This window comes from Protomyctophum bolini (assembly GCF_963924005.1).
Source record: "Protomyctophum bolini genome assembly, chromosome: 5".
NCBI classification, from domain to species: Eukaryota; Metazoa; Chordata; class Actinopteri; order Myctophiformes; family Myctophidae; genus Protomyctophum; species Protomyctophum bolini.
In genome coordinates, this window is record NC_137866.1 from 4,748,044 (window position 1) to 5,036,401 (window position 288,358).

General features: G+C 37.7%; 4 protein-coding genes across 6 annotated transcripts; 3 read left to right on the forward strand and 1 right to left on the reverse strand.

The window, feature by feature from the left end:
* Positions 1–5,941: 5,941 nt before the first annotated feature.
* dlgap4a (discs, large homolog-associated protein 4a) lies at positions 5,942–67,607 on the forward strand (the record flags this gene model as incomplete). The annotated part of the gene is made up of 16 exons (XM_080764035.1): positions 5,942–6,241; positions 10,411–10,710; positions 11,279–11,621; positions 12,844–13,016; positions 13,569–13,757; positions 14,413–14,696; positions 20,541–20,694; positions 32,474–32,714; positions 53,398–53,878; positions 54,420–54,549; positions 55,738–55,832; positions 59,228–59,439; positions 60,115–60,375; positions 64,583–64,674; positions 65,628–65,780; positions 67,227–67,607. 16 exons carry the CDS (start codon positions 5,942–5,944, stop codon positions 67,461–67,463), a joined length of 3,645 nt encoding a protein of 1,214 aa, XP_080620161.1. The 3' UTR covers positions 67,464–67,607.
* On the reverse strand, positions 27,387–28,109 carry LOC308315921 (dnaJ homolog subfamily B member 9-like; the record flags this gene model as incomplete). Its single annotated transcript, XM_080764194.1, has 2 exons — positions 27,387–27,716; positions 27,798–28,109. The coding sequence occupies 2 exons, from the start codon at positions 28,107–28,109 to the stop codon at positions 27,387–27,389; spliced, it is 642 nt and encodes a 213-aa protein (XP_080620320.1).
* Positions 67,608–75,632: 8,025 nt separating the features above from the next.
* On the forward strand, positions 75,633–104,124 carry LOC308315838 (6-phosphofructo-2-kinase/fructose-2,6-bisphosphatase 2-like). Of its 3 annotated transcripts, none has more exons than XM_080764036.1 (16): positions 75,633–75,748; positions 77,718–77,879; positions 85,875–86,000; positions 87,414–87,510; positions 89,834–89,900; positions 90,458–90,532; positions 91,023–91,079; positions 91,861–91,985; positions 93,931–94,138; positions 95,165–95,311; positions 96,520–96,624; positions 96,909–97,038; positions 98,926–98,988; positions 99,621–99,685; positions 102,377–102,574; positions 103,408–104,124. In XM_080764036.1, the coding sequence occupies exons 2-16, from the start codon at positions 77,744–77,746 to the stop codon at positions 103,459–103,461; spliced, it is 1,653 nt and encodes a 550-aa protein (XP_080620162.1). In that variant the 5' UTR covers positions 75,633–75,748; positions 77,718–77,743; the 3' UTR covers positions 103,462–104,124. The 3 variants fall into 3 exon arrangements, with proteins under 3 accessions (XP_080620162.1, XP_080620164.1, XP_080620163.1); XM_080764038.1 differs by having other exon boundaries at positions 75,641–75,759; positions 77,726–77,879; XM_080764037.1 differs by having other exon boundaries at positions 75,735–75,752; positions 77,680–77,879.
* Positions 104,125–110,664: 6,540 nt separating this feature from the next.
* On the forward strand, positions 110,665–221,548 carry LOC308315267 (complement receptor type 1-like). Its single transcript, XM_080763153.1, has 12 exons — positions 110,665–110,794; positions 110,882–111,103; positions 115,389–115,607; positions 116,306–116,503; positions 117,960–118,130; positions 207,666–207,896; positions 209,435–209,632; positions 210,413–210,509; positions 217,774–217,850; positions 218,509–218,685; positions 220,466–220,648; positions 221,225–221,548. Exons 1-12 carry the CDS (start codon positions 110,740–110,742, stop codon positions 221,248–221,250), a joined length of 1,854 nt encoding a protein of 617 aa, XP_080619279.1. The 5' UTR covers positions 110,665–110,739; the 3' UTR covers positions 221,251–221,548.
* Positions 221,549–288,358: the final 66,810 nt, after the last annotated feature.

The following is a 288,358-nucleotide window of genomic DNA, read 5'->3' on the forward strand; positions in this document are numbered from 1 at the left end:
ACGTCTTCAACACAGTGTCTTTATGCTGGAGGAAGCTGAGCCCAGGAAGAGGAGGAGGACGCCACCTAGAGGTTCCATCCAGGCGCTCTGGCCACACAGCTGTGTTGGTTGAAGATATAGTCTACATCTGGGGAGGGTCTTGGGGAGGGAGGCCTTACTGCAATGTGCTTTATGCATTTGATGCTGACGCCTACAGATGGTTCAAACCCAGGGTTTCTGGCACTGTTCCAGAGGAGAGGGAGTACCACTCAGCCTGTGTGTTGGAGAAGGTCATGTTTATATATGGAGGAGCCACCATGCTGACTGGATGGACTAATGACATGTACAAGTTGGACACCAGCACAATGGTCTGGACTTTAATTAACACCAGAGGAACTCAACCTACTGCTACAAGCTTTCCCTCTGCCTTCATCATCGGGACAAAGATGTTTGTATTTGGGGACTATGTGGACCAGTACCCCCTCAGAGTGTTTGACACAGAGACCAACCTCTGGCTGAGCACACCATCTCCACAGCCTCATTCAGAAGGATGGTTATATCATTCAGCATTTACCTACAATGGAGAGCTGTTCATATATGCTGGCTGGGACAATATTGTGTGGAAATTCAGTCCAGAGACCTTCTCCTGGAAGAAGGTTGAGCCCAAGGGAAAGGTCCGGGTCCGATGTATGGGATATTATGCTGCTTCATGCATGGTGGGAGATCGTATCTTCCTCTTTGGAGACACCAACCCTGATGACCTGTATGTCTTAGACTTCAATCCTAGCCTCAAGACATTATGTAAGCTAGCAGTTATTCAGTACGGTCTGGAGCAGTCGGAGCTCACACACGACATCAGGTGGGAACTGGCAGCCATGACAACCAACAATAACAACCCGACGACGCCGACATGATAAAAGCGTGCCTACGATAAAAAAATAATAAAAATCACACCCGTGTGAAGTGAGGGGCGCTAATATATTAAAGTCTAACTCAGTCATGTTGATTAGGTGATGTAAAACAAACGGTGCCAACACAAACATTAAACGCCATTAACAATAAAGAGACTATGAGAGCCTCCGTCTCTCGAGGTGTTGATCCCGTGGTTGGACCTAGCTGACGCGCTGATGTTAGACTTGTACTGTTCGCTCCAATGATAAACACAGGCAGCTCTTCGTGCTTTTAGATATTTATTGCTTGCTTCACCTGTTCACCATAGTCAGTACAGCATCTGCGTTTTCATAAAACAACCCATAATTAGAGACAGAAAAATAAACATTTCAGACAAAACAAACATTTCGCTCCAGTGTTTAAACAACACAATGACGTACCTGCGGTCAAAAACCATTGCCCTTCCGGGTCAATCCTCCCTACCAGTTCCAGAGAACCAGACGCTTATAAAGCCAACAGCGCCACCCCATGGTCACAAATTCACTTGATAATTGTACTCATTTGGGCCTTACACACCGGCCCCTAATTGTTATGGTGGGCATAACAATTCAAAACAAACAAAAACAAAACAAGGGCCAAAGCATGTCATAAAATCGAATGCATTGTTTCATGAACCAAGCGCCACTTCGTCACTGGCTTGTATATGGTGATGCCTTTATTTTCAATGGATACACCAGACCAGACCCGTTTGTCTGGAAAGACCTCCAGCACCCTGCCTAGTTATCCAGCATCCAAGTATGGCCTCCTCAATGCTGCTGTGCGTTCCTGTACACACCGGTCCTTACCGGCCCCTGTATGTCCACATGTTTCCTGTGAAGTCAGTTGATCATCCGATGGCTCCTTTAACAGTGCTGGAGGTGATTGTCTTTTGATGTGAAGCACAGTGGGGTGAGTTTGTCCACACACTTTGCAGGTCAAGCGTTTTCCACAAAAACGGCTTATATGCCCAACACATAGGCATGCAAAGCAAACTCCCTTTTCTCGCAGCACCTCTATTTTCTCCATGTGCGTCTTTTCCTTAAACTGTTGGCACTCTTCCAGTGAGTGGCCACGAGTAGAGCAGAGGCATACTATTTCCTTGACATTCGCATAGTTTGATGTTACTGATGTCAGCTCCTCACCTCCGTCAGGCCAATCTGTAGACGTTATTGTAGCGGCAACAATATTTCCCTTCCCTCTGTTTGATGAATAAGATGTAAACATGGGAGCCTTTGTGCCAACCACACCAGATATGGGATCCTGAATGTTACCAAACAGGGGGTCAGAAAGAATACTGACGCACCGCTCCATAAACGCAACAAGGTCCCAAAAGTGGGCTCTTTCATGGGTGTTCCCCATGATGTCATGAGCCACTGTCCTCCATTGCTCCCTCATCTTGAATGGCAGCTTTGCTATCATGGCTCGCATATGGACGGGCATGTCCATTTCCTGCATGTGCTGAAGCTCCTCCATAACATTACAGCAGCCACGCAGGAATAAAGAGTAGGCCTGGAGCGCATTAGCATCCTCAGATTTAATTGTTGGCCACTCCAAGGCCTTTTGCATATAGGCATTTGCTATTTTGTACTGGTTTCCAAAATGTTCAATTAGAAGAGCCTTTGCCACAGTGTAGCCATGCTCAGGAGCCATGTGTTGGCAGCTACGCACCAACTCCTGTGGTTGTCCTCTTGTGAACTGCTCCAAGTAGTATAAAGCATCTGCCTCTGTCACCTTTTCTTCCACTCCTTGCTCGAAAGCTCTAATGAATGCCCTGTATTGGAGAGGGTCACCTTGAAATGTTGGAATCTCTCTTGGTGGTAGAGATCTTGACTGTTGCTGTTGTACCAAGGCAGCGGTTATTTCATTTTGTTTCTCCATAATAGTTAGTAGGGTTGCAGGTTGATTGGTTTGAACATGATTGATTTGATTTGCCGATTGACCTTTCACATGCTGTGGTGTTACCATTTTGCTTAACTGTTGTTCCTTGTGGTTGTGATGAGGTATATGGTTAGCAGCAGCAGTGTTCCATTGGCCACATTCCTTTGGCCTTACGCCCGATTGTTTAATTGGTGGCATTGACAATTGTGTTGGTTTATTTGGTGGCATTGATGTTCCAGGTTGAAATTGTTTTGCTTGTGGATTCAATACATTGACCTTTTCCCTTTTCCTTATTTCTCTCTCCAAATAGGAATTCATTGCATTTGAATCATTTGAGGGTGCCTGAGAGGAACCTTTACTTCCTGAGTTCAAAACAGTCAACTTTGCATGGTTTGCAGCTAATTCTGCGTCCACAGCCAGCTGCTCTCTTTTCCTTCTCAGCTTTTGTTGATGCTCTTTTATTTGCCCCATAGTGCTCAACAACTCGTTTTCCTCCTCCTCCAAGGCATGTTGCTCCTTAAGTGCAGCAGCGCGGGTAACGAGTGCAGCTCTATCAGCTGCTGCAATTAGCTTTGCAGAGGCTGTACTTGAACACGAACATCCACTTTTAGCACTCCGTTTTGATTGTCTACTGCCAATATTGGACACACTATCATTAGGACCAATACCATCATCAATCAAATGACAAACACCTTCATTTGTTATACCATAAATTTCATTTGTACCATTTTCATCGTGCATAATATTACCATCATCGTCATCACCATCATTGTCAACCTCATTGTTTGAAACCCACATAGCTGCTTCTGAAATGCACTCATTGTTGGATAACATTTTTGCTTTAAACCATATTTCATGCTTATCCTTTTCCTCAGGTGGCATAAACCCCAACAGATTGATATGCATGAACTTTGCCTCATTACACACTTGCATCAGTTCTGTGACAGCATTTTGTACATTTGTGACTTCGTTTTTGACCATGAAATCTTGAATATCATCTCTTAATTTGGCTGCTATATTCAGCTTAGCCTTTCTGTCCCTTTGATATTGATCACATTTTAATGCAAGTGCTTTTGCAGTTGGTTTCACCACCCCTTTTCCAATCTCACTTGTCGTGACGTCACCACTAACGGCGGCGCGCGCAGCCGTATCCACGGCAACGCACGACGCCACCCTGCCCTTCCTCATAATAAATAGTCAGTGTGAGAGTGAGTCAATTCAGTCGAGAGAAAAGTTCGCAGCTCGCACAACAAGGTCAGTGCAAAAGTCAACAAGCAACGATAAAAGTCAATGTCAATTATTTTCAGCAACCATGGATTTACGCTTTACTCCTAATAATGTGCGCGCACAACTAAATGGCCATAATACAGTGTAGCGCTACACATACCTCCTGTCCGCGGTGGGCCACACTATTAAAGCTGCAAACGTCGGATCAGCACCGCAGCCCCATTACCGCCGTGGACGGCTGCTGCGATCGTGTTCCTCCATAGCGATGGCGTAGCAGCAAACTGTAGAATCCTTCAAACTCCGACAGAAACAACAGCAGCTCCCCTCGATCGTCCTCTCGCGTCGCATCTGCCCGTCACGAACGCAGCCAAGCTCCCGCAGTTTACAAACGATACGAAGGTCCAACTGGTGCATAGGTTTTTGACTGTATGAGAGCCTCCGTCTCTCGAGGTGTTGATCCCGTGGTTGGACCTAGCTGACGCGCTGATGTTAGACTTGTACTGTTCGCTCCAATGATAAACACAGGCAGCTCTTCGTGCTTTTAGATATTTATTGCTTGCTTCACCTGTTCACCATAGTCAGTACAGCATCTGCGTTTTCATAAAACAACCCATAATTAGAGACAGAAAAATAAACATTTCAGACAAAACAAACATTTCGCTCCAGTGTTTAAACAACACAATGACGTACCTGCGGTCAAAAACCATTGCCCTTCCGGGTCAATCCTCCCTACCAGTTCCAGAGAACCAGACGCTTATAAAGCCAACAGCGCCACCCCATGGTCACAAATTCACTTGATAATTGTACTCATTTGGGCCTTACAGAGACAATATGACGTAAACGACACATTATGGCGTAAATGTTCCCTTCATTGTCAATGCGTTTACTAAACAAGCTTTGAACTAAAGACAAACATTAAACCTGTGTATAGGAAGGGCCCCTCAAAAATCTGACAAATTCATAAAACGGCAAAAACAAATTACACTTGTGTGAAGTGAGCGGTGCCTTTGACTTATTTGTCTGGGGCACCCGTCACAACTGCCCCTCCCTACCTACCCCACCCTACCCTCCAAGAAACCACCCACACCCTCAGATCTGAAAATATATTCCTAGGTTCCAAATACCAACCATGTACACCATGGGGGACCGACCAGGCCTTCCTTCTGCTGGGCAGCAGCGCGCCTGTGGAACAGCCGCTTTGTGTGTTTGTGTGTCTGTGGGCGGCTGTTCGATGATCCGTGGGTCGGCGGTTCGAATCCCGGCTCCTCCTGTCTACATGTCGAAGTGTCCTTGGGCAAGACACTGAACCCCACATTGCCTACAATGAGTCGATCGGTGTGAGCTCGCCACCATTGGTGTGTGAACTGTGAATGTGGGAAGTGAGGACGCTGGCGTCGACTGTTCGCCGCTTCACCTCCCAATGTATGAATGAATGAACCGTTGTAAAGCGCTTTGAGCACTTGGAAAAGCGCTATAAAAATGCAATTCATTATTATTATTATTATTATCACAGTGATGATTTGATTGGTTGAGCACGGAATGTCACATCAAATTCATTCCGCTCTTAAAATCACACATCACACATGATAAGTGTGATCTTTCTTTCTCGGTTATGGAAGGTAAAAAGGAAGGATGGCTCGTATGTGTAGCAACAGTGTGTGGGCTGCAGGGGGCGGGCAAACACTGTCTTATTAAAGTGAGTGTGTATAGTTGTATACTGTCCCCTGGAGCTGGGGTTTATGCTAACAGCTAGCGGTATAGAGACTGAGTTAAAGTGGTTACACAGACGCTTTCCCCGGTTTGAATGGCTTAATAATAAGGATGTATTTTGGTGTCTTTATTTCAGGATGAGTTCTGCGTGGTCCTGCTGCTAAGGGCAGCACCCTGACGGTGCTGCACCCTCTCCCCCCCTCACCACCAGCCCACCATGAAGGGCCTAGGCCCCAACCGCAGCCGCCACCTGTCGGACTCCTGCTGTGAGCCCACGGGAGGAGGTGGCGTTGGAGGACCCCAGAAGAACCTGTGCTCCCTGAGCTCCTCGGACCCCCACAGCTCCTTCCTGCTGAGGCCCACCATGAACCACTACGCCACGCTGGACCCCCACCTCCACCACTACGCCCCCAGCAGCCCCACGCCGCTGCCCCCCGACTGCCTGCTGCCCTTCAGCCAGGTGTCCAACAGCTCCACCTTCCCCCGGCTCCACTTCTCCTCCATGCAGGCAGACCAGGTTGGTGCATTGTTTAGTTCACTTCTCCTCCTCCCAGACAGACCAGGTCGGTGCATTGTTTAGTTCACTGTCTTCTCCTCCCAGGGAGACCAGGTCGGTGTCATTGTTTAGTTCACTTCTCCTCCCAGACAGACCAGGTCGGTGCATTGTTTAGTTCACTTCTCCTCCTCCCAGACAGACCAGGTTGGTGCATTGTTTAGTTCACTTCTCCTCCCAGACAGACCAGGTCGGTGTCATTGTTTAGTTCACTTCTCCTCCTCCCAGACAGACCAGGTCGGTGTCATTGTTTAGTTCACTGTCTTCTCCTCCCAGGGAGACCAGGTCGGTGTCATTGTTTAGTTCACTTCTCCTCCCAGACAGACCAGGTCAGTGCATTGTTTAGTTCACTTCTCCTCCTCCCAGACAGACCAGGTCGGTGCATTGTTTAGTTCACTTCTCCTCCTCCCAGACAGACCAGGTCGGTGCATTGTTTAGTTCACTTCTCCTCCCAGGGAGACCAGGTCGGTGTCATTGTTTAGTTCACTTCTCCTCCCAGACAGACCAGGTCAGTGCATTGTTTAGTTCACTTCTCCTCCTCCCAGACAGACCAGGTCGGTGCATTGTTTAGTTCACTTCTCCTCCTCCCAGACAGACCAGGTCGGTGCATTGTTTAGTTCACTTCTCCTCCTCCCAGACAGACCAGGTCGGTGCATTGTTTAGTTCACTTCTCCTCCTCCCAGACAGACCAGGTCGGTGCATTGTTTAGTTCACTTCTCCTCCTCCCAGACAGACCAGGTCGGTGCATTGTTTAGTTCACTTCTCCTCCTCCCAGACAGACCAGGTCGGTGTCATTGTTTAGTTCACTTCTCCTCCTCCCAGACAGACCAGGTCGGTGTCATTGTTTAGTTCACTTCTCCTCCTCCCAGACAGACCAGGTCAGTGTCATTGTTTAGTTCACTTCTCCTCCTCCCAGACAGACCAGGTCAGTGCATTGTTTAGTTCACTTCTCCTCCTCCCAGACAGACCAGGTCGGTGTCATTGTTTAGTTCACTTCTCCTCCTCCCAGACAGACCAGGTCAGTGCATTGTTTAGTTCACTTCTCCTCCTCCCAGACAGACCAGGTCAGTGCATTGTTTAGTTCACTTCTCCTCCTCCCAGACAGACCAGGTCAGTGCATTGTTTAGTTCACTTCTCCTCCTCCCAGACAGACCAGGTCGGTGCATTGTTTAGTTCCCTTCTCCTCCCAGACAGACCAGGTCGGTGTCATTGTTTAGTTCCCTTCTCCTCCCAGACAGACCAGGTCAGTGTATTGTTTAGTTCACTTCTCCTCCCAGACAGACCAGGTCAGTGTATTGTTTAGTTCACTGTCTTCTCCTCCCAGACAGACCAGGTTGGTGTCATTGTTTAGTTCACTTCTCCTCCTCCCAGACAGACCAGGTTGGTGTCATTGTTTAGTTCACTTCTCCTCCCAGACAGACCAGGTCGGTGTCATTGTTTAGTTCACTGTCTTCTCCTCCCAGGCAGACCAGGTTGGTGTCATTGTTTAGTTCACTTCTCCTCCTCCCAGACAGACCAGGTTGGTGTCATTGTTTAGTTCACTTCTCCTCCCAGACAGACCAGGTCGGTGTCATTGTTTAGTTCACTTCTCCTCCCAGACAGACCAGGTCGGTGCATTGTTTAGTTCACTTCTCCTCCTCCCAGACAGACCAGGTCGGTGCATTGTTTAGTTCACTTCTCCTCCTCCCAGACAGACCAGGTCGGTGTCATTGTTTAGTTCACTTCTCCTCCTCCCAGACAGACCAGGTCGGTGCATTGTTTAGTTCACTTCTCCTCCTCCCAGACAGACCAGGTCGGTGCATTGTTTAGTTCACTTCTCCTCCCAGACAGACCAGGTCGGTGTCATTGTTTAGTTCACTTCTCCTCCCAGACAGACCAGGTCAGTGCATTGTTTAGTTCACTTCTCCTCCTCCCAGACAGACCAGGTCGGTGCATTGTTTAGTTCACTTCTCCTCCCAGACAGACCAGGTCGGTGCATTGTTTAGTTCACTTCTCCTCCTCCCAGACAGACCAGGTCGGTGCATTGTTTAGTTCACTTCTCCTCCCAGACAGACCAGGTCGGTGCATTGTTTAGTTCACTTCTCCTCCTCCCAGACAGACCAGGTCGGTGTCATTGTTTAGTTCACTTCTCCTCCCAGACAGACCAGGTCAGTGCATTGTTTAGTTCACTTCTCCTCCCAGACAGACCAGGTCGGTGCATTGTTTAGTTCACTTCTCCTCCCAGACAGACCAGGTCGGTGTCATTGTTTAGTTCACTTCTCCTCCTCCCAGACAGACCAGGTCGGTGCATTGTTTAGTTCACTTCTCCTCCTCCCAGACAGACCAGGTCGGTGCATTGTTTAGTTCACTTCTCCTCCTCCCAGACAGACCAGGTCGGTGCATTGTTTAGTTCACTTCTCCTCCCAGACAGACCAGGTCGGTGCATTGTTTAGTTCACTTCTCCTCCTCCCAGACAGACCAGGTCGGTGTCATTGTTTAGTTCACTTCTCCTCCCAGACAGACCAGGTCGGTGCATTGTTTAGTTCACTTCTCCTCCCAGACAGACCAGGTCGGTGTCATTGTTTAGTTCACTTCTCCTCCTCCCAGACAGACCAGGTCGGTGTCATTGTTTAGTTCACTTCTCCTCCCAGACAGACCAGGTCGGTGTCATTGTTTAGTTCACTTCTCCTCCCAGGCAGACCAGGTCGGTGCATTGTTTAGTTCACTTCTCCTCCCAGACAGACCAGGTCGGTGCATTGTTTAGTTCACTTCTCCTCCTCCCAGACAGACCAGGTCGGTGCATTGTTTAGTTCACTTCTCCTCCTCCCAGACAGACCAGGTCGGTGTCATTGTTTAGTTCACTTCTCCTCCCAGACAGACCAGGTCCGTGCATTGTTTAGTTCACTTCTCCTCCTCCCAGACAGACCAGGTCGGTGTCATTGTTTAGTTCACTGTCTTCTCCTCCCAGACAGACCAGGTCGGTGCATTGTTTTATCGCCATTGACAGCAGCTGTGTTCATTTTCACAGCTTGATTTTCATTTAGTTTTTTGACATAGTCTTTTGAATAAAATTCCATTTAGTTTTAGTGACATTTTAGTCATCTGAAATGATTAACTTTTAGTCTAGTTGTGTAGTTGACTAAATTAGATTTTAGTCAACTAAATCTACATTTATTTTGGTGGGCCCTGATGACGTTGTAATGCCTTATTTAAGGCCCCTGAAATTGTGGGTTATTTACAAACCCACAATTCAACATTTTGGTTTTAAGATGTTGATATTAATTTTGTATTAATCCTATAGGACCCAAATCACACCTTGGAAACTTAAGCATGAGTGTCTATTTCAGTGTTTTTTGACTGTGGGGGTCATATTTTGACAGCAGGAATTGCCTGTCATAATTTGACCCCACTAGGGGGCAAGCCCAACTCCGTTGCGATGGTTTTTGAAAACCATATGCCCATACCTATAACACCACACCAAAAACCTATACAACTTGTCACCAAGTTCACAATTTTCATGAATTCCCTCATGGTTTCAAATCTGATTCAAATCTGATTTCAGGAGAAGGTTTTACTGCATTTCAGTCTGAATGCAGTAACCTGATCTAACCGCAAAAACAAAGGATTCCATGAGACTTTATGTGTTTGTGTTTAGACGTATATTTAAACAAATCAGATTCCGTGCTGGATGTGGCACGGAATCTGATTCAGGCTGGATTTGACCGCAGTCTAAATGGGGCCGAATGTCAAGGTCACGGTCAAGGTAAACTTTATTGTCCACAAGGGAAATTTGTCTTGGGCCTTTCACCCCAGCTACAGCCACACATAGAACATCAATGACAACAAAAATACATTACAGAGGAAGACGCATAACATTATACAAATTGCACACATAATGTGGATAATCTAGCCTCACGCAGTTACCGCTGTTTCAGAGCCTCGTTCAGCATCTTAGTTGATGCCGGTGTACAAATGTTTTTTTTTTAAATCTGATGTACTTCCACTTTGGTTCTTTGCATCTTCTCCCAGAGGGCAGAAGTACAAAATCGCCATTTAAAACATGGGTAACATCACTGACGATCAACCCCAACTGTCTATCAACCCCTCCATCCATCCATCCATCCATCCATCTGTCCGTCCGTCCATCCGTCCAGGTGGACTGCCCACAGAGCTGTCTGTCCGGCGGGCTTGGTTCTGGAGGACAGATCAGCCGGACGGGCACCCTGCCCACCTCCATGTCCATGCAGGGCCTGGGCCTGGGCCTGGGCCTGGGCCTGCAGGGCCTGAGCGGAACCCCCATCATCACCAGCGGCTCGGCCACCATCTCCTCGGCCCAGGCGGCCAAGATGAACCGGCTGCCCTCCAACCTCCTGGACCACCTGGAGAGACACCTGCCCCTGCAGCACGACGGCTTCAGCACCCTGCAGTTCCACCGGGGGCGCATGTCCAAGCAGGTCGCTGGAGAGAGTTTATGACATTTATCATTGTTTTTTTTTTGTTTTGTTTTGTTACTTCGGGCTGTATTTTGCGTGTCTTACTCTTAAGTACCCGGTCTTATTACTTAACTTAAGACCTGGAGGCGTGGTCAATGCTCTTTGGCCCCTCAGAATAGCCAAATGGCATTGATCACGCCTCCAGGTCTTAAGTTAAGTAATAAGACCTGGTACTTAAGACACGCAAAATACAGCCCTTCATGTTTATCAATTTTTAACAGGTTTGATAGTTTAATTTTGTGAAAAGCCTTAGTTTTAGTTTTTATTAGGTTTTTGTTATGTTTTCTGTTAAAGAAAAACTCGGCCCTTACATTAAAACAACAATTAGTATTTGTTTTACCAATCAACAACTCCACTCAGCATGGTGGTGTTTACCTGAAGAAACACAATCCCCTTTCGCTGTATTTCTGTGTTTCTATAAAAAAAATGCTCTGGTGATCACATAAAGTCTGAGTAGACTAGTTTTTTTTTTTTTTTTAAGTGAAATGTCCCTTTAAAACTATCATTAACCCCTTCATTGTCCGAGCAGCGCAGCGAGAGTCCCGGGCGCATCCGCCACCTCATGCACTCGGTGCAGAAGCTCTTCGCCAAATCGCAGTCCCTGGAGACGGGCAACGCCAACGGGCGGACGGCCGGGGGGGTGATGGGCGGCGGCGGCGGCATCACCACGGGGGGTGGTGGCGAGGACGGGGGCGGCGGCGGCGGCAGGCCCACCGGCAGGAGTAAGAGTAAAGACCGCGCCACGAAGACGGAGGGGCCCAAGCAGCAGCAGAGGGCCCAGTGCAGGGCCAACGCTCTGGCCCTCTGGAACTCTGACGACGCCCTCATGATGGACACGTGTGACGCCACCAAAGCTGGAACCATCGCCGTAGGTGAGTTGTTATAGGCTGTTGTACAACGCAACGCAGCACAGCACAGCACAGCACAGCACAGCACAGCACAGCACAACGCAACGCAACGCAAGTTACACAACACAACACAGGCAAGGTCACGTGGGACGCATCCGTCAGGGTGACAGCAGACTAGCAGGCTGTCGCTTTGGCATGGGGGGCTATATCTTGCTCCACCCCTTAACCCTTATCCCTAAACTTATTTGCCATTTTTTACTATTTAAAAAAACCTTTTAAAATTGTTCAAATAGCTGATCTACAAGCTCACAACGTGTAGTTGTATAGATCGGCTAGTTGAACTATTTTAAAATGATTTTCAAAATAGTAAAAAAATGGGTTTAAGGATAAGGGATAAGGGTGGCGCAAGATGGAGCCTGGGGGGGTCAGATCTCAACATATGGAATGAATTCTGTACTGGTGTCTTGAGTGTACAGGGTTTGATGAGGCCAGATCAACATAATTATGGAATGTCAGAACAGGTCAGCTCCATATATGGAGATCTAAGGGTGGAAGCGGGGGCAGTGTCTTGAGTGTACAGGGTTTGATGAGGGCCCAGGTAGGGCCAGGCCTTACTTTTCGGGCCTCTTGAGAACTAGGCTATACTAAATAACGCTAGTTTGAATGGACAGGTATCAGTCAAAAGGGAGACGTCAAAGAGGAAGGACGGTTGTAACTTTAAACATAGATTGAGGGCCAGCCTCTCGAAGCAACTCTCTCCACTTGATTAGAAAATAATGTAGCTTTATTGTGCATACTCAGACACAGACACAGACAGACATGCATGTTCACTTAGGCACACTCAGGCTTGCACACACTTCACGTGTAAATAATTGTAATAATTGTTGTATTTTGTTCTTGTTATTTTTCATACCTTGATTAATTTGATTATTTACTATTTGTATATTATATTTGGTGAGAACCACCTATAAGCTCTCCATGGGTTTATTTTCTCACCTGCACATATTTCTCTTTTATTGATGTTTCCTTTTTTGTACTGTTTTTATTGTGCGAATAAACTAAACTAAACTAAGGGTCAGCTCCATTATGGAGATCTAAGGGTTCATAGAAAACTGCGACCTACGGTCGCAATAACATAACAAAGCATGCCATGTACAAAGCCTTGTGTAAAAAAGGCACATTGAATTGCCTTGTTGTTTGAAAAGTTGCTCCACAAATCAACCGTTAATTGTCTCATGACTGTAAGGTTACCGGAACCCTCTGAGCATGATGACCCTGGGCAGGGCGGTGTCGGATAGCCAGGCTCCGCCCAGACTCCTCCCACAAGGCTACCACACCATCTCCGCCTCTCACAGTCACACGCTGAAGACCTCCAAGAGCAGCGGAGACCTCAAGTTCCTGGCCTGCCAGGCTATGCAGGTACGTGTGGGGGGCGGGGGGAAGGGTTTAGTCACCCTCACCTCATGGCGAGGTGTAATTCATGGAGATTTTTGTCAGATTCCTGATCCAATAATTGCAATATTTAAGTGAATGTTTTAAATATAGTTTTGCTCTTGTTAAGATTGGCCTCCTATTGACATTAATTAAATAAATATCGGAATGTTGGATCGGAATGTGACAAAAAGCCAAATTAATATCTGGGTGAGTATCTGGGTGAGCAACAGAAACAGATCATACATTTAATAATTGTATGCTTATACTAAAATAACTGCAACAGCTGATCTACAAGCTTTTAAATCTGCTATACTTCCGTGGCTTTTCAAAAGATAATATAAAGAGGATTGGGAACGATTGTGAGTAATAATATAGTATCACAAATATTTGCGATCAGGTGACTATTTAATCATTGTGATGGACAGGTGGTTATTTAATCATTGTGATGGACAGGTGGTTATTTAATCATTGTGATGGACAGGTGATGATGTAATCATTGTGATGGACAGGTGATGATGTAATCATTGTGATGGACAGGTGGGCTCCAAGGAGGACGAATGCAGGAGCCGCTCGGGGAAGAAGGACCCCCTGGTGAAGAGGGGCTCCTGGTCCAGTATGACCCTCAGCCAGGCCAGGCAGGTTCTGCAGAAGGGCTCGGCCACGGTCAACAGAACTCTGCTCAAGTCCAAGTCCTGTCACCAGGACCTGGCGTGCAATTACCTCCAGGTGAGACATTTCATTGTATGTATATTTTACCCTATATATACCCAATATATCTCTGTATTGTCATAGTACTCTTTGTTACTCAGTAACAGGAGTCTCCATGTCTCTCAAGCTCTTTATTAAAACAGAAAATCACACTTGTGTGAAGATACGAGCGGAGTGGGAGTGGAGGGGTTTTTAATTGGGCGCAGCATGCGTCAGAGTGACTTCAGAACCGCCCTGTGCTCCAAACCACTCCGCTCGTGGCCGCACACCACACATTGGAGCAGGCAGGGGGCGCTGCAAACACAGTCCCCCTGGGCACATTTTAAGCGGACAGCCGTGGACAGAAGAAGCTGTGTTTTACATCAAGCTCCACCTCCGCGGCTGACTGCCGCGACGGAGAGATTCCCGGAAACGCTCTCCCCTCTGCGACAGTCAGCCGCGGAGGTGGAGCTTCTTTTCCATCCACCAGCTGTCTAAAAACTCGGAAATGACGTAAAACACAGCTTCTTCTGTCCGCTAAAGTGTGTCCAGAGGATGCGACATACCGTAAACCGCTGCCGCGGCAACAAGTGTTTTTGCGACTTGGCGAAAGACGTATGTATGAATCGTGCCTCGTGATACACCACATTTAACGGGCTCACGTTATACGTGTTCTCTCTCCGTTTTTTCCCAGGTTCCCCTGGGGGAGTGGGCGGGGACCCTGGGCCGGGGCGGGGGCCGGGTGGGGGGCGGCGGCGGGGGCGGCGGCGGCGGCGGCGTTGGCACGGAGATCCCGTGTCGGAGGATGCGTAGCGGCAGCTACGTCAAAGCCATGGGCGACGTGGAGGACAGCGAGGACGACTCGGAGGGCAGCCCCAAACCCTCGCCCAAGAGCGCCGCGCGGCGCCAGAGCTACCTGAAGGCCACGCAGCGCTCCCTGAGCGAGCAGCACCCTCCTCCGCCCCCACCGCCACGCAAGTGAGTCCCGCTCCGCCAGCACTTTATAAGGACCACTTCACCACTTTTCAACCTATCTTCACTAATAATCATGATAAAAAAAAGGCACGATTTTTTTTTACTCAGTCTGTGTCTCATAGGAGGGCTGTGGGCAGTTTAGAAACAGTCTTCCAGTGACATCATCATTAGGCAGATTCTTTTTTACAAAAATGTTTAGATTTTCATCATCGTGAGAACGATGGCATCCATTTTCGCATTGCAACTTTTCAGGACTAGAAAGCCTGCAGTTTCTATTAGCTTGTATTCCCCATCGATGATGTCACTGGAAGACGGTTTCTGAACTGCCCACAGCCCTCCTATGAGACACAGACCAAGTAGAAAACAATTGCGCCATTTCTTTCATGATTATTAGTGAGGACCTAAGATAGGTTGAAAAGTGGTGAAGCGGTCCTTTAAAGGCTATTTCACTTTAAAACACACTTATAGTGCCATCTACACTGGCTTTTGTGTGTGCACCCCTATGGGGTCTGTATCAGTGCTGTTTTTGTCGACTAAAACCTTTTTCTCACTGACAAAAACTAAATGGAAACTAAATGAACACTAAGCTATGATGACTAAAACTGAGAATAAATATATTGACAATTTCGTCAACAGATAAAAATGCTAGGAATGGTCTAGTGGAGAAGAGATCCAGTATGAGTCATTTTACATTTGGTTGCATGCGGAAAATAGCCGATCTACAAGCTTGTAGATCGGCTATTTTCAGCAAGTGTAAAAACAGTCATTACGATGGCATCAAGACCCGCCAAAATACATTTTAGTCGACAAAATCAACTGTAGATTTAGTCAACTAAAATCTTATGACATTTAGTCGACTAAAAAAACACTAAAACATTCCGGGTGACTAAAACTAAATGTAAACTCTTCAAGAGACTATGACTAAAACTAAAATAGAAATTTGCTGCCAAAAACAACACTGGTCTGTATATCTATATGGGGTCAGCAGATGTACTGTATGTGTGTGCACCCCAGACCAAGGAACCACAAGGAACGTGTGTTTAACATGGTTAAATTATAGGAAGGGGCCAAGGCGGGTGTGTCTGACAAAATGAATATCAAATATCTGAATGTTTAACCGAGCAACTTAAAAACTGGGGTGCTCACACAAGTTAAAATGACGTTAAAATTATGTTTTACTTTTAAAGTGAAATATAGTGCTTTAAATACACTCTAGAGTGTCTTTAATGTTTTTCAGCCCAAGGACCCCTAGCTCAGGGGTTCTTAACCCGTGGGTTGAGAACCCCTGCCCTAGCCCTATCCCCTGCCCTATCTTGATCTATAGTCGATCTAGACGTGCTATTTTTGGCTGATGTTCTCCTCAGAACAGGGATGGTATATATAGGCCAGGGTTCAATGCTATAGAGGTTAATGTAAAATCCTATCACCAAAAGATTTGGCCGCCCCCCTGTAGTAACTCTGGGGACCAGAGTTGACTCTTGAACTTGGAGTGATTATTTTGTGTATATATATATATATATATATATATATATATATATATATATATATATATATATAGAAGCCACAGCAGGGACATAACTTAAAAATCAGACCAGTCTGAAGTGAGTGGTGCAACAGCACCCCCTGTTGGTACTCTAAACATAGGGACATTGCTGTTCCTTGGAGCGGTTGCCCCACTCAAACAAACCAAACCACTCCAACATTGATTTAGTGGTGAGTCATATAAAGGCATGCCACCAGGGGGCAGCATCTGGTTATATATATCATACCGTGTATATTATAAGTTACAGTTACAGTGCTCTTCAGGTCTAGGAAGATCTCAGCACACCAAGCTCTACCTGCACACCAAGCCTGATGAGAGAATATTAACACATTTAACCAACCATAGTATATTCGTTGCTGTCAGGAGGAAAAGTCCTTAATAGCACTGGTGGAAGAATCCATGAATGAATACCTGGCACTCACAGTGAACGGGTTAAGCCAACATATGGTGATATTTTTGCCATGTGTTTTGCCCCTGCGTTCCCTTCCCACGGCCATGCAGGCCCCGTCGGTACGACAGGCCCCCTCGCTGCTACGGCGGGCCGGCCCGTGTCTCTGCTCTGCGGGGGGATCTCCTGTGGTCCCCGCTGCAGGGCACGTGCTCCGTGCAGCACCTGAGGTCAGTGAGTCAGTGTGACATCATCATCCCTCCCCGAGACAGAGAGAACGTGTGTGGGCCTCCTCCCATTCACCACCACACACCAACCCCCCCCCCCCCCCCCCCCTCCCCTCCCTCTTTGCCCCGATCACCGCAACTCAATAGGATCTAGACTTATTCGCTACGTTTGGTGAATTGTTTTTGTTCTCACTTCTGCTACTCAGTCTGATAAAGATCCTATATATTTCCTATACTCAGTCTGATAAAGCTCCTATCTATCTCCTATACTCAGTCTGATAAAGCTCCTATCTATCTCCAAGGGATGGACACAAAGGCCATTGGTCTGTGGGGGGACTTTAAATGAAAACTCAAGTATATTCTTGACTAGTGGAGGACGTCTGGAAATACGCGTCAAATTGGACCTTGGCTCAGACTGAGAAGCAGAGTGAGTAAAAAATAGACATGCCGAACGCAGCGGAGCAGTCTTGATTCCAGGCTAGCAACTCACCCGAACGGAGCGGAGCAGTCTTGATTCCAGGCTAGCAACTCGCCACCTGTTTTTCTCTAATCCCCACAGGGGTTCCCAAACCTTTTCAGCTCAAGGCCCAAAATGCTCTATATACTATATTTCAAATGTAGCGAAAATAGCCAATCTGCCAGATCTACAAGCTGACACAGTGCGCCCCAATGTGGCCTATGTAACCCTATGTTTGGGAAACACTGACCTAAGCTACCCACGTACCCAATAGAAACACTGACCTATAACCTACCCACGTACCCAGTTGTTTGGGAAACACTGACCTAACCTCCCCACGTACCCAGGCCTATGTAACCCTATGTTTGGGAAACACTAACCTAACCTCCCCACGTACCCAGGCCTATGTAACCCTATGTTTGGGAAACACTGACCTAACCTCCCCACGTACCCAGTGTTTTGTGTTCACACCCTGTTGCCAGCTCTATCCGTCACGCCTTGTTCTTCATAACGCTCTGACCTGCCATGGTAACCCCTCCCTTTTCTATCAATTACAGACCCCACGAAGCCTTGAATTCATGAGCCAATAATTAACAGCAGAGTCTCCGGAGACCACGGCCAAATTAGCCATCGGGCTGGGGGGGGGGGGGGCTTCAGGGAAACTGGACTGCACGGTATTGGGTTTGATGCGCTGAAAAGGGCTCCTGGGGACCTTCATTGGCCGTTTGTTTAAAAAATATGATAGAAACAAACCCGGGCCCTAGTGAATTATTGGCTCAGGAATGCAAAGAAAACAAAAAAAAAACATCTATGAATTCCACAAGGCTTCGTTGGGTGTGTAGTTAATAGAAAATAAGTAGACCTATACTTTTTTCAGTGAACTACTCCTTTAAACCTTTGATCTCTTCCTCCCGAGGGCCATTCACACCAAGCACGATGACAATAACCATAACTATATAAATGAGTTGATTAGGACATTATTTTATGTGAAGTGGTATAGCGTTCACAACAATAACAACAACAACAACAACAACAGCGATAGTCGTAAACAATATCGCTTGGATCACATTCAGAGCCATTATCATGAACGCCATTCAACATAAGGACCTCTGGAATGCAATCCTTTTCTTCATTAACGGAGATGAGGAGACTATTATGAATAGCTGACGCTAACTGATAGGCTAGCTGTTTTTTTTTACCTCAGGTATGCTACAACTAGCTCTGGTCTATAGTGTTAGAAGCAATGGCAACGGCTGAAAATAAGAACATTAATGGTGTGTAAAAAAAGAAAATCTAAAATATGTCACAGACAAGACCAAGTCTTTGCCATGGACATATATTTGTCGGTGTATATGGACATATTGATGATCCCTGCCACGGAGTGTGTTTGGTGCCACTGTTCACGACATGTTATCCTTCATGAGTGTGGACAGTGAACACTGACACAATTAGTAGTTATATTATGTATCATGCTTGGTGTGAGTGGCCCTTTAAGCTTAATGTATTCTGCATCGCAAGACGGCGATCACTTGCCGACGAAGAGCAGATTCTGTCGGCAAGCGACACCGTCATAATTTGAGTTGATCTGATACCACTAGTATTGGAAATGCCTTTGATACTATAGAGCCTAAAATATATATATATATATATATATATATATATATATATATATATATATATATATATATATATAAAAATATATGTACTGATGTGATAATCATAGTTTCATTTTATTTGGAATGTTTTGTTATGAAGAGGTTGAGCTACTGTTTTAAAATGTTATTATACTATTTAAATGTCTTGTTTCACAAATTGTAGGCTGCACTAACAATTTATCAAATTGTTACTTTTAATTTCTATTATTCATTGTTCTTTTTCAGTCATGACATATCACACTTGGATCGGTACCGGGTCTCATGTTCAGTTATCAGAATCGGTATCAGTAATGGAACTATTATACCTGAACATCTCCTTGTAGACCTGCTATTATCACTAATATAGATTTTTTTGTAAATCTGTAAATCTAAATTCCAATACAGCAGTGCATTGATATTAAAAAAGAAAAAATGTACTTTGTATAATTTGTATTTTGAATATTTAAGTATCCGACAAAATTTGACAGAGCAACCTTTATTTGTAGTTGAGTAATAATATTGTGACGTATCTATACTCAAGAACTACTGGGGTTGAGTACTTTGTCCACCACTGGTTATCACAAACGGCAGTAGGCTACTCAAGTACTGTACTTAAGTATAAGGTTGAAGTACTTTTTCTTTACTTGATTATTTCTAATTTCTGACTTTTAACTCAATAAGTACAATTTGAAAAAGAAAAACCCCAGACATTTAGTGTATTATATGTCTGCCTTGTGATATTAATAACTTTACTTAACCCATTCTGGGCGGGAACCCCTTTTGGTGTTTTAACTAAGCGTTATGTTATACTTTAGCTATTGAAAAATAGCAGACCTATACAAGCTCATAGCGTGCTACGAGCTTGTATAGGTCTGCTATTTTTGAGAAATCGTAAAAATGCGGCACAAATCTTTAAGTACAACATTTGAGTACTTCTTAAAACGCTTCTTTCCGTTGTTTTGAGAGTGTTGCTTGTCCTCCTGCGTCCTCACTAAGCTACGAACCAAAGGAGATCGAGCTTTCGAACTTGTTGCACCTAAAAGAATCTCAATGACTATTCTCTAGGAGTAGGAGACCCACAGACCATATTATGGGTCAAGACATTTTACTTACTTTGCTTAAAGGGACACTTCACCCTTTTTGCAAAATAATATATGTTAATGACGTTTAGAAGATTTAGATCACTTTCCTGGGGGTATTTATGTGGGTAATATGTGGTTTTAGATATTTTAGATTGTAGCAGTGAGCCTGTTGTCTCTGATGTCATGGACACTGGTCTCACTACCTTCCTGGACTACAATTCCCATAATGCTTTGGTGCACTGCTCCTCCTTGTGGATAGGGGGGAGAGCTGTCTTACTGAGACAACATGTAGTCCAGGAAGGAAGTGAGCCCAGTGTCCATGACATCAGAGACAACAGGCTCACTGCTACAATCTAAAATCTCTAATATCTTTATTATTTTGATTGAGATGTTCTTGTTTTCTTCCTTTTATTTTATTGTACAGCACCTTGTAACGACTGTTTTTTAAAGGCTCTCTATAAGTAAAATGACCTTACCTTACCTTACCTTACCTTACCTTACCTTACCTTACCTCAGCTCCCTGCCGTCCCTGAAGGAGCTGAACACAAACCGCAGCCTGGACAACCTGGACTGCCTGGTGAGCCCGCTGGACCCCCACCCCCCTCCCCGCCACTGGGACAGCGACTTCAGCCAGGGCTTCGGGACCCTGGGCAGAGGGGTGGGCTCTCAGGTGAGACCAACCAACCGTGTCTATTTACTTCAGCCAGGGCTTCGGGACCCTGGGCAGAGGGGTGGGCTCTCAGGTGAGACCACTGTGTCTATTTACTTCAGCCAGGGCTTCGGGACCCTGGGCAGAGGGGTGGGCTCTCAGGTGAGACATGGCTGCCAGTTCCCATTCACCTGATAGTCCAGGCAATCTAGCCCTTTTTAGACCCAAAGATGAGACAAATTAAAATAGATTTTTTTTTCAACAGATTTCTATGAGGTGTCTAGAACTCTAGAATAACATACTAAAAGTCCTAAGAAATCCTAGATGCGGAAATATGTTTAATTCTCATCAATTCAAGATGTGTGCTAATACCTCGAGAAAACTAAACACCCTAATGGGCTTTTTTTTTTCTTTTGTCCTATCACAATGAAACTTTCCACAATGAATCTTAACATGAAAACGGGAAGCAAACGAATTCCCTTAAAACACAGTTTTCCGACGCGGGAAGCAAACGAATTCCCTTAAAACACAGTTTTCCGACGCGGGAAGCAAACGAATTCCCTTAAAACACAGTTTTCCGACGCGGGAAGCAAACGAATTCCCTTAAAACACAGTTTTCCGACGCGGGAAGCAAACGAATTCCCTTAAAACACAGTTTTCCGACGCGGGAAGCAAACGAATTCCCTTAAAACACAGTTTTCCGACGCGGGAAGCAAACGAATTCCCTTAAAACACAGTTTTCCGACGCGGGAAGCAAACGAATTCCCTTAACACACAGTTTTCCGACGCGGGAAGCAAACGAATTCCCTTAAAACACAGTTTTCCGACGCGGGAAGCAAACGAATTCCCTTAAAACACAGTTTTCCGACGCGGGAAGCAAACGAATTCCCTTAAAACATAGTTTTCCGACGCGGGAAGCAAACGAATTCCCTTAAAACACAGTTTTCCGACGCGGGAAGCAAACGAATTCCCTTAAAACACAGTTTTCCGACGCGGGAAGCAAACGAATTCCCTTAAAACACAGTTTTCCGACGCGGGAAGCAAACGAATTCCCTTAAAACACAGTTTTCCGACGCGGGAAGCAAACGAATTCCCTTAAAACACAGTTTTCCGACGCGGGAAGCAAACGAATTCCCTTAAAACACAGTTTTCCGACGCGGGAAGCAAACGAATTCCCTTAAAACACAGTTTTCCGACGCGGGAAGCAAACGAATTCCCTTAAAACACAGTTTTCCGACGCGGGAAGCAAACGAATTCCCTTAAAACACAGTTTTCCGACGCGGGAAGCAAACGAATTCCCTTAAAACACAGTTTTCCGACGCGGGAAGCAAACGAATTCCCTTAAAACACAGTTTTCCGACGCGGGAAGCAAACGAATTCCCTTAAAACACAGTTTTCCGACGCGGGAAGCAAACGAATTCCCTTAAAACACAGTTTTCCGACGCGGGAAGCAAACGAATTCCCTTAAAACACAGTTTTCCGACGCGGGAAGCAAACGAATTCCCTTAAAACACAGTTTTCCGACGCGGGAAGCAAACGAATTCCCTTAAAACACAGTTTTCCGACGCGGGAAGCAAACGAATTCCCTTAAAACACAGTTTTCCGACGCGGGAAGCAAACGAATTCCCTTAAAACACAGTTTTCCGACGCGGGAAGCAAACGAATTCCCTTAAAACACAGTTTTAAAACACATTTTCCCTTAAAACACAGTTTTCAGACGCGGGAAGCAAACGAATTCCCTTAAACACAGTTTTCAGACGCGGGAAGCAAACGAATTCCCTTAAACACAGTTTTCAGACGCGGGAAGCAAACGAATTCCCTTAAAACACAGTTTTTTTTAAAACACATTTTCCCTTAAAACACAGTTTTCAGACGCGGGAAGCAAACGAATTCCCTTAAACACAGTTTTCAGACGCGGGAAGCAAACGAATTCCCTTAAACACAGTTTTCAGACGCGGGAAGCAAACGAATTCCCTTAAAACACAGTTTTCAGACGCGGGAAGCAAACGAATTCCCTTAAAACACAGTTTTCAGACGCGGGAAGCAAACGAATTCCCTTAAAACACAGTTTTCAGACGCGGGAAGCAAACGAATTCTCTTAAAACACAGTTTTCCGACGCGGGAAGCAAACGAATTCCCTTAAAACACAGTTTTCCGACGCGGGAAGCAAACGAATTCCCTTAAAACACAGTTTTCCGACGCGGGAAGCAAACGAATTCCCTTAAAACACAGTTTTCCGACGCGGGAAGCAAACGAATTCCCTTAAAACACAGTTTTCCGACGCGGGAAGCAAACGAATTCCCTTAAAACACAGTTTTCCGACGCGGGAAGCAAACGAATTCCCTTAAAACACAGTTTTCCGACGCGGGAAGCAAACGAATTCCCTTAAAACACAGTTTTCCGACGCGGGAAGCAAACGAATTCCCTTAAAACACAGTTTTCCGACGCGGGAAGCAAACGAATTCCCTTAAAACACAGTTTTCCGACGCGGGAAGCAAACGAATTCCCTTAAAACACAGTTTTCCGACGCGGGAAGCAAACGAATTCCCTTAAAACACAGTTTTAAAACACATTTTCCCTTAAAACACAGTTTTCAGACGCGGGAAGCAAACGAATTCCCTTAAACACAGTTTTCAGACGCGGGAAGCAAACGAATTCCCTTAAACACAGTTTTCAGACGCGGGAAGCAAACGAATTCCCTTAAAACACAGTTTTCAGACGCGGGAAGCAAACGAATTCCCTTAAAACACAGTTTTCAGACGCGGGAAGCAAACGAATTCCCTTAAAACACAGTTTTCAGACGCGGGAAGCAAACGAATTCCCTTAAAACACAGTTTTCCGACGCGGGAAGCAAACGAATTCCCTTAAAACACAGTTTTCCGACGCGGGAAGCAAACGAATTCCCTTAAAACACAGTTTTCCGACGCGGGAAGCAAACGAATTCCCTTAAAACACAGTTTTCCAAACACAGTTTTCCGACGCGGGAAGCAAACGAATTCCCTTAAAACACAGTTTTCCGACGCGGGAAGCAAACAAATTCCCTTAAAACACAGTTTTCCGACGCGGGAAGCAAACGAATTCCCTTTTCCGACACGGGAAGCAAACGAATTCCCTTAAAACACAGTTTTCCGACGCGGGAAGCAAACTAATTCCCTTAAAACACAGTTTTCAGACGCGGGAAGCAAACGAATTCCCTTAAAACACAGTTTTCAGACGCGGGAAGCAAACGAATTCCCTTAAAACACAGTTTTCCAACGCGGGAAGCAAACGAATTCCCTTAAAACACAGTTTTCAGACGCGGGAAGCAAACGAATTCCCTTAAAACACAGTTTTCAGACGCGGGAAGCAAACGAATTCCCTTAAAACACAGTTTTCAGACGCGGGAAGCAAACGAATTCCCTTAAAACACAGTTTTCCGACGCGGGAAGCAAACGAATTCCCTTAAAACACAGTTCTCGGGCACGGGAAGCAAACGAATTCCCTTAAAACACAGTTCTCAGGCACGGGAAGCAAACGAATTCCCTTAAAACACAGTTCTCAGGCACGGGAAGCAAACGAATTTCCTTAAAACACAGTTCTCAGGCACGGGAAGCAAACGAATTTCCTTAAAACACAGTTCTCAGGCACGGGAAGCAAACGAATTTCCTTAAAACACAGTTCTCAGGCACGGGAAGCAAACGAATTTCCTTAAAACACAGTTCTCAGGCACGGGAAGCAAACGAATTTCCTTAAAACACAGTTCTCAGGCACGGGAAGCAAACGAATTTCCTTAAAACACAGTTCTCAGGCACGGGAAGCAAACGAATTTCCTTAAAACACAGTGTTGTGCATCAGAGCAGCGGCAAAATTGTCTTAGGAAAGGAACAAAAACAAAACAATTGAAAGAATAAATTACATTTTCCTCCTGGGTTAATAATAGCTGAATAGGATGGGGGCAGGTCTATCTACGCACCTGTATTTTAACATAACTTATTGTAGTGGTACTTGGAGAGCCAGATATTTTCTGTGGTGGTGGTACTTCAGTATAAAAAGGTTGAAAACCCCTGTGCTCCAGACCATACTAACTAACTAAATGCTAGCTTGCGTGAGGTCTTCATCATACAGTAGTTTGTAGGGAGAGGACACAATCCTCCAAAGGGGACGATACGATCTCCTGCACCGTGCAACAGCATGCCTGAGATGGGCCTTGAATTCCCCTGGAACATAATATCAATCTTCTTCCGGAAGAAGGTCCCTGACTCTGGATTGGATTTACACAGTACATAATAATAAGTGTTAATAATGTTGTAATGGCAGAAAAAGTTAGACCTGGTCCCGACTCCAGACTGGGCCAAAGCAGTAAGACTAAAAATCACACTTGTGTGAAGTGAGAGGCACCTTTTATCGTCATTGATCATGACACGCCACTGGGGGGATGCTTAACCCATTCTGAACGGGAACCCATTTTGGTGTTAGCATTATGTTATGCTTTAGCTATTGAAAAATAGCAGATCTACAAGCTCATAGCGCGCCACCGAGTGGCGCGCTATGAGCTTGTAGGTTTGCTATTTTTGAAAAAAATCGAAGAACGACTGACATTTTTAGAATCTGATCTCAGGTCAGAATGGGTTAATCAGATCAGTGTGTGTCCAGTGGAAACCTCGTATGAATCTGATCTCAGGTCCGACTGGGTTAAAACAAACCTGCTTAAAGAGTGGCGACTGCTTAAAGAGAATTCCATGCTAGAAAAGGCTCTTACCTTTTTCTTTTTTTTTCAACTTAATTTTTATTAATTTTTCATGAACAGAAATAGACAAGGACATACAGAAAGCAAAAAGACAAACAATTGAACATTACAATATGTGTTGCCAACTCAGTAAATAAAAAGTAAAAACAGTAGATAAATGCTATAATTGTAGGAGATCACGCACAGACAGGATAATAATAAAATGCAAACATTATGTGAGTGTACGCGTACATACACACACACACACTCTCACACTCACACTCACACTCACACTCACACACACACACTCACACTCACACTCACACTCACACTCACACTCACACTCACACTCACACGCACACGCATACACCCCCACACACTCTCACAGTCATACACACACCCACATACAATAATATTGGAAAGTAAAGTACCGTATATAAAGAAAATAAATAACATCAGTTACCATCCCATCTATGGGGTCACCCTCTAGAAACATAAGCATCTATGTATCATAAACGAAGGCTCTTACCTTTATTTGTAGTTGTTACGTCCCCACCAAAGAGGTCCAGGTGTTATTTTGTGCAAAAGCGCATTATTGGCTATTCCCCTTCCATAAGCCCTCAATGAATTGAAGTGAACTGCATTGAATTGTATAGGCATTGGGGTGTACATAGTATCCCAAGCGTACTACTTATTTAGATGGAAAATAAGCAAATTAGCACAAAGACCCAACCCCCATTGAGGGCTTATATTAGGGGAAATAGCCAATAATGCACTTTTGCACAAAATAACACCTGGACCTCTTTGGTGGGGACGTACCAACTATATACAAATAAAGGTAAGAAAGCCTTCTAGCATGGAATTATCCTTTAAAGCAAATAAAGCAAAAAATAAAGCAAATAAAGCAAAAAATAAATCATGGCATTTTTCTTTAAATATACGTTAGTTCCATTAATCCCAGCCAGAACACAAGCGATTGATTGATCATTAATAAAGCTTAAGCACATCATGAATCCATGTGAACAAAATTAAACTGACATTTTAACCCATTCTGACCTGAGATCAGATTCATACGAGGTTTCCACTGGACACACAGCTGGTCTGATTAACCCATTCTGACCTGAGATCAGATTCTAAAAATGTCAGTCGTTCTTCGATTTTTCCAAAAATAGCAGACCTACAAGCTCGTAGCGCGCCACTCGGTGGCGCGCTATGAGCTTGTAGATCTGCTATTTTTCAATAGCTAAAGCATAACATGATGCTGACACCAAAATGGGTTCCCGGTCAGAATGGGTTAACACATCATGAATCCATGTGAACAAAATTAAACTGACATTTTAAATAGTGGCTTCTATCCATGGACCAAAGTTCTATTCGTACACTAACCTGTGAGGATTCTTTTTTGGAAGAAGCCATCATGATAAAAAAAAGAAACACACACATATTAGCCTAAATCAATCGATGGTCTGAGGATCATCCAAATTGACCCCTATGGGTTGTGAGTGTACTATAATGGAACCAAATGTTAAGGGTCCCAAAACATATCAAATGGGGGTGTACTAATGCAACCAAATGGTAAGGGTCCTAAAATAAATCAAATGGGGGTCCGTTGCCTAATGCATATATTGAAATGCTAAATGAAATAGTTGAGAATCACTGCTGTACAATACTCTGATAGTAGTGTAGTTGGGATCCCAGAGATAAAAAAAATAATAATGTTATCGGGTTGGCGGGTCCTTAAAATTCCAAAGGTTGACAACCTGCACTGGCCTTAAATCAAACAGTACGTGTTCCCAGTGACTGCACCTGCAGTAGCTTTCTTTCATTTTCTCCATCTCTATAATAGAGTTCAGAGTTCACACCCCGCGGAGGGAACAGGACCGCCAGCTGGCACTGTGATTGGTCTATAGGAAAAACACACCCTTGTTTCTGAGCTAAACATAGCAAAAGAAATGTAGCAATAAAGCCATTTCAGGACGACTTTAACCATGGTTCTTTCCCTGTAGTCTCAGGAGCATACGGTGTAAGTAGACACCATGTTCCCTCTGCGCTGGCTCACCGTCCGGCACTGCTGCTGTTGCTGCTGCTCCCCTGAGCCATGGGACTGTCCCCTCCCAGCACCAGGAGGGGCACTACGCCCACCGCCGTCCAACGAGAACAACTCCTCGAAAAGTCCACCGAACATGGCGCCGCCCTGTTTGGACGACCGCTGGCTTTTGTGTTTGTTGTTCTTGGCGTTCCCTTGAACGTGATTCTTCTGCCGTTGCTGCTGCTGCTGCTGCTGCTGGTGGTGACTGAATACGTCAAAGTCCTTGAACCAGTCGTCGAAGTTGAACGACTGGTAGTGATGCTGGAAGTCGTAGTCGCTGCCTCCTCCTCCTCCTCCTCCTCCTCCTCCCCCTCCCCCCCATCCTCCAGCGGCGGCGCCCGGCGGCGGGGGCGAGTCGTGACCAAACTGGTCGTAGTCGCGCCGCTTCTTGCCGTCCATCAGGGTCTCGTAAGCTTCCGCTATCTCTCTGAACTTGGCCTCGGCGCCGGGGCTTCTGTTCTTGTCCGGGTGGTACTTCCGGGCCAGCCTGTGGAAGGCCTTCTTGATCTGCCGGTCGGACTCGTCCCGGTGCACGCCCAGTACGTCGTAGTAGTCTCTCTTCTTCGTCGCCAGGAGGAGCTGCTCCGAGATGAGCAGACCGTAGAAGAGTACCAGCAGAAACCAGGACCGGATCCGGGCCATGATGCTGCTTCCAACGCACACAGCCTGCTGTTAGGAGTGTGAATATCGTCCTGTTAACGAGCGTCTGTCCTTCCTTCGCTCTTTCCCAAATATGAACTAATACGGTGACATCATTAATAATGAATATGACCTCATCAATATGACGTGACTCTACCCAAATATGAAGTTCCACATAGCTTGAGTACTCTTGGTTTTGCGTTCACACTGTCGGCTACAAAACGACAGACTACAAGTGGTGGGAAAAGTACTCAAACGTTTTACTTAAGTAAAAGTATCAATATACTGCAAAATAGAAATACTGATCTGTTAAAATGAGTATATAGTCAAAGTTCAAAAGTATTGGCAAGTACCAACAGTAAAAGTATGCAGAATGTCTCATTTCAAAGTTTTCAAATGTATAAAAATCTTTTGAAAATAGCAGATCTACAAGTTCACAATGCGTTGCACCGCAAGCTTGTACATCTGCAATTTTCAAAATGGCCGAAATCAAATGTATAATATAGGGTTGAAGTGGTTACTGTACCCTATGTTTTTTGTAATAATAATACAAATCTAGAAAGTAACTAGTAACTAAAGTTTTCAAATAAATGTAGTGGAGTAAAAGTATGATATTTGCATCTGAGATGTAGCAGAGTAGGAGTAAAAGTACTGGGGCAATTGGAAATACTGCCTGTAGCTTTTGCTGACCGGTAAATACATGCTTCATAAATGGGAGCTATATACTGTATGGTCTGTCTGTTGCACAAACACTTGGCACAGAGCGGCTCATTAAGATAATGAAATAGTTTGAGCAACGCCAGCACCTATAAGGAGAGACAGAGTGGATGTGATGAATGGGATAATCATTGGAGAGTCCAATCTACTAGAGTTGAGTGAGAGAAGCATTTAACCCATTCTGACCTGAGATCAGATTCATACGAGGTTTCCACTGGACACACACTGGTCTGATGAACCCATTCTGACCTGAGATCAGATTCTAAAAATGTCAGTCGTTCTTCGAATTTTTCAAAAATAGCAGACCTACAAGCTCGTAGCGCGCCACTCGGTGGCGCGATATGAGCTTGTAGATCTGCTATTTTTCAATAGCTAAAGCATAACATGATGCCGACACCAAAATGGGTGCCCGGTCAGAATGGGTTAACACGATGCGCTATATGCATTTTGGTTAAATGCGAATAATCCAACCGAGACAGGGGCGCAGGAAAGAGGCTCGTGAGACTAATCGTTTTATATTCCTGATGAAGTTTAGTGTACGTCGACAGATCAGTATGTTTGGAAATGGACGGAGTATCTTCCCTCATTAGTAGCCGCTATTTGGGCAGGCGGACGCCGGACGGACGCGGATACATTTACTATAAAACCATTACATGCAACTCTCCAAACCAATTCGGAACCCGTTAATGAAGAACTGGCCATGTTTGTTCGGTTGCTGACCTCAGTAGCCGCTGATATCTGTGTGGTAGTGAGGAGGGGGTATTGAAATACTCTAGAGTGGACCTATATCTGCTCGTCGTGTTTCAAAGCCATGCATAAGGATCCTTGAAATGGAAGCGGTTGAAGCTGCCCTGGGGCTCACGTGGCTACGGCCGGCTTTGCCTTCCTACACAAACAAAAGGCGCTGTGTGTACACGGCACATTGTGTGTGATTTTACGGTACATTGCATGCCGACGTTGCAGATTTACAGGCATGACGTGTAACACAATAGCATCAGCGTCTACGGTCCGTCTAGTCTTACACTGATGCTGTTTGGTTTAGTTTTAATACTGTAGCTTATTGTCTGTAGATTGTATACTAGATAGTCTCTCTGCATTTATTTAACAAAATACGGACGCAAAAATGGGCCGATTTATGTTTTTGAAAGAGAGTTTTTAGAAGAGAGTTTTTGTGTGTTGAGTGTTTGAAAAGTGGATATTGAGGTAGCCAGTCTTATTTCCAGTGGATGTTTATTCCACAAGTGTAATAATAATTCCACACTTACAGCAAAAGCCCTACTATATCCTTCTGTTATAAACCTTGTTCTGGGGCCCTTGAATAACAGCCCGTCTGCGGATCTGAGATTAGATTACAGGGAGGCGTATAATACGCTAGGGTTCAGAAGGTCAGACATGTAAGGAGGTGCCAATCGGTGATTTACAAACAAACAATACCATCTGTAAAATCAATTATCATGAGCTCAACGGGTAGCCATGCAGTGAAGTAGGAACAGGGGAAATTGATGTGCTTGTCTATTTTTCGAGTTCTTTGGAGGCGTTTAATCCATTTTCCAGGGAGTCTGTCTGGTAAATATTGTCTGTTTAATGACAGCGCGGCCGGCCAGGTTGGTCAGGCTGTGGAAATAGCAGCACGTTTTGTTTGTGATCATAAACCCATTGAAGTGAAACAGGGAGCAGTATGAGGCAGAATGTTGTGTCACATTCACACACCCTGCCTTGCCAATCCGGCTGTGCCTTTTTTCACAGCATCTCTGACAGAACACAATAGTGAAATTATAGTTCTAAGAACCAAGACAACCTGAGTGCTCTCTTTCAGTGTTCATATAACCCATTCTGACCTGAGATCAGATTCATACGAGGTTTCCACTGGACACACACTGGTCTGATTAACCTCATTCTGACCTGAGATCAGATTCTAAAAATGTCAGTCGTTCTTCGAATTTTTCAAAAATAGCAGACCTACAAGCTCGTATCGCGCCACTCGGTGGCGCGATATGAGCTTGTAGATCTGCTATTTTTCAATAGGTAAAGCATAACATGATGCCAACACCAAAATGGGTGCCCGGTCAGAATGGGATAAGGTGACAAATCCAGTCCAAGGGCTGAAGAGGTGTCGATAACACACAGGGCAGGACTGGGACATAAATTCGGCCCGGTCATTTTCGCGCGAATTTGGCCCAGACCGGCCCACCACAACCAGCGCGCAGATAGCAGAAACTCTACCGCCCCGCTCCGTCGAGGCACACACAAACAAACACGCCCTAGTAATACCACCACTTTTACAGAACAACATTTATGATACAAACCAACAGACAACTACACACACACCCCTTTGTTGCTCTCACAAGAATGCTGGCAAAACGATTCAAGATAGAAGAGGGTTTATTTGTCACTCACTTTGCCTGCCTGTCAAAGAAATAAATAAATCATATCATAACTTGAGCGGCCCCTTACGGTCGCGGCCCACTGGTAATATGACCGGTACGTCCTGTGGCCAGTCCACCCCTGATAATGCATTATTATGGATTCCACCAACATAGGATAGAACCCGCCTTACCTGGTTGGCTCCCTAGGCCTAGCAGGCATAGCTTTACTGATGATAGGGTTAGGGACAGGTTTAGGCATAGTTTCACTGAGGTTAGGGTTAAGTTTAAGCATAGTTGCAAAAACGAGAACTGTGTAACGCCTGGAATTCGAAACCGGGTCTCCCATAATTATGGAAATTAAGCCAACATCTAGCTGCACTAGTCTCAAGGGTGGCCGGGGGATATATTAGGCTTTTTGTCATATCAGGCAGAGGCTCTGAGCCACTACTGAATAAAATAAAATAAAATATTTGTAAAGGTTTTGTACATGCCCTGCGACTACAAGCTACTGTAACAATGCATTGCGAGAAAGATTTTCATTATACTTGAAAGTGTATAAGTAAAGTTAGTGGTGGTTAATTATTCATAAAGTAGGCTTTTTCCTTCCTAGAAATGTGGTGGAATCAAAAGTTTGTCTTTGAAATGTACAGTAGTGGAAGGCAGTCATACTTTCAGGACTGCACATGAGGCAGATTCTAAAAACGCCTTTTTTAGAAGTTTTCTGGAAAGTTATGTTATGTTGCTATGTAGTGTACATAGCAACAAGAACCCCAAAAGAGGTTCCCATCGTAAATGGGCTAAGTTACTTAAATACAGTGCTCAAGTAAATGCACTTTGTTAACCCATTTTGGGTGGGAACCCCTTTTGGTGTTTTAAACATAGAGCACCGAAGTCCTGACATCACTTTCAGTAGAGGGCGTCAGTCCCCAGGTTCATGTATTTTTTTAGTTGCGTTGGGGGGGCCATGGGGGGATTTTAGATCTCTTCATATAAGAACTGTGTTTGAAAAATAAACCGATCACCCCGGCCTTTTCACTCATATGAAGCATCGACTGAAGGTGGAAATGTACAAATATACCCAAAGAGTAACAAAATAAGCGTTAGAAACGAGTCAGATGATGCAGCATTATGTCAAACCTCCGTGCCCATCATGTGATTGATTGACAGGTATCAAACCTCCGTGCCCGTCATGTGATTGATTGACAGGTATCAAACCTCCGTGCCCGTCATGTGATTGATTGACAGGTATCAAACCTCCGTGCCCGTCATGTGATTGATTGACAGGTATGCGGGCAGAGCTGTGGGCGCTCGCTGGCCTCCATGCCGGTGATGTACTGCGAGGGGACGGGCTCCGCCTCCCAGGCGGTGGAGGCGCTGGACCTTCCCGCTCCCACGTGTTTCCGCTCACGCAGCCACAGCTACCTGCGCGCCATCCAGGCCGGATGCTCCCAGGACGACGACACTGCCTCGCTCAGCTCCAGCTCCCCACCGCCCACCATCGCAGGAGGACACGTGTACTGCTCCAGTGAGTAAAAAAACAAAGCATTTCACCACCACTGTCGCTCTTATGGAAAATCACACCTGTGTGAACCAAGTGGTGCAACTCCCCTCTCTCTCTCTCTCTCTCTCTCTCTCTCTCTCTCATTAGAGACACAGCACTACCCCTCTCTCTGTTTCTGGCGCCCCCTACTGGTATAAATGAGTAACATACTCGTGCTCATAGACACAGGTACACAGGTACACGGACAAAGCTGGATGTAGAAGTGGTTGCACCACTTAAAAAGTAGTCTTGCGTGGCCAGACTGTTGCCTCGCGACATTTTCAAATGCTTCCGGTCATACCGTCAGGCGATAAAGCCGTTTCGGTTTCGTCAGGGGGCATAAGTTAGTCCGACTTCGTCACACAAAACCAGTCAAAATAGCAGATCTACAAGACTCGCATCGTGTTGCGATGCGACTCGTTGCGAGCTTGTAGATCTGCTATTTTCACAAAAATCTATTATTATTTTCATATTAATAATAGAAAATGAGTAGTTTTGGACATACAGTACAAGGATTTACACTACAGTCATGCGAAGGTGTAGACCACATTACAGTTCAGAATCATCTTCATTGTCACATCAAAGCTTTACAGCTGTAAAACAGTGGGTGAAATTAGTTTTTGTGCAACACGCTTCCATCGTTTATATATACAGCTCCATCTCAATTAATTAGAATATTGTGCAAAAGTTAATTTTCTTCTTCGTTTTATTCTTGATGATTATGGCGTACAGCTCATGAAAATCAAAAAATCCTATCTCAAAATATTAGAATATTTTACGAGACCACTACTTATTTATTTTTATTTTTTAACGAGAAATGTCGACCATCTGAAAAGTATATTAATGTATGCAGTTAATACTTGGTCTGGGCTACTTTTGAACAAAATTATTTCATCAATGGGGCGTGGCATGGAGGTGATCAGCCTGTGGCACTGTTGAGGTGTCATGGAAGTCCAGGTTTGCTTTCAGAATAGCCGTAAATGTACTTGTATTGTTCTCATGTCTTATGTCTGACACCTTCCTCTTGACAATACAAGTACCTAGATTCTCTGTGGGGTTCAGGTCAGGCCTGTTGGCTGGTCAGTTAAGCACAGTAACCCAGTACAGTTTGGCTCTGTGGGCAGGTGCCAATTAGTGCTGCTGGAAAAGGAAGATCAGCATCAACATAAAGCTTGTCAATGTACGGAGGTTAAAATATCATAATAATAAATGGTTGTGTTGAGACTCTGGACAGTGATGATTTAGGCCATGTAACTGCTGGTATTGATTGACATCCTATGACAATGGTTTCAACACAGCCATCTTTTAGTATACATTGTGCTTCAGTATGTTGACAAGCTTATAGAACATTGATATGATGTTTTTTTTTGTTGTTCTTGTCTTGTTCCTGTTAACTGTTTCATCCTCTTTCTTTGATTTTGTTTTTGAGTGGTGCAACCACTCCTACAAGCAGCAATGTCCGTGTACCTGTGTACCTGTGTGTGTGTGTGCACGTGAGCACGAGTATGTTACGTATTTATACCAGTAGGGGGCACCAGAAACAGAGAGAGGGGTATTGCTGTGGCTGCTAATGAGAGAGAGAGAGAGAGAGAGAGAGAGAGAGAGAGAGAGAGAGAGAGAGAGAGAGAGAGACAGAGAGAGGGGGGTGTGGGGGGGGGGGGGGGGGGGGGGGGGAATTGCAACACTCAGTTCACACAGGTGTGATTTTTCTTCTTTTGTTGTGTTTGTTTGTTTTTTCCTTTCTGTTGTTTGCTTTGTTGTATTGTTTCACCTATGAAAGCCCTTTATGTTAGAAGGGCTGCAGGCACAATAAGCTTAAGCTTCAGCCGACACCTTTTTGGTCAATGTTTCTTTTGCAAAAAACAAACAAAGCAGGCACTGTATTAATCTGTTTTTAATGACCAAAATAAATAAACTGAACTGCTGGATTAGGGAAAAACTTTTACACAATATTCTAATTCATTGAGATGGAGCTGTATATATATATTTTTTTTTCTTATCTTTTTATTTATTTATAAAGGGTAAGAAAAATAAAGGGGGAGGTGGGGATAGGGGAACAGTAATCAAACAAAGGTATGTACATAATACTACAGAATATATTTGGTACAGTAGTATGTATGAAGTTAGACATAAGGTGGATAAGCATAGCAGCTGGTACACTGTACAAAGTGCACATGATATAGACATTAAGGCTGTGTGTCAGTTTTATCCTTTGTTTACAGTGTTTTATGTGTGTGCATATGTCAGTATAGTGTGTAAATTGTATGTTCATTGAGCTATGTTTACTTACTGTTAGTGTTACTTGGGCAGTACGGCTGTATAGGCTACTTGAACACTCCTTAAAATGCTTTTAATATTGTTCTGTTTTCATATGCAGCCCTTTGCGACATTATTATTGTGATAGTGATATAACAGCCTTTGACTTGACTATAAATCATTGGTTCTCAACATGGACTCCGGGGATCACCAGCGGTCCAAAAGGTTCTGTACCTCTGAGAGAGTGTACATGTGTACACTCTCAGAGTTACAGAACCATTTGGATCACCGTTGATCCCTGTGTTGGTTCCATTGATCCAAGCTGGCACACAAGTCATCGTTAAAATAAACATGCTCTGAAAATATGCCACCCATCTGACCAAACTCTTTCAATCACTTTCAAGATTTTGAAGTGGGTCCTGAGCCTGCATAATGATTATAGGGGGTGCATACTTAGTTTAGACTAGTCATTGGTTAGACATGAGTTAAGGTTATAGGTTTAGGTGTGCTGCCCCGTGGGAGGTTAGGTTTAGGGTGAGGGTTTGAGATAGATTGTAGTTGTAGAACTAATGACTGGTCTAACCAATGACTAGTCTAAACCAAAATCTGTGTAATCTAAGTACTGCACCCTTATAGATTATAGATCTTTAACTTTTAACAAAAATACTTTGTCTTTACAAAAACACATCACTTTACACGCCCTTTATAAATGGAAAAGGCAGAGAACATGTTCATTATGTATAGAGAATAGCGGCTATGTAGTTCATATTGCAGGTCTATTCAGCTGTATACACCCTCAGGGCCTGCAGGCCATTCTTGTTATCAGTAAAACCACATCAGTGTCTCTGAAAAGATGATTCAACCGCAGCAAGTGAAAGGGCAGGAAAGGTTAGAGTGGCTGAGTCTGAACAGCAGTCGTTTAAATGAATGAATGAATGAATGAATGAATGAGCTGGAGTCTGGAGACCAGACCATTGCCCCAGGCAGAGGGGCTTTAGCTTCCATTATTGGCAAGTGTTGTTGATATAATATGAACCTTTATTGAGAAAGGATATCCCCTTGAGATGTATCATCTCGTTTTCAAAACTCTACATAATGTTGATGTTGTTGATGATCATTGAAACAACTGTATAACACCGGCATTTGCCACTATTTAAATCAATCTCTGAACCCATCGGCAAAAAAGGAAAGAAATTATAAAATAATTTGAATTTGATTCAACTTCGGAGGTCTGAATCTGTCTTCACAGATTACATGGAACTAATAGTATGTCAATGTGTATGTTCTGACTCATTCAAGGCCTTTAACTGTGATCCTTATGCTCATCCTCAGTGTGCTTCAGGAGGAGGAGTTTCACCTCAGGGCTTCCTTTCATCTATGATCTATGACTGACTGTGTGAGCATGACCTCTGAGTTCTCACCGTTTCAAAAGCCCAATGTTACAATCTCACAGCGTAGTTGGAACAAAGTAAACTTTGTTTAATTGAAAAAAGAAAATGCACAGTATGGCTTTCCATCTCTGCATCTTTTCACAAAGGGATCCACAAAACTAGCTGACTAACCTCACGTCACCAGGCTTTCCACCTTGGAGTAAAGCCTGGACTGTGACTAAATCGCTGTGTGATCCGGTCATGCGATCAGCGGGATTTTTTTTTTTTTTTTTTTATATATTTTTTATCCCACGATTTTGTAACCCATTTTTCACCCCTGTGTCAATCATCTACTGTGATCCTGGGCTCTACACACCCTCCGCCAACCTGGGGAGAGCAACGGACTTGAACTCATGCTTCCTTCATGCTTGAGTGTCCAAGTTGCTCCTTTACACCTGACAGGGGGGGGGGGAGTTTCCCTGGTTGGACGTAGCGTGTGGAAGGAACACGTTATTCCAACCAGTTCCTTTCCCCTCCATCAGGCGCCCCGGCTGGCCAGGGGGAGGCAGTTTAGAGACCAGGATTACTGCATGTTTTTGTGAGGGTACCTACCCTAGGGGACACGGGGAGAACATGCAAACTCCACACAGAAAGGCCCTTTCGCCAACCCCCGCCTTTGGGTATGAGCACTGATGACGTGGAGGAGGAAACACGCCGCCAGCACCCACAGTGCCCCGAGCGGGAATCGAACCCAGGACCTTCTCAGCGGGATTTTTTGATAGGACGGAGACCTCCGTTTTTGGGGAGGCATTCTATGGTCCGACGGAGCATTGGTTGGAAGGAGCATTAATTGGTCCGAGGTGCGTTGGGGGTCGGGAGAGGGTTGGGGTTAGGTTTAGGTGTGCTGCCCCGGGGGAGGTTAGGGTGAGGGTTTGAGGTGTCATGCACACGCACACACATTTGAAATGTTTATTTATGTCCACATAATGAGAAGTACAGGAATACCTTGTACAAAGGACATAAACACTGCCAGTGCAGTTTGACAGTTGGGAGAGCAGCCAGTTACAAAGTGCATGGACGGCAAAGCATTGTTACATACAGTAGCCTACAGCTGACATGTCGGACACAGGGCAGCAGACATAAATCATGGATAAAGGAAACAACGCCTCCTCCACACACGCACACACGCGCACACGCACGCACACACACACACACACACACACACACACACACACACACACACACGCATGCACGCACACACACACACACACACACACACACACACACACACACACACACACACACACACACACACACACACATGCAAATGAAGCAATGAAGCAATGAATCAACGTCAACAGAGGAATGAAGACTTCAAGACTGGGATCAATTCACTTGGCAGCGGATACGGAAAAGACGAAGCCATGTAATTCGTGTGTGCGTGAAAACCACCGGATACAGTGGAGGGGCTGGTCTCTGGCTCGGCCGGATGTGGGCGCTGAATAGTGAATAGATTAGGAACCCCAAAGCAATTAAACGCCTCGGTTGGTGGTGACGCAGAAGGAGTTACTAAAGCTCTGACCAATCGCGTTCGTCTTCATCCAAGATTGACGTTTCGGCCCGTCCAATGGCGTGCGAGTGGGGCGTGGCCCCGGATCGTCATGGTGAAGGGCGTGTTTTCCCGAGCCTTTTCTCTTCAGTTAACAGACCGCTCAGTCTATGTCTATGTGGAAGAAAGAACAACGGATAAAACCGGGATTAATCTCTGACACAGTAAGGTGGCTTTTATAACCCGTTTAATGTCTCTTTAACGATGTTTAGAATTGAATTTTGTCGGCAAGCGACGGCCGTGTCGATAAAATCGCTAGTGGGGTAAACGTGGATGGAGAGCTCGAGCGGTGTGTGTGTGTATGTGTGTGTGTGTGTGTGAGAGGAGGAATCGCCCCTTAAAATACGCGAGGCGAGTGTTGGCCAAAAAGAGCAGATCTACAGGCTGTCAACGCGTCGCCGGGGTAACGCGTTGACAGCTTGTAGATCAGTTATTTTTTGGCTAAGCGACAACCAGCTAAAGCTAAACGCCTGGTAGCCGACTGGTGTGGTGGGTGTTATGTGTGGGTTAATTAACCAACCACAAAAGATCAGATACACTTAACGGTTCATTATATGGAACGAGGACTGTTAGTGTATAACGTCTCTATAATAGCCTATGTTTTTTCTAATCATTATTTAAAGCTATATTACAAAGTTGTCTGTACATGACAGATTTATGGCTTCATTGACGGTTCAGTAACGTTACTATTGTAGCTGTATTAAAACACAGATGGGGCGCTGAACTCCTGTTAATGCTAGTTAATGCTAGCCTTTATAGTCCACCTCCGCTAGCGCACGGCTAGTTAACCTTATTGCTAACGTTAGCTATAAACGTGTTGATTGTTACAACATACATAAGACTGGTTGGTTAGCCTGGACTGGAGTTGCTAGCTACGCCCCAAAAATATAAGTCTCTTCTTACACACAGTCTACAGAGCAGATTTATTTTGCAATAAGGAACCAATATTTTTAGGGTACACACACTTCACTTGACCCTGAAGCTTGAGTTATTGGTGTCGTTGTGTGTAATTCATACATATTGAATATCATTCTGTGGCATTAAAAAAAGGCTTAAGTTTTTTAAATCTGACTTAGCTGCATAATACCCTGCTTACATACAGTAGCCTACATATAAGCTTGCAGAGTAAGTAAAAAAATTATCATATCCACTTAGGACATCACAAGTTGGATGTTGGATTCATTATTTCTAATACAGGAAAGGAATTAATTATGCCAGCCTAATGCATTTTACTGTGGAGGAAAGCCCCTTCCTTCATCATATTGTGTTTTTAACACTTGGATCGCACTTTGTATGTGTGCGAGAGAGAGTGACCATCTATGGAACTTTGCACTATTCAAATGTGTAATCACACATTACGGTATCTAGTGTTAGATCTACAGCACCTAGCAACACCACAGAGTCACCGCAACCTGGCTGGGGGTAAACTGAACTGACATCACTGAGACCAACCTTTTTCATTTCACAGACCCCAGTTTGATCATTGATATGCAATATTTGTTATGCCTCTCTGACTACCTTTTATAGTAGCGTAGAGTAGAGTAGAGTTTATTTATTTTGGCCATTAAAACAAGTTTTGCAAAAGAAACAGACCAAAAAGGTGTAGGCTGAAGCCTAAGCTTATAGTGCCTACCCTTCTAACAGATAAATGGCTTTCAGAGGTAGAATAATACAACAAAGCAAACGGAAGGGGAAAAAAACAAGTAAACAAAACAAAAACAAACAAACATAACATAAAACAAAAACAAAGACAGACAGGACAATACAGTTAACAGGAACAAGACAAAAACGAACAAAAACAACAACACAAAACGAGAAAACAAAACATCATATCAATGTTCTCTATGTATCTATAGGAGTAATGTATGTATTTATAGGAGTAACGCTAAGGTGATTGATTCATCGTTATGAAACTAGGGCAAACCAAATGGTATATGAGATGCCAATTAAGAGTTGCCAAAAGGTTGTGGCAATAATTATTTTACATATACGGGTATTTCTCTTTTGGAATGAGATGCCTCTGTGTGTCAGGCAGTCTCAATCCTAAACTGTCCTATAGACAAGTGTGAACATATTGTTATGGAATCAGCTACTGGCTAGAGAGTCAGTGATGCACTTTAGAAGTTTAGATTTGTGTTTTTTATGGTATTATTTTATTTACCAAATGGACCCTTAGTGTCCATGTGGTTCCATTTGTAGAGTTACAGACCTGTATAAGGGTCCATTTGAACCCTTGAGAAATAGTGATTTAGTCTACTAGTCTACACCTCAATTAAAAGCTAAATCAGGTTTCTATAAATCTGTTGGATTCTGTTGACAACCAGATGGAAAAAGCCTTTCACGTTTACAGAATTATTTAGCCTTTATTATTCTACACAAATGAACAGCTGTACACTTAAGTTGTGGTACATACATACACCATGTGACTGTTGCCAGCACACGGGTGATGAAAATGTAGATAACGTTGGAACATTTCACACGCTGTCAGCTCTAATGTTTTGCTGTAGCGTGTCAGAACCCAGCTACCCCTGCCACCATGCAGGCAAAGATATCAGCTGACTTCTCCAACATGTCCTACTTTCTGTTCTGTTCTGTTCTGTTCTGTTCTTGTACGCTAAATTGGAAGCCGTAGTCCTTTCGTTACACCCATTGTCCACAAAAGCTCAATTATTTGGCTTTAATTTGACGGATACCATTTCCAGTGCGGATACTAATTTCAGAACACATTGCACCCTCTGTATTCTCTCTCTCTCTCTCTCTCTCTCTGACGCAGTGATGTTGGCTAGCATGTGTTAAGACCTGAGGATACCATCCATAATGTATTAGTTCACTGCCCACTTGATACTTAAGGCCCAGTGCTTTGCTTTGTGATTCTTCAAGTTCAAAGAAAGCTTTTAGACAACGAGTCTGTGTGTGCACATCTCTGCTGTTGATGCTTGCACTTGTATTGCATTATGTGAGAGATTATTAGCACAGTCAAAAGATTAATCATTAATATAAAATGCTGTTTCGGTCCAACAGACCGACATCAGGTATCTGTCTATCTGATGCTGATTTTCTTTCCTACGCACCTGTCCATTTAACTAAGTTAGGTGTACAATAGGAAATTATTTCTAACATGTAGGCATGATAACAGAAATTGTTTCACTACCATAAGACCCCGAGATAAATAGCTTCAACCATATGCCCTACGTGGTTGAAGCTGTTTATCTCGGGTCTTATGATAGTGAAACAATTTCTGTTAGCCTACATGTTGAGGTGTACATTTGTGTTCGTGTGACATTTTATACATTTTAGTTTTTGCCTTTTTTTAACACATTGTTCCTCCCCAATTTAGTCATTTATGCCAATTAACTCCTCCCCACACACTTTGGTGTGTTGTCAAAGCTTTTGTATATAATCCTACTGGCAGTGGGGGCCCCCACCGGGAGTATGTAGACTCTACATACTCCCGCTGGGGGCCCCCACCGGTAGTATGAGGGCCCCCACCGGGAGTATGTAGACTCTACATACTCCCGCTGGGGGCCCCCACCGGTAGTATGAGGGCCCCCACCGGGAGTTTGTAGAGCCTTCGTCCTCCTCCTCCCAGGCTCCCTGCTGACGTGTGCCGCCCAGCCTATATAGGAGTACGTTGTAGTGACAATTATCACCGTCCTCACCCGGCTTCCCTCCCTTTAACACAGGCCAGTTGTGTTCGTATAAAGACACTTACGAAAACGTCGTATTCACCGTCAGGGTGCATTGGATTTAACCACTGCGCCACCCCGAGACGAGCGCCCGTATTGTTTTCATGTGCAACTGGTGCTATTGAAACTATAAATTATGTCTTTGCTTGATGGGTGTCATCAGATTAAAGTTCAATTGCACGTCGTGGCCGCCGTAACGGCTATGCTGATTGTAATCCTCTAGCAGCCATGCAGATTCCACATGGTGTGTGTGTGTGTGTGTGTGTGTGTGTGTGTGTGTGTGTGTGTGTGTGTGTGTGTGTGTGTGTGTGTGTGTGTGTGTGTGTGTGTGTGTGTGTGTGTGTGTGTGTGTGTGTGTGTGTGTGTGTGTGTGTGTGTGTGTGTGTGTGTGTGTGTGTGTGTGTGTGTGTGTGTGCGTGTGCGTGTTGAGCACCGTGCGCAGACAGACTGTGAGTCATCCAACATGGTATTACACTCTTGCTTGTCACTTCCATTGATGAGATCACTTCTGAGTCAGAATGTCTCTGACTCAGTGGGTGATGAAACTGTTTCATAAGGAGGTTAGCAGCAGCTAGGATTCCTAAGGATGGCTGAGAGCGTATTCTAGCTGCTGTATTATGTACTGTATAGGGAGGAGTAGTGAAGCCTTAACCCTGATTTGTATTTAAATCTCTTTTCCACTGGCAGGCACAGCGAGTCATTTACTGTTTCATGTTGGTTGTCCTGTGGGAATAATGGGAACCCTACTAGGCCTGTCATGTCACAATTATTTATTACATAATCGCGTAATCACAATTATTTCAGATAATCGCAATTACTTTTGAAGAATTGTCGTTTACCCGTTTACATTTATCTGGTGAAAAATGTTTATACATTTTGAAAGATGTTCGAAAATAGGGTTGGGACCCATCACAACATATTGTGAGCTTGTAGACCGGCAATGTTTTTTGAACGCATTAAATTGATAAATAATATGGTCTGTTCCGTTTTGCCCATAGTACGTTATGGGTAGTTAAGTTCAGTCATTTCTGTGTACATTGAAGTTATTATTATTATCTGCCCAGTGCAATTTGTTTACAAAGCCTAAAAGTCAAAGTTCAATGCCAAAAGCACAATTAACTCATTGATCACAATTATTAGTTTGACAATGTATCGTCAAATACAATGTCATGATTGTGAGTAACTTGTGGCACAGCCCTAAATGCAGATATAGTTTGTACGGTCAGACTTTCAGCTCCACCTTGTCAGGTTGAAATGACCAGTAATGTTCTTCAGTGGGAATGCAAAGTTCTACAGTGGGAATGCAAAGTGTCCGTTTATCAATAGTGTTGTGACAGTGCTTACGTAATAACTAATAAACGTTACGTCTATGAACAAACTATTGTTCTATTAACAAAATCAATGATTCATAAAAAACAATGATGGTGCAAAACTTTTGCCAGAAGATACTGTGTGTCTGTCTGTCTGTCAGGGTTGTCAGTGAAAAGTCGATAGAATCTATATTTGATCATTAAAAATGAATCATGTTAGAATGTGAAAAGTACCGGTAAGCTTTTAATAATAATAAAAAAGTATAGTTCTGCACTGGTGAGACAGTTCTCTGGCCCCCTGTAACCTTGCCAGACCACACAGCCACCTCTGTAGATTTTTGACAATGTGAGAGTTACAGTACCAGCTACAGCTATAGCCCTTGTTTTATAAGAATTAATTGCCAGTCACATTCAAATGACCAAATGGAGGACTAAGTTAAATAGTTAATATACGACATGGCTGTGTGTGTGTGTGTGTGTGTGTGTGTGTGTGTGTGTGGTCTTTGGTATTTTTAACTTGTCCTTTGTTGTTGGTTGTGGTGGTTTTTCTGGTTTCGTGAGGTGTTTTTGAAGTGGGTTGCTTTTCCTTCCTGACAGCATGTGCTGAGACAGTCCTGTCAGCCACTATCATCCTCCTCCCCCACAAACTGACTGTATGTATGTTGCCTTAACCCTGATTTGTGTTTAACCCATTTATTTATTTTTATAACGTATTTGAAAAAGCTCATGTTTCTATATCAGTGCTTCTCAATATTTCATGTCAAGTACCCCAAAAATTATGTAATATGCTGCCGACCCCCCATCTGAAAATATGTTGTTCCAGGGACGCCCCAGAAGCAAAGATTTGTTACAAACTGAAACATTGAGCTTGTAGATCTGCTATTTTTCTATAGCTAAAGTATAACATAGCTTAGTTAAAACACCAACAGGGTGATTGTATGTATGTTGATGTCCTTCCCCGTCTCTAAGCCCGTCCATCCCAGAGTTCTGACTGTATGACTGTATGTATGTTGATGTCCTTCCCCGTCTCTAAGCCCGTCCATCCCAGAGTTCTGACTGTATGACTGTATGTATGTTGATGTCCTTCCCCGTCTCTAAACCCGTCCATCCCAGAGTTCTGCCCTGGCTGTCTCTCTTTGCTCCCTCTTGGCCCAAGTGTGTCTTGCCTAAATTATTTGTCACTCGAGTCGTCACCAGCTGTGAGTCCTGGAGGACTGAGCAACCAGCCAGGTTCTCATACTGCCACAGTATGTTGCCAGGTTCTCTCTCGGTCATACTGCCACAGTATGTTGAAGTAAAGCAGGTATTAACCCATTCTGACCTGAGATCAGATTCATACGAGGTTTCCACTGGACACACACTGGTCTGATTAACCCATTCTGACCTGAGATCAGATTCTAAAAATGTCACAGTTCTTCGATTTTTCAAAAATAGCAGACCTACAAGCTCGTAGCGCGCCACTCGGTGGCGCGCTATGAGCTTGTAGATCTGCTATTTTTCAATAGGTAAAGCATAACATGATGCTGACACCAACATGGGTTCCCGTTCAGAATGGGTTAACTAGGACAGAGCTGTGTCTTCCATCACCCCACTGGAATATTGCAGAGTGTGTGGGAGTGTGTGTGTGTGTGTGTGTGTGTGTGTGTGTGTTTGCAAGTGGAGTATACTGTATGTGGACTGGAGGACTCACTGGCGTATACATGTTACGTATAGTGAGCGTTTAGTTAATGCTATCTATTTTGTTATATGGTTTATGTATTGTTCATTGTAGTACGCTTTTACATTTTTACACTCTGCTTCAGTAACGGGCCTAACGGCAAGAATCCCCCCCCCCCCCCCCCCCCCCCAGGGGATTAATAAACCATAATCCGACAGCTGCACTCTACAGTATATCGGCACAACAGTGATTATGTCCATGTTTTGGCTCTCTGCCGGAATCACAGCGCAGGAATATAATTTGGGATTATTTGGTATCAGATTTGTTGAAGGTATTCTACTATACATCAGTGCACTTATTTATAGAGCGTTCTGTACAGATTTATAAAAGGTATCTGATAGTAACTAATCTCATCTATGATGAACATTCGTGCAAGTAACATTGTGCAAAACAGGCAAATATGTTTTGCTTCTGTCCACATCTGATGTACAGGATAATTAACAGCAGAGCAATGCCTCTCATGGGAAATATCTTAAATGTAAGCCATGAGCTCTAATCCAAGTATCCTGTTCTGTTGTGTTCATTCAATCAGTAGCTCATTGGCTTGGAAATACAGTCAATGGATCTGTCTGGATAATCTGATACAGGTTCTCTCTCTCAAGCCTAATTAACCTGATAATCTGATACAGGTTCACTGTCGAGCCTAATTAACCTGATCATCTGATACAGGTTCACTCTCTCAGGCCTAATTAACCCCTTCAACCTTACTGTACAGTACAGTATCTACTTCATTGAGCGGTGTCCCACAGGTCTCTGTCCTTGGTTCCCTCCGATTCTTTACCTCTACACCAAATGTTGTTGCTGAAATAAGCGATCTACTTCCTCACGGTGCAATATGAGCTTGTAGACGAGCTTGTTTTACCCAATGCTCACCTATATTATGATGCCCAGGCTGCCCAGCACCAGAATGGGGACGGCTCATGTGGTTAACTTAATAAACTAAAACTAAATTGATGGCAAAGATTTACACGGACGAGCCCAAGCGGTAATCAACGCCAGGTATGAAACGGTGCGTGGAATTATTTTAGGGCAAAGCTTCCAACAAATTGAAGACAAGAGTTTAAATAAAAATAAAATATATAAAAGATCAAAACAAATGGAAAATCATCATCATATACTAACTGTACTAGTAATGAATCAAAAGCTGTCAAATCCCAGAGCCCTGTGTCCGGCGTAAAACAGTTAGGGAGCTGACGCAGCTGTCCTAATGGCTGTCATGACCATGAGTGCATACATGAACACGGTGTGTGTTTTGACCAGCTGCGCGCTGCACCATTACCAGTTATCTGATCGCCCTCTCACACAGCCCTGCTGATGGCCTCTGAGTGCATACTAAATGCCGCCACTACATGTGAAGCAATTTACTTAACATTATGATGAGCCTGGTGTTGTCGGTCTGTAATTGACGTTGAGAGCTGTGGGAGCAAAATAAACCCATTGGTGCTCTGCACATGGAAATGACCAAGGGGACCATCCTGGAAAACGGGGGGTGCATACTTAGTTTAGACTAGTCATTGGTTAGACATGGGTTAAGGTTAGGTGTAGGTGTGCTGCCCCGTGGGAGGTTAGGTTTAGGGTGAGGGTTTAGACTAGTCATTGGTTAGACATGGGTTAAGGTTAGGTTTAGGTGTGCTGCCCCGTGGGAGGTTAGGTTTAGGCCAGGCTGAGGGTTTGAGATAGGTTGTAGTTGTAGGATTAATGACTGGTCTAACCAATGACTAGTCTAAACCAAAAACTGTCTAAACTAAGTAGTGCACCCCTGTAAAACACATTAATGTAGACAAGAATGTCTACATTAATGTGTTTTACTTGCTTGAATGTCATCTATTTATTTTCTTGGGGTTACTTTTTATCCCAATTTAGATAGTTTATGTTTTGACATGTTTTGTGTGTTGTCACTGCTGTGTCCGACTCACCTACCAGTGAGGAGCCCCCACCGGGAGGATGTAGAGCCTCCGTCCTACTCCTCCCTGCCCCAGAGTACGCTCAGTTTTCTCATTTTTAATTCACTAATAAATTCATTATTAATTTATAATGTGTTAAATTGGAAAAAGGGCTTCGTTAAGATGGTCAATGCCTGTGTGAAAAGTGGGAGCGATTGGTGCAGGCAGTGAGGAGATACGGCGGTGTTTCTGACAGACACACATTCAGACATTGACTGAATTATAGTATGATGATATATATGTATAGATCCTTGACAAAGCGTCAAGGACACACCTCAGTGGATTATTCAAACCTTGCCAGCTGAGCGCCCCGGAGGCCAAATATTTTCTATTCACAGTTAAGTTGTATTTCACTCTGCTGTGTATAGCCAGCGTGTAGCCATTGAGCAGTGCCCAGAGGGACCTGCCGCTGGCAGGAGAACTGTTTGAGCAGGCATGTCTTTGACTTCTGGTGTGTGTGAGGAGAGGAAACTCGCATGAACATGAGAGAACCTGCAAAGCCCCACAAATAGAAAGTGCCCGGGTGGCGGGTTCAATGCCAGGACGGTGTCAGGGCGGCCTGCCAATAGAAAGTGCCCGGGTGGCGGGTTCAATGCCAGGACGGGGTCAGGGCTGCGTGCCAAGCTCTGTGACCCAGTGCCAACCAACAGGACCTACAGCAAGGCAGGCAGGTGGCAGGCAGGCAGGCAGCCTGACCCCATGCATGTCTAGACAATATTTGACTTTTTCGGTATCTGCAATTATGTGTATTATTGATTGAAACCTTTATTTATTCTCGAAAGCAAGCAATTGAGGTTCTGCCTCATTTTTTTTAATATTTTTTATCCCACGATTTTGTAACCCATTTTTCACCCCTGTGTCAATCATCTAATGTGATCCTGGGCTCTACACACCCTCCGCCAACCTGGGGTGGGGAGAGCAACGGACTTGAACTCATGCTTCCTTCATGCCTGAGTGTCCAAGTTGCTCCTTTACACCTGACAGGGGGGGAGTTTCCCTGGTTGGACGTATAGCGCGTGGAAGGAACACGTTATTCCAACCAGTTCCTTTCCCCTCCATCAGGCTCCCCGGCTGGCCAGGTTGAGGCAGTTTAGAGACCAGGATTACTGCATCTTTTTTGTGAGGGTGAGAACATGCAAACTCATTTTCAATGTAATGCGAGATTACATATACACTTAGTATATAAAACATTTATATCTTCAAACATTTCCACACATGACACAGATGTGCAAACTCAAAGCCTTGCAATTATGCAACGCGTTATGGATCGGCTTGAATATATATGGCTTTAAGTAAATAAAATAAAGTCAGTGATTTGTGACAAAGCCACTCTCTATTCCTGGTTTTATTGTCTGTGCTGTCAAAAGGAAGTACAGTGGGTGAGCGGTTGGATCTGTCCCAGCCATCCAGAGTACACTGTCTGGACAGCTTATATCCAGCTCTTAACCCATTCTGAACGGGGAACCCATTTTGGTCTTAGCATCATGTTATGCTTTAGCTATTGAAAAATAGCAGATCTACAAGCTCATAGCGCGCCACCGAGTGGCGCGCTACGAGCTTGTAGGTCTGCTATTTTTGAAAAAATCGAAGAACGACTGACATTTTTAGAATCTGATCTCAGGTCAGAATGGGTTAATCAGACCTAGTGTGTGTCCAGTGGAAACCTCGCATGAATCTGATCTCGAGTCAGAATGGGTTAAACACCCTGTAGTGTAGGTAGATGACATGAAGCCATGAAAGCCTAAAATTAAATGGAGCAATGGGGATTTTGCGCTTTTCTTAAGGCTGGGGGAGAAATGGTGTTAAGGCGTGATTCCATTTCGGTATGCTATGCTCTTCACAGTTGAATTTAGCAGAGGGATTTTTTTTTTATGTTGTATGGATTTTTCCCACTTCTTCACGTGTTCATGTTTATAAGTTACGTGTAGGGCTAATCTTCAATATAGACGAGCAAAAACGAATTTCTGATTTATTGTAGGTTTTGTAAGCAAAGCATAGCCTTCAATGTCTACGGTTTAGAGAGAGAGAGAGAGAGAATTGTTGTCTTGCAGACACAAACGAATGTCTATTCACACTCTGCAGCCCATAGCGACACATTAATTAACTCGGGGGGGATGTCATGCGTCGACGATGCTGGCATGCCAGGAATGTGTCTCTCATTGCCAGAGTATAAATATGTCCTTGTTTTGTCCCCCTGTCCCCCCCCGGCTCTCTCTCTCTCTCTGCTGAGACTTAACAGCTATTAGTGCAAACTGACAAGTGTCACCATGTCTGCTGGAAGGTCAGGATCAACGCACAGCCAGCCATGTTTGTGTATATTTGGTCGTATGTAACGTAACCTTACTGGTGCTGCTGTGAGTGAGTCACTGGTTTTAATGATGCAGGGCCCGCTCCCTCGGGATTACAGGGTGTTAGCTAGTCGTTTACAGACTGGAACTGCTGCTACTGTTGGAGCAGAGTATAGAGACGCATATTACTTTTCCTTGACTCGCTCAAACCGCCAGCCTCGGATTACCCTTAACCATTTTTTTTAAAGCCGGGCCCTGTCCCTAGTTTGAGTGTGTCATGATTGTAGGTGGAAAACTTTCCAGGGTTTTTCCCCCAAATTGACTAAAACAGTCAATGTGCAGTTTCTAGTACACACACACACACACACACACACACACACACACACTGACCCTGGAGATTGGTTGTTTTTGTGTGACACGTCGTGTAGTGTGACAAAAGAGGGCTTATTAGTGGCTACGCTAAATGTTTACACTTTGTTTGTTAACATGTTGTTTACATTTCTGGCATCAAGTATTTTATGATGCATTTTATTTTTACTTGCCTGTAAGGAGCCCTCAGTGGGAGGAGTGTACTCCTCCCCTTCCACATTCCCTGCTGACGGGAGCCAGTAGGGTAAGATTATTAGACAACTAAATTGGGAGAGAAAGGTTTATCGACTAAGAGTATAGACTACTCTAAATGTACAATAAAAACAGAAATGGAAGAAACGTATTGCATATGCCCAGTCACTGAGTCACTCTCCCTTTTTCCCAGCCCTGTCAGACATGTTGATCCCACTCACCCACCCAGCCAGCTAGCGAGCCACTCGCCCAGCCAGCCAGCCAGCTAGCTAGCGAGCCACTCGCCCAGCCAGCCAGCCAGCTAGCTAGCGAGCCACTCGCCCAGCCAGCCAGCCAGCTAGCTAGCGAGCCACTCACCCACCCACCCAGCCAGCTAGCGAGCCACTCACCCAGCCAGCTAGCGAGCCACTCACCCAGCCAGCTAGCGAGCCACTCACCCAGCCAGCTAGCGAGCCACTCACCCACCCACCCAGCCAGCTAGCGAGCCACTCACCCACCCACCCACCCAGCCAGCTAGCTATAGCGAGCCACTCACCCACCCACCCACCCAGCCAGCCAGCTATAGCGAGCCAGTCAGACTCAGTTAGTCAGCTGTTTAAATAGAATCCACACAAAGTTTCCCCCAGCGTCGTCCCCATTGCCTCCCTCAGCCCTTAACAGAAATCCTGTGGCTTTTCCCACATTTTCCCCCTTCATGTTATTGCACCAAAGTTGCCCCATTCCGGCCTCCTAAACCCTGCAATCAGCCACTGATGAGAGAACCACACACACACACACACACACACACACACACACACACACACAGACGCACACACACACACACACACACACACACACAGACGCATACACAGAGTTCTTCTCCTGTGTGCTGCTGGCCCTGGGTCAGAGCCTGCTGCCGTGCCCTGGGTCGGAGCCTGCTGCCGGGCCCTGGGTCAGAGCCTGCTGCCGTGCCCTGGGTCGGAGCCTGCTGCCGGGCCCTGGGTCAGAGCCTGCTGCCGGGCCCTGGGTCAGAGCCTGCTGCCGTGCCCTGGGTCAGAGCCTGCTGCCGTGCCCTGGGTCGGAGCCTGCTAGTACCCTGTCTGATCACTTCGCAGTCCCCTCTCATTGGGCCTCCTTGTCGGGCAGATATTTCTCCAGGTTGGGCAGTCTCGGGTGTCTGAGTCAAACATGGTATCTGTGTAAAAACCAGGTCAGTCACGCTGGTATCTGTGACTGTAGAACCAGGTCAGTCACGCTGGTATCTGTGACTGTAGAACCAGGTCAGTCACGCTGGTATCTGTGACTGTAGAACCAGGTCAGTCACGCTGGTATCTGTGACTGTAGAACCAGGTCAGTCACGCTGGTATCTGTGACTGTAGAACCAGGTCAGTCACGCTGGTATCTGTGACTGTAGAACCAGGTCAGTCACGCTGGTATGTCTGTGACTGTAGAACCAGGTCAGTCACGCTGGTATCTGTGACTGTAGAACCAGGTCAGTCACGCTGGTATCTGTGACTGTAGAACCAGGTCAGTCACGCTGGTATGTCTGTGACTGTAGAACCAGGTCAGTCACGCTGGTATGTCTGTGACTGTAGAACCAGGTCAGTCACATTGGTAACTATCCGTGTAGAACCTGGTCGGTCAGCGCTGTAAGGGCGAGGCTCTGTGACGGTGGTGTATTTAACAGAGGACCAATTGTTCACCGTTCACCGTTATCACTTCCATCACAAGGACACGATGAAAGTAAAGCTCCCAGGCCTGTAGTTTATCTGCTACATGTGTCATTAAGCCACTTAAAACATGCATTCCGTTGTTGACAGAGGTCTCCACCTTTCCCCCGTCAACACCAAAGCCCATCTAGATGCTTGTGGATTGTAAGCTTCGCTAGACATTTGCCTTTTTTCTACAAATGTTTGCCTATTACGACATGCCCAGAATCTAGGTTTTTTTTTAATATTTTGAAATGTGTTTATAGACAGTGCTTAGGAATGAGGTTTTAGTTATGAATCATTTTTATTCTAGTGTAGTATGAAGGAATGAATGAATTTATTTTAAAATGTGTATTTCTGTGTCATGCCACCATTTTATTTTTAGCCCATCCCATGTGGTATGACACATATCCAGAATAACAAGAAAACAACTACAAGCCTTGAGTCTTGGAGGGGAGTCAAACGCACACAAAAATCACACCTGTGTGAACTGAGTGGTGCAACTCCCCTCTCTCTCTCTCTCGCTCTCTCTCTCTTTCTCTCTCTCTCTCTCTCTCTCTCTCTCTCTCTTTCTCTCTCTCTGTAATTAGCAGGCAACAGTGCAACACTATCTCTCTTTCCCTTTCTAGCACAACAGCACCACTTTTGCCCCTACTGGTACTCATAGGTCACATAGGTTAGGACGGACATTGCTGTTCAAAAACGCAGTCCTTACAGAGAGTCCCTGCGTGAGTTGCGTCGCTATTGTAGGCTTACGTCGGTCTATAATGTGCAATCAACTAATCATCCACTAGATGGCAGCTACGACAGATTAGATTGTACAAAAAGTACTTAGTTACACAAGTGCCACACAGAGAGGTGTTCATGCCTTAAAACGTATACATCAACAACATAAATCCCCCCCGTTCACCCCCGTCCGTCCGTCTGTCCCCCGTCCCCCCCCCCCTACGCGCGCCCACAGTTGACACAGTTGACGTAGATATTCACTGAGTCGCGACCCATAAAAAGTGGGTCAACAATCCCAACAATGTGTCCCCAACCATTGTTTGGGAAAGGGTGGTGTGGACTGGAGCAGTGCTATGGGAGTGCTATAGGAGTGGCAGGGTAGAAGGGAAGCTCCATGGGGACAGACAGACAGACTGACGTCAATGCACACAGCAGGTAGTTTGTGTTGTGTGTCCGTTTGTCAAAGCGCCTGACAGCCTGAGATAGCAGGGGAGAAAAAAAGTGTTTTTCCAACCACTCTGCCGTGTGATGTTTATGAAGTTATATTATTATTACTGTAGGGCTCTGTGTGATGTTTATGAAGTTATATTATTATTACTGTAGGCTCAGTGTGATGTTTATGAAGTTATATTATATCACTGTGGGCTCAGTGTGCAGCACAATGCTCTGCTGTTTTAGTTTGTCTGTCTGTGTGTTCTCATCCTCTTATGCAACTTCTAGATCAGGCGGATCTGCTGAGCTTATTGATCTGCTATTTCCGCTTTTCTTGAAAAATGTGTGTGTGTATGTATGTATGTATGTATGTATGTATTGTGATTTTCCTTTCTTTCTGCTATCAAATCAACCTTTTATTTATATAGCACATTTTAACACTACCAGAGTTGCTTCACAACAAAAGATAAAAAATAAAGCAGAATGCAGAAAAACATGGCGTATAAAAACCAGTGTGAGACATGGATAGTACTGTAACAGGAGTGGCTAAATAGGTCAATATAGGTGTGTGTTTTAAGAAGGGATTTTAAAATGTCAATGGTTTAAGCAGCTCTAATATGGGGCTAAAGGCTCATACATAGTCTGGATTTTGGGTGGTGAGGTGACCACCGAACTACAACACGACGTCACGAGACGCGGTGAAGAGCAAACCACCGCCACCGCTCCAGCCCCTTCCCTCTGTTTGTACTCACCACCGCTCAACGTTATTTCAGCTCCGGTGGTCACCTCACCACCGAAAATCCAGACTATGAATAGGCCTTAAGGGGCTGCCACCGCAATAGCACGGTCACCTCTTGTTCTGAGGGTTGGGGTTGTTGGCACGGTCAGCAGTGACTGGACCGCAGACCTCAGAGCTCTGGCGTGGGTTGTGGCGCTGAATGAGTTCGGCTGTGACACACCCACCCAAAAAAGGGTGAAAGTGCTTAATTCTCTCTCTGGCCTCACACAAACCTATCAAACGTATCGACAGAGCACAGAACATTAATTTGATACGCTCTCTCTCTCTCTCTCTCTCTCTCTAGTCGGCAGCAGGAGCAAGGCCCCGCCCCCCATCCCGCCCCGTTGCTCCGCCTCCTCCTCCTCCTCCAAGCCTCTGATCTCGGTGACGCTCCAGAGCAGCACCGAGTCGGCCCAGGACTCCACCTACCCGGGGCGTCGCCAACACAGCCACAACAGCCAATCGGCTGACAGCAACACCTCCTCCTCCTCTGACAGCCTCTGTAGCATCCGCACCGGCAGTCTGGCTAAGGGCCCCGCCCACCACCAGGCCCCGCCCCCTCTCCTGGTGCCAGCCCCTCCCCTCGCCTCCTCTGTCCCCCCCACCCCCACCGCTGCTGCCGCCACGCCCATCCCCGCCCCCCGCGAAGCTCCGCCCACCATCACCACCACTGTCCCCGCCTCCCCCCGCGAAGCTCCTCCTCCCACCATCACTGTCCCCTCCCCCTGTGAAACTCCTCCTCCCACCATCACCTGTTCCTCCTCCATTACCACCTCCACCACAAGGTATGTTAGAGTTTTGTATTTTTTATTAGCTATTCTTTTTTTTCTTGACTTTTGGTTTTCAGTTTAGTTTTTCAGTTTTATTTTGTAAAAATAATAAATAGCAAATATACAGTAGCAGATTCTATCTTGCTATTTTTCTTATTCATCATAGGACTTTTCCTATGATGTACCTTCGTCAGGCAGCCTCTGTAGACATTTTGAAAGCACAGCTCAAGACCCTCTTGCTTTTAATTGATCTTTTATTTTGTGTTGTTCATGTCCTCACTGTATTGCATTACTGCTCTTGCTTTTTAATGTTTATGCCTTGCTTTTCTTTTCTTTTTTCTCCATTGCTCTATAAAGCACTTTGAGCTGCATTTCATGTCATGAAAGGTGCTATACAAATAAAGTTATTATGATGTTTAGATATTTAATTTTAGTGTTCTAAATACAGTTTCACTTAGTTATGTGTTTTTTTCCCCTGCTATTTCACTTCACTAAAATGTGTTTCCAATTCTAGTTTGTTGTTAGTTTTAGTTAACTATAATAACTCTCCTTCCAGTGTCACCACCACCACCAGCTCCTCCACCTCCACCCAGCCCCAGAATGACACCCTGAGCCTGGCCCCCGTCCTAGAGAAGACCCCCTACGCTGAGCCCCAGAAGAGGAAACTGTCCTCCATTGGAATACAGGTGAGACCATAGATTCTTAACCCATTTTGGACTTAGGTCGATTTAAAAAAATGCTTCTAAATCCTAACATTTTTCTGAAAAACCCATGTTTCTATGTCAGTGGTGCTCAAACCTTTTTCATGTCAAGGACCCCCAGAATGATCTCTATTGGGCCACGGACCCCCATCTCAAAATATGTAGTTCCAGAGACCCCCCAGAAGCTAATATTTTAGTTAAAAATGTTCGCTCTGAAATATATATTCAAAGATTTGGGCCACATTTTCAGACCTACTACTAGCTCGTAGCTAGCTATGAGCTTGTAGTTCTGCTATTTTTCAATAGCTAAATTATAACATAATGCTAACACCAAAAGGGGTTCCCGCCCAAAATGGGTTAAGAAATATGGACGAAAGGACCGCTAACATCACCCATTGGTTTCTACAGACCCGACACTTTTTCTGTGAATTAAAATCCACCATATTGGCATTTCTGATCAATACTTTATGGGACTATAATTTACAAAAAAATCGTTTATAAATTAGTTTTTGTAAATTAATATTATTAATGTTGTAATGTTAATTGAAAGACCTCAAACTAGCGACTGAAAGCATAAAGTATTTATGACAATGATTATTAGGTTAATAAAATCAAGTGTAAAAGTCTGGTCATTCGTCAAATCCCCATTGTAATCAATGGAGCAGTATAATTGTTCTGCAACCAGCATTGGGGGGGAAATAGCGCCACCCTCTAGGCCATTAATGTGAACTGCAGTCCTTATTGTCATATCCATCATGACAATAGTGAGACTCGTCGTCGGACTTCATTCGTTGCTACGGTCCAGTTTGGGGCAGCGGTGGCCGAACGGTTTGCGGAGCGGTCTTGATATCAGAAGGTCGCTAGTTCGTATCCCCGGACCGGCATGTTAAAATTACCACCGTTGAAGTGCCCTTTGGACAAGGCATTGAACCCATACCATGAAATGTTCTATGAGCAGGGCCTGGCTGTAAACAAGTTCTTGAGCTTAGTCCAGTTACCCTGGGTAAACATAGTACCTTTCTTTCTTTCTTTCTGGCTGACACAGTTCATTGGTTTCTGTTGTGCTGAAATAATAGATTCCGTGCGACGCGGCAAGCAAGTATATTATGGGGTTCAACTGCATTAGATTGACTTGACTTGACTTGCTGTCGTCTGTGATTGATTGATTGACAGGTGGACTGCCTTCTGCCTTCCAGACAGGAGCTCCCCCCCCTCACCGCCCCTCTGACGTGCCATTCTATTGGAGTGCAGGTGGAAAACGGCAGGCCGTAAGTCACAGTTCGTTCGTTCATATGTCGGGGGAAACTTTTTCATGTCAAGGAACACCAAAGTTATGTGTATTTGGCCAGGACTCCCCATCTCAAAATATTTTGTTCCAGGGTACCCCCAAAAGCAAAGCAGTTAACCCATTCTGACCTGAGATCAGATTCATACGAGGTTTCCACTGGACACGCACTGGTCTGATGAACCCATTCTGACCTGAGATCAGATTCTAAAAATGTCAGTCGTTCTTCGATTTTTCAAAAATAGCAGACCTACAAGCTCGTAGCGCGCCACTCGGTGGCGCGCTATGAGCTTGTAGATCTGCTATTTTTCAATAGCTAAAGCATAACATGTTGCTAACACCAAAATGGGCTCCCGTTCAGAATGGGTTAAAAGGTTATTTTAAAAACATATATATACGGTATATATCGATATTTTAAAATTGATCCATCCGCTGGATCTTGCGGTGGTCAGACTCACACACAGTATAGATCTGGCCAACTTATTACATTTTTTTTTTTGACATTATCACATCAGCAATTATGCTGATGTGTAGTATAACGGATCTACAAGCTCACAAGGCATCCCAATGTGATTCGTTGTGAGCTCATAGATTGGCTATCTTTCAGAAGTTTTGATTGGGCTTGCTGTTCGGTTCATGTGTGTATCTTATCTTAAACAAACAAACAAATACAATCTAACATTTTCAAGTTGAGGAGAAGATATTCCACTTTTCTTTTTTCTTTTTTTACAAAATATCGGTAATTGGTGGGTCTAGGACTCGGAACCGGAATGTTCCCAGTTTGAGCCCGGGCTCCCCCAGAGGTAGTGTCGAAGTGTCCTTGAGCAAGACACTCAACCCCTGTCATTGCAAAGCCCCATTGGATATGTACAATTTACTATTTCTGAAATTGGCCCTGAAAATCTGCCATGGGTCAGTCTAATGTTGTGACCACTATCTGCCTCTGGCTCTGAGGCGTAGCGGCAGTGGTAGAGACAACATGGTGGAGACAGACTACATGCTAGAAACAGACCAGCGTGGTACAGGCTCCAACATGGTGGAGACAGACAGACTGCATGGTACAGGCACCAACATGGTGGAGACAGACTGCATGCTAGAAACAGACCAGCATGGTACAGGCTCCAACATGGTGGAGACAGACAGACTGCATGGTACAGGCTCCAACATGGTGGAGACAGACAGACTGCATGGTACAGGCACCAACATGGTGGAGACAGACAGACTGCATGGTACAGGCTCCAACATGGTGGAGACAGACAGACTGCATGGTACAGGCTCCAACATGGTGGAGACAGACAGACTGCATGGTACAGGCACCAACATGGTGGAGACAGACAGACAGACTGAATGGTACAGGCTCCAACATGGTGGAGACAGACAGACTGCATGGTACAGGCACCAACATGGTGGAGACAGACAGACAGACTGAATGGTACAGGCTCCAACATGGTGGAGACAGACAGACTGCATGGTACAATTTGGTACATGGTACAGACACCAGACAAGGTCATGGAGGCCCAGGGCTCTCCCACATTGACATGATGTTGTTTTGACCGGAGCGAAGCCAACGTTGTGACAGTCTGCCCCGTGGACTGGACTTTAATGTAATCACATTAGAGCCTGCTTCACAATTATTACATCATTATTAGCCTGGAGCTAATGGCAATCATTTTGCATAATCGTTCAAAATCCCTTTCATTCCTCTGTAGAAAAACAGCTGGATGAAATGAAGAAATAATGTCATATCCATGCTATTTTTAGGCTACCTATTTGGGGAATTTAGTCAAATCACATATTTTTCATACGTTTTGTCATTTTCCCAAAATTCATTGCTTCTCTTCTCTTCTCTTCTCTTCTCTTCTCTTCTCTTCTCTTCTCTTCTCTTCTCTTCTCTTCTCTTCTCTTCTCTTCTCTTCTCTTCTCTTCCGTCACAGTCCAGTCTTTTATGTGTCCTTTTCAGTAGACGTCTGTCCTCTCAGCTCCTTTCATGCTCTATTTCCTGTTGGTCCAACTCACTAATGGCTTGAAACCATTGTGGTGTAAAAATGATGAACTCAGCATTTCATCTCATTTCCCCTGTAGATGGTTTCAGCATGATGTTCTCTTGCTAGCACAGTGACATCTCAGTGACATGCTGTTTCAAAAAACCCATTAGCCAGTGGTTCCCTACCTTTTCAGGCTGTGACACCCCAACATATTTATATTTGGGGCTCCCCCCCCCACCACCACCCTGAGAAGCACTTGGAATTGTAGGAGTTTGAGGCATTACATTTAGTTTGACTCGGTTCCACATGGTAAATATGGTGAAAATAGCAGAGCTACAAGATCACAACGCCTCACGATGTGAGCTTGAAGATCAGCTAATGTCAAAAATGTTGCCTCTTTCTTATATTATTTGGCAAGTTTTTGACCAGTTTTTGTAGTATAGTCTGTTAAAATTACTTTTGATACATTGATAGTGGTCTTTTGATCTATTACAAATGTCTTCAACGTCCTTTTAGGTTTATTTATTTAGCACGTAGTACAAAAAAGTAGACAATAATATATCAAAGAACAAAAATACAATGCAAGGAAGGGAAGAAGCTTATTTGGAATCCTTTCCTGTAGGAAGAGGTCATTGGTTTAAACAGATTAAAAGTTGGCAAAGGGGGGCAGCTGTGCAATAAAGAAATAAAAACACAGACTGCACAAAATACGGAAATAAACAATACAACAACAAACACACAAAAGAAAATATAACGCATCAAAGTAAAACATGTAATCTACAGAGAGGAAGACATAAGATATTTCTTTAGATGTTTTTTAATATTGGCAAGGATAATGAGGATTTAAGTGAAGCATCTATAGGGAATTCCATAGACGAGGGCCTCTAAATTTGATGAAAGATTGATGTTTGGAAGTGCGAAAATATAGGGTAATTCAAAATCATCTCTTTGCCTTGTGGGGTAGGAGTGAATGTCAGAAGTACTGTAACACAGAAGAAATTGTGAAAAAAGACGGAATGTCTTGTATGCATTTTTATAAATTAAACATAAATAAGCAGGTCTGAAAATTTGTCAATGGGTAATAGTGAATATTTAATAAAGAGCGGGGCAGATGGCTCATACCGATTTTGAATGTGAAATCATTCTCAGAAACCTTTTTTGAATGATCAGTAATTTAGTCCTTAGTTAAAATGCAACTGTGTGTGTCTGTGTGTGTGTGACTGTGTGTGACTGTGTGTGGCTGTGTGTGTGTGACTGTGTGTGACTGTGTGTGACTGTGTGTGTGTGTGTGTGTGTGTGTGTGTGTGTGTGTGTGTGACTGTGTGTGTGTGTGTGTGTGTGTGTGTGTGTGTGTGTGTGTGTGTGTGTGTGTGACTGTGTGTGGGGGGTCCAGTCTGAGCCGGGTCAGCAGCATGGCCTCCAGACAGAGCACGGAGACGGACCCCGACCCCCAGGACGACGATGACCTCCAGGACGACGCCTCGTCGCCCACGTCCCAAACCAACTGCAGCGACAACGCCCATCAGACCCCCAACGGAGAGAACGACCGCAGCCCCCCCTCCTCCGCGGAGACCCCCAGAGGGACCGGCTCCTCCTCGCAGCAAGGTTAGTCCAGCTTTGGCATCTTTGTTGGGGTTTTAGTTTGTATTTCATTTGGACCTTTTTTGGTTCATCAATCTCAGTGGGTTTGCTAGGTTAGTTTGCGTAGTTTTAGTTTAGTTTAAAGATTTTCGCATTAGTGAGGACCAATTATATGGAGACGAGGTTAAAAATGGTTGAAGTGGTCCTTTACATGTAATTTGTTTTTGTTAGTTTAACTTGATTAAACTATATATATATATATATATATTTTTTTTATCCCACGATTTTTGTAACCCATTTTTCACCCCTGTGTCAATTATCTAATGTGATCCTGGGCTCTACACACCCTCCACCAACCTAGTCCCCATATATGGGGGACAAGGGGAGAGCAACGGACTTGAACTCATGCTTCCTTCATGCCTGAGTGTCCAAGTTGCTCCTTTACACCTGACAGGGGGGAGTTTCCCTGGTTGGACGTCGTAGCGCGTGGAAGGAACACGTTATTCCAACCAGTTCCTTTCCCCTCCATCAGGCGCCCCGGCTGGCCAGGGGGAGGCAGTTTAGAGACCAGGATTACTGCATGTTTTTTGTGAGGGTACCTACCCTAGGGGACACGGGGAGAACATGCAAACTCCACACAGAAAGGCCCTTGACTTGACTAAACTAATCTAACCATGTCTCCTCCTCCTCATCCTCCAGAGCCTCTTGACCCGGCCCTGGACCCGTCCTCGCTGCCCCCTCCGGACCCCAGCCTGGGCACGGGGAACTGCGTGGGCTCCTGTCCGCCTGACAACAACAACGGCGGTGGTGCCGACCCGTCGCCATCGTCGACGGCCACGCCCACCTGCTTCCGGGACGGGAACTGCTTCTTGAAGCTTCTGCAGGCAGAGACGGCCCGCATGGAGGGCTGGTGTCAACAGATGGAGGCAGAGACCAAAGACCTGGTGCTGTCTGAGGAGGGTAAGGGTTCCACTAGAGCCCTCAGTCTGGGTAGTATTTTATAGTGTTTTATAGGGGCGACTGTGGCTCAAGAGGTAGAGCAGGTCGTCCAATGATTCATGGGTCGGCGGTTCGAATCCCGGCTCCTCCTCCTGTCTACATGTCGAAGTGTCCTTGGGGCAAGACACTGAACCCCACATTGCTCCCGATGTGCTGGTTGGTACCTTGCATGGCTTCCGCGGCAATCTGTGTATGAATGTGTGTGTGAATGGGTGAATGTGATGACAATCTATGTAAAGCGCCTTGGATAAAGGTGCTATATATACTTACCATTTTAGCCCTCAGTCTGAGGAGGGGAAGAGACATGTTGCCACTGTTGTCTCCCACCATTTTCAAATGCTTCCAGTCATACAGTCTGGGACACGGAAGCTCTTTTCATGATTATGGGAGAAAGCAAATAGGCAAATAGGTCAAAAATACAACTTTTCTCTCTGTCCCCTTAATCATGGACGACAATGTCCCAGAGCCACAGTGACGGGAGAGATGTCACAGGAGGGGCTCTGGGTCAGACGGTCTCCTGTCAAAGTAGAGATGTCACAGGAGGGGCTCTGGGTCAGACGGTCTCCTGTCAAAGTAGAGATGTCACAGGAGGGGCTCTGGGTCAGACGGTCTCCTGTCAAAGTAGAGATGTCACAGGAGGGGCTCTGGGTCAGACGGTCTCCTGTCAAAGTAGAGATGTCACAGGAGGGGCTCTGGGTCAGACAGTCTCCTGTCAAAGTAGAGATGTCACAGGAGGGGCTCTGGGTCAGACGGTCTCCTGTCAAAGTAGAGATGTCACAGGAGGGGCTCTGGGTCAGACAGTCTCCTGTCAAAGTAGAGATGTCACAGGAGGGGCTCTGGGTCAGACAGTCTCCTGTCAAAGTAGAGATGTCACAGGAGGGGCTCTGGGTCAGACGGTCTCCTGTCAAAGTAGAGATGTCACAGGGAGGGGCTCTGGGTCAGACGGTCTCCTGTCAAAGTAGAGAGGTTACAGGAGGGGCTCTGGGTCAGACGGTCTCCTGTCAAAGTAGAGAGGTTACAGGAGGGGCTCTGGGTCAGACAGTCTCCTGTCAAAGTAGAGATGTCACAGGAGGGGCTCTGGGTCAGACGGTCTCCTGTCAAAGTAGAGAGGTTACAGGAGGGGCTCTGGGTCAGACGGTCTCCTGTCAAAGTAGAGATGTCACAGGAGGGGCTCTGGGCCAGACGGTCTCCTGTCAAAGTAGAGAACAGAAAAGGACAAACCCGGACGGCCTCATTACCGCTGATAGACGGCATGCAGCAGCATCTCATTATAGTGGGAGAGTGAGGTTGGGTTCAGCTGTAATGGACGCATCTCTCTCTCTCTCTCTCTCTCTTGATTCATCTCGGTCTCTCAGGCATGAATCTACCTCTGCAGTGTCTGAAATATGAAGGAGTAAGGAAGAATGGCTGTAGAAGCCACATGGACTTAAAGCCTCCATTCCCGTTGCTATCAACAGATTTAAATTATTTGTGCATTTATTTTATGCAAATAGTTAGGTCAAGTTCTCAACGGGCCCGAGAATTATTGCCCGCCCCTACCCTAACTGGGTCGGCCCCAGGGCTCGGCCCGACCCTAAGAATTACCATAATGTTGAGCCCGAAGCCCGACAAAAAAAGCCCCGACGCCAGAAAGAAAAAAAACGCCACTAAATGGCGGTGCCGGATTTCAGTGTGAAAGTGAGAACGGAGCACGACAGACTTATCGAAGTAAAGGATGTATATAACTCACAGAACCCTCTTATTGCCAACCTTAAATTTCATCTTATTGTGCCTTAGGCCAGCTTTACCCGACTTTTTTGAATGACAATAGAAAAATATGCGATATAACCACAATGTCACGAAATATCTCATTTTAAAGCTGCACTTCTCTAATTTACATTAAAATTTAAATTATGTTTCTAGCATGTTCCTTCGTTGACTTATAAGCATTTTAGTACACCTTGGTTTCACTGTTCACTGAATGGGCCAATGCCCCATTTCTTAATTCGTCATTTTAATGCAAAAAGAAAGAACAGCGATTTAAATAACTTATATTGAGTTTTTATTAGGAGTAAAATGTCAGATTTTTTGCCGCGATTCACATAGAGACGGCGCGCGTGCACGATAGTGCGGATTTCGGCCGGTTTTTGGTAGATTACATAAAAAATAAAAAATAAAAGTCTAAAAATCAATTTCTTTGTTATAAAAAGACGTACTGACAGGGCAGTACGTCTACCACGTCAACGCCACGTCGTTGGCCTCGAGGGATTTGTTGATAGCACGTCAGAAAGCACGTCCTTAGCCATGAAGAAGTTAATGTTCCATTTCCAATCATTCTAATGGGTTCCAGACAGTGGTGGTGGTGGTGACTGGTGAGTAAACACGAATGGCTGCTGCAGCTCCCTCCCTTTAGTTTCCTCTGAAGTGAAGTTGCTTGTTTAACATGTAGCGTTTAAGTTATATATATCACCATGGATCGTTTGGTGACGTTGATTATTGATTAGGTTTTATTCATCGCAGCCAGCTGGGTTAACGAGATAGCTCAGTGCCAACATGACGAAAACCTGATGCTTCAGCTATCGTGTGATAATCCGATTGATTTTATAAAACATTTTAGCATATTATGGCAACTTGGCAAGTTTGAGAACTTTAATAGGAGGTGCAAAAGTGACTTGAACGACCGGTAGGGATGCAGCCGACATAGATCTCTGGTTGTACCATTTCAGTCCTAATTGTGCCGCAGTGTGTCTATATATGTGGTGCACCTATTTCCCCTCCTGGCTGTGCCTGGCCTGGGTTGGCTTGGGTTGGCTTCCACACTGGCCTGGGTTGGCTTGGGTTGGCTCCCACACTGGCCTGGGTTGGCTTGGGTTGGCTTCCACACTGGCCTGGGTTGGCTTCCACACTGGCCTGGGTTGGCCTGGGTTGTCTCCCACACTGTCAGTTTGCTCCCACACTGTCAGTTTGCTCCCACACTGTCAGTTTGCTCCCACACGGTCAGTTTGCTCCCACACTGTCAGTTTGCTCCCACACTGTCAGTTTGCTCCCACACTGTCAGTTTTCTCCCACACTGTCAGTTTGCTCCCACACTGTCAGTTTGCTCCCACACGGTCAGTTGGCTCCCACACTGTCAGTTTGCGCCCACACTGTCAGTTTGCTCCCACACTGTCAGTTTGCTCCCACACTGTCAGTTGGCTCCCACACTGTCAGTTTGCTCCCACCCACACTGTCAGTTTGCTCCCACCCACACTGTCAGTTTGCTCCCACACGGTCAGTTTGCGTGCCACTAGTTCCCCGTGCCTGACAACAGTGCCCAGCCACCCCCTGATCCTTCTTTCCGTGACCCGCGTTAGGCCCCCGTAAGAAGTCCAGGTTTCTGATGTGGTCCGTCCCATGTGACCCGCGTTAGGCCCCCGTAAGAGGTCCAAGGTTCTGATGTGGTCCGTCCCATGTGACACCAAGGTCTATTCGTTAGCACTCCATCCAGGGCCTGTTCCTGCAGTATACTGTGAGCAGATTAACGCTCTATAAAACTTTAGTTTATAAGAGGTTTAGCTTTCGTGGTCACCAATGAGGTACACCAGTACTGTACATTCCACATAATGATGTTTGTGCCTGATGACAAGAATGTGGGGGGAAGAAAATAGTTTAAATGTTTTCCATGTCCCTGTTTGTGTTTGTCACCAGCTCAGTGGCCTTGTGGTTAGAGTGTCCGCCCTGAGACTGGGAGGTTGGGGGGTTCAATCCCCGCCCGGGTCATACCAAAGACTGTAAAAATGGGACCTGCTTGACACTGCTTGACACTCAGCATCAAGGGTTGGATTGGGGGTATAAGTCCCTGCGACATACTAGCGTCATGTCCAGGGGGTGTACTTGTACATCAAGCTGCCTCACGCTACAGAAACAGGAGGCCCCTATGGGCGTCATGGCTACAGAAACAGGAGGCCCCTATGGGCCTCATGGCTACAGAAACAGGAGGCCCCTATGGGCCTCATGGCTACAGAAACAGGAGATAGGCCCCTATGGGCCTCATGGCTACAGATACAGGAGATAGGCCCCTATGGGCCTCATGGCTACAGAAACAGGAGATAGGCCCCTATGGGCCTCATGGCTACAGAAACAGGAGGCCCCTATGGGCCTCATGGCCCGGCAAGGCTACTTACTTACTTTACTTGTTTTGTGTTTGTAGTTCTGGGGACGATCCGCAGTGCGGTGGGCAGCGCCCAGCTTCTCATGGCTCAGAAGTTCCAGCAATTCAGAGGCCTCTGTGACGAGAACCTGGTGAGTATATCTGCTATAACTCCTTAAATATTAACTCCATAACTATCTGATACAACTCCCACCTTTTAACTGTGACAACACTTCATAACTTTCTGATATAACTCCATAGCTTTCTCACATACTGTAAGTCCATAACTATCTGATAACTCCCCATATAACTGCAAATATAGTCTTAATATGTTTTTGAGTGGTGCAACCACTCCAAGGAACAGCAATGTCCGTGTTAACCTATGTGACTATGTCCGTGTTAACCTATGTGACTGTGTGTGACTGAGTACCAGTAGGGGCAAAAGTGGCGCTGTTGTGCCAGAAACAGAGAGAGAGAGATAGTGTTGCAATGTTGCCTAGTGCTTTTTATTTTATTTTATATATATAATTTTTATCCCACGATTTTGTAACCCATTTTTTCACCCCTGTGTCAATCATCTAATGTGATCCTGGGCTCTACACACCCTCCGCCAACCTGGGGAGAGCAACGGACTTAACTCATGCTCCCTTCATGCCTGAGTGTCCAAGTTGCTCCTTTACACCTGACAGGGGGGAGTTTCCCTGGTTGGACGTAGCGCGTGGAAGGAACACGTTATTCCAACCAGTTCCTTTCCCCTCCATCAGGCGCCCCGGCTGGCCAGGGGGCGCCTGATGGCAATGTTGCACTAGGCAATGTTGCCTAGTGCTAATTAGAGAGAGAGAGAGAGAGGCAGGGGGAGAGGGGAGTTGCACCACTCAGTTCACACAGGTGTGATTTCTTTTAGATAAAATAATGTTGGATTCATTATTTTATTTTGCAACTCAAGAGAGTGGCTTCACTCTGTAAGACAACTTTTGTATTGCTGTAACGTCTATGCCAACATAAAAGGACACATCAACGTTTCTCATAATGAACATGATGTAACTTAATTGTTTTTCCTGTGTGACGTCTAATACAATGGAATAATAAAAATCCTCTCGTTTAGGATCTGGAGTCCAACCCGCGACCCACGGCCCAGGACCTGGCCGGGTTCTGGGACCTCCTGCAGCTCACTATAGAAGACATCAGCATGAAGTTTGATGAGCTCTACCAACTGAAAGCCAACAACTGGCAGCTTCCTGACAAACCACTGAAGAAGGTACTGAGAACCTTCCCACGGCACACACTTTAGTTTACATACTTTATTGATTGATTGATACTTTTATTAGACAATAAGATGCAAACGGTACACAGGGTACAGTCAAGCACAGCATTGGTCCAAAAGGACAGCGCCGAAGAAAGACCTTGCAGTCTTGTTTCCATTCAGGTCGCATGCATTCATTCATTCACAATGAACAGTGACAACAAACAATTCGTTTCTCAAACACATTAAATCTACATGCACAGGTTGCAATAGAAATACATTAATAAAACATAAGGGGGGGAGGGGGGGGGGGGGGGGGGCGCCAATCACCTTCTCTCCCTTTGACCTGATGACAGTGACAGGTGAGTTTTCAGACCCTTTTTTAAAGGAAACCAGTCATCTGCTTGTTTTGAGGGAAGGGGCGGGGTATTCCACACTTGAGTGGCAGTGCTGTGAAATGTGAATTTACCCATATTTGTTCTGAAAATGGGTACAGGGTGGCAACAGATCATTATTTACGCTCCCTCTAGTATTATGGCTGTGGGAGTTGCTCACCTTTTTGAGGTAATCAGTCAAGTAAATGGGCACTGAGGGCATGGAGCTGCATTTACAATCTTGAATGCTAGTCCCATTTTCAATTCAGTTTATTGAGTCTCATTCTGGAACCTTAGTTTGAGCCTGAGACTTTAGACACAGATGATTGGTCTCTCACATTCACTCATTGAGCTGTTTTGCACTGAACTGTGACCTTAACACAAAGGAGCTGGCAGCGTGAAATCTGTTGCATTATGTCTGTTCCTAGTGTGTCGGACATTTTGTGTTCATGCATGCAGCCCCTCCGTCTCAACTCTGGGAAACGTCCCACACTAGTGTGAATACTGTGAAATGGACTATAGATTGTGTTGATTCATAATAATAATTGTACCCTTGATTTTTACAGGTCTTTTCACGACAGAGTCTTGTTCAGGGTACATAACAGCAGTACAAAAGACTTAGAAAACATTGTGAGGAAAGAAAAGTGTGAGAACAGTTCCCAACCACATTCATAATTACCCGGTATTATTTATTTATTTTCTCCTTTAGGTTTAGGTTTATTTATTTAGCACGTAGTACAAAAAATAGACAATAACATATCAAAGAACAAAAATACAATGCAAGGAAGGGAAGAAGCCAGCTGGCTTATTTGGAATCCTTTCCTGTAGGAAGAGGTCATTAGTTTAAACAGATTAAAAGTTCATAAAGAACAATACAAAAGTCTACAAGTTGGCAAAGGGGGGGCAGCTGTGCAATAAAGATATAAAAACACAGACTGCACAAAAAAACGGAAATAAACAATACAACAACAAACACACAAAAGAAAATACAACGCATCAAAGTAAAACATGTAATCTACAGAGAGGAAGACATAAGATATTTCTTTAGATGTTTTTTTTAAGTGAAGCATCTCCTCCTTCTCCCCAGGAGGAGAAGAAGACGCTCCCGTCGTCCGTGCCAAAGAAGTCGGGGCGCCCCAAGCTGTCTGCAGGGGGCGCCAAGGAGCGCAGCAGCGTGGACTCCACGGCGGCCGACAAGCAGCGCCAGGAGGCGCGCAAGCGTCTGATGGCGGCCAAGCGCGCCGCCTCGGTGCGACAGAACTCTGCCACGGAGAGCGCCGACAGCATCGAGATCTACGTCCCCGAGGCCCAGACCCGCCTCTGAGAGGAGGAGGAGGACACGCCCCCCCTAAACTCCTCCTCCTAAACCCTTAAGCCACTCCTCCTCCTCCCTCCTCCCTCCCTCCTCCTCTCTCGTACTCACTCCAAACCTTTGCGTGACCAGAAACACAACAATAATACACAAAAGGGGGGGTGGGATTGGGGGGGGGGGGGCTCTCCATGGCTCGGTCGGACCCCCATGGCGGGCGGGGGGTTGGCCCCAAGCAGACGGGACATGGGTGGGGGTCTGGGGGACATAATGGGAGGGGGAGAGGGCAGAGACAGACGGTGTTTGGGACAATGCACCCCCCCCCCCCTGTTCTCACCCCCGACCATGGAACAGAAAGAAACCCCCACAAAATAAAGGCCCTTCTTGACAGACAGATGTTTAATACTATTGTTATTACTATTGACACAGTTATTATTATATTATTGTTATTATCGCCCCCCTAAATATATCGAGAGTAAATGTGAGAGTGTCTTGGACTTAAGGACACGAAGAATCTCCATGTCCCCTTGCTTCCTACCTTCCTTCCTTCCTTCCTTTGTCCTAACTCCTACAGGCCTCCCGCCTCGGGCCGCCTGGTTCACAAGCTGAGCTACCACACACACACACACACACGCACACGCACACACACGCACACACACGCACACACACACACACACACACACACACACACTCGCGCGCACACAAACACACACGCACACACACACACACACACACACACACTCAGGACCCACGTTGCAGGTGAACTCGATGTCCACAGAGTCTTCCTGTTTGTATTTCGCTTGATTTATTTATACGTTGTCGTATGAGGGGAGAGTCACCGCATCAGAAATGCCAGATCTACAAGCTCACTACTATAGCGGCCACAACAGTTTAATGAATCAAACAAATTTGTTAGTTTATTATAAACAATTCGATTGTGTTTAGTTTTCTTTAAGCTGATTCATGGATATATATATATATATACAAAAAATGACAAGACATTATCCCCCTATTATTCCCTTTATTATCGAGGAAAAGTAATCTTAACGTACATGAAACGATTTAGTTGAGGTCCTAAATGGCGAGCTTATAGATCTGTTTTTGTGCGTTGCGACATGCCATCGGGCAACAGTCTTAAGTCAAGCGATAGGCTGCCAGTCATCGGGTGGGGGCGTGGTCTGTGCAAAGCTTTACGGAACTGGTTCTCAAACAGAGGGGTACGGGGTCGGGGACCCCCCGTAATGAGTCTGTAACTCCTGAGCATACAGATGAAGCCAAGTAGACCCTTATGGGTCCATTTTTGTTCCATTTGGACGCTCTCAGAGTTCCGGTGGGTGGGGGGGGGGGGGGAGTCCTTGAAATGTAAAAGTTTGAGAACGGTGTACGAAACATGAGATGGTGTTGATGGTTGACGACGCACTCTGAGGGGTTTTCAAATCCAGAGGAACCGGCAGTAGCAGAAATATAAATAAATAATCACAATCCTCTGGTAATTTAGCATCTTTCATCTTTTCCAAGTGGGTCATCTTAATTAGGAATACTAAAAACGGTCAGTGTTCAACAACAAAGTACCAAGGTAGTTTTTTTTTCTAAACGCGTACTGTCATGAGGATAATACTATAAAGCACTCGATGCAATCATATTTAAAAAAAAAGAAAAAGAATGTAAAAAAAAAAAATCCACTTCTGTTCGAGATTCTTTTCACAAACACACTACGCTGTTTGTTTCCGTGGAAGACGACTTGCCCCGTCGTTTTTTTTTAAAAGTCTTATATTTGCTTATTTTTCTAGTGGGGGGGTTGTGTGAGAGAGGTTGGTGTAGTCCAAGGCCAGTCAAGGAGGAATATATATGATTTGTTTTTTGCTCATTTTGACTAGACGCTCCTGTACTTTTCCATTCACCTCGCCTTCCCCCAGGTTTATATCCCACTTCTATTTGATTTGAAGCATTCTTGTCTAAAATGGTTCTTTTCCACTACGAAAGGGTTACTCGGACCACTTCCAGAACCTATAATCCTGGACTGAACATCATTACGTCATTTTTTTTTTTTTTTTTTAAGTATCACTTCTGTGTTCTGGGTTTGCAGCACTCCTGAAGCAGGAATCCACAAAATTAGGTTCCGAGAACCTTACTCTGAAACCCAATTTCGTATAATGGACATATTTTTTTACGGCACAGTTCACTTATGTTCTTAGTGGTGGAAAATTACCATAACGTTTTTCACTGCATCCGTTGTAATGCAGGGGACCAAAACGGTCACACTCTTTTTAAAGCATTCCCACACAACAACACAACGGTGTTAGTACGTGTATTGGGGTTGGGAGGGAGGAGGGTGTTTACTGGCATTGGCAATAGAATTAGCAATAAATGAATAAGAAACTAGAATTCAAAGTCAACTGGAAGGAGACGTGATTTGAGATGCCGAGTGTTCAATTGACTTGAACTAAATTGCCAGTTTCAACGGGAACGGATGTCGTAGTCGACGATACAATGGCTTCTGCAGGACTTCCTACTGTATAAGGCTGCTTAATATGAAGGCTTATTTACTTGGTTCCTTTTTATATGTTTTTGTTTTAGGGTGGGGTGGGGTGTAATTCTCAGGGTTAGCGCTCAAAGCCAACTGTCCAAACCATCCACTATTTATTATTTAACCACTAGTTTTTTTGGACAAATGTCTTGACCTCAACGGCTACGGTTTTTACATGATTCTTGTTGACAAAAACTAAGTATACCCTTATGGTTGAGGAAGAGGCTGTGGCTAAGTTAAAGGGGAACTTTTAGATAATTCGGACCACAAATGAAGAGTTGGATATAAGTGGCCATTTTTTGGTCGCTGCTTGCCCCCTTTTGGACGAACGTGTGTCCAGAGAAGCGAACGAGGACCAACTCCAATCCGTTTTAACACCCACTGTTTGTGGTCCAAGTTATCTAAAACTAAAAATATAGTGCCCTGATTTAAAGAAACCAAACCTACAACAAAATTACCCTTTTCAAGGAGGAGTTCACACAGAAAACTTATTTCACATCAATTACACACCCCCCATGAAAGCCTTCAATTCATGGATGCTTTTTTAGTTTTTGTTGCTTTCCTAAGCCAATAATTTGATGACCGGCTGAGTCTCCTACTGACTGATGACCCCCGGTTATCAAATTATTGGCTTAGGAAAGCGAAATAAAACGAAAGAAATCTCCATGAAATCAATGTGTAATTGATTGGAACATACTGTAAAGTGCATTTTTGGGTGAACTAGACCCCTTTTAGTGCTATAGCCACTGGATCGGTGTACTGTAAAAGCTTCAGACCGTCTTTAAAGTGGTTGAAACTCTGCTCCCTGTTGTTCCGCAGAAGCACATTGTCCAAGGTGGGATAAATAAAAAGGACCACCACGGTACATTTTCACTGATGTTAGATTTTTAGTGTTGTACGTTTAAAGAAAAAAGAAAAGAAAAAAATAAATCTGTGAGTTTGGACTTTTTAACTCATGGTGCTGCATACAGTAGATATGACTGGCTATCGTGCCTAAACTAATGGGGTTTATAATTTATTGGATCACGACCATTGCCATGGCACTGACTGACCAAAGGTTTTTTTTTTTTTTAACTTTAAAGGTTTTTCTCTTATTATTATTTGTTTTTGTCCAACCCATAAACACACCAGCTGCATGTGTTCTTCTCACTTTGGGTAGCATTTATTATTAGAGTGTCGTTTTAGGAAGCAGAGAGAGATTATACACTTAGTTTTTAGTCCCACCCCCCCCTATAGAACTTACATAGATGTGAGCATTACAGTATGTTGGTATGTGTTTTAGATTATTAAAAAAAATGAAAACCATCTTCGCTCATATCTTTTCATATCTGAATATGAGAATTGCGGGGTCAGGGGGTGTGGTTGGACTGGACACCCACCACTCTGTTTTTTTTTAATCAAAACGTAGGTGAATTAGAACTGGGAATAATGCTGTCTGACATAGAGCTGGGTTGTTGATTTTTTTTTTGTATTACTTTTATTTGTACCACATCCTATAGAATGGACACATGTACATTTCATTGTCCAAAGAGAAAATTCATTAAACATCCCCTTTGCTATATATGTTCTGGTCATCGATGTTTTATATTGCACTCATTGCTGCTATATTTGTTAATGTTACAAATATAGAGAAGTGAATTAGAAACATTAATCATTATGAATGAATCATCATTAGACTCATGATTAGATGTTAATGTGTGATGTATTGATGCATGGCCCATTTTACAAACCATATGTGTCTTATTAGTTACCTTATTCATGACTGTTGCTGAAATCTGATTCCTTTCAACACAAGTTGAACATCTCAATGTCACCCCCAGACATACCACACTTATGATGTTTTTATTTGGGAGAAATCCGTATACATGATCGTATAATTATGTATACACGTGCTATCTGTCAAAAGGAGAAATGCAGAAAAGCTCAAGATCTTATTTTAGTAGAAAACAGAAGTCGGACTCAGACATCAATGCCACTAGTTATGTTTTACATTGAAACTATACCATAGGGTCTCAATAGCAGTTCATACTCTTTAGGTGATAAGGTGACCAGCGGTGGCCGAACGGTTTGCGGAGCGGTCTTGATATCGGAAGGTCGCTAGTTCGTATCCCCGGACCGGCACGTTAAAATTACCACCGCTGAAGTGCCCTTGGACAAGGCATTGAACCCCTACCATGAAATGTTCTATATGAGCAGGGCCTGGCTGTAAACAAGTTCTGGAGCTTAGTCCAGTTACCCTGGGTAAACATAGTACCTTTCCTTTCCTTACCACAGAGCGACTCACTGCTCTCCCAAACGCATCTCTTTTTAGTACTAATCACCATTTCGGTGGTCACCTTATCACCTAAAACTGGAGTATGAATAGGCCTCAAGAACTGTGCGTGCTCCAAAAATAAACCCAAATGCATAATGTAGGATCAAGTGATGCTGAAAAAGTGCAAATTCAAATGAGTCGCATACCTGATAGAATCGCGATGTTGTCCAAAGATAAAATATTTACATTTCATTTTCGGGCGACATTCCGCCACCCACTTTTCTACTGTCGCTTCTTCGCCTGCTATCGCCAGTAGTGGCCGGGTCCCATAGACCGGGTCCCATAGACCGGGTCCCATAGACAAATAAATAACGCACTTATGGAAAATATGCCAGGCTGTCGCCTGCTGTAAAAATGCTATTCCTGTGTATAGACTATATATTATATGCTTATGCAACATATTTATGGATTATGGTAAGATGGACCGACATGTGCTAAATCTAAGAAGACTAACATCGGTAGGCTAAATGTTTTAAAGGTAGAGTGACCTGATGATCATGTTTAAGGAGGGCAAACAGTCACGGCATTCCGTCTTTAAGTTTCATGTGATTTTGCATTTTGAGAGGCCTCAAGACATCAATAATGACTGTGAATAGATCGACATATCTCTGTAACAGAAAAAGATATATTTAAAATGGAAAAAGTCGTTATGTAAATCTATCCCTAACCCCAGGGGTGTCTTTTGGAGATTGCAATTTCCACGTCCCCTAGAGTTTTACATTTCACCTCAACTCAGTTATTGTATGCATATTTTCCCCACCTCTTTGACCATGTTTTGCAGGTTACTCTGGTTTTACATCAGTGCTGGGTGCTTCTCAACTCATGTACATATGGCGTGACACGCACATGCACACGCACACGCACACGCACACACACACACACACACACACACACACACACACACACACACACACACACACACACACACACACAGTTTTCTTATCTGCAACCATACATTCATTCATCACATTGAACCTGGAGTCTCTATTTTGGGAATAGGTGAACCATTTTCTCAGAAATGTTTAATTCGTAAATCAACACAAGGATTGTTGTGTATTTATGAATGAAACATTTTGAAAAATGTACTATAATCGTATTTGATGTACTATAGTAAATACAGCAGATCTGCAAGCTCACAGTGGGTTTCAAAACCATATCATCTTATAATATTGGTCGTCACTAATGCTCCTTATGATGTAGCACAATTCCCATCTACTCAGTGTCTCAGTAGCCTCAGAAACCCAGACGTTTCATTGTCTCAGTGACATTGATGGAGATTCCAAGCTAAAATAAACTACAGCCTTTAGCATGCTGAACTAGAAAACATGTTGTTCAATCGATCAATACATTTCTGTCCACAACCCTCCTCCGAGTGAGAAGACAGTAATGGGTGCCATCTTATAATGAGCATTAGTGAGAACTATTATGAAGATTTTTCTATAGGAAGATTTTTTTTCCCCCTGAAATTACACCTCTGCCTAACCCCAACCACAATTCCAATACCAACCCGAAACTGAGGGAATAAATAAAAAATAAAATACAAGTAAGTTATTCTATATCTTATACTTATGTATAGTGTCTGACAAAGGATGGCAATTATTTTCCATATAATTTCAAAGCTGGATCCCTTTATTTCCCCCAACATAGTCCTATACACTTTGAAATTGCGGAGGAATTGTGGAAAATTGCGGAAAAAACGATGGGTTATAGCCCATCGTTTTTTGAATTTTTTGAAAAATTGCGGAAATTGCGGAAAAAACGATAGTTTATAGCCCATCATTTTTTTGAATTTTTTAAAATTGCGGAAATTGCGGAATTGCGGAAATTGTGTTGTGAGCTTGTAGATCTGTTATTTTCTGGAAACGATGGAACGTTTTTTATGGTTGTATAAGATCATGAGCTGATCAGGGATCTTCATAACAGCTTGTTTACCATGAGGTCTGAAAACCGTAGTTTACCAGGTCTTCCGCTGTTACAAAAAAGGGCTACACAAATGGAACAAACTTTGACTTAGAAGGAGGCAGGTAATAAAGCCTAGAATATATGGCTCGAGAGAAACCCTTAATTTCCTCACGTCTATAAATTATTTTATTGGTGTTGTATATTAGTGACATGGGAAGATTATCCCACATATATTTATTTTTTAATTTTATTTCCCTATAGATCTTAAAGAGTGGGAGTATTATGGATCTAATTGAGAAGATATAGCAGTTGTTATAAATTAGTTTTTTTGTAAAAAAAAAAAAAAGAAAGAAGAAGAAAGAAAAGAAAAAATATATGGAAGGTGGCTTATATTTATGGATGGACCTTGTATCAGAAAAAAATGACATAATTCTAGATGATCTTTTAAACTGGCTGGGTGTTGTTTTACAAAGCAAGCACACTATATCTGAATGAAAGATGGGGCGTTGTTTAATGTTCTGGTGTATTAGGTACTAGCGACACTGTGAGGATTCTTTCTTTTCAGATAATAAAGAATTGTGATTGCAATGCAATTTGTGGGACATCATTTTACTTGTAATTCGTACAAATTTTGATTGCACCACTCAGTTCACACGGGTGTGATTTATTTTACTGTAAAGCATTTTGAGAATAATTCTCAAAGTCCTACACACGTAGGCCTACACAGTAAAACATATTAGAAATAATTATTGTTTTTAATATAAATTGCATTCTGAATAATTAATCCAGATTCAGATTGAGCTGAAATACGTTGAGCTCTCATGAGGCCTCTGTTTTCATTCCAATAATTGTGCATTACATTTTGTTTGACTCAATTCCACAGATAAATATTTGTGAAAATAGTTGCTCTACAACCTCATAACGTGCTTTAGATGCTTGCAGTCAGATGCTTGTATGCAAGCTCCCATAGACAGCAACATAATGCTGCTGAGGCTTCCTGGTATTATCTCCATAACCCGTAGTGTAAAATGTGACATTTGTGCATGATTTGCTACAATACTCACCAAGTGTTAAAAGAAATACCCACAAGTAGGCATATCTTTATCTTGCCACACGATGGCGCTATTTGACAACACCTGGAATTTTCAGATCAAAGTATCAAACCTCCTCCCGTACGCGTTTGCATGGCAACCCGCTGACCAATCACAGTGCGACAGAACCTCCCGGGTTATGGGATCGTAGGTCGAGCATCAGACAAGAGCTCTATGGACAAGACGCCGGGAGGAGGGAGGAGCTTAAAGGAAGGGCGAGACATAGCCGATCTACAAGCTCACAACGCGTCGCAGCGCGACGGGTTGTGAGCTTGTAGCTCGGCTATTTCTCGGTTTTGCGAGACCGGCACGCAGCTAAACTAAAGTCTAGAATGTTTTGGTGGTGATGACGAAGAACCATGATGATGGTTTGTGACAAATAGGAACTCCAGCTGTGCAAAGGGACACTAGTCTCATTGAGTGTCTCATACAGAACACATTATTCCACCACGGTAAACATATACTGGTGAGTTAAACGTTATATTTGTGTTGTTTTTGCTGTCGCAGTATCCTTGCACTTCCTTACATCTCTGCTCAGCCTGCCACCTTGCTCGCATGTCCAACATGTGTGTTCTATTTTTAACAACATTAGTGGTTTATAGATTAAAATGGCTAAAACAAGGAGGATATCGGATTCTATGCTAATTTATAAAAGGAGCCATACATTATGCACATAATAATGCATGGTGGTTTAGTTGTGCTTGCCGAAAATAGCAGTTATCTGTCTTTGTTGTGATGCTTGTGAGCTTGTATATCTGCTATTTTAGGGGCTGTGGGCTGTCTAGGATGCGAGGTTCTTGCGTTACAATAATCGTTCTACAGGGTGAAATTTGTTCAGTAACAGCTATGGGTTTTTTTCTATATAGCGATAGCGATCTCTCCGAAGCTCTTTAGTAAACATTAAACAAGGATGTACGCAATTTGATCAAAATCAGGAGGAGAGTGAACTCAACAACTCACACAGACAGGATACAACCGAACTTGGATGTGATGAGTCTGTCTGACACAAAGAAACGAGCTGCTATTCCGACATGAAAAGGCATCTGTTAGCTGGAGGGATGGAGAGAGTGAGACCCTTATAGTAATGAACACAAACTCCATCATTTCCGTCTACTGTATAGCCACATGGAGCAGCGTGGACTGGTGTTTATACCTGCAGATACACGTACTTTGTTCTGATGTTTCTGATGAATTGAAAATGGTGGACCCTCTTGTAAACAAGTGTAACACTTTATCTGGTGTCGTCCACAGCTAACAGTTTTTGTATTGAGTCGTGCTTGAAATGTAGGCTACCTATTCTGCAAATACTGTTAATAAATACGTCAGTCAATCCTCTCATTGTATTTTGGTGTTTTCACTGTTGTTGGTTGTACCAAAAACATCCCTCCCTGTCTATCAAATCAACCAGTGAAAACACAAATATTGTGTTTCTGCAGGTATTACCAACACCACACTACTCCAGTAAATTATTGTCAACTTAAAAATATATGTATTGTTTTGTAACACAGGTTAAAGTTACATGCAGTAGGCTACTGTACTGTGCCTTTAACACTGAGGAAGTTACTGTGTATTGTGGCAAACCACAAATGACGTGTTACGTTATTGCATTACAAATATTATGTAATATGATGTTCGACATTACAATATTATGTAATAAGTAATCACATTTTACACAACCGGTTATGTCCTGCAGCTTCAAGCAACATTACGTTGCTGTTGTAATGGGAGCTCGTAGATGTGCTAGTATTTTCTCTAGTTGTACGACAACAAACAGCAGGCGTAGGTGGTTAATCCAGATGAACAGGTGTTTGCTGGAGAGGGGACGCAAACCAACACGTGGCCAGAGCTCTCTGGTCTGTGGAATATAACATAAGAACACTAGTGTTTACCTATAATGTGCTGTTTCCACTGTTGCTACACCTAAAATAAGACATTCATATACCGTACATTTTTACCTATCATTGTAGAATTGATTATGTACTTTTGGGGCAAGTAGAACAAAACTCTCAGGCCTGACTCACACCTTTATACAACAGACTGATGTATAGCTGATGCATGAGACTTATATTTATTGATGCAAGCTCGCAATTCATTTCCAATTATGGGAGTCACATGGTTTGACGTGGCAGTCGAAACACAGCCGAAAGTCGTACAACACCAATGTTGTGTCAAGCCATGTGACTCCCATTGGAAATGCATTGGGGCAAGATGTAAACGAACCCTTTCATACATCTACTGTAGCATGCATCAATGTTGTACGCTAGATGCGAAGGTGTGAGTCAGGCCTCAGAGAGAGAGAGAGCGTTTCTGACCTAACTGACCTTCTACTGGTTCCTCTGCAGCAGTGTGTGTGTGTGTGTGTGTGTGTGTGTGTGTGTGTGTGTCACAGGAGAGGAGGTGACCAGTGTTTCTGTGTGTGTGTGTGTGTGTCACAGGAGAGGAGGTGACCAGTGGTTCCAACATGGCTGCCAGCCAGCAGCAGCAGCAGCCCAAAAGCACCGGCGGCCTCCTCGAGAACGGCGCCGAAGGCAAGAGAACCGAACCCCAGAGAACCGAACCCCAGAGAACCGAGCCCCGGACCAACGAGAAGAAATGCTGTAAGTCTGTTGTTCGTATATAGAGGGTATGCACGACGTGACATCATCGTACCTGGACATCACCGTCCCACTGAGTGGCAAAAAACTACTTTCTGGCCTTGACAGCCCATTCATCCAAACAGAAAAGTCCTGTCTGATTTAAACTCGCCAACATTGCAGCTGTAAGGAAAGCTTGAATTATCTTCTATCTGCAAAGTTTTTGTTTCATAAAAATCCACCATAGAAACCATATGAGCTACTTTCTTTCAAGAAAGTGTCAGAGTTTGGAAGTGCTTGTTTTCAATAACACAACATTTTGCTGCCTCCTGCATTATGTGACATTTAGAAACAGGTGGTACGGCAGGACGGTTGAGTGATTTCCAACGAGCGCTTCCAAACTCCAACACTCCATCGATGCTGCTCAATGCCTCTGCCACTCAGTCTAGGGGGCGTGTCCTGATGGGGAAATCATGCAGGTGCATACTCTCTATTTGGTCCCCAGACCCCCATTTGAAAAGATTTCATGACTGCGCGCGCGTCTGCTCCGTTCAAGGTGAAATGTTAACACATCATCTGGGATAATGTCTTTGTTACTTATTGAACCTCCAGACTGCATCGTAACACATTGGCAGTTCAAAGAGTCTGATTAATTTCTTCTTCTGATATTGTTTTCAGAATCACAATCCCTTTTATTGGCACTGTATGCAAGCATTCAAACACTGTTGGTGTAACCTCACTGCATAGAAAAACAACACGCAGTTAAAAGAAAAAAATAATATAAAAAGCGATGTCCATATAGTAAGTAAATGTTATTCATAAAGCACCTTTCGAAACAAAGGAACAAGGAACAAAACACAAGGAACATATCGCACAGTTGTGACAATATAATACAGTGATTCAGTGAGCAGAACAATAACAAACACAGCAGAACAAAAACATAGGGCTATAAAATGAATCAGGTCAAAGGTGTACATGGGAGAAATATTTACCAAATAAGTGAGTCTTTAAGAGTCTCTTAAAACCGTCAACTGACTCAACGCCAGGGGCAAGGCATTCCATAGGGTGGGAACTACCACAGCGAAGGCCCTTTGTTTTCAGCTTGGTCGCGGGTATCTCTAGAAGACCTTTGTTTGTTGGACCTGAGAGGTCTAGCATTGGTCTTAGGAGGCATATACTGCTATCATATCACTTTAAAGTCCATAAAATAATCATGTCATGTCCAATTGTCCATATACACTGTATTTAATTCATCATGGTATAGAGGTACAGGATGTTAACTAAAGTGCAAGGTGCAGGCAGCATAATTTATGCTGGATGGATTTAGGAAGAAGCTATTGCTGAATCTAGTTATGCGTGTTCTGACTGACGTACAGCAGTGTCTCAAAGAGGTGGAGGCCATGGCTGTGTGGGGTCTTTGACTCTTTGATTAGACTCTTTGATTGACTGACGTACAGCAGTGCATGTCTCAAAGAGCTGGAGGCCATGGCTGTGTGTGGTCTTTGACTCTTTGATTAAAGAGGTGGAGGCCATGGGTGTGTGGGGTCTTTGACTCTTTGATTAGTGGCCCGGTCTGAGATAGAGTGAGGTGGCAACGTTCTTCAGGGATGGTACTAGCAGCAGTTTTAACTACAAGTTCATAGCGAGGCACCGAGTGCCACGCTATGAACTTGTAGGTCTGCAATTTTAGAAAAATCGTGAAAATGTGCCTCAAATCTGTGAACATTTTAACTCAAATCTTTGCTTCTGGGGAGGGGGGGGGGGTGCTCAACATGAAATATTGAGCACCACTGATACAGAAACATAAGGTTTTTCAGAAAACTGTCATGATTTAGAAGACATTTTTTTAATTTCGACGTCAGGCCTAAATGGGTTAATTGCAGTTTTAATCTCTCTCTCTCTCTCTCTCTCTCTCTCTCTCTCTCTCTCCTTTTTATCGCAAGTATTCTGTACCCTCCTGTTGGTTTTGAAGGTTAAAAACATCAGCATGTGGGAATGTCACCTTTGATGCCACATGACACAACGAGGCGTGCATGCCTTCTCTCCCCATAGCAGACATCATGGGTGTCTTTGACTCTTTTTAAAGGCTAATCTCTCATAATATAATCTAGGTTTAACATTAACCCAACAGTTGACTCTCTGAATAATCTTTAATCTACTGTATGTGAATTGGATTAGTTATTATATCCTATACTGTACCAGTGGTTCTAAAACATGCCAAGGACCCCCACATTGACTTGACCAAGGAGAGACCCTCACAAGATAATATTTTGTCATTAAACATAATGAGATGAGATGAGATATACTTTATTAATCCCTGAGGGGAAATAATGTGACACATAAAAAGCTAAAACTACTGACAGACAGACAGACACACAAATGGACATAATCACACAAGACTCACACAGCACCACCAAGGGTCCATATGCCATTTGAGGGGAGGAAGCAGTTCTTATGCATTCACATTGTATATAGTCTGATAGCAGTTGGCATGAAAGAGAGTCTGTATCGTTCCGTGTGCATCCTCGGGGGGAGTGTGAGCCAATACGGCTGAAAGTGCTCATCCTATCCCGCAGCACACCATATAAGGGGTGGGAGGGATTAGCCAGCATGGAGTCCAGTTTGTCCCCCATCCTCCTCCTCCTCTGCATGGCTCTCCGTTCGGAGGCCGACAACAGAGCTGGCCTTCTTTTTAACATAATTCTATTCTATGACAGAGTGAGGTGGAAACCTCTTTTTAACTATGAGTGCACGCCTGCGCGGTTTCTCCTTTTAAAAATCTGATGTCTTGTCCCGTCTGATCCAGGAGCACCTCTTACTATTTTAACTGTATTGACTTTGAGCATCTCCGTTGAGCACCTTGTTGTCTCTGTGCAGACGACCAGGTATATATATTTTTTTATATACAGTATCTATCTGTCCCTCAGCCTCAGCAGCGCCCCATCGTGGTACATATATTTGTCTTCAGAAATAGCAGATCAAGCCTGGGCCATGGCTCAGCGGTCTATAGACACCTTCTTTGGCTGGTAATCCAGTCTGTCAGTGTGGCCGCGGGTTCGACTCCCGATCCCGACGGCCTTTACTGCATGTCTTCCCCCCCCCCCCATCTCTCTCCCCATTTCCTGTCAGCCAACTGTCTGTCCCTCCATAAAATATATAAAATATAGGCGAAAGCCACAAAAAAACATAAAATAAATAAAAAGAATAGCAGATCAACAGGTTCTCAACGCATTGTGATGTCGTGATGCGTTGAGAAATAAAACATGGTCATATGTCGGTAAAAGTAGCAGATCCACAAGCTCGTTTTGACCTTGCTTTTGTGTGACACTGTAGTATGATCACTGTAGTATGATCACTGTAGTATGATCACTGTGTAGTATGATCACTGTAGTATGATCACTGTGTAGTATGATCACTGTAGTATGATCACTGTGTAGTATGATCACTGTAGTATGATCACTGTGTAGTATGATCACTGTAGTATGATCACTGTAGTATGATCACTGTGTAGTATGATCACTGTAGTATGATCACTGTGTAGTATGATCACGTAGGGCATTTATTTATCAAAAATAAAACACAGTTAAAATAGTGGGATAAGAACAACGCTGTAGTACAAATCATTTAAATGCTGCTGTAGACATCCATGTGTTGGCCCTGGATATGTATGCAATGTACAGTATGTAGTGTGGAATGTGAGTCAGGCCAAGGCTTGTTCAGTACTGCAGTACTGTCTGTATGTGTCGTGATGGGTCTGTTAGCATAGCTCAGGGACGGCTTCTGTGGACACCCATATGGAAAAAAAAATACTAAATTTGTATATGTTTTACATGAAACTTGTAGTTAATATATATGACAGTCAAAGCAGATATAAGATCCATAGTATTTTTTTGTAAAGTGAAACTTATATAATTTTGTCATTTATAGGAACTATATAAAACAGTCAAAGCACATATAAGATCCATAGTATTTTTTTGTAAAGTGAAACTTATATAATTTTGTCATTTATAGGAACTATATAAAACAGTCAAAGCACATATAAGAGCCATAGTAAGTTTTTGTAAAGTGAAACTTATATAATTTTGTCATTTATAGGAACTATATATAACAGTCAAAGCACATATAAGAGCCATAGTATTTTTTTGTAAAGTGAAACTTATATAATTTTGTCATTTATAGGAACTATATAAAACAGTCAAAGCACATATAAGAGCCATAGTATTTTTTTGTAAAGTGAAACTTATATAATTTTGTCATTTATAGGAACTATATAAAACAGTCAAAGCACATATAAGAGCCATAATACGTTTTTGTAAAGTGAAACTTATATAATTTTGTCATTTATAGGAACTATATAAAACAGTCAAAGCACATATAAGAGCCATAGTACGTTTTTGTAAAGTGAAACTTATATAATTTTGTCATTTATAGGAACTATATATAACAGTCAAAGCACATATAAGAGCCATAGTATTTTTTTGTAAAGTGAAACTTATATAATTTTGTCATTTATAGGAACTATATAAAACAGTCAAAGCACATATAAGAGCCATAGTATTTTTTTGTAAAGTGAAACTTATATAATTTTGTCATTTATAGGAACTATATAAAACAGTCAAAGCACATATAAGAGCCATAATACGTTTTTGTAAAGTGAAACTTATATAATTTTGTCATTTATAGGAACTATATAAAACAGTCAAAGCACATATAAGAGCCATAGTACGTTTTTGTAAAGTGAAACTTATATAATTTTGTCATTTATAGGAACTATATATAACAGTCAAAGCACATATAAGAGCCATAGTAAGTTTTTGTAAAGTGAAACCTATATAATTTTGTATCTTATAAGACCTATATGTGACGGTAAATCCACATACAATATTCTTAGTAAATTAGTATAAATTGAAATACATATGTGTGTTGTCAAACTTGTAGAGTTGGGCAAACATCAGTGAAACCAAAATCTGATAGGATATTGTATAGAAACCATACAATACAGGCCATGTATGTCACAGAGACATCCAAATTAAACAAAACCTAATCTTACAATGAAATAACATGAGATGACAAAATAATGAGTTGTATTCCCTTTTACATTTTATGACTCCTACATTATTTAAGATCCCCCCCACCCAGTGCCCCCCCCCCCAGCCAGTGTCCTCCCCAGCCAGTGACCCCCCAGTGTGACACCCCCCACCCAGTGCCCCCCCAGTGTGATGCCCCCCCCCCCAGCCAGTGTCCTCCCCAGCCAGTGTCCCCCCAGTGTGACACAAGCCCCCAGTGCCCCCCCAGCCAGTGTCACCACCATTGTCCCCCCATGTACCTCCCAATGCATTTTATTTTATACTGCTATGGTAACTTATAAGAATCTTCTAAAAAAAACAAAAAACATAAAGAGAGCATATCAAACACTTCACATATGTCAGGATGTGTCTGGGTAGCTCAGTCGGTAGAGCTCTCGCCTTAAGACCACAAGTTCGTGGGTTCGATCCTGGGCACTGGCAACTCAGCGTATGAGTAGCACAGCTTGGGTGCGGCAAGTGATGCGGGAAGAATTGGGAGTTGATGGTATAGTAGGTGTGGTGCTCTATCTCAGCAACTATCTCCCAGGGGTCTATAGCGCATATGTTTTTTATACCTATCATACACTTCACATATAAAAACTTATATATAGTCATAGATAAAACATATGTTTTTTTTATAACTATAAGGTATAATGTATTGGCTGACATATAACAATGTTATAAAAATCATATAAAAGAAGCATACTTTTCTTGTAAATTAAATGGTTACAAACTATAAAATACATACTATAATGGTATTTTTTTTATATATGGAAAGGATATATCTCATATAATTTAAAACTACAAACATTGTATGGAACATGTAAGGAAAATACAGTTTGCCATGTACTTACCTCATAGATCACATAGATGTTGTTTACTTGATTCATACATGATTCACTTTATTGTCTTATATGAGGATTGTATGAAAGGTGCCACTTTCAAGAGTTCACATATAAAATCTAGTATGTACTTTACATGACATACATGTAAATGACATACATAAAAAATGTAAATACTTACTATTGGAGGCAACAGGACAACATATATGTTTCTTCTACTTTTTTTTCCATATGGGCACTGCACAATAGGCCTTATAAGGCTGACGTCACGGTAGGCTGTGTCACGCCTACCGGCGCCATTGTGATTGTGATGGCCTACAAGCCCTACATATTAGATCTGCATCAAGTGTATAAGGTTGGTGTTTGAGTGTTTAGTGCACAGTGCTAGATCTCTTTCAGTTCGCCAAAATGGGATTTATTAAGCCTACTTGAGTAGCCAATACTGTTGTGTGAAATACAACAAGTAGGCTTCTCACCATAAAGGTAATAAATAATAATCAGAATAAAGGGGATGAAATAGATAATGGACGAACAACGTTTCAAACTGTCAGGATGTAGAAGACATTTTTAGAATCTGATCTCAGGTCAAAATGGCCCTTAGTTTGGGCTTTATTGCCTCCTCTTGGCATTTTCATTTTTATATGTACAGGTAATAAACAATGCATAATAATAATTCATGCATGTGTGCATGTATTACTTCAATACTTTTTTTAATAAAATACGGTTAGGGTTAAATAAAAATAAATCTAGGTAAGTGATGAGTTAAAATGTGTGTTAAATTACTCTACTGTATATGATGTCGAATCAATCGAATCAACAGACTGAAACACCTGTGGACATACAGTCAAAATGTTTTGAGCCTAGACTTAAAACTCTCTCAACGGAGGGGGCGGATCTGACAGCGAGACTACGTTGTGGTCATTAGCATTCAGCGTGCATAGATTATAATGGCTAGGAGAGAGAAACGCAATGATTGTGTTGTGATAGTAATCATTGCGTTTTTCTCTCTCCTAGCCAACACAAAATAAACTAAAATAATAACATTTTGTGAAAAATGAAGAAAAAACTAAACCAAAGGAGCACTTATACACCACCTTCTCAACACCATATAACTGTTCTAAAATTACTGTATACCACAGTCTCTTTATTCCATACTATTTTCCATATTTCATATTCTAGTCTTGAACACAAGGCTAAAGTTGGTTGCTAGGCACCAACTCCTGGAGAAAGATTAACACCTGGAGAAAGATTAACAGGCTGGTGGGGATGATTTGAGGATCATGTGATGAAAATGTCAAAATATTAACCAGCTTGCAATGCTGGAGTTTTACAAGACTTTAACCACATCTTTTCTTTGTGCCTCCTTTCATGTTTTCTTCTCATTTCTTATATAACTTTAACTAGGAAAGCCTGACTGAGATTACATTCCTATTTTGCAAGAGGCAAGACAGTAGCACATTAAAACAACACTGCAGACAAGCCTCTAACATGAAATGGAATGTCCTCTTGCACATGTGACGACACATGTCTGTACTGTACTGTACTGTACTGTACTGTACTGTACTGTACTGTACTGTACTGTACTGTTTCTCAAAGTGGACGCCATGGCACCCTGGGTGCCTCAGAATACTTTGATAATATTACGTCTGTCTGTACATGAGCGTCACAATCCTTGTAACCATCGCAACGAACGGGGGTCTACAACCAACGCGTTGTGAGCTTGTACTGTAGATCGGCTATTCTTCGGCTTTAAGCTTAGCTTACTATAAAAAAATCACACCCGTGTGAACTGAGTGGTGCAACCTCCCCCTCCTCTCTCTCTCTCTCTCTCTCTCTCTCTCTCATATATTAGCAGGCAATAGTGCAGCACTATCTCACTCTCTGTTTCTGGCACAACAGCGCCCCTACTGGTACTAATAGTGTACTAATGGTGCTCACAGTCACATAGGTGCATGGGTGGGTGGGTGAACCAACACATAGGCGGGTGAACACGGACATTGCTGTTCCTTGGAGTGGTTGCACCACTCAAAAAGGCTAATGCGAAAATGACATTAAGTGTGTGTGTGTGTGTGTGTGTGTGTGTGTGTGTGTGTGTGTGCGTGTGCGTGCAGCCTGGGCCTCCTACATGACCAACTCTCCTACGGTCATCGTGATGATCGGCCTACCGGCCAGAGGGAAGACCTACATGTCCAAGAAACTGACACGATACCTCAACTGGATAGGAGTTCCTACCAAAGGTACACACACACACACACACACACACACACACAGAGTACAGAGTACAGAGTACAGAGTACAGAGACAATATAAGCCATTTTGACCTGAGATCAAATTCTAAAAAATTCTGTTTGAAAATGACAGTTTTCTGAAAAAGCTAATGTTTCTATGTCAGTCGTTCTTCGATTTTTCAAAAATAGCTAAAGCCTAACATAATGCTGACACCAAAAGGGGTTCCCGCCCAGAATGGGATAACACCCTCAGTGTACTGTAGACACAATGGCGAAGAAGAATCTACATACAGTACAGTGTATATACAGTACACGTAGCATCTCCTTCCGTACATTATGTACATGAGGTTTAGAAATAAGGCACACGAGCATCTAGGGCTGTCACGATTACACATTTAAATTGACAATTAATTGTCACACATATAATTGCGATTAACGATTGCATTGTGTTATTGCATTGGAAATTCGAACATTTAATATGAATAAATGGTTCACAGGGCAGATATGGCAAATAACTGAAAAATAAATGACTGGCATTTGTATACATTTTATACAAAAGATTTAAAAAAATAGCTGATCTACAAGCTTACACGATTAACGATTATGACGAAATAATTGCGATAATCTCAAAGAATTGCGATTGGGCTATTATTTAATAATTATGATAACCCCTATGCGCATCAACTGGCATACAGTATACAACACTGTCCATAACATAGATATTGGTGCAGGCAGAGTATCTGTGAGTGTCAAGTTCAACCACAAAGGTTGCTTTACAGGTACACTGTAGTCCAGAGGTAGGTAATGCAGAGGAACCGGTTTGGCTTCCTCTGTCAGTACATTATTGTTCATCACAGCAGGTCTTTTCATTGTCAAATGCATGTAGGTTAGAGCAGTGGTTCCCAAACACTGGGTCGCAGGCACATTGTTATGGGTCCCTTTGGGTTTCCTACATTTTGTTTTTAATAATAAGAAATAAGAAAATCCCCCCCCCCAAAAAAAAAAAAAAAACCCAAAAGAAATCATGACTTAAAAACATAAAGAACAATCAATGACATTCCATAAAACTAATGTTGAAGAAGTAGTAAAAATAGCCGATCTACGTACAACGCATTTTCACTAATTTGGGGTCCCGGGCAAACATCTAATTTCTCTGTTGGGTCACAGGCACAGGCTAAAAAGTTTGGGAACCACTAGGCTAGAAGTCCAGTAGGTCTTACTCTTTCCACTGACCCAGTGGGCCTACTGAACTCTAGCCCAGAACCACTGAGCTAGGAGTCCAGTAGGTCTTATTACTCTGTTCACTGACCCAGTGGGCCTACTGGACTTCAGCCCAGAACCACTGGGCTAGGAGTCCAGTAGGTCTTATTACTCTGTTCACTGACCCAGTGGGCCTCTCTGTCTCGCTCTGTTCTCTTACAGTGTTTAACCTGGGGGTTTACAGGAGAGAAATGGTGCAGTCCTACAAGTCCTACGACTTCTTCAGACATGACAACCAAGAGGCCATGCAGATTAGAAAGTGAGTCCTCTGCTGTCAGTCTCTGGGTCTTTGACACAACTCAAAGTCCTTTTTTCAAGGACCCCCGGGGCCTCATTTTGTACAGTTTTTACATTTAGCAGACACCCTTAACACATGCACGTTGGAGCAGTCAGCCTGGACGATGTTGAGCTTTTGAAGTCAATTATCTTTAATAATTTGATAATTGAGGAAGCTCTCGGAAGGTTCCCCTTCCCTGACTTGTCCATTTCTGGGCACATGGAGAATGATGCCTACAGACAGCAGGCATAAATTTGTCATAGTTTTACTGTCGTTACCAGTGATTTATTTTTTTCCAAAGAAAAAGCGGCCAGTTTTCTGGGAATATTATCCTTCCGTCCCGGACACGCGTTCCGATTTTTATCGCCTATTAGATTTCATTTTCTGCCTCTAAGCGGGGCGGCTGTGGCTCAGGATGTAGAGCAGGGCATCCATTGAGCCACGGGTTGGCGGTTCGGATCCCGGCCTGTACCAGTGTCTACATCATGTCCAAGTGTCCTTGGGCAAGACACTGAACCCCAGATTGCCTCCAATGAGTCGGTGGGTATGCAAGCTTGCCACCATTGTTTGTGTGAATGTGGGAAGTGAGGACGCCGCTTCACCTTCCAATGTATGAATTAATTTATATAGCGCATTCATATAGCGCCTTTATCCAAGGCGCTTTACATAGATTGTGCATTACATTCACCCATTCATGCACCGATGGCAGCGGAAACCATGCAAGGCACCAACTAGAACATCGGGAGCAATTAGGGGTTCAGTGTCTTGCTCAAGGACACTTCGACAGTAACTCTGGGGGAGCCCACAGGGTTCGAACTGGCAACCTTGCGGTTACCGTCCAGGCACTCTACCCCTGAGCCACCGACACCCCAGGGTGCTTTATGGAACATTCAGACGCATAACATTCCTCGTCTTAGCAGATCTGAGTGCATTCATTTGCACTATTTCTATGCACACATTTTTATGTACAAAATACAATTGCAATGTATGCCGAGTTAAAATCTACACAAAGATCAGAAGATATGAAAAAGGAAACTCGAGGTGAGAATGTGTCTATACCTCACTGCATACTGCAGGTGTTCTTTACAGAGTTTTTACTTGTCAGCAAGTCTGATGATACTGCACAGACTGACCTGAATTTATATTTATACACGTACATTCATGACCTATTTATTTATTTTTATTATGCAATCATGCAGATCAGTCATACACAGTATTATATGATCTTCTCTCTATCTTTTTTTAACTGCAATGATGAGCCTGCACAAGCAATAATTGCACCCACCTTACTTGTAATGTGATGTAATGTGACGATATAGATTGATTCTGAGTTTTAGATAGCATTCTGGTGACAAAGACTGTCAGAGTACACAGTACAGCATCTTGCAATGGGTCTGGTCCACAAGATTCGATGCACCACCAAGATACCCATGTACTGTACCTGTCTAAATACTTCCTTAATGTCAACGAAGTCCACACCCACAACACCAGAGGGAGTTCAACAAACTATGTGCAACCCAGATTCGGCACAAACAAGGGACTAAATTAAATGTGGAACACCCCAACAGTCATTAACCCATTCTGGGCGGAAACCCCTTTTGGTGTTTTAACTAAGCATTATGTTATACTTTAGCTATTGAAAAATAGCAGCTTGTAGGTCTGCTAATCTTTGAATATATATATATATATATATATATATATATTCTTTCAGAAGACTTTTTTATTTATTTCGATGTCAGGCCTAAATGAGTTGACATGCAAATCCCTTGACTCCTTCAAAACCGCACTCAAAGGGCACCTACGGACGGCTGCAATTCGAAACTGGCCCCTGTAAAATCTGAATCCCCCCCCACTGCCCCCCTTTTTCCCCTCACTGTATAGGTTTCCTTTTCCCCTTTTTTAAAATAGAAAGGAGACGTCGCACAACTCGTAGTCCTGATGCCAAAAATACTTTTTATTTACCAACGTTTCGACAAACGAGTTGCCTTCTATCAGGGTATGAAGAAGGCAACTTGTTTGTCCTTTATGATGATTTCCTGTTCTTTGTCTATATAGAAGTGCATATTTGTAGTAAGTCTCTAAATGTTATGATGAATTGAACAAGGTGGACCCTCTTGTAAACAAGTGTAGTGCTTTATTGGGTCGTCCACTCACTGTTAACAGTTTCTGTATTGAGTTGTACTTCAATCGAAATGCCAACATGTATCTGTAGTACCTCTGCTCTGTCACAAGATGGGGCACTTTCCTAACATTCCATGACTGTGTTTCATAGTTAGATTTCATTCCATTGTTGTTGTAATTACAGACAGTGTGCCCTGGTGGCGCTGCAGGACGTCAAATGTTACCTGGATGAAGAGGGGGGGCAGATCGCTGTGAGTTCACCATCATTGTGCACTATTATTCACCACTGAAGCCCTATATGAGTCGGTTCACCACTGTTCACACAAAGCCCTGTATATTTATTATATATGTATATAATAATAAACTTTATTTATATTGCACATTTTTTGACAGTGTCACAAAGTGCTTAACAATATAAAAACAACAGTGTTACATAACAATCAAACAGCAGGCAGAATAAAATGACATTATCAAGGGAACTAAAAGCAAACACTGGTTATCGGTTTAAAAAGGCTTTCCTATAAAAGTGGGTCTTTAATTTAGTTTTAAAAATAGCCAAGGAGCTAATATAGACCTCAGGTCAGATGGCAGGCTGTTCCAGAGCATGGGAGCCCTGCTTGAAAAGGCCCTATCCCCCGTTGTCACCATTTTGGTTCTAGGTACCTATTATTAAGTCGTGTGACAAATGGCAAAAGATGCTCATCTACGAGCTCACGTCTGGTGTGTTGTGAGCTTGTCGATCTGCTATTTTTGTAAAATGTTTTTACAAAATAAATCCTGACTAAAATGTTTCCTGTTCTTCTGTCAGGTTTTCGATGCAACAAACACTACCAGGGAACGGAGAGAAATGATCCGTCATTTTGCACAGGAACATGAATACAAGGTCTGAATGGAGCAACCCCTTATAATATCATAATAATGACTAACTGTTACCGTTTAGCATGAGCACAGGAACATGAATACAAGGTCTGAATGGAGCAACCACTTATAATATCATAATAATGACTAACTGTTACCGTGTAGCATGAGCACAGGAACATGAATACAAGGTCTGAATGGAGCAACCCCTTATAATATCATAATAATGACTAACTGTTACCGTGTAGCACGAGCACAGGAACATGAATACAAGGTCTGAATGGAGCAACCACTTATAATATCATAATAATGACTAACTGTTACCGTGTAGCATGAGCACAGGAACATGAATACAAGGTCTGAATGGAGCAACCACTTATAATATCATAATAATGACTAACTGTTACCGTGTAGCATGAGCTTTTAGACATTTAGACAATAGTATCGTCTGCATGAACTAATTCGAATTGTCTTTGTAATTTTATTTAACAAGACTTGTTTCCTTTCTTTTGCAGGTGTTTTTTGTCGAGTCGATATGTGATGACCCTGAAGTAATCGCTACAAATATATTGGTAAATCATAATATTACATTTACTCTTCTAGAACAATCGCTTAGCCGTTATTTTTTTACAGCATCGTTAAATAATCGAATCAGCATGTCGTTTAGTTATGACTTCTATCTGACAGTATCTTAGTATACGACAGGGGTGGGCAACTTTGACGATGGAGAGGGCCACTATATGTCCACACTCACTCCCTAGGGCCATATTTTTTATATATTATTACTGTCTTAGCAAAAATAGACGATCTACAAGCTGTTTTGAGCTTGTAGATCGGCTATCTTTTGCTATATTCAAATTTTAATCTTGAATTTTTGCTATTTTTGAATTAGAATCCTGGAATTTAACATTTTTATGTAATTTGAAATGCCTTTAATTATACGTGTGTTGAGCAATGAGCTACTAATTTAGACTGCAGTAATTAAAGCAGGTCATGTTTGCATGTTGTGGAATTGTAACATCTGAAACCAATATTATTATTATTAACCTGAGGGCCACATTAAGTGAAGGTGGGGGCCGCATGTGGCCCCCGGGCTGCCAGTTGCCCACCCCTGGTATACGACATGATAAATGTCCGTATACATGTTTTTCCCCCGGTCAGTATCTGACAGTATCTTCATATACGACATGATAAATGTACGTATACATGTTTTTCCCCCGGTCAGTATCTGACAGTATCTTAATATACGACATGATAAATGAACGTATACATGTTTTTCCCCCGGTCAGTATCTGACAGTATCTTCATATACGACATGATAAATGAACGTATACATGTTTCTCCCCCGGTCAGGATGTGAAGGTGTCCAGTCCAGACTACCCAGAGAGAGACCGAGAGAGTGTGATGGAAGACTTCCTGAAGAGAATAGAATGCTACAAAGTGACATATCAACCCTTAGATCCCGATGAACATGACAAGTAAGACACTCATTCTTAGACGTTATTAACCCATTTAGACATCGAAATAAAATGAAAAGGTCCTCTAAATCATGACAGTTTTCTGAAATGCCAATGTTTCTATATCAGTGGTGCTCAATATTTAATGTCAAGAACCCCAAAAATTATCTGTATTTGGCCACCGACCCCCATCTGAAAATATGTTGTTCCAGGAACCCCCCAGAAGCAAAGATTTGAGTTAAAAAAACGTTCGCTCTGAATGAATATATATTCAAAGATTTGCACCACATTTTCACGATTTTTCAAAAAATAGCAGACCTACAAGCTCGTAGTGCGGCACTTTTGGTGCCGCGCTATGAGCTTGTAGGTCTGCTGTTTTTCAATAGCTAAAGTATAACACTTAAAACACCAAAAGGTTGCATGTACAACTACAGTATGCATACATACTGTACATGCATACATACAGTATATTCATTTTGAACGATTATCTCAGGATCTCTTTGAGAGAATTTCTTGATATTGGGCAGAAACGGCCACAGGTCACTGTTGTGATCTCACAAAACACTTTCAATAAATTAAATAAATAATTAATGAATCATTATTTCAAATTGTAATATGTTGGCAAAACTTAGTAACGTTTTTTTTTAAAAAGGTTCTATTAATAAGAAGAGGCTCTTTCACAGATTTCATTTTCAAAGCCAGAGTTACGTAAGCCAGGCTAAAGTAAATTCTGGTTATTGGTCTTAACATGTGTTAAACAGATTGTAGGTTTTGCCCAGCATTGGCATCCATGCAGGCTTTGTCCAGTAGGGGGAGACAGAGGTTTATTTGTACTAGAACTGTGTGGTGGAGTTTCCTTTCAAACTCATTTTTATTTGAAGTGATCTGATCTGTATAACTGATATGCCCTAAATTCATTTTGGGGAGAAAATGAGAACGACTCTAACCCATTTTGGGTGGGAACCCCTTTTAGTGTTTTAAACATTGTTATAATTTAGCTATTGACAAATAGCAGATCTACAAGCTCATAGCACGCCACCGAGTGGCGCGCTGCGAGCTTGTAGGTCTGCTCTTTTTTTTAAATTGTGAAAATATTTATTTCTGAAAACTGGAGGATTTAGAAGATCTTTTTTAAAATGTTGAGGTCAGGCCTAAATGGGCTAAAGCAGTCAGTCATAATCACTGAGAATGTTTCCTCTCTGGCCAGTGAGTCAAGATACCACTGAACTTAATTTGTTTTAATAATGAACTACTTGTAGTTGTCCAGGACCAGGGTCTTCAGTAATTTCTAGTTCACAGACCTCCCAAATTCACATTGATTAGGAAATATCATACATCATGCAAATCATACTTTAGGTTTCAAGGACCCCCAGTTTCATATGGATTAGGCCACGGAACCCCATTTGATATAATTTTTCCATCTTCAGGGCCCCATAATCTACACTGTAAAAGCCTATTTGTTTATGTAACTAAAGAGTGTACAATCCTCTTTGGTTCCATTTGGACACAGTTACAGACCTGTAAAGGCCCACGCATACACTGATAAACTACAACATGACAGGCCTCTTTGGTTCCATTTGGACACAGTTACAGACCTGTAAAGGCCCACACATACACTGATAAACTACAACATGACAGGCCTCTTTGGTTCCATTTGGACACAGTTACAGACCTGTAAAGGCCCACACATACACTGATAAACTACAACATGACAGGCCTCTTTGGTTCCATTTGGACACTGTTACAGACCTGTAAAGGCCCACGCGTACTCCAGTTTTAGGTGATAAACTACAACATGACGTGAATGAGCTGCGGTGGAGAGAAACTCAATCGTGATACCCCTTAATTGTGAAATTAGTTCAAATCATATTATTGTGTGGGTTGTGTGCGCCCTGAAATGGTTGAGAACCACTGATATGCCAGACTGTCTCTCTCTCTCTCTCCCCCTCTCTCCCCCTCCCTTTAGGAAGCTGTCCTTCATCCAGGTGATCAATGTGGGCCGGAGGTTCCTGGTGAACCGCGTCCAGGACTACATCCAGAGTAAGATCGTTTACTACCTGATGAACATCCACGTTCACTCCCACTCCATCTACCTCTGTCGCCACGGGGAGTCTCACCACAACGTGGAGGGACGCATCGGAGGGGACGCACAGCTGTCCGACAGAGGCAAGCAGGTGAGAGACGCACAGCTGTCCGACAGAGGCAAGCAGGTGAGAGACGCACAGCTGTCCGACAGAGGCAAGCAGGTGAGCCACTCGGTGGCGTGCTATGAGCTTGTAGATCTGCTATTTTTCAATAGCTAAAGCATAACATAATGCTAACACCAATAGAGGTTCCCGGCCCAAAATGGACTGAGGTCGATTTAAAAAAAAAAAAGGCTTCTAAAATCCTAACATTTTTCTGAAAAACCCATGTTTCTATGTCGGTGGTGCTCAACCTTTTTCATGTCAAGGACCCCCAGAATTATCTCTATTGGGCCACGGACCCCCATCTAAAAATATGTAGTTCCAGGGACGTCGTGAGTTTTACAATTTTGGCATTTTGGCAGACGCTCTTAATCCAGAGTGATTTACAGTAAGCAAGAACAAAAACATGATGACACATCAAATACATAAAAAATAGTCATCATGAATCCTACATTATGTAAGCTAAACAGCCAAACCTTGACACAGTCATTGTTGTGTCTTTCCCTCTTGTTTTTGTTCCCTCAGTGAATCCACCACAGTTACAGTACAAGCTAAGATGAACGTTCACCCCACATCCTTAACCCAACCTTAACCACACCAAACCCATGACTAAGCTGCTATAAGCAATAATATGTCAACATTTTAATTACTTTTTTTGTTTTTTGGCATTCAGAGTCACAGCCAGCAACACTACCAAAAATGTAGTCTCTGTGACACATCTCTTTCACCTTTTGTGTTATCAGTTTTTTAATGGTCTTTTATTCTCTGTTATTTTTTTGTTTTATTTATGTTACCCATTGATTTTATGTATGTTGTTTTAACCCATTTTGGTCGGGAACCCCGGTTGGTGTTTTAAGCATTATGTTATACTTTAGCTATTGAAAAATAGCAGCGCACCACCGAGTGGTATATTTCAGAGCAAACGTTTTTAACTGGTATTGTTATTTGCTGCTCCATTACAGTATGTGAAGCACGTTGTAACCTTTCATAACTCATTATCATTATCACGGTCAGTTTGCGACGGCGTTGAAGGAGTTTGTGGACGAGCACCGCCTGTCGGACCTGAAGGTGTGGACCAGTCAGCTGAGACGGACCATCCAGACCGCGGAGGAGCTGGGAGTCCCCTATGAGCAGTGGAAGATCCTCAATGAAATCGATGCGGTGAGTGGGCCACTGCTTCTCAAATGGTCATCTGCTGTCAACATCTCCTGTATTCATATCTGTGCAAAATAGATAATATATAGAGCGTCGCAGTCCCGCCCCCTATACCAGGGCCCAGGAAATGATTCTCTGTTCATTTTCTCATAGACATTTCAGAAAGTATTTATTTAAAGACGTTTACGCCGCGGACAAAGCCAACTCTTGTCGTGACAAATCATGACGACGAACAATTTTTTTTGGGCTGAACAAATAATTAGAAAGAAGAACACTTCGGTTACAACGGTTACAACACTTCTTTGTAATTATTTGTTTGGTCCAAAGTATTGTGTTTGTTGTCATGAGTTGTCACGACTCGAGTTGGCTTTGTCCGCGACGTAACCGTCTTTAAATAAATACCTTTTGAATTGTCTATGGGAACAATGCATTGGGAATCATTTCCTGGGCCTGGTGTCGTCCTGAAAGGGGGTGGGACTGCGATGCTCTATAACGTGTTATCACTCAAATAATGTGCATATTCTAATTCCAAATACAACGTTCAGACTATATTTAGGTTATTACCGCTGCACCTTAAAAGGGGCGACCTCCCTTGCTGTTTTTAAGAGCGAGTTGAAAACGTATCCTTTTCAACTTGGCATTTTGTTTAAATTGATCTTGTGTTCACATTCAATGTTCTGTTACAAAGTTTCTTACAATTTTATTTATTAATTTGTATACTTTTTTCTTGTACTAACTAGCTTTTTGCTTTCTGGTATTCCGCTGCTTGTTGTTTGTTTTATGTGAAGCATTTTATGTATGAAAGGTGCTATATAAATAACGTTTTTATTATTATTATTATTTAATTTGCCCCTGTATTGGGTAATAATAATAATAATTGAAAGAGGTGACCAGTGTTTTTAATATACAGATCTATGGTCAGATTTCCTGATTTCCTGACTTTTTTTGAAAAGCCAAAACAGATCCCGAACTAGCAGCCATGGGAATTTAGTAAATTCTCACACTTTCTTTGTGATATGGCGACATTATCTTACATTTGAGAGTTTGGGGAATTCATACATTGTACAGAAATACGATATGTGGTCCACCTTCCAGGCTTTGACAGAGTCCTGTTGATGTGTGTCCCACGGTGTGTGAGGCTTTGACAGAGTCCTGTTGATGTGTGTTCCAGGGTGTGTGTGGCTTTGACAGAGTCCTGTTGATGTGTGTTCCAGGGTGTGTGTGAGGAGATGACCTACCACACGATCGAGGAGAAATACCCAGAGGAGTTTGCTTTGAGGGACCAGGACAAATACCACTACCGCTACCCAGGGGGAGAGGTATGAGGACCAACTTTGGGAACCCCTTATGTAGGCCACTCCATGCTGAGTATATGCTCTTGTCTGAAGTGCCCTTGAGCAAGGCATTGAACCTCTACCATGAAATGTTCTATGAGCAGGGTGTGGCTGTAAACAAGCCTCTCAACCTTAGTCCACTTCCCTGGGTAAACAAAGAACTTTGCTTTGTTTTGCTTTGTGTGTAGTCCTACCAGGACCTGATGTAGGCCTTATGCTCTGGTCTTTGTATTCCTACCAGGACCTTATGTAGGCTCTTGTCTTTGTAGTCCTACCAGGACCTGGTCCAGAGGCTGGAGCCGGTCATCATGGAGCTGGAGAGACAGGGCAACGTTCTGGTCATCTGTCACCAGGCCGTCATGCGCTGCCTGCTGGCCTACTTCCTGGACAAGAGCGCAGGTTAGATCTACAAACCCATGGGCACTTATGTAGCATATGTGCCATGTCTTTGATGTATGCATGTTGAATATCATTATCGCTGATTGGTGGAAACCGTGTGCGTCCAAAACAATTGTGACATTTCTTACTGTGGATAAGAGCGTCTGCTAGAGGCAGTACATTGAATAGACACATCAGTCGTGGTGTGGTTAAATGTTTGCGTTAAAGAATGTTTAACACATTGGTAGTATCTCAGTGTCTCTCTGTCAAAGAACATGTTTAACACATCGGTAGTATCTCAGTATCTCTCTGTCAAAGAACATGTTTAACACATCGGTAGTATCTCAGTATCTCTCTGTCAAAGAACATGTTTAACACATCGATTATGTTCATTAGATGGATTGCACTTATCTTGTCTTAACATATGATTTCACCACCACATCCATACCATATCAGGCTTACTGTTTGAATGTTGACCTTGTATTGGCACACTTAGCCTCAGTAGAACAGAATGCTTTCCCCACATGTACACAAGATAAAACTAAAACAAATACGAGTCATTTTCCACCACGCCATATGACACATATTTTGTCAGATGAAACGGACACAAACAAAATTTATTTGCTGTACAAACTGGAAAATTGGTTGTTCTCAAAATAGTCTCAGTGTTGGTTAGAGTGCTGTCCTGAGGTTTTGTTTTTGCCAAGTAAGGGCACAGGAAGTGGGTTGTGTGTTTTTTTGGAGTATTTTAAAAGCTAAAACCACAGTCTGCAGAGTTTCGCCTACACAGCTAGCTGACGGCACACCTCTGAAGGCACACACTGTGCATGTGCCCTTAATGTCGGGGAGCAAAAGGAGAAGTGTAATTTATATTTAAAAGGTCAAACACCAAATATAATACGACAATACATGAATCTGGTTATTGTCACCGACGAGTAGAAACCTTGTACTGTATGTCCAGAACTGTTATACCTACTAGGAAATGGGTGGTGGATAAAATGACCTGTGTTCCAATGGGTCCAATGTACTTATTATTATTATTATTATTATTATTATTCATAGGTTAAATATTTGGAAAACCCACAGACACACTTAAAGCTGCACAATGTAACTTTCCTCTTTTACCCCGCATTTGAACCTGGTTCCCGAAGACATTTTTTGCATTAACCCATTTTGGGGCGGGAACCCCTTTTGGTGTTTTAAACATTATGTTATAATTTAGCTATTGAAAAATACCAGATCTAGCGTGCCACTATTTTTTTAAAACCGTGAAAATGTGGAACAAATCTTTGAACATATATTCTTTCAGAGCCAATGTTTTTAACTCAAATCTTTGCTTCCGAGTGGTTCCTGGAACGACATATTTTCAGATGGGGGTCGGTGGCAATCATTTTTGGGGTCCTTGACATGAACACCACTGATACAGAAACATCTTTCAGAAAACTGTCAGAATTTAGAAGACATTTTACATTTTTCAACGTCAGGCCTACATTGATTAAGCTAATAGAGCCGGCCTACTTGCTCAGGGGATGAATTGAGCCTTGACCAAGTTGACCATCGGGTCAAAATCCGTGTCAGATCCTGTGTCGAGCTCGGTGAGACATGACCTTTGACATGTCTCAATAGAAGAGCAGGGAGACGATACAACACCCCAATTGTAATTGTCATATTGTCTGACCATACTCTACCATACACATTAGACATAGTTGCATAGTTTAAATAGAAGAAATGCCAAAAATAGTGGACAATAGCACACTACATTTGTGGGGCAATCTCGTATGATAAAGTACACATGCAACATAAAAGGTTGAACTATGGAGATACAAGGTTTCTGCCCAACAGTGACGTCATGTGGAACATCTGACCACGTCTGCTGGCATAACTGAGTCACATTTTGTGTCGCTACAGATGACCTGCCCTACTTGAAGTGCCCCTTGCACACGGTTCTGAAGCTCACCCCTGTGGCTTATGGTAAGACATCACCAACCTGGAGGAAACAAAAACACCTCATTAGTCGCTTTTATAGTTGTTTTTACTGCCTGTCTGTCTGTCCGCCCTCCTCCTTCCCAGTGTTGTTTTCGTTGACTAAAACTAAGACGAAAAATGTTCGTCGACTACCTTTTTTCACTGACTAAAACTAAATAAAAACGAATCTATGATGACTAAAACTAAGACTAAATATACTGACAATTTTGTCAACAAATAAAAACTAGACTAAAATGTTAGGAAGGGACTAGTGGACAAGAGATCCAGTTTTATGCTGGGTTGCATGCTGAAAATAGCAGATATACAATCTCAGCGCGACGCGTTGTGAGATTGTATATCTATTTTCAGCATGCAACCAAAGTGTAAAATATGTCATTACAACAACATCAAGGCCTGTCAAAACACATTTTTGTCGACTAAATCAACTGTAGATTTAGTCGACTAAAATCGTATGACATTTAGCTGCCAAAAACAACACTGCTCCTTCCTTACCTGGACTGTGACTATTTTCCCCCTGTCTGTCTTTCCCCCGTCCCCCTGTCTGTCTTTCCCCCGTCCCCCTGTCTGTCCCCCGTCTGTCCCCTGTCTGTCCCCTGTCTGTCCTCCGTCTCTGCCAGGCTGTAAAGTGGACATGTTTGATCTGAAAGTGGAGGCGGTCAACACCCACAGAGACCGACCACTAGTGAGTTTGTGCCTGCATTACTCTTACACTTTATTTACACTTTTTACACAATAGAAAATAAATAAAATAAAAAACAAACATGCTCATAGCTATCTGCTTATTTGTCAGTGCGGGACACAACTTTTTTGTGTAGTTTATTAGCACAGTTTAATAACAAATAAAAACGACACAAAAAAGAGAAAAGATTACACCTCTTTGTGAATCATCAGGTCTTAACTTTAGCTCATCCATATCTGGTGATCTATGATCATTGGCAGGGCAGATCAGGGCAGCTAAGCTCTGTCCATTCCTCGGCACACATTCTTGTGAAAAACAACTTCCTTTGTACCTGCGTACTTTGTGCACTTTTATAACTATCTACTGTAGATTATATGAGGCCTTTTATTTACTTTATGAGTAGATTATTATTACATTATTACATGATTTATATTTCAGTTACTACCTGTTTATATAAAACACATTAATGTTTAAATTAAAACAAATAATTAAAATGTCACATAAAAACACACTAGAAAAAAGCCTAGTGGAAATCTGCGGGCACAGTTTCAGTACTTAGAGGAGTCGTATTATGTTACGTGTTACGTATGTTACGTATTATGTCACGTGCAGGAAGGACAAAGGGGAAGTCTTGATCACATGACTATAGAGATCATGTGTACCGATTTGCGGGACATTTTGATAAAATCTGAAGGAGTAATATTCAAAAATGAGTTTTATATAAGTCATATACTTTGTGGAGGTCCCTGGAACAAAATAGTTTGTGATGGAGGTCTGCGGCCAAATGCGTATAATATTTGGGGGTCCTTTGGCACGAAATGGTTTTGAGAAGCGCTGATATAGCAACACAAGTTTTTCATAAAACTGTATTTAGAAGACATTTGTAGAAAACTGTATTTAGAAGACATTTGTAGAAAACTGTATTTAGAAGACATTTGTAGAAAACTGTATTTGGAAGACATTTGTAGAAAACTGTATTTAGAAGACATTTGTAGAAAACTGTATTTGGAAGACATTTGTAGAAAACTGTATTTAGAAGACATTTGTAGAAAACTGTATTTAGAAGACATTTGTAGAAAACTGTATTTAGAAGACATTTGTAGAAAACTGTATTTAGAAGACATTTGTAGAAAACTGTATTTAGAAGACATTTGTAGAAAACTGTATTTAGAAGACATTTGTAGAAAACTGTATTTAGAAGACATTTGTAGAAAACTGTATTTAGAAGACATTTGTAGAAAACTGTATTTAGAAGACATTTGTAGAAAACTGTATTTAGAAGACATTTGTAGAAAACTGTATTTAGAAGACATTTGTAGAAAACTGTATTTAGAAGACATTTGTAGAAAACTGTATTTAGAAGACATTTGTAGAAAACTGTATTTAGAAGACATTTGTAGAATGGGCCTCAGGTCTTAATGTGTTGAACAGATTCCCCAGGCAGTGAGTGTATAAACAGTGGGCTGGGTAGGAGTGTCATGTCTGCGTACATCAACCATAACAATGAGTTGCTTTCCAGTTGCTTTCCAGTAGCATTGCCACCCACGCACACTCACACATGCTCACACACACGTGTTGTTCCCAGCATAATTATATTGGATCATTCAGATTACTTCCCTTTTGTCCTTCCTGCACACGAGACTATATTTTGGATACCATAATATGACTCATCTACTTTACTGCACTGACCTTTTTATTGTAAAATAAATATATATATATATATATATATATATATATATATAGTCAATTAAATCAATTAGTTCTATTAACTGATGCACCCCTTAATGTCACCTCTGTGTTGTCCCCCTACACCCCTCCAGTGAACCATGGTAACACAATGTCACCTCTGTGTTGTCCACCTACACCCCTCCAGTGAACCAGGGTAACACAATGTCACCTCTGTGTTGTCCCCCTACACCCCTCCAGTGAGTGAACCAGGGTAACACAATGTCACCTCTGTGTTGTCCACCTACACCCCTCCAGTGAGTGAACCAGGGTAACACAATGTCACCTCTGTGTTGTCCACCCACACCCCTCCAGTGAACCAGGGTAACACAATGTCACCTCTGTGTTGTCCACCTACACCCCTCCAGTGAACCAGGGTAACACAATGTCACCTCTGTGTTGTCCACCTACACCCCTCCAGTGAACCAGGGTAACACAATGTCACCTCTGTGTTGTCCACCTACACCCCTCCAGTGAACCAGGGTAACACAATGTCACCTCTGTGTTGTCCCCCTACACCCCTCCAGTGAACCATTGTAACACAATGTCACCTCTGTGTTGTCTCCTACACCCCTCCAGTGAACCAGGGTAACGCAATGTCACCTCTGTGTTGTCCACCTACACCCCTCCAGTGAACCAGGGTAACACAATGTCACCTCTATGTTGTCTCCTACACCCCTCCAGTGAACCAGGGTAACACAATGTCACCTCTGTGTTGTCCCCCTACACCCCTCCAGTGAACCAGGGTAACACAATGTCACCTCTGTGTTGTCCACCTACACCCCTCCAGTGAACCAGGGTAACACAATGTCACCTCTGTGTTGTCCACCTACACCCCTCCAGTGAGTGAACCAGAGTAAAAATGTGACCTCTGCTCTGTGACCTCTGCCCCTCCACTGCAGCAGGGTAGAGTGTGACCTCTGCCCCTCCATGTGACCTCTGCCCTGTGACCTCTGACCCCTCCTCCAGCAGGGTAGAGCATCATCAGAAGGCTCCCAGACGGTGTTCCTCAGGCGGAACAGCTTCACTCCTCTGTCCAGCCAGGACCAGCTGGTGAAGAGGCCCCGCCTCTACAGCGCCGGGAACCCGCCCAAGTCCCGCTGGCCGCCGCAGGCGCCGTCTCTCCCCAGCATGGAGCTGCCTGAAGGCGCCGAGTCCAACAGCCAGGTCAGTACTGCCCCGAGTCCAACAGCCAGGTCAGTACTGGCTACTACACTGCCCAAACAGTGGGTTCTGGACCCCTGTGTGTGTGTGTGTGTGTGTGTGTGTGTGTGTAGCTGTCCGTACTTAAACAGACATGCAAAGAGACACACGTGGCCAGTCAATGAAGCGGTTCGGCACAGCTCAATTTTATGCTCCATTTTATTTTCCTACTTTTACAAAAGAAACATGTTTCAGAAGGTTTTTTTTATATAACCCTCTTGGTGGACAGGTCTCCATCAGGATTGATATTTGGATCAAATCTGAAGGACTAATATTAAAATAATTGTTGCACAGGTATCAAACAAACACATCTTGATCACATGACTGTAGAGATGTGTACCGAATTGCGTGAGATTTGGATAAAATGGAGTAATATAAAAATCAATGTGTTTTACATAATATGTCAGCCTTCTGGTGGCGCTATAAAGAGCAGATGTGAAAATAGGTATAGGTTTTTCCTTAGCCTCTAGGCTGATGAGAGGCGGTGGTCATGCCTTGTTCAACAGTCGAATAGAAGCCAGGTGGAAGCTGTTCATTAAGTGTTGGTCTTGATACAAACGTATGCCCTCTGAACAGACCGTGGCAACAGGAGCACTGGATTCATAACTGGGTAAATGGAATGTTTTGAAATGGAATGTTTTGTGACCTCGTACATTAAATCTTGGCTCAAACGCGACGGCAGCCAGCCAGTCATACAAGTGCTTCATTCTCTGAGTGTTTTGAGTTAACGCTGTCCTTTCACTCTTGGCCCCGTTTCACACACAACCGTTTTGTTTCATTTGATGGTTTACTTGCAGGAGTCCCTGAACCAGTCGAGTCCGGAGGAGCCAGGCAACGGTGTTGACAGTTAAGAGGCGTAGAGAAGAGATGGGTGAACGTTTTATCTGTTGTCTGGAATACCTCTGTGTGTTGTTCTCTGCTCCATATCCACATACTGTATATACAGCTATATCCAGCACACGTACTGTACCATAGTAGGCAGTGCTGTAAAAAAGTACTCCAATGTTTAAGATACTTAAGTAAAGGTATCTGCAATGTAGAAATACTCTGTTACAAGTAAATGTCCAGAATTCAAAATTGACTTGCGTAAAAGTACAAAAAGTTTTGGTATCAAAATCAAAAAGTAGAAAGTGTTCATTGTGCAGAATGCCCCCATTTCAAGTTTTCAAATGTATTAGAAATCTTTTGAAAACGGCAGATTTACAAGCAGGCGTCAAATAAGCATCAACCTACTACCTACAGCATTGAAAGACCAAACACTATTAAAACTCCTATAGCGCCATTGAACGAAGATCATTGTCAATTGAAGCCTAATTTTGATACTGACGATTAACGCCATTGCCGAAGATTAATGGCAATTACGCTTTTATAGTGCATTCGATCGATCGAGCAACGCCATCAGCCGGGGCGGTGGGGTGGGCGGGGTTAGCTGCTTCAGTGGATTATGTCACTCCACTGCCACTCCATCTTGGTCCGTTCGGCAGTGTCGGTAAACTGCCGGTAACCTGCCGGTAACTGCCACGGCGCCGGTGGGAGGGGTGGTGGGGTGTCAGCTAAGACACTCGACTACCGCTCGCTTCCGTGGCAGTGCGTTGGTCTGACATGCATTGCGCCGTGCTTGCGGTTAGGGTTAGCGTAAGGGTTTCGGTGGTGCGCACGCTTATCCGACATACCATAGGACCGCCATGTGGAAAACGATCGGATTAAGGTTGGCGAACATGGGTTATGGTTGGTGAACATGCGCTGCTTCGTGCTCGCAGTTATGGTTAGGTTTAGGGTTTGGGGTAGAAGAGGGTCGCACTGATACCACCGAGAAACACCACCACCTGCTGACGGTGTTCCGCCGTTGGTGGAAAATGCACTCGCTCTCTCTCTCTCTCTCTCCCAAATGGGCCCGTTTTTTTTGTACACTATCAAGCCACGGGGCTTGAGTTTCCACCAGTTTAAAACAGAACCATAGCAGAATGTTTAAACAGCCCTCATGAGGAGCAGGAGTCCTCAGATTAGATTGTCAGGTCTGGCCAGCGATGTGTCGACTATGACCAGTCTGACCAAGTATCCATTTCATGGGGGAAATTCGATCACCAGTGTCAGTTACAGTTTCGTGTGCTTTTGCCACTGTTCATAATCACATCTGCATTTTACGCCGGGGCTCCACCGTCGCGTCAAAAAACAAATCGGGGCAATTTTAATGCAGTAACGCAACGCAACGCAACGCAACGCAGGGCAGGCAGTGGAGCCACCCTTCATTGATTAAAAAGGGAACATTCCGTGACGGAGACGCGACGCTGACGCGCCCGGTGGAGCCTCGGTGTTACCTGTAGAATAGTGACAAGCCTACTTGGAAAAGTCTGGTATTTATTTGGCTCCAGGTCCGAACAAACTTTTAGCGTTCATTTTCAGTGGAAACACTCTTGAATTGGTTGCAAAATTAGGCAGGAAAAAATAACGGAACTGGCTCAACTCCGGTGGAAAAGGGTACCTCTCAGAGTTACAGATATGGAAACGTTTGGTTCCTATGATGGTTAATATGATGTTTTAACTGTTGCTAAGTAAATCTACTGTGTGCGTGCATCTGCTGTGTGCGTGCTGTGCACATAATATCTAAGCTTTGTTTGTGCACGTACGTATACATAATTAATAATTTCTAAGCTTTATGCACATAATGTATATCTAAGCTTAATAATAATAATAATAGCTCAAATGGATATAGCGCTTTTCTAAATACCCAAAGCACTTTACATAGGAACACTAGGAACAGACTTCATTAAGAAAAAAACAAAGCAAAACATAGCAGATACAACAACGGTACAGGGTTAAAAAGATAAAAGGATAAACGAGGGAAGGGGGGGGGACATCCTAACCAGACCTCAGCTGGGGAACGCTATCCTGAAGAGGTGGGTTTTGAGTGAGGAGAGAGAGGAAGCAGCTCTTAGATGGTTAGGGAGATCATTCCAGAGTTACAAACGTAGAAGGCCCCAGCTGTCCCCCTCAGGTGCGGTACTTGGCCTTGCGGACCTTCAGGAGGTTGGTTAATGCCTTTTGCACGACAGTCTTAAATCAGCAAAATGCATTTACTTCAAATGAAAATCAGGTTTATTGGAATAGTTTACTGGCAAGTATATCAAATAGGCGGTGATTGATTGAGAACATAATGAGATATAAAACCCAGTTGTTATGTATATCATCACAATGCTAGACTATTATTAAATGTATAGAATGTGTTGGTGATTGTGAATTATTGTCCACTGCGCATTGAAACATGCCTTTTAAATGTAGTTATTATGAAGCAGTGTGTCTTAAATCCTGTATGTTTCGGTTGGGACTATATTTTAAAATACGTGTACACTTTATTCCAATTTGGGGCTGGGGCTGTAGCAGTACATAATGTAAAGCAGTCGCAGTGTCCTTATGACTCCTTATGCTAAACGTGACTTTATTATAATTTTGTCATTGATGGCCAGTTTTAATTCATCAGGATACTATGATACTGAATAACACACTTATTTAATTTAAACTGTAACTTTTATATACTTTTTTTTCTATATCATTGTCGTTGTTTTAAGCACTGTCTTTAAAGAGAATGGAACAATGTGTTTAGCTACTTGTAATGTGGCATGTTGTTGGCTATTAAAAAATAGCTCGCAGTGCGGCACATGCTTATCCATCTGCTATTTTTGAACAGTTTTCGAAAAATCTTGAAAGTGTGAGAACCCAGCAGGTCTTAATGGGTTAACAACACAAGCCATCCACCTCCACGTGTCCTAATCATTGTTGTTTTAACCCATTCTGGGCCTTTTGGTGTTTTAACTAAGCATTATGTTGTACTTTAGCTATTGAAAAATAGCAGATCTACAAGCTCATAAGCGCGCCACCGAGTGGCGCGCTACGAGCGGCGCGCTACGAGCTTGTAGGTCTGCTATTTATTTTTAATCGTGAAAATGCGGCACAAATCTTTGAATATATATATTCTTTCAGAAGACTTTTTTTTCTTTATTTTCGACATCAGGCATAAATGGGACCCATTTTGACCTGAGATCAGATTCTAAAAATGTCTTCTACATCCTGACACTTTTCTGAAAAAGCTATGCTATTTTTCAAAAACAGCAGACCTACAAGCTCGTAGCGCGCCACTCGGTGGCGCGCTATGAGCTTGTAGATCTGCTATTTTTCAATAGCTAAAGCATAACATAATGCTAACACCAAAAGGGGTTTCCGCCCAAAATGGGTTAAGTATTGTTGGTATAGTACTTTAGGTGCGTTAACGTCAGCCATTCATGTTGTGCCTTCATGTTGCATATTATTTACATTAGGCCGTAACAAGCAATAAGAACACTGAAGGTATGTATGTACTGTATATACAATATTATGTTACAAATACAAAATGAACCGAATGAATATTATCACTATGCTGGTTTTGTCTTTTGAAATCGTACTTATGTTTCTCAGTATATTGGAAACAAAATAAAACATTACCATAGTTCTGTCAGAACACTCTTATGCTTAATTTAGACTAGTCTTACAGATATTAATAATTTTTTGTTTTCATTTTTGTTTAGCTTTTTTACCACTTTTCCTCCCAATGTAGTCGTTATGCCAACTATTTCCTCCCGACGTGTGTGTGTGTGTGTGTGTGTGTGTGTGTGTGTGTGTGTGTGTGTGTGTTGTTTATGCACTTTCAAATAGGTCTACAACATCTATTCAAAGGTAGCATTATACCTGTATAGACATCATTATATTATCCTGCACATTACCGTGCACAAATGTATACATACATCTTCGTGTTTGAGCACAAAATGCATTTTGAGAACCCACACATTTTCGCACGCTATGCGGCCCCCGGCCCCACACACAGTTACAGCTACAGTTGTGGCCCCCCGTCCTGATCTAGTTGAATGCCGGTACCCCTGCTGTAGACATACCACCAAGTTTATATTGTTCTTTCATTTCATTCTTCTGTGTTTTGTTTGAATTGTTTTTTTAAGCTCCTGGTTGAGAAAAGATTCCACAACTTGACAGCATGATAAGAAAACATTCTTTTATCAGTTTATTTATTCAGTGCATTTCATACTCAATTTGAAGGTCCTAGTTTTAGAACCACTGCATGACTGCAGTTTGTTTTTCTAAGACTCAATCGGGCCGCCAGTCAACACGATGTCACGGTCCTTGGCTTGCACACAGACTATCATATCCCAAAACAAAGCGCTGTAATCTCATTCGTCAGGGAAGAAGAACGTCTCATTCCTTAGCTCTAATTCCATTACGCATATGGGCATGGTGGCATTACACACCTTGTCCTGAATCCTAAATACATAACCCAGCTGTCAACCACAACCCTCTGATAGTGGGCTGACATGATGTGGTGGAAAGTAACCTTTACTTTTAACATTTACATTTACTTAAGTACTGTACCTGAGTTAAGTTTAGAGATATTTGTACTTCACTTGAGGATTTCAATTTCCAGTACTTTTACTCCACTACATCTCAGAGGCAAATATTGTACTTACTACTCCACTACAATTATGTGAAAACATTAGTTACTATAGCAACGTGGTGATACTGTAGACACTGGACAGGTTTAATCCCCTGCTCCGCATTTCAACATCCTATTAGGAAATAATTTCAAATCATTCATAAATTCCACCACACCCTCTAAACCTAGCCTGGATCCAGTCCAAAGACGCCGCCCACTCTCTGAGTGGACTGCATCTCTACAGTCTGATGATCTGGCTACTCTAAACCTGCACATGATACACGTATGGAAACCAATCAGTCAGAGCTTTGTAATGAATCTAAACTCACAATATACCAGAAACACTTTCCACCAAGCCAATGTATTATTATCACAATTACTACAATCTACTACAAAATAAATATCAGGGGTGGGCAGTGGCTCAGGAGGTAGATAGAGCGAAGTTTCGATCCTGGGTTGAAATGTCCTGTTGAAATGTTGAACTGACTGAACCCCTTAAACTGCTGATGAGTTTGTGCATGCCTTGCCTGTTTTCCCCCTCCTCCGGTGTGTGAATGGGTGAATGTAAAGCACCAAAAGTGCTATATATAAATGCACCATTTACCATTAACCCCCTTACTGACCAACCTAATTTAACATTGAATTTATAATTATGCCAACACTATTCATGTTTAAATTCGTCATTTTAATGCCAAAAGAAAAATCTGCGATATAGGCCTAGTATATACACATCTCAAGTTTCACACACGGCAATCATATTGTATTGTAATATATATTATTGCCACCAGGTGGCGGGAACGCACCATTATGCCTATTTTGGGATGTCATTTCCGGTTCTACGCATCACAACATCCACTAGCTTTCTGCAGTCAGACAGTCTGATGTCCGCGGAATGCTATTAAAGCTATCATCGTTTATTTTCATAACAAATTAAGCTATCAAGCCCGAAAGATCGCATTTTACGCAGCGATGCACATAAGGACGGCGCGCGTGCACGATCACCCGTGCACGCGCGGATCTCGGCCGGTTTTTAGCATAGAGTTATTATACAATATATTGTATATATACTCTATGGTTTTTAGCCGTTAGCCAAAAATGCTAAAGGTTGCTACATTTTGTTATTATTGTGCTCCCGGTTTCAGGGGAGAGTGTCATTACGACAGTTGGCCATGATGGATTTATGGCTTTCACTGCGTCAACCACGTCACTGGCGGCTGGCCATAAGAGGGAATTATAAGGTAAAATGTGTTCTATAATAACTAACACAACTGCAGTCTCCCTGCTCTTCCAATGAGACCAGTGGTTTAGTTCTCAAACCTTGTTTTACTTGGGGCTTTTCATCCACGGCAACTCTGAAAATCATATAGCACTGACGAAGGTCTTAATTAAGGACCGAAACGTTTGCTTTTTAATTGCACTTTGAGCACAGACAGAGCACTTTAAGAGCATGATAAAATAAAAGACAGTCTATTTTTCTAAGTCTCAGTCTAAGGAGTTTTACTTCTATTTTCTATACGGTGAGCGAGTCTTTTCCTGTCAAAGTTTCCCTTATGTTTTTGAGACCACCGCTACCGTAGTCAAGTTTGAAGAAAAAAGGACGAAGAAAGGCGCAACAGTTTTCTCAGTGCTTCATCAAAAAATAAATAAATATGCTATAGCTATAAAAACACAGTATAAAAACAGCCGTTGACATCTTTAAAGAAGTAGGCCTAGGCCTCAAATCAAGTCTACAATTGCTGCTCTGTGGTTCTCAAGGTCACGTTTGTACTTTATTGTCACATACAGGTGCATTACTGTAAGTAAAACTTCCTTCAGACAATACAGCAGCATAAATAATAATAATAATAATGGATTTTATTTATGGCCTAATGCACTTTACATTCCATGGGATCAGCAAACAAATGGCAAAATGGCATCAGTTTAGTTTAATATAAAACTATATAGGTCGATATTTGAAAAGAGCAGATCTAACAGTGCATTGTAAGTAAGTAAGTAAGTAGGTAAGTACATTTTTATTTATAGAGCACTTTTCAAAACAAAGTTACAAAGTGCTGTACAGTAAAAACAACAATATAAACAATCAAGGCACAAAGGAGCAAACACAACAAAGAGTGAGCAGAAACATAACTTGACAACAGTGATAGTCAAACTATGTGTGGTGAATGGTGATGATGACCTGTTGTGAGATGCCATTTAGTAAATATTGTAAAAGAAAACAAGTGGTCAAATGTAACATCTTGTATGTGGGTCCCTGGCATCACGATTAGCATCATGGAGAAACTTCTAACAGCTGGGTTACGAACTTGCTCCAGTGTCATGGCTGGAATCCAAATAGCAGCCTGAGCTACATAATGCATTTTGGGGTCCTTGACTTATATGAAAACGTTTGATAAGAACCGGCACTGACAGGAATATGTCTGTCGACTGATATATAGCGCAATAAGCGCATCATGGAAAACCATTCGGTAAGATCCTTCAATCAATTCATAATGCATTGGGAATGCTGGTGTGCAAACATCCCAGTCTGAATTTGGGTGCGTAATGCGTATATAAATCCACCCCCACCTCCCGTAGTATTAAAAGTCAAGCACAGCAGCAGCACAGCAGAATCTGAGCTGCGTCTTTGCGCACGGCACACAACTTGATAAAAGAAAACATGTTGGACGTTCGATGGAATATCGTTTTTCTCTCGCTTACGATGCATTCTTTGGGTAAATGGAAATGTTCAAACTTCCAAACATATTGTATTAGCATATATCTCTTAGACGTTGCCTAATTCCTGCATTTCCCCCCCACAGCTCGGATGCATCCAACTCCTCGAAACAAGCACTGCGCTGCTCCAGACTTATCCGTTCCGAACGGCAAGATGCAAAGCTCCAGCTCCATACGACAGAAATACCATCCTAATGAGAAGGTGTTTTATGAATGCATGGAGGGATTCACTCCATCTGGAGGAAACAATAGACTTGCTGTTTACTCGTGTATGGCTGGAAAATGGACACCTATATCAACATGTCAAAGTAAGTGAGTTTGTTTACATTTAGGCTTTAGCTTAGCTCTGGTCCATAGCCTTCTACTGCTTCTGCGATTAGAGCTATGGTCTGGACCAGAGCTAGGCTTTAGCCAACTATATAATTCTACGTTTAGGCCTAGCTCTGGTCCATAGCTCTATGAAATGCCTTAATGTAACGGAGCAAAAGGCATTAGGGCTATGAATCAGCTGCCCTACGTTATGTTCCGTTTGTGGTTGTGCGTAAAAGGTATCGTTATTTTGACAACTGCCTGTGCTTACTCCTACTAACGTGTCCTCGATTCAATGCCTTACCGAAAATAGTAATGCCATGTCTATCTACAAACTGTAGCAAAGAACGTGTGTGTTTGGATTGTAGACTACAATCCAAACTTGGTTCTTTTCGGCCAGCGACACGTAGGCTACCACCGCGCTATGGAATCTACTATTTTGTTTTGGCATGTGCAACATGCTGCCTGTTTTGATGGTGACGTCAGCGGCCAGTGTAGCCTACGTCTTTTCGTTTAAAGGGACATTTCTCAGAAAAAAAACAACGTTATTAGTCCTATGAATTGAGTGTGCAAAATCATACATATTAGATTGTTATCACCATGAAACTTCCGCAATTGAGTACTTGCATACACGAAGACAATGAATTTTTTTTTTTTTAGTATAGCCTACAAATGAGGCATTATGTAGGAAAATTTGCAAAAATAATAGAAAATATGAAAAAGCTACTGTGGAAGGGTTATGTATTAATTTACTTGTATTGATCCTATCAACAATTTAATATAGGTCTAGTTTTTTTCCCACCCATTTCGGAGCTCTGGCCAGGGCTGGACAGGCCACCGGGCATACCGGGCATTTTCCCTGTGGGCCGCGGCCGTAGGGGGGGCCGCCATGATTAAAAACAAACAGGCAGGCAGGCCAATAGGCTCCAGGCCACCAGGAAAGGTCCGGGCTCGCTGCCATTCTGCCAGTGCTATCATGATAATGTCACTGTACCTGTTATCAGTGAGTGACAAATAAACCCTCTACAAAGGGTTGTGTAGTTGTCTGTTGGTTTGTATCATTTAGGATTTTAGGCCTATGTTGTTCTGTAAAAGTGGTGGTATTATTAGGGCTTGTTTGTTTGTGTGTGCCTCGACGGAGCGGGCGGTAGAGTTTCTGCTATATCTGCGCACTGGTTGTGGTGGGTGGGCCGGTCTGGGCCTAATTCACGCGAAAATGCCCGGGCCGAATTTTTGTCCCAGTCCAGCCCTGGCTCTGGCTCTGGCTCATGGACTAAGAAACCAAAAAGAACTAACCGGTGGAAAGGGGGTCTGAGGGTCCACTATACCACTGGTTGAAGACCACTGGGCTATTTTAATCATGTGTTTGTTTAAGTGCATGCCCAGTTTGCCCACTCTGGTTCCCAGTTTCCACGATCGCATCAGTTCACGTATTTGTCTTAACCTCAGCGGATCTCTTATTCTTGCATTGAGAGATGGTGGCTTTTCACCCAGAAAAACGAGCTGTCATTGGCTAAAATAAACTATCCAACTAAACATCTAAATCTGTATTTTTAATGTGTATTTTGCTTTAGTTTGAAAGAAAACATGTTTAGGAAGCAAAATAGCAAAAAAAAAAAAAAAGAAGAAGAAAAATCATGATTTCAGTGACCTGGTGATGTATGATGACATCAATGTCAGTTACTGGGAAGTCTGATGTCAAGAACTTCCACAGAAAGGGAGTTTGAATTTCACGGGAAAGTGAACCGGATTGACAGGTTGAGTCTATTAGGACATGTCAAATGTGCCCATATAATCATGCAATCGCATGTGTCTGCCATCTATGAGTTTAATATGCAAGGTTAAGAGAACGGAGTTAAGGGCAACCATGGGAAAGGAATAGCTCCGGACGACTAATATCCCCTCACCCAACTCAACAGTGGTTGATTCTTAGTCAGGGTGGTGGTCCCCAGGTTGATTATTAGTCAGCGTGGTGGTCCCTGGTTCATAATCAGTTGAAAACCCCTGTTCTTTACAACTCACAACACGTGTGAGCTTGTAGATCAGCTATATCTGGTGAGGGAGAAAAGGAGGGGGGGCCGAGTAGGCTGCAGACCCCTATGGGTCAACGGAGTGTGTTGTGACTCGTGAAGGATGAGTCATTTTGATTGTGATATTATGAGTCATTTTAATCGTGATATTATTGAGTCATTTAAAACAGGAGATTATGAATCTTGAAGCCTGAGCAGCCTGCTATAAGGCTCTGTCCTTGTCATTAGACCCACTAGACCAGACCTGCTTCTCAGATATATTTGGCGCAGGGCACCCCTGACCCTGTAAATAACTTTATTTATCCACGGCACTCCTGGCTTGCATTGTTACTTTATAGCACCTTTTTTCATATTAACGGTATGAATATAATAATAATAATAATAATAATAATAATAATAATGAATTGCATTTTTATAGCGCTTTTCCAAGTGCTCAAAGCGCTTTACAATGGTTCATTCATTCATACATTGGGAGGTGAAGCGGCGAACAGTCGACGCCAGCGTCCTCACTTCCCACCCCCAATCCAACCCTTATGTATGTAAATCTTTCCCCCAAAGATACAGTATGTCACAAGGAAAACTGGAGAGAATATTTGTTTCCATTAGGACAGACTAATTTATTTATTTTCACTAGATGGACTCATAGAATCATCTAACTGCAATGCCAGACAGAGTGCTATTTAGCGTCGGTCTGCCTGTCATTGACTGTGGAAGGCGAGTACAGACAGTGCCTGACCACAGGGTTAGGGTGTTAGATATGCGTGCACGGCGGTACAGTAGTCGGCGGTTGTACTGCCAGTCATTACACGTTACACAAGACAATGTGGCAATGATTCCAAGTAAACAAAGACAAACATAGTAGCACTGGGTGTGAATGTTCTTTTGAGCGGAAATGTTTATGGTGTAATAATGCTGAATGATATGTACCGTTTCGAGCTGCCGTCTGAAACTCATTTTAAGAAATTAAACATTCTGTTAAGCATGTCTTTGTCGTACCATAATTATATAAGTAGTATGTATAGTGGTCTCCATGGTCTTCCATTGAGACGTTCGACTTTCATGGGGTCTGGTAGTACACCTACTGGTTGACAAGTAGTACTGCCTGATGAAGCTATTGTGTGCAACAACAATCGGTCGGGAGAGGCATAATAAGTCACTAGTATCAGCCGGTGACACGTGGGAGTCTGTCCGCATTAGAATGTGCAAAACCCCCGGGAAATGGATGCTGAGGTGGAGTGCCACACCTAACCTTAAGCTACCTACCACCCAGTACTTAACACACAACTTGACGCACCCAAACCGTGCTATTCATACTGTATATGCTGAGTAGCACGGTTGTAAGTAACATGCATTAGTTAAGTATTCTCTGCCAATGTCAAACAAACGGCTTTTTCTTATTTTGACCTTCCTACCCCAGACGGGGACGCGGCCGGGGTACCTGCATGTTGTGGCTCTGTGTCTCCCCCCTAACAGAGTGGCCTAGAGTAGACACGGGTGTGGGTAGACGGTGTCAAGAGGTCCTGGGCTGTTCCCCTCTCTGGGAAAAACGTCCAGAAACAGAGGGACAGTTTTATGGGAAAAGACCTGTCTTTCGGATAAGAGTAGTGAAACAGCCTCTTAAAGGATACATCCAGACCAAAACGCATGCATTTTACTGTGGGAGGAGGTGGGGGACATGGAGAACAGGGGGCATCTATTAAACAATTCAAGGCCAACATGTACTTATGTTGGGACAGGATTATAGGCTGATTCATGCAGGGTACACATGTGTTTTTGAACTTTTGGTCTGGATTTCTCCTTTAAACTAAGGCCTGGGGGTCTGTTACAGTGGGATCCTATGGGGAGACACTTTTCTTTCTTTCTTTCTTTCTTTCTTTCATTGTTTTTGTTCTTTATATTATTATAAAAGTGTGTATGCTTAATATGTTCAAAATGTGTAAATGTACACTGTCTTCTATGCAAGTCTGAATCTGTTCTGTTGTCGAAATGTTGGAAAAATCTTAAATTAAAAATGATAAAAAAATACAATAAAATGGATTGATGCTAAATTCCCATCATTGCAGTCAGTGGGTGAGGATGCATAGCACATGAAACGGGTAATATTCACATTCATTTGAAGTGCAAAAGGTCTTAAAGCCTGATATATATATACTGTATACTTGGATATACGTGACAGCGTCTCGCACCAAAAACACAAAACACATCTGTCTCCTTTGTGTTTCCATACATCCGTCTCCTTTGTGTCTCCATATAGAGATCGGGTCGGTGCCAGTGAACACCTGCTCTGAGCCTGTGGTGCCCAACGGCTCAGCCCACAGACAGGGGGACTCTGTCACCTTCACCTGCAGCCCGGGTTTCATCCAGACCGGAGGAACCCAACAACGCATCACCTGTGGTGCTGACGGCACCTGGACACCTCCGCTGCCGCAGTGTCTGCCCCAGAGTGGTGACGATGACCAGGCCGACACTCCAGGTCAGCTTCCTCAGGTCCTGGATTGCTATTTAAGTCAGTGATTCTCAACCCGGTGGTGTGGTGGTGTGACCCGTGAGGATGTGTTGCAAGTGGCCGGGGCCCCCAAATAATTGCCCAAAACGAAATTAATGTAGAAACGATGTCATGGTATTTTTTTTTCTTTTCCCATTAACCCATTTAGGCCTGACCTCTGAAATAAATATTTTCACGATTTTTCAAAAATAGCAGACCTACAAGCTCGTAGCGCTATGAGCTTGTAGATCTGCTATTTTTCATTAGCTAAATTATAACATGTTTAAAACACCAAAAGGGGTTCCCGCCCCAAAATGGGTGAAGCCGATTCGATTCTACGATGTTCTTCTAAATCCTAACAGTTTTCTGAAAAACTGATATGCAGATCATAGCTCATAGCGTGGCAGGCACTATGAGCTATGAGCTTGTAGATAATTAGATAATTAACATATGCTATAATTAGTCGGGCTGGGCCCGAACCTCGGCCAGGCCAGTTAAGGCCGGGCTTTGCTTGTCAGGCCCATTGAGAACTCTAATAATTATTATTGGTAAGACCTTTTGAAGGATGTAAGGAAGAGGCCCAATTTCTTTCCAATATGGCTGCTGTGTACACGGTACAGAGCCTATTTTGCACTACGCAAAAATAAAAACTGCACATCTTTTTTCCCTCCCCTCTTTGTTCTTAGCTGGAGACATTATTACATGTAAAGAACCCAACAAGTTCAAGGCATCGGACCAGATGCAGATCCAGGGATTAACAGGTGTTTCCAGGCCTGGAGACTCGCTGTCCTTCAGCTGTAGGGACGGCTATATGCTGAACGGATCCAGCGCTGTGACCTGTGGACCCGATGGAAAATGGTCTCCATCTTTTCCCAGGTGCATTGGTAAGTGTATATATTGAATTGCATTGTTCATATTACATTTCATGTTGCAGTACACATATTGCATCTTCTTGCAATAGAGCGTCGCAGTCCCGCCCCCTTTCATGAGGCCCAGGAAATTAATCCCAATGCATTTTTTCCCATAGATATTTCAAAACGTGTTTTATTTAAAGACCTTTTTAAGCGTTGTACGAAGCCAACTCTTGTCGTGACAAATCATGAGAACATTTTATCGATAGTGCGAGTTTCTCTATAGTGCGAGAAAAACTCGCGCTTTCTCGATAGTGCGAGAAAAACTCGCGCTTTCTCGATAGTGCGAGAAAAACTTGCGCTTCCTCGATCGCCTGCTGTTTTTTTCTAATTCTTTGTTTGGCCCGAAAAATTGTGTTTGTTCTCATGATTGGTCACGACAAGTTGGCTTTGTCCGCGGCGTAAACGTCTTTAAATAAATACTTTCTGAAAAGTCTATGAGGAAAATGAACGGGGATTTCTTTTCCGGGTCTTTTCCTCCATGGAGAAGGGGAATAACATCAGGTCATCTTAAAATCGTCACATATGAGCATTGTGGTACAAAAATAAACACAGTCTCAGAGATTATTGTCAGGGAGGTTGTCAGTCACTCATATTTGATACAGTCAGTTTCTGGTGAAAATTTAACTAATTCTGTGGCGGTAACATTTAGCGTTTTCTCGCTGTCAGTTAATTCTTCATCATATCCATACGAGTCAAACCACCGGGATCATTTGTTAATTTTTGGAACACCGTTCATATTTGACGTGATATGATTATGAAAAAGTCCATGGGAATTCAGAATGGGTCAAAACAAACACAACCCAGGTAGGATGTGTAAAATAAAATACATCAGACTTTGGTCCTCTATTGTTTGTTGTTTTTCTTTTTATATACACCCAGTATTGCAAACAAATTACAATGTAAACAAAAAGTCTGAACAGTGGGCACTGGGCAATATGACTATTTCACCACTATTATTATTTATTAAATTCTTGCTTGAAAATGAAACACAAAAAGGACACCGTCTTATTTCATGCAAGCTTTTATGTTCAGCATCTGGTATCAGTCACTTTGACAATGTAGTTACTTTGATTTCTTCAGACGGTAAGCTGTAAAGCAAACCTTTTATCAACGTAAAAAAAAAAGCAAACCCGTCTTGCATTAACCCATTCTGACCGGGAACCCATTTCTGTGTGGGCATCATGTTATGCTTTAGCTATTGAAAAATAGCAGATCTACAAGATCATAGCGCGCCACCGAGTGGCGCGCTACGAGCTTGTAGGTCTGCTATTTTTGAAAAATCCAAGAACGACTGACATTTTTATAGAATCTGATCTCAGGTCAGAATGGGTTCATCAGACCAGTGTGTGTCCAGTGGAAACCTCGTATGAATCTGATCTCAGGTCAGAATGGGTTAAGTCTTTTTTTGTACTTTTTCCCTTTGTAGTTATCAAGTGTCCCAGGTTCAGTGTAACGAATGGAAGGCTTAACGACGGCCGTATGAGGGTGAACACCGTCGTCACGGTGACGTGCCATGCTGGGCATCATCTCCAGGGCCACCGCACGGTGACCTGTTTAGCGTCTGGGAGATGGAGCGACGTTCCTCAGTGCATGTCAGGTAGGGAACGCCACCGCACGGTGACCTGTTTAGCGTCTGGGAGGTGGAGCGACGTTCCTCAGTGCATGTCAGGTAGGGAACGCCACCGCACGGTGACCTGTTTAGCGTCAGGGAGGTGGAGCGACGATCCTCAGTGGGAAAAAATAATAAGAAAAAAATAGGATAAGAAATAAGAAAAAAATAGGAAAAAGAATAAGAAATAATTTCTTAATATTTCTCATTTCTCATTTTTTATTATTTCTCATTTCTTATTATTTCTCATATAGCGGTAATGGGTGTGACAAATCTCACAAATTCAAATCGAACAAATCTCAAATCGTACAAATCTCAAATCGAACAAATCTCAAATCGAACAAATCTATGGTTAGAAGCTGTTTTTCAACAACCAAAGTGTCAAATAATGGTTAGAAGCTGTTTTTCAACAACCAAAAGTGTCAAATAATGTTTTAGGAGCTGTTTCTCAATAACCAAAAGTGTAAAATAATGTTTTAGGAGCTGTTTCTCAACAACCAAAGTGTCAAATAATGGTTGGAAGCTGTTTTTCAACAACCAAAAGTGTCAAATAATGTTTTAGGAGCTGTTTCTCAATAACCAAAAGTGTAAAATAATGTTTTAGGAGCTGTTTCTCAACAACCAAAGTGTCAAATAATGGTTAGAAGCTGTTTTTCAACAACCAAAAGTGTCAAATAATGTTTTAGGAGCTGTTTCTCAATAACCAAAAGTGTAAAATAATTTGCCAAAATAATTTGCCTGCCAAAATAATTTGCCTCCCAAAATAATTTGCCAAAATAATTTGCCTCCCAATTTGCCTCCCAAAATAATTTGCCAAAATAATTTGCCTCCCAAAATAATTTGCCTCCCAAAATAATTTGCCAAAATAATTTGCCTCCCAAAATAATTTGCCAAAATAATTTGCCAAAATAATTTGCCAAAATAATTTGCCAAAATAATTTGCCTCCCAAAATAATTTGCCTCCCAAAATAATTTGCCAAAATAATTTGCCTCCCAAAATAATTTGCCAAAATAATTTGCCTCCCAAAATAATTTGCCAAAATAATTTGCCTCCCAAAATAATTTGCCTCCCAAAATAATTTGCCTCCCAAAATAATTTGCCTCCCAAAATAATTTGCCAAAATAATTTGCCTCCCAAAATAATTTGCCAAAATAATTTGCCTCCCAAAATAATTTGCCTGCCAAAATAATTTGCCTCCCAAAATAATTTGCCTCCCAAAATAATTTGCCAAAATAATTTGCCAAAATAATTTGCCTCCCAAAATAATTTGCCAAAATAATTTGCCTCCCAAAATAATTTGCCAAAATAATTTGCCTCCCAAAATAATTTGCCAAAATAATTTGCCTCCCAAAATAATTTGCCAAAATAATTTGCCTCCCAAAATAATTTGCCAAAATAATTTGCCTCCCAAAATAATTTGCCAAAATAATTTGCCTCCCAAAATAATTTGCCAAAATAATTTGCCTCCCAAAATAATTTGCCTCCCAGAATAATTTGCCTCCCAAAATAATAATAATCACAAATAATAATTACCAAAAGTGTAAAATAATGTTTTAGGAGCTGTTTCTCAATAACCAAAAGTGTAAAATAATGTTTTAGGAGCTGTTTCTCAACAACCAAAGTGTCAAATAATGGTTAGAAGCTGTTTTTCAACAACCAAAGTGTCAAATAATGGTTAGAAGCTGTTTTTCAACAACCAAAAGTGTCAAATAATGTTTTAGGAGCTGTTTCTCAACAACCAAAGTGTAAAATAATGGTTAGAAGCTGTTTTTCAACAACCAAAAGTGTCAAATAATGTTTTAGGAGCTGTTTCTCAATAACCAAAAGTGTCAAATAATGTTTTAGGAGCTGTTTCTCAACAACCAAAGTGTCAAATAATGGTTAGAAGCTGTTTTTCAACAACCAAAAGTGTCAAATAATGTTTTAGGAGCTGGTTCTCAATAACCAAAAGTGTAAACTAATGTTTTAGGAGCTGTTTCTCAACAACCAAAGTGTCAAATAATGGTTAGAAGCTGTTTTTCAACAACCAAAAGTGTCAAATAATGTTTTGGGAGCTGTTTCTCAATAACCAAAAGTGTAAAATAATGTTTTAGGAGCTGTTTCTCAACAACCAAAGTGTCAAATAATGGTTAGAAGCTGTTTTTCAACAACCAAAAGTGTCAAATAATGTTTTAGGAGCTGTTTCTCAATAACCAAAAGTGTAAACTAATGTTTTAGGAGCTGTTTCTCAACAACCAAAGTGTCAAATAATGGTTAGAAGCTGTTTTTCAACAACCAAAAGTGTCAAATAATGTTTTGGGAGCTGTTTCTCAATAACCAAAAGTGTAAAATAATGTTTTAGGAGCTGTTTCTCAACAACCAAAGTGTCAAATAATGGTTAGAAGCTGTTTTTCAACAACCAAAAGTGTCAAATAATGTTTTAGGAGCTGTTTCTCAATAACCAAAAGTGTAAAATAATTTGCCAAAATAATTTGCCTCCCAAAATAATTTGCCAAAATAATTTGCCTCCCAAAATAATTTGCCAAAATAATTTGCCAAAATAATTTGCCAAAATAATTTGCCAAAATAATTTGCCTCCCAATTTGCCTCCCAAAATAATTTGCCAAAATAATTTGCCTCCCAAAATAATTTGCCAAAATAATTTGCCTCCCAAAATAATTTGCCAAAATAATTTGCCTCCCAAAATAATTTGCCAAAATAATTTGCCTCCCAAAATAATTTGCCTCCCAAAATAATTTGCCTCCCAAAATAATTTGCCTCCCAAAATAATTTGCCAAAATAATTTGCCTCCCAAAATAATTTGCCTCCCAAAATAATTTGCCAAAATAATATGCCTCCCAAAATAATTTGCCTCCCAAAATAATTTGCCTCCCAAAATAATTTGCCTCCCAAAATAATTTGCTAAAATAATTTGCCTCCCAAAATAATTTGCCAAAATAATTTGCCAAAATAATTTGCCAAAATAATTTGCCTCCCAAAATAATTTGCCTCCCAAAATAATTTGCCAAAATAATTTTCCTCCCAAAATAATTTGCCTCCCAAAATAATTTGCCAAAATAATTTGCATCCCAAAATAATTTTCCAAAATAATTTGCCTCCCAAAATAATTTGCCAAAATAATATGCCTCCCAAAATAATTTGCCTCCCAAAATAATGTGCCTCCCAAATTAATTTGCCTCCCAAAATAATTTGCTAAAATAATTTGCCTCCCAAAATAATTTGCCAAAATAATTTGCCTCCCAAAATAATTTGCCTCCCAAAATAATTTGCCTCCCAAAATAATTTGCCTCCCAAAATAATGTGCCTCCCAAAATAATTTGCCTCCCAAAATAATTTGCTAAAATAATTTGCCTCCCAAAATAATTTGCCAAAATAATTTGCCTCCCAAAATAATTTGCCTCCCAAAATAATTTGCCTCCCAAAATAATTTGCCTCCCAAAATAATTTGCCAAAATAATTTTCCTCCCAAAATAATTTGCCTCCCAAAATAATTTGCCAAAATAATTTGCATCCCAAAATAATTTTCCAAAATAATTTGCCTCCCAAAATAATTTGCCAAAATAATTTGCCTCCCAAAATAATTTGCCAAAATAATTTGCCTCCCAAAATAATTTGCCTCCCAATTTACCTCCCAAAATAATTTGCCTCCCAAAATAATTTGCCAAAATAATTTGCCTCCCAAAATAATTTGCCTCCCAAAATAATTTGCCTCTACTAATGTTTTAGGAGCTGTTTCTCAACAACCAAAGTGTCAAATAATGGTTAGAAGCTGTTTTTCAACAACCAAAAGTGTCAAATAATGTTTTGGGAGCTGTTTCTCAATAACCAAAAGTGTAAAATAATGTTTTAGGAGCTGTTTCTCAACAACCAAAGTGTCAAATAATGGTTAGAAGCTGTTTTTCAACAACCAAAAGTGTCAAATAATGTTTTAGGAGCTGTTTCTCAATAACCAAAAGTGTAAACTAATGTTTTAGGAGCTGTTTCTCAACAACCAAAGTGTCAAATAATGGTTAGAAGCTGTTTTTCAACAACCAAAAGTGTCAAATAATGTTTTGGGAGCTGTTTCTCAATAACCAAAAGTGTAAAATAATGTTTTAGGAGCTGTTTCTCAACAACCAAAGTGTCAAATAATGGTTAGAAGCTGTTTTTCAACAACCAAAAGTGTCAAATAATGTTTTAGGAGCTGTTTCTCAATAACCAAAAGTGTAAAATAATTTGCCAAAATAATTTGCCTCCCAAAATAATTTGCCAAAATAATTTGCCTCCCAAAATAATTTGCCAAAATAATTTGCCAAAATAATTTGCCTCCCAATTTGCCTCCCAAAATAATTTGCCAAAATAATTTGCCTCCCAAAATAATTTGCCAAAATAATTTGCCTCCCAAAATAATTTGCCAAAATAATTTGCCTCCCAAAATAATTTGCCAAAATAATTTGCCTCCCAAAATAATTTGCCTCCCAAAATAATTTGCCTCCCAAAATAATTTGCCTCCCAAAATAATTTGCCTCCCAAAATAATTTGCCAAAATAATATGCCTCCCAAAATAATTTGCCTCCCAAAATAATTTGCCTCCCAAAATAATTTGCCTCCCAAAATAATTTGCTAAAATAATTTGCCTCCCAAAATAATTTGCCAAAATAATTTGCCAAAATAATTTGCCTCCCAAAATAATTTGCCTCCCAAAATAATTTGCCAAAATAATTTTCCTCCCAAAATAATTTGCCTCCCAAAATAATTTGCCTCCCAAAATAATTTGCATCCCAAAATAATTTTCCAAAATAATTTGCCTCCCAAAATAATTTGCCAAAATAATATGCCTCCCAAAATAATTTGCCTCCCAAAATAATGTGCCTCCCAAAATAATTTGCCTCCCAAAATAATTTGCTAAAATAATTTGCCTCCCAAAATAATTTGCCAAAATAATTTGCCAAAATAATTTGCCTCCCAAAATAATTTGCCTCCCAAAATAATTTGCCTCCCAAAATAATGTGCCTCCCAAAATAATTTGCCTCCCAAAATAATTTGCTAAAATAATTTGCCTCCCAAAATAATTTGCCTCCCAAAATAATTTGCCTCCCAAAATAATTTGCCTCCCAAAATAATTTGCCTCCCAAAATAATTTGCCAAAATCATTTTCCTCCCAAAATAATTTGCCTCCCAAAATAATTTGCCAAAATAATTTGCATCCCAAAATAATTTTCCAAAATAATTTGCCAAAATAATTTGCCTCCCAAAATAATTTGCCTCCCAAAATAATTTGCCTCCCAATTTGCCTCCCAAAATAATTTGCCTCCCAAAATAATTTGCCTCCCAAAATAATTTGCCTCCCAAAATAATTTGCCTCCCAAAATAATTTGCCTCCCAAAATAATTTGCCTCCCAAAATAATTTGCCTCCCAAAATAATTTGCCAAAATAATATGCCTCCCAAAATAATTTGCCAAAATAATTTGCCTCCCAAAATAATTTGCCTCCCAAAATAATTTGCCTCCCAAAATAATTTGCCTCCCAAAATAATTTGCCAAAATAATTTTCCTCCCAAAATAATTTGCCAAAATAATTTGCCTCCCAAAATAATTTGCCAAAATAATTTGCATCCCAAAATAATTTGCCAAAATAATTTGCCTCCCAAAATAATTTGCCAAAATAATTTGCCTCCCAAAATAATTTGCCTCCCAAAATAATTTGCCTCCCAAAATAATTTGCCAAAATAATATGCCTCCCAAAATAATTTGCCAAAATAATTTGCCTCCCAAAATAATTTGCCTCCCAAAATAATTTGCCTCCCAAAATAATTTGCCAAAATAATTTGCCTCCCAAAATAATTTGCCAAAATAATTTTCCTCCCAAAATAATTTGCCAAAATAATTTGCCTCCCAAAATAATTTGCCAAAATAATTTGCATCCCAAAATAATTTGCCAAAATAATTTGCCTCCCAAAATAATTTGCCAAAATAATTTGCCTCCCAAAATAATTTGCCAAAATAATTTGCCTCCCAAAATAATTTGCCTCCCAGAATAATTTGCCTCCCAAAATAATAATAATCACAAATAATAATAACCAAAAGTGTAAAATAATGTTTTAGGAGCTGTTTCTCAATAACCAAAAGTGTAAAATAATGTTTTAGGAGCTGTTTCTCAACAACCAAAGTGTCAAATAATGGTTAGAAGCTGTTTTTCAACAACCAAAGTGTCAAATAATGGTTAGAAGCTGTTTTTCAACAACCAAAAGTGTCAAATAATGTTTTAGGAGCTGTTTCTCAACAACCAAAGTGTCAAATAATGGTTAGAAGCTGTTTTTCAACAACCAAAAGTGTCAAATAATGTTTTAGGAGCTGTTTCTCAATAACCAAAAGTGTCAAATAATGTTTTAGGAGCTGTTTCTCAACAACCAAAGTGTCAAATAATGGTTAGAAGCTGTTTTTCAACAACCAAAAGTGTCAAATAATGTTTTAGGAGCTGTTTCTCAATAACCAAAAGTGTAAACTAATGTTTTAGGAGCTGTTTCTCAACAACCAAAGTGTCAAATAATGGTTAGAAGCTGTTTTTCAACAACCAAAAGTGTCAAATAATGTTTTGGGAGCTGTTTCTCAATAACCAAAAGTGTAAAATAATGTTTTAGGAGCTGTTTCTCAACAACCAAAGTGTCAAATAATGGTTAGAAGCTGTTTTTCAACAACCAAAAGTGTCAAATAATGTTTTAGGAGCTGTTTCTCAATAACCAAAAGTGTAAAATAATGTTTTAGGAGCTGTTTCTCAACAACCAAAGTGTCAAATAATGGTTAGAAGCTGTTTTTCAACAACCAAAAGTGTCAAATAATGTTTTAGGAGCTGTTTCTCAATAACCAAAAGTGTAAAATAATTTGCCAAAATAATTTGCCTCCCAAAATAATTTGCCAAAATAATTTGCCAAAATAATTTGCCTCCCAATTTGCCTCCCAAAATAATTTGCCAAAATAATTTGCTTCCCAAAATAATTTGCCAAAATAATTTGCCAAAATAATTTGCCTCCCAATTTGCCTCCCAAAATAATTTGCCTCCCAAAATAATTTGCCTCCCAAAATAATTTGCCAAAATAATTTGCCTCCCAAAATAATTTGCCAAAATAATTTGCCTCCCAAAATAATTTGCCTCCCAAAATAATTTGCCTCCCAAAATAATTTGCCAAAATAATATGCCTCCCAAAATAATTTGCCAAAATAATTTGCCTCCCAAAATAATTTGCCTCCCAAAATAATTTGCCTCCCAAAATAATTTGCCAAAATAATTTGCCTCCCAAAATAATTTGCCAAAATAATTTTCCTCCCAAAATAATTTGCCAAAATAATTTGCATCCCAAAATAATTTGCCTCCCAAAATAATTTGCCAAAATAATTTGCCTCCCAAAATAATTTGCCTCCCAAAATAATTTGCCAAAATAATTTGCCTCCCAAAATAATTTGCCTCCCAATTTGCCTCCCAAAATAATTTGCCTCCCAAAATAATTTGCCTCCCAAAATAATTTGCCTCCCAAAATAATTTGCCTCCCAAAATAATTTGCCAAAATAATTTGCCTCCCAAAATAATTTGCCAAAATAATTTGCCAAAATAATTTGCCAAAATAATTTGCCTCCCAAAATAATTTGCCTCCCAAAATAATTTGCCAAAATAATATGCCTCCCAAAATAATTTGCCTCCCAAAATAATTTGCCTCCCAAAATAATTTGCCTCCCAAAATAATTTGCCAAAATAATTTTCCTCCCAAAATAATTTGCCTCCCAAAATAATTTGCCAAAATAATTTGCATCCCAAAATAATTTTCCAAAATAATTTGCCTCCCAAAATAATTTGCCAAAATAATTTGCCTCCCAAAATAATTTGCCAAAATAATTTGCCTCCCAAAATAATTTGCCTCCCAATTTGCCTCCCAAAATAATTTGCCTCCCAAAATAATTTGCCAAAATAATTTGCCTCCCAAAATAATTTGCCTCCCAAAATAATTTGCCTCCCAAAATAATTTGCCTCCCAAAATAATTTGCCAAAATAATTTGCCTCCCAAAATAATTTGCCTCCCAAAATAATTTGCCTCCCAAAATAATTTGCCAAAATAATTTGCCTCCCAAAATAATTTTCCAAAATAATTTGCCTCCCAAAATAATTTGCCAAAATAATTTGCCTCCCAAAATAATTTGCCAAAATAATTTGCCTCCCAAAATAATTTGCCTCCCAATTTGCCTCCCAAAATAATTTGCCTCCCAAAATAATTTGCCAAAATAATTTGCCTCCCAAAATAATTTGCCTCCCAAAATAATTTGCCTCTACTAATGTTTTAGGAGCTGTTTCTCAACAACCAAAGTGTCAAATAATGGTTAGAAGCTGTTTTTCAACAACCAAAAGTGTCAAATAATGTTTTGGGAGCTGTTTCTCAATAACCAAAAGTGTAAAATAATGTTTTAGGAGCTGTTTCTCAACAACCAAAGTGTCAAATAATGGTTAGAAGCTGTTTTTCAACAACCAAAAGTGTCAAATAATGTTTTAGGAGCTGTTTCTCAATAACCAAAAGTGTAAACTAATGTTTTAGGAGCTGTTTCTCAACAACCAAAGTGTCAAATAATGGTTAGAAGCTGTTTTTCAACAACCAAAAGTGTCAAATAATGTTTTGGGAGCTGTTTCTCAATAACCAAAAGTGTAAAATAATGTTTTAGGAGCTGTTTCTCAACAACCAAAGTGTCAAATAATGGTTAGAAGCTGTTTTTCAACAACCAAAAGTGTCAAATAATGTTTTAGGAGCTGTTTCTCAATAACCAAAAGTGTAAAATAATTTGCCAAAATAATTTGCCTCCCAAAATAATTTGCCAAAATAATTTGCCTCCCAAAATAATTTGCCAAAATAATTTGCCAAAATAATTTGCCTCCCAATTTGCCTCCCAAAATAATTTGCCAAAATAATTTGCCTCCCAAAATAATTTGCCAAAATAATTTGCCTCCCAAAATAATTTGCCAAAATAATTTGCCTCCCAAAATAATTTGCCTCCCAAAATAATTTGCCTCCCAAAATAATTTGCCTCCCAAAATAATTTGCCAAAATAATTTGCCTCCCAAAATAATTTGCCTCCCAAAATAATTTGCCAAAATAATATGCCTCCCAAAATAATTTGCCTCCCAAAATAATTTTCCTCCCAAAATAATTTGCCTCCCAAAATAATTTGCTAAAATAATTTGCCTCCCAAAATAATTTGCCAAAATAATTTGCCAAAATAATTTGCCTCCCAAAATAATTTGCCTCCCAAAATAATGTGCCTCCCAAAATAATTTGCCTCCCAAAATAATTTGCTAAAATAATTTGCCTCCCAAAATAATTTGCCAAAATAATTTGCCTCCCAAAATAATTTGCCTCCCAAAATAATTTGCCTCCCAAAATAATTTGCCAAAATAATTTTCCTCCCAAAATAATTTGCCTCCCAAAATAATTTGCCAAAATAATTTGCATCCCAAAATAATTTTCCAAAATAATTTGCCAAAATAATTTGCCTCCCAAAATAATTTGCCAAAATAATTTGCCTCCTAAAATAATTTGCCTCCCAATTTGCCTCCCAAAATAATTTGCCTCCCAAAATAATTTGCCAAAATAATTTGCCTCCCAAAATAATTTGCCTCCCAAAATAATTTGCCTCCCAAAATAATTTGCCAAAATAATTTGCCTCCCAAAATAATTTGCCTCCCAAAATAATTTGCCTCCCAAAATAATTTGCCAAAATAATATGCCTCCCAAAATAATTTGCCAAAATAATTTGCCTCCCAAAATAATTTGCCTCCCAAAATAATTTGCCTCCCAAAATAATTTGCCTCCCAAAATAATTTGCCTCCCAAAATAATTTGCCAAAATAATTTTCCTCCCAAAATAATTTGCCAAAATAATTTGCCTCCCAAAATAATTTGCCAAAATAATTTGCATCCCAAAATAATTTGCCAAAATAATTTGCCTCCCAAAATAATTTGCCAAAATAATTTGCCTCCCAAAATAATTTGCCTCCCAAAATAATTTGCCAAAATAATATGCCTCCCAAAATAATTTGCCAAAATAATTTGCCTCCCAAAATAATTTGCCTCCCAAAATAATTTGCCTCCCAAAATAATTTGCCAAAATAATTTGCCTCCCAAAATAATTTGCCAAAATAATTTTCCTCCCAAAATAATTTGCCAAAATAATTTGCCTCCCAAAATAATTTGCCAAAATAATTTGCATCCCAAAATAATTTGCCAAAATAATTTGCCTCCCAAAATAATTTGCCAAAATAATTTGCCTCCCAAAATAATTTGCCTCCCAGAATAATTTGCCTCCCAAAATAATAATAATCACAAATAATAATAACCAAAAGTGTAAAATAATGTTTTAGGAGCTGTTTCTCAATAACCAAAAGTGTAAAATAATGTTTTAGGAGCTGTTTCTCAACAACCAAAGTGTCAAATAATGGTTAGAAGCTGTTTTTCAACAACCAAAGTGTCAAATAATGGTTAGAAGCTGTTTTTCAACAACCAAAAGTGTCAAATAATGTTTTAGGAGCTGTTTCTCAACAACCAAAGTGTCAAATAATGGTTAGAAGCTGTTTTTCAACAACCAAAAGTGTCAAATAATGTTTTAGGAGCTGTTTCTCAATAACCAAAAGTGTCAAATAATGTTTTAGGAGCTGTTTCTCAACAACCAAAGTGTCAAATAATGGTTAGAAGCTGTTTTTCAACAACCAAAAGTGTCAAATAATGTTTTAGGAGCTGTTTCTCAATAACCAAAAGTGTAAACTAATGTTTTAGGAGCTGTTTCTCAACAACCAAAGTGTCAAATAATGGTTAGAAGCTGTTTTTCAACAACCAAAAGTGTCAAATAATGTTTTGGGAGCTGTTTCTCAATAACCAAAAGTGTAAAATAATGTTTTAGGAGCTGTTTCTCAACAACCAAAGTGTCAAATAATGGTTAGAAGCTGTTTTTCAACAACCAAAAGTGTCAAATAATGTTTTAGGAGCTGTTTCTCAATAACCAAAAGTGTAAAATAATGTTTTAGGAGCTGTTTCTCAACAACCAAAGTGTCAAATAATGGTTAGAAGCTGTTTTTCAACAACCAAAAGTGTCAAATAATGTTTTAGGAGCTGTTTCTCAATAACCAAAAGTGTAAAATAATTTGCCAAAATAATTTGCCTCCCAAAATAATTTGCCAAAATAATTTGCCAAAATAATTTGCCTCCCAATTTGCCTCCCAAAATAATTTGCCAAAATAATTTGCTTCCCAAAATAATTTGCCAAAATAATTTGCCTCCCAATTTGCCTCCCAAAATAATTTGCCTCCCAAAATAATTTGCCTCCCAAAATAATTTGCCAAAATAATTTGCCTCCCAAAATAATTTGCCTCCCAAAATAATTTGCCAAAATAATTTGCCTCCCAAAATAATTTGCCAAAATAATTTGCCTCCCAAAATAATTTGCCTCCCAAAATAATTTGCCTCCCAAAATAATTTGCCAAAATAATATGCCTCCCAAAATAATTTGCCAAAATAATTTGCCTCCCAAAATAATTTGCCTCCCAAAATAATTTGCCTCCCAAAATAATTTGCTAAAATAATTTGCCTCCCAAAATAATTTGCCAAAATAATTTGCCTTCCAAAATAATTTGCCAAAATAATTTGCCTCCCAAAATAATTTGCCAAAATAATTTTCCTCCCAAAATAATTTGCCAAAATAATTTGCATCCCAAAATAATTTGCCTCCCAAAATAATTTGCCAAAATAATTTGCCTCCCAAAATAATTTGCCTCCCAAAATAATTTGCCAAAATAATTTGCCTCCCAAAATAATTTGCCTCCCAATTTGCCTCCCAAAATAATTTGCCTCCCAAAATAATTTGCCTCCCAAAATAATTTGCCAAAATAATTTGCCTCCCAAAATAATTTGCCAAAATAATTTGCCAAAATAATTTGCCAAAATAATTTGCCTCCCAAAATAATTTGCCTCCCAAAATAATTTGCCAAAATAATATGCCTCCCAAAATAATTTGCCTCCCAAAATAATTTGCCTCCCAAAATAATTTGCCTCCCAAAATAATTTGCCAAAATAATTTGCCTCCCAAAATAATTTGCCAAAATAATTTGCCTCCCAAAATAATTTTCCTCCCAAAATAATTTGCCAAAATAATTTGCCTCCCAAAATAATTTGCCAAAATAATTTGCCAAAATAATTTGCATCCCAAAATAATTTGCCAAAATAATTTGCCTCCCAAAATAATTTGCCAAAATAATTTGCCTCCCAAAATAATTTGCCAAAATAATTTGCCTCCCAAAATAATTTGCCTCCCAAAATAATTTGCCTCCCAAAATAATTTGCCTCCCAAAATAATTTGCCTCCCAAAATAATTTGCCTCCCAAAATAATAATAATCACAAATAATAATAACCAAAAGTGTCAAATAATGTTTTAGGAGCTGTTTCTCAATAACCAAAAGTGTAAAAGAATGTTTTAGGAGCTGTTTCTTAACAACCAAAGTGTCAAATAATGTTTAGAAGCTGTTTTTCAACAACCAAAAGTGTCAAATAATGGTTAGAAGCTGTTTTTCAACAACCAAAAGTGTCAAATAATGTTTTATGAGCTGTTTCTCAATAACCAAAAGTGTAAAATAATGTTTTAGGAGCTGTTTCTCAACAACCAAAGTGTCAAATAATAGTTTAGGAGCTGTTTTTCAACAACCAAAAGTGTCAAATAATGTTTTAGGAGCTGTTTCTCAATAACCAAAAGTGTAAACTAATGTTTTAGGAGCTGTTTCTCAACAACCAAAGTGTCAAATAATGGTTAGAAGCTGTTTTTCAACAACCAAAAGTGTCAAATAATGTTTTAGGAGCTGTTTCTCAATAACCAAAAGTGTCAAATAATGTTTTAGGAGCTGTTTCTCAACAACCAAAGTGTCAAATAATGGTTAGAAGCTGTTTTTCAACAACCAAAAGTGTCAAATAATGTTTTAGGAGCTGTTTCTCAACAACCAAAAGTGTCAAATAATGTTTTAGGAGCTGTTTCTCAATAACCAAAAGTGTCAAATAATGTTTTAGGAGCTGTTTCTCAACAACCAAAGTGTCAAATAATGGTTAGAAGCTGTTTTTCAACAACCAAAAGTGTCAAATAATGTTTTAGGAGCTGTTTCTCAACAACCAAAAGTGTCAAATAATGTTTTAGGAGCTGTTTCTCAACAACCAAAGTGTCAAATAATGGTTAGAAGCTGTTTTTCAACAACCAAAAGTGTCAAATAATGTTTTAGGAGCTGTTTCTCAATAACCAAAAGTGTAAAATAATGTTTTAGGAGCTGTTTCTCAACAACCAAAGTGTCAAATAATGGTTAGAAGCTGTTTTTCAACAACCAAAGTGTCAAATAATGGTTAGAAGCTGTTTTTCAACAACCAAAAGTGTCAAATAATGTTTTAGGAGCTGTTTCTCAACAACCAAAGTGTCAAATAATGGTTAGAAGCTGTTTTTCAACAACCAAAAGTGTCAAATAATGTTTTAGGAGCTGTTTCTCAATAACCAAAAGTGTCAAATAATGTTTTAGGAGCTGTTTCTCAACAACCAAAGTGTCAAATAATGGTTAGAAGCTGTTTTTCAACAACCAAAAGTGTCAAATAATGTTTTAGGAGCTGTTTCTCAATAACCAAAAGTGTAAACTAATGTTTTAGGAGCTGTTTCTCAACAACCAAAGTGTCAAATAATGGTTAGAAGCTGTTTTTCAACAACCAAAAGTGTCAAATAATGTTTTGGGAGCTGTTTCTCAATAACCAAAAGTGTAAAATAATGTTTTAGGAGCTGTTTCTCAACAACCAAAGTGTCAAATAATGGTTAGAAGCTGTTTTTCAACAACCAAAAGTGTCAAATAATGTTTTAGGAGCTGTTTCTCAATAACCAAAAGTGTAAAATAATGTTTTAGGAGCTGTTTCTCAACAACCAAAGTGTCAAATAATGGTTAGAAGCTGTTTTTCAACAACCAAAAGTGTCAAATAATGTTTTAGGAGCTGTTTCTCAATAACCAAAAGTGTAAAATAATTTGCCAAAATAATTTGCCTCCCAAAATAATTTGCCAAAATAATTTGCCAAAATAATTTGCCTCCCAATTTGCCTCCCAAAATAATTTGCCAAAATAATTTGCTTCCCAAAATAATTTGCCAAAATAATTTGCCTCCCAATTTGCCTCCCAAAATAATTTGCCTCCCAAAATAATTTGCCTCCCAAAATAATTTGCCAAAATAATTTGCCTCCCAAAATAATTTGCCTCCCAAAATAATTTGCCAAAATAATTTGCCTCCCAAAATAATTTGCCAAAATAATTTGCCTCCCAAAATAATTTGCCTCCCAAAATAATTTGCCTCCCAAAATAATTTGCCAAAATAATATGCCTCCCAAAATAATTTGCCAAAATAATTTGCCTCCCAAAATAATTTGCCTCCCAAAATAATTTGCCTCCCAAAATAATTTGCTAAAATAATTTGCCTCCCAAAATAATTTGCCAAAATAATTTGCCTCCCAAAATAATTTGCCAAAATAATTTGCCTCCCAAAATAATTTGCCAAAATAATTTTCCTCCCAAAATAATTTGCCAAAATAATTTGCATCCCAAAATAATTTGCCTCCCAAAATAATTTGCCAAAATAATTTGCCTCCCAAAATAATTTGCCTCCCAAAATAATTTGCCAAAATAATTTGCCTCCCAAAATAATTTGCCTCCCAATTTGCCTCCCAAAATAATTTGCCTCCCAATTTGCCTCCCAAAATAATTTGCCTCCCAAAATAATTTGCCTCCCAAAATAATTTGCCAAAATAATTTGCCTCCCAAAATAATTTGCCAAAATAATTTGCCAAAATAATTTGCCAAAATAATTTGCCAAAATAATTTGCCTCCCAAAATAATTTGCCTCCCAAAATAATTTGCCAAAATAATATGCCTCCCAAAATAATTTGCCTCCCAAAATAATTTGCCTCCCAAAATAATTTGCCTCCCAAAATAATTTGCCAAAATAATTTGCCTCCCAAAATAATTTGCCAAAATAATTTGCCTCCCAAAATAATTTTCCTCCCAAAATAATTTGCCAAAATAATTTGCCTCCCAAAATAATTTGCCAAAATAATTTGCCAAAATAATTTGCATCCCAAAATAATTTGCCAAAATAATTTGCCTCCCAAAATAATTTGCCAAAATAATTTGCCTCCCAAAATAATTTGCCAAAATAATTTGCCTCCCAAAATAATTTGCCTCCCAAAATAATTTGCCTCCCAAAATAATTTGCCTCCCAAAATAATTTGCCTCCCAAAATAATAATAATCACAAATAATAATAACCAAAAGTGTCAAATAATGTTTTAGGAGCTGTTTCTCAATAACCAAAAGTGTAAAAGAATGTTTTAGGAGCTGTTTCTTAACAACCAAAGTGTCAAATAATGTTTAGAAGCTGTTTTTCAACAACCAAAAGTGTCAAATAATGGTTAGAAGCTGTTTTTCAACAACCAAAAGTGTCAAATAATGTTTTATGAGCTGTTTCTCAATAACCAAAAGTGTAAAATAATGTTTTAGGAGCTGTTTCTCAACAACCAAAGTGTCAAATAATAGTTTAGGAGCTGTTTTTCAACAACCAAAAGTGTCAAATAATGTTTTAGGAGCTGTTTCTCAATAACCAAAAGTGTAAACTAATGTTTTAGGAGCTGTTTCTCAACAACCAAAGTGTCAAATAATGGTTAGAAGCTGTTTTTCAACAACCAAAAGTGTCAAATAATGTTTTAGGAGCTGTTTCTCAATAACCAAAAGTGTCAAATAATGTTTTAGGAGCTGTTTCTCAACAACCAAAGTGTCAAATAATGGTTAGAAGCTGTTTTTCAACAACCAAAAGTGTCAAATAATGTTTTAGGAGCTGTTTCTCAACAACCAAAAGTGTCAAATAATGTTTTAGGAGCTGTTTCTCAATAACCAAAAGTGTCAAATAATGTTTTAGGAGCTGTTTCTCAACAACCAAAGTGTCAAATAATGGTTAGAAGCTGTTTTTCAACAACCAAAAGTGTCAAATAATGTTTTAGGAGCTGTTTCTCAACAACCAAAAGTGTCAAATAATGTTTTAGGAGCTGTTTCTCAACAACCAAAGTGTCAAATAATGGTTAGAAGCTGTTTTTCAACAACCAAAAGTGTCAAATAATGTTTTAGGAGCTGTTTCTCAATAACCAAAAGTGTAAAATAATGTTTTAGGAGCTGTTTCTCAACAACCAAAGTGTAAAATAATGGTTAGAAGCTGTTTTTCAACAACCAAAAGTGTCAAATAATGTTTTAGGAGCTGTTTCTCAATAACCAAAAGTGTAAAATAATGTTTTAGGAGCTGTTTCTCAACAACCAAAGTGTCAAATAATGGTTAGAAGCTGTTTTTCAACAACCAAAAGTGTCAAATAATGTTTTAGGAGCTGTTTCTCAATAACCAAAAGTGTAAAATAATTTGCCAAAATAATTTGCCTGCCAAAATAATTTGCCTCCCAAAATAATTTGCCTCCCAATTTGCCTCCCAAAATAATTTGCCAAAATAATTTGCCTCCCAAAATAATTTGCCAAAATAATTTGCCTCCCAAAATAATTTGCCTCCCAAAATAATTTGCCTCCCAAAATAATTTGCCTCCCAAAATAATTTGCCAAAATAATTTGCCTCCCAAAATAATTTGCCTCCCAAAATAATTTGCCAAAATAATTTGCCTCCCAAAATAATTTGCCAAAATAATTTGCCTCCCAAAATAATTTGCCTCCCAAAATAAATTGCCTCCCAAAATAATTTGCCAAAATAATTTGCCTCCCAAAATAATTTGCCAAAATAATTTGCCTCCCAAAATAATTTGCCTGCCAAAATAATTTGCCTCCCAAAATAATTTGCCTCCCAAAATAATTTGCCTCCCAAAATAATTTGCCAAAATAATTTGCCTCCCAAAATAATTTGCCAAAATAATTTGCCTCCCAAAATAATTTGCCAAAATAATTTGCCTCCCAAAATAATTTGCCAAAATAATTTGCCTCCCAATTTGCCTCCCAAAATAATTTGCCAAAATAATTTGCCTCCCAAAATAATTTGCCAAAATAATTTGCCTCCCAAAATAATTTGCCTCCCAAAATAATTTGCCTCCCAAAATAATTTGCCTCCCAAAATAATTTGCCTCCCAAAATAATTTGCCAAAATAATTTGCCTCCCAAAATAATTTGCCTCCCAAAATAATTTGCCAAAATAATTTGCCTCCCAAAATAATTTGCCAAAATAATTTGCCTCCCAAAATAATTTGCCTCCCAAAATAAATTGCCTCCCAAAATAATTTGCCAAAATAATTTGCCTCCCAAAATAATTTGCCAAAATAATTTGCCTCCCAAAATAATTTGCCTGCCAAAATAATTTGCCTCCCAAAATAATTTGCCTCCCAAAATAATTTGCCTCCCAAAATAATTTGCCAAAATAATTTGCCTCCCAAAATAATTTGCCAAAATAATTTGCCTCCCAAAATAATTTGCCAAAATAATTTGCCTCCCAAAATAATTTGCCAAAATAATTTGCCTCCCAAAATAATTTGCCAAAATAATTTGCCTCCCAAAATAATTTGCCTCCCAAAATAATTTGCCAAAATAATTTGCCTCCCAAAATAATTTGCCTCCCAGAATAATTTGCCTCCCAAAATAATAATAATCACAAATAATAATAACCAAAAGTGTAAAATAATGTTTTAGGAGCTGTTTCTCAATAACCAAAAGTGTAAAATAATGTTTTAGGAGCTGTTTCTCAACAACCAAAGTGTAAAATAATGGTTAGAAGCTGTTTTTCAACAACCAAAGTGTCAAATAATGGTTAGAAGCTGTTTTTCAACAACCAAAAGTGTCAAATAATGTTTTAGGAGCTGTTTCTCAACAACCAAAAGTGTCAAATAATGTTTTAGGAGCTGTTTCTCAACAACCAAAGTGTCAAATAATGGTTAGAAGCTGTTTTTCAACAACCAAAAGTGTCAAATAATGTTTTAGGAGCTGTTTCTCAATAACCAAAAGTGTAAAATAATGTTTTAGGAGCTGTTTCTCAACAACCAAAGTGTAAAATAATGGTTAGAAGCTGTTTTTCAACAACCAAAAGTGTCAAATAATGTTTTAGGAGCTGTTTCTCAATAACCAAAAGTGTAAAATAATGTTTTAGGAGCTGTTTCTCAACAACCAAAGTGTCAAATAATGGTTAGAAGCTGTTTTTCAACAACCAAAAGTGTCAAATAATGTTTTAGGAGCTGTTTCTCAATAACCAAAAGTGTAAAATAATTTGCCAAAATAATTTGCCTGCCAAAATAATTTGCCTCCCAAAATAATTTGCCTCCCAATTTGCCTCCCAAAATAATTTGCCAAAATAATTTGCCTCCCAAAATAATTTGCCAAAATAATTTGCCTCCCAAAATAATTTGCCAAAATAATTTGCCTCCCAAAATAATTTGCCAAAATAATTTGCCTCCCAAAATAATTTGCCTCCCAAAATAATTTGCCAAAATAATTTGCCTCCCAAAATAATTTGCCAAAATAATTTGCCTCCCAAAATAATTTGCCTCCCAAAATAAATTGCCTCCCAAAATAATTTGCCAAAATAATTTGCCTCCCAAAATAATTTGCCAAAATAATTTGCCTCCCAAAATAATTTGCCTGCCAAAATAATTTGCCTCCCAAAATAATTTGCCTCCCAAAATAATTTGCCTCCCAAAATAATTTGCCAAAATAATTTGCCTCCCAAAATAATTTGCCAAAATAATTTGCCTCCCAAAATAATTTGCCAAAATAATTTGCCTCCCAAAATAATTTGCCAAAATAATTTGCCTCCCAATTTGCCTCCCAAAATAATTTGCCAAAATAATTTGCCTCCCAAAATAATTTGCCAAAATAATTTGCCTCCCAAAATAATTTGCCTCCCAAAATAATTTGCCTCCCAAAATAATTTGCCAAAATAATTTGCCTCCCAAAATAATTTGCCTCCCAAAATAATTTGCCAAAATAATTTGCCTCCCAAAATAATTTGCCAAAATAATTTGCCTCCCAAAATAATTTGCCTCCCAAAATAATTTGCCTCCCAAAATAAATTGCCTCCCAAAATAATTTGCCAGAATAATTTGCCTCCCAAAATAATTTGCCAAAATAATTTGCCTCCCAAAATAATTTGCCTGCCAAAATAATTTGCCTCCCAAAATAATTTGCCTCCCAAAATAATTTGCCTCCCAAAATAATTTGCCAAAATAATTTGCCTCCCAAAATAATTTGCCAAAATAATTTGCCTCCCAAAATAATTTGCCAAAATAATTTGCCTCCCAAAATAATTTGCCAAAATAATTTGCCTCCCAAAATAATTTGCCAAAATAATTTGCCTCCCAAAATAATTTGCCTCCCAAAATAATTTGCCAAAATAATTTGCCTCCCAAAATAATTTGCCTCCCAGAATAATTTGCCTCCCAAAATAATAATAATCACAAATAATAATAACCAAAAGTGTAAAATAATGTTTTAGGAGCTGTTTCTCAATAACCAAAAGTGTAAAATAATGTTTTAGGAGCTGTTTCTCAACAACCAAAGTGTAAAATAATGGTTAGAAGCTGTTTTTCAACAACCAAAGTGTCAAATAATGGTTAGAAGCTGTTTTTCAACAACCAAAAGTGTCAAATAATGTTTTAGGAGCTGTTTCTCAACAACCAAAGTGTCAAATAATGGTTAGAAGCTGTTTTTCAACAACCAAAAGTGTCAAATAATGTTTTAGGAGCTGTTTCTCAATAACCAAAAGTGTCAAATAATGTTTTAGGAGCTGTTTCTCAACAACCAAAGTGTCAAATAATGGTTAGAAGCTGTTTTTCAACAACCAAAAGTGTCAAATAATGTTTTAGGAGCTGTTTCTCAATAACCAAAAGTGTCAAATAATGTTTTAGGAGCTGTTTCTCAACAACCAAAGTGTCAAATAATGGTTAGAAGCTGTTTTTCAACAACCAAAAGTGTCAAATAATGTTTTAGGAGCTGTTTCTCAATAACCAAAAGTGTAAACTAATGTTTTAGGAGCTGTTTCTCAACAACCAAAGTGTCAAATAATGGTTAGAAGCTGTTTTTCAACAACCAAAAGTGTCAAATAATGTTTTGGGAGCTGTTTCTCAATAACCAAAAGTGTAAAATAATGTTTTAGGAGCTGTTTCTCAACAACCAAAGTGTCAAATAATGGTTAGAAGCTGTTTTTCAACAACCAAAAGTGTCAAATAATGTTTTAGGAGCTGTTTCTCAATAACCAAAAGTGTAAAATAATTTGCCAAAATAATTTGCCTCCCAAAATAATTTGCCAAAATAATTTGCCTCCCAAAATAATTTGCCTCCCAAAATAATTTGCCTCCCAATTTGCCTCCCAAAATAATTTGCCTCCCAAAATAATTTGCCAAAATAATTTGCCTCCCAAAATAATTTGCCTCCCAAAATAATTTGCCTCCCAAAATAATTTGCCAAAATAATTTGCCTCCCAAAATAATTTGCCTCCCAAAATAATTTGCCTCCCAAAATAATTTGCCTCCCAAAATAATTTGCCAAAATAATATGCCTCCCAAAATAATTTGCCAAAATAATTTGCCTCCCAAAATAATTTGCCTCCCAAAATAATTTGCCTCCCAAAATAATTTGCCAAAATAATTTTCCTCCCAAAATAATTTGCCAAAATAATTTGCCTCCCAAAATAATTTGCCAAAATAATTTGCATCCCAAAATAATTTGCCAAAATAATTTGCCTCCCAAAATAATTTGCCTCCCAAAATAATTTGCCTCCCAAAATAATTTGCCTCCCAAAATAATTTGCCAAAATAATATGCCTCCCAAAATAATTTGCCAAAATAATTTGCCTCCCAAAATAATTTGCCTCCCAAAATAATTTGCCAAAATAATTTGCCTCCCAAAATAATTTGCCAAAATAATTTGCATCCCAAAATAATTTGCCAAAATAATTTGCCTCCCAAAATAATTTGCCAAAATAATTTGCCTCCCAAAATAATTTGCCAAAATAATTTGCCTCCCAAAATAATTTGCCTCCCAGAATAATTTGCCAAAATAATTTGCCTCCCAAAATAATTTGCCTCCCAATTTGCCTCCCAAAATAATTTGCCTCCCAAAATAATTTGCCTCCCAAAATAATTTGCCTCCCAAAATAATTTGCCTCCCAAAATAATTTGCCTCCCAAAATAATTTGCCAAAATAATTTGCCAAAATAATTTGCCTGCCAAAATAATTTGCCTCCCAAAATAATTTGCCTCCCAAAATAATTTGCCTCCCAAAATAATTTGCCAAAATAATATGCCTCCCAAAATAATTTCCCTCCCAAAATAATTTGCCTCCCAAAATAATTTGCCAAAATAATTTGCCTCCCAAAATAATTTGCCAAAATAATTTGCCTCCCAAAATAATTTTCCTCCCAAAATAATTTGTCAAAATAATTTGCCTCCCAAAATAATTTGCCAAAATAATTTGCCAAAATAATTTGCATCCCAAAATAATTTGCCAAAATAATTTGCCTCCCAAAATAATTTGCCTCCCAAAATAATTTGCCTCCCAAAATAATTTGCCAAAATAATTTGCCTCCCAAAATAATTTGCCTCCCAAAATAATTTGCCAAAATAATTTGCCTCCCAAAATAATTTGCCAAAATAATTTGCCTCCCAAAATAATTTGCCTCCCAAAATAAATTGCCTCCCAAAATAAATTGCCTCCCAAAATAATTTGCCAAAATAATTTGCCTCCCAAAATAATTTGCCAAAATAATTTGCCTCCCAAAATAATTTGCCTGCCAAAATAATTTGCCTCCCAAAATAATTTGCCTCCCAAAATAATTTGCCTCCCAAAATAATTTGCCAAAATAATTTGCCTCCCAAAATAATTTGCCAAAATAATTTGCCTCCCAAAATAATTTGCCAAAATAATTTGCCTCCCAAAATAATTTGCCAAAATAATTTGCCTCCCAAAATAATTTGCCAAAATAATTTGCCTCCCAAAATAATTTGCCAAAATAATTTGCCTCCCAAAATAATTTGCCAAAATAATTTGCCTCCCAAAATAATTTGCCTCCCAGAATAATTTGCCTCCCAAAATAATAATAATCACAAATAATAATAACCAAAAGTGTAAAATAATGTTTTAGGAGCTGTTTCTCAATAACCAAAAGTGTAAAATAATGTTTTAGGAGCTGTTTCTCAACAACCAAAGTGTAAAATAATGGTTAGAAGCTGTTTTTCAACAACCAAAGTGTCAAATAATGGTTAGAAGCTGTTTTTCAACAACCAAAAGTGTCAAATAATGTTTTAGGAGCTGTTTCTCAACAACCAAAGTGTCAAATAATGGTTAGAAGCTGTTTTTCAACAACCAAAAGTGTCAAATAATGTTTTAGGAGCTGTTTCTCAATAACCAAAAGTGTCAAATAATGTTTTAGGAGCTGTTTCTCAACAACCAAAGTGTCAAATAATGGTTAGAAGCTGTTTTTCAACAACCAAAAGTGTCAAATAATGTTTTAGGAGCTGTTTCTCAATAACCAAAAGTGTCAAATAATGTTTTAGGAGCTGTTTCTCAACAACCAAAGTGTCAAATAATGGTTAGAAGCTGTTTTTCAACAACCAAAAGTGTCAAATAATGTTTTAGGAGCTGTTTCTCAATAACCAAAAGTGTAAACTAATGTTTTAGGAGCTGTTTCTCAACAACCAAAGTGTCAAATAATGGTTAGAAGCTGTTTTTCAACAACCAAAAGTGTCAAATAATGTTTTGGGAGCTGTTTCTCAATAACCAAAAGTGTAAAATAATGTTTTAGGAGCTGTTTCTCAACAACCAAAGTGTCAAATAATGGTTAGAAGCTGTTTTTCAACAACCAAAAGTGTCAAATAATGTTTTAGGAGCTGTTTCTCAATAACCAAAAGTGTAAAATAATTTGCCAAAATAATTTGCCTCCCAAAATAATTTGCCAAAATAATTTGCCTCCCAAAATAATTTGCCTCCCAAAATAATTTGCCTCCCAAAATAATTTGCCAAAATAATTTGCCTCCCAAAATAATTTGCCAAAATAATTTGCCTCCCAAAATAATTTGCCAAAATAATTTGCCTCCCAAAATAATTTGCCAAAATAATTTGCCTCCCAATTTGCCTCCCAAAATAATTTGCCAAAATAATTTGCCTCCCAAAATAATTTGCCAAAATAATTTGCCTCCCAAAATAATTTGCCTCCCAAAATAATTTGCCTCCCAAAATAATTTGCCAAAATAATTTGCCTCCCAAAATAATTTGCCTCCCAAAATAATTTGCCAAAATAATTTGCCTCCCAAAATAATTTGCCAAAATAATTTGCCTCCCAAAATAATTTGCCTCCCAAAATAATTTGCCTCCCAAAATAAATTGCCTCCCAAAATAATTTGCCAAAATAATTTGCCTCCCAAAATAATTTGCCAAAATAATTTGCCTCCCAAAATAATTTGCCTGCCAAAATAATTTGCCTCCCAAAATAATTTGCCTCCCAAAATAATTTGCCTCCCAAAATAATTTGCCAAAATAATTTGCCTCCCAAAATAATTTGCCAAAATAATTTGCCTCCCAAAATAATTTGCCAAAATAATTTGCCTCCCAAAATAATTTGCCAAAATAATTTGCCTCCCAAAATAATTTGCCAAAATAATTTGCCTCCCAAAATAATTTGCCTCCCAAAATAATTTGCCAAAATAATTTGCCTCCCAAAATAATTTGCCTCCCAGAATAATTTGCCTCCCAAAATAATAATAATCACAAATAATAATAACCAAAAGTGTAAAATAATGTTTTAGGAGCTGTTTCTCAATAACCAAAAGTGTAAAATAATGTTTTAGGAGCTGTTTCTCAACAACCAAAGTGTAAAATAATGGTTAGAAGCTGTTTTTCAACAACCAAAGTGTCAAATAATGGTTAGAAGCTGTTTTTCAACAACCAAAAGTGTCAAATAATGTTTTAGGAGCTGTTTCTCAACAACCAAAGTGTCAAATAATGGTTAGAAGCTGTTTTTCAACAACCAAAAGTGTCAAATAATGTTTTAGGAGCTGTTTCTCAATAACCAAAAGTGTCAAATAATGTTTTAGGAGCTGTTTCTCAACAACCAAAGTGTCAAATAATGGTTAGAAGCTGTTTTTCAACAACCAAAAGTGTCAAATAATGTTTTAGGAGCTGTTTCTCAATAACCAAAAGTGTCAAATAATGTTTTAGGAGCTGTTTCTCAACAACCAAAGTGTCAAATAATGGTTAGAAGCTGTTTTTCAACAACCAAAAGTGTCAAATAATGTTTTAGGAGCTGTTTCTCAATAACCAAAAGTGTAAACTAATGTTTTAGGAGCTGTTTCTCAACAACCAAAGTGTCAAATAATGGTTAGAAGCTGTTTTTCAACAACCAAAAGTGTCAAATAATGTTTTGGGAGCTGTTTCTCAATAACCAAAAGTGTAAAATAATGTTTTAGGAGCTGTTTCTCAACAACCAAAGTGTCAAATAATGGTTAGAAGCTGTTTTTCAACAACCAAAAGTGTCAAATAATGTTTTAGGAGCTGTTTCTCAATAACCAAAAGTGTAAAATAATTTGCCAAAATAATTTGCCTCCCAAAATAATTTGCCAAAATAATTTGCCTCCCAAAATAATTTGCCTCCCAAAATAATTTGCCTCCCAATTTGCCTCCCAAAATAATTTGCCTCCCAAAATAATTTGCCAAAATAATTTGCCTCCCAAAATAATTTGCCTCCCAAAATAATTTGCCTCCCAAAATAATTTGCCAAAATAATTTGCCTCCCAAAATAATTTGCCTCCCAAAATAATTTGCCTCCCAAAATAATTTGCCTCCCAAAATAATTTGCCAAAATAATATGCCTCCCAAAATAATTTGCCAAAATAATTTGCCTCCCAAAATAATTTGCCTCCCAAAATAATTTGCCTCCCAAAATAATTTGCCAAAATAATTTTCCTCCCAAAATAATTTGCCAAAATAATTTGCCTCCCAAAATAATTTGCCAAAATAATTTGCATCCCAAAATAATTTGCCAAAATAATTTGCCTCCCAAAATAATTTGCCTCCCAAAATAATTTGCCTCCCAAAATAATTTGCCTCCCAAAATAATTTGCCAAAATAATATGCCTCCCAAAATAATTTGCCAAAATAATTTGCCTCCCAAAATAATTTGCCTCCCAAAATAATTTGCCAAAATAATTTGCCTCCCAAAATAATTTGCCAAAATAATTTGCCTCCCAAAATAATTTGCCAAAATAATTTGCCTCCCAAAATAATTTGCCAAAATAATTTGCATCCCAAAATAATTTGCCAAAATAATTTGCCTCCCAAAATAATTTGCCAAAATAATTTGCCTCCCAAAATAATTTGCCAAAATAATTTGCCTCCCAAAATAATTTGCCTCCCAGAATAATTTGCCAAAATAATTTGCCTCCCAAAATAATTTGCCTCCCAATTTGCCTCCCAAAATAATTTGCCTCCCAAAATAATTTGCCTCCCAAAATAATTTGCCTCCCAAAATAATTTGCCTCCCAAAATAATTTGCCTCCCAAAATAATTTGCCAAAATAATTTGCCAAAATAATTTGCCTGCCAAAATAATTTGCCTCCCAAAATAATTTGCCTCCCAAAATAATTTGCCTCCCAAAATAATTTGCCAAAATAATATGCCTCCCAAAATAATTTCCCTCCCAAAATAATTTGCCTCCCAAAATAATTTGCCAAAATAATTTGCCTCCCAAAATAATTTGCCAAAATAATTTGCCTCCCAAAATAATTTTCCTCCCAAAATAATTTGTCAAAATAATTTGCCTCCCAAAATAATTTGCCAAAATAATTTGCCAAAATAATTTGCATCCCAAAATAATTTGCCAAAATAATTTGCCTCCCAAAATAATTTGCCTCCCAAAATAATTTGCCTCCCAAAATAATTTGCCAAAATAATTTGCCTCCCAAAATAATTTGCCTCCCAAAATAATTTGCCAAAATAATTTGCCTCCCAAAATAATTTGCCAAAATAATTTGCCTCCCAAAATAATTTGCCTCCCAAAATAAATTGCCTCCCAAAATAAATTGCCTCCCAAAATAATTTGCCAAAATAATTTGCCTCCCAAAATAATTTGCCAAAATAATTTGCCTCCCAAAATAATTTGCCTGCCAAAATAATTTGCCTCCCAAAATAATTTGCCTCCCAAAATAATTTGCCTCCCAAAATAATTTGCCAAAATAATTTGCCTCCCAAAATAATTTGCCAAAATAATTTGCCTCCCAAAATAATTTGCCAAAATAATTTGCCTCCCAAAATAATTTGCCAAAATAATTTGCCTCCCAAAATAATTTGCCAAAATAATTTGCCTCCCAAAATAATTTGCCAAAATAATTTGCCTCCCAAAATAATTTGCCAAAATAATTTGCCTCCCAAAATAATTTGCCTCCCAGAATAATTTGCCTCCCAAAATAATAATAATCACAAATAATAATAACCAAAAGTGTAAAATAATGTTTTAGGAGCTGTTTCTCAATAACCAAAAGTGTAAAATAATGTTTTAGGAGCTGTTTCTCAACAACCAAAGTGTAAAATAATGGTTAGAAGCTGTTTTTCAACAACCAAAGTGTCAAATAATGGTTAGAAGCTGTTTTTCAACAACCAAAAGTGTCAAATAATGTTTTAGGAGCTGTTTCTCAACAACCAAAGTGTCAAATAATGGTTAGAAGCTGTTTTTCAACAACCAAAAGTGTCAAATAATGTTTTAGGAGCTGTTTCTCAATAACCAAAAGTGTCAAATAATGTTTTAGGAGCTGTTTCTCAACAACCAAAGTGTCAAATAATGGTTAGAAGCTGTTTTTCAACAACCAAAAGTGTCAAATAATGTTTTAGGAGCTGTTTCTCAATAACCAAAAGTGTCAAATAATGTTTTAGGAGCTGTTTCTCAACAACCAAAGTGTCAAATAATGGTTAGAAGCTGTTTTTCAACAACCAAAAGTGTCAAATAATGTTTTAGGAGCTGTTTCTCAATAACCAAAAGTGTAAAATAATTTGCCAAAATAATTTGCCTCCCAAAATAATTTGCCAAAATAATTTGCCTCCCAAAATAATTTGCCTCCCAAAATAATTTGCCTCCCAATTTGCCTCCCAAAATAATTTGCCTCCCAAAATAATTTGCCAAAATAATTTGCCTCCCAAAATAATTTGCCTCCCAAAATAATTTGCCTCCCAAAATAATTTGCCAAAATAATTTGCCTCCCAAAATAATTTGCCTCCCAAAATAATTTGCCTCCCAAAATAATTTGCCTCCCAAAATAATTTGCCTCCCAAAATAATTTGCCAAAATAATATGCCTCCCAAAATAATTTGCCAAAATAATTTGCCTCCCAAAATAATTTGCCTCCCAAAATAATTTGCCTCCCAAAATAATTTGCCAAAATAATTTTCCTCCCAAAATAATTTGCCAAAATAATTTGCCTCCCAAAATAATTTGCCAAAATAATTTGCATCCCAAAATAATTTGCCAAAATAATTTGCCTCCCAAAATAATTTGCCAAAATAATTTGCCTCCCAAAATAATTTGCCTCCCAAAATAATTTGCCTCCCAAAATAATTTGCCAAAATAATATGCCTCCCAAAATAATTTGCCAAAATAATTTGCCTCCCAAAATAATTTGCCTCCCAAAATAATTTGCCTCCCAAAATAATTTGCCAAAATAATTTGCCTCCCAAAATAATTTGCCAAAATAATTTGCCTCCCAAAATAATTTGCCAAAATAATTTGCCTCCCAAAATAATTTGCCAAAATAATTTGCATCCCAAAATAATTTGCCAAAATAATTTGCCTCCCAAAATAATTTGCCAAAATAATTTGCCTCCCAAAATAATTTGCCAAAATAATTTGCCTCCCAAAATAATTTGCCTCCCAGAATAATTTGCCTCCCAAAATAATAATAATCACAAATAATAATAACCAAAAGTGTAAAATAATGTTTTAGGAGCTGTTTCTCAATAACCAAAAGTGTAAAATAATGTTTTAGGAGCTGTTTCTCAACAACCAAAGTGTCAAATAATGGTTAGAAGCTGTTTTTCAACAACCAAAGTGTCAAATAATGGTTAGAAGCTGTTTTTCATTAACCAAAAGTGTCAAATAATGTTTTAGGAGCTGTTTCTCAACAACCAAAGTGTCAAATAATGGTTAGAAGCTGTTTTTCAACAACCAAAAGTGTCAAATAATGTTTTAGGAGCTGTTTCTCAATAACCAAAAGTGTCAAATAATGTTTTAGGAGCTGTTTCTCAACAACCAAAGTGTCAAATAATGGTTAGAAGCTGTTTTTCAACAACCAAAAGTGTCAAATAATGTTTTAGGAGCTGTTTCTCAATAACCAAAAGTGTAAACTAATGTTTTAGGAGCTGTTTCTCAACAACCAAAGTGTCAAATAATGGTTAGAAGCTGTTTTTCAACAACCAAAAGTGTCAAATAATGTTTTGGGAGCTGTTTCTCAATAACCAAAAGTGTAAAATAATGTTTTAGGAGCTGTTTCTCAACAACCAAAGTGTCAAATAATGGTTAGAAGCTGTTTTTCAACAACCAAAAGTGTCAAATAATGTTTTAGGAGCTGTTTCTCAATAACCAAAAGTGTAAAATAATGTTTTAGGAGCTGTTTCTCAACAACCAAAGTGTCAAATAATGGTTAGAAGCTGTTTTTCAACAACCAAAAGTGTCAAATAATGTTTTAGGAGCTGTTTCTCAATAACCAAAAGTGTAAAATAATTTGCCAAAATAATTTGCCTCCCAAAATAATTTGCCAAAATAATTTGCCAAAATAATTTGCCAAAATAATTTGCCTCCCAATTTGCCTCCCAAAATAATTTGCCAAAATAATTTGCTTCCCAAAATAATTTGCCAAAATAATTTGCCAAAATAATTTGCCTCCCAATTTGCCTCCCAAAATAATTTGCCTCCCAAAATAATTTGCCAAAATAATTTGCCTCCCAAAATAATTTGCCAAAATAATTTGCCTCCCAAAATAATTTGCCAAAATAATTTGCCTCCCAAAATAATTTGCCTCCCAAAATAATTTGCCTCCCAAAATAATTTGCCAAAATAATATGCCTCCCAAAATAATTTGCCAAAATAATTTGCCTCCCAAAATAATTTGCTAAAATAATTTGCCTCCCAAAATAATTTGCCAAAATAATTTGCCTCCCAAAATAATTTGCCAAAATAATTTGCCTCCCAAAATAATTTGCCAAAATAATTTTCCTCCCAAAATAATTTGCCAAAATAATTTGCATCCCAAAATAATTTGCCTCCCAAAATAATTTGCCAAAATAATTTGCCTCCCAAAATAATTTGCCTCCCAAAATAATTTGCCAAAATAATTTGCCTCCCAAAATAATTTGCCTCCCAATTTGCCTCCCAAAATAATTTGCCTCCCAAAATAATTTGCCTCCCAAAATAATTTGCCTCCCAAAATAATTTGCCTCCCAAAATAATTTGCCTCCCAAAATAATTTGCCAAAATAATTTGCCAAAATAATTTGCCTCCCAAAATAATTTGCCTCCCAAAATAATTTGCCTCCCAAAATAATTTGCCTCCCAAAATAATTTGCCAAAATAATATGCCTCCCAAAATAATTTGCCTCCCAAAATAATTTGCCTCCCAAAATAATTTGCCAAAATAATTTGCCTCCCAAAATAATTTGCCAAAATAATTTGCCTCCCAAAATAATTTTCCTCCCAAAATAATTTGCCAAAATAATTTGCCTCCCAAAATAATTTGCCAAAATAATTTGCCAAAATAATTTGCCAAAATAATTTGCATCCCAAAATAATTTGCCAAAATAATTTGCCTCCCAAAATAATTTGCCAAAATAATTTGCCTCCCAAAATAATTTGCCAAAATAATTTGCCTCCCAAAATAATTTGCCTCCCAAAATAATTTGCCTCCCAAAATAATAATAATCACAAATAATAATAACCAAAAGTGTCAAATAATGTTTTAGGAGCTGTTTCTCAATAACCAAAAGTGTAAAAGAATGTTTTAGGAGCTGTTTCTTAACAACCAAAGTGTCAAATAATGTTTAGAAGCTGTTTTTCAACAACCAAAAGTGTCAAATAATGGTTAGAAGCTGTTTTTCAACAACCAAAAGTGTCAAATAATGTTTTAGGAGCTGTTTCTCAATAACCAAAAGTGTAAAAGAATGTTTTAGGAGCTGTTTCTTAACAACCAAAGTGTCAAATAATGTTTTAGGAGCTGTTTCTCAACAACCAAAGTGTCAAATAATGGTTAGAAGCTGTGTTTCAACAACCAAAAGTGTCAAATAATGTTTTAGGAGCTGTTTCTCAATAACCAAAAGTGTAAAATAATGTTTTAGGAGCTGTTTCTCAACAACCAAAGTGTCAAATAATAGTTTAGGAGCTGTTTTTCAACAACCAAAAGTGTCAAATAATGTTTTAGGAGCTGTTTCTCAATAACCAAAAGTGTAAACTAATGTTTTAGGAGCTGTTTCTCAACAACCAAAGTGTCAAATAATGGTTAGAAGCTGTTTTTCAACAACCAAAAGTGTCAAATAATGTTTTAGGAGCTGTTTCTCAATAACCAAAAGTGTCAAATAATGTTTTAGGAGCTGTTTCTCAACAACCAAAGTGTCAAATAATGGTTAGAAGCTGTTTTTCAACAACCAAAAGTGTCAAATAATGTTTTAGGAGCTGTTTCTCAACAACCAAAAGTGTCAAATAATGTTTTAGGAGCTGTTTCTCAATAACCAAAAGTGTCAAATAATGTTTTAGGAGCTGTTTCTCAACAACCAAAGTGTCAAATAATGGTTAGAAGCTGTTTTTCAACAACCAAAAGTGTCAAATAATGTTTTAGGAGCTGTTTCTCAACAACCAAAAGTGTCAAATAATGTTTTAGGAGCTGTTTCTCAACAACCAAAGTGTCAAATAATGGTTAGAAGCTGTTTTTCAACAACCAAAAGTGTCAAATAATGTTTTAGGAGCTGTTTCTCAATAACCAAAAGTGTAAAATAATGTTTTAGGAGCTGTTTCTCAACAACCAAAGTGTAAAATAATGGTTAGAAGCTGTTTTTCAACAACCAAAAGTGTCAAATAATGTTTTAGGAGCTGTTTCTCAATAACCAAAAGTGTAAAATAATGTTTTAGGAGCTGTTTCTCAACAACCAAAGTGTCAAATAATGGTTAGAAGCTGTTTTTCAACAACCAAAAGTGTCAAATAATGTTTTAGGAGCTGTTTCTCAATAACCAAAAGTGTAAAATAATTTGCCAAAATAATTTGCCTGCCAAAATAATTTGCCTCCCAATTTGCCTCCCAAAATAATTTGCCAAAATAATTTGCCTCCCAAAATAATTTGCCAAAATAATTTGCCTCCCAAAATAATTTGCCTCCCAAAATAATTTGCCTCCCAAAATAATTTGCCTCCCAAAATAATTTGCCAAAATAATTTGCCTCCCAAAATAATTTGCCTCCCAAAATAATTTGCCAAAATAATTTGCCTCCCAAAATAATTTGCCAAAATAATTTGCCTCCCAAAATAATTTGCCTCCCAAAATAATTTGCCTCCCAAAATAAATTGCCTCCCAAAATAATTTGCCAAAATAATTTGCCTCCCAAAATAATTTGCCAAAATAATTTGCCTCCCAAAATAATTTGCCTGCCAAAATAATTTGCCTCCCAAAATAATTTGCCTCCCAAAATAATTTGCCTCCCAAAATAATTTGCCAAAATAATTTGCCTCCCAAAATAATTTGCCAAAATAATTTGCCTCCCAAAATAATTTGCCAAAATAATTTGCCTCCCAAAATAATTTGCCAAAATAATTTGCCTCCCAAAATAATTTGCCAAAATAATTTGCCTCCCAAAATAATTTGCCAAAATAATTTGCCTCCCAAAATAATTTGCCTCCCAGAATAATTTGCCTCCCAAAATAATAATAATCACAAATAATAATAATAACCAAAAGTGTAAAATAATGTTTTAGGAGCTGTTTCTCAATAACCAAAAGTGTAAAATAATGTTTTAGGAGCTGTTTCTCAACAACCAAAGTGTAAAATAATGGTTAGAAGCTGTTTTTCAACAACCAAAGTGTCAAATAATGGTTAGAAGCTGTTTTTCAACAACCAAAAGTGTCAAATAATGTTTTAGGAGCTGTTTCTCAACAACCAAAGTGTCAAATAATGGTTAGAAGCTGTTTTTCAACAACCAAAAGTGTCAAATAATGTTTTAGGAGCTGTTTCTCAATAACCAAAAGTGTCAAATAATGTTTTAGGAGCTGTTTCTCAACAACCAAAGTGTCAAATAATGGTTAGAAGCTGTTTTTCAACAACCAAAAGTGTCAAATAATGTTTTAGGAGCTGTTTCTCAATAACCAAAAGTGTCAAATAATGTTTTAGGAGCTGTTTCTCAACAACCAAAGTGTCAAATAATGGTTAGAAGCTGTTTTTCAACAACCAAAAGTGTCAAATAATGTTTTAGGAGCTGTTTCTCAATAACCAAAAGTGTAAACTAATGTTTTAGGAGCTGTTTCTCAACAACCAAAGTGTCAAATAATGGTTAGAAGCTGTTTTTCAACAACCAAAAGTGTCAAATAATGTTTTGGGAGCTGTTTCTCAATAACCAAAAGTGTAAAATAATGTTTTAGGAGCTGTTTCTCAACAACCAAAGTGTCAAATAATGGTTAGAAATAATGTTTTAGGAGCTGTTTCTCAATAACCAAAAGTGTAAAATAATTTGCCAAAATAATTTGCCTCCCAAAATAATTTGCCAAAATAATTTGCCTCCCAAAATAATTTGCCAAAATAATTTGCCAAAATAATTTGCCAATTTAATTTGCCTCCCAATTTGCCTCCCAAAATAATTTGCCAAAATAATTTGCCTCCCAAAATAATTTGCCAAAATAATTTGCCAAAATAATTTGCCTCCCAAAATAATTTGCCAAAATAATTTGCCTCCCAAAATAATTTGCCAAAATAATTTGCCTCCCAAAATAATTTGCCTCCCAAAATAATTTGCCTCCCAAAATAATTTGCCAAAATAATTTGCCTCCCAAAATAATTTGCCTCCCAAAATAATTTGCCTCCCAAAATAATTTGCCAAAATAATATGCCTCCCAAAATAATTTGCCTCCCAAAATAATTTGCCTCCCAAAATAATTTGCCTCCCAAAATAATTTGCTAAAATAATTTGCCTCCCAAAATAATTTGCCAAAATAATTTGCCAAAATAATTTGCCTCCCAAAATAATTTGCCTCCCAAAATAATTTGCCAAAATAATTTTCCTCCCAAAATAATTTGCCTCCCAAAATAATTTGCCAAAATAATTTGCCTGCCAAAATAATTTGCCTCCCAAAATAATTTGCCTCCCAAAATAATTTGCCAAAATAATTTGTCTCCCAAAATAATTTGCCTCCCAAAATAATTTGCCAAAATAATTTGCCTCCCAAAATAATTTGCCTCCCAAAATAATTTGCCTCCCAAAATAATTTGCCTCCCAATTTGCCTCCCAAAATAATTTGCCTCCCAAAATAATTTGCCAAAATAATTTGCCTCCCAAAATAATTTGCCTCCCAAAATAATTTGCCAAAATAATTTGCCTCCCAAAATAATTTGCCAAAATAATTTGCCTCCCAAAATAATTTGCCAAATAATTTTCCTCCCAAAATAATAATAATCACAAATAATAATAATAACCAAAAGTGTCAAATAATGTTTTAGGAGCTGTTTCTCAATAACCAAAAGTGTAAAATAATGTTTTAGGAGCTGTTTCTCAACAACCAAAGTGTCAAATAATGGTTAGAAGCTGTTTTTCAACAACCAAAAGTGTCAAATAATGTTTTAGGAGCTGTTTCTCAACAACCAAAAGTGTAAAATAATGTTTTAGGAGCTGTTTCTCAACAACCAAAGTGTCAAATAATGGTTAGAAGCTGTTTTTCAACAACCAAAAGTGTCAAATAATGTTTTAGGAGCTGTTTCTCAATAACCAAAAGTGTAAAATAATTTGCCTCCCAAAATAATTTGCCAAAATAATTTGCCTCCCAAAATAATTTGCCTCCCAAAATGATTTGCCAAAATAATTTGACTCCCAAAATAATTTGACTCCCAAAATAATTTGACTCCCAAAATAATTTGCCTCCCAAAATAATTTGCCAAAATAATTTGCCTCCCAAAATGATTTGCCAAAATAATTTGCCTGCCAAAATAATTTGCCTCCCAAAATAATTTGCCTCCCAAAATAATTTGCCAAAATAATTTGTCTCCCAAAATAATTTGCCTCCCAAAATAATTTGCCAAAATAATTTGCCTCCCAAAATAATTTGCCTCCCAAAATAATTTGCCAAAATAATTTGCCTCCCAAAATAATTTGCCACCCAAAATAATTTGCCTCCCAAAATAATTTGCCTCCCAAAATAATTTGCCTCCCAAAATAATTTGCCAAAATAATTTGCCTCCCAAAATAATTTGACTCCCAAAATAATTTGACTCCCAAAATAATTTGACTCCCAAAAAGCTGTTTCTCAATAACCAAAAGTGTAAAATAATGTTTTAGGAGCTGTTTCTCAACAACCAAAGTGTCAAATAATGGTTAGAAGCTGTTTTTCAACAACCAAAAGTGTCAAATAATGTTTTAGGAGCTGTTTCTCAATAACCAAAAGTGTCAAATAATGTTTTAGGAGCTGTTTCTCAATAACCAAAAGTGTAAACTAATGTTTTAGGAGCTGTTTCTCAACAACCAAAGTGTCAAATAATGGTTAGAAGCTGTTTTTCATCAACCAAAAGTGTCAAATAATGTTTTAGGAGCTGTTTCTCAATAACCAAAAGTGTCAAATAATGTTTTAGGAGCTGTTTCTCAACAACCAAAGTGTCAAATAATGGTTAGAAGCTGTTTTTCAACAACCAAAAGTGTCAAATAATGTTTTAGGAGCTGTTTCTCAATAACCAAAAGTGTAAAATAATGTTTTAGGAGCTGTTTCTCAACAACCAAAGTGTCAAATAATGGTTAGAAGCTGTTTTTCAACAACCAAAAGTGTCAAATAATGTTTTAGGAGCTGTTTCTCAACAACCAAAGTGTCAAATAATGGTTAGAAGCTGTTTTTCAACAACCAAAAGTGTCAAATAATGTTTTAGGAGCTGTTTCTCAACAACCAAAAGTGTAAAATAATGTTTTAGGAGCTGTTTCTCAACAACCAAAGTGTCAAATAATGGTTAGAAGCTGTTTTTCAACAACCAAAAGTGTCAAATAATGTTTTAGGAGCTGTTTCTCAATAACCAAAAGTGTAAAATAATTTGCCTCCCAAAATAATTTGCCAAAATAATTTGCCTCCCAAAATAATTTGCCTCCCAAAATGATTTGCCAAAATAATTTGACTCCCAAAATAATTTGACTCCCAAAATAATTTGACTCCCAAAATAATTTGCCTCCCAAAATAATTTGCCAAAATAATTTGCCTCCCAAAATGATTTGCCAAAATAATTTGCCTGCCAAAATAATTTGCCTCCCAAAATAATTTGCCTCCCAAAATAATTTGCCAAAATAATTTGTCTCCCAAAATAATTTGCCTCCCAAAATAATTTGCCAAAATAATTTGCCTCCCAAAATAATTTGCCTCCCAAAATAATTTGCCAAAATAATTTGCCTCCCAAAATAATTTGCCACCCAAAATAATTTGCCTCCCAAAATAATTTGCCTCCCAAAATAATTTGCCTCCCAAAATAATTTGCCAAAATAATTTGCCTCCCAAAATAATTTGACTCCCAAAATAATTTGACTCCCAAAATAATTTGACTCCCAAAAAGCTGTTTCTCAATAACCAAAAGTGTAAAATAATGTTTTAGGAGCTGTTTCTCAACAACCAAAGTGTCAAATAATGGTTAGAAGCTGTTTTTCAACAACCAAAAGTGTCAAATAATGTTTTAGGAGCTGTTTCTCAATAACCAAAAGTGTCAAATAATGTTTTAGGAGCTGTTTCTCAATAACCAAAAGTGTAAACTAATGTTTTAGGAGCTGTTTCTCAACAACCAAAGTGTCAAATAATGGTTAGAAGCTGTTTTTCATCAACCAAAAGTGTCAAATAATGTTTTAGGAGCTGTTTCTCAATAACCAAAAGTGTCAAATAATGTTTTAGGAGCTGTTTCTCAACAACCAAAGTGTCAAATAATGGTTAGAAGCTGTTTTTCAACAACCAAAAGTGTCAAATAATGTTTTAGGAGCTGTTTCTCAATAACCAAAAGTGTAAAATAATGTTTTAGGAGCTGTTTCTCAACAACCAAAGTGTCAAATAATGGTTAGAAGCTGTTTTTCAACAACCAAAAGTGTCAAATAATGTTTTAGGAGCTGTTTCTCAATAACCAAAAGTGTAAAATAATGTTTTAGGAGCTGTTTCTCAACAACCAAAGTGTCAAATAATGGTTAGAAGCTGTTTTTCAACAACCAATAGTGTCAAATAATGTTTTAGGAGCTGTTTCTCAATAACCAAAAGTGTAAAATAATGTTTTAGGAGCTGTTTCTCAACAACCAAAGTGTCAAATAATGGTTAGAAGCTGTTTTTCAACAACCAAAAGTGTCAAATAATGTTTTAGGAGCTGTTTCTCAATAACCAAAAGTGTAAAATAATGTTTTAGGAGCTGTTTCTCAACAACCAAAGTGTCAAATAATGGTTAGAAGCTGTTTTTCAACAACCAAAAGTGTCAAATAATGTTTTAGGAGCTGTTTCTCAATAACCAAAAGTGTAAAATAATGTTTTAGGAGCTGTTTCTCAACAACCAAAGTGTCAAATAATGGTTAGAAGCTGTTTCTCAACAACCAAAGTGTCAAATAATGGTTAGAAGCTGTTTTTCAACAACCAAAAGTGTCAAATGATGTTTTAGGAGCTGTTTCTCAATAACCAAAAGTGTAAAATAATGTTTTAGGAGCTGTTTCTCAACAACCAAAGTGTCAAATAATGTTTTAGGAGCTGTTTCTCAATAACCAAAAGTGTAAAATAATGTTTTAGGAGCTGTTTCTCAACAACCAAAGTGTCAAATAATGGTTAGAAGCTGTTTTTCAACAACCAAAAGTGTCAAATAATGTTTTAGGAGCTGTTTCTCAATAACCAAAAGTGTCAAATAATGTTTTAGGAGCTGTTTCTCAATAACCAAAAGTGTAAAATAATGTTTTAGGAGCTGTTTCTCAACAACCAAAGTGTCAAATAATGGTTAGAAGCTGTTTTTCAACAACCAAAAGTGTCAAATAATGTTTTAGGAGCTGTTTCTCAATAACCAAAAGTGTTAAATAATTTGCCAAAATAATTTGCCTCCCAAAATAATTTGCCAAAATAATTTGCCTCCCAAAATAATTTGCCTCCCAAAATAATTTGCCAAAATAATTTGCCAAAATAATTTGCCTCCCAAAATAATTTGCCTCCCAAAATAATTTGCCTCCCAAAATAATTTGCCAAAATAATTTGCCTCCCAAAATAATTTGCCAAAATAATTTGCCTCCCAAAATAATTTGCCTCCCAAAATAATTTGCCTCCCAAAATAATTTGCCTCCCAAAATAATTTGCCTCCCAAAATAATTTGACTCCCAAAATAATTTGCCTCCCAAAATAATTTGTCAAATAATGTTTTAGGAGCAATAACCAAAAGTGTAAAATAATTTGCCTCCCAAAATAATTTGCCAAAATAATTTGCCTCCCAAAATAATTTCCAAAATAATTTGCCTCCCAAAATGATTTGCCAAAATAATTTGCCTCCCAAAATAATTTGCCAAAATAATTTGCCTCCCAAAATAATTTGCCTCCCAAAATAATTTGCCAAAATAATTTGTCTCCCAAAATAATTTGCCTCCCAAAATAATTTGCCAAAATAATTTGCCTCCCAAAATAATTTGCCTCCCAAAATAATTTGCCTCCCAAAATAATTTGCCTCCCAAAATAATTTGCCAAAATAATTTGCCTCCCAAAATAATTTGCCAAAATAATTTGCCTCCCAAAATAATTTGCCTCCCAAAATAATTTGCCAAAATAATTTGCCTCCCAAAATAATTTGCCTCCCAAAATAATTTGCCTCCCAAAATAATTTGCCAAAATAATTTGCCTCCCAAAATAATTTGCCTCCCAAAATAATTTGCCACCCAAAATAATTTGCCTCCCAAAATAATTTGCCTCCCAAAATAATTTGCCTCCCAAAATAATTTGCCAAAATAATTTGCCTCCCAAAATAATTTGCCTCCCAAAATAATTTGCCTCCCAAAATAATTTGACTCCCAAAATAATTTGACTCCCAAAATAATTTGACTCCCAAAATAATTTGCCAAAATAATTTGCCTCCCAAAATAATTTGCCTCCCAAAATAATTTGCCAAAATAATTTGCCTCCCAAAATAATTTGCCAAAATAATTTGCCTCCCAAAATAATTTGCCAAAATAATTTGCCTCCCAAAATGATTTGCCAAAATAATTTGCCTGCCAAAATAATTTGCCTCCCAAAATAATTTGCCTCCCAAAATAATTTGCCAAAATAATTTGTCTCCCAAAATAATTTGCCTCCCAAAATAATTTGCCAAAATAATTTGCCTCCCAAAATAATTTGCCTCCCAAAATAATTTGCCAAAATAATTTGCCTCCCAAAATAATTTGCCACCCAAAATAATTTGCCTCCCAAAATAATTTGCCTCCCAAAATAATTTGCCTCCCAAAATAATTTGCCTCCCAAAATAATTTGCCAAAATAATTTGCCTCCCAAAATAATTTGACTCCCAAAATAATTTGACTCCCAAAATAATTTGACTCCCAAAAAGCTGTTTCTCAATAACCAAAAGTGTAAAATAATGTTTTAGGAGCTGTTTCTCAACAACCAAAGTGTCAAATAATGGTTAGAAGCTGTTTTTCAACAACCAAAAGTGTCAAATAATGTTTTAGGAGCTGTTTCTCAATAACCAAAAGTGTCAAATAATGTTTTAGGAGCTGTTTCTCAATAACCAAAAGTGTAAACTAATGTTTTAGGAGCTGTTTCTCAACAACCAAAGTGTCAAATAATGGTTAGAAGCTGTTTTTCATCAACCAAAAGTGTCAAATAATGTTTTAGGAGCTGTTTCTCAATAACCAAAAGTGTCAAATAATGTTTTAGGAGCTGTTTCTCAACAACCAAAGTGTCAAATAATGGTTAGAAGCTGTTTTTCAACAACCAAAAGTGTCAAATAATGTTTTAGGAGCTGTTTCTCAATAACCAAAAGTGTAAAATAATGTTTTAGGAGCTGTTTCTCAACAACCAAAGTGTCAAATAATGGTTAGAAGCTGTTTTTCAACAACCAAAAGTGTCAAATAATGTTTTAGGAGCTGTTTCTCAATAACCAAAAGTGTCAAATAATGTTTTAGGAGCTGTTTCTCAACAACCAAAGTGTCAAATAATGGTTAGAAGCTGTTTTTCAACAACCAATAGTGTCAAATAATGTTTTAGGAGCTGTTTCTCAATAACCAAAAGTGTAAAATAATGTTTTAGGAGCTGTTTCTCAACAACCAAAGTGTCAAATAATGGTTAGAAGCTGTTTTTCAACAACCAAAAGTGTCAAATAATGTTTTAGGAGCTGTTTCTCAATAACCAAAAGTGTAAAATAATGTTTTAGGAGCTGTTTCTCAACAACCAAAGTGTCAAATAATGGTTAGAAGCTGTTTTTCAACAACCAAAAGTGTCAAATAATGTTTTAGGAGCTGTTTCTCAATAACCAAAAGTGTAAAATAATGTTTTAGGAGCTGTTTCTCAACAACCAAAGTGTCAAATAATGGTTAGAAGCTGTTTCTCAACAACCAAAGTGTCAAATAATGGTTAGAAGCTGTTTTTCCAACAACCAAAAGTGTCAAATGATGTTTTAGGAGCTGTTTCTCAATAACCAAAAGTGTAAAATAATGTTTTAGGAGCTGTTTCTCAACAACCAAAGTGTCAAATAATGGTTAGAAGCTGTTTTTCAACAACCAAAAGTGTCAAATAATGTTTTAGGAGCTGTTTCTCAATAACCAAAAGTGTCAAATAATGTTTTAGGAGCTGTTTCTCAATAACCAAAAGTGTAAAATAATGTTTTAGGAGCTGTTTCTCAACAACCAAAGTGTCAAATAATGGTTAGAAGCTGTTTTTCAACAACCAAAAGTGTCAAATAATGTTTTAGGAGCTGTTTCTCAATAACCAAAAGTGTAAAATAATTTGCCAAAATAATTTGCCTCCCAAAATAATTTGCCTCCCAAAATAATTTGCCTCCCAAAATAATTTGCCAAAATAATTTGCCTGCCAAAATAATTTGCCTCCCAAAATAATTTGCCTCCCAAAATAATTTGCCTCCCAAAATAATTTGCCTCCCAAAATAATTTGCCTCCCAAAATAATTTGCCAAAATAATTTGCCTCCCAAAATAATTTGCCTCCCAAAATAATTTGCCTCCCAAAATAATTTGCCAAAATAATTTGCCTCCCAAAATAATTTGACTCCCAAAATAATTTGACTCCCAAAATAATTTGACTCCCAAAAAGCTGTTTCTCAATAACCAAAAGTGTAAAATAATGTTTTAGGAGCTGTTTCTCAACAACCAAAGTGTCAAATAATGGTTAGAAGCTGTTTTTCAACAACCAAAAGTGTCAAATAATGTTTTAGGAGCTGTTTCTCAATAACCAAAAGTGTCAAATAATGTTTTAGGAGCTGTTTCTCAATAACCAAAAGTGTAAACTAATGTTTTAGGAGCTGTTTCTCAACAACCAAAGTGTCAAATAATGGTTAGAAGCTGTTTTTCATCAACCAAAAGTGTCAAATAATGTTTTAGGAGCTGTTTCTCAATAACCAAAAGTGTCAAATAATGTTTTAGGAGCTGTTTCTCAACAACCAAAGTGTCAAATAATGGTTAGAAGCTGTTTTTCAACAACCAAAAGTGTCAAATAATGTTTTAGGAGCTGTTTCTCAATAACCAAAAGTGTAAAATAATGTTTTAGGAGCTGTTTCTCAACAACCAAAGTGTCAAATAATGGTTAGAAGCTGTTTTTCAACAACCAAAAGTGTCAAATAATGTTTTAGGAGCTGTTTCTCAATAACCAAAAGTGTCAAATAATGTTTTAGGAGCTGTTTCTCAACAACCAAAGTGTCAAATAATGGTTAGAAGCTGTTTTTCAACAACCAATAGTGTCAAATAATGTTTTAGGAGCTGTTTCTCAATAACCAAAAGTGTAAAATAATGTTTTAGGAGCTGTTTCTCAACAACCAAAGTGTCAAATAATGGTTAGAAGCTGTTTTTCAACAACCAAAAGTGTCAAATAATGTTTTAGGAGCTGTTTCTCAATAACCAAAAGTGTAAAATAATGTTTTAGGAGCTGTTTCTCAACAACCAAAGTGTCAAATAATGGTTAGAAGCTGTTTTTCAACAACCAAAAGTGTCAAATAATGTTTTAGGAGCTGTTTCTCAATAACCAAAAGTGTAAAATAATGTTTTAGGAGCTGTTTCTCAACAACCAAAGTGTCAAATAATGGTTAGAAGCTGTTTCTCAACAACCAAAGTGTCAAATAATGGTTAGAAGCTGTTTTTCCAACAACCAAAAGTGTCAAATGATGTTTTAGGAGCTGTTTCTCAATAACCAAAAGTGTAAAATAATGTTTTAGGAGCTGTTTCTCAACAACCAAAGTGTCAAATAATGGTTAGAAGCTGTTTTTCAACAACCAAAAGTGTCAAATAATGTTTTAGGAGCTGTTTCTCAATAACCAAAAGTGTCAAATAATGTTTTAGGAGCTGTTTCTCAATAACCAAAAGTGTAAAATAATGTTTTAGGAGCTGTTTCTCAACAACCAAAGTGTCAAATAATGGTTAGAAGCTGTTTTTCAACAACCAAAAGTGTCAAATAATGTTTTAGGAGCTGTTTCTCAATAACCAAAAGTGTAAAATAATTTGCCAAAATAATTTGCCTCCCAAAATAATTTGCCTCCCAAAATAATTTGCCTCCCAAAATAATTTGCCAAAATAATTTGCCTGCCAAAATAATTTGCCTCCCAAAATAATTTGCCTCCCAAAATAATTTGCCTCCCAAAATAATTTGCCAAAATAATTTGCCTCCCAAAATAATTTGCCTCCCAAAATAATTTGCCTCCCAAAATAATTTGCCAAAATAATTTGCCTCCCAAAATAATTTGCCAAAATAATTTGCCTCCCAAAATAATTTGCCTCCCAAAATAATTTGCCTCCCAAAATAATTTGCCTCCCAAAATAATTTGCCTCCCAAAATAATTTGCCAAAATAATTTGCCTCCCAAAATAATTTGCCTCCCAAAATAATTTGCCTCCCAAAATAATTTGCCAAAATAATTTGCCTCCCAAAATAATTTGACTCCCAAAATAATTTGACTCCCAAAATAATTTGACTCCCAAAAAGCTGTTTCTCAATAACCAAAAGTGTAAAATAATGTTTTAGGAGCTGTTTCTCAACAACCAAAGTGTCAAATAATGGTTAGAAGCTGTTTTTCAACAACCAAAAGTGTCAAATAATGTTTTAGGAGCTGTTTCTCAATAACCAAAAGTGTCAAATAATGTTTTAGGAGCTGTTTCTCAATAACCAAAAGTGTAAACTAATGTTTTAGGAGCTGTTTCTCAACAACCAAAGTGTCAAATAATGGTTAGAAGCTGTTTTTCATCAACCAAAAGTGTCAAATAATGTTTTAGGAGCTGTTTCTCAATAACCAAAAGTGTCAAATAATGTTTTAGGAGCTGTTTCTCAACAACCAAAGTGTCAAATAATGGTTAGAAGCTGTTTTTCAACAACCAAAAGTGTCAAATAATGTTTTAGGAGCTGTTTCTCAATAACCAAAAGTGTAAAATAATGTTTTAGGAGCTGTTTCTCAACAACCAAAGTGTCAAATAATGGTTAGAAGCTGTTTTTCAACAACCAAAAGTGTCAAATAATGTTTTAGGAGCTGTTTCTCAATAACCAAAAGTGTCAAATAATGTTTTAGGAGCTGTTTCTCAACAACCAAAGTGTCAAATAATGGTTAGAAGCTGTTTTTCAACAACCAATAGTGTCAAATAATGTTTTAGGAGCTGTTTCTCAATAACCAAAAGTGTAAAATAATGTTTTAGGAGCTGTTTCTCAACAACCAAAGTGTCAAATAATGGTTAGAAGCTGTTTTTCAACAACCAAAAGTGTCAAATAATGTTTTAGGAGCTGTTTCTCAATAACCAAAAGTGTAAAATAATGTTTTAGGAGCTGTTTCTCAACAACCAAAGTGTCAAATAATGGTTAGAAGCTGTTTTTCAACAACCAAAAGTGTCAAATAATGTTTTAGGAGCTGTTTCTCAATAACCAAAAGTGTAAAATAATGTTTTAGGAGCTGTTTCTCAACAACCAAAGTGTCAAATAATGGTTAGAAGCTGTTTCTCAACAACCAAAGTGTCAAATAATGGTTAGAAGCTGTTTTTCCAACAACCAAAAGTGTCAAATGATGTTTTAGGAGCTGTTTCTCAATAACCAAAAGTGTAAAATAATGTTTTAGGAGCTGTTTCTCAACAACCAAAGTGTCAAATAATGGTTAGAAGCTGTTTTTCAACAACCAAAAGTGTCAAATAATGTTTTAGGAGCTGTTTCTCAATAACCAAAAGTGTCAAATAATGTTTTAGGAGCTGTTTCTCAATAACCAAAAGTGTAAAATAATGTTTTAGGAGCTGTTTCTCAACAACCAAAGTGTCAAATAATGGTTAGAAGCTGTTTTTCAACAACCAAAAGTGTCAAATAATGTTTTAGGAGCTGTTTCTCAATAACCAAAAGTGTAAAATAATTTGCCAAAATAATTTGCCTCCCAAAATAATTTGCCTCCCAAAATAATTTGCCTCCCAAAATAATTTGCCAAAATAATTTGCCTGCCAAAATAATTTGCCTCCCAAAATAATTTGCCTCCCAAAATAATTTGCCTCCCAAAATAATTTGCCAAAATAATTTGCCTCCCAAAATAATTTGCCTCCCAAAATAATTTGCCTCCCAAAATAATTTGCCTCCCAAAATAATTTGCCAAAATAATTTGCCTCCCAAAATAATTTGCCTCCCAAAATAATTTGCCTCCCAAAATAATTTGCCAAAATAATTTGCCTCCCAAAATAATTTGCCTCCCAAAATAATTTGCCTCCCAAAATAATTTGCCAAAATAATTTGCCTCCCAAAATAATTTGACTCCCAAAATAATTTGACTCCCAAAAAGCTGTTTCTCAATAACCAAAAGTGTAAAATAATGTTTTAGGAGCTGTTTCTCAACAACCAAAGTGTCAAATAATGGTTAGAAGCTGTTTTTCAACAACCAAAAGTGTCAAATAATGTTTTAGGAGCTGTTTCTCAATAACCAAAAGTGTCAAATAATGTTTTAGGAGCTGTTTCTCAATAACCAAAAGTGTAAACTAATGTTTTAGGAGCTGTTTCTCAACAACCAAAGTGTCAAATAATGGTTAGAAGCTGTTTTTCATCAACCAAAAGTGTCAAATAATGTTTTAGGAGCTGTTTCTCAATAACCAAAAGTGTCAAATAATGTTTTAGGAGCTGTTTCTCAACAACCAAAGTGTCAAATAATGGTTAGAAGCTGTTTTTCAACAACCAAAAGTGTCAAATAATGTTTTAGGAGCTGTTTCTCAATAACCAAAAGTGTAAAATAATGTTTTAGGAGCTGTTTCTCAACAACCAAAGTGTCAAATAATGGTTAGAAGCTGTTTTTCAACAACCAAAAGTGTCAAATAATGTTTTAGGAGCTGTTTCTCAATAACCAAAAGTGTCAAATAATGTTTTAGGAGCTGTTTCTCAACAACCAAAGTGTCAAATAATGGTTAGAAGCTGTTTTTCAACAACCAATAGTGTCAAATAATGTTTTAGGAGCTGTTTCTCAATAACCAAAAGTGTAAAATAATGTTTTAGGAGCTGTTTCTCAACAACCAAAGTGTCAAATAATGGTTAGAAGCTGTTTTTCAACAACCAAAAGTGTCAAATAATGTTTTAGGAGCTGTTTCTCAATAACCAAAAGTGTAAAATAATGTTTTAGGAGCTGTTTCTCAACAACCAAAGTGTCAAATAATGGTTAGAAGCTGTTTTTCAACAACCAAAAGTGTCAAATAATGTTTTAGGAGCTGTTTCTCAATAACCAAAAGTGTAAAATAATGTTTTAGGAGCTGTTTCTCAACAACCAAAGTGTCAAATAATGGTTAGAAGCTGTTTCTCAACAACCAAAGTGTCAAATAATGGTTAGAAGCTGTTTTTCCAACAACCAAAAGTGTCAAATGATGTTTTAGGAGCTGTTTCTCAATAACCAAAAGTGTAAAATAATGTTTTAGGAGCTGTTTCTCAACAACCAAAGTGTCAAATAATGGTTAGAAGCTGTTTTTCAACAACCAAAAGTGTCAAATAATGTTTTAGGAGCTGTTTCTCAATAACCAAAAGTGTCAAATAATGTTTTAGGAGCTGTTTCTCAATAACCAAAAGTGTAAAATAATGTTTTAGGAGCTGTTTCTCAACAACCAAAGTGTCAAATAATGGTTAGAAGCTGTTTTTCAACAACCAAAAGTGTCAAATAATGTTTTAGGAGCTGTTTCTCAATAACCAAAAGTGTAAAATAATTTGCCAAAATAATTTGCCTCCCAAAATAATTTGCCTCCCAAAATAATTTGCCTCCCAAAATAATTTGCCAAAATAATTTGCCTGCCAAAATAATTTGCCTCCCAAAATAATTTGCCTCCCAAAATAATTTGCCTCCCAAAATAATTTGCCAAAATAATTTGCCTCCCAAAATAATTTGCCTCCCAAAATAATTTGCCTCCCAAAATAATTTGCCAAAATAATTTGCCTCCCAAAATAATTTGCCAAAATAATTTGCCTCCCAAAATAATTTGCCTCCCAAAATAATTTGACTCCCAAAATAATTTGACTCCCAAAATAATTTGTCAAATAATGTTTTAGGAGCAATAACCAAAAGTGTAAAATAATTTGCCTCCCAAAATAATTTGCCTCCCAAAATAAATTTCCTCCCAAAATAATTTGCCAAAATAATTTGCCTCCCAAAATAATAATAATCACAAATAATAATAATAACCAAAAGTGTCAAATAATGTTTTAGGAGCTGTTTCTCAATAACCAAAAGTGTAAAATAATGTTTTAGGAGCTGTTTCTCAACAACCAAAGTGTCAAATAATGGTTAGAAGCTGTTTTTCAACAACCAAAAGTGTCAAATAATGTTTTAGGAGCTGTTTCTCAACAACCAAAAGTGTAAAATAATGTTTTAGGAGCTGTTTCTCAACAACCAAAGTGTCAAATAATGGTTAGAAGCTGTTTTTCAACAACCAAAAGTGTCAAATAATGTTTTAGGAGCTGTTTCTCAATAACCAAAAGTGTAAAATAATTTGCCTCCCAAAATAATTTGCCAAAATAATTTGCCTCCCAAAATAATTTGCCTCCCAAAATGATTTGCCAAAATAATTTGACTCCCAAAATAATTTGACTCCCAAAATAATTTGCCTCCCAAAATAATTTGCCTCCCAAAATAATTTGTCAAATAATGTTTTAGGAGCAATAACCAAAAGTGTAAAATAATTTGCCTCCCAAAATAATTTGCCAAAATAATTTGCCTCCCAAAATAATTTGCCAAAATAATTTGCCTCCCAAAATGATTTGCCAAAATAATTTGCCTCCCAAAATAATTTGCCTCCCAAAATAATTTGCCTCCCAAAATAATTTGCCAAAATAATTTGTCTCCCAAAATAATTTGCCTCCCAAAATAATTTGCCAAAATAATTTGCCTCCCAAAATAATTTGCCTCCCAAAATAATTTGCCTCCCAAAATAATTTGCCAAAATAATTTGCCTCCCAAAATAATTTGCCACCCAAAATAATTTGCCTCCCAAAATAATTTGCCTCCCAAAATAATTTGCCAAAATAATTTGCCTCCCAAAATAATTTGCCAAAATAATTTGCCTCCCAAAATAATTTGACTCCCAAAATAATTTGACTCCCAAAATAATTTGACTCCCAAAAAGCTGTTTCTCATTAACCAAAAGTGTAAAATAATGTTTTAGGAGCTGTTTCTCAACAACCAAAGTGTCAAATAATGGTTAGAAGCTGTTTTTCAACAACCAAAAGTGTCAAATAATGTTTTAGGAGCTGTTTCTCAATAACCAAAAGTGTCAAATAATGTTTTAGGAGCTGTTTCTCAATAACCAAAAGTGTAAACTAATGTTTTAGGAGCTGTTTCTCAACAACCAAAGTGTCAAATAATGGTTAGAAGCTGTTTTTCAACAACCAAAAGTGTCAAATAATGTTTTAGGAGCTGTTTCTCAATAACCAAAAGTGTCAAATAATGTTTTAGGAGCTGTTTCTCAACAACCAAAAGTGTCAAATAATGGTTAGAAGCTGTTTTTCAACAACCAAAAGTGTCAAATAATGTTTTAGGAGCTGTTTCTCAATAACCAAAAGTGTCAAATAATGTTTTAGGAGCTGTTTCTCAACAACCAAAGTGTCAAATAATGGTTAGAAGCTGTTTTTCAACAACCAAAAGTGTCAAATAATGTTTTAGGAGCTGTTTCTCAATAACCAAAAGTGTAAAATAATGTTTTAGGAGCTGTTTCTCAACAACCAAAGTGTCAAATAATGGTTAGAAGCTGTTTTTCAACAACCAAAAGTGTCAAATAATGTTTTAGGAGCTGTTTCTCAATAACCAAAAGTGTAAAATAATGTTTTAGGAGCTGTTTCTCAACAACCAAAGTGTCAAATAATGGTTAGAAGCTGTTTTTCAACAACCAATAGTGTCAAATAATGTTTTAGGAGCTGTTTCTCAATAACCAAAAGTGTAAAATAATGTTTTAGGAGCTGTTTCTCAACAACCAAAGTGTCAAATAATGGTTAGAAGCTGTTTTTCAACAACCAAAAGTGTCAAATAATGTTTTAGGAGCTGTTTCTCAATAACCAAAAGTGTAAAATAATGTTTTAGGAGCTGTTTCTCAACAACCAAAGTGTCAAATAATGGTTAGAAGCTGTTTTTCAACAACCAAAAGTGTCAAATAATGTTTTAGGAGCTGTTTCTCAATAACCAAAAGTGTAAAATAATGTTTTAGGAGCTGTTTCTCAACAACCAAAGTGTCAAATAATGGTTAGAAGCTGTTTCTCAACAACCAAAGTGTCAAATAATGGTTAGAAGCTGTTTTTCAACAACCAAAAGTGTCAAATGATGTTTTAGGAGCTGTTTCTCAATAACCAAAAGTGTAAAATAATGTTTTAGGAGCTGTTTCTCAACAACCAAAGTGTCAAATAATGTTTTAGGAGCTGTTTCTCAATAACCAAAACTGTAAAATAATGTTTTAGGAGCTGTTTCTCAACAACCAAAGTGTCAAATAATGGTTAGAAGCTGTTTTTCAACAACCAAAAGTGTCAAATAATGTTTTAGGAGCTGTTTCTCAATAACCAAAAGTGTCAAATAATGTTTTAGGAGCTGTTTCTCAATAACCAAAAGTGTAAAATAATGTTTTAGGAGCTGTTTCTCAACAACCAAAGTGTCAAATAATGGTTAGAAGCTGTTTTTCAACAACCAAAAGTGTCAAATAATGTTTTAGGAGCTGTTTCTCAATAACCAAAAGTGTAAAATAATTTGCCAAAATAATTTGCCTCCCAAAATAATTTGCCAAAATAATTTGCCTCCCAAAATAATTTGCCTCCCAAAATAATTTGCCTCCCAAAATAATTTGCCAAAATAATTTGCCTCCCAAAATAATTTGCCTCCCAAAATAATTTGCCTCCCAAAATAATTTGCCAAAATAATTTGCCTCCCAAAATAATTTGCCTCCCAAAATAATTTGCCTCCCAAAATAATTTGACTCCCAAAATAATTTGACTCCCAAAATAATTTGCCTCCCAAAATAATTTGTCAAATAATGTTTTAGGAGCAATAACCAAAAGTGTAAAATAATTTGCCTCCCAAAATAATTTGCCAAAATAATTTGCCTCCCAAAATAATTTGCCAAAATAATTTGCCTCCCAAAATGATTTGCCAAAATAATTTGCCTCCCAAAATAATTTGCCAAAATAATTTGCCTCCCAAAATAATTTGCCAAAATAATTTGTCTCCCAAAATAATTTGCCTCCCAAAATAATTTGCCAAAATAATTTGCCTCCCAAAATAATTTGCCTCCCAAAATAATTTGCCTCCCAAAATAATTTGCCTCCCAAAATAATTTGCCTCCCAAAATAATTTGCCTCCCAAAATAATTTGCCAAAATAATTTGCCTCCCAAAATAATTTGCCTCCCAAAATAATTTGCCTCCCAAAATAATTTGCCTCCCAAAATAATTTGCCTCCCAAAATAATTTGACTCCCAAAATAATTTGACTCCCAAAATAATTTGCCTCCCAAAATAATTTGTCAAATAATGTTTTAGGAGCAATAACCAAAAGTGTAAAATAATTTGCCTCCCAAAATAATTTGCCAAAATAATTTGCCTCCCAAAATAATTTGCCTCCCAAAATGATTTGCCAAAATAATTTGCCTCCCAAAATAATTTGCCAAAATAATTTGCCTCCCAAAATAATTTGCCAAAATAATTTGCCTCCCAAAATAATTTGCCAAAATAATTTGTCTCCCAAAATAATTTGCCTCCCAAAATAATTTGCCAAAATAATTTGCCTCCCAAAATAATTTGCCAAAATAATTTGCCTCCCAAAATAATTTTCCTCCCAAAATAATTTGCCAAAATAATTTGCCTCCCAAAATAATAATAATCACAAATAATAATAATAACCAAAAGTGTCAAATAATGTTTTAGGAGCTGTTTCTCAATAACCAAAAGTGTAAAATAATTTTTTAGGAGCTGTTTCTCAACAACCAAAGTGTCAAATAATGGTTAGAAGATGTTTTTCAACAACCAAAAGTGTCAAATAATGTTTTAGGAGATGTTTCTCAATAACCAAAAGTGTAAAATAATTTGCCTCCCAAAATAATTTGCCAAAATAATTTGCCTCCCAAAATAATTTGCCTCCCAAAATGATTTGCCAAAATAATTTGACTCCCAAAATAATTTGACTCCCAAAATAATTTGACTCCCAAAATAATTTGCCTCCCAAAATAATTTGTCAAATAATGTTTTAGGAGCAATAACCAAAAGTGTAAAATAATTTGCCTCCCAAAATAATTTGCCAAAATAATTTGCCTCCCAAAATAATTTGCCAAAATAATTTGCCTCCCAAAATGATTTGCCAAAATAATTTGCCTCCCAAAATAATTTGCCAAAATAATTTGCCTCCCAAAATAATTTGCCTCCCAAAATAATTTGCCAAAAGAATTTGCCTCCCAAAATAATTTGCCTCCCAAAATAATTTGCCACCCAAAAGAATTTGCCTCCCAAAATAATTTGCCTCCCAAAATAATTTGCCAAAATAATTTGCCTCCCAAAATAATTTGCCAAAATAATTTGCCTCCCAAAATAATTTGCCAAAATAATTTGCCTCCCAAAATAATTTGCCTCCCAAAATAATTTGCCAAAAGAATTTGCCTCCCAAAATAATTTGCCTCCCAAAATAATTTGCCACCCAAAAGAATTTGCCTCCCAAAATAATTTGCCTCCCAAAATAATTTGCCAAAATAATTTGCCTCCCAAAATAATTTGCCAAAATAATTTGCCTCCCAAAATAATTTGCCAAAATAATTTGCCTCCCAAAATAATTTGCCAAAATAATTTGCCTCCCAAAATAATTTGCCAAAATAATTTGCCTCCCAAAATAATTTGACTCCCAAAATAATTTGACTCCCAAAATAATTTGCCAAAATAATTTGCCTCCCAAAATAATTTGCCTCCCAAAATAATTTGCCAAAATAATTTGGTTGTTGAGAAACTTTGCCAAAATAATTTGCCTCCCAAAATAATTTGCCAAAATAATTTGCCTAACAAAATAATTTGCCAAAATAATTTGCCTCACAAAATAATTTGCCTCCCAAAATAATTTGCCAAAATAATTTGCCTCCCAAAATAATTTGCCTCCCAAAATAATTTGCCTCCCAAAATAATAATAATCACAAATAATAATAATAACCAAAAGTGTAAAATAATGTTTTAGGAGCTGTTTCTCAACAACCAAAAGTGTAAAATAATGTTTTAGGAGCTGTTTCTCAACAACCAAAGTGTCAAATAATGGTTAGAAGCTGTTTTTCAACAACCAAAAGTGTCAAATAATGTTTTAGGAGCTGTTTCTCAATAACCAAAAGTGTAAAATAATGTTTTAGGAGCTGTTTCTCAACAACCAAAGTGTCAAATAATGGTTAGAAGCTGTTTTTCAACAACCAAAAGTGTCAAATAATGTTTTAGGAGCTGTTTCTCAATAACCAAAAGTGTCAAATAATGTTTTAGGAGCTGTTTCTCAACAACCAAAGTGTCAAATAATGGTTAGAAGCTGTTTTTCAACAACCAATAGTGTCAAATAATGTTTTAGGAGCTGTTTCTCAATAACCAAAAGTGTAAAATAATGTTTTAGGAGCTGTTTCTCAACAACCAAAGTGTCAAATAATGGTTAGAAGCTGTTTTTCAACAACCAAAAGTGTCAAATAATGTTTTAGGAGCTGTTTCTCAATAACCAAAAGTGTAAAATAATGTTTTAGGAGCTGTTTCTCAACAACCAAAGTGTCAAATAATGGTTAGAAGCTGTTTTTCAACAACCAAAAGTGTCAAATAATGTTTTAGGAGCTGTTTCTCAATAACCAAAAGTGTCAAATAATGTTTTAGGAGCTGTTTCTCAATAACCAAAAGTGTAAAATAATGTTTTAGGAGCTGTTTCTCAACAACCAAAGTGTCAAATAATGGTTAGAAGCTGTTTTTCAACAACCAAAAGTGTCAAATAATGTTTTAGGAGCTGTTTCTCAATAACCAAAAGTGTAAAATAATTTGCCAAAATAATTTGCCTCCCAAAATAATTTGCCAAAATAATTTGCCTCCCAAAATAATTTGCCTCCCAAAATAATTTGCCAAAATAATTTGCCTCCCAAAATAATTTGCCAAAATAATTTGCCTCCCAAAATAATTTGCCTCCCAAAATAATTTGCCTCCCAAAATAATTTGACTCCCAAAATAATTTGACTCCCAAAATAATTTGCCTCCCAAAATAATTTGTCAAATAATGTTTTAGGAGCAATAACCAAAAGTGTAAAATAATTTGCCTCCCAAAATAATTTGCCAAAATAATTTGCCTCCCAAAATAATTTGCCAAAATAATTTGTCTCCCAAAATAATTTGCCTCCCAAAATAATTTGCCAAAATAATTTGCCTCCCAAAATAATTTGCCTCCCAAAATAATTTGCCTCCCAAAATAATTTGCCTCCCAAAATAATTTGCCAAAATAATTTGCCTCCCAAAATAATTTGCCTCCCAAAATAATTTGCCTCCCAAAATAATTTGCCTCCCAAAATAATTTGACTCCCAAAATAATTTGACTCCCAAAATAATTTGCCTCCCAAAATAATTTGTCAAATAATGTTTTAGGAGCAATAACCAAAAGTGTAAAATAATTTGCCTCCCAAAATAATTTGCCAAAATAATTTGCCTCCCAAAATAATTTGCCTCCCAAAATGATTTGCCAAAATAATTTGCCTCCCAAAATAATTTGCCAAAATAATTTGCCTCCCAAAATAATTTGCCAAAATAATTTGCCTCCCAAAATAATTTGCCAAAATAATTTGTCTCCCAAAATAATTTGCCTCCCAAAATAATTTGCCTCCCAAAATAATTTGCCAAAATAATTTGCCTCCCAAAATAATTTTCCTCCCAAAATAATTTGCCAAAATAATTTGCCTCCCAAAATAATAATAATCACAAATAATAATAATAACCAAAAGTGTCAAATAATGTTTTAGGAGCTGTTTCTCAATAACCAAAAGTGTAAAATAATGTTTTAGGAGCTGTTTCTCAACAACCAAAGTGTCAAATAATGGTTAGAAGATGTTTTTCAACAACCAAAAGTGTCAAATAATGTTTTAGGAGATGTTTCTCAATAACCAAAAGTGTAAAATAATTTGCCTCCCAAAATAATTTGCCAAAATAATTTGCCTCCCAAAATAATTTGCCTCCCAAAATGATTTGCCAAAATAATTTGACTCCCAAAATAATTTGACTCCCAAAATAATTTGACTCCCAAAATAATTTGCCTCCCAAAATAATTTGCCTCCCAAAATAATTTGTCAAATAATGTTTTAGGAGCAATAACCAAAAGTGTAAAATAATTTGCCTCCCAAAATAATTTGCCAAAATAATTTGCCTCCCAAAATAATTTGCCAAAATAATTTGCCTCCCAAAATGATTTGCCAAAATAATTTGCCTCCCAAAATAATTTGCCAAAATAATTTGCCTCCCAAAATAATTTGCCTCCCAAAATAATTTGTCTCCCAAAATAATTTGCCTCCCAAAATAATTTGCCAAAATAATTTGCCTCCCAAAATAATTTGCCTCCCAAAAGAATTTGCCAAAAGAATTTGCCTCCCAAAATAATTTGCCTCCCAAAATAATTTGCCACCCAAAAGAATTTGCCTCCCAAAATAATTTGCCTCCCAAAATAATTTGCCAAAATAATTTGCCTCCCAAAATAATTTGCCAAAATAATTTGCCTCCCAAAATAATTTGCCAAAATAATTTGCCTCCCAAAATAATTTGCCAAAATAATTTGCCTCCCAAAATAATTTGCCAAAATAATTTGCCTCCCAAAATAATTTGACTCCCAAAATAATTTGACTCCCAAAATAATTTGCCTCCCAAAATAATTTGCCTCCCAAAATAATTTGCCAAAATAATTTGGTTGTTGAGAAACTTTGCCAAAATAATTTGCCTCCCAAAATAATTTGCCAAAATAATTTGCCTAACAAAATAATTTGCCAAAATAATTTGCCTCACAAAATAATTTGCCTCCCAAAATAATTTGCCAAAATAATTTGCCTCCCAAAATAATTTGCCTCCCAAAATAATTTGCCTCCCAAAATAATAATAATCACAAATAATAATAATAACCAAAAGTGTAAAATAATGTTTTAGGAGCTGTTTCTCAACAACCAAAAGTGTAAAATAATGTTTTAGGAGCTGTTTCTCAACAACCAAAGTGTCAAATAATGGTTAGAAGCTGTTTTTCAACAACCAAAAGTGTCAAATAATGTTTTAGGAGCTGTTTCTCAATAACCAAAAGTGTAAAATAATGTTTTAGGAGCTGTTTCTCAACAACCAAAGTGTCAAATAATGGTTAGAAGCTGTTTTTCAACAACCAAAAGTGTCAAATAATGTTTTAGGAGCTGTTTCTCAATAACCAAAAGTGTCAAATAATGTTTTAGGAGCTGTTTCTCAACAACCAAAGTGTCAAATAATGGTTAGAAGCTGTTTTTCAACAACCAATAGTGTCAAATAATGTTTTAGGAGCTGTTTCTCAATAACCAAAAGTGTAAAATAATGTTTTAGGAGCTGTTTCTCAACAACCAAAGTGTCAAATAATGGTTAGAAGCTGTTTTTCAACAACCAAAAGTGTCAAATAATGTTTTAGGAGCTGTTTCTCAATAACCAAAAGTGTAAAATAATGTTTTAGGAGCTGTTTCTCAACAACCAAAGTGTCAAATAATGGTTAGAAGCTGTTTTTCAACAACCAAAAGTGTCAAATAATGTTTTAGGAGCTGTTTCTCAATAACCAAAAGTGTAAAATAATGTTTTAGGAGCTGTTTCTCAACAACCAAAGTGTCAAATAATGGTTAGAAGCTGTTTCTCAACAACCAAAGTGTCAAATAATGGTTAGAAGCTGTTTTTCAACAACCAAAAGTGTCAAATGATGTTTTAGGAGCTGTTTCTCAATAACCAAAAGTGTAAAATAATGTTTTAGGAGCTGTTTCTCAACAACCAAAGTGTCAAATAATGGTTAGAAGCTGTTTTTCAACAACCAAAAGTGTCAAATAATGTTTTAGGAGCTGTTTCTCAATAACCAAAAGTGTCAAATAATGTTTTAGGAGCTGTTTCTCAATAACCAAAAGTGTAAAATAATGTTTTAGGAGCTGTTTCTCAACAACCAAAGTGTCAAATAATGGTTAGAAGCTGTTTTTCAACAACCAAAAGTGTCAAATAATGTTTTAGGAGCTGTTTCTCAATAACCAAAAGTGTAAAATAATTTGCCAAAATAATTTGCCTCCCAAAATAATTTGCCTCCCAAAATAATTTGCCTCCCAAAATAATTTGCCAAAATAATTTGCCTCCCAAAATAATTTGCCTCCCAAAATAATTTGCCTCCCAAAATAATTTGCCTCCCAAAATAATTTGCCTCCCAAAATAATTTGCCTCCCAAAATAATTTGCCTCCCAAAATAATTTGCCTCCCAAAATAATTTGCCTCCCAAAATAATTTGCCAAAATAATTTGCCTCCCAAAATAATTTGCCACCCAAAATAATTTGCCTCCCAAAATAATTTGCCAAAATAATTTGCCTCCCAAAATAATTTGCCAAAATAATTTGCCTCCCAAAATAATTTGCCTCCCAAAATAATTTGCCACCCAAAATAATTTGCCTCCCAAAATAATTTGCCTCCCAAAATAATTTGCCTCCCAAAATAATTTGCCAAAATAATTTGCCTCCCAAAATAATTTGACTCCCAAAATAATTTGACTCCCAAAATAATTTGACTCCCAAAATAATTTGCCTCCCAAAATAATTTGCCAAAATAATTTGCCTCACAAAATAATTTGCCTCCCAAAATAATTTGCCAAAATAATTTGCCTCCCAAAATAATTTGCCTCCCAAAATAATTTGCCTCCCAAAATAATAATAATCACAAATAATAATAATAACCAAAAGTGTAAAATAATGTTTTAGGAGCTGTTTCTCAACAACCAAAAGTGTAAAATAATGTTTTAGGAGCTGTTTCTCAACAACCAAAGTGTCAAATAATGGTTAGAAGCTGTTTTTCAACAACCAAAAGTGTCAAATAATGTTTTAGGAGCTGTTTCTCAATAACCAAAAGTGTAAAATAATGTTTTAGGAGCTGTTTCTCAACAACCAAAGTGTCAAATAATGGTTAGAAGCTGTTTTTCAACAACCAAAAGTGTCAAATAATGTTTTAGGAGCTGTTTCTCAATAACCAAAAGTGTCAAATAATGTTTTAGGAGCTGTTTCTCAACAACCAAAGTGTCAAATAATGGTTAGAAGCTGTTTTTCAACAACCAATAGTGTCAAATAATGTTTTAGGAGCTGTTTCTCAATAACCAAAAGTGTAAAATAATGTTTTAGGAGCTGTTTCTCAACAACCAAAGTGTCAAATAATGGTTAGAAGCTGTTTTTCAACAACCAAAAGTGTCAAATAATGTTTTAGGAGCTGTTTCTCAATAACCAAAAGTGTAAAATAATGTTTTAGGAGCTGTTTCTCAACAACCAAAGTGTCAAATAATGGTTAGAAGCTGTTTTTCAACAACCAAAAGTGTCAAATAATGTTTTAGGAGCTGTTTCTCAATAACCAAAAGTGTAAAATAATGTTTTAGGAGCTGTTTCTCAACAACCAAAGTGTCAAATAATGGTTAGAAGCTGTTTCTCAACAACCAAAGTGTCAAATAATGGTTAGAAGCTGTTTTTCAACAACCAAAAGTGTCAAATGATGTTTTAGGAGCTGTTTCTCAATAACCAAAAGTGTAAAATAATGTTTTAGGAGCTGTTTCTCAACAACCAAAGTGTCAAATAATGGTTAGAAGCTGTTTTTCAACAACCAAAAGTGTCAAATAATGTTTTAGGAGCTGTTTCTCAATAACCAAAAGTGTCAAATAATGTTTTAGGAGCTGTTTCTCAATAACCAAAAGTGTAAAATAATGTTTTAGGAGCCGTTTCTCAACAACCAAAGTGTCAAATAATGGTTAGAAGCTGTTTTTCAACAACCAAAAGTGTCAAATAATGTTTTAGGAGCTGTTTCTCAATAACCAAAAGTGTAAAATAATTTGCCAAAATAATTTGCCTCCCAAAATAATTTGCCTCCCAAAATAATTTGCCTCCCAAAATAATTTGCCAAAATAATTTGCCTCCCAAAATAATTTGCCAAAATAATTTGCCTCCCAAAATAATTTACCTCCCAAAATAATTTGTCAAATAATGTTTTAGGAGCAATAACCAAAAGTGTAAAATAATTTGCCTCCCAAAATAATTTGCCAAAATAATTTGCCTCCCAAAATAATTTCCAAAATAATTTGCCTCCCAAAATGATTTGCCAAAATAATTTGCCTCCCAAAATAATTTGCCAAAATAATTTGCCTCCCAAAATAATTTGCCAAAATAATTTGTCTCCCAAAATAATTTGCCTCCCAAAATAATTTGCCAAAATAATTTGCCTCCCAAAATAATTTGCCTCCCAAAATAATTTGCCTCCCAAAATAATTTGCCTCCCAAAATAATTTGCCTCCCAAAATAATTTGCCACCCAAAATAATTTGCCTCCCAAAATAATTTGCCAAAATAATTTGCCTCCCAAAATAATTTGCCAAAATAATTTGCCTCCCAAAATAATTTGCCTCCCAAAATAATTTGCCACCCAAAATAATTTGCCTCCCAAAATAATTTGCCTCCCAAAATAATTTGCCTCCCAAAATAATTTGCCAAAATAATTTGCCTCCCAAAATAATTTGCCTCCCAAAATAATTTGACTCCCAAAATAATTTGACTCCCAAAATAATTTGACTCCCAAAATAATTTGCCTCCCAAAATAATTTGCCAAAATAATTTGCCTCCCAAAATAATTTGCCTCCCAAAATAATTTGCCAAAATAATTTGCCTCCCAAAATAATTTGCCTCCCAAAATAATTTGCCAAAATAATTTGCCTCCCAAAATAATTTGCCAAAATAATTTGTCTCCCAAAATAATTTGCCTCCCAAAATAATTTGCCTCCCAAAATAATTTGCCAAAATAATTTGCCTCCCAAAATAATTTGCCTCCCAAAATAATTTGCCAAAATAATTTGCCTCCCAAAATAATTTGCCTCCCAAAATGATTTGCCAAAATAATTTGCCTCCCAAAATAATTTGCCAAAATAATTTGCCTCCCAAAATAATTTGCCAAAATAATTTGTCTCCCAAAATAATTTGCCTCCCAAAATAATTTGCCAAAATAATTTGCCTCCCAAAATAATTTGCCTCCCAAAATAATTTGCCTCCCAAAATAATTTGCCTCCCAAAATAATTTGCCACCCAAAATAATTTGCCTCCCAAAATAATTTGCCTCCCAAAATAATTTGCCAAAATAATTTGCCTCCCAAAATAATTTGCCAAAATAATTTGCCTCCCAAAATAATTTGCCTCCCAAAATAATTTGCCAAAATAATTTGCCTCCCAAAATAATTTGCCTCCCAAAATAATTTGACTCCCAAAATAATTTGACTCCCAAAATAATTTGCCTCCCAAAATAATTTGACTCCCAAAATAATTTGCCTCCCAAAATAATTTTCCTCCCAAAATAATTTGCCAAAATAATTTGCCTCCCAAAATAATAATAATCACAAATAATAATAATAACCAAAAGTGTCAAATAATGTTTTAGGAGCTGTTTCTCAATAACCAAAAGTGTAAAATAATGTTTTAGGAGCTGTTTCTCAACAACCAAAGTGTCAAATAATGGTTAGAAGCTGTTTTTCAACAACCAAAAGTGTCAAATAATGTTTTAGGAGCTGTTTCTCAACAACCAAAGTGTCAAATAATGGTTAGAAGCTGTTTTTCAACAACCAAAAGTGTCAAATAATGTTTAAGGAGCTGTTTCTCAATAACCAAAAGTGTAAAATAATTTGCCTCCCAAAATAATTTGCCTCCCAAAATGATTTGCCAAAATAATTTGACTCCCAAAATAATTTGACTCCCAAAATAATTTGACTCCCAAAATAATTTGACTCCCAAAATAATTTGACTCCCAAAATAATTTGCCTCCCAAAATAATTTGCCTCCCAAAATAATTTGTCAAATAATGTTTTAGGAGCAATAACCAAAAGTGTAAAATAATTTGCCTCCCAAAATAATTTGCCAAAATAATTTGCCTCCCAAAATAATTTGCCAAAATAATTTGCCTCCCAAAATGATTTGCCAAAATAATTTGCCTCCCAAAATAATTTGCCAAAATAATTTGCCTCCCAAAATAATTTGCCTCCCAAAATAATTTGCCAAAATAATTTGTCTCCCAAAATAATTTGCCTCCCAAAATAATTTGCCAAAATAATTTGCCTCCCAAAATAATTTGCCTCCCAAAATAATTTGCCTCCCAAAATAATTTGCCAAAATAATTTGGTTGTTGAGAAACTTTGCCAAAATAATTTGCCTCCCAAAATAATTTGCCAAAATAATTTGCCTAACAAAATAATTTGCCAAAATAATTTGCCTCCCAAAATAATTTGCCTCCCAAAATAATTTGCCAAAATAATTTGCCTCCCAAAATAATTTTCCTCCCAAAATAATTTGCCAAAATAATTTGCCTCCCAAAATAATAATAATCACAAATAATAATAATAACCAAAAGTGTCAAATAATGTTTTAGGAGCTGTTTCTCAATAACCAAAAGTGTAAAATAATGTTTTAGGAGCTGTTTCTCAACAACCAAAGTGTCAAATAATGGTTAGAAGCTGTTTTTCAACAACCAAAAGTGTCAAATAATGTTTTAGGAGCTGTTTCTCAACAACCAAAAGTGTAAAATAATGTTTTAGGAGCTGTTTCTCAACAACCAAAGTGTCAAATAATGGTTAGAAGCTGTTTTTCAACAACCAAAAGTGTCAAATAATGTTTTAGGAGCTGTTTCTCAATAACCAAAAGTGTAAAATAATTTGCCTCCCAAAATAATTTGCCTCCCAAAATGATTTGCCAAAATAATTTGACTCCCAAAATAATTTGACTCCCAAAATAATTTGCCTCCCAAAATAATTTGCCTCCCAAAATAATTTGTCAAATAATGTTTTAGGAGCAATAACCAAAAGTGTAAAATAATTTGCCTCCCAAAATAATTTGTCTCCCAAAATAATTTGCCTCCCAAAATAATTTGCCAAAATAATTTGCCTCCCAAAATGATTTGCCAAAATAATTTGCCTCCCAAAATAATTTGCCTCCCAAAATAATTTGCCTCCCAAAATAATTTGCCAAAATAATTTGTCTCCCAAAATAATTTGCCTCCCAAAATAATTTGCCAAAATAATTTGCCTCCCAAAATAATTTGCCTCCCAAAATAATTTGCCAAAATAATTTGCCTCCCAAAATAATTTGCCACCCAAAATAATTTGCCTCCCAAAATAATTTGCCTCCCAAAATAATTTGCCAAAATAATTTGCCTCCCAAAATAATTTGCCTCCCAAAATAATTTGCCAAAATAATTTGCCTCCCAAAATAATTTGACTCCCAAAATAATTTGACTCCCAAAATAATTTGACTCCCAAAAAGCTGTTTCTCATTAACCAAAAGTGTAAAATAATGTTTTAGGAGCTGTTTCTCAACAACCAAAGTGTCAAATAATGGTTAGAAGCTGTTTTTCAACAACCAAAAGTGTCAAATAATGTTTTAGGAGCTGTTTCTCAATAACCAAAAGTGTCAAATAATGTTTTAGGAGCTGTTTCTCAATAACCAAAAGTGTAAACTAATGTTTTAGGAGCTGTTTCTCAACAACCAAAGTGTCAAATAATGGTTAGAAGCTGTTTTTCAACAACCAAAAGTGTCAAATAATGTTTTAGGAGCTGTTTCTCAATAACCAAAAGTGTCAAATAATGTTTTAGGAGCTGTTTCTCAACAACCAAAGTGTCAAATAATGGTTAGAAGCTGTTTTTCAACAACCAAAAGTGTCAAATAATGTTTTAGGAGCTGTTTCTCAATAACCAAAAGTGTAAAATAATGTTTTAGGAGCTGTTTCTCAACAACCAAAGTGTCAAATAATGGTTAGAAGCTGTTTCTCAACAACCAAAGTGTCAAATAATGGTTAGAAGCTGTTTTTCAACAACCAAAAGTGTCAAATGATGTTTTAGGAGCTGTTTCTCAATAACCAAAAGTGTAAAATAATGTTTTAGGAGCTGTTTCTCAACAACCAAAGTGTCAAATAATGTTTTAGGAGCTGTTTCTCAATAACCAAAAGTGTAAAATAATGTTTTAGGAGCTGTTTCTCAACAACCAAAGTGTCAAATAATGGTTAGAAGCTGTTTTTCAACAACCAAAAGTGTCAAATAATGTTTTAGGAGCTGTTTCTCAATAACCAAAAGTGTCAAATAATGTTTTAGGAGCTGTTTCTCAATAACCAAAAGTGTAAAATAATGTTTTAGGAGCTGTTTCTCAATAACCAAAAGTGTAAAATAATTTGCCAAAATAATTTGCCTCCCAAAATAATTTGCCAAAATAATTTGCCTCCCAAAATAATTTGCCTCCCAAAATAATTTGCCAAAATAATTTGCCAAAATAATTTGCCTCCCAAAATAATTTGCCAAAATAATTTGCCTCCCAAAATAATTTGCCTCCCAAAATAATTTGTCAAATAATGTTTTAGGAGCAATAACCAAAAGTGTAAAATAATTTGCCTCCCAAAATAATTTGTCTCCCAAAATAATTTGCCTCCCAAAATAATTTGCCAAAATAATTTGCCTCCCAAAATGATTTGCCAAAATAATTTGCCTCCCAAAATAATTTGCCTCCCAAAATAATTTGCCTCCCAAAATAATTTGCCAAAATAATTTGTCTCCCAAAATAATTTGCCTCCCAAAATAATTTGCCAAAATAATTTGCCTCCCAAAATAATTTGCCTCCCAAAATAATTTGCCAAAATAATTTGCCTCCCAAAATAATTTGCCACCCAAAATAATTTGCCTCCCAAAATAATTTGCCTCCCAAAATAATTTGCCAAAATAATTTGCCTCCCAAAATAATTTGCCTCCCAAAATAATTTGCCAAAATAATTTGCCTCCCAAAATAATTTGACTCCCAAAATAATTTGACTCCCAAAATAATTTGACTCCCAAAAAGCTGTTTCTCATTAACCAAAAGTGTAAAATAATGTTTTAGGAGCTGTTTCTCAACAACCAAAGTGTCAAATAATGGTTAGAAGCTGTTTTTCAACAACCAAAAGTGTCAAATAATGTTTTAGGAGCTGTTTCTCAATAACCAAAAGTGTCAAATAATGTTTTAGGAGCTGTTTCTCAATAACCAAAAGTGTAAACTAATGTTTTAGGAGCTGTTTCTCAACAACCAAAGTGTCAAATAATGGTTAGAAGCTGTTTTTCAACAACCAAAAGTGTCAAATAATGTTTTAGGAGCTGTTTCTCAATAACCAAAAGTGTCAAATAATGTTTTAGGAGCTGTTTCTCAACAACCAAAGTGTCAAATAATGGTTAGAAGCTGTTTTTCAACAACCAAAAGTGTCAAATAATGTTTTAGGAGCTGTTTCTCAATAACCAAAAGTGTAAAATAATGTTTTAGGAGCTGTTTCTCAACAACCAAAGTGTCAAATAATGGTTAGAAGCTGTTTCTCAACAACCAAAGTGTCAAATAATGGTTAGAAGCTGTTTTTCAACAACCAAAAGTGTCAAATGATGTTTTAGGAGCTGTTTCTCAATAACCAAAAGTGTAAAATAATGTTTTAGGAGCTGTTTCTCAACAACCAAAGTGTCAAATAATGTTTTAGGAGCTGTTTCTCAATAACCAAAAGTGTAAAATAATGTTTTAGGAGCTGTTTCTCAACAACCAAAGTGTCAAATAATGGTTAGAAGCTGTTTTTCAACAACCAAAAGTGTCAAATAATGTTTTAGGAGCTGTTTCTCAATAACCAAAAGTGTCAAATAATGTTTTAGGAGCTGTTTCTCAATAACCAAAAGTGTAAAATAATGTTTTAGGAGCTGTTTCTCAATAACCAAAAGTGTAAAATAATTTGCCAAAATAATTTGCCTCCCAAAATAATTTGCCAAAATAATTTGCCTCCCAAAATAATTTGCCTCCCAAAATAATTTGCCAAAATAATTTGCCAAAATAATTTGCCTCCCAAAATAATTTGCCAAAATAATTTGCCTCCCAAAATAATTTGCCAAAATAATTTGCCTCCCAAAATAATTTGCCTCCCAAAATAATTTGCCTCCCAAAATAATTTGCCTCCCAAAATAATTTGCCTCCCAAAATAATTTGTCAAATAATGTTTTAGGAGCAATAACCAAAAGTGTAAAATAATTTGCCTCCCAAAATAATTTGCCAAAATAATTTGCCTCCCAAAATAATTTCCAAAATAATTTGCCTCCCAAAATGATTTGCCAAAATAATTTGCCTCCCAAAATAATTTGCCAAAATAATTTGCCTCCCAAAATAATTTGCCTCCCAAAATAATTTGCCAAAATAATTTGTCTCCCAAAATAATTTGCCTCCCAAAATAATTTGCCAAAATAATTTGCCTCCCAAAATAATTTGCCTCCCAAAATAATTTGCCTCCCAAAATAATTTGCCTCCCAAAATAATTTGCCTCCCAAAATAATTTGCCAAAATAATTTGCCTCCCAAAATAATTTGCCTCCCAAAATAATTTGCCTCCCAAAATAATTTGACTCCCAAAATAATTTGCCAAAATAATTTGCCTCCCAAAATAATTTGCCTCCCAAAATAATTTGCCAAAATAATTTGCCTCCCAAAATAATTTGCCAAAATAATTTGCCTCCCAAAATGATTTGCCAAAATAATTTGCCTGCCAAAATAATTTGCCTCCCAAAATAATTTGCCTCCCAAAATAATTTGCCAAAATAATTTGTCTCCCAAAATAATTTGCCTCCCAAAATAATTTGCCAAAATAATTTGCCTCCCAAAATAATTTGCCTCCCAAAATAATTTGCCAAAATAATTTGCCTCCCAAAATAATTTGCCACCCAAAATAATTTGCCTCCCAAAATAATTTGCCTCCCAAAATAATTTGCCAAAATAATTTGCCTCCCAAAATAATTTGCCTCCCAAAATAATTTGCCTCCCAAAATAATTTGCCAAAATAATTTGCCTCCCAAAATAATTTGACTCCCAAAATAATTTGACTCCCAAAATAATTTGACTCCCAAAAAGCTGTTTCTCAATAACCAAAAGTGTAAAATAATGTTTTAGGAGCTGTTTCTCAACAACCAAAGTGTCAAATAATGGTTAGAAGCTGTTTTTCAACAACCAAAAGTGTCAAATAATGTTTTAGGAGCTGTTTCTCAATAACCAAAAGTGTCAAATAATGTTTTAGGAGCTGTTTCTCAATAACCAAAAGTGTAAACTAATGTTTTAGGAGCTGTTTCTCAACAACCAAAGTGTCAAATAATGGTTAGAAGCTGTTTTTCATCAACCAAAAGTGTCAAATAATGTTTTAGGAGCTGTTTCTCAATAACCAAAAGTGTCAAATAATGTTTTAGGAGCTGTTTCTCAACAACCAAAGTGTCAAATAATGGTTAGAAGCTGTTTTTCAACAACCAAAAGTGTCAAATAATGTTTTAGGAGCTGTTTCTCAATAACCAAAAGTGTAAAATAATGTTTTAGGAGCTGTTTCTCAACAACCAAAGTGTCAAATAATGGTTAGAAGCTGTTTTTCAACAACCAAAAGTGTCAAATAATGTTTTAGGAGCTGTTTCTCAATAACCAAAAGTGTCAAATAATGTTTTAGGAGCTGTTTCTCAACAACCAAAGTGTCAAATAATGGTTAGAAGCTGTTTTTCAACAACCAATAGTGTCAAATAATGTTTTAGGAGCTGTTTCTCAATAACCAAAAGTGTAAAATAATGTTTTAGGAGCTGTTTCTCAACAACCAAAGTGTCAAATAATGGTTAGAAGCTGTTTTTCAACAACCAAAAGTGTCAAATAATGTTTTAGGAGCTGTTTCTCAATAACCAAAAGTGTCAAATAATGTTTTAGGAGCTGTTTCTCAACAACCAAAGTGTCAAATAATGGTTAGAAGCTGTTTTTCAACAACCAAAAGTGTCAAATAATGTTTTAGGAGCTGTTTCTCAATAACCAAAAGTGTAAAATAATGTTTTAGGAGCTGTTTCTCAACAACCAAAGTGTCAAATAATGGTTAGAAGCTGTTTCTCAACAACCAAAGTGTCAAATAATGGTTAGAAGCTGTTTTTCAACAACCAAAAGTGTCAAATGATGTTTTAGGAGCTGTTTCTCAATAACCAAAAGTGTAAAATAATGTTTTAGGAGCTGTTTCTCAACAACCAAAGTGTCAAATAATGTTTTAGGAGCTGTTTCTCAATAACCAAAAGTGTAAAATAATGTTTTAGGAGCTGTTTCTCAACAACCAAAGTGTCAAATAATGGTTAGAAGCTGTTTTTCAACAACCAAAAGTGTCAAATAATGTTTTAGGAGCTGTTTCTCAATAACCAAAAGTGTCAAATAATGTTTTAGGAGCTGTTTCTCAATAACCAAAAGTGTAAAATAATGTTTTAGGAGCTGTTTCTCAACAACCAAAGTGTCAAATAATGGTTACTGTTTTTCAACAACCAAAAGTGTCAAATAATGTTTTAGGAGCTGTTTCTCAATAACCAAAAGTGTAAAATAATTTGCCAAAATAATTTGCCTCCCAAAATAATTTGCCAAAATAATTTGCCTCCCAAAATAATTTGCCTCCCAAAATAATTTGCCAAAATAATTTGCCAAAATAATTTGCCTCCCAAAATAATTTGCCAAAATAATTTGCCTCCCAAAATAATTTGCCAAAATAATTTGCCTCCCAAAATAATTTGCCTCCCAAAATAATTTGCCTCCCAAAATAATTTGCCTCCCAAAATAATTTGACTCCCAAAATAATTTGCCTCCCAAAATAATTTGTCAAATAATGTTTTAGGAGCAATAACCAAAAGTGTAAAATAATTTGCCTCCCAAAATAATTTGCCAAAATAATTTGCCTCCCAAAATAATTTCCAAAATAATTTGCCTCCCAAAATGATTTGCCAAAATAATTTGCCTCCCAAAATAATTTGCCTCCCAAAATAATTTGCCAAAATAATTTGTCTCCCAAAATAATTTGCCTCCCAAAATAATTTGCCAAAATAATTTGCCTCCCAAAATAATTTGCCTCCCAAAATAATTTGCCTCCCAAAATAATTTGCCTCCCAAAATAATTTGCCTCCCAAAATAATTTGCCAAAATAATTTGCCTCCCAAAATAATTTGCCTCCCAAAATAATTTGCCTCCCAAAATAATTTGACTCCCAAAATAATTTGACTCCCAAAATAATTTGCCAAAATAATTTGCCTCCCAAAATAATTTGCCTCCCAAAATAATTTGCCAAAATAATTTGCCTCCCAAAATAATTTGCCAAAATAATTTGCCTCCCAAAATGATTTGCCAAAATAATTTGCCTGCCAAAATAATTTGCCTCCCAAAATAATTTGCCTCCCAAAATAATTTGCCAAAATAATTTGTCTCCCAAAATAATTTGCCTCCCAAAATAATTTGCCAAAATAATTTGCCTCCCAAAATAATTTGCCTCCCAAAATAATTTGCCAAAATAATTTGCCTCCCAAAATAATTTGCCACCCAAAATAATTTGCCTCCCAAAATAATTTGCCTCCCAAAATAATTTGCCAAAATAATTTGCCTCCCAAAATAATTTGCCTCCCAAAATAATTTGCCTCCCAAAATAATTTGCCAAAATAATTTGCCTCCCAAAATAATTTGACTCCCAAAATAATTTGACTCCCAAAATAATTTGACTCCCAAAAAGCTGTTTCTCAATAACCAAAAGTGTAAAATAATGTTTTAGGAGCTGTTTCTCAACAACCAAAGTGTCAAATAATGGTTAGAAGCTGTTTTTCAACAACCAAAAGTGTCAAATAATGTTTTAGGAGCTGTTTCTCAATAACCAAAAGTGTCAAATAATGTTTTAGGAGCTGTTTCTCAATAACCAAAAGTGTAAACTAATGTTTTAGGAGCTGTTTCTCAACAACCAAAGTGTCAAATAATGGTTAGAAGCTGTTTTTCATCAACCAAAAGTGTCAAATAATGTTTTAGGAGCTGTTTCTCAATAACCAAAAGTGTCAAATAATGTTTTAGGAGCTGTTTCTCAACAACCAAAGTGTCAAATAATGGTTAGAAGCTGTTTTTCAACAACCAAAAGTGTCAAATAATGTTTTAGGAGCTGTTTCTCAATAACCAAAAGTGTAAAATAATGTTTTAGGAGCTGTTTCTCAACAACCAAAGTGTCAAATAATGGTTAGAAGCTGTTTTTCAACAACCAAAAGTGTCAAATAATGTTTTAGGAGCTGTTTCTCAATAACCAAAAGTGTCAAATAATGTTTTAGGAGCTGTTTCTCAACAACCAAAGTGTCAAATAATGGTTAGAAGCTGTTTTTCAACAACCAATAGTGTCAAATAATGTTTTAGGAGCTGTTTCTCAATAACCAAAAGTGTAAAATAATGTTTTAGGAGCTGTTTCTCAACAACCAAAGTGTCAAATAATGGTTAGAAGCTGTTTTTCAACAACCAAAAGTGTCAAATAATGTTTTAGGAGCTGTTTCTCAATAACCAAAAGTGTAAAATAATGTTTTAGGAGCTGTTTCTCAACAACCAAAGTGTCAAATAATGGTTAGAAGCTGTTTTTCAACAACCAAAAGTGTCAAATAATGTTTTAGGAGCTGTTTCTCAATAACCAAAAGTGTAAAATAATGTTTTAGGAGCTGTTTCTCAACAACCAAAGTGTCAAATAATGGTTAGAAGCTGTTTCTCAACAACCAAAGTGTCAAATAATGGTTAGAAGCTGTTTTTCAACAACCAAAAGTGTCAAATGATGTTTTAGGAGCTGTTTCTCAATAACCAAAAGTGTAAAATAATGTTTTAGGAGCTGTTTCTCAACAACCAAAGTGTCAAATAATGGTTAGAAGCTGTTTTTCAACAACCAAAAGTGTCAAATAATGTTTTAGGAGCTGTTTCTCAATAACCAAAAGTGTCAAATAATGTTTTAGGAGCTGTTTCTCAATAACCAAAAGTGTAAAATAATGTTTTAGGAGCTGTTTCTCAACAACCAAAGTGTCAAATAATGGTTAGAAGCTGTTTTTCAACAACCAAAAGTGTCAAATAATGTTTTAGGAGCTGTTTCTCAATAACCAAAAGTGTAAAATAATTTGCCAAAATAATTTGCCTCCCAAAATAATTTGCCTCCCAAAATAATTTGCCTCCCAAAATAATTTGCCAAAATAATTTGCCTCCCAAAATAATTTGCCTCCCAAAATAATTTGCCTCCCAAAATAATTTGCCAAAATAATTTGCCTCCCAAAATAATTTGCCAAAATAATTTGCCTCCCAAAATAATTTGCCTCCCAAAATAATTTGCCTCCCAAAATAATTTGACTCCCAAAATAATTTGACTCCCAAAATAATTTGTCAAATAATGTTTTAGGAGCAATAACCAAAAGTGTAAAATAATTTGCCTCCCAAAATAATTTGCCAAAATAATTTGCCTCCCAAAATAATTTCCAAAATAATTTGCCTCCCAAAATGATTTGCCAAAATAATTTGCCTCCCAAAATAATTTGCCAAAATAATTTGCCTCCCAAAATAATTTGCCAAAATAATTTGTCTCCCAAAATAATTTGCCTCCCAAAATAATTTGCCAAAATAATTTGCCTCCCAAAATAATTTGCCTCCCAAAATAATTTGCCTCCCAAAATAATTTGCCTCCCAAAATAATTTGCCAAAATAATTTGCCTCCCAAAATAATTTGCCACCCAAAATAATTTGCCTCCCAAAATAATTTGCCAAAATAATTTGCCTCCCAAAATAATTTGCCAAAATAATTTGCCTCCCAAAATAATTTGCCTCCCAAAATAATTTGCCACCCAAAATAATTTGCCTCCCAAAATAATTTGCCTCCCAAAATAATTTGCCTCCCAAAATAATTTGCCAAAATAATTTGCCTCCCAAAATAATTTGCCTCCCAAAATAATTTGACTCCCAAAATAATTTGACTCCCAAAATAATTTGACTCCCAAAAAGCTGTTTCTCAATAACCAAAAGTGTAAAATAATGTTTTAGGAGCTGTTTCTCAACAACCAAAGTGTCAAATAATGGTTAGAAGCTGTTTTTCAACAACCAAAAGTGTCAAATAATGTTTTAGGAGCTGTTTCTCAATAACCAAAAGTGTCAAATAATGTTTTAGGAGCTGTTTCTCAATAACCAAAAGTGTAAACTAATGTTTTAGGAGCTGTTTCTCAACAACCAAAGTGTCAAATAATGGTTAGAAGCTGTTTTTCAACAACCAAAAGTGTCAAATAATGTTTTAGGAGCTGTTTCTCAATAACCAAAAGTGTCAAATAATGTTTTAGGAGCTGTTTCTCAACAACCAAAGTGTCAAATAATGGTTAGAAGCTGTTTTTCAACAACCAAAAGTGTCAAATAATGTTTTAGGAGCTGTTTCTCAATAACCAAAAGTGTAAAATAATGTTTTAGGAGCTGTTTCTCAACAACCAAAGTGTCAAATAATGGTTAGAAGCTGTTTCTCAACAACCAAAGTGTCAAATAATGGTTAGAAGCTGTTTTTCAACAACCAAAAGTGTCAAATGATGTTTTAGGAGCTGTTTCTCAATAACCAAAAGTGTAAAATAATGTTTTAGGAGCTGTTTCTCAACAACCAAAGTGTCAAATAATGTTTTAGGAGCTGTTTCTCAATAACCAAAAGTGTAAAATAATGTTTTAGGAGCTGTTTCTCAACAACCAAAGTGTCAAATAATGGTTAGAAGCTGTTTTTCAACAACCAAAAGTGTCAAATAATGTTTTAGGAGCTGTTTCTCAATAACCAAAAGTGTCAAATAATGTTTTAGGAGCTGTTTCTCAATAACCAAAAGTGTAAAATAATGTTTTAGGAGCTGTTTCTCAACAACCAAAGTGTCAAATAATGGTTAGAAGCTGTTTTTCAACAACCAAAAGTGTCAAATAATGTTTTAGGAGCTGTTTCTCAATAACCAAAAGTGTAAAATAATTTGCCAAAATAATTTGCCTCCCAAAATAATTTGCCAAAATAATTTGCCTCCCAAAATAATTTGCCTCCCAAAATAATTTGCCAAAATAATTTGCCTCCAAAAATAATTTGCCTCCCAAAATAATTTGCCAAAATAATTTGCCTCCCAAAATAATTTGCCAAAATAATTTGCCTCCCAAAATAATTTGCCTCCCAAAATAATTTGCCTCCCAAAATAATTTGACTCCCAAAATAATTTGACTCCCAAAATAATTTGACTCCCAAAATAATTTGCCTCCCAAAATAATTTGTCAAATAATGTTTTAGGAGCAATAACCAAAAGTGTAAAATAATTTGCCTCCCAAAATAATTTGCCAAAATAATTTGCCTCCCAAAATAATTTGCCAAAATAATTTGCCTCCCAAAATGATTTGCCAAAATAATTTGCCTCCCAAAATAATTTGCCAAAATAATTTGCCTCCCAAAATAATTTGCCAAAATAATTTGTCTCCCAAAATAATTTGCCTCCCAAAATAATTTGCCAAAATAATTTGCCTCCCAAAATAATTTGCCTCCCAAAATAATTTGCCTCCCAAAATAATTTGCCAAAATAATTTGCCTCCCAAAATAATTTGCCTCCCAAAATAATTTGCCAAAATAATTTGCCTCCCAAAATAATTTGCCAAAATAATTTGCCTCCCAAAATAATTTGCCTCCCAAAATAATTTGCCTCCCAAAATAATTTGACTCCCAAAATAATTTGACTCCCAAAATAATTTGCCTCCCAAAATAATTTGTCAAATAATGTTTTAGGAGCAATAACCAAAAGTGTAAAATAATTTGCCTCCCAAAATAATTTGCCAAAATAATTTGCCTCCCAAAATAATTTGCCAAAATAATTTGCCTCCCAAAATAATTTGCCAAAATAATTTGCCTCCCAAAATAATTTGCCAAAATAATTTGCCTCCCAAAATAATTTGCCAAAATAATTTGCCTCCCAAAATAATTTGCCAAAATAATTTGTCTCCCAAAATAATTTGCCTCCCAAAATAATTTGCCAAAATAATTTGCCTCCCAAAATAATTTGCCTCCCAAAATAATTTGCCAAAATAATTTGCCTCCCAAAATAATTTGCCAAAATAATTTGCCTCCCAAAATAATTTGCCTCCCAAAATAATTTGCCTCCCAAAATAATTTGCCACCCAAAATAATTTGCCTCCCAAAATAATTTGCCTCCCAAAATAATTTGCCAAAATAATTTGCCTCCCAAAATAATTTGCCTCCCAAAATAATTTGCCAAAATAATTTGCCTCCCAAAATAATTTGCCAAAATAATTTGCCTCCCAAAATAATTTGCCAAAATAATTTGCCTCCCAAAATAATTTGCCTCCCAAAATAATTTGCCTCCCAAAATAATTTGACTCCCAAAATAATTTGACTCCCAAAATAATTTGCCTCCCAAAATAATTTGTCAAATAATGTTTTAGGAGCAATAACCAAAAGTGTAAAATAATTTGCCTCCCAAAATAATTTGCCAAAATAATTTGCCTCCCAAAATAATTTGCCAAAATAATTTGCCTCCCAAAATAATTTGCCAAAATAATTTGCCTCCCAAAATAATTTGCCAAAATAATTTGCCTCCCAAAATAATTTGCCAAAATAATTTGCCTCCCAAAATAATTTGCCAAAATAATTTGTCTCCCAAAATAATTTGCCTCCCAAAATAATTTGCCAAAATAATTTGCCTCCCAAAATAATTTGCCTCCCAAAATAATTTGCCAAAATAATTTGCCTCCCAAAATAATTTGCCAAAATAATTTGCCTCCCAAAATAATTTGCCTCCCAAAATAATTTGCCTCCCAAAATAATTTGCCACCCAAAATAATTTGCCTCCCAAAATAATTTGCCTCCCAAAATAATTTGCCAAAATAATTTGCCTCCCAAAATAATTTGCCAAAATAATTTGCCTCCCAAAATAATTTGCCTCCCAAAATAATTTGCCAAAATAATTTGCCTCCCAAAATAATTTGACTCCCAAAATAATTTGACTCCCAAAATAATTTGCCTCCCAAAATAATTTGCCAAAATAATTTGCCTCCCAAAATAATTTGCCTCCCAAAATAATTTAGTTGTTGAGAAACTTTGCCAAAATAATTTGCCTCCCAAAATAATTTGCCAAAATAATTTGCCTAACAAAATAATTTGCCAAAATAATTTGCCTCCCAAAATAATTTGCCTCCCAAAATAATTTTCCTCCCAAAATAATTTGCCAAAATAATAATAATCACAAATAATAATAATAATAACCAAAAGTGTCAAATAATGTTTTAGGAGCTGTTTCTCAATAACCAAAAGTGTAAAATAATGTTTTAGGAGCTGTTTCTCAACAACCAAAGTGTCAAATAATGGTTAGAAGATGTTTTTCAACAACCAAAAGTGTCAAATAATGTTTTAGGAGCTGTTTCTCAATAACCAAAAGTGTAAAATAATTTGCCTCCCAAAATAATTTGCCAAAATAATTTGCCTCCCAAAATAATTTGCCTCCCAAAATGATTTGCCAAAATAATTTGACTCCCAAAATAATTTGACTCCCAAAATAATTTGACTCCCAAAATAATTTGCCTCCCAAAATAATTTGTCAAATAATGTTTTAGGAGCAATAACCAAAAGTGTAAAATAATTTGCCAAAATAATTTGCCTCCCAAAATAATTTGCCAAAATAATTTGCCTCCCAAAATGATTTGCCAAAATAATTTGCCTCCCAAAATAATTTGCAAAAATAATTTGCCTCCCAAAATAATTTGCCTCCCAAAATAATTTGCCAAAATAATTTGTCTCCCAAAATAATTTGCCTCCCAAAATAATTTGCCAAAATAATTTGCCTCCCAAAATAATTTGCCTCCCAAAATAATTTGCCAAAAGAATTTGCCTCCCAAAATAATTTTCCTCCCAAAATAATTTGCCAAAATAATTTGCCTCCCAAAATAATAATAATCACAAATAATAATAATAACCAAAAGTGTCAAATAATGTTTTAGGAGCTGTTTCTCAATAACCAAAAGTGTCAAATAATGTTTTAGGAGCTGTTTCTCAACAACCAAAGTGTCAAATAATGGTTAGAAGCTGTTTTTCAACAACCAAAAGTGTCAAATAATGTTTTAGGAGCTGTTTCTCAATAACCAAAAGTGTAAAATAATGTTTTAGGAGCTGTTTCTCAACAACCAAAGTGTCAAATAATGGTTAGAAGCTGTTTCTCAACAACCAAAGTGTCAAATAATGGTTAGAAGCTGTTTTTCAACAACCAAAAGTGTCAAATGATGTTTTAGGAGCTGTTTCTCAATAACCAAAAGTGTAAAATAATGTTTTAGGAGCTGTTTCTCAACAACCAAAGTGTCAAATAATGTTTTAGGAGCTGTTTCTCAATAACCAAAAGTGTAAAATAATGTTTTAGGAGCTGTTTCTCAACAACCAAAGTGTCAAATAATGGTTAGAAGCTGTTTTTCAACAACCAAAAGTGTCAAATAATGTTTTAGGAGCTGTTTCTCAATAACCAAAAGTGTCAAATAATGTTTTAGGAGCTGTTTCTCAATAACCAAAAGTGTAAAATAATGTTTTAGGAGCTGTTTCTCAACAACCAAAGTGTCAAATAATGGTTAGAAGCTGTTTTTCAACAACCAAAAGTGTCAAATAATGTTTTAGGAGCTGTTTCTCAATAACCAAAAGTGTAAAATAATTTGCCAAAATAATTTGCCTCCCAAAATAATTTGCCAAAATAATTTGCCTCCCAAAATAATTTGCCTCCCAAAATAATTTGCCAAAATAATTTGCCTCCAAAAATAATTTGCCTCCCAAAATAATTTGCCAAAATAATTTGCCTCCCAAAATAATTTGCCAAAATAATTTGCCTCCCAAAATAATTTGCCTCCCAAAATAATTTGCCTCCCAAAATAATTTGACTCCCAAAATAATTTGACTCCCAAAATAATTTGACTCCCAAAATAATTTGCCTCCCAAAATAATTTGTCAAATAATGTTTTAGGAGCAATAACCAAAAGTGTAAAATAATTTGCCTCCCAAAATAATTTGCCTCCCAAAATAATTTGCCTCCCAAAATGATTTGCCAAAATAATTTGCCTCCCAAAATAATTTGCCAAAATAATTTGCCTCCCAAAATAATTTGCCAAAATAATTTGTCTCCCAAAATAATTTGCCTCCCAAAATAATTTGCCAAAATAATTTGCCTCCCAAAATAATTTGCCTCCCAAAATAATTTGCCAAAATAATTTGCCTCCCAAAATAATTTGCCTCCCAAAATAATTTGCCTCCCAAAATAATTTGCCTCCCAAAATAATTTGACTCCCAAAATAATTTGACTCCCAAAAATTTGCCTCCCAAAATAATTTGTCAAATAATGTTTTAGGAGCAATAACCAAAAGTGTAAAATAATTTGCCTCCCAAAATAATTTGCCAAAATAATTTGCCTCCCAAAATAATTTGCCAAAATAATTTGCCTCCCAAAATAATTTGCCAAAATAATTTGCCTCCCAAAATAATTTGCCAAAATAATTTGTCTCCCAAAATAATTTGCCTCCCAAAATAATTTGCCAAAATAATTTGCCTCCCAAAATAATTTGCCTCCCAAAATAATTTGCCTCCCAAAATAATTTGACTCCCAAAATAATTTGACTCCCAAAATAATTTGACTCCCAAAATAATTTGCCAAAATAATTTGCCTCCCAAAATAATTTGCCTCCCAAAATAATTTGGTTGTTGAGAAACTTTGCCAAAATAATTTGCCTCCCAAAATAATTTGCCAAAATAATTTGCCTAACAAAATAATTTGCCAAAATAATTTGCCTCCCAAAATAATTTGCCAAAATAATTTGCCTCCCAAAATAATTTGCCAAAATAATTTGCCTCCCAAAATAATTTTCCTCCCAAAATAATTTGCCAAAATAATTTGCCTCCCAAAATAATAATAATCACAAATAATAATAATAACCAAAAGTGTCAAATAATGTTTTAGGAGCTGTTTCTCAATAACCAAAAGTGTAAAATAATGTTTTAGGAGCTGTTTCTCAACAACCAAAGTGTCAAATAATGGTTAGAAGATGTTTTTCAACAACCAAAAGTGTCAAATAATGTTTTAGGAGCTGTTTCTCAATAACCAAAAGTGTAAAATAATTTGCCTCCCAAAATAATTTGCCAAAATAATTTGCCTCCCAAAATAATTTGCCTCCCAAAATGATTTGCCAAAATAATTTGACTCCCAAAATAATTTGACTCCCAAAATAATTTGCCTCCCAAAATAATTTGCCTCCCAAAATAATTTGTCAAATAATGTTTTAGGAGCAATAACCAAAAGTGTAAAATAATTTGCCTCCCAAAATAATTTGCCAAAATAATTTGCCTCCCAAAATAATTTGCCAAAATAATTTGCCTCCCAAAATGATTTGCCAAAATAATTTGCCTCCCAAAATAATTTGCCAAAATAATTTGCCTCCCAAAATAATTTGCCTCCCAAAATAATTTGCCAAAATAATTTGTCTCCCAAAATAATTTGCCTCCCAAAATAATTTGCCAAAATAATTTGCCTCCCAAAATAATTTGCCTCCCAAAATAATTTGCCTCCCAAAAGAATTTGCCTCCCAAAATAATTTGCCTCCCAAAATAATTTGCCACCCAAAATAATTTGCCTCCCAAAATAATTTGCCTCCCAAAATAATTTGCCTCCCAAAATAATTTGCCAAAATAATTTGCCTCCCAAAATAATTTGCCAAAATAATTTGCCTCCCAAAATAATTTTCCTCCCAAAATAATTTGCCAAAATAATTTGCCTCCCAAAATAATAATAATCACAAATAATAATAATAACCAAAAGTGTCAAATAATGTTTTAGGAGCTGTTTCTCAATAACCAAAAGTGTAAAATAATGTTTTAGGAGCTGTTTCTCAACAACCAAAGTGTCAAATAATGGTTAGAAGATGTTTTTCAACAACCAAAAGTGTCAAATAATGTTTTAGGAGCTGTTTCTCAATAACCAAAAGTGTAAAATAATTTGCCTCCCAAAATAATTTGCCAAAATAATTTGCCTCCCAAAATAATTTGCCTCCCAAAATGATTTGCCAAAATAATTTGACTCCCAAAATAATTTGACTCCCAAAATAATTTGCCTCCCAAAATAATTTGCCTCCCAAAATAATTTGTCAAATAATGTTTTAGGAGCAATAACCAAAAGTGTAAAATAATTTGCCTCCCAAAATAATTTGCCAAAATAATTTGCCTCCCAAAATAATTTGCCAAAATAATTTGCCTCCCAAAATGATTTGCCAAAATAATTTGCCTCCCAAAATAATTTGCCAAAATAATTTGCCTCCCAAAATAATTTGCCTCCCAAAATAATTTGCCAAAATAATTTGTCTCCCAAAATAATTTGCCTCCCAAAATAATTTGCCAAAATAATTTGCCTCCCAAAATAATTTGCCTCCCAAAATAATTTGCCTCCCAAAATAATTTGCCAAAAGAATTTGCCTCCCAAAATAATTTGCCTCCCAAAATAATTTGCCACCCAAAATAATTTGCCTCCCAAAATAATTTGCCTCCCAAAATAATTTGCCAAAATAATTTGCCTCCCAAAATAATTTGCCAAAATAATTTGCCTCCCAAAATAATTTGCCAAAATAATTTGCCTCCCAAAATAATTTGCCAAAATAATTTGCCTCCCAAAATAATTTGACTCCCAAAATAATTTGACTCCCAAAATAATTTGACTCCCAAAATAATTTGCCAAAATAATTTGCCTCCCAAAATAATTTGCCTCCCAAAATAATTTGCCTCCCAAAATAATTTGCCAAAATAATTTGGTTGTTGAGAAACTTTGTGTCAAATAATGTTTTAGGAGCTGTTTCTCAATAACCAAAAGTGTAAAATAATTTGCCTCCCAAAATAATTTGCCAAAATAATTTGCCTCCCAAAATAATTTGCCTCCCAAAATAATTTGCCTCCCAAAATGATTTGCCAAAATAATTTGACTCCCAAAATAATTTGCCAAAATAATTTGCCTCCCAAAATGATTTGCCAAAATAATTTGCCTCCCAAAATAATTTGCCAAAATAATTTGCCTCCCAAAATAATTTGCCAAAATAATTTGTCTCCCAAAATAATTTGCCTCCCAAAATAATTTGCCAAAATAATTTGCCTCCCAAAATAATTTGCCTCCCAAAATAATTTGCCAAAATAATTTGCCTCCCAAAATAATTTGCCAAAATAATTTGCCTCCCAAAATAATTTGCCTCCCAAAATAATTTGCCTCCCAAAATAATTTGCCTCCCAAAATAATTTGCCAAAATAATTTGCCTCCCAAAATAATTTGACTCCCAAAATAATTTGACTCCCAAAAATTTGCCTCCCAAAATAATTTGTCAAATAATGTTTTAGGAGCAATAACCAAAAGTGTAAAATAATTTGCCTCCCAAAATAATTTGCCAAAATAATTTGCCTCCCAAAATAATTTGCCAAAATAATTTGCCTCCCAAAATGATTTGCCAAAATAATTTGCCTCCCAAAATAATTTGCCAAAATAATTTGCCTCCCAAAATAATTTGCCAAAATAATTTGTCTCCCAAAATAATTTGCCTCCCAAAATAATTTGCCAAAATAATTTGCCTCCCAAAATAATTTGCCTCCCAAAATAATTTGCCTCCCAAAATAATTTGCCAAAATAATTTGCCTCCCAAAATAATTTGCCTCCCAAAATAATTTGCCTCCCAAAATAATTTGCCTCCCAAAATAATTTGCCTCCCAAAATAATTTGCCAAAAGAATTTGCCTCCCAAAATAATTTGCCTCCCAAAATAATTTGCCACCCAAAATAATTTGCCTCCCAAAATAATTTGCCTCCCAAAATAATTTGCCAAAATAATTTGCCTCCCAAAATAATTTGCCAAAATAATTTGCCTCCCAAAATAATTTGCCAAAATAATTTGCCTCCCAAAATAATTTGCCAAAATAATTTGCCTCCCAAAATAATTTGACTCCCAAAATAATTTGACTCCCAAAATAATTTGCCAAAATAATTTGCCTCCCAAAATAATTTGCCTCCCAAAATAATTTGCCTCCCAAAATAATTTGCCTCCCAAAATAATTTGCCAAAATAATTTGGTTGTTGAGAAACTTTGTGTCAAATAATGTTTTAGGAGCTGTTTCTCAATAACCAAAAGTGTAAAATAATTTGCCTCCCAAAATAATTTGCCAAAATAATTTGCCTCCCAAAATAATTTGCCAAAATAATTTGTCTCCCAAAATAATTTGCCTCCCAAAATAATTTGCCAAAATAATTTGCCTCCCAAAATAATTTGCCTCCCAAAATAATTTGCCTCCCAAAATAATTTGCCAAAATAATTTGCCTCCCAAAATAATTTGCCTCCCAAAATAATTTGCCTCCCAAAATAATTTGCCTCCCAAAATAATTTGCCAAAAGAATTTGCCTCCCAAAATAATTTGCCTCCCAAAATAATTTGCCACCCAAAATAATTTGCCTCCCAAAATAATTTGCCTCCCAAAATAATTTGCCAAAATAATTTGCCTCCCAAAATAATTTGCCAAAATAATTTGCCTCCCAAAATAATTTGCCAAAATAATTTGCCTCCCAAAATAATTTGCCAAAATAATTTGCCTCCCAAAATAATTTGACTCCCAAAATAATTTGACTCCCAAAATAATTTGCCAAAATAATTTGCCTCCCAAAATAATTTGCCTCCCAAAATAATTTGCCTCCCAAAATAATTTGCCTCCCAAAATAATTTGCCAAAATAATTTGGTTGTTGAGAAACTTTGTGTCAAATAATGTTTTAGGAGCTGTTTCTCAATAACCAAAAGTGTAAAATAATTTGCCTCCCAAAATAATTTGCCAAAATAATTTGCCTCCCAAAATAATTTGCCTCCCAAAATGATTTGCCAAAATAATTTGACTCCCAAAATAATTTGACTCCCAAAATAATTTGCCAAAATAATTTGCCTCCCAAAATGATTTGCCAAAATAATTTGCCTCCCAAAATAATTTGCCAAAATAATTTGCCTCCCAAAATAATTTGCCAAAATAATTTGTCTCCCAAAATAATTTGCCTCCCAAAATAATTTGCCAAAATAATTTGCCTCCCAAAATAATTTGCCTCCCAAAATAATTTGCCAAAATAATTTGCCTCCCAAAATAATTTGCCTCCCAAAATAATTTGCCTCCCAAAATAATTTGCCTCCCAAAATAATTTGCCAAAATAATTTGCCTCCCAAAATAATTTGCCTCCCAAAATAATTTGCCTCCCAAAATAATTTGACTCCCAAAAATTTGCCTCCCAAAATAATTTGTCAAATAATGTTTTAGGAGCAATAACCAAAAGTGTAAAATAATTTGCCTCCCAAAATAATTTGCCAAAATAATTTGCCTCCCAAAATAATTTGCCAAAATAATTTGCCTCCCAAAATGATTTGCCAAAATAATTTGCCTCCCAAAATAATTTGCCAAAATAATTTGCCTCCCAAAATAATTTGCCAAAATAATTTGTCTCCCAAAATAATTTGCCTCCCAAAATAATTTGCCAAAATAATTTGCCTCCCAAAATAATTTGCCTCCCAAAATAATTTGCCTCCCAAAATAATTTGCCAAAATAATTTGCCTCCCAAAATAATTTGCCTCCCAAAATAATTTGCCAAAATAATTTGCCTCCCAAAATAATTTGCCTCCCAAAATAATTTGCCTCCCAAAATAATTTGCCAAAATAATTTGCCTCCCAAAATAATTTGACTCCCAAAATAATTTGACTCCCAAAATAATTTGCCTCCCAAAATAATTTGCCAAAATAATTTGCCTCCCAAAATAATTTGCCTCCCAAAATAATTTGGTTGTTGAGAAACTTTGCCAAAATAATTTGCCTCCCAAAATAATTTGCCAAAATAATTTGCCTAACAAAATAATTTGCCAAAATAATTTGCCTCCCAAAATAATTTGCCAAAATAATTTGCCTCCCAAAATAATTTGCCAAAATAATTTGCCTCCCAAAATAATTTTCCTCCCAAAATAATTTGCCAAAATAATTTGCCTCCCAAAATAATAATAATCACAAATAATAATAATAACCAAAAGTGTCAAATAATGTTTTAGGAGCTGTTTCTCAATAACCAAAAGTGTAAAATAATGTTTTAGGAGCTGTTTCTCAACAACCAAAGTGTCAAATAATGGTTAGAAGATGTTTTTCAACAACCAAAAGTGTCAAATAATGTTTTAGGAGCTGTTTCTCAATAACCAAAAGTGTAAAATAATTTGCCTCCCAAAATAATTTGCCAAAATAATTTGCCTCCCAAAATAATTTGCCTCCCAAAATGATTTGCCAAAATAATTTGACTCCCAAAATAATTTGACTCCCAAAATAATTTGACTCCCAAAATAATTTGCCTCCCAAAATAATTTGCCTCCCAAAATAATTTGTCAAATAATGTTTTAGGAGCAATAACCAAAAGTGTAAAATAATTTGCCTCCCAAAATAATTTGCCAAAATAATTTGCCTCCCAAAATAATTTGCCAAAATAATTTGCCTCCCAAAATGATTTGCCAAAATAATTTGCCTCCCAAAATAATTTGCCAAAATAATTTGCCTCCCAAAATAATTTGCCTCCCAAAATAATTTGTCTCCCAAAATAATTTGCCTCCCAAAATAATTTGCCTCCCAAAATAATTTGCCAAAATAATTTGCCTCCCAAAATAATTTGCCACCCAAAATAATTTGCCTCCCAAAATAATTTGCCTCCCAAAATAATTTGCCAAAATAATTTGCCTCCCAAAATAATTTGCCAAAATAATTTGCCTCCCAAAATAATTTGCCAAAATAATTTGCCTCCCAAAATAATTTGCCAAAATAATTTGCCTCCCAAAATAATTTGACTCCCAAAATAATTTGACTCCCAAAATAATTTGACTCCCAAAATAATTTGACTCCCAAAATAATTTGCCTCCCAAAATAATTTGCCTCCCAAAATAATTTGCCTCCCAAAATAATTTGCCAAAATAATTTGGTTGTTGAGAAACTTTGCCAAAATAATTTGCCTCCCAAAATAATTTGCCAAAATAATTTGCCTAACAAAATAATTTGCCAAAATAATTTGCCTCACAAAATAATTTGCCTCCCAAAATAATTTGCCAAAATAATTTGCCTCCCAAAATAATTTGCCTCCCAAAATAATTTGCCTCCCAAAATAATAATAATCACAAATAATAATAATAACCAAAAGTGTAAAATAATGTTTTAGGAGCTGTTTCTCAATAACCAAAAGTGTAAAATAATGTTTTAGGAGCTGTTTCTCAACAACCAAAGTGTCAAATAATGGTTAGAAGCTGTTTTTCAACAACCAAAAGTGTCAAATAATGTTTTAGGAGCTGTTTCTCAACAACCAAAAGTGTAAAATAATGTTTTAGGAGCTGTTTCTCAACAACCAAAGTGTCAAATAATGGTTAGAAGCTGTTTTTCAACAACCAAAAGTGTCAAATAATGTTTTAGGAGCTGTTTCTCAATAACCAAAAGTGTAAAATAATGTTTTAGGAGCTGTTTCTCAACAACCAAAGTGTCAAATAATGGTTAGAAGCTGTTTTTCAACAACCAAAAGTGTCTAATAATGTTTTAGGAGCTGTTTCTCAACAACCAAAAGTGTAAAATAATGTTTTAGGAGCTGTTTCTCAACAACCAAAGTGTCAAATAATGTTTAGAAGCTGTTTTTCAACAACCAAAAGTGTCAAATAATGTTTTAGGAGCTGTTTCTCAATAACCAAAAGTGTAAAATAATGTTTTAGGAGCTGTTTCTCAACAACGGTTAGAAGCTGTTTTTCAACAACCAAAAGTGTCAAATAATGTTTTAGGAGCTGTTTCTCAATAACCAAAAGTGTAAAATAATGTTTTAGGAGCTGTTTCTCAACAACCAAAGTGTCAAATAATAGTTTAGGAGCTGTTTTTCAACAACCAAAAGTGTCAAATAATGTTTTAGGAGCTGTTTCTCAATAACCAAAAGTGTAAACTAATGTTTTAGGAGCTGTTTCTCAACAACCAAAGTGTCAAATAATGGTTAGAAGCTGTTTTTCAACAACCAAAAGTGTCAAATAATGTTTTAGGAGCTGTTTCTCAATAACCAAAAGTGTCAAATAATGTTTTAGGAGCTGTTTCTCAACAACCAAAGTGTCAAATAATGGTTAGAAGCTGTGTTTCAACAACCAAAAGTGTCAAATAATGTTTTAGGAGCTGTTTCTCAATAACCAAAAGTGTAAAATAATGTTTTAGGAGCTGTTTCTCAACAACCAAAGTGTCAAATAATGGTTAGAAGCTGTTTTTCAACAACCAAAAGTGTCAAATAATGTTTTAGGAGCTGTTTCTCAATAACCAAAAGTGTAAAATAATGTTTTAGGAGCTGTTTCTCAACAACCAAAGTGTCAAATAATGGTTAGAAGCTGTTTTTCAACAACCAAAAGTGTAAAATAATGTTTTAGGAGCTGTTTCTCAATAACCAAAAGTGTAAAATAATGTTTTAGGAGCTGTTTCTCAACAACCAAAGTGTCAAATAAAGGTTAGAAGCTGTTTTTCAACAACCAAAAGTGTCAAGTAATGTTTTAGGAGCTGTTTCTCAATAACCAAAAGTGTAAAATAATTTGCCTCCCAAAATAATTTGCCAAAATAATTTGCCTCCCAAAATAATTTGCCTCCCAAAATGATTTGCCAAAATAATTTGACTCCCAAAATAATTTGACTCCCAAAATAATTTGACTCCCAAAATAATTTGACTCCCAAAATAATTTGCCTCCCAAAATAATTTGTCAAATAATGTTTTAGGAGCAATAACCAAAAGTGTAAAATAATTTGCCTCCCAAAATAATTTGCCAAAATAATTTGCCTCCCAAAATAATTTGCCAAAATAATTTGCCTCCCAAAATGATTTGCCAAAATAATTTGCCTCCCAAAATAATTTGCCTCCCAAAATAATTTGCCAAAATAATTTCTCCCAAAATAATTTGCCTCCCAAAATAATTTGCCAAAATAATTTGCCTCCCAAAATAATTTGCCTCCCAAAATAATTTGCCAAAATAATTTGCCTCCCAAAATAATTTGCCACCCAAAATAATTTGCCTCCCAAAATAATTTGCCTCCCAAAATAATTTGCCAAAATAATTTGCCTCCCAAAATAATTTGCCAAAATAATTTGCCTCCCAAAATAATTTGACTCCCAAAATAATTTGCCAAAATAATTTGCCTCCCAAAATAATTTGACTCCCAAAATAATTTGACTCCCAAAATAATTTGACTCCCAAAATAATTTGACTCCCAAAATAATTTGACTCCCAAAATAATTTGCCAAAATAATTTGCCTCCCAAAATAATTTGCCTCCCAAAATAATTTGCCAAAATAATTTGGTTGAGAAACTTTGCCAAAATAATTTGCCTCCCAAAATAATTTGCCTAACAAAATAATTTGCCTCACAAAATAATTTGCCTCACAAAATAATTTGCCTCACAAAATAATTTGCCAAAATAATTTGCCAAAATAATTTGCCTCCCAAAATAATTTGCCTCCCAAAATAATAATAATCACAAATAATAATAATAACCAAAAGTGTAAAATAATGTTTTAGGAGCTGTTTCTCAATAACCAAAAGTGTAAAATAATGTTTTAGGAGCTGTTTCTTAACAACCAAAGTGTCAAATAATGGTTAGAAGCTGTTTTTCAACAACCAAAAGTGTCAAATAATGTTTTAGGAGCTGTTTCTCAACAACCAAAAGTGTAAAATAATGTTTTAGGAGCTGTTTCTCAACAACCAAAGTGTCAAATAATGGTTAGAAGCTGTTTTTCAACAACCAAAAGTGTCAAATAATGTTTTAGGAGCTGTTTCTCAATAACCAAAAGTGTAAAATAATGTTTTAGGAGCTGTTTCTCAACAACCAAAGTGTCAAATAATGGTTAGAAGCTGTTTTTCAACAACCAAAAGTGTCTAATAATGTTTTAGGAGCTGTTTCTCAACAACCAAAAGTGTAAAATAATGTTTTAGGAGCTGTTTCTCAACAACCAAAGTGTCAAATAATGTTTAGAAGCTGTTTTTCAACAACCAAAAGTGTCAAATAATGTTTTAGGAGCTGTTTCTCAATAACCAAAAGTGTAAAATAATGTTTTAGGAGCTGTTTCTCAACAACGGTTAGAAGCTGTTTTTCAACAACCAAAAGTGTCAAATAATGTTTTGCATAATAATTTGCCTCCCAAAATGATTTGCCAAAATAATTTGACTCCCAAAATAATTTGACTCCCAAAATAATTTGACTCCCAAAATAATTTGCCTCCCAAAATAATTTGCCTCCCAAAATAATTTGTCAAATAATGTTTTAGGAGCAATAACCAAAAGTGTAAAATAATTTGCCTCCCAAAATAATTTGCCTCCCAAAATAATTTGCCTCCCAAAATGATTTGCCAAAATAATTTGCCTCCCAAAATAATTTGCCAAAATAATTTGCCTCCCAAAATAATTTGCCTCCCAAAATAATTTGTCTCCCAAAATAATTTGCCTCCCAAAATAATTTGCCTCCCAAAATAATTTGCCTCCCAAAATAATTTGCCAAAATAATTTGCCTCCCAAAATAATTTGCCTCCCAAAATAATTTGCCACCCAAAATAATTTGCCTCCCAAAATAATTTGCCAAAATAATTTGCCTCCCAAAATAATTTGCCAAAATAATTTGCCTCCCAAAATAATTTGCCAAAATAATTTGCCTCCCAAAATAATTTGCCAAAATAATTTGCCTCCCAAAATAATTTGACTCCCAAAATAATTTGACTCCCAAAATAATTTGACTCCCAAAATAATTTGACTCCCAAAATAATTTGCCTCCCAAAATAATTTGCCTCCCAAAATAATTTGCCTCCCAAAATAATTTGCCAAAATAATTTGGTTGTTGAGAAACTTTGCCAAAATAATTTGCCTCCCAAAATAATTTGCCAAAATAATTTGCCTAACAAAATAATTTGCCAAAATAATTTGCCTCACAAAATAATTTGCCTCCCAAAATAATTTGCCAAAATAATTTGCCTCCCAAAATAATTTGCCTCCCAAAATAATTTGCCAAAATAATTTGACTCCCAAAATAATTTGACTCCCAAAATAATTTGACTCCCAAAATAATTTGACTCCCAAAATAATTTGCCTCCCAAAATAATTTGCCTCCCAAAATAATTTGCCTCCCAAAATAATTTGCCAAAATAATTTGGTTGTTGAGAAACTTTGCCAAAATAATTTGCCTCCCAAAATAATTTGCCAAAATAATTTGCCTAACAAAATAATTTGCCAAAATAATTTGCCTCACAAAATAATTTGCCTCCCAAAATAATTTGCCAAAATAATTTGCCTCCCAAAATAATTTGCCTCCCAAAATAATAATAATCACAAATAATAATAATAACCAAAAGTGTAAAATAATGTTTTAGGAGCTGTTTCTCAACAACCAAAGTGTCAAATAATGGTTAGAAGCTGTTTTTCAACAACCAAAAGTGTCAAATAATGTTTTAGGAGCTGTTTCTCAACAACCAAAAGTGTAAAATAATGTTTTAGGAGCTGTTTCTCAACAACCAAAGTGTCAAATAATGGTTAGAAGCTGTTTTTCAACAACCAAAAGTGTCAAATAATGTTTTAGGAGCTGTTTCTCAATAACCAAAAGTGTAAAATAATGTTTTAGGAGCTGTTTCTCAACAACCAAAGTGTCAAATAATGGTTAGAAGCTGTTTTTCAACAACCAAAAGTGTCTAATAATGTTTTAGGAGCTGTTTCTCAACAACCAAAAGTGTAAAATAATGTTTTAGGAGCTGTTTCTCAACAACCAAAGTGTCAAATAATGTTTAGAAGCTGTTTTTCAACAACCAAAAGTGTCAAATAATGTTTTAGGAGCTGTTTCTCAATAACCAAAAGTGTAAAATAATGTTTTAGGAGCTGTTTCTCAACAACGGTTAGAAGCTGTTTTTCAACAACCAAAAGTGTCAAATAATGTTTTAGGAGCTGTTTCTCAATAACCAAAAGTGTAAAATAATGTTTTAGGAGCTGTTTCTCAACAACCAAAGTGTCAAATAATAGTTTAGGAGCTGTTTTTCAACAACCAAAAGTGTCAAATAATGTTTTAGGAGCTGTTTCTCAATAACCAAAAGTGTAAAATAATGTTTTAGGAGCTGTTTCTCAACAACCAAAGTGTCAAATAATGGTTAGAAGCTGTTTTTCAACAACCAAAAGTGTCAAATAATGTTTTAGGAGCTGTTTCTCAATAACCAAAAGTGTAAAATAATGTTTTAGGAGCTGTTTCTCAACAACCAAAGTGTCAAATAATGGTTAGAAGCTGTTTTTCAACAACCAAAAGTGTCAAATAATGTTTTAGGAGCTGTTTCTCAATAACCAAAAGTGTCAAATAATGTTTTAGGAGCTGTTTCTCAACAACCAAAGTGTCAAATAATGGTTAGAAGCTGTGTTTCAACAACCAAAAGTGTCAAATAATGTTTTAGGAGCTGTTTCTCAATAACCAAAAGTGTAAAATAATGTTTTAGGAGCTGTTTCTCAACAACCAAAGTGTCAAATAATGGTTAGAAGCTGTTTTTCAACAACCAAAAGTGTCAAATAATGTTTTAGGAGCTGTTTCTCAATAACCAAAAGTGTAAAATAATGTTTTAGGAGCTGTTTCTCAACAACCAAAGTGTCAAATAATGGTTAGAAGCTGTTTTTCAACAACCAAAAGTGTCAAATAATGTTTTAGGAGCTGTTTCTCAATAACCAAAAGTGTAAAATAATGTTTTAGGAGCTGTTTCTCAACAACCAAAGTGTCAAATAATGGTTAGAAGCTGTTTTTCAACAACCAAAAGTGTCAAGTAATGTTTTAGGAGCTGTTTCTCAATAACCAAAAGTGTAAAATAATGTTTTAGGAGCTGTTTCTCAACAACCAAAGTGTCAAATAATGGTTAGAAGCTGTTTTTCAACAACCAAAAGTGTCAAATAATGTTTTAGGAGCTGTTTCTCAATAACCAAAAGTGTAAAATAATGTTTTAGGAGCTGTTTCTCAACAACCAAAGTGTCAAATAATGGTTAGAAGCTGTTTCTCAACAACCAAAGTGTCAAATAATGGTTAGAAGCTGTTTTTCAACAACCAAAAGTGTCAAATTATGTTTTAGGAGCTGTTTCTCAATAACCAAAAGTGTAAAATAATGTTTTAGGAGCTGTTTCTCAACAACCAAAGTGTCAAATAATGTTTTAGGAGCTGTTTCTCAATAACCAAAAGTGTAAAATAATGTTTTAGGAGCTGTTTCTCAACAACCAAAGTGTCAAATAATGGTTAGAAGCTGTTTTTCAACAACCAAAAGTGTCAAATAATGTTTTAGGAGCTGTTTCTCAATAACCAAAAGTGTCAAATAATGTTTTAGGAGCTGTTTCTCAATAACCAAAAGTGTAAAATAATGTTTTAGGAGCTGTTTCTCAACAACCAAAGTGTCAAATAATGGTTAGAAGCTGTTTTTCAACAACCAAAAGTGTCAAATAATGTTTTAGGAGCTGTTTCTCAATAACCAAAAGTGTAAAATAATGTTTTAGGAGCTGTTTCTCAACAACCAAAGTGTCAAATAATGGTTAGAAGCTGTTTTTCAACAACCAAAAGTGTCAAATAATGTTTTAGGAGCTGTTTCTCAATAACCAAAAGTGTAAAATAATGTTTTAGGAGCTGTTTCTCAACAACCAAAGTGTCAAATAATGGTTAGAAGCTGTTTTTCAACAACCAAAAGTGTCAAGTAATGTTTTAGGAGCTGTTTCTCAATAACCAAAAGTGTAAAATAATGTTTTAGGAGCTGTTTCTCAACAACCAAAGTGTCAAATAATGGTTAGAAGCTGTTTTTCAACAACCAAAAGTGTCAAATAATGTTTTAGGAGCTGTTTCTCAATAACCAAAAGTGTAAAATAATGTTTTAGGAGCTGTTTCTCAACAACCAAAGTGTCAAATAATGGTTAGAAGCTGTTTCTCAACAACCAAAGTGTCAAATAATGGTTAGAAGCTGTTTTTCAACAACCAAAAGTGTCAAATGATGTTTTAGGAGCTGTTTCTCAATAACCAAAAGTGTAAAATAATGTTTTAGGAGCTGTTTCTCAACAACCAAAGTGTCAAATAATGTTTTAGGAGCTGTTTCTCAATAACCAAAAGTGTAAAATAATGTTTTAGGAGCTGTTTCTCAACAACCAAAGTGTCAAATAATGGTTAGAAGCTGTTTTTCAACAACCAAAAGTGTCAAATAATGTTTTAGGAGCTGTTTCTCAATAACCAAAAGTGTCAAATAATGTTTTAGGAGCTGTTTCTCAATAACCAAAAGTGTAAAATAATGTTTTAGGAGCTGTTTCTCAACAACCAAAGTGTCAAATAATGGTTAGAAGCTGTTTTTCAACAACCAAAAGTGTCAAATAATGTTTTAGGAGCTGTTTCTCAATAACCAAAAGTGTAAAATAATTTGCCAAAATAATTTGCCTCCCAAAATAATTTGCCAAAATAATTTGCCTCCCAAAATAATTTGCCTCCCAAAATAATTTGCCAAAATAATTTGCCTCCCAAAATAATTTGCCAAAATAATTTGCCTCCCAAAATAATTTGCCAAAATAATTTGCCTCCCAAAATAATTTGCCTCCCAAAATAATTTGCCTCCCAAAATAATTTGCCAAAATAATTTGCCTCCCAAAATAATTTGCCAAAATAATTTGCCTCCCAAAATGTGTCAAATAATGGTTAGAAGCTGTTTTTCAACAACCAAAAGTGTCAAATAATGTTTTAGGAGTAATGGGTGTGACAAATCTCACAAATTCAAATCTCAAATCGAACAAAATCTCAAATCGAACAAATCTCAAATCGAACAAATATATATAAAAATAAGAAATAAATGAGAAAGAAATAGGAAAAACAATAAGAAAAAAATAAGAAAGAAATAGGGAAAAAAATAAGAATTTTCTCATTTCTTATTATTTCTCATAACTCACGTTGTGGTGGAAAAAGTACTCAAATATGTTACTTAAAGGGATTTTTCACTTTCAAAAATACTTTTGGTAATTTTATCATCTACTTGGGTTTTTGTGAGCACCCCAGACAGTTTTTTATGTTGCTTGATTCAGCAATCCTAATATGTGAGGTGCCCGTGTTTTGTCTTTTGTTTCCATAGTATTTTAGCTGTGGGGAAGCTAAAATATCTAAATACTGTATCGAACAACTTCAAAACTGTCTGGGGTGCTCACAAAAGCCTGAGTAGAATTATGACCAAGAGTGCTTTCTTGTGTGAAGTGAAATATCCCTTTAAGTAAAAGTATCATTACTGCAATGTAGAAATTGTGAAAGTCTAGTAATTTAAAAAATAACTTTTCTAGCTTGTAGTTGGTCATATAGTCTATGGAATGAAAAAGAATTTAGTTTTAGTCATATTTTAGTAATCTGAAAAGTTTTAGTCGACTAAATGTATTTTGGCAGGCCCGTAATGTAATGTGCACGTTCATAATGCATATGTATGCCAGCGGATGTTTATTCTGTTTATTTCCCTCTGTCAGATGCTAAAGCGGTGGAGAAGACATGTCCTGGCCCTGCTGTGGACAACAGCGTGTCCACTGGCAGAGCAGGGGCTTCGTACGTGATGGGAGAGGCCTTGATCTTCACCTGCAAACGGGGTTTCTGGATGGACGGACCCCCGCGGGTCACATGTGGTCCTGCGGGCCAGTGGCAGCCTCGGCTTCCAAGCTGTCTGCAGTCTGTTGAACCGTCTGCCCAACCCAAACCACCGGGTGAGTTGTTGATGTTGACCCTATAGTGTTGTCCCTACTCTGGGGGAAATGGTAGGCGATGTTGACCCTAGTGTGTCCCTACTCTGGGGGAAATGGTAGGCGATGTTGACCCTAGTGTGTCCCTTCTCTGGGGGGAAATGGTAGGCGATGTTGACCCTAGTGTGTCCCTTCTCTGGGGGGAAATGGTAGGCGAAAATCGCACAATCTACAAGCTCACAACCTGCCGCGTTTGCAACACGCTCGGAGCTTGTATATTTGAGATTGGGCTGGAAATCCAAAATATGGGAAAACAGCACATAGCTTATGTTATAATTTGTCATTCTCATGAAACAAATGTGTTTTATAAACCTATTTGTTGAGAAATGTTGTCTTGTCAAGTTCAAGTTCTTTATCAATGTCCCCGGAGGGCAATTTTATTTGCAGCAGTTCATAGAGGTTTGAAACATAAAAATCACACCCGTGTGAAGTGAGGGGTGCTAATATATTAAAGTCTAAAGGTCATTACACACTGGCGAATTGGCGATGCGATATATTCGTGCGAATAATTCGCATTAAAAAAAAAAACAATTGAAGTCCATGCAAGCTTCCACATCAGTGGCGAATGTGCGAAAATGCGACCGTTTTCGCTCTTTATTTGTTCGCTCTGGTGTCGTATTTTGCAGAGATTCGCAGGCGAACTGCAACATGCAATATTTCGCATTTTCAGATCGCTTATTCGCATCGCGTCGCTAATTCGCCAGTGTGTAATGACCTTAACTCATGTTGATTAGGTGATTCACAATATGTAACAATGAGTCTAGGAGCTTCCTCCACTGGTGATGTCATCACCGTGCAACTCCATTCTGCAATCTTTTATATCAATTGCATAATTATAGTGATGGAAGAAGAAACCAATATTGGTGTTTAGATTATTTAAATATCAGAAGTTCGTCCCTTATCTGTTACTGAACCGTTATCTTGCAAGTATGATCGAACCCTACAAACCCTCCCACGCACTCAGATCAGCCAACGCAGGGAAGCTGGAAGTACCCTCACTAAAAACGCCGGGACAACGCTTCACACGTCCCAAACTCTTCTCCCTTCTGGCTCCAAAACTGTGGAATGCACTTCCCATTGCAGTCAGAACTGCAGCATCACTCCCAATCTTCCGCCGTAGTCTGAAAACCCACCTTTTCAGACTCCATCATGGCCCATAGCACTTACCCCACCCCCTTAGATAGCATTTCTGTAGACTTAGATAGCATTTGATACAGACTTATAGCATGTTATGTAGACAGCACTATAATTGCATTGTATGTAGTCATAGTACAGATGTATAGCATAGTAGTATAGATGTATAGTTTACATGTATAGTTTCATTATAGATATTCCACTGTTACATTCTTAGTTTACGCATGTTTCATGATAAATGTTTTATTTGATGTATTCCCATGCTTTTTTGTTCTTGCTTAATGTAAGTCGCTCTGGATTAAGAGCGTCTGCTAAATGCCTAAATTGTAAATGAGCTTAGAGCTGACATGCTTAATTCCTGGCTATAGGTGAGTGTGACGCACCGCAGCTCAACGACCAACCCACTATCCTCCTTCACGATGACTACATTACCCAGAAGACCGCTGTGTTTCCTGCTGGCTCCAGAGTGAGCTACGTGTGTGAGTTGGGATACGTACCAGCAGGGGGCAGCAGTTACCGCCATTGTATCAACGGACAGTGGACCAGGCTCACATTGAGATGTGAACGTAAGTATAACTACTTAATGTACTTACTAACTAACAGGCCTACTGTACTTAAAATATCCTTTGCCGTAAAGATACTTGCTAAGTGATATTCTTTGTTAAATAGCTCTATATTCTGATAGTAATCTTTACTATGTCTGTTCATATTCTGATAGTAATCATTGCTAATGTTCAGTAATGGCAGCCTCCCCATCTCTCCAGCTCTTAAAGTAAATAGAAAATAAATTTTCAGGTTGGCATATAAATGTTATCCAATCAGATGAGAGGGCTCATAGAGGTTAAACAAGAGTGTGTGTGTGTGTGTGTGTGTGTGTGTGTGTGTGTGTGTGTGTGTGTGTGTGTGTGTGTGTGTGTGTGTGTGTGTGTGTGTGTGAATTGATGACACAAAGAAATTAGCAGAATAAATGTGAAGCTGATAATTGGCTACACTCTCCTTATTGGATGAAGTTGGTAACGCACCTGAAAATGTATTTTCAGAGCTGTTTTCTATTATCTGTAGAGACCGTTAGCCTACTGTGTGTGTGTGTGTGTGTGTGTGTGTGTGTTTGCCATGGGTGGGGTAGGGGGATTCAATCTTACTGTAACTCTCACACACACACACACACACACACACACACACACACACACACACACATTTATATTTTAAAAATAAATCCTTTTTGTAAAATGTTAAATCTCTACAGGGATCGTACCTTTGCTATAGACTCTATAGTATAGTGTTTGTTCAGTAGGCCACCACGCAGACACTGGCAACATCATCTTGTTTGTGTGTGACCCAAACAGGGAAGTCCTGCGGCTCTGCAGGGGAAGTCTCCAACGGTCATTTTTTGTACAGTGGAGCAGAGTTTGGAGACTCTGCTACAGCGGTCTGTGATGAAGGGTAAGAACGTTATACATTATGTTACTGTACATTTATACACGGCAGCCCAATCTCCACGAGGCTGGTGGGTCACGTACACTAAAGCTATGACAAAGCAAATGTTCGTTGACTAAGGTTTTTCACTGACAAACTAAATAAAAACTAAATATAAAAACCAAGCTACGATGACTAACACTAAGACTAAATGTATTGTCAATTTTGTCAACAAATAAAAACTAGACTAAAATGTTAGGGAGGAACTAGTGGGAAAGAGATCCAGTAGAACTAAAAGATGAGTCATATTATGCTTGGTTGCTCACAACGCGTGGCGCTGCCACGCATTGTGAGCTTGTAGATCTGCTTTTTTCAGGTTGTTTAAAATCAGCCATCTAATTTAACAATTGTGGAGTTGGTCACGTGGCTTTTGGTTGACAGAAACTGGTCGACATGTTCTGTTGCCCCAACAGCGGCAGAAACAAGCCCTTTTAACCAGGCTACTTGCACACACTACAACTCGCTTACAATTCGCAAACCTGGCAACACTGCTCCGTGTTCTCATAGGCCCTCCAGGCCCGCCCCCACAGCTACTTTTCAGTCTCACAATCGGCCATCTTGCTTTTTACTTCGATGCGCGAGTGGACATTTAATGCAAATACATTAATTATAGCTCCAGCAAGCAAACACAAACACCTCAACTCCATCTCATTGTGAATAAGAATTCCGAGGGGAAAAATAATTTTTGGAACGCCACTTTCACCCAGTATGAAGCTAAATGTGGAAGCCGTGTGTGTCACACCAACACTGGTGACCCAGAGAATCCTGTGCCGATTCTCAGGCATCTGGCCTGAGGCACTGCCTGCGAGTTGGCTCTGCGTGCGCTTTTTCCAACTCTCACTGATTTATCTAGCTCACACGTCAATCACAGTCAGCAGCTCTCAGCCTGCACACACACGCACGTCTGTCTTGCGCACACGTGCACACACACACACACACACACACACAGAGACACACAGGAATAGGCATGCAGGCTAAGGCGAGTGGCAATTTAATGCAAATAAATTATTTATAGGTCCAGCAAGCAAATCATGATGGTCTGTAGGTCACAATCACATTCCGATTTGAGGGGTTGTGTTTTGTATGACATTTTGGCCAGTAGTTTTATATCTATCTCAGCTTTTGCCTGATAGCACACATGCTAACAGTGCTGACCACAACGTTAGCAGCATTTGATGACAGCTTGCCATAGCAACGTACAGTGTGCGCAGACCTAACGTGAGCTTCTGGGACAGAAACTTGCGTTTTCATGACAGCAGCAGCTGCTGCACCCTGTGATAGATACTGTGCTAAAGGTTCAGGTTCAGGTTCAGGTTCAGGTTTATTTGTCATTTGTATAAATACAGAGTATACATACAATGAAATTTGTTTTGCTCAGAGCACTCTCAATCTTACATACACAGGACAACAAAAAGACGAAAAACAGGAAAAGAAAGTGCAAGTGAAATGAAGTGCAATACAGTTCGAGGTCAGCTGTTCAGCAGCCTGACTGCCTGGGGGTAGAAACTGTTACTGAGACGGGTGGTACGAGATTTGATGCTCTGGTAGCGTTTTTTGGAAGGGAGTAGTTTGAACAGGGTATTTGCGGGGTGGCTGGTGTCTTCCATGATGTTGTGGGCTTTTTTCATACAGCGAGTGGTGTAGATGTTATGGAGACTGGGTAATTCTGTAGTGCCGATGATTTTAGCTGCTGTTTTAATGGTCCTCTGCAACCTATTGCAATCCTGAGCGGTCGTGTTACCGTACCACACTGTGATGCAGCCAGTTAAGACACTTTCGATTATACATCGATAAAAATTCACTAGACCTTTAGTACTTAAGCCAAATTTTTTAAGGCGCCTCAGAAAGTACAGTCGCTGCTGCGCCTTCTTGAGGATGTACTCGTTGTTGAGTGACCATGTAAATGTGTCTGTGATGTGTATGCCCAGGAATTTAAAGTTATCAACTATGTCGACAGATGACCCTTTGATGGAAATGGGGGTGTGGATACCTTTGGACTTCCTAAAGTCTACAATGATTTCTTTGGTCTTATTGGTGTTAAGTGAGAGGTTGTTGTTATCGCACCATAGAGTTAGATCCTCTATCTCCCTCCTATAGGCCCTCTCATCACCGTCGGTTACCAGTCCGATCACTGTGGTATCATCCGCAAATTTAATTATGATGTTATTCTCATATCTGGCGACACAATCAAAAGTAAACAAGCTGTACAGCAGAGGACTGAGGCAGCAGCCTTGGGGCGCACCCGTTCTGGTGAGAATTGTGGATGAGGTTCTCTCTCCTATGCGCACACACTGGGGCCTACCCGTCAGAAAATCAAATAGCCATTTACAGATGGAGCTGCCCACACCAAGGCCACTGAGTTTCAACACTAATTTAGATGGTACAATAGTGTTAAATGCGGAACTATAGTCTATGAACAGTAGTCTGACATAAGAGCTTTTCTTTTCTAGATGTACCAGGGCAGTGTGCAAAGCAAGAGAGATTGCGTCGTCCACAGATCTATTTGAACAGTAAGCAAACTGTAGGGGATCAATAGTAGCGGGAATGATGCTCTTGATATAAGAGATAACCATTTTCTCCAGACATTTCATGAGAACAGATGTCAAAGCAACAGGTCGGTAATCGTTGAGACAGGTAACAGGTTTTTTCTTGGCAATGGGTACAATTATTGTTTTTTTAAAACACAATGGCACCACGCACAATGACAGGGATAGGTTAAATATGTCTGTATAGACCCATGACAGCTGGTTATAGCATGTCTTAAGGACACGACAGGCTATCCCATCTGGCCCTGCAGCTTTATGAGCATTAACTTTTTGAAACGCTTTACTCACAGTCCTCTGCGCCACCTGCAGGTCCACCGCCTCAGGTGCGCTCTGCGCCGTAGCAGGGTCCGTGTTGTGAGCCTCGAAGCGGGCAAAAAAGTTATTCAGCTCGTCCGGTAAAGACGCGGAGGTGTCAGTGATATTACCTGACTTGGGTTTATAGCCCGTAACCGCCTGTAGTCCGCTCCACATTCGCCGCGAGTCGCAGCCGCTGTAGTTGAGTTCTAATTTGTCCCTGTACTGTCTCTTTGCGGCTTTGATAGCCTTTCTCAGTTCGTACCTGGATCGCTTGTAGAGTTCGACATCCCCGGATTTGAAGGCGATGGTGCGCTCCCTCAGTTTGATGCGTATGTCATTGTTAATCCATGGCTTCTGGTTGGGATAGGAGCGAACGGAACGTACTGGAATGCAGATATCCACACAGAACTTGACGTAGTCGCCGACAGAATCCGCATATTCATCCAGACTCGTGGCAGAGTCCTTGAAAATGGTCCAATCTGTCGCATCAAGGCAGCCCTGGAGTTTGGTAACGTGATCTGTGGACCAGCACTGTACCGATCTCACTGTGGGCTGCTCACACTTCACCTTCTGCTTAAAGGCAGGGAGTAGAAGCACGGCCAGGTGGTCGGATTTCCCAAAGTGAGGGCGCGGTAGCGCTCTATAAGCAGCCTTGATGGTGGAATAACAGTGATCGAGAGTTTTATTCCCTCTGGTTGGGCATTTGACATGTTGGTAGTACTTTGGTAACACAGTTTTCATGTTACAGTGGTTAAAGTCCCCCGCCACAATTGATACGGCCTCCGGGTGTATATTCTCCTGTTTGCTAATGACGCCATACAGCTCATCCAACGCCTCGGCTGCCTTGACTTCTGGCGGAATGTAAACAGCCGTTAGCAGTACACAGGGGAACTCCCTGGGGAGATAGAATGGTCTGCATCTTAATGTCAGATGTTCTAGTACTGGCGAGCAGTACTGTGAGGCAATAACCACATCGGTGCACCAAGTGTCATTAATGAGGAAACAAACACCACCTCCCTTTGACTTGCCCGTGACCGTCCTGGAACGGTCAGTGCGGAACACGGAAAACCCCTCCGGTTGTATCGCCCTGTCGGGTGTGTTTGAGCTCAACCACGACTCTGTGAAGCAAAACACACAGCAGTTCTTTATATCCCGCTGTGAACGTAAGCGGCTGTGGAGGTCATCCAGCTTGTTCTCATCGAGAGACTGAACATTAGCGAGCAGCATACTGGGGATCGGGGGTCTGGTAGGTCGTCCTCGTAACCTCACTAGGACGCCACCTCTCTTACCCCGTCTGTGTTTGTTGCTGCTCCGTGGCGGGGTATCCGCGTTGCTATTGTTGTTGTTGTTGTAAAGTTCTCTCGGTAAATACCGTGGCTTCCAATCGCTGGGAACATCCAATCTTATGTCCAGTAATGTCTTACGGTCATAAACAAGATGCTAAAGCAACACAAAACAACATCCACACGCAAACCAAAACAAAACAAACCAGGGACCAGGGTTGCCACATATCGTGGATGTGAGAGTGAAACAAGCAACCAGGTCTATAAAAATGTTAATAGGCCAGTTCAAAGTAGGTAAATCAGAAATGGTCCGGAAATTAGTCTTAAAATAATCAATTATAGTGTTGACTGTCACACTTTGTTGTCTAATGTTGTTTCAGAGCAGTGGAACTCAAACATTTCCATGTCAAGGACTACCAATAGATAAACAAGTCCAAAGTAGCTTATAATGATCAGACTTGGCAACACTGTCTCTGGTTGAACGTTCTACTTTACAAGCTCACACATATGAAATATGTTTTTTTGAATCTTCAAACTGAGACATATTTGATGATAATACTGTTAGCACAGTCATCATACTCCAAGAGCATACAAATGGAACCAAATGGACCCTGATTTTCCCAGAGAGCAAATGGTATCAAATGGGGGTCTGTGGCCTAATGCATTTCAAACTGGGGCTTCTTGGTATTATATTCTCTGCATATCTTATCAACTTGGGGTGAATATTTCACCACAATACTTTACTGAATATTTCACAAGAATATAACACAAGAGTCAAATGTACGGTCAAATGTAATCACAATATAGGCTACAGATGTAAATATTTATGACACAGTAAAATGTTGAAAATTAGTGCTATCCCCCCCCCCACACACACACACACACACACACACACGACAGGCAAGGCTGTTGTTTGCATCGTTAGCAGGCAGCAGCTACCTTGGCACTGCTCTCTGTGACTGTAGTTGTTTCACCATGTTTGTGTATTTATGAGAAATAAAAAACACTTTCTGTTATTATAATAATTCTGTCAACTCCCGCTATTTCCTTCTTCCCATATTGCGCTGCAATGTAACTAGGATTCGCCGGCCGGAGGCCGGCGAAATTCTAGTTATGACACAATCGAGGCCCGCCAAAATACATTTTAGTCCACTAAATCAGCTGTAGATTTAGTCGACTAAAACTAAGTAGCCTGGACATGACGCTAGTATGACACTAGTATGTCGCAGGGACTTACCCCCAATCCAACCCTTGATGCTGAGTGTCAAGCAGGGAGGCACTGGGTCCCATTTTTAGAGTCTTTGGTATGACCCGGCCGGGGATCGAACCCCGACCTCCCAGTCTCAGGGCGGACACTCTAACCACAAGGCCACTGAGCACTAAAACTAGACTAACACTAAAACATTTCAGATTACTAAAATATGACGGTCGGTATAGTGCTGTCGCCTCACAGCTAGAAGGTCCTGGGTTCAATTGGCGAAAGGGCCTTTCTGTGTGGAGTTTGCATGTCCTCCCCGTGTCCCCTAGGGCAGGGGTTCCCAAACTTTTTTGGACCAGGTACCCCTTTTGGGGTAGATATTTTTCCAGGTACCCTCTCATCCTCGCAACACGGATAACAATATATTTACAACCACAAGCAGTGTTTCCTGCAGGAAAAAGCTTTGGCATGGTGCTGGGCACAGGCCGCAATTTTGATTAATTAATTAATTAATTTGATTCATTAATTAATAAGATTAATACATTAAGATTAATTTGTATTATTGCTCTTGTATTGCTATTGGAGACACTGGGGGGACACTGGGGGACACTGGGCAGGCACTGAGGAGGCACTGGGGAGACACTGGGGAGGCACTCAGGGGGGCACTGGGGAGGCACTGGGAAGGCACTCGGGGGGGCACACTGGGGAGACACTGGGAAGGCACTCAGGGGCACACTGGGGAGGCACTGGGGAGGCACTGGGAAGGCACTCAGGGGGACACTGTCTAAATGTAGACGTCTAAATGTAGACGTCTAAATGTAGACGTCTAAATGTAAGTTTGGGAACCACTGCTTTAAACACTTTAGCACTTTATGAACATGAACAAAATAGATGGGTCCCCCCTGGAACTCCCTCAGGTACCCCTGGGGGTCCCCGGACCCCACTTTGGGAACCACTGGTCTAAATGTATACAGACGTCTAAATGTAGACGTCTAAATGTAGACGTCTAAATGTAAGTTTGGGAACCACTGCTTTAAACACTTTAGCACTTTATGAACATGAACAAAATAGATGGGTCCCCCCTGGAACTCCCTCAGGTACCCCTGGGGGTCCCCGGACCCCACTTTGGGAACCACTGGTCTAAATGTATACAGACGTCTAAATGTAGACGTCTAAATGTAGACGTCTAAATGTAGACGTCTAAATGTAAGTTTGGGAACCACTGCTTTAAACACTTTAGCACTTTATGAACATGAACAAAATAGATGGGTCCCCCCTGGAACTCCCTCAGGTACCCCTGGGGGTCCCCGGACCCCACTTTGGGAACCTCTGCCCTAGGGTACTGTAGGTACCCTCACAAAAACATGCAGTAATCCTGGTCTCTATACTACCTCCCCCTGGCCAGCCGGGGAACCTGATGGAGGGGAAAGGAACTGGCCGGAATAACGTGTTCCTTCCACACGCTACGTCCGGCCCGGGGAAACTCTCCCCTGTCAGGTGAAAAGAAGCAGCTTGGACTCCTCATGCATAGAAGGAAGCATGAGCTCAGTCTGCTGCCCCCCCCCCCCCAGGTTGGCAGAGGAAGTGTAGCGCCCAGGATTACATTAGATAATTGACACTGGGTGAAAAAAATGGGTTGGAAAATCGTGGGATAAAAAATATATATATATTATAATAATGCTGTCAAACTCAACACTATGGGCTCCATTTTCGTCACCACTAAACCCCATATCCCTAAACTTATTTGCCTTTTTTTACTATTTTGACTAGTTAAAATGCCAGTCTACAAGCTCACAACGTGTCAATGTAGATTGGCGACGAAAATGGAGCCTTATATGCGGTACATTATGTGTCATTGCTGACCTGTGGTCCATGTGTTTAATTTATTTGTCCTACTCTGTTGTCAGGTATGACATGGTCGGCCACAAAACCAGGAACTGCATGAGTTCAGGAGTGTGGGACGGCCGAGTTCCTGTCTGTGAAGGTAATAATGATAATATACAGTGTTTAGTATAAAACTGACAAAATAATCAACTAGAATTTAGAGGGAAAATAGTTAGACATAACAATTATATTATATCTAAAAAGAAAATAACTAAAAACTGTATTAAAAACACTCATTGGGCTAAACCCCAAATGTGCTGACCTCATCAGATTTGTGGAAATTTGCCACAGGAGTTGAATTTCAAACTTTTAGTACATGTTATTAGACACCTTTAGAAACATATTGGTGAAGACATTTAACTTTTAGTACATGTTATTAGACACCTTTAGAAACATATTGGTGAAGACATTTAACTTTTAGTACATGTTATTAGACACCTTTAGAAACATATTGGTGAAGACCAATATATGGTATATGGTAATAATGGTATCGTTTTACTTCCCTGATTTCCATAGGTTTTCTTTATCTCAGGAGGATATTAAATTAATCTTCCCTATTTAGCAGTGCTTGTTTTAACTGTTCATGTTTTGTAATGGCTTTATTTTTCTCAACCTTTTTTTGAAGTCATTACAATAAACAAAAACTGACACTGAAACTAATGACAACCTGAACCAGCAGACAAAGACAAGACACAAATGAATTAATGAAGAATAATGCTGATAAAACTAATAGGCTCTACACCTCCGGTGTCTTCCAGCCGTGCACTGCCCAGAGCCACCGTCGGTGTCTGATGCAGTGATGTCGGGGGCGTTTGAGACCTACACGTACCACAGCGTGGTGAGCTACCGCTGCCGTAAGGGGACGCTCAACGGGGACAGGCAGCTCTGGTGCACCAAGGACGGAACCTGGAGTTCCAAACCCCCCACATGCAAAGGTACCACGTGATGTTGGCTTGGATTTTGTAGTGGCAATTATTAATGGTCTCAATGTTGACAAGCAGACGAAAAGCATCAGACACAGGACTCCGGCTCAGGATTCAGGCATCGTCATCTTTATTCAGAGTTCTCAGTACAGTACAGCAAAGTGGTAGCATTAACTGTCCCAGTTCTCTCCCCCAGCATCAATGAAATCACCCCCCTTTATTCCCCAGCAGATCCACATTTACAACAATGAAATAGACAGTCAGTAACAGGTGGTCATTCAACATGTCCTTTCTTGGTTGTAGGTTGAGAGAGGAAGGCATAGGTGGCACCTACTAGCACCTACCGTATTAGGTGCTAGACTTGTTTCTGTTCTAAATGGGATAGTTACACAAATACTTGTTTGCCAATAGTGGTACAGTAAGCATGGAGACTCAGCTGTTAGATTGACAGCTGCTGTTCAGTCAGAGTTAATACACTGACACGACAACACGTATTCAGGGCGGAGTCACTACCCCCAGGGTAAGTTGTGATTTGCTCTCGTTCACTGCAATGCAATTTGCGGCATTTCCAAAACAATATTGCGCAGAGTAGCGATTATCAAACGTATTTGCAATGCTATACGTTGAAAGATCTGTTGTCCGTGGACAAGGCACGTTACCTCCGCAAGTTGGATATTATCGGCATAGATGTTTGTCCGTATGTGATTAAGGATTGGAAAAAGTTGCATTGGCAGCCATAGAAATGTCTGCCCAGGGTAAAAAAAACGGATGTGACGTTTTTGGGCGTTCCTGTCTTGTTCCGTGTCAGTGTATGGTGAAAGACTGGATGGACGGATGAGAAACACCCTAATAATGTATATGATTGTTCTATGTGGCATTCTAATATTTCCATTACATTTGCTAGGCATTATCGTAGACACATGGCTTTGTTGAGAACAGGTCAAACATACTTTTTAAAGTGAATACTTTATACCTGTGTACGCCTGTCACAGGAAATAGCAGATCTACAAGCTCAAAACCGTGATGCGTTTTGAGCTTGCAGGGCTACGTACTATTTCGATCACGTTTGTCATATCTGCCCTGTGCACCTTGTTTACAGAAATATATATATTTTTTTTTTTTCATGCATAATGTCCGGACAGAAACCATTGTTAATCACACATTATTTGACCTAATTGTGACAGCCGTATACTTGCAGTTTGATTTTCCTGAGGTCAAATTCCCGGAGGTCATACCATTTGAGATGTTCCAACATGACACTGAGGCGGTTCGGTTATTTTTTCCCCCACCTGATATTGAACCAGCTCAGAGTGTTTACACTGAAAATGAATTGGTTCAGAAATCTAAACACTGGTTTTTGGAACTGGAACCAAAAAATGGCCGCCGGTTCCGTGAAAGAACCATTAAGCCTCCAAGGGTCTAGAACGGAACCAGTTCCTGAACTGAAGTTATTTTGGTGGAAAAGAGGCCTGGGCAGACACTGACAATGTGTACCTTCGACAGGCAGCCTCTGTAGACATTTTTAAAGCACAGCTCAAGACCCACTTCTACACTCTTGCTTTTAATTGATATTTTTTTATTTTTTATTTTTATTCATGTCCTCACTGCATTACTGCTTGTTTTTTTTTTTTAATGTTTATGCCTTGCTTTTCTTTTCTTTTTTTCTCCATTGCTCTGTAAAGCACTTTGAGCTGCATTTCATGTCATGAAAGGTGCTATACAAATAAAGTTTTATTATTATTATTATTATTAATGTCACTGAGGGATGCTTGTTGAATATCTCCTTCTCCAGACATATCCTGTCCCGTCCTCCCCGACGTGCTCCACGCCTCCCGGACGGGGGCCTTAAGGCCGCCCTACGAGCACCGAGACGCCGTGTCATTTCACTGTGACTGGGGCTACGTGTTGCTGGGGTCCACCACCGTATCCTGTGGCATCGATGGACAATGGAGCCCTGAGCTTCCCACGTGTAGACGTAAGTAAAACATTGTTTATTTATGTATTAACCCATTCTGACCTGAGATCAGATTCTAAAAATGTCTTCTACATCCTGACAGTTTTCCATTCTGACCTGAGATCAGATACTAAAAATGTCTTCTACGTCAGTCGTTCTTCGATTTTTCAAAAATAGCAGACCTACAAGCTCGTAGCGCGCCACTCGTTGGCGCGCTATGAGCTTGTAGATCTGCTATTTTTCAATAGCTAAAGCATAACATAATGCTAACACCAAAAGGGGTTCCCGTCCAAAATGGATTAATAATTGTGATTAAAAAAAGAAAACACGTGCAGTAATCATATCACGGAAGATGAATGTATGGTAAAGTTGTCCGTCATACAACTGGACAGAGTTGTCTCTGTACTTTGGCTAATCTTTAAGCATGTTTTAATTATCGCAATATTGTTAAACGATATTATCACAGTAATCACATGAAACCTTCACAATATTATATTATCGTCCCATCCCTAGCTTTCTTATTACAACATTTGAACTAATTTCTTGATGTTTTTTGTTTGTTTATTTTAATTAATTCATTTTGTTTTTGTTTTTCAGTGCGTAGCCATTGGCGCGGCCATTAATGAAGCAACTCAATGCCTCCCAAAAACTATAATAATTGAGATATTTGATGTGTTCGACTGGGAACATTCAAATACAAATGTTATTTTACAGTAAGACTTTCACACCAATGATGTGGGGGGAAACTAACAGTGTTACATAAATATGATTCTTTTTTAATATTTTGTGATGCACTTAAAGAAGCTCATTGTAAAATGAGAAGCACTAAAATAAGCTACATTGTGAAACAATTGTAAAACTATTCACTAAACTGAAATTAGGTAAAACTTGTATTAACAAATTAAAGAATGATTGAAAAGACTTCTGAAATAAAGTATATTTATTCTTTGCCTTTTTGATGCACAGAAAACCCCATTAAAATGCTCTGTACATGATCCCAAGGCCCCATTTGAAAAGTGACAAAATCACAGAGAGCTCAGTGGCACCCTTGTTAAGACGACATCCATGTGAGTCACAGGTTGTGGGTTCAAGTCTAGCTGAGTTCCTTCTATACTCTTCACTGTGGGTCACATTTTGGAGAATAACACCTTGAAGAACAATGAAAAGCTGCAGAGATTCTCAGAGAGCATGTGGTGGCTCTCTGTGATAAGCTGCTGTCTATGTGAGCCACAGGTTGTGGATTCAAGTTCAGCCCATAGCCCATGGCCTTGGACGGCATACTATAGCACACCGTTTTTCATCATCTTTGAGGATTTGAAAAAAAGACGTAAATCACTATGAGTGATTTACGTCTATTTCTCAAATACTCGTTTTTCATCATTTTTGACCGAACAGGCATACTACAGTATAAAAAGGTTGGGAACCAATGTGCTATACTAAAGTACCACCTAAGAAAATATGTGTCTCTCCAAGTACCACCATAAGAACTGATCAATGTTTCATTCCACTTTTGTCTTTTTTTATTTTTTTGGGGCAACAAAACATGTGAGGGTACCTACCCTATAGGATAGGGGACACGGGGAGAACATGTGAGGGTACCTACCCTAGGGGACACGGGGAGAACATGTGAGGGTACCTACCCTAGGGGACACGGGGAGAACATGTGAGGGTACCTACCCTAGGGGACACGGGGAGAACATGTGAGGGTACCTACCCTAGGGGACACGGGGAGAACATGCAAACTCCACACAGAAAGGCCCTTTCGCCAACCCTGCCCTCGGGTATGGGCACTGACGGCGCGGAGGAGAGAACACACCCCAGTGCCCACAGCTTCTCCAGCGGGAATCGAACCAAGCTGTGAGGCGACAGCACTACCGACTGCATGTGCCAACGTGCCCCCAGATGTAGGCCTACTTAAAGTATTCCAAAAGGATACTTTTCAAAAAACATGGGCTATAACCCATCGTTTTTGTCATTTCGTCATTTTTTTCAAATCCTCAAAAATGATGAAAAACGGCGCGCTATAGTATGCCGTACGATATGGGCTATAGCCCACGGTCCAAAATGATGAGAAACGAGGCTAACTTTTTTTCAAATTTTCAAAAAACATGGGCTATAACCCATCGTTTTTGTCATTTCGTCATTTTTTTCAAATCCTCAAAAATGATGAAAAACGGCGCGCTATAGTATGCCGTACGATATGGGCTATAGCCCATGGTCCAAAATGATGAGAAACGAGGCTAACTTTTTTTTTCAAAATTTCAAAAAACATGGGCTATAACCCATCGTTTTTGTCATTTCGTCATTTTTTTCAAATCCTCAAAAATGATGAAAAATGGCGCGCTATAGTATGCCGTACGATATGGGCTATAGCCCATGGTCCAAAATGATGAGAAACGAGGCTAACTTTTTTTTCCAAAATTTCAAAAAACATGGGCTATAACCCATCGTTTTTGTCATTTCGTAATTTTTTTCAAATCTTTAAAAATGATGAAAAACGGCGCGCTATAGTATGCCGTACGATATGGGCTATAGCCCATGGTCCAAAATGATGAGAAACGAGGCTAACTTTTTTTTTCAAAATTTCAAAAAACATGGGCTATAACCTTTCGTTTTTGTCATTTCGTCATTTTTTTCAAATCTTCAAAAATGATGAAAAACGGCGCGCTATAGTATGCCGTACGATATGGGCTATAGCCCATGGTCCAAAATGATGAGAAACGAGGCTAATTTTTTTTTTCAAAATTTAAAAAAACATGGGCTATAACCCATCGTTTTTGTCGTTTCGTCATTTTTTTCAAATCTTCAAAAATGATGAAAAACGGCGCGCCATAGTATGCCGTACGATATGGGCTATAGCCCATGGTCCAAAATGATGAGAAACGAGGCTAACTTTTTTTTTCACAATTTCAAAAAACATGGGCTATAACCCATCGTTTTTGTCATTTCGTCATTTTTTTCAAATCTTCAAAAATGATGAAAAACGGCGCGCTATAGTATGCCGTACGATATGGGCTATAGCCCATGGTCCAAAATGATGAGAAACAAGGCTAACTTTTTTTTTCAAAATTTCAAAAAACATGGGCTATAACCTTTCGTTTTTGTCATTTTGTCATTTTTTTCAAATCTTCAAAAATGATGAAAAACGGCGCGCTATAGTATGCCGTACGATATGGGCTATAGCCCATGGTCCAAAATGATGAGAAACGAGGCTAACTTTTTTTTTCAAAATTTCAAAAAACATGGGCTATAACCCATCGTTTTTGTCATTTCGTCATTTTTTTCAAATCTTCAAAAATGATGAAAAACGGTATAGTATGCCGTACGATATGGGCTATAGCCCATGGTCCAAAATGATGAGAAACGAGGCTAACTTTTTTTTTCACAATTTCAAAAAACATGGGCTATAACCCATCGTTTTTGTCATTTCGTCATTTTTTTCAAATCTTCAAAAATGATGAAAAACGGCGCGCTATAGTATGCCGTACGATATGGGCTATAGCCCATGGTCCAAAATGATGAGAAACAAGGCTAACTTTTTTTTTCAAAATTTCAAAAAACATGGGCTATAACCTTTCGTTTTTGTCATTTTGTCATTTTTTTCGAATCTTCAAAAATGATGAAAAACGGCGCGCTATAGTATGCCGTACGATATGGGCTATAGCCCATGGTCCAAAATGATGAGAAACGAGGCTAACTTTTTTTTTCAAAATTTCAAAAAACATGGGCTATAACCCATCGTTTTTGTCATTTCGTCATTTTTTTCAAATCTTCAAAAATGATGAAAAACGGTATAGTATGCCGTACGATATGGGCTATAGCCCATGGTCCAAAATGATGAGAAACGAGGCTAACTTTTTTTTTCAAAATTTCAAAAAACATGGGCTATAACCTTTCGTTTTTGTCATTTCGTCATTTTTTTCAAATCTTCAAAAATGATGAAAAACGGCGCGCTATAGTATGCCGTACGATATGGGCTATAGCCCATGGTCCAAAATGATGAGAAACGAGGCTAACTTTTTTTTTCAAAATTTCAAAAAACATGGGCTATAACCTTTCGTTTTTGTCATTTCGTCATTTTTTTCAAATCTTCAAAAATGATGAAAAACGGCGCGCTATAGTATGCCGTACGATATGGGCTATAGCCCATGGTCCAAAATGATGAGAAACGAGGCTAACTTTTTTTTTCAAAATTTCAAAAAACATGGGCTATAACCTTTCGTTTTTGTCATTTTGTAATTTTTTTCAAATCTTCAAAAATGATGAAAAACGGCGCGCTATAGTATGCCGTACGATATGGGCTATAGCCCATGGTCCAAAATGATGAGAAACGAGGCTAACTTTTTTTTTCAAAATTTCAAAAAACATGGGCTATAACCCATCGTTTTTGTCATTTTGTCATTTTTTTCAAATCTTCAAAAATGATGAAAAACGGCGCGCTATAGTATGCCGTACGATATGGGCTATAGCCCATGGTCCAAAATGATGAGAAACGAGGCTAACTTTTTTTTTCAAAATTTCAAAAAACATGGGCTATAACCTTTCGTTTTTGTCATTTCGTCATTTTTTTCAAATCTTCAAAAATGATGAAAAACGGCGCGCTATAGTATGCCGTACGATATGGGCTATAGCCCATGGTCCAAAATGATGAGAAACGAGGCTAACTTTTTTTTTCAAAATTTCAAAAAACATGGGCTATAACCCATCGTTTTTGTCATTTCGTCATTTTTTTCAAATCTTCAAAAATGATGAAAAACGGCGCGCTATAGTATGCCGTACGATATGGGCTATAGCCCATGGTCCAAAATGATGAGAAACAAGGCTAACTTTTTTTTTCAAAATTTCAAAAAACATGGGCTATAACCTTTCGTTTTTGTCATTTTGTCATTTTTTTCAAATCTTCAAAAATGATGAAAAACGGCGCGCTATAGTATGCCGTACGATATGGGCTATAGCCCATGGTCCAAAATGATGAGAAACGAGGCTAACTTTTTTTTTCAAAATTTCAAAAAACATGAGCTATAACCCATCGTTTTTGTCATTTCGTCATTTTTTTCAAATCTTCAAAAATGATGAAAAACGGCGCGCTATAGTATGCCGTACGATATGGGCTATAGCCCATGGTCGAAAATGATGAGAAACGAGGCTAACTTTTTTTTTCAAAATTTCAAAAAACATGGGCTATAACCTTTCGTTTTTGTCATTTCGTCATTTTTTTCAAATCTTCAAAAATGATGAAAAACGGCGCGCTATAGTATGCCGTACGATATGGGCTATAGCCCATGGTCCAAAATGATGAGAAACGAGGCTAACTTTTTTTTTCAAAATTTCAAAAAACATGGGCTATAACCTTTCGTTTTTGTCATTTTGTCATTTTTTTCAAATCTTCAAAAATGATGAAAAACGGCGCGCTATAGTATGCCGTACGATATGGGCTATAGCCCATGGTCCAAAATGATGAGAAACGAGGCTAACTTTTTTTTTCAAAATTTCAAAAAACATGGGCTATAACCCATCGTTTTTGTCATTTCGTCATTTTTTTCAAATCTTCAAAAATGATGAAAAACGGCGCGCTATAGTATGCCGTACGATATGGGCTATAGCCCATGGTCCAAAATGATGAGAAACGAGGCTAACTTTTTTTTTCAAAATTTCAAAAAACATGGGCTATAACCTTTCGTTTTTGTCATTTCGTCATTTTTTTCAAATCTTCAAAAATGATGAAAAACGGCGCGCTATAGTATGCCGTACGATATGGGCTATAGCCCATGGTCCAAAATGATGAGAAACGAGGCTAACTTTTTTTTTCAAAATTTCAAAAAACATGGGCTATAACCTTTCGTTTTTGTCATTTTGTCATTTTTTTCAAATCTTCAAAAATGATGAAAAACGGCGCGCTATAGTATGCCGTACGATATGGGCTATAGCCCATGGTCCAAAATGATGAGAAACGAGGCTAACTTTTTTTTTCAAAATTTCAGAAAACATGGGCTATAACCTTTCGTTTTTGTCATTTCGTCATTTTTTTCAAATCTTCAAAAATGATGAAAAACGGCGCGCTATAGTATGCCGTACGATATGGGCTATAGCCCATGGTCCAAAATGATGAGAAACGAGGCTAACTTTTTTTTTCAAAATTTCAAAAAACATGGGCTATAACCTTTCGTTTTTGTCATTTTGTCATTTTTTTCAAATCTTCAAAAATGATGAAAAACGGCGCGCTATAGTATGCCGTACGATATGGGCTATAGCCCATGGTCCAAAATGATGAGAAACGAGGCTAACTTTTTTTTTCAAAATTTCAAAAAACATGGGCTATAACCCATCGTTTTTGTCATTTCGTCTTTTTTTTCAAATCTTAAAAAAATGATGAAAAACGGCGCGCTATAGTATGCCGTACGATATGGGCTATAGCCCATGGTCCAAAATGATGAGAAACGAGGCTAACTTTTTTTTTCAAAATTTCAAAAAACATGGGCTATAACCCATCGTTTTTGTCATTTTGTCATTTTTTTCAAATCTTCAAAAATGATGAAAAACGGCGCGCTATAGTATGCCGTACGATATGGGCTATAGCCCATGGTCCAAAATGATGAGAAACGAGGCTAACTTTTTTTTTCAAAATTTCAAAAAACATGGGCTATAACCCATCGTTTTTGTCATTTCGTCATTTTTTTCAAATCTTCAAAAATGATGAAAAACGGTATAGTATGCCGTACGATATGGGCTATAGCCCATGGTCCAAAATGATGAGAAACGAGGCTAACTTTTTTTTTCAAAATTTCAAAAAACATGGGCTATAACCTTTCGTTTTTGTCATTTCGTCATTTTTTTCAAATCTTCAAAAATGATGAAAAACGGCGCGCTATAGTATGCCGTACGATATGGGCTATAGCCCATGGTCCAAAATGATGAGAAACGAGGCTAACTTTTTTTTTCAAAATTTCAAAAAACATGGGCTATAACCTTTCGTTTTTGTCATTTTGTAATTTTTTTCAAATCTTCAAAAATGATGAAAAACGGCGCGCTATAGTATGCCGTACGATATGGGCTATAGCCCATGGTCCAAAATGATGAGAAACGAGGCTAACTTTTTTTTTCAAAATTTCAAAAAACATGGGCTATAACCCATCGTTTTTGTCATTTTGTCATTTTTTTCAAATCTTCAAAAATGATGAAAAACGGCGCGCTATAGTATGCCGTACGATATGGGCTATAGCCCATGGTCCAAAATGATGAGAAACGAGGCTAACTTTTTTTTTCAAAATTTCAAAAAACATGGGCTATAACCTTTCGTTTTTGTCATTTCGTCATTTTTTTCAAATCTTCAAAAATGATGAAAAACGGCGCGCTATAGTATGCCGTACGATATGGGCTATAGCCCATGGTCCAAAATGATGAGAAACGAGGCTAACTTTTTTTTTCAAAATTTCAAAAAACATGGGCTATAACCCATCGTTTTTGTCATTTCGTCATTTTTTTCAAATCTTCAAAAATGATGAAAAACGGCGCGCTATAGTATGCCGTACGATATGGGCTATAGCCCATGGTCCAAAATGATGAGAAACAAGGCTAACTTTTTTTTTCAAAATTTCAAAAAACATGGGCTATAACCTTTCGTTTTTGTCATTTTGTCATTTTTTTCAAATCTTCAAAAATGATGAAAAACGGCGCGCTATAGTATGCCGTACGATATGGGCTATAGCCCATGGTCCAAAATGATGAGAAACGAGGCTAACTTTTTTTTTCAAAATTTCAAAAAACATGGGCTATAACCTTTCGTTTTTGTCATTTCGTCATTTTTTTCAAATCTTCAAAAATGATGAAAAACGGCGCGCTATAGTATGCCGTACGATATGGGCTATAGCCCATGGTCCAAAATGATGAGAAACGAGGCTAACTTTTTTTTTCAAAATTTCAAAAAACATGGGCTATAACCTTTCGTTTTTGTCATTTTGTCATTTTTTTCAAATCTTCAAAAATGATGAAAAACGGCGCGCTATAGTATGCCGTACGATATGGGCTATATCCCATGGTCCAAAATGATGAGAAACGAGGCTAACTTTTTTTTTCAAAATTTCAAAAAACATGGGCTATAACCCATCGTTTTTGTCATTTCGTCATTTTTTTCAAATCCTCAAAAATGATGAAAAACGGCGCGCTATAGTATGCCGTACGATATGGGCTATAGCCCACGGTCCAAAATGATGAGAAACGAGGCTAACTTTTTTTCAAATTTTCAAAAAACATGGGCTATAACCCATCGTTTTTGTCATTTCGTCATTTTTTTCAAATCCTCAAAAATGATGAAAAACGGCGCGCTATAGTATGCCGTACGATATGGGCTATAGCCCATGGTCCAAAATGATGAGAAACGAGGCTAACTTTTTTTTTCAAAATTTCAAAAAACATGGGCTATAACCCATCGTTTTTGTCATTTCGTCATTTTTTTCAAATCCTCAAAAATGATGAAAAATGGCGCGCTATAGTATGCCGTACGATATGGGCTATAGCCCATGGTCCAAAATGATGAGAAACGAGGCTAACTTTTTTTTTCAAAATTTCAAAAAACATGGGCTATAACCCATCGTTTTTGTCATTTCGTAATTTTTTTCAAATCTTTAAAAATGATGAAAAACGGCGCGCTATAGTATGCCGTACGATATGGGCTATAGCCCATGGTCCAAAATGATGAGAAACGAGGCTAACTTTTTTTTTCAAAATTTCAAAAAACATGGGCTATAACCCATCGTTTTTGTCGTTTCGTCATTTTTTTCAAATCTTCAAAAATGATGAAAAACGGCGCGCCATAGTATGCCGTACGATATGGGCTATAGCCCATGGTCCAAAATGATGAGAAACGAGGCTAACTTTTTTTTTCACAATTTCAAAAAACATGGGCTATAACCCATCGTTTTTGTCATTTCGTCATTTTTTTCAAATCTTCAAAAATGATGAAAAACGGCGCGCTATAGTATGCCGTACGATATGGGCTATAGCCCATGGTCCAAAATGATGAGAAACAAGGCTAACTTTTTTTTTCAAAATTTCAAAAAACATGGGCTATAACCTTTCGTTTTTGTCATTTTGTCATTTTTTTCAAATCTTCAAAAATGATGAAAAACGGCGCGCTATAGTATGCCGTACGATATGGGCTATAGCCCATGGTCCAAAATGATGAGAAACGAGGCTAACTTTTTTTTTCAAAATTTCAAAAAACATGGGCTATAACCCATCGTTTTTGTCATTTCGTCATTTTTTTCAAATCTTCAAAAATGATGAAAAACGGTATAGTATGCCGTACGATATGGGCTATAGCCCATGGTCCAAAATGATGAGAAACGAGGCTAACTTTTTTTTTCACAATTTCAAAAAACATGGGCTATAACCCATCGTTTTTGTCATTTCGTCATTTTTTTCAAATCTTCAAAAATGATGAAAAACGGCGCGCTATAGTATGCCGTACGATATGGGCTATAGCCCATGGTCCAAAATGATGAGAAACAAGGCTAACTTTTTTTTTCAAAATTTCAAAAAACATGGGCTATAACCTTTCGTTTTTGTCATTTTGTCATTTTTTTCGAATCTTCAAAAATGATGAAAAACGGCGCGCTATAGTATGCCGTACGATATGGGCTATAGCCCATGGTCCAAAATGATGAGAAACGAGGCTAACTTTTTTTTTCAAAATTTCAAAAAACATGGGCTATAACCTTTCGTTTTTGTCATTTCGTCATTTTTTTCAAATCTTCAAAAATGATGAAAAACGGCGCGCTATAGTATGCCGTACGATATGGGCTATAGCCCATGGTCCAAAATGATGAGAAACGAGGCTAACTTTTTTTTTCAAAATTTCAAAAAACATGGGCTATAACCTTTCGTTTTTGTCATTTCGTCATTTTTTTCAAATCTTCAAAAATGATGAAAAACGGCGCGCTATAGTATGCCGTACGATATGGGCTATAGCCCATGGTCCAAAATGATGAGAAACGAGGCTAACTTTTTTTTTCAAAATTTCAAAAAACATGGGCTATAACCTTTCGTTTTTGTCATTTTGTAATTTTTTTCAAATCTTCAAAAATGATGAAAAACGGCGCGCTATAGTATGCCGTACGATATGGGCTATAGCCCATGGTCCAAAATGATGAGAAACGAGGCTAACTTTTTTTTTCAAAATTTCAAAAAACATGGGCTATAACCCATCGTTTTTGTCATTTTGTCATTTTTTTCAAATCTTCAAAAATGATGAAAAACGGCGCGCTATAGTATGCCGTACGATATGGGCTATAGCCCATGGTCCAAAATGATGAGAAACGAGGCTAACTTTTTTTTTCAAAATTTCAAAAAACATGGGCTATAACCTTTCGTTTTTGTCATTTCGTCATTTTTTTCAAATCTTCAAAAATGATGAAAAACGGCGCGCTATAGTATGCCGTACGATATGGGCTATAGCCCATGGTCCAAAATGATGAGAAACGAGGCTAACTTTTTTTTTCAAAATTTCAAAAAACATGGGCTATAACCCATCGTTTTTGTCATTTCGTCATTTTTTTCAAATCTTCAAAAATGATGAAAAACGGCGCGCTATAGTATGCCGTACGATATGGGCTATAGCCCATGGTCCAAAATGATGAGAAACAAGGCTAACTTTTTTTTTCAAAATTTCAAAAAACATGGGCTATAACCTTTCGTTTTTGTCATTTTGTCATTTTTTTCAAATCTTCAAAAATGATGAAAAACGGCGCGCTATAGTATGCCGTACGATATGGGCTATAGCCCATGGTCCAAAATGATGAGAAACGAGGCTAACTTTTTTTTTCAAAATTTCAAAAAACATGAGCTATAACCCATCGTTTTTGTCATTTCGTCATTTTTTTCAAATCTTCAAAAATGATGAAAAACGGCGCGCTATAGTATGCCGTACGATATGGGCTATAGCCCATGGTCGAAAATGATGAGAAACGAGGCTAACTTTTTTTTTCAAAATTTCAAAAAACATGGGCTATAACCTTTCGTTTTTGTCATTTCGTCATTTTTTTCAAATCTTCAAAAATGATGAAAAACGGCGCGCTATAGTATGCCGTACGATATGGGCTATATCCCATGGTCCAAAATGATGAGAAACGAGGCTAACTTTTTTTTTCAAAATTTCAAAAAACATGGGCTATAACCCATCGTTTTTGTCATTTCGTCATTTTTTTCAAATCTTCAAAAATGATGAAAAACGGCGCGCTATAGTATGCCGTACGATATGGGCTATAGCCCATGGTCCAAAATGATGAGAAACGAGGCTAACTTTTTTTTTCAAAATTTCAAAAAACATGGGCTATAACCTTTCGTTTTTGTCATTTCGTCATTTTTTTCAAATCTTCAAAAATGATGAAAAACGGCGCGCTATAGTATGCCGTACGATATGGGCTATAGCCCATGGTCCAAAATGATGAGAAACGAGGCTAACTTTTTTTTTCAAAATTTCAAAAAACATGGGCTATAACCTTTCGTTTTTGTCATTTTGTCATTTTTTTCAAATCTTCAAAAATGATGAAAAACGGCGCGCTATAGTATGCCGTACGATATGGGCTATAGCCCATGGTCCAAAATGATGAGAAACGAGGCTAACTTTTTTTTTCAAAATTTCAAAAAACATGGGCTATAACCTTTCGTTTTTGTCATTTTGTCATTTTTTTCAAATCTTCAAAAATGATGAAAAACGGCGCGCTATAGTATGCCGTACGATATGGGCTATAGCCCATGGTCCAAAATGATGAGAAACGAGGCTAACTTTTTTTTTCAAAATTTCAAAAAACATGGGCTATAACCCATCGTTTTTGTCATTTCGTCTTTTTTTTCAAATCTTAAAAAAATGATGAAAAACGGCGCGCTATAGTATGCCGTACGATATGGGCTATAGCCCATGGTCCAAAATGATGAGAAACGAGGCTAACTTTTTTTTTCAAAATTTCAAAAAACATGGGCTATAACCCATCGTTTTTGTCATTTTGTCATTTTTTTCAAATCTTCAAAAATGATGAAAAACGGCGCGCTATAGTATGCCGTACGATATGGGCTATAGCCCATGGTCCAAAATGATGAGAAACGAGGCTAACTTTTTTTTTCAAAATTTCAAAAAACATGGGCTATAACCCATCGTTTTTGTCATTTCGTCATTTTTTTCAAATCTTCAAAAATGATGAAAAACGGTATAGTATGCCGTACGATATGGGCTATAGCCCATGGTCCAAAATGATGAGAAACGAGGCTAACTTTTTTTTTCAAAATTTCAAAAAACATGGGCTATAACCTTTCGTTTTTGTCATTTCGTCATTTTTTTCAAATCTTCAAAAATGATGAAAAACGGCGCGCTATAGTATGCCGTACGATATGGGCTATAGCCCATGGTCCAAAATGATGAGAAACGAGGCTAACTTTTTTTTTCAAAATTTCAAAAAACATGGGCTATAACCTTTCGTTTTTGTCATTTTGTAATTTTTTTCAAATCTTCAAAAATGATGAAAAACGGCGCGCTATAGTATGCCGTACGATATGGGCTATAGCCCATGGTCCAAAATGATGAGAAACGAGGCTAACTTTTTTTTTCAAAATTTCAAAAAACATGGGCTATAACCCATCGTTTTTGTCATTTTGTCATTTTTTTCAAATCTTCAAAAATGATGAAAAACGGCGCGCTATAGTATGCCGTACGATATGGGCTATAGCCCATGGTCCAAAATGATGAGAAACGAGGCTAACTTTTTTTTTCAAAATTTCAAAAAACATGGGCTATAACCTTTCGTTTTTGTCATTTCGTCATTTTTTTCAAATCTTCAAAAATGATGAAAAACGGCGCGCTATAGTATGCCGTACGATATGGGCTATAGCCCATGGTCCAAAATGATGAGAAACGAGGCTAACTTTTTTTTTCAAAATTTCAAAAAACATGGGCTATAACCCATCGTTTTTGTCATTTCGTCATTTTTTTCAAATCTTCAAAAATGATGAAAAACGGCGCGCTATAGTATGCCGTACGATATGGGCTATAGCCCATGGTCCAAAATGATGAGAAACAAGGCTAACTTTTTTTTTCAAAATTTCAAAAAACATGGGCTATAACCTTTCGTTTTTGTCATTTTGTCATTTTTTTCAAATCTTCAAAAATGATGAAAAACGGCGCGCTATAGTATGCCGTACGATATGGGCTATAGCCCATGGTCCAAAATGATGAGAAACGAGGCTAACTTTTTTTTTCAAAATTTCAAAAAACATGGGCTATAACCTTTCGTTTTTGTCATTTCGTCATTTTTTTCAAATCTTCAAAAATGATGAAAAACGGCGCGCTATAGTATGCCGTACGATATGGGCTATAGCCCATGGTCCAAAATGATGAGAAACGAGGCTAACTTTTTTTTTCAAAATTTCAAAAAACATGGGCTATAACCTTTCGTTTTTGTCATTTTGTCATTTTTTTCAAATCTTCAAAAATGATGAAAAACGGCGCGCTATAGTATGCCGTACGATATGGGCTATATCCCATGGTCCAAAATGATGAGAAACGAGGCTAACTTTTTTTTTCAAAATTTCAAAAAACATGGGCTATAACCCATCGTTTTTGTCATTTCGTCATTTTTTTCAAATCCTCAAAAATGATGAAAAACGGCGCGCTATAGTATGCCGTACGATATGGGCTATAGCCCACGGTCCAAAATGATGAGAAACGAGGCTAACTTTTTTTCAAATTTTCAAAAAACATGGGCTATAACCCATCGTTTTTGTCATTTCGTCATTTTTTTCAAATCCTCAAAAATGATGAAAAACGGCGCGCTATAGTATGCCGTACGATATGGGCTATAGCCCATGGTCCAAAATGATGAGAAACGAGGCTAACTTTTTTTTTCAAAATTTCAAAAAACATGGGCTATAACCCATCGTTTTTGTCATTTCGTCATTTTTTTCAAATCCTCAAAAATGATGAAAAATGGCGCGCTATAGTATGCCGTACGATATGGGCTATAGCCCATGGTCCAAAATGATGAGAAACGAGGCTAACTTTTTTTTTCAAAATTTCAAAAAACATGGGCTATAACCCATCGTTTTTGTCATTTCGTAATTTTTTTCAAATCTTTAAAAATGATGAAAAACGGCGCGCTATAGTATGCCGTACGATATGGGCTATAGCCCATGGTCCAAAATGATGAGAAACGAGGCTAACTTTTTTTTTCAAAATTTCAAAAAACATGGGCTATAACCCATCGTTTTTGTCGTTTCGTCATTTTTTTCAAATCTTCAAAAATGATGAAAAACGGCGCGCCATAGTATGCCGTACGATATGGGCTATAGCCCATGGTCCAAAATGATGAGAAACGAGGCTAACTTTTTTTTTCACAATTTCAAAAAACATGGGCTATAACCCATCGTTTTTGTCATTTCGTCATTTTTTTCAAATCTTCAAAAATGATGAAAAACGGCGCGCTATAGTATGCCGTACGATATGGGCTATAGCCCATGGTCCAAAATGATGAGAAACAAGGCTAACTTTTTTTTTCAAAATTTCAAAAAACATGGGCTATAACCTTTCGTTTTTGTCATTTTGTCATTTTTTTCAAATCTTCAAAAATGATGAAAAACGGCGCGCTATAGTATGCCGTACGATATGGGCTATAGCCCATGGTCCAAAATGATGAGAAACGAGGCTAACTTTTTTTTTCAAAATTTCAAAAAACATGGGCTATAACCCATCGTTTTTGTCATTTCGTCATTTTTTTCAAATCTTCAAAAATGATGAAAAACGGTATAGTATGCCGTACGATATGGGCTATAGCCCATGGTCCAAAATGATGAGAAACGAGGCTAACTTTTTTTTTCACAATTTCAAAAAACATGGGCTATAACCCATCGTTTTTGTCATTTCGTCATTTTTTTCAAATCTTCAAAAATGATGAAAAACGGCGCGCTATAGTATGCCGTACGATATGGGCTATAGCCCATGGTCCAAAATGATGAGAAACAAGGCTAACTTTTTTTTTCAAAATTTCAAAAAACATGGGCTATAACCTTTCGTTTTTGTCATTTTGTCATTTTTTTCGAATCTTCAAAAATGATGAAAAACGGCGCGCTATAGTATGCCGTACGATATGGGCTATAGCCCATGGTCCAAAATGATGAGAAACGAGGCTAACTTTTTTTTTCAAAATTTCAAAAAACATGGGCTATAACCCATCGTTTTTGTCATTTCGTCATTTTTTTCAAATCTTCAAAAATGATGAAAAACGGTATAGTATGCCGTACGATATGGGCTATAGCCCATGGTCCAAAATGATGAGAAACGAGGCTAACTTTTTTTTTCAAAATTTCAAAAAACATGGGCTATAACCTTTCGTTTTTGTCATTTCGTCATTTTTTTCAAATCTTCAAAAATGATGAAAAACGGCGCGCTATAGTATGCCGTACGATATGGGCTATAGCCCATGGTCCAAAATGATGAGAAACGAGGCTAACTTTTTTTTCAAAATTTCAAAAAACATGGGCTATAACCTTTCGTTTTTGTCATTTCGTCATTTTTTTCAAATCTTCAAAAATGATGAAAAACGGCGCGCTATAGTATGCCGTACGATATGGGCTATAGCCCATGGTCCAAAATGATGAGAAACGAGGCTAACTTTTTTTTTCAAAATTTCAAAAAACATGGGCTATAACCTTTCGTTTTTGTCATTTTGTAATTTTTTTCAAATCTTCAAAAATGATGAAAAACGGCGCGCTATAGTATGCCGTACGATATGGGCTATAGCCCATGGTCCAAAATGATGAGAAACGAGGCTAACTTTTTTTTTCAAAATTTCAAAAAACATGGGCTATAACCCATCGTTTTTGTCATTTTGTCATTTTTTTCAAATCTTCAAAAATGATGAAAAACGGCGCGCTATAGTATGCCGTACGATATGGGCTATAGCCCATGGTCCAAAATGATGAGAAACGAGGCTAACTTTTTTTTTCAAAATTTCAAAAAACATGGGCTATAACCTTTCGTTTTTGTCATTTCGTCATTTTTTTCAAATCTTCAAAAATGATGAAAAACGGCGCGCTATAGTATGCCGTACGATATGGGCTATAGCCCATGGTCCAAAATGATGAGAAACGAGGCTAACTTTTTTTTTCAAAATTTCAAAAAACATGGGCTATAACCCATCGTTTTTGTCATTTCGTCATTTTTTTCAAATCTTCAAAAATGATGAAAAACGGCGCGCTATAGTATGCCGTACGATATGGGCTATTGCCCATGGTCCAAAATGATGAGAAACAAGGCTAACTTTTTTTTTCAAAATTTCAAAAAACATGGGCTATAACCTTTCGTTTTTGTCATTTTGTCATTTTTTTCAAATCTTCAAAAATGATGAAAAACGGCGCGCTATAGTATGCCGTACGATATGGGCTATAGCCCATGGTCCAAAATGATGAGAAACGAGGCTAACTTTTTTTTTCAAAATTTCAAAAAACATGAGCTATAACCCATCGTTTTTGTCATTTCGTCATTTTTTTCAAATCTTCAAAAATGATGAAAAACGGCGCGCTATAGTATGCCGTACGATATGGGCTATAGCCCATGGTCGAAAATGATGAGAAACGAGGCTAACTTTTTTTTTCAAAATTTCAAAAAACATGGGCTATAACCTTTCGTTTTTGTCATTTCGTCATTTTTTTCAAATCTTCAAAAATGATGAAAAACGGCGCGCTATAGTATGCCGTACGATATGGGCTATATCCCATGGTCCAAAATGATGAGAAACGAGGCTAACTTTTTTTTTCAAAATTTCAAAAAACATGGGCTATAACCCATCGTTTTTGTCATTTCGTCATTTTTTTCAAATCTTCAAAAATGATGAAAAACGGCGCGCTATAGTATGCCGTACGATATGGGCTATAGCCCATGGTCCAAAATGATGAGAAACGAGGCTAACTTTTTTTTTCAAAATTTCAAAAAACATGGGCTATAACCTTTCGTTTTTGTCATTTCGTCATTTTTTTCAAATCTTCAAAAATGATGAAAAACGGCGCGCTATAGTATGCCGTACGATATGGGCTATAGCCCATGGTCCAAAATGATGAGAAACGAGGCTAACTTTTTTTTTCAAAATTTCAAAAAACATGGGCTATAACCTTTCGTTTTTGTCATTTTGTCATTTTTTTCAAATCTTCAAAAATGATGAAAAACGGCGCGCTATAGTATGCCGTACGATATGGGCTATAGCCCATGGTCCAAAATGATGAGAAACGAGGCTAACTTTTTTTTTCAAAATTTCAGAAAACATGGGCTATAACCTTTCGTTTTTGTCATTTCGTCATTTTTTTCAAATCTTCAAAAATGATGAAAAACGGCGCGCTATAGTATGCCGTACGATATGGGCTATAGCCCATGGTCCAAAATGATGAGAAACGAGGCTAACTTTTTTTTTCAAAATTTCAAAAAACATGGGCTATAACCTTTCGTTTTTGTCATTTTGTCATTTTTTTCAAATCTTCAAAAATGATGAAAAACGGCGCGCTATAGTATGCCGTACGATATGGGCTATAGCCCATGGTCCAAAATGATGAGAAACGAGGCTAACTTTTTTTTTCAAAATTTCAAAAAACATGGGCTATAACCCATCGTTTTTGTCATTTCGTCTTTTTTTTCAAATCTTAAAAAAATGATGAAAAACGGCGCGCTATAGTATGCCGTACGATATGGGCTATAGCCCATGGTCCAAAATGATGAGAAACGAGGCTAACTTTTTTTTTCAAAATTTCAAAAAACATGGGCTATAACCCATCGTTTTTGTCATTTTTTTCAAATCTTCAAAAATGATGAAAAACGGCGCGCTATAGTATGCCGTACGATATGGGCTATAGCCCATGGTCCAAAATGATGAGAAACGAGGCTAACTTTTTTTTTCAAAATTTCAAAAAACATGGGCTATAACCCATCGTTTTTGTCATTTCGTCATTTTTTTCAAATCTTCAAAAATGATGAAAAACGGTATAGTATGCCGTACGATATGGGCTATAGCCCATGGTCCAAAATGATGAGAAACGAGGCTAACTTTTTTTTTCAAAATTTCAAAAAACATGGGCTATAACCTTTCGTTTTTGTCATTTCGTCATTTTTTTCAAATCTTCAAAAATGATGAAAAACGGCGCGCTATAGTATGCCGTACGATATGGGCTATAGCCCATGGTCCAAAATGATGAGAAACGAGGCTAACTTTTTTTTTCAAAATTTCAAAAAACATGGGCTATAACCTTTCGTTTTTGTCATTTTGTAATTTTTTTCAAATCTTCAAAAATGATGAAAAACGGCGCGCTATAGTATGCCGTACGATATGGGCTATAGCCCATGGTCCAAAATGATGAGAAACGAGGCTAACTTTTTTTTTCAAAATTTCAAAAAACATGGGCTATAACCCATCGTTTTTGTCATTTTGTCATTTTTTTCAAATCTTCAAAAATGATGAAAAACGGCGCGCTATAGTATGCCGTACGATATGGGCTATAGCCCATGGTCCAAAATGATGAGAAACGAGGCTAACTTTTTTTTTCAAAATTTCAAAAAACATGGGCTATAACCTTTCGTTTTTGTCATTTCGTCATTTTTTTCAAATCTTCAAAAATGATGAAAAACGGCGCGCTATAGTATGCCGTACGATATGGGCTATAGCCCATGGTCCAAAATGATGAGAAACGAGGCTAACTTTTTTTTTCAAAATTTCAAAAAACATGGGCTATAACCCATCGTTTTTGTCATTTCGTCATTTTTTTCAAATCTTCAAAAATGATGAAAAACGGCGCGCTATAGTATGCCGTACGATATGGGCTATAGCCCATGGTCCAAAATGATGAGAAACAAGGCTAACTTTTTTTTTCAAAATTTCAAAAAACATGGGCTATAACCTTTCGTTTTTGTCATTTTGTCATTTTTTTCAAATCTTCAAAAATGATGAAAAACGGCGCGCTATAGTATGCCGTACGATATGGGCTATAGCCCATGGTCCAAAATGATGAGAAACGAGGCTAACTTTTTTTTTCAAAATTTCAAAAAACATGAGCTATAACCCATCGTCTTTGTCATTTCGTCATTTTTTTCAAATCTTCAAAAATGATGAAAAACGGCGCGCTATAGTATGCCGTACGATATGGGCTATAGCCCATGGTCGAAAATGATGAGAAACGAGGCTAACTTTTTTTTTCAAAATTTCAAAAAACATGGGCTATAACCTTTCGTTTTTGTCATTTCGTCATTTTTTTCAAATCTTCAAAAATGATGAAAAACGGCGCGCTATAGTATGCCGTACGATATGGGCTATAGCCCATGGTCCAAAATGATGAGAAACGAGGCTAACTTTTTTTTTCAAAATTTCAAAAAACATGGGCTATAACCTTTCGTTTTTGTCATTTTGTCATTTTTTTCAAATCTTCAAAAATGATGAAAAACGGCGCGCTATAGTATGCCGTACGATATGGGCTATATCCCATGGTCCAAAATGATGAGAAACGAGGCTAACTTTTTTTTTCAAAATTTCAAAAAACATGGGCTATAACCCATCGTTTTTGTCATTTCGTCATTTTTTTCAAATCTTCAAAAATGATGAAAAACGGCGCGCTATAGTATGCCGTACGATATGGGCTATAGCCCATGGTCCAAAATGATGAGAAACGAGGCTAACTTTTTTTTTCAAAATTTCAAAAAACATGGGCTATAACCTTTCGTTTTTGTCATTTCGTCATTTTTTTCAAATCTTCAAAAATGATGAAAAACGGCGCGCTATAGTATGCCGTACGATATGGGCTATAGCCCATGGTCCAAAATGATGAGAAACGAGGCTAACTTTTTTTTTCAGAATTTCAAAAAACATGGGCTATAACCTTTCGTTTTTGTCATTTTGTCATTTTTTTCAAATCTTCAAAAATGATGAAAAACGGCGCGCTATAGTATGCCGTACGATATGGGCTATAGCCCATGGTCCAAAATGATGAGAAACGAGGCTAACTTTTTTTTTCAAAATTTCAGAAAACATGGGCTATAACCTTTCGTTTTTGTCATTTCGTCATTTTTTTCAAATCTTCAAAAATGATGAAAAACGGCGCGCTATAGTATGCCGTACGATATGGGCTATAGCCCATGGTCCAAAATGATGAGAAACGAGGCTAACTTTTTTTTTCAAAATTTCAAAAAACATGGGCTATAACCTTTCGTTTTTGTCATTTTGTCATTTTTTTCAAATCTTCAAAATGATGAAAAACGGCGCGCTATAGTATGCCGTACGATATGGGCTATAGCCCATGGTCCAAAATGATGAGAAACGAGGCTAACTTTTTTTTTCAAAATTTCAAAAAACATGGGCTATAACCCATCGTTTTTGTCATTTCGTCTTTTTTTCAAATCTTAAAAAAATGATGAAAAACGGCGCGCTATAGTATGCCGTACGATATGGGCTATAGCCCATGGTCCAAATGATGAGAAACAAGGCCTAACTTTTTTTTTCAAAATTTCAAAAAACATGGGCTATAACCTTTCGTTTTTTGTCATTTCGTCATTTTTTTCAAATCTTCAAAAATGATGAAAAACGGCGCGCTATAGTATGCCGTACGATATGGGCTATAGCCCATGGTCCAAATGATGAGAAACGAGGCTAACTTTTTTTTTCAAAATTTCAAAAAACATGGCTATAACCTTTCGTTTTTGTCATTTTGTCATTTTTTTTCAAATCTTCAAAAATGATGAAAAACGGCGCGCTATAGTATGCCGTACGATATGGGCTATAGCCCATGGTCCAAAATGATGAGAAACGAGGCTAACTTTTTTTTTCAAAATTTCAAAAAACATGGGCTATAACCTTTCGTTTTTGTCATTTTGTCATTTTTTTCAAATCTTCAAAAATGATGAAAAACGGCGCGCTATAGTATGCCGTACGATATGGGCTATAGCCCATGGTCCAAAATGATGAGAAACGAGGCTAACTTTTTTTTTCAAAATTTCAAAAAACATGGGCTATAACCCATCGTTTTTGTCATTTCGTCATTTTTTTTCAAATCTTCAAAAATGATGAAAAACGGCGCGCTATAGTATGCCGTACGATATGGGCTATAGCCCATGGTCCAAAATGATGAGAAACGAGGCTAACTTTTTTTTTTCAAAATTTCAAAAACATGGGCTATAACCTTTCGTTTTTGTCATTTCGTCATTTTTTCAAATCTTCAAAAATGATGAAAAACGGCGCGCTATAGTATGCCGTACGATATGGGCTATAGCCCATGGTCCAAAATGATGAGAAACGAGGCTAATTTTTTTTTTCAAAATTTCAAAAAACATGGGCTATAACCTTTCGTTTTTGTCATTTTGTCATTTTTTTCAAATCTTCAAAAATGATGAAAAACGGCGCGCTATAGTATGCCGTACGATATGGGCTATAGCCCATGGTCCAAAATGATGAGAAACGAGGCTAACTTTTTTTTTCAAAATTTCAAAAAACATGGGCTATAACCCATCGTTTTTGTCATTTCGTCATTTTTTTCAAATCTTCAAAAATGATGAAAAACGGCCGCGCTATAGTATGCCGTACGATATGGGCTATAGCCCATGGTCCAAAATGATGAGAAACGAGGCTAACTTTTTTTTTTCAAAATTTCAAAAAACATGGGCTATAACCTTTCGTTTTTGTCATTTTGTCATTTTTTTCAAATCTTCAAAAATGATGAAAAACGGCGCGCTATAGTATGCCGTACGATATGGGCTATAGCCCATGGTCCAAAATGATGAGAAACGAGGCTAACTTTTTTTTTCAAAATTTCAAAAAACATGGGCTATAACCCATCGTTTTTGTCATTTCGTCATTTTTTTCAAATCTTCAAAAATGATGAAAAACGGCGCGCTATAGTATGCCGTACGATATGGGCTATAGCCCATGGTCCAAAATGATGAGAAACGAGGCTAACTTTTTTTTCAAAATTTCAAAAAAACATGGGCTATAACCTTTCGTTTTTGTCATTTCGTCATTTTTTTCAAATCTTCAAAAATGATGAAAAACGGCGCGCTATAGTATGCCGTACGATATGGGCTATAGCCCATGGTCCAAAATGATGAGAAACGAGGCTAACTTTTTTTTTCAAAATTTCAAAAAACATGGGCTATAACCTTTCGTTTTTGTCATTTTGTCATTTTTTTTCAAATCTTCAAAAATGATGAAAAACGGCGCGCTATAGTATGCCGTACGATATGGGCTATAGCCCATGGTCCAAAATGATGAGAAACGAGGCTAACTTTTTTTTTCAAAATTTCAAAAAACATGGGCTATAACCCATCGTTTTTGTCATTTCGTCATTTTTTTCAAATCTTCAAAAATGATGAAAAACGGCGCGCTATAGTATGCCGTACGATATGGGCTATAGCCCATGGTCCAAAATGATGAGAAACGAGGCTAACTTTTTTTTTCAAAATTTCAAAAAACATGGGCTATAACCTTTCGTTTTTGTCATTTCGTCATTTTTTTCAAATCTTCAAAAATGATGAAAAACGGCGCGCTATAGTATGCCGTACGATATGGGCTATAGCCCATGGTCCAAAATGATGAGAAACGAGGCTAACTTTTTTTTTCAAAATTTCAAAAAACATGGGCTATAACCCATCGTTTTTGTCATTTCTTCATTTTTTTCAAATCTTCAAAAATGATGAAAAACGGCGCGCTATAGTATGCCGTACGATATGGGCTATAGCCCATGGTCCAAAATGATGAGAAACGAGGCTAACTTTTTTTTTCAAAATTTCAAAAAACATGGGCTATAACCTTTCGTTTTTGTCATTTCGTCATTTTTTTCAAATCTTCAAAAATGATGAAAAACGGCGCGCTATAGTATGCCGTACGATATGGGCTATAGCCCATGGTCCAAAATGATGAGAAACGAGGCTAACTTTTTTTTTCAAAATTTCAAAAAACATGGGCTATAACCTTTCGTTTTTGTCATTTTGTCATTTTTTTCAAATCTTCAAAAATGATGAAAAACGGCGCACTATAGTATGCCGTACGATATGGGCTATAGCCCATGGTCCAAAATGATGAGAAACGAGGCTAACTTTTTTTTTCAAAATTTCAAAAAACATGGGCTATAACCCATCGTTTTTGTCATTTCTTCATTTTTTTCAAATCTTCAAAAATGATGAAAAACGGCGCGCTATAGTATGCCGTACGATATGGGCTATAGCCCATGGTCCAAAATGATGAGAAACGAGGCTAACTTTTTTTTTCAAAATTTCAAAAAACATGGGCTATAACCTTTCGTTTTTGTCATTTCGTCATTTTTTTCAAATCTTCAAAAATGATGAAAAACGGCGCGCTATAGTATGCCGTACGATATGGGCTATAGCCCATGGTCCAAAATGATGAGAAACGAGGCTAACTTTTTTTTTCAAAATTTCAAAAAACATGGGCTATAACCTTTCGTTTTTGTCATTTTGTCATTTTTTTCAAATCTTCAAAAATGATGAAAAACGGCGCACTATAGTATGCCGTACGATATGGGCTATAGCCCATGGTCCAAAATGATGAGAAACGAGGCTAACTTTTTTTTTCAAAATTTAAAAAAACATGGGCTATAACCCATCGTTTTTGTCATTTCGTCATTTTTTTCAAATCTTCAAAAATGATGAAAAACGGCGCGCTATAGTATGCCGTACGATATGGGCTATAGCCCATGGTCCAAAATGATGAGAAACGAGGCTAACTTTTTTTTTCAAAATTTCAAAAAACATGGGCTATAACCTTTCGTTTTTGTCATTTCGTCATTTTTTTCAAATCTTCAAAAATGATGAAAAACGGCGCGCTATAGTATGCCGTACGATATGGGCTATAGCCCATGGTCCAAAATGATGAGAAACGAGGCTAACTTTTTTTTTCAAAATTTCAAAAAACATGGGCTATAACCTTTCGTTTTTGTCATTTTGTCATTTTTTTCAAATCTTCAAAAATGATGAAAAACGGCGCACTATAGTATGCCGTACGATATGGGCTATAGCCCATGGTCCAAAATGATGAGAAACGAGGCTAACTTTTTTTTTCAAAATTTCAAAAAACATGGGCTATAACCCATCGTTTTTGTCATTTCGTCATTTTTTTAAAATCTTCAAAAATGATGAAAAACGGCGCGCTATAGTATGCCGTACGATATGGGCTATAGCCCATGGTCCAAAATGATGAGAAACGAGGCTAACTTTTTTTTTCAAAATTTCAAAAAACATGGGCTATAACCTTTCGTTTTTGTCATTTTGTCATTTTTTTCAAATCTTCAAAAATGATGAAAAACGGCGCGCTATAGTATGCCGTACGATATGGGCTATAGCCCATGGTCCAAAATGATGAGAAACGAGGCTAACTTTTTTTTCCAAAATTTCAAAAAACATGGGCTATAACCTTTCGTTTTTGTCATTTCGTCATTTTTTTCAAATCTTCAAAAATGATGAAAAACGGCGCGCTATAGTATGCCGTACGATATGGGCTATAGCCCATGGTCCAAAATGATGAGAAACGAGGCTAACTTTTTTTTTCAAAATTTCAAAAAACATGGGCTATAACCCATCGTTTTTGTCATTTCGTAATTTTTTTCAAATCTTTAAAAATGATGAAAAACGGCGCGCTATAGTATGCCGTACGATATGGGCTATAGCCCATGGTCCAAAATGATGAGAAACGAGGCTAACTTTTTTTTTCAAAATTTCAAAAAACATGGGCTATAACCTTTCGTTTTTGTCATTTCGTCATTTTTTTCAAATCTTCAAAAATGATGAAAAACGGCGCGCTATAGTATGCCGTACGATATGGGCTATAGCCCATGGTCCAAAATGATGAGAAACGAGGCTAACTTTTTTTTTCAAAATTTCAAAAAACATGGGCTATAACCTTTCGTTTTTGTCATTTTGTCATTTTTTTCAAATCTTCAAAAATGATGAAAAACGGCGCGCTATAGTATGCCGTACGATATGGGCTATAGCCCATGGTCCAAAATGATGAGAAACGAGGCTAACTTTTTTTTTCAAAATTTCAAAAAACATGGGCTATAACCCATCGTTTTTGTCATTTCGTCATTTTTTTCAAATCTTCAAAAATGATGAAAAACGGCGCGCTATAGTATGCCGTACGATATGGGCTATAGCCCATGGTCCAAAATGATGAGAAACGAGGCTAACTTTTTTTTTCAAAATTTCAAAAAACATGGGATATAACCCATCGTTTTTGTCATTTCGTCATTTTTTTCAAATCTTCAAAAATTATGAAAAACGGCGCGCTATAGTATGCCGTACGATATGGGCTATAGCCCATGGTCCAAAATGATGAGAAACGAGGCTAACTTTTTTTTTCAAAATTTCAAAAAACATGGGCTATAACCTTTCGTTTTTGTCATTTCGTCATTTTTTTCAAATCTTCAAAAATGATGAAAAACGGCGCGCTATAGTATGCCGTACGATATGGGCTATAGCCCATGGTCCAAAATGATGAGAAACGAGGCTAACTTTTTTTTTCAAAATTTAAAAAAACATGGGCTATAACCCATCGTTTTTGTCATTTCGTCATTTTTTTCAAATCTTCAAAAATGATGAAAAACGGCGCGCTATAGTATGCCGTACGATATGGGCTATAGCCCATGGTCCAAAATGATGAGAAACGAGGCTAACTTTTTTTTTCAAAATTTCAAAAAACATGGGCTATAACCCATCGTTTTTGTCATTTCGTCATTTTTTTCAAATCTTCAAAAATGTAGAAAAACGGCGCGCTATAGTATGCCGTACGATATGGGCTATAGCCCATGGTCCAAAATGATGAGAAACAAGGCTAACTTTTTTTTTCAAAATTTCAAAAAACATGGGCTATAACCTTTCGTTTTTGTCATTTTGTCATTTTTTTCAAATCTTCAAAAATGATGAAAAACGGCGCGCTATAGTATGCCGTACGATATGGGCTATAGCCCATGGTCCAAAATGATGAGAAACGAGGCCAACTTTTTTTTTCAAAATTTAAAAAAACATGGGCTATAACCCATCGTTTTTGTCATTTCGTCATTTTTTTCAAATCTTCAAAAATGATGAAAAACGGCGCGCTATAGTATGCCGTACGATATGGGCTATAGCCCATGGTCCAAAATGATGAGAAACGAGGCTAACTTTTTTTTTCAAAATTTCAAAAAACATGGGCTATAACCCATCGTTTTTGTCATTTCGTCATTTTTTTCAAATCTTCAAAAATGTAGAAAAACGGCGCGCTATAGTATGCCGTACGATATGGGCTATAGCCCATGGTCCAAAATGATGAGAAACAAGGCTAACTTTTTTTTTCAAAATTTCAAAAAACATGGGCTATAACCTTTCGTTTTTGTCATTTTGTCATTTTTTTCAAATCTTCAAAAATGATGAAAAACGGCGCGCTATAGTATGCCGTACGATATGGGCTATAGCCCATGGTCCAAAATGATGAGAAACGAGGCCAACTTTTTTTTTCAAAATTTCAAAAAACATGGGCTATAACCCATCGTTTTTGTCATTTCGTCATTTTTTTCAAATCTTCAAAAATGATGAAAAACGGCGCGCTATAGTATGCCGTACGATATGGGCTATAGCCCATGGTCCAAAATGATGAGAAACGAGGCTAACTTTTTTTTTCAAAATTTCAAAAAACATGGGCTATAACCTTTCGTTTTTGTCATTTCGTCATTTTTTTCAAATCTTCAAAAATGATGAAAAACGGCGCGCTATAGTATGCCGTACGATATGGGCTATAGCCCATGGTCCAAAATGATGAGAAACGAGGCTAACTTTTTTTTTCAAAATTTCAAAAAACATGGGCTATAACCTTTCGTTTTTGTCATTTTGTCATTTTTTTCAAATCTTCAAAAATGATGAAAAACGGCGCGCTATAGTATGCCGTACGATATGGGCTATAGCCCATGGTCCAAAATGATGAGAAACGAGGCCAACTTTTTTTTTCAAAATTAAAAAAAACATGGGCTATAACCCATCGTTTTTGTCATTTCGTCATTTTTTTCAAATCTTCAAAAATGATGAAAAACGGCGCGCTATAGTATGCCGTACGATATGGGCTATAGCCCATGGTCCAAAATGATGAGAAACGAGGCTAACTTTTTTTTTCAAAATTTCAAAAAACATGGGCTATAACCCATCGTTTTTGTCATTTCGTCATTTTTTTCAAATCTTCAAAAATGTAGAAAAACGGCGCGCTATAGTATGCCGTACGATATGGGCTATAGCCCATGGTCCAAAATGATGAGAAACAAGGCTAACTTTTTTTTTCAAAATTTCAAAAAACATGGGCTATAACCTTTCGTTTTTGTCATTTTGTCATTTTTTTCAAATCTTCAAAAATGATGAAAAACGGCGCGCTATAGTATGCCGTACGATATGGGCTATAGCCCATGGTCCAAAATGATGAGAAACGAGGCCAACTTTTTTTTTCAAAATTTCAAAAAACATGGGCTATAACCCATCGTTTTTGTCATTTCGTCATTTTTTTCAAATCTTCAAAAATGATGAAAAACGGCGCGCTATAGTATGCCGTACGATATGGGCTATAGCCCATGGTCCAAAATTATGAGAAACGAGGCTAACTTTTTTTTTCAAAATTTCAAAAAACATGGGCTATAACCTTTCGTTTTTGTCATTTCGTCATTTTTTTCAAATCTTCAAAAATGATGAAAAACGGCGCGCTATAGTATGCCGTACGATATGGGCTATAGCCCATGGTCCAAAATGATGAGAAACGAGGCTAACTTTTTTTTTCAAAATTTCAAAAAACATGGGCTATAACCTTTCGTTTTTGTCATTTCGTCATTTTTTCAAATCTTCAAAAATGATGAAAAACGGCGCGCTATAGTATGCCGTACGATATGGGCTATAGCCCATGGTCCAAAATGGTGAGAAACGAGGCTAACTTTTTTTTTCAAAATTTCAAAAAACATGGGCTATAACCTTTCGTTTTTGTCATTTTGTCATTTTTTCAAATCTTCAAAAATGATGAAAAACGGCGCGCTATAGTATGCCGTACGATATGGGCTATAGCCCATGGTCCAAAATGATGAGAAACGAGGCTAACTTTTTTTTTCAAAATTTCAAAAAACATGGGCTATAACCCATCGTTTTTGTCATTTCGTCATTTTTTTCAAATCTTCAAAAATGATGAAAAACGGCGCGCTATAGTATGCCGTACGATATGGGCTATAGCCCATGGTCCAAAATGATGAGAAACGAGGCTAACTTTTTTTTTCAAAATTTCAAAAAACATGGGCTATAACCTTTCGTTTTTGTCATTTCGTCATTTTTTTCAAATCTTCAAAAATGATGAAAAACGGCGCACTATAGTATGCCGTACGATATGGGCTATAGCCCATGGTCCAAAATGATGAGAAACGAGGCTAACTTTTTTTTTCAAAATTTCAAAAAACATGGGCTATAACCTTTCGTTTTTGTCATTTTGTCATTTTTTTCAAATCTTCAAAAATGATGAAAAACGGCGCGCTATAGTATGCCGTACGATATGGGCTATAGCCCATGGTCCAAAATGATGAGAAACGAGGCCAACTTTTTTTTTCAAAATTTAAAAAAACATGGGCTATAACCCATCGTTTTTGTCATTTCGTCATTTTTTTCAAATCTTCAAAAATGATGAAAAACGGCGCGCTATAGTATGCCGTACGATATGGGCTATAGCCCATGGTCCAAAATGATGAGAAACGAGGCTAACTTTTTTTTTCAAAATTTCAAAAAACATGGGCTATAACCTTTCGTTTTTGTCATTTCGTCATTTTTTCAAATCTTCAAAAATGATGAAAAACGGCGCGCTATAGTATGCCGTACGATATGGGCTATAGCCCATGGTCCAAAATGGTGAGAAACGAGGCTAACTTTTTTTTTCAAAATTTCAAAAAACATGGGCTATAACCTTTCGTTTTTGTCATTTTGTCATTTTTTCAAATCTTCAAAAATGATGAAAAACGGCGCGCTATAGTATGCCGTACGATATGGGCTATAGCCCATGGTCCAAAATGATGAGAAACGAGGCTAACTTTTTTTTTCAAAATTTCAAAAAACATGGGCTATAACCCATCGTTTTTGTCATTTCGTCATTTTTTTCAAATCTTCAAAAATGATGAAAAACGGCGCGCTATAGTATGCCGTACGATATGGGCTATAGCCCATGGTCCAAAATGATGAGAAACGAGGCTAACTTTTTTTTTCAAAATTTCAAAAAACATGGGCTATAACCTTTCGTTTTTGTCATTTCGTCATTTTTTTCAAATCTTCAAAAATGATGAAAAACGGCGCACTATAGTATGCCGTACGATATGGGCTATAGCCCATGGTCCAAAATGATGAGAAACGAGGCCAACTTTTTTTTTCAAAATTTAAAAAAACATGGGCTATAACCCATCGTTTTTGTCATTTCGTCATTTTTTTCAAATCTTCAAAAATGATGAAAAACGGCGCGCTATAGTATGCCGTACGATATGGGCTATAGCCCATGGTCCAAAATGATGAGAAACGAGGCTAACTTTTTTTTTCAAAATTTCAAAAAACATGGGCTATAACCTTTCGTTTTTGTCATTTCGTCATTTTTTTCAAATCTTCAAAAATGATGAAAAACGGCGCGCTATAGTATGCCGTACGATATGGGCTATAGCCCATGGTCCAAAATGATGAGAAACGAGGCTAACTTTTTTTTTCAAAATTTCAAAAAACATGGGCTATAACCTTTCGTTTTTGTCATTTCGTCATTTTTTCAAATCTTCAAAAATGATGAAAAACGGCGCGCTATAGTATGCCGTACGATATGGGCTATAGCCCATGGTCCAAAATGGTGAGAAACGAGGCTAACTTTTTTTTTCAAAATTTCAAAAAACATGGGCTATAACCTTTGTTTTTGTCATTTTGTCATTTTTTCAAATCTTCAAAAATGATGAAAAACGGCGCGCTATAGTATGCCGTACGATATGGGCTATAGCCCATGGTCCAAAATGATGAGAAACGAGGCTAACTTTTTTTTTCAAAATTTCAAAAAACATGGGCTATAACCCATCGTTTTTGTCATTTCGTCATTTTTTTCAAATCTTCAAAAATGATGAAAAACGGCGCGCTATAGTATGCCGTACGATATGGGCTATAGCCCATGGTCCAAAATGATGAGAAACGAGGCTAACTTTTTTTTTCAAAATTTCAAAAAACATGGGCTATAACCTTTCGTTTTTGTCATTTTTTTCAAATCTTCAAAAATGATGAAAAACGGCGCACTATAGTATGCCGTACGATATGGGCTATAGCCCATGGTCCAAAATGATGAGAAACGAGGCTAACTTTTTTTTTCAAAATTTCAAAAAACATGGGCTATAACCTTTCGTTTTTGTCATTTTGTCATTTTTTTCAAATCTTCAAAAATGATGAAAAACGGCGCGCTATAGTATGCCGTACGATATGGGCTATAGCCCATGGTCCAAAATGATGAGAAACGAGGCCAACTTTTTTTTTTCAAAATTTAAAAAAACATGGGCTATAACCCATCGTTTTTGTCATTTCGTCATTTTTTTCAAATCTTCAAAAATGATGAAAAACGGCGCGCTATAGTATGCCGTACGATATGGGCTATAGCCCATGGTCCAAAATGATGAGAAACGAGGCTAACTTTTTTTTTCAAAATTTCAAAAAACATGGGCTATAACCCATCGTTTTTGTCATTTCGTCATTTTTTTCAAATCTTCAAAAATGTAGAAAAACGGCGCGCTATAGTATGCCGTACGATATGGGCTATAGCCCATGGTCCAAAATGATGAGAAACAAGGCTAACTTTTTTTTTCAAAATTTCAAAAAACATGGGCTATAACCTTTCGTTTTTGTCATTTTGTCATTTTTTTCAAATCTTCAAAAATGATGAAAAACGGCGCGCTATAGTATGCCGTACGATATGGGCTATAGCCCATGGTCCAAAATGATGAGAAACGAGGCCAACTTTTTTTTTCAAAATTTCAAAAAACATGGGCTATAACCCATCGTTTTTGTCATTTCGTCATTTTTTTCAAATCTTCAAAAATGATGAAAAACGGCGCGCTATAGTATGCCGTACGATATGGGCTATAGCCCATGGTCCAAAATTATGAGAAACGAGGCTAACTTTTTTTTTCAAAATTTCAAAAAACATGGGCTATAACCTTTCGTTTTTGTCATTTCGTCATTTTTTCAAATCTTCAAAAATGATGAAAAACGGCGCGCTATAGTATGCCGTACGATATGGGCTATAGCCCATGGTCCAAAATGGTGAGAAACGAGGCTAACTTTTTTTTTCAAAATTTCAAAAAACATGGGCTATAACCTTTCGTTTTTGTCATTTTGTCATTTTTTCAAATCTTCAAAAATGATGAAAAACGGCGCGCTATAGTATGCCGTACGATATGGGCTATAGCCCATGGTCCAAAATGATGAGAAACGAGGCTAACTTTTTTTTTCAAAATTTCAAAAAACATGGGCTATAACCCATCGTTTTTGTCATTTCGTCATTTTTTTCAAATCTTCAAAAATGATGAAAAACGGCGCGCTATAGTATGCCGTACGATATGGGCTATAGCCCATGGTCCAAAATGATGAGAAACGAGGCTAACTTTTTTTTTCAAAATTTCAAAAAACATGGGCTATAACCTTTCGTTTTTGTCATTTCGTCATTTTTTTCAAATCTTCAAAAATGATGAAAAACGGCGCACTATAGTATGCCGTACGATATGGGCTATAGCCCATGGTCCAAAATGATGAGAAACGAGGCTAACTTTTTTTTTCAAAATTTCAAAAAACATGGGCTATAACCTTTCGTTTTTGTCATTTTGTCATTTTTTTCAAATCTTCAAAAATGATGAAAAACGGCGCGCTATAGTATGCCGTACGATATGGGCTATAGCCCATGGTCCAAAATGATGAGAAACGAGGCCAACTTTTTTTTTCAAAATTTAAAAAAACATGGGCTATAACCCATCGTTTTTGTCATTTCGTCATTTTTTTCAAATCTTCAAAAATGATGAAAAACGGCGCGCTATAGTATGCCGTACGATATGGGCTATAGCCCATGGTCCAAAATGATGAGAAACGAGGCTAACTTTTTTTTTCAAAATTTCAAAAAACATGGGCTATAACCTTTCGTTTTTGTCATTTCGTCATTTTTTTCAAATCTTCAAAAATGATGAAAAACGGCGCGCTATAGTATGCCGTACGATATGGGCTATAGCCCATGGTCCAAAATGATGAGAAACGAGGCTAACTTTTTTTTTCAAAATTTCAAAAAACATGGGCTATAACCTTTCGTTTTTGTCATTTCGTCATTTTTTCAAATCTTCAAAAATGATGAAAAACGGCGCGCTATAGTATGCCGTACGATATGGGCTATAGCCCATGGTCCAAAATGGTGAGAAACGAGGCTAACTTTTTTTTTCAAAATTTCAAAAAACATGGGCTATAACCTTTCGTTTTTGTCATTTTGTCATTTTTTCAAATCTTCAAAAATGATGAAAAACGGCGCGCTATAGTATGCCGTACGATATGGGCTATAGCCCATGGTCCAAAATGATGAGAAACGAGGCTAACTTTTTTTTTCAAAATTTCAAAAAACATGGGCTATAACCCATCGTTTTTGTCATTTCGTCATTTTTTTCAAATCTTCAAAAATGATGAAAAACGGCGCGCTATAGTATGCCGTACGATATGGGCTATAGCCCATGGTCCAAAATGATGAGAAACGAGGCTAACTTTTTTTTTCAAAATTTCAAAAAACATGGGCTATAACCTTTCGTTTTTGTCATTTCGTCATTTTTTTCAAATCTTCAAAAATGATGAAAAACGGCGCACTATAGTATGCCGTACGATATGGGCTATAGCCCATGGTCCAAAATGATGAGAAACGAGGCTAACTTTTTTTTTCAAAATTTCAAAAAACATGGGCTATAACCTTTCGTTTTTGTCATTTTGTCATTTTTTTCAAATCTTCAAAAATGATGAAAAACGGCGCGCTATAGTATGCCGTACGATATGGGCTATAGCCCATGGTCCAAAATGATGAGAAACGAGGCTAACTTTTTTTTTCAAAATTTCAAAAAACATGGGCTATAACCCATCGTTTTTGTCATTTCGTCATTTTTTTCAAATCTTCAAAAATGATGAAAAACGGCGCGCTATAGTATGCCGTACGATATGGGCTATAGCCCATGGTCCAAAATGATGAGAAACGAGGCTAACTTTTTTTTTCAAAATTTCAAAAAACATGGGCTATAACCTTTCGTTTTTGTCATTTCGTCATTTTTTTCAAATCTTCAAAAATGATGAAAAACGGCGCGCTATAGTATGCCGTACGATATGGGCTATAGCCCATGGTCCAAAATGATGAGAAACGAGGCTAACTTTTTTTTTCAAAATTTCAAAAAACATGGGCTATAACCCATCGTTTTTGTCATTTCGTCATTTTTTTCAAATCTTCAAAAATGATGAAAAACGGCGCGCTATAGTATGCCGTACGATATGGGCTATAGCCCATGGTCCAAAATGATGAGAAACGAGGCTAACTTTTTTTTTCAAAATTTCAAAAAACATGGGCTATAACCTTTCGTTTTTGTCATTTCGTCATTTTTTTCAAATATTCAAAAATGATGAAAAACGGCGCGCTATAGTATGCCGTACGATATGGGCTATAGCCCATGGTCCAAAATGATGAGAAACGAGGCTAACTTTTTTTTTCAAAATTTCAAAAAACATGGGCTATAACCTTTCGTTTTTGTCATTTTGTCATTTTTTTCAAATCTTCAAAAATGATGAAAAACGGCGCGCTATAGTATGCCGTACGATATGGGCTATAGCCCATGGTCCAAAATGATGAGAAACGAGGCTAACTTTTTTTTTCTACATTTCAAAAAACATGGGCTATAACCCATCGTTTTTGTCATTTCGTCTTTTTTTTCAAATCTTCAAAAATTATGAAAAACGGCGCGCTATAGTATGCCGTACGATATGGGCTATAGCCCATGGTCCAAAATGATGAGAAACAAGGCTAACTTTTTTTTTCAAAATTTCAAAAAACATGGGCTATAACCTTTCGTTTTTGTCATTTTGTCATTTTTTTCAAATCTTCAAAAATGATGAAAAACGGCGCGCTATAGTATGCCGTACGATATGGGCTATAGCCCATGGTCCAAAATGATGAGAAACGAGGCTAACTTTTTTTTTCAAAATTTCAAAAAACATGGGCTATAACCTATCGTTTTTGTCATTTCGTCATTTTTTTCAAATCTTCAAAAATGATGAAAAACGGCGCGCTATAGTATGCCGTACGATATGGGCTATAGCCCATGGTCCAAAATGATGAGAAACGAGGCTAACTTTTTTTTTCAAAATTTCAAAAAACATGGGCTATAACCTTTCGTTTTTGTCATTTCGTCATTTTTTTCAAATCTTCAAAAATGATGAAAAACGGCGCGCTATAGTATGCCGTACGATATGGGCTATAGCCCATGGTCCAAAATGATGAGAAACGAGGCTAACTTTTTTTTTCAAAATTTCAAAAAACATGGGCTATAACCTTTCGTTTTTGTCATTTTGTCATTTTTTTTCAAATCTTCAAAAATGATGAAAAACGGCGCGCTATAGTATGCCGTACGATATGGGCTATAGCCCATGGTCCAAAATGATGAGAAACGAGGCTAACTTTTTTTTTCAAAATTTCAAAAAACATGGGCTATAACCTTTCGTTTTTGTCATTTTGTCATTTTTTTCAAATCTTCAAAAATGATGAAAAACGGCGCGCTATAGTATGCCGTACGATATGGGCTATAGCCCATGGTCCAAAATGATGAGAAACGAGGCTAACTTTTTTTTTCAAAATTTCAAAAAACATGGGCTATAACCTATCGTTTTTGTCATTTCGTCATTTTTTTCAAATCTTCAAAAATGATGAAAAACGGCGCGCTATAGTATGCCGTACGATATGGGCTATAGCCCATGGTCCAAAATGATGAGAAACGAGGCTAACTTTTTTTTTCAAAATTTCAAAAAACATGGGCTATATATAACCTTTCGTTTTTGTCATTTCGTCATTTTTTTCAAATCTTCAAAAATGATGAAAAACGGCGCGCTATAGTATGCCGTACGATATGGGCTATAGCCCATGGTCCAAAATGATGAGAAACGAGGCTAACTTTTTTTTTCAAAATTTCAAAAAACATGGGCTATAACCTTTCGTTTTTGTCATTTTGTCATTTTTTTTCAAATCTTCAAAAATGATGAAAAACGGCGCGCTATAGTATGCCGTACGATATGGGCTATAGCCCATGGTCCAAAATGATGAGAAACGAGGCTAACTTTTTTTTTCAAAATTTCAAAAAACATGGGCTATAACCCATCGTTTTTGTCATTTCGTCATTTTTTTCAAATCTTCAAAAATGATGAAAAACGGCGCGCTATAGTATGCCGTACGATATGGGCTATAGCCCATGGTCCAAAATGATGAGAAACGAGGCTAACTTTTTTTTTCAAAATTTCAAAAAACATGGGCTATAACCTTTCGTTTTTGTCATTTCGTCATTTTTTTCAAATCTTCAAAAATGATGAAAAACGGCGCGCTATAGTATGCCGTACGATATGGGCTATAGCCCATGGTCCAAAATGATGAGAAACGAGGCTAACTTTTTTTTTCAAAATTTCAAAAAACATGGGCTATAACCTTTCGTTTTTGTCATTTTGTCATTTTTTTTCAAATCTTCAAAAATGATGAAAAACGGCGCGCTATAGTATGCCGTACGATATGGGCTATAGCCCATGGTCCAAAATGATGAGAAACGAGGCTAACTTTTTTTTTCAAAATTTCAAAAAACATGGGCCATAACCCATCGTTTTTGTCATTTCGTCATTTTTTTCAAATCTTCAAAAATGATGAAAAACGGCGCGCTATAGTATGCCGTACGATATGGGCTATAGCCCATGGTCCAAAATGATGAGAAACGAGGCTAACTTTTTTTTTCAAAATTTCAAAAAACATGGGCTATAACCTTTCGTTTTTGTCATTTCGTCATTTTTTTCAAATCTTCAAAAATGATGAAAAATGGCGCGCTATAGTATGCCGTACGATATGGGCTATAGCCCATGGTCCAAAATGATGAGAAACGAGGCTAACTTTTTTTTTCAAAATTTCAAAAAACATGGGCTATAACCTTTCGTTTTTGTCATTTTGTCATTTTTTTCAAATCTTCAAAAATGATGAAAAACGGCGCACTATAGTATGCCGTACGATATGGGCTATAGCCCATGGTCCAAAATGATGAGAAACGAGGCTAACTTTTTTTTTCAAAATTTCAAAAAACATGGGCTATAACCCATCGTTTTTGTCATTTCGTCATTTTTTTCAAATCTTCAAAAATGATGAAAAACGGCGCGCTATAGTATGCCGTACGATATGGGCTATAGCCCATGGTCCAAAATGATGAGAAACGAGGCTAACTTTTTTTTTCAAAATTTCAAAAAACATGGGCTATAACCTTTCGTTTTTGTCATTTTGTCATTTTTTTCAAATCTTCAAAAATGATGTAAAACGGCGCGCTATAGTATGCCGTACGATATGGGCTATAGCCCATGGTCCAAAATAATGAGAAACGAGGCTAACTTTTTTTTTCAAAATTTCAAAAAACATGGGCTATAACCTTTCGTTTTTGTCATTTCGTCATTTTTTTCAAATCTTCAAAAATGATGAAAAACGGCGCGCTATAGTATGCCGTACGATATGGGCTATAGCCCATGGTCCAAAATGATGAGAAACGAGGCTAACTTTTTTTTTCAAAATTTCAAAAAACATGGGCTATAACCCATCGTTTTTGTCATTTCGTAATTTTTTTCAAATCTTTAAAAATGATGAAAAACGGCGCGCTATAGTATGCCGTACGATATGGGCTATAGCCCATGGTCCAAAATGATGAGAAACGAGGCTAACTTTTTTTTTCAAAATTTCGAAAAACATGGGCTATAACCTTTCGTTTTTGTCATTTCGTCATTTTTTTCAAATCTTCAAAAATGATGAAAAACGGCGCGCTATAGTATGCCGTACGATATGGGCTATAGCCCATGGTCCAAAATGATGAGAAACGAGGCTAACTTTTTTTTTCAAAATTTCAAAAAACATGGGCTATAACCCATCGTTTTTGTCATTTCGTCATTTTTTTCAAATCTTCAAAAATGATGAAAAACGGCGCGCTATAGTATGCCGTACGATATGGGCTATAGCCCATGGTCCAAAATGATGAGAAACGAGGCTAACTTTTTTTTTCAAAATTTCAAAAAACATGGGCTATAACCCATCGTTTTTGTCATTTCGTCATTTTTTTCAAATCTTCAAAAATGATGAAAAACGGCGCGCTATAGTATGCCGTACGATATGGGCTATAGCCCATGGTCCAAAATGATGAGAAACGAGGCTAACTTTTTTTTTCAAAATTTCAAAAAACATGGGCTATAACCTTTCGTTTTTGTCATTTTGTCATTTTTTTCAAATCTTCAAAAATGATGAAAAACGGCGCGCTATAGTATGCCGTACGATATGGGCTATAGCCCATGGTCCAAAATGATGAGAAACGAGGCTAACTTTCTTTTTCAAAATTTCAAAAAACATGGGCTATAACCTTTCGTTTTTGTCATTTTGTCTTTTTTTTCCAAATCTTCAAAAATGATGAAAAACGGCGCGCTATAGTATGCCGTACGATATGGGCTATAGCCCATGGTCCAAAATGATGAGAAACGAGGCTAACTTTTTTTTTCAAAATTTCAAAAAACATGGGCTATAACCCATCGTTTTTGTCATTTCGTCATTTTTTTCAAATCTTCAAAAATGATGAAAAATGGCGCGCTGTAGTATGCCGTACGATATGGGCTATAGCCCATGGTCCAAAATGATGAGAAACGAGGCTAACTTTTTTTTTCAAAATTTCAAAAAACATGGGCTATAACCTTTCGTTTTTGTCATTTCGTCATTTTTTTCAAATCTTCAAAAATGATGAAAAACGGCGCGCTATAGTATGCCGTACGATATGGGCTATAGCCCATGGTCCAAAATGATGAGAAACGAGGCTAACTTTTTTTTTCAAAATTTCAAAAAACATGGGCTATAACCTTTCGTTTTTGTCATTTTGTCATTTTTTTCAAATCTTCAAAAATGATGAAAAACGGCGCACTATAGTATGCCGTACGATATGGGCTATAGCCCATGGTCCAAAATGATGAGAAACGAGGCTAACTTTTTTTTTCAAAATTTCAAAAAACATGGGCTATAACCCATCGTTTTTGTCATTTCGTCATTTTTTTCAAATCTTTAAAAATGATGAAAAACGGCGCGCTATAGTATGCCGTACGATATGGGCTATAGCCCATGGTCCAAAATGATGAGAAACGAGGCTAACTTTTTTTTTCAAAATTTCAAAAAACATGGGCTATAACCTTTCGTTTTTGTCATTTTGTCATTTTTTTCAAATCTTCAAAAATGATGAAAAACGGCGCGCTATAGTATGCCGTACGATATGGGCTATAGCCCATGGTCCAAAATGATGAGAAACGAGGCTAACTTTTTTTTTCAAAATTTCAAAAAACATGGGCTATAACCTTTCGTTTTTGTCATTTCGTAATTTTTTTCAAATCTTCAAAAATGATGAAAAACGGCGCGCTATAGTATGCCGTACGATATGGGCTATAGCCCATGGTCCAAAATGATGAGAAACGAGGCTAACTTTTTTTTTCAAAATTTCAAAAAACATGGGCTATAACCCATCGTTTTTGTCATTTCGTAATTTTTTTCAAATCTTTAAAAATGATGAAAAACGGCGCGCTATAGTATGTCGTACGATATGGGCTATAGCCCATGGTCCAAAATGATGAGAAACGAGGCTAACTTTTTTTTTCAAAATTTCAAAAAACATGGGCTATAACCTTTCGTTTTTGTCATTTCGTCATTTTTTTCAAATCTTCAAAAATGATGAAAAACGGCGTGCTATAGTATGCCGTACGATATGGGCTATAGCCCATGGTCCAAAATGATGAGAAACTAGGCTAACTTTTTTTTTCAAAATTTCAAAAAACATGGGCTATAACCTTTCGTTTTTGTCATTTTGTCATTTTTTTCAAATCTTCAAAAATGATGAAAAACGGCGCGCTATAGTATGCCGTACGATATGGGCTATAGCCCATGGTCCAAAATGATGAGAAACGAGGCTAACTTTTTTTTTCAAAATTTCAAAAAACATGGGCTATAACCCATCGTTTTTGTCATTTCGTCATTTTTTTCAAATCTTCAAAAATGATGAAAAACGGCGCGCTATAGTATGCCGTACGATATGGGCTATAGCCCATGGTCCAAAATGATGAGAAACGAGGCTAACTTTTTTTTTCAAAATTTCAAAAAACATGGGCTATAACCTTTCGTTTTTGTCATTTCGTCATTTTTTTCAAATCTTCAAAAATGATGAAAAACGGCGCGCTATAGTATGCCGTACGATATGGGCTATAGCCCATGGTCCAAAATGATGAGAAACGAGGCTAACTTTTTTTTTCAAAATTTCAAAAAACATGGGCTATAACCTTTCGTTTTTGTCATTTTGTCATTTTTTTTCAAATCTTCAAAAATGATGAAAAACGGCGCGCTATAGTATGCCGTACGATATGGGCTATAGCCCATGGTCCAAAATGATGAGAAACGAGGCTAACTTTTTTTTTCAAAATTTCAAAAAACATGGGCCATAACCCATCGTTTTTGTCATTTCGTCATTTTTTTCAAATCTTCAAAAATGATGAAAAACGGCGCGCTATAGTATGCCGTACGATATGGGCTATAGCCCATGGTCCAAAATGATGAGAAACGAGGCTAACTTTTTTTTTCAAAATTTCAAAAAACATGGGCTATAACCCATCGTTTTTGTCATTTCGTCATTTTTTTCAAATCTTCAAAAATGATGAAAAACGGCGCGCTATAGTATGCCGTACGATATGGGCTATAGCCCATGGTCCAAAATGATGAGAAACGAGGCTAACTTTTTTTTTCAAATTTTCAAAAAACATGGGCTATAACCTTTCGTTTTTGTCATTTCGTCATTTTTTTCAAATCTTCAAAAATGATGAAAAATGGCGCGCTATAGTATGCCGTACGATATGGGCTATAGCCCATGGTCCAAAATGATGAGAAACGAGGCTAACTTTTTTTTTCAAAATTTCAAAAAACATGGGCTATAACCTTTCGTTTTTGTCATTTTGTCATTTTTTTCAAATCTTCAAAAATGATGAAAAACGGCGCACTATAGTATGCCGTACGATATGGGCTATAGCCCATGGTCCAAAATGATGAGAAACGAGGCTAACTTTTTTTTTCAAAATTTCAAAAAACATGGGCTATAACCCATCGTTTTTGTCATTTCGTCATTTTTTTCAAATCTTCAAAAATGATGAAAAACGGCGCGCTATAGTATGCCGTACGATATGGGCTATAGCCCATGGTCCAAAATGATGAGAAACGAGGCTAACTTTTTTTTTCAAAATTTCAAAAAACATGGGCTATAACCTTTCGTTTTTGTCATTTTGTCATTTTTTTCAAATCTTCAAAAATGATGTAAAACGGCGCGCTATAGTATGCCGTACGATATGGGCTATAGCCCATGGTCCAAAATAATGAGAAACGAGGCTAACTTTTTTTTTCAAAATTTCAAAAAACATGGGCTATAACCTTTCGTTTTTGTCATTTCGTCATTTTTTTCAAATCTTCAAAAATGATGAAAAACGGCGCGCTATAGTATGCCGTACGATATGGGCTATAGCCCATGGTCCAAAATGATGAGAAACGAGGCTAACTTTTTTTTTCAAAATTTCAAAAAACATGGGCTATAACCCATCGTTTTTGTCATTTCGTAATTTTTTTCAAATCTTTAAAAATGATGAAAAACGGCGCGCTATAGTATGCCGTACGATATGGGCTATAGCCCATGGTCCAAAATGATGAGAAACGAGGCTAACTTTTTTTTTCAAAATTTCGAAAAACATGGGCTATAACCTTTCGTTTTTGTCATTTCGTCATTTTTTTCAAATCTTCAAAAATGATGAAAAACGGCGCGCTATAGTATGCCGTACGATATGGGCTATAGCCCATGGTCCAAAATGATGAGAAACGAGGCTAACTTTTTTTTTCAAAATTTCAAAAAACATGGGCTATAACCCATCGTTTTTGTCATTTCGTCATTTTTTTCAAATCTTCAAAAATGATGAAAAACGGCGCGCTATAGTATGCCGTACGATATGGGCTATAGCCCATGGTCCAAAATGATGAGAAACGAGGCTAACTTTTTTTTTCAAAATTTCAAAAAACATGGGCTATAACCCATCGTTTTTGTCATTTCGTCATTTTTTTCAAATCTTCAAAAATGATGAAAAACGGCGCGCTATAGTATGCCGTACGATATGGGCTATAGCCCATGGTCCAAAATGATGAGAAACGAGGCTAACTTTTTTTTTCAAAATTTCAAAAAACATGGGCTATAACCTTTCGTTTTTGTCATTTTGTCATTTTTTTCAAATCTTCAAAAATGATGAAAAACGGCGCGCTATAGTATGCCGTACGATATGGGCTATAGCCCATGGTCCAAAATGATGAGAAACGAGGCTAACTTTCTTTTTCAAAATTTCAAAAAACATGGGCTATAACCTTTCGTTTTTGTCATTTTGTCTTTTTTTTCCAAATCTTCAAAAATGATGAAAAACGGCGCGCTATAGTATGCCGTACGATATGGGCTATAGCCCATGGTCCAAAATGATGAGAAACGAGGCTAACTTTTTTTTTCAAAATTTCAAAAAACATGGGCTATAACCTTTCGTTTTTGTCATTTCGTCATTTTTTTCAAATCTTCAAAAATGATGAAAAACGGCGCGCTATAGTATGCCGTACGATATGGGCTATAGCCCATGGTCCAAAATGATGAGAAACGAGGCTAACTTTTTTTTTCAAAATTTCAAAAAACATGGGCTATAACCTTTCGTTTTTGTCATTTTGTCATTTTTTTCAAATCTTCAAAAATGATGAAAAACGGCGCACTATAGTATGCCGTACGATATGGGCTATAGCCCATGGTCCAAAATGATGAGAAACGAGGCTAACTTTTTTTTTCAAAATTTCAAAAAACATGGGCTATAACCCATCGTTTTTGTCATTTCGTCATTTTTTTCAAATCTTTAAAAATGATGAAAAACGGCGCGCTATAGTATGCCGTACGATATGGGCTATAGCCCATGGTCCAAAATGATGAGAAACGAGGCTAACTTTTTTTTTCAAAATTTCAAAAAACATGGGCTATAACCTTTCGTTTTTGTCATTTTGTCATTTTTTCAAATCTTCAAAAATGATGAAAAACGGCGCGCTATAGTATGCCGTACGATATGGGCTATAGCCCATGGTCCAAAATGATGAGAAACGAGGCTAACTTTTTTTTTCAAAATTTCAAAAAACATGGGCTATAACCCATCGTTTTTGTCATTTCGTCATTTTTTTCAAATCTTCAAAAATGATGAAAAACGGCGCGCTATAGTATGCCGTACGATATGGGCTATAGCCCATGGTCCAAAATGATGAGAAACGAGGCTAACTTTTTTTTTCAAAATTTCAAAAAACATGGGCTATAACCTTTCGTTTTTGTCATTTCGTCATTTTTTTCAAATCTTCAAAAATGATGAAAAACGGCGCACTATAGTATGCCGTACGATATGGGCTATAGCCCATGGTCCAAAATGATGAGAAACGAGGCTAACTTTTTTTTTCAAAATTTCAAAAAACATGGGCTATAACCTTTCGTTTTTGTCATTTTGTCATTTTTTTCAAATCTTCAAAAATGATGAAAAACGGCGCGCTATAGTATGCCGTACGATATGGGCTATAGCCCATGGTCCAAAATGATGAGAAACGAGGCTAACTTTTTTTTTCAAAATTTCAAAAAACATGGGCTATAACCCATCGTTTTTGTCATTTCGTCATTTTTTTCAAATCTTCAAAAATGATGAAAAACGGCGCGCTATAGTATGCCGTACGATATGGGCTATAGCCCATGGTCCAAAATGATGAGAAACGAGGCTAACTTTTTTTTTCAAAATTTCAAAAAACATGGGCTATAACCTTTCGTTTTTGTCATTTCGTCATTTTTTTCAAATCTTCAAAAATGATGAAAAACGGCGCGCTATAGTATGCCGTACGATATGGGCTATAGCCCATGGTCCAAAATGATGAGAAACGAGGCTAACTTTTTTTTTCAAAATTTCAAAAAACATGGGCTATAACCCATCGTTTTTGTCATTTCGTCATTTTTTTCAAATCTTCAAAAATGATGAAAAACGGCGCGCTATAGTATGCCGTACGATATGGGCTATAGCCCATGGTCCAAAATGATGAGAAACGAGGCTAACTTTTTTTTTCAAAATTTCAAAAAACATGGGCTATAACCTTTCGTTTTTGTCATTTCGTCATTTTTTTCAAATCTTCAAAAATGATGAAAAACGGCGCGCTATAGTATGCCGTACGATATGGGCTATAGCCCATGGTCCAAAATGATGAGAAACGAGGCTAACTTTTTTTTTCAAAATTTCAAAAAACATGGGCTATAACCTTTCGTTTTTGTCATTTTGTCATTTTTTTCAAATCTTCAAAAATGATGAAAAACGGCGCGCTATAGTATGCCGTACGATATGGGCTATAGCCCATGGTCCAAAATGATGAGAAACGAGGCTAACTTTTTTTTTCTACATTTCAAAAAACATGGGCTATAACCCATCGTTTTTGTCATTTCGTCTTTTTTTTCAAATCTTCAAAAATTATGAAAAACGGCGCGCTATAGTATGCCGTACGATATGGGCTATAGCCCATGGTCCAAAATGATGAGAAACAAGGCTAACTTTTTTTTTCAAAATTTCAAAAAACATGGGCTATAACCTTTCGTTTTTGTCATTTTGTCATTTTTTTCAAATCTTCAAAAATGATGAAAAACGGCGCGCTATAGTATGCCGTACGATATGGGCTATAGCCCATGGTCCAAAATGATGAGAAACGAGGCTAACTTTTTTTTTCAAAATTTCAAAAAACATGGGCTATAACCTATCGTTTTTGTCATTTCGTCATTTTTTTCAAATCTTCAAAAATGATGAAAAACGGCGCGCTATAGTATGCCGTACGATATGGGCTATAGCCCATGGTCCAAAATGATGAGAAACGAGGCTAACTTTTTTTTTCAAAATTTCAAAAAACATGGGCTATAACCTTTCGTTTTTGTCATTTCGTCATTTTTTTCAAATCTTCAAAAATGATGAAAAACGGCGCGCTATAGTATGCCGTACGATATGGGCTATAGCCCATGGTCCAAAATGATGAGAAACGAGGCTAACTTTTTTTTTCAAAATTTCAAAAAACATGGGCTATAACCTTTCGTTTTTGTCATTTTGTCATTTTTTTTCAAATCTTCAAAAATGATGAAAAACGGCGCGCTATAGTATGCCGTACGATATGGGCTATAGCCCATGGTCCAAAATGATGAGAAACGAGGCTAACTTTTTTTTTCAAAATTTCAAAAAACATGGGCTATAACCTTTCGTTTTTGTCATTTTGTCATTTTTTTCAAATCTTCAAAAATGATGAAAAACGGCGCGCTATAGTATGCCGTACGATATGGGCTATAGCCCATGGTCCAAAATGATGAGAAACGAGGCTAACTTTTTTTTTCAAAATTTCAAAAAACATGGGCTATAACCTATCGTTTTTGTCATTTCGTCATTTTTTTCAAATCTTCAAAAATGATGAAAAACGGCGCGCTATAGTATGCCGTACGATATGGGCTATAGCCCATGGTCCAAAATGATGAGAAACGAGGCTAACTTTTTTTTTCAAAATTTCAAAAAACATGGGCTATATATAACCTTTCGTTTTTGTCATTTCGTCATTTTTTTCAAATCTTCAAAAATGATGAAAAACGGCGCGCTATAGTATGCCGTACGATATGGGCTATAGCCCATGGTCCAAAATGATGAGAAACGAGGCTAACTTTTTTTTTCAAAATTTCAAAAAACATGGGCTATAACCTTTCGTTTTTGTCATTTTGTCATTTTTTTTCAAATCTTCAAAAATGATGAAAAACGGCGCGCTATAGTATGCCGTACGATATGGGCTATAGCCCATGGTCCAAAATGATGAGAAACGAGGCTAACTTTTTTTTTCAAAATTTCAAAAAACATGGGCTATAACCCATCGTTTTTGTCATTTCGTCATTTTTTTCAAATCTTCAAAAATGATGAAAAACGGCGCGCTATAGTATGCCGTACGATATGGGCTATAGCCCATGGTCCAAAATGATGAGAAACGAGGCTAACTTTTTTTTTCAAAATTTCAAAAAACATGGGCTATAACCTTTCGTTTTTGTCATTTCGTCATTTTTTTCAAATCTTCAAAAATGATGAAAAACGGCGCGCTATAGTATGCCGTACGATATGGGCTATAGCCCATGGTCCAAAATGATGAGAAACGAGGCTAACTTTTTTTTTCAAAATTTCAAAAAACATGGGCTATAACCTTTCGTTTTTGTCATTTTGTCATTTTTTTTCAAATCTTCAAAAATGATGAAAAACGGCGCGCTATAGTATGCCGTACGATATGGGCTATAGCCCATGGTCCAAAATGATGAGAAACGAGGCTAACTTTTTTTTTCAAAATTTCAAAAAACATGGGCCATAACCCATCGTTTTTGTCATTTCGTCATTTTTTTCAAATCTTCAAAAATGATGAAAAACGGCGCGCTATAGTATGCCGTACGATATGGGCTATAGCCCATGGTCCAAAATGATGAGAAACGAGGCTAACTTTTTTTTTCAAAATTTCAAAAAACATGGGCTATAACCCATCGTTTTTGTCATTTCGTCATTTTTTTCAAATCTTCAAAAATGATGAAAAACGGCGCGCTATAGTATGCCGTACGATATGGGCTATAGCCCATGGTCCAAAATGATGAGAAACGAGGCTAACTTTTTTTTTCAAATTTTCAAAAAACATGGGCTATAACCTTTCGTTTTTGTCATTTCGTCATTTTTTTCAAATCTTCAAAAATGATGAAAAATGGCGCGCTATAGTATGCCGTACGATATGGGCTATAGCCCATGGTCCAAAATGATGAGAAACGAGGCTAACTTTTTTTTTCAAAATTTCAAAAAACATGGGCTATAACCTTTCGTTTTTGTCATTTTGTCATTTTTTTCAAATCTTCAAAAATGATGAAAAACGGCGCACTATAGTATGCCGTACGATATGGGCTATAGCCCATGGTCCAAAATGATGAGAAACGAGGCTAACTTTTTTTTTCAAAATTTCAAAAAACATGGGCTATAACTCATCGTTTTTGTCATTTCGTCATTTTTTTCAAATCTTCAAAAATGATGAAAAACGGCGCGCTATAGTATGCCGTACGATATGGGCTATAGCCCATGGTCCAAAATGATGAGAAACGAGGCTAACTTTTTTTTTCAAAATTTCAAAAAACATGGGCTATAACCTTTCGTTTTTGTCATTTTGTCATTTTTTTCAAATCTTCAAAAATGATGTAAAACGGCGCGCTATAGTATGCCGTACGATATGGGCTATAGCCCATGGTCCAAAATAATGAGAAACGAGGCTAACTTTTTTTTTCAAAATTTCAAAAAACATGGGCTATAACCTTTCGTTTTTGTCATTTCGTCATTTTTTTCAAATCTTCAAAAATGATGAAAAACGGCGCGCTATAGTATGCCGTACGATATGGGCTATAGCCCATGGTCCAAAATGATGAGAAACGAGGCTAACTTTTTTTTTCAAAATTTCAAAAAACATGGGCTATAACCCATCGTTTTTGTCATTTCGTAATTTTTTTCAAATCTTTAAAAATGATGAAAAACGGCGCGCTATAGTATGCCGTACGATATGGGCTATAGCCCATGGTCCAAAATGATGAGAAACGAGGCTAACTTTTTTTTTCAAAATTTCGAAAAACATGGGCTATAACCTTTCGTTTTTGTCATTTCGTCATTTTTTTCAAATCTTCAAAAATGATGAAAAACGGCGCGCTATAGTATGCCGTACGATATGGGCTATAGCCCATGGTCCAAAATGATGAGAAACGAGGCTAACTTTTTTTTTCAAAATTTCAAAAAACATGGGCTATAACCCATCGTTTTTGTCATTTCGTCATTTTTTTCAAATCTTCAAAAATGATGAAAAACGGCGCGCTATAGTATGCCGTACGATATGGGCTATAGCCCATGGTCCAAAATGATGAGAAACGAGGCTAACTTTTTTTTTCAAAATTTCAAAAAACATGGGCTATAACCCATCGTTTTTGTCATTTCGTCATTTTTTTCAAATCTTCAAAAATGATGAAAAACGGCGCGCTATAGTATGCCGTACGATATGGGCTATAGCCCATGGTCCAAAATGATGAGAAACGAGGCTAACTTTTTTTTTCAAAATTTCAAAAAACATGGGCTATAACCTTTCGTTTTTGTCATTTTGTCATTTTTTTCAAATCTTCAAAAATGATGAAAAACGGCGCGCTATAGTATGCCGTACGATATGGGCTATAGCCCATGGTCCAAAATGATGAGAAACGAGGCTAACTTTCTTTTTCAAAATTTCAAAAAACATGGGCTATAACCTTTCGTTTTTGTCATTTTGTCTTTTTTTTCCAAATCTTCAAAAATGATGAAAAACGGCGCGCTATAGTATGCCGTACGATATGGGCTATAGCCCATGGTCCAAAATGATGAGAAACGAGGCTAACTTTTTTTTTCAAAATTTCAAAAAACATGGGCTATAACCCATCGTTTTTGTCATTTCGTCATTTTTTTCAAATCTTCAAAAATGATGAAAAATGGCGCGCTGTAGTATGCCGTACGATATGGGCTATAGCCCATGGTCCAAAATGATGAGAAACGAGGCTAACTTTTTTTTTCAAAATTTCAAAAAACATGGGCTATAACCTTTCGTTTTTGTCATTTCGTCATTTTTTTCAAATCTTCAAAAATGATGAAAAACGGCGCGCTATAGTATGCCGTACGATATGGGCTATAGCCCATGGTCCAAAATGATGAGAAACGAGGCTAACTTTTTTTTTCAAAATTTCAAAAAACATGGGCTATAACCTTTCGTTTTTGTCATTTTGTCATTTTTTTCAAATCTTCAAAAATGATGAAAAACGGCGCACTATAGTATGCCGTACGATATGGGCTATAGCCCATGGTCCAAAATGATGAGAAACGAGGCTAACTTTTTTTTTCAAAATTTCAAAAAACATGGGCTATAACCCATCGTTTTTGTCATTTCGTCATTTTTTTCAAATCTTTAAAAATGATGAAAAACGGCGCGCTATAGTATGCCGTACGATATGGGCTATAGCCCATGGTCCAAAATGATGAGAAACGAGGCTAACTTTTTTTTTCAAAATTTCAAAAAACATGGGCTATAACCTTTCGTTTTTGTCATTTTGTCATTTTTTTCAAATCTTCAAAAATGATGAAAAACGGCGCGCTATAGTATGCCGTACGATATGGGCTATAGCCCATGGTCCAAAATGATGAGAAACGAGGCTAACTTTTTTTTTCAAAATTTCAAAAAACATGGGCTATAACCTTTCGTTTTTGTCATTTCGTAATTTTTTTCAAATCTTCAAAAATGATGAAAAACGGCGCGCTATAGTATGCCGTACGATATGGGCTATAGCCCATGGTCCAAAATGATGAGAAACGAGGCTAACTTTTTTTTTCAAAATTTCAAAAAACATGGGCTATAACCCATCGTTTTTGTCATTTCGTAATTTTTTTCAAATCTTTAAAAATGATGAAAAACGGCGCGCTATAGTATGTCGTACGATATGGGCTATAGCCCATGGTCCAAAATGATGAGAAACGAGGCTAACTTTTTTTTTCAAAATTTCAAAAAACATGGGCTATAACCTTTCGTTTTTGTCATTTCGTCATTTTTTTCAAATCTTCAAAAATGATGAAAAACGGCGCGCTATAGTATGCCGTACGATATGGGCTATAGCCCATGGTCCAAAATGATGAGAAACTAGGCTAACTTTTTTTTTCAAAATTTCAAAAAACATGGGCTATAACCTTTCGTTTTTGTCATTTTGTCATTTTTTTCAAATCTTCAAAAATGATGAAAAACGGCGCGCTATAGTATGCCGTACGATATGGGCTATAGCCCATGGTCCAAAATGATGAGAAACGAGGCTAACTTTTTTTTTCAAAATTTCAAAAAACATGGGCTATAACCTTTCGTTTTTGTCATTTCGTCATTTTTTTCAAATCTTCAAAAATGATGAAAAACGGCGCGCTATAGTATGCCGTACGATATGGGCTATAGCCCATGGTCCAAAATGATGAGAAACTAGGCTAACTTTTTTTTTCAAAATTTCAAAAAACATGGGCTATAACCTTTCGTTTTTGTCATTTTGTCATTTTTTTCAAATCTTCAAAAATGATGAAAAACGGCGCGCTATAGTATGCCGTACGATATGGGCTATAGCCCATGGTCCAAAATGATGAGAAACGAGGCTAACTTTTTTTTTCAAAATTTCAAAAAACATGGGCTATAACCTTTCGTTTTTGTCATTTCGTCATTTTTTTCAAATCTTCAAAAATGATGAAAAACGGCGCGCTATAGTATGCCGTACGATATGGGCTATAGCCCATGGTCCAAAATGATGAGAAACGAGGCTAACTTTTTTTTTCAAAATTTCAAAAAACATGGGCTATAACCTTTCGTTTTTGTCATTTTGTCATTTTTTTTCAAATCTTCAAAAATGATGAAAAACGGCGCGCTATAGTATGCCGTACGATATGGGCTATAGCCCATGGTCCAAAATGATGAGAAACGAGGCTAACTTTTTTTTTCAAAATTTCAAAAAACATGGGCCATAACCCATCGTTTTTGTCATTTCGTCATTTTTTTCAAATCTTCAAAAATGATGAAAAACGGCGCGCTATAGTATGCCGTACGATATGGGCTATAGCCCATGGTCCAAAATGATGAGAAACGAGGCTAACTTTTTTTTTCAAAATTTCAAAAAACATGGGCTATAACCCATCGTTTTTGTCATTTCGTCATTTTTTTCAAATCTTCAAAAATGATGAAAAACGGCGCGCTATAGTATGCCGTACGATATGGGCTATAGCCCATGGTCCAAAATGATGAGAAACGAGGCTAACTTTTTTTTTCAAATTTTCAAAAAACATGGGCTATAACCTTTCGTTTTTGTCATTTCGTCATTTTTTTCAAATCTTCAAAAATGATGAAAAATGGCGCGCTATAGTATGCCGTACGATATGGGCTATAGCCCATGGTCCAAAATGATGAGAAACGAGGCTAACTTTTTTTTTCAAAATTTCAAAAAACATGGGCTATAACCTTTCGTTTTTGTCATTTTGTCATTTTTTTCAAATCTTCAAAAATGATGAAAAACGGCGCACTATAGTATGCCGTACGATATGGGCTATAGCCCATGGTCCAAAATGATGAGAAACGAGGCTAACTTTTTTTTTCAAAATTTCAAAAAACATGGGCTATAACCCATCGTTTTTGTCATTTCGTCATTTTTTTCAAATCTTCAAAAATGATGAAAAACGGCGCGCTATAGTATGCCGTACGATATGGGCTATAGCCCATGGTCCAAAATGATGAGAAACGAGGCTAACTTTTTTTTTCAAAATTTCAAAAAACATGGGCTATAACCTTTCGTTTTTGTCATTTTGTCATTTTTTTCAAATCTTCAAAAATGATGTAAAACGGCGCGCTATAGTATGCCGTACGATATGGGCTATAGCCCATGGTCCAAAATAATGAGAAACGAGGCTAACTTTTTTTTTCAAAATTTCAAAAAACATGGGCTATAACCTTTCGTTTTTGTCATTTCGTCATTTTTTTCAAATCTTCAAAAATGATGAAAAACGGCGCGCTATAGTATGCCGTACGATATGGGCTATAGCCCATGGTCCAAAATGATGAGAAACGAGGCTAACTTTTTTTTTCAAAATTTCAAAAAACATGGGCTATAACCCATCGTTTTTGTCATTTCGTAATTTTTTTCAAATCTTTAAAAATGATGAAAAACGGCGCGCTATAGTATGCCGTACGATATGGGCTATAGCCCATGGTCCAAAATGATGAGAAACGAGGCTAACTTTTTTTTTCAAAATTTCGAAAAACATGGGCTATAACCTTTCGTTTTTGTCATTTCGTCATTTTTTTCAAATCTTCAAAAATGATGAAAAACGGCGCGCTATAGTATGCCGTACGATATGGGCTATAGCCCATGGTCCAAAATGATGAGAAACGAGGCTAACTTTTTTTTTCAAAATTTCAAAAAACATGGGCTATAACCCATCGTTTTTGTCATTTCGTCATTTTTTTCAAATCTTCAAAAATGATGAAAAACGGCGCGCTATAGTATGCCGTACGATATGGGCTATAGCCCATGGTCCAAAATGATGAGAAACGAGGCTAACTTTTTTTTTCAAAATTTCAAAAAACATGGGCTATAACCCATCGTTTTTGTCATTTCGTCATTTTTTTCAAATCTTCAAAAATGATGAAAAACGGCGCGCTATAGTATGCCGTACGATATGGGCTATAGCCCATGGTCCAAAATGATGAGAAACGAGGCTAACTTTTTTTTTCAAAATTTCAAAAAACATGGGCTATAACCTTTCGTTTTTGTCATTTTGTCATTTTTTTCAAATCTTCAAAAATGATGAAAAACGGCGCGCTATAGTATGCCGTACGATATGGGCTATAGCCCATGGTCCAAAATGATGAGAAACGAGGCTAACTTTCTTTTTCAAAATTTCAAAAAACATGGGCTATAACCTTTCGTTTTTGTCATTTTGTCTTTTTTTTCCAAATCTTCAAAAATGATGAAAAACGGCGCGCTATAGTATGCCGTACGATATGGGCTATAGCCCATGGTCCAAAATGATGAGAAACGAGGCTAACTTTTTTTTTCAAAATTTCAAAAAACATGGGCTATAACCTTTCGTTTTTGTCATTTCGTCATTTTTTTCAAATCTTCAAAAATGATGAAAAACGGCGCGCTATAGTATGCCGTACGATATGGGCTATAGCCCATGGTCCAAAATGATGAGAAACGAGGCTAACTTTTTTTTTCAAAATTTCAAAAAACATGGGCTATAACCTTTCGTTTTTGTCATTTTGTCATTTTTTTCAAATCTTCAAAAATGATGAAAAACGGCGCACTATAGTATGCCGTACGATATGGGCTATAGCCCATGGTCCAAAATGATGAGAAACGAGGCTAACTTTTTTTTTCAAAATTTCAAAAAACATGGGCTATAACCCATCGTTTTTGTCATTTCGTCATTTTTTTCAAATCTTTAAAAATGATGAAAAACGGCGAGCTATAGTATGCCGTACGATATGGGCTATAGCCCATGGTCCAAAATGATGAGAAACGAGGCTAACTTTTTTTTTCAAAATTTCAAAAAACATGGGCTATAACCTTTCGTTTTTGTCATTTTGTCATTTTTTTCAAATCTTCAAAAATGATGAAAAACGGCGCGCTATAGTATGCCGTACGATATGGGCTATAGCCCATGGTCCAAAATGATGAGAAACGAGGCTAACTTTTTTTTTCAAAATTTCAAAAAACATGGGCTATAACCTTTCGTTTTTGTCATTTCGTAATTTTTTTCAAATCTTCAAAAATGATGAAAAACGGCGCGCTATAGTATGCCGTACGATATGGGCTATAGCCCATGGTCCAAAATGATGAGAAACGAGGCTAACTTTTTTTTTCAAAATTTCAAAAAACATGGGCTATAACCCATCGTTTTTGTCATTTCGTAATTTTTTCAAATCTTTAAAAATGATGAAAAACGGCGCGCTATAGTATGTCGTACGATATGGGCTATAGCCCATGGTCCAAAATGATGAGAAACGAGGCTAACTTTTTTTTTCAAAATTTCAAAAAACATGGGCTATAACCTTTCGTTTTTGTCATTTCGTCATTTTTTTCAAATCTTCAAAAATGATGAAAAACGGCGCGCTATAGTATGCCGTACGATATGGGCTATAGCCCATGGTCCAAAATGATGAGAAACTAGGCTAACTTTTTTTTTCAAAATTTCAAAAAACATGGGCTATAACCTTTCGTTTTTGTCATTTTGTCATTTTTTTCAAATCTTCAAAAATGATGAAAAACGGCGCGCTATAGTATGCCGTACGATATGGGCTATAGCCCATGGTCCAAAATGATGAGAAACGAGGCTAACTTTTTTTTTCAAAATTTCAAAAAACATGGGCTATAACCCATCGTTTTTGTCATTTCGTCATTTTTTTCAAATCTTCAAAAATGATGAAAAACGGCGCGCTATAGTATGCCGTACGATATGGGCTATAGCCCATGGTCCAAAATGATGAGAAACGAGGCTAACTTTTTTTTTCAAAATTTCAAAAAACATGGGCTATAACCTTTCGTGTTTGTCATTTCGTCATTTTTTTCAAATCTTCAAAAATGATGAAAAACGGCACGCTATAGTATGCCGTACGATATGGGCTATAGCCCATGGTCCAAAATGATGAGAAACGAGGCTAACTTTTTTTTCAAAATTTCAAAAAACATGGGCTATAACCCATCGTTTTTGTCATTTCGTCATTTTTTTCAAATCTTCAAAAATGATGAAAAACGGCGCGCTATAGTATGCCGTACGATATGGGCTATAGCCCATGGTCCAAAATGATGAGAAACGAGGCTAACTTTTTTTTTCAAAATTTCAAAAAACATGGGCTATAACCTTTCGTTTTTGTCATTTTGTCATTTTTTTCAAATCTTCAAAAATGATGAAAAACGGCGCGCTATAGTATGCCGTACGATATGGGCTATAGCCCATGGTCCAAAATGATGAGAAACGAGGCTAACTTTCTTTTTCAAAATTTCAAAAAACATGGGCTATAACCTTTCGTTTTTGTCATTTTGTCTTTTTTTTTCAAATCTTCAAAAATGATGAAAAACGGCGCGCTATAGTATGCCGTACGATATGGGCTATAGCCCATGGTCCAAAATGATGAGAAACGAGGCTAACTTTTTTTTTCAAAATTTCAAAAAACATGGGCTATAACCCATCGTTTTTGTCATTTCGTCATTTTTTTCAAATCTTCAAAAATGATGAAAAATGGCGCGCTATAGTATGCCGTACGATATGGGCTATAGCCCATGGTCCAAAATGATGAGAAACGAGGCTAACTTTTTTTTTCAAAATTTCAAAAAACATGGGCTATAACCTTTCGTTTTTGTCATTTCGTCATTTTTTTCAAATCTTCAAAAATGATGAAAAACGGCGCGCTATAGTATGCCGTACGATATGGGCTATAGCCCATGGTCCAAAATGATGAGAAACGAGGCTAACTTTTTTTTTCAAAATTTCAAAAAACATGGGCTATAACCCATCGTTTTTGTCATTTCGTCATTTTTTTCAAATCTTCAAAAATTATGAAAAACGGCGCGCTATAGTATGCCGTACGATATGGGCTATAGCCCATGGTCCAAAATGATGAGAAACGAGGCTAACTTTTTTTTTCAAAATTTCAAAAAACATGGGCTATAACCTTTCGTGTTTGTCATTTCGTCATTTTTTTCAAATCTTCAAAAATGATGAAAAACGGCACGCTATAGTATGCCGTACGATATGGGCTATAGCCCATGGTCCAAAATGATGAGAAACGAGGCTAACTTTTTTTTTCAAAATTTCAAAAAACATGGGCTATAACCCATCGTTTTTGTCATTTCGTCATTTTTTTCAAATCTTCAAAAATGATGAAAAATGGCGCGCTATAGTATGCCGTACGATATGGGCTATAGCCCATGGTCCAAAATGATGAGAAACGAGGCTAACTTTTTTTTTCAAAATTTCAAAAAACATGGGCTATAACCTTTCGTTTTTGTCATTTCGTCATTTTTTTCAAATCTTCAAAAATGATGAAAAACGGCGCGCTATAGTATGCCGTACGATATGGGCTATAGCCCATGGTCCAAAATGATGAGAAACGAGGCTAACTTTTTTTTTCAAAATTTCAAAAAACATGGGCTATAACCCATCGTTTTTGTCATTTCGTCATTTTTTTCAAATCTTCAAAAATGATGAAAAACGGCGCGCTATAGTATGCCGTACGATATGGGCTATAGCCCATGGTCCAAAATGATGAGAAACGAGGCTAACTTTTTTTTTCAAAATTTCAAAAAACATGGGCTATAACCTTTCGTTTTTGTCATTTTGTCATTTTTTTCAAATCTTCAAAAATGATGAAAAACGGCGCGCTATAGTATGCCGTACGATATGGGCTATAGCCCATGGTCCAAAATGATGAGAAACGAGGCTAACTTTCTTTTTCAAAATTTCAAAAAACATGGGCTATAACCTTTCGTTTTTGTCATTTTGTCTTTTTTTTTCAAATCTTCAAAAATGATGAAAAACGGCGCGCTATAGTATGCCGTACGATATGGGCTATAGCCCATGGTCCAAAATGATGAGAAACGAGGCTAACTTTTTTTTTCAAAATTTCAAAAAACATGGGCTATAACCCATCGTTTTTGTCATTTCGTCATTTTTTTCAAATCTTCAAAAATGATGAAAAATGGCGCGCTATAGTATGCCGTACGATATGGGCTATAGCCCATGGTCCAAAATGATGAGAAACGAGGCTAACTTTTTTTTTCAAAATTTCAAAAAACATGGGCTATAACCTTTCGTTTTTGTCATTTCGTCATTTTTTTCAAATCTTCAAAAATGATGAAAAACGGCGCGCTATAGTATGCCGTACGATATGGGCTATAGCCCATGGTCCAAAATGATGAGAAACGAGGCTAACTTTTTTTTTCAAAATTTCAAAAAACATGGGCTATAACCCATCGTTTTTGTCATTTCGTCATTTTTTTCAAATCTTCAAAAATTATGAAAAACGGCGCGCTATAGTATGCCGTACGATATGGGCTATAGCCCATGGTCCAAAATGATGAGAAACGAGGCTAACTTTTTTTTTCAAAATTTCAAAAAACATGGGCTATAACCTTTCGTGTTTGTCATTTCGTCATTTTTTTCAAATCTTCAAAAATGATGAAAAACGGCACGCTATAGTATGCCGTACGATATGGGCTATAGCCCATGGTCCAAAATGATGAGAAACGAGGCTAACTTTTTTTTTCAAAATTTCAAAAAACATGGGCTATAACCCATCGTTTTTGTCATTTCGTCATTTTTTTCAAATCTTCAAAAATGATGAAAAACGGCGCGCTATAGTATGCCGTACGATATGGGCTATAGCCCATGGTCCAAAATGATGAGAAACGAGGCTAACTTTTTTTTTCAAAATTTCAAAAAACATGGGCTATAACCTTTCGTTTTTGTCATTTTGTCATTTTTTTCAAATCTTCAAAAATGATGAAAAACGGCGCGCTATAGTATGCCGTACGATATGGGCTATAGCCCATGGTCCAAAATGATGAGAAACGAGGCTAACTTTCTTTTTCAAAATTTCAAAAAACATGGGCTATAACCTTTCGTTTTTGTCATTTTGTCTTTTTTTTTCAAATCTTCAAAAATGATGAAAAACGGCGCGCTATAGTATGCCGTACGATATGGGCTATAGCCCATGGTCCAAAATGATGAGAAACGAGGCTAACTTTTTTTTTCAAAATTTCAAAAAACATGGGCTATAACCCATCGTTTTTGTCATTTCGTCATTTTTTTCAAATCTTCAAAAATGATGAAAAATGGCGCGCTATAGTATGCCGTACGATATGGGCTATAGCCCATGGTCCAAAATGATGAGAAACGAGGCTAACTTTTTTTTTCAAAATTTCAAAAAACATGGGCTATAACCTTTCGTTTTTGTCATTTCGTCATTTTTTTCAAATCTTCAAAAATGATGAAAAACGGCGCGCTATAGTATGCCGTACGATATGGGCTATAGCCCATGGTCCAAAATGATGAGAAACGAGGCTAACTTTTTTTTTCAAAATTTCAAAAAACATGGGCTATAACCTTTCGTTTTTGTCATTTTGTCATTTTTTTCAAATCTTCAAAAATGATGAAAAACGGCGCACTATAGTATGCCGTACGATATGGGCTATAGCCCATGGTCCAAAATGATGAGAAACGAGGCTAACTTTTTTTTTCAAAATTTCAAAAAACATGGGCTATAACCCATCGTTTTTGTCATTTCGTCATTTTTTTCAAATCTTTAAAAATGATGAAAAACGGCGCGCTATAGTATGCCGTACGATATGGGCTATAGCCCATGGTCCAAAATGATGAGAAACGAGGCTAACTTTTTTTTTCAAAATTTCAAAAAACATGGGCTATAACCTTTCGTTTTTGTCATTTTGTCATTTTTTTCAAATCTTCAAAAATGATGAAAAACGGCGCGCTATAGTATGCCGTACGATATGGGCTATAGCCCATGGTCCAAAATGATGAGAAACGAGGCTAACTTTTTTTTTCAAATTTTCAAAAAACATGGGCTATAACCTTTCGTTTTTGTCATTTCGTAATTTTTTTCAAATCTTCAAAAATGATGAAAAACGGCGCGCTATAGTATGCCGTACGATATGGGCTATAGCCCATGGTCCAAAATGATGAGAAACGAGGCTAACTTTTTTTTTCAAAATTTCAAAAAACATGGGCTATAACCCATCGTTTTTGTCATTTCGTAATTTTTTTCAAATCTTTAAAAATGATGAAAAACGGCGCGCTATAGTATGTCGTACGATATGGGCTATAGCCCATGGTCCAAAATGATGAGAAACGAGGCTAACTTTTTTTTTCAAAATTTCAAAAAACATGGGCTATAACCTTTCGTTTTTGTCATTTCGTCATTTTTTTCAAATCTTCAAAAATGATGAAAAACGGCGCGCTATAGTATGCCGTACGATATGGGCTATAGCCCATGGTCCAAAATGATGAGAAACGAGGCTAACTTTTTTTTTCAAAATTTCAAAAAACATGGGCTATAACCTTTCCTTTTTGTCATTTTGTCATTTTTTTCAAATCTTCAAAAATGATGAAAAACGGCGCGCTATAGTATGCCGTACGATATGGGCTATAGCCCATGGTCCAAAATGATGAGAAACGAGGCTAACTTTTTTTTTCAAAATTTCAAAAAACATGGGCTATAACCCATCGTTTTTGTCATTTCGTCATTTTTTTCAAATCTTCAAAAATGATGAAAAACGGCGCGCTATAGTATGCCGTACGATATGGGCTATAGCCCATGGTCCAAAATGATGAGAAACGAGGCTAACTTTTTTTTTCAAAATTTCGAAAAACATGGGCTATAACCTTTCGTGTTTGTCATTTCGTCATTTTTTTCAAATCTTCAAAAATGATGAAAAACGGCACGCTATAGTATGCCGTACGATATGGGCTATAGCCCATGGTCCAAAATGATGAGAAACGAGGCTAACTTTTTTTTTCAAAATTTCAAAAAACATGGGCTATAACCCATCGTTTTTGTCATTTCGTCATTTTTTTCAAATCTTCAAAAATGATGAAAAACGGCGCGCTATAGTATGCCGTACGATATGGGCTATAGCCCATGGTCCAAAATGATGAGAAACGAGGCTAACTTTTTTTTTCAAAATTTCAAAAAACATGGGCTATAACCTTTCGTTTTTGTCATTTCGTCATTTTTTTCAAATCTTCAAAAATGATGAAAAACGGCGCGCTATAGTATGCCGTACGATATGGGCTATAGCCCATGGTCCAAAATGATGAGAAACGAGGCTAACTTTCTTTTTCAAAATTTCAAAAAACATGGGCTATAACCTTTCGTTTTTGTCATTTTGTCTTTTTTTTTCAAATCTTCAAAAATGATGAAAAACGGCGCGCTATAGTATGCCGTACGATATGGGCTATAGCCCATGGTCCAAAATGATGAGAAACGAGGCTAACTTTTTTTTTCAAAATTTCAAAAAACATGGGCTATAACCCATCGTTTTTGTCATTTCGTCATTTTTTTCAAATCTTCAAAAATGATGAAAAATGGCGCGCTATAGTATGCCGTACGATATGGGCTATAGCCCATGGTCCAAAATGATGAGAAACGAGGCTAACTTTTTTTTTCAAAATTTCAAAAAACATGGGCTATAACCTTTCGTTTTTGTCATTTCGTCATTTTTTTCAAATCTTCAAAAATGATGAAAAACGGCGCGCTATAGTATGCCGTACGATATGGGCTATAGCCCATGGTCCAAAATGATGAGAAACGAGGCTAACTTTTTTTTTCAAAATTTCAAAAAACATGGGCTATAACCCATCGTTTTTGTCATTTCGTCATTTTTTTCAAATCTTCAAAAATTATGAAAAACGGCGCGCTATAGTATGCCGTACGATATGGGCTATAGCCCATGGTCCAAAATGATGAGAAACGAGGCTAACTTTTTTTTTCAAAATTTCAAAAAACATGGGCTATAACCTTTCGTGTTTGTCATTTCGTCATTTTTTTCAAATCTTCAAAAATGATGAAAAACGGCACGCTATAGTATGCCGTACGATATGGGCTATAGCCCATGGTCCAAAATGATGAGAAACGAGGCTAACTTTTTTTTTCAAAATTTCAAAAAACATGGGCTATAACCCATCGTTTTTGTCATTTCGTCATTTTTTTCAAATCTTCAAAAATGATGAAAAACGGCGCGCTATAGTATGCCGTACGATATGGGCTATAGCCCATGGTCCAAAATGATGAGAAACGAGGCTAACTTTTTTTTTCAAAATTTCAAAAAACATGGGCTATAACCTTTCGTTTTTGTCATTTTGTCATTTTTTTCAAATCTTCAAAAATGATGAAAAACGGCGCGCTATAGTATGCCGTACGATATGGGCTATAGCCCATGGTCCAAAATGATGAGAAACGAGGCTAACTTTCTTTTTCAAAATTTCAAAAAACATGGGCTATAACCTTTCGTTTTTGTCATTTTGTCTTTTTTTTTCAAATCTTCAAAAATGATGAAAAACGGCGCGCTATAGTATGCCGTACGATATGGGCTATAGCCCATGGTCCAAAATGATGAGAAACGAGGCTAACTTTTTTTTTCAAAATTTCAAAAAACATGGGCTATAACCCATCGTTTTTGTCATTTCGTCATTTTTTTCAAATCTTCAAAAATGATGAAAAATGGCGCGCTATAGTATGCCGTACGATATGGGCTATAGCCCATGGTCCAAAATGATGAGAAACGAGGCTAACTTCTTTTTTCAAAATTTCAAAAAACATGGGCTATAACCTTTCGTTTTTGTCATTTCGTCATTTTTTTCAAATCTTCAAAAATGATGAAAAACGGCGCGCTATAGTATGCCGTACGATATGGGCTATAGCCCATGGTCCAAAATGATGAGAAACGAGGCTAACTTTTTTTTTCAAAATTTCAAAAAACATGGGCTATAACCTTTCGTTTTTGTCATTTTGTCATTTTTTTCAAATCTTCAAAAATGATGAAAAACGGCGCACTATAGTATGCCGTACGATATGGGCTATAGCCCATGGTCCAAAATGATGAGAAACGAGGCTAACTTTTTTTTTCAAAATTTCAAAAAACATGGGCTATAACCCATCGTTTTTGTCATTTCGTCATTTTTTTCAAATCTTTAAAAATGATGAAAAACGGCGCGCTATAGTATGCCGTACGATATGGGCTATAGCCCATGGTCCAAAATGATGAGAAACGAGGCTAACTTTTTTTTTCAAAATTTCAAAAAACATGGGCTATAACCTTTCGTTTTTGTCATTTTGTCATTTTTTTCAAATCTTCAAAAATGATGAAAAACGGCGCGCTATAGTATGCCGTACGATATGGGCTATAGCCCATGGTCCAAAATGATGAGAAACGAGGCTAACTTTTTTTTTCAAATTTTCAAAAAACATGGGCTATAACCTTTCGTTTTTGTCATTTCGTAATTTTTTTCAAATCTTCAAAAATGATGAAAAACGGCGCGCTATAGTATGCCGTACGATATGGGCTATAGCCCATGGTCCAAAATGATGAGAAACGAGGCTAACTTTTTTTTTCAAAATTTCAAAAAACATGGGCTATAACCCATCGTTTTTGTCATTTCGTAATTTTTTTCAAATCTTTAAAAATGATGAAAAACGGCGCGCTATAGTATGTCGTACGATATGGGCTATAGCCCATGGTCCAAAATGATGAGAAACGAGGCTAACTTTTTTTTTCAAAATTTCAAAAAACATGGGCTATAACCTTTCGTTTTTGTCATTTCGTCATTTTTTTCAAATCTTCAAAAATGATGAAAAACGGCGCGCTATAGTATGCCGTACGATATGGGCTATAGCCCATGGTCCAAAATGATGAGAAACGAGGCTAACTTTTTTTTTCAAAATTTCAAAAAACATGGGCTATAACCTTTCCTTTTTGTCATTTTGTCATTTTTTTCAAATCTTCAAAAATGATGAAAAACGGCGCGCTATAGTATGCCGTACGATATGGGCTATAGCCCATGGTCCAAAATGATGAGAAACGAGGCTAACTTTTTTTTTCAAAATTTCAAAAAACATGGGCTATAACCCATCGTTTTTGTCATTTCGTCATTTTTTTCAAATCTTCAAAAATGATGAAAAACGGCGCGCTATAGTATGCCGTACGATATGGGCTATAGCCCATGGTCCAAAATGATGAGAAACGAGGCTAACTTTTTTTTTCAAAATTTCAAAAAACATGGGCTATAACCTTTCGTGTTTGTCATTTCGTCATTTTTTTCAAATCTTCAAAAATGATGAAAAACGGCACGCTATAGTATGCCGTACGATATGGGCTATAGCCCATGGTCCAAAATGATGAGAAACGAGGCTAACTTTTTTTTTCAAAATTTCAAAAAACATGGGCTATAACCCATCGTTTTTGTCATTTCGTCATTTTTTTCAAATCTTCAAAAATGATGAAAAACGGCGCGCTATAGTATGCCGTACGATATGGGCTATAGCCCATGGTCCAAAATGATGAGAAACGAGGCTAACTTTTTTTTTCAAAATTTCAAAAAACATGGGCTATAACCTTTCGTTTTTGTCATTTCGTCATTTTTTTCAAATCTTCAAAAATGATGAAAAACGGCGCGCTATAGTATGCCGTACGATATGGGCTATAGCCCATGGTCCAAAATGATGAGAAACGAGGCTAACTTTTTTTTTCAAAATTTCAAAAAACATGGGCTATAACCCATCGTTTTTGTCATTTCGTCATTTTTTTCAAATCTTCAAAAATGATGAAAAACGGCGCGCTATAGTATGCCGTACGATATGGGCTATAGCCCATGGTCCAAAATGATGAGAAACGAGGCTAACTTTTTTTTTCAAAATTTCAAAAAACATGGGCTATAACCCATCGTTTTTGTCATTTCGTCATTTTTTTCAAATCTTCAAAAATGATGAAAAACGGCGCGCTATAGTATGCCGTACGATATGGGCTATAGCCCATGGTCCAAAATGATGAGAAACGAGGCTAACTTTTTTTTTCAAAATTTCAAAAAACATGGGCTATAACCTTTCGTTTTTGTCATTTTGTCATTTTTTTCAAATCTTCAAAAATGATGAAAAACGGCGCGCTATAGTATGCCGTACGATATGGGCTATAGCCCATGGTCCAAAATGATGAGAAACGAGGCTAACTTTCTTTTTCAAAATTTCAAAAAACATGGGCTATAACCTTTCGTTTTTGTCATTTTGTCTTTTTTTTTCAAATCTTCAAAAATGATGAAAAACGGCGCGCTATAGTATGCCGTACGATATGGGCTATAGCCCATGGTCCAAAATGATGAGAAACGAGGCTAACTTTTTTTTTCAAAATTTCAAAAAACATGGGCTATAACCCATCGTTTTTGTCATTTCGTCATTTTTTTCAAATCTTCAAAAATGATGAAAAATGGCGCGCTATAGTATGCCGTACGATATGGGCTATAGCCCATGGTCCAAAATGATGAGAAACGAGGCTAACTTTTTTTTTCAAAATTTCAAAAAACATGGGCTATAACCTTTCGTTTTTGTCATTTCGTCATTTTTTTCAAATCTTCAAAAATGATGAAAAACGGCGCGCTATAGTATGCCGTACGATATGGGCTATAGCCCATGGTCCAAAATGATGAGAAACGAGGCTAACTTTTTTTTTCAAATTTTCAAAAAACATGGGCTATAACCTTTCGTTTTTGTCATTTTGTCATTTTTTTCAAATCTTCAAAAATGATGAAAAACGGCGCACTATAGTATGCCGTACGATATGGGCTATAGCCCATGGTCCAAAATGATGAGAAACGAGGCTAACTTTTTTTTTCAAAATTTCAAAAAACATGGGCTATAACCTTTCGTTTTTGTCATTTTGTCATTTTTTTCAAATCTTCAAAAATGATGAAAAACGGCGCGCTATAGTATGCCGTACGATATGGGCTATAGCCCATGGTCCAAAATGATGAGAAACGAGGCTAACTTTTTTTTTCAAAATTTCAAAAAACATGGGCTATAACCTTTCGTTTTTGTCATTTCGTAATTTTTTTCAAATCTTCAAAAATGATGAAAAACGGCGCGCTATAGTATGCCGTACGATATGGGCTATAGCCCATGGTCCAAAATGATGAGAAACGAGGCTAACTTTTTTTTTCAAAATTTCAAAAGACATGGGCTATAACCCATCGTTTTTGTCATTTCGTAATTTTTTTCAAATCTTTAAAAATGATGAAAAACGGCGCGCTATAGTATGTCGTACGATATGGGCTATAGCCCATGGTCCAAAATGATGAGAAACGAGGCTAACTTTTTTTTTCAAAATTTCAAAAAACATGGGCTATAACCTTTCGTTTTTGTCATTTCGTCATTTTTTTCAAATCTTCAAAAATGATGAAAAACGGCGCGCTATAGTATGCCGTACGATATGGGCTATAGCCCATGGTCCAAAATGATGAGAAACGAGGCTAACTTTTTTTTTCAAAATTTAAAAAAACATGGGCTATAACCTTTCGTTTTTGTCATTTTGTCATTTTTTTCAAATCTTCAAAAATGATGAAAAACGGCGCGCTATAGTATGCCGTACGATATGGGCTATAGCCCATGGTCCAAAATGATGAGAAACGAGGCTAACTTTTTTTTTCAAAATTTCAAAAAACATGGGCTATAACCCATCGTTTTTGTCATTTCGTCATTTTTTTCAAATCTTCAAAAATGATGAAAAACGGCGCGCTATAGTATGCCGTACGATATGGGCTATAGCCCATGGTCCAAAATGATGAGAAACGAGGCTAACTTTTTTTTTCAAAATTTCAAAAAACATGGGCTATAACCTTTCGTGTTTGTCATTTCGTCATTTTTTTCAAATCTTCAAAAATGATGAAAAACGGCACGCTATAGTATGCCGTACGATATGGGCTATAGCCCATGGTCCAAAATGATGAGAAACGAGGCTAACTTTTTTTTTCAAAATTTCAAAAAACATGGGCTATAACCCATCGTTTTTGTCATTTCGTCATTTTTTTCAAATCTTCAAAAATGATGAAAAACGGCGCGCTATAGTATGCCGTACGATATGGGCTATAGCCCATGGTCCAAAATGATGAGAAACGAGGCTAACTTTTTTTTTCAAAATTTCAAAAAACATGGGCTATAACCTTTCGTTTTTGTCATTTCGTCATTTTTTTCAAATCTTCAAAAATGATGAAAAACGGCGCGCTATAGTATGCCGTACGATATGGGCTATAGCCCATGGTCCAAAATGATGAGAAACGAGGCTAACTTTTTTTTTCAAAATTTCAAAAAACATGGGCTATAACCTTTCGTGTTTGTCATTTCGTCATTTTTTTCAAATCTTCAAAAATGATGAAAAACGGCACGCTATAGTATGCCGTACGATATGGGCTATAGCCCATGGTCCAAAATGATGAGAAACGAGGCTAACTTTTTTTTTCAAAATTTCAAAAAACATGGGCTATAACCCATCGTTTTTGTCATTTCGTCATTTTTTTCAAATCTTCAAAAATGATGAAAAACGGCGCGCTATAGTATGCCGTACGATATGGGCTATAGCCCATGGTCCAAAATGATGAGAAACGAGGCTAACTTTTTTTTTCAAAATTTCAAAAAACATGGGCTATAACCTTTCGTTTTTGTCATTTCGTCATTTTTTTCAAATCTTCAAAAATGATGAAAAACGGCGCGCTATAGTATGCCGTACGATATGGGCTATAGCCCATGGTCCAAAATGATGAGAAACGAGGCTAACTTTTTTTTTCAAATTTTCAAAAAACATGGGCTATAACCCATCGTTTTTGTCATTTCGTCTTTTTTTTCAAATCTTCAAAAATGATGAAAAACGGCGCGCTATAGTATGCCGTACGATATGGGCTATAGCCCATGGTCCAAAATGATGAGAAACGAGGCTAACTTTTTTTTTCTAAATTTCAAAAAACATGGGCTATAACCCATCGTTTTTGTCATTTCGTCTTTTTTTTCAAATCTTCAAAAATGATGAAAAACGGCGCGCTATAGTATGCCGTACGATATGGGCTATAGCCCATGGTCCAAAATGATGAGAAACGAGGCTAACTTTTTTTTTCAAAATTTCAAAAAACATGGGCTATAACCCATCGTTTTTGTCATTTCGTCATTTTTTTCAAATCTTCAAAAATGATGAAAAACGGCGCGCTATAGTATGCCGTACGATATGGGCTATAGCCCATGGTCCAAAATGATGAGAAACGAGGCTAACTTTTTTTTTCAAAATTTCAAAAAACATGGGCTATAACCCATCGTTTTTGTCATTTCGTCATTTTTTTCAAATCTTCAAAAATGATGAAAAACGGCGCGCTATAGTATGCCGTACGATATGGGCTATAGCCCATGGTCCAAAATGATGAGAAAGGAGGCTAACTTTTTTTTTCAAAATTTCAAAAAACATGGGCTATAACCTTTCGTTTTTGTCATTTCGTCATTTTTTTCAAATCTTCAAAAATGATGAAAAATGGCGCGCTATAGTATGCCGTACGATATGGGCTATAGCCCATGGTCCAAAATGAAGAGAAACGAGGCTAACTTTTTTTTTCAAAATTTCAAAAAACATGGGCTATAACCTTTCGTTTTTGTCATTTTGTCATTTTTTTCAAATCTTCAAAAATGATGAAAAACGGCGCACTATAGTATGCCGTACGATATGGGCTATAGCCCATGGTCCAAAATGATGAGAAACGAGGCTAACTTTTTTTTTCAAAATTTCAAAAAACATGGGCTATAACCCATCGTTTTTGTCATTTCGTCATTTTTTTCAAATCTTCAAAAATGATGAAAAACGGCGCGCTATAGTATGCCGTACGATATGGGCTATAGCCCATGGTCCAAAATGATGAGAAACGAGGCTAACCTTTTTTTTCAAAATTTCAAAAAACATGGGCTATAACCTTTCGTTTTTGTCATTTTGTCATTTTTTTCAAATCTTCAAAAATGATGTAAAACGGCGCGCTATAGTATGCCGTACGATATGGGCTATAGCCCATGGTCCAAAATGATGAGAAACGAGGCTAACTTTTTTTTTCAAAATTTCAAAAAACATGGGCTATAACCCATCGTTTTTGTCATTTCGTCATTTTTTTCAAATCTTTAAAAATGATGAAAAACGGCGCGCTATAGTATGCCGTACGATATGGGCTATAGCCCATGGTCCAAAATGATGAGAAACGAGGCTAACTTTTTTTTTCAAAATTTCAAAAAACATGGGCTATAACCTTTCGTTTTTGTCATTTCGTCATTTTTTTCAAATCTTCAAAAATGATGAAAAACGGCGCGCTATAGTATGCCGTACGATATGGGCTATAGCCCATGGTCCAAAATGATGAGAAACGAGGCTAACTTTTTTTTTCAAAATTTCAAAAAACATGGGCTATAACCCATCGTTTTTGTCATTTCGTCATTTTTTTCAAATCTTCAAAAATGATGAAAAACGGCGCGCTATAGTATGCCGTACGATATGGGCTATAGCCCATGGTCCAAAATGATGAGAAACGAGGCTAACTTTTTTTTTCAAAATTTCAAAAAACATGGGCTATAACCCATCGTTTTTGTCATTTCGTCATTTTTTTCAAATCTTCAAAAATGATGAAAAACGGCGCGCTATAGTATGCCGTACGATATGGGCTATAGCCCATGGTCCAAAATGATGAGAAACGAGGCTAACTTTTTTTTTCAAAATTTCAAAAAACATGGGCTATAACCTTTCGTTTTTGTCATTTTGTCATTTTTTTCAAATCTTCAAAAATGATGAAAAACGGCGCGCTATAGTATGCCGTACGATATGGGCTATAGCCCATGGTCCAAAATGATGAGAAACGAGGCTAACTTTCTTTTTCAAAATTTCAAAAAACATGGGCTATAACCTTTCGTTTTTGTCATTTTGTCATTTTTTTTCAAATCTTCAAAAATGATGAAAAACGGCGCGCTATAGTATGCCGTACGATATGGGCTATAGCCCATGGTCCAAAATGATGAGAAACGAGGCTAACTTTTTTTTTCAAAATTTCAAAAAACATGGGCTATAACCTTTCGTTTTTGTCATTTCGTCATTTTTTTCAAATCTTCAAAA

Excerpts from the sequence above, each read along its gene's own strand:
- LOC308315838 (XM_080764036.1), top strand. The coding sequence starts at position 77,744 with ATGGCTGCCAGCCAGCAGCAGCAGCAGCCCAAAAGCACCGGCGGCCTC. Across the intron at positions 89,901-90,457 it reads AAGAGGGGGGGCAGATCGCT|GTTTTCGATGCAACAAACAC; the intron begins GTGAGTTCACCA and ends TTCTTCTGTCAG. Across the intron at positions 94,139-95,164 it reads TGTCCGACAGAGGCAAGCAG|TTTGCGACGGCGTTGAAGGA; the intron begins GTGAGAGACGCA and ends TATCACGGTCAG.
- LOC308315267 (XM_080763153.1), top strand. The coding sequence starts at position 110,740 with ATGTTGGACGTTCGATGGAATATCGTTTTTCTCTCGCTTACGATGCAT. Across the intron at positions 115,608-116,305 it reads TGACCAGGCCGACACTCCAG|CTGGAGACATTATTACATGT; the intron begins GTCAGCTTCCTC and ends CTTTGTTCTTAG. Across the intron at positions 207,897-209,434 it reads TGCCCAACCCAAACCACCGG|GTGAGTGTGACGCACCGCAG; the intron begins GTGAGTTGTTGA and ends TCCTGGCTATAG.